The sequence below is a fragment of the Microchirus variegatus genome (genome assembly GCF_963457635.1).
Source record: "Microchirus variegatus genome assembly, chromosome: 4".
NCBI classification, from domain to species: Eukaryota; Metazoa; Chordata; class Actinopteri; order Pleuronectiformes; family Soleidae; genus Microchirus; species Microchirus variegatus.
Window position 1 is genome coordinate 29,983,977 of NC_139805.1, and position 288,358 is coordinate 30,272,334.

At 39.8% G+C, this 288,358-nt stretch overlaps 17 protein-coding genes across 20 annotated transcripts in view; 8 read left to right on the top strand and 9 right to left on the bottom strand.

The window, feature by feature from the left end:
• Positions 1–2,104: 2,104 nt before the first annotated feature.
• gdf11 (growth differentiation factor 11) lies at positions 2,105–23,876 on the bottom strand (the record flags this gene model as incomplete). Its single annotated transcript, XM_083887670.1, has 3 exons — positions 2,105–2,485; positions 7,505–7,878; positions 23,462–23,876. 3 exons carry the CDS (start codon positions 23,874–23,876, stop codon positions 2,105–2,107), a joined length of 1,170 nt encoding a protein of 389 aa, XP_083743796.1.
• Positions 23,877–27,555: 3,679 nt separating this feature from the next.
• Positions 27,556–34,355, top strand: LOC310926539 (uncharacterized protein). The gene is made up of 6 exons (XM_083888690.1): positions 27,556–27,653; positions 29,611–29,685; positions 30,197–30,232; positions 30,435–30,596; positions 30,738–30,821; positions 32,195–34,355. Exons 1-6 carry the CDS (start codon positions 27,564–27,566, stop codon positions 32,702–32,704), a joined length of 957 nt encoding a protein of 318 aa, XP_083744816.1. The 5' UTR covers positions 27,556–27,563; the 3' UTR covers positions 32,705–34,355.
• A 2,691-nt stretch (positions 34,356–37,046) lies between these two features.
• On the bottom strand, positions 37,047–49,328 carry avil (advillin; the record flags this gene model as incomplete). The annotated part of the gene is made up of 19 exons (XM_083888114.1): positions 37,047–37,160; positions 38,308–38,418; positions 38,928–38,996; positions 39,086–39,274; positions 39,906–40,050; positions 40,165–40,313; positions 41,687–41,866; positions 41,958–42,116; positions 42,269–42,406; positions 42,918–43,018; positions 43,139–43,292; positions 43,386–43,484; positions 44,395–44,473; positions 44,547–44,752; positions 45,844–45,954; positions 46,042–46,150; positions 46,233–46,429; positions 49,084–49,158; positions 49,269–49,328. The coding sequence occupies 19 exons, from the start codon at positions 49,326–49,328 to the stop codon at positions 37,047–37,049; spliced, it is 2,445 nt and encodes an 814-aa protein (XP_083744240.1).
• A 2,848-nt stretch (positions 49,329–52,176) lies between these two features.
• olfml3b (olfactomedin-like 3b) lies at positions 52,177–57,143 on the top strand (the record flags this gene model as incomplete). The annotated part of the gene is given in 5 exon segments (XM_083888511.1): positions 52,177–52,245; positions 52,248–52,301; positions 52,303–52,410; positions 53,582–53,867; positions 56,359–57,143. Coding segments are annotated over 5 exon segments (1,302 nt in total).
• Positions 57,144–61,350: 4,207 nt separating this feature from the next.
• On the bottom strand, positions 61,351–65,584 carry cdk2 (cyclin dependent kinase 2; the record flags this gene model as incomplete). Of its 3 annotated transcripts, XM_083888545.1 has the most annotated exons (7): positions 61,351–61,473; positions 61,726–61,929; positions 62,035–62,136; positions 62,594–62,764; positions 62,887–63,007; positions 63,106–63,183; positions 65,469–65,584. In XM_083888545.1, the coding sequence occupies 7 exons, from the start codon at positions 65,582–65,584 to the stop codon at positions 61,369–61,371; spliced, it is 897 nt and encodes a 298-aa protein (XP_083744671.1). In that variant the 3' UTR covers positions 61,351–61,368. The 3 variants fall into 3 exon arrangements, with proteins under 3 accessions (XP_083744671.1, XP_083744672.1, XP_083744673.1); XM_083888546.1 differs by lacking the exon at positions 62,035–62,136; XM_083888547.1 differs by lacking the exons at positions 62,035–62,136; positions 63,106–63,183.
• A 6,660-nt stretch (positions 65,585–72,244) lies between these two features.
• pmela (premelanosome protein a) lies at positions 72,245–79,016 on the top strand (the record flags this gene model as incomplete). The annotated part of the gene is made up of 13 exons (XM_083887941.1): positions 72,245–72,302; positions 73,988–74,083; positions 74,177–74,323; positions 74,541–74,675; positions 75,604–75,765; positions 75,854–76,138; positions 76,221–76,757; positions 77,034–77,186; positions 77,271–77,423; positions 77,539–77,641; positions 77,795–78,000; positions 78,090–78,180; positions 78,863–79,016. 13 exons carry the CDS (start codon positions 72,245–72,247, stop codon positions 79,014–79,016), a joined length of 2,280 nt encoding a protein of 759 aa, XP_083744067.1.
• Positions 79,017–87,408: 8,392 nt separating this feature from the next.
• On the top strand, positions 87,409–91,823 carry prph (peripherin; the record flags this gene model as incomplete). The annotated part of the gene is given in 10 exon segments (XM_083887530.1): positions 87,409–87,481; positions 87,484–88,040; positions 89,700–89,756; positions 90,158–90,253; positions 90,464–90,628; positions 90,712–90,837; positions 90,922–91,142; positions 91,316–91,368; positions 91,518–91,591; positions 91,743–91,823. Coding segments are annotated over 10 exon segments (1,503 nt in total).
• A 3,241-nt stretch (positions 91,824–95,064) lies between these two features.
• On the top strand, positions 95,065–108,038 carry timeless (timeless circadian clock; the record flags this gene model as incomplete). Its single annotated transcript, XM_083888403.1, has 29 exons — positions 95,065–95,146; positions 95,266–95,419; positions 95,578–95,692; positions 95,815–95,877; positions 95,975–96,076; positions 96,190–96,345; positions 96,431–96,564; positions 97,268–97,355; positions 97,453–97,629; positions 97,899–98,116; positions 98,535–98,638; positions 98,802–98,971; positions 99,063–99,188; positions 99,463–99,614; positions 99,890–99,987; positions 101,465–101,588; positions 101,680–101,881; positions 101,984–102,123; positions 102,300–102,379; positions 102,465–102,588; positions 103,263–103,345; positions 103,481–103,635; positions 104,610–104,859; positions 105,356–105,424; positions 105,544–105,662; positions 106,639–106,882; positions 107,244–107,283; positions 107,380–107,447; positions 107,908–108,038. The coding sequence occupies 29 exons, from the start codon at positions 95,065–95,067 to the stop codon at positions 108,036–108,038; spliced, it is 3,768 nt and encodes a 1,255-aa protein (XP_083744529.1).
• Positions 108,039–114,785: 6,747 nt separating this feature from the next.
• Positions 114,786–130,791, top strand: LOC310926039 (transmembrane protein 198-like). 2 transcript variants are annotated; one of them, XM_083888138.1, is made up of 5 exons: positions 114,786–115,197; positions 126,760–127,012; positions 127,226–127,801; positions 129,463–129,611; positions 129,763–130,791. In XM_083888138.1, the coding sequence occupies exons 2-5, from the start codon at positions 126,859–126,861 to the stop codon at positions 129,910–129,912; spliced, it is 1,029 nt and encodes a 342-aa protein (XP_083744264.1). In that variant the 5' UTR covers positions 114,786–115,197; positions 126,760–126,858; the 3' UTR covers positions 129,913–130,791. The 2 variants fall into 2 exon arrangements, with proteins under 2 accessions (XP_083744264.1, XP_083744265.1); XM_083888139.1 differs by having other exon boundaries at positions 129,463–129,540.
• Positions 130,792–131,084: 293 nt separating this feature from the next.
• mmp19 (matrix metallopeptidase 19) lies at positions 131,085–136,942 on the bottom strand. Its single transcript, XM_083888460.1, has 9 exons — positions 136,802–136,942; positions 136,638–136,723; positions 135,882–136,012; positions 134,643–134,855; positions 134,300–134,545; positions 132,700–132,825; positions 132,340–132,504; positions 132,128–132,255; positions 131,085–132,038 (listed from the first exon to the last, which is right to left on the bottom strand). The coding sequence occupies exons 1-9, from the start codon at positions 136,898–136,900 to the stop codon at positions 131,805–131,807; spliced, it is 1,428 nt and encodes a 475-aa protein (XP_083744586.1). The 5' UTR covers positions 136,901–136,942; the 3' UTR covers positions 131,085–131,804.
• A 6,423-nt stretch (positions 136,943–143,365) lies between these two features.
• suox (sulfite oxidase) lies at positions 143,366–160,481 on the bottom strand. The gene is made up of 5 exons (XM_083888568.1): positions 160,422–160,481; positions 154,809–154,879; positions 154,020–154,182; positions 148,519–148,791; positions 143,366–146,708 (listed from the first exon to the last, which is right to left on the bottom strand). The coding sequence occupies exons 2-5, from the start codon at positions 154,865–154,867 to the stop codon at positions 145,485–145,487; spliced, it is 1,719 nt and encodes a 572-aa protein (XP_083744694.1). The 5' UTR covers positions 154,868–154,879; positions 160,422–160,481; the 3' UTR covers positions 143,366–145,484.
• Positions 160,482–163,444: 2,963 nt separating this feature from the next.
• mcrs1 (microspherule protein 1) lies at positions 163,445–174,312 on the bottom strand. The gene is made up of 14 exons (XM_083887996.1): positions 174,183–174,312; positions 172,426–172,580; positions 172,194–172,332; positions 171,926–172,090; positions 171,691–171,800; positions 171,470–171,578; positions 171,239–171,377; positions 167,639–167,714; positions 167,499–167,527; positions 167,261–167,353; positions 167,092–167,174; positions 166,894–166,981; positions 163,827–163,954; positions 163,445–163,748 (listed from the first exon to the last, which is right to left on the bottom strand). Exons 2-14 carry the CDS (start codon positions 172,578–172,580, stop codon positions 163,662–163,664), a joined length of 1,401 nt encoding a protein of 466 aa, XP_083744122.1. The 5' UTR covers positions 174,183–174,312; the 3' UTR covers positions 163,445–163,661.
• Positions 174,313–186,406: 12,094 nt separating this feature from the next.
• cyp27b1 (cytochrome P450, family 27, subfamily B, polypeptide 1) lies at positions 186,407–196,614 on the bottom strand (the record flags this gene model as incomplete). Its single annotated transcript, XM_083888089.1, has 9 exons — positions 186,407–186,520; positions 186,857–187,054; positions 187,199–187,280; positions 190,278–190,444; positions 190,529–190,692; positions 191,733–191,933; positions 193,735–193,925; positions 194,851–195,041; positions 196,399–196,614. The coding sequence occupies 9 exons, from the start codon at positions 196,612–196,614 to the stop codon at positions 186,407–186,409; spliced, it is 1,524 nt and encodes a 507-aa protein (XP_083744215.1).
• A 13,141-nt stretch (positions 196,615–209,755) lies between these two features.
• On the bottom strand, positions 209,756–223,929 carry mettl1 (methyltransferase 1, tRNA methylguanosine; the record flags this gene model as incomplete). Its single annotated transcript, XM_083888010.1, has 6 exons — positions 209,756–209,872; positions 212,711–212,812; positions 215,342–215,455; positions 222,489–222,673; positions 222,783–222,910; positions 223,850–223,929. 6 exons carry the CDS (start codon positions 223,927–223,929, stop codon positions 209,756–209,758), a joined length of 726 nt encoding a protein of 241 aa, XP_083744136.1.
• Positions 223,930–230,534: 6,605 nt separating this feature from the next.
• Positions 230,535–239,114, bottom strand: LOC310925465 (E3 ubiquitin-protein ligase MARCHF9-like; the record flags this gene model as incomplete). The annotated part of the gene is made up of 4 exons (XM_083887430.1): positions 230,535–230,857; positions 232,055–232,247; positions 233,217–233,372; positions 238,770–239,114. The coding sequence occupies 4 exons, from the start codon at positions 239,112–239,114 to the stop codon at positions 230,535–230,537; spliced, it is 1,017 nt and encodes a 338-aa protein (XP_083743556.1).
• Positions 239,115–257,541: 18,427 nt separating this feature from the next.
• cdk4 (cyclin dependent kinase 4) lies at positions 257,542–271,933 on the top strand (the record flags this gene model as incomplete). The annotated part of the gene is made up of 8 exons (XM_083888294.1): positions 257,542–257,758; positions 266,606–266,840; positions 267,069–267,204; positions 267,333–267,500; positions 268,223–268,332; positions 269,212–269,262; positions 269,368–269,503; positions 271,832–271,933. The coding sequence occupies exons 2-8, from the start codon at positions 266,623–266,625 to the stop codon at positions 271,931–271,933; spliced, it is 921 nt and encodes a 306-aa protein (XP_083744420.1). The 5' UTR covers positions 257,542–257,758; positions 266,606–266,622.
• Positions 271,934–276,534: 4,601 nt separating this feature from the next.
• Positions 276,535–288,358, top strand: part of LOC310926483 (arf-GAP with GTPase, ANK repeat and PH domain-containing protein 1-like) — a gene marked incomplete at both ends in the record, with an annotated part of 29,389 nt that continues 17,565 nt past the window's right edge. Inside the window, one exon of the mRNA XM_083888625.1 lies at positions 276,535–277,699. Within this exon, the coding sequence (XP_083744751.1) occupies positions 276,535–277,699 (1,165 nt within the window). The remainder of the gene's footprint in view (positions 277,700–288,358) is intronic.

The following is a 288,358-nucleotide window of genomic DNA, read 5'->3' on the forward strand; positions in this document are numbered from 1 at the left end:
CTAGTCTCTAACATGGCAACAGATTAAAGTTGGTGGGCGGGCCAATTCCAGTTAAAGCATTCTATGTTTATTGATCCAGACACTTTATTACACACATGACTTAACACCCAAAGCGGGCAAAGGAGGCCTTTCAGGCCGCTGGTTCACTACATCCAGGTTCCAGATTGGATAGAAGTGTGTGAGTGTATGGACAGGCCCCCGCTTCGGACAAAAGTCAGGAAGCATGATGGAATCGAAAAGAAGTGATAACCTCTCTGCTCAATGGTTCATCACCAGAAGCTTGAATAGCTTTTTTAAAATCCTATACTGTACAAGCTCTCTTGTGCTTGGTAAAACACAAACAACACTTTACCTCCTCACGCAATGAACGTCGTATAGTGCAAAATTTATTGTTGGTAAGGTAGAGTGCCCCCAAAAAGGTTTTTGTACCCCTTTTTTTTTAATATATACATATATCATTTATATATAATGTCAGAAGGCTCTTCCTTTATCCAACAGCATAGTGCTTTCGTTTAAAACAAAAGGATATCTTTGCTTTGACACCCAGGAGACAAAGACAGACTTCAAGCATACTAATCTACACTGTGTTCAAGCTCTAACAATATTTTCTCCATGACTATGATGATGATGATGATGATGTAACTGAGGTTGAAGTGAAGTGGTGGCATTTCACAATACAAATATATTATCGTTAGAGTTAACTTTTGTTCTACTAGTTAAGTGGTTTGTTGTGATTTATAAAAGCTATTATGAGCAGAGCACTAAAGTTTAAACTCTTCTGAACTAGCACTGAGAAAAAGTGAATGAACTGACTTGACAGTGTACTTTTTTTTTATTTTAAACACAGTCGTGAAAACTGCTGTCAGTCAGTCAGAATTTTGCTTACATATTTTAAACAATGTGCTATCAGCTCAATAATTCACCCAGGATACAACAGAGAGAACACTGGACACAAGCAGCTCACACCCTCGTGGATGCTGCTGCGTTTGTATCATGTGCTCAGTCTCAGATCTCTTCAAGTTATTTTTAAGAGTGCATTTACTGCTTTCAACATTTAATGCAAAAAGAATATGAAGGTGTTAAAGTCTATATTTCTTTGTTACACAGAAGAAAAGGAAAACCGTCAGGTTCTTGTCCTACTCTTCTTCCTTCTTCCACCTCTCTTTACAGACTTTACACCTTCAGACCTAAATGTGCAAGTTAAACTGAAATCTGCATCATCTACTTTGGTGGAGCAGCAGAAATATCTATACTGACTTAACAGGGTGAACGTTTTATGGAGTATGAGAATGTCCCACTGGGGACTTAAATATTAGAGGCTACAGGTTTGGTTTTGGATCTCCTCAACACTTTACATCTATAGAGCACATCTCTAAACATCTGTAAACAAGAATTTGGATTTGTACTAAAAGCATTCCTAACGGGAAACTCTCCTCATGCTAGCATGGATTAGCATCTTTTTTTTTTTTTTTTTTTTAATAAACGTGATGGATTATTTAAAAAAACACACAAAATAATCTGATCATGCCCCCTCGCAAAACATTGTTGTGGATCATATCTCACTGGTAAGTTTAAGTATCTGTAACATTATGACTAACGTAGCTCTAAAACATGCTTAAGTCTCCTGTCATTTCAATCCACTAACCTGGACATTTCACAAAGATGTCAATAATACAAACAAACAAACAAACAAACAAACAAACGAACAAACGAACAAACAAACAAACAAACAAACAAACAAACAAGCAAATGCTTAAAGAAACATCAAACTAACACACACTATAACATTGTTTTGTCTCATTTACCATTTTCTGAAGCTGCTCCACAAGTTCAACCTTTTTAAATTATTCATCATGTGCTGTATTTCCATCAATCAGTCCCTTTTTAAAAATTCATATCTCACTTATAACTTTTTTCAATAGTTAGAATGATTTTAATTACTAGAAAAAAGAGTGGAAACCTCCGCGTAATGCTTTTGTGGCTGGGCAAAAGGGAAATCTGGTGCTGTGGAGTGGATTCCGGTGCCAGGGGAGACCTCCAAAAGGGTGATGGGTGGATTGATGCAATGGTGCCTGTACACAAGTGTGCGTCTCCCCTCTACAGCCTAAGAGCAGCCACATCGATCCACTACCATCCCTGGGATCTTTCCATGGATGATCTGCTGCTTGTCATTGAAGTAGAGCATGTTAATGGGGGACATCTTGGTCGGAGTACAGCAGGGCCCTGCGGAGCCCCGGGGGTTGGCGTGCTGCACCAGGTGGGTGTGTGGGTATTTCTGCATGAACATGTACTCGCACTGGCCGGAGCAGTAGTTGGCTTTGTAGCGTTTCGGAGCAATGATCCAGTCCCAGCCGAAAGCCTCAAAATCCACAGTCAGTGGGTAGCGACAGCAGCGAGACTCTGTGGAGTGCTCGTCGCAGTCCAGGCCCAGGTTTCTACGAGAACGTTTGGTCGTCTCAAGAACCTTGACTTCCAGGAACGGCTGCTGGAATCAGGGGGGGAGGGGGCAAGGCAGAGAGAAAGAGGTGGTTATAAAAGAACATCAACCACAGAGACATGACTGACACAGCAGTTATGGTATACACTGGAGAGTAGTAGTTTACCTAGTTTTCTAATGATAATTAGAACTACTTAGCTTTATTTGTGTGTCATATTTGTTCACAAGATTATCACACCATGACCAAGAAGACATCATGCGTCCATCAACATCATGCAGTTTGTGCTGCCACTGGCCAGAACCAGCCTGAGACATGGAATACTTAAAACATATCTGAGCCTGTTTAAAGGTGCATTATGTAATAAATCTAAAGCAACTGATCATAAAATCCTCCTAATATGTCACAGAGACTCAGGAATAATGTTCATATAACAAACTGAACTCACCAACAACAACAGTACAGACAAAATATTTGCATTAAAAAAATATTTAGCAGACTGCAAATCATGTTTATGTTTTGAAATCATGTTTTGGCATGTGGCGCCACCTACAGCCGTCTACCAATCATTGCAGTCAGTAGAGTCTCAGCTGCCGAGCAACCACGGGTTGCCAGTTACGACAGAAAATTTGAATGTAGTAACTGTTTTTGGCTTACATATGGCACCTTTAAGTCTATGACATCTTAAGAACATGTTTGCAAGTTTATCTCATCATTAGACCAAAATCAGCATTTTTAGCTTGTGAGAACACAGGAGCTGCTGGTCTACTGTTGCCTTGTTTGATAAGTTTATTTCATGTAAGTAAATCTGACCAAATTCAACCACTGAAGTCACAGAGTAACATATTTATATCTACTCATGAAGGCAGCAGCAGATTAACAACACCTGCATGTCGTGATGTGGGGAGTGAGCTGTTTAGAGAGCAATGCAAACTTAATTTTCTCATTGGTTACGTTTGTCTGACAGTGAAAACAAGTGGCAAACATATTGATAACACAGATTAAGGAGGCAGGGATTTTATGAGGGTAAACCAGTTTTTGAGCTAAGTCCATAGTCCAACTAAAACAGACAGTTTGCAGTACCTGAGATACACACAGTGGATAAAATCGATTTATTGCCCATGCATGCCTGACTTAGCCTCCGTAGGTGGCGCTGTAACTTTCTATAAGCCAGTGTGTATTGAATCCATTTTTTTAAGTAACAGAACCATACATCAAAAATCACTTTAAACTTTTGGTTAAAGATGTTTTTAAATTTTAGAAAATCAACCATGACCCTGCAACACAGAAATAATCCACCACCACCTTCTCTTTGTTTATGACATTAGGAAGTTAAATGAGAAATTAGTTACTATACTTTCTGCTTTAGTCTTAGTGGCCCTAGTGTGTGGAGCAAAAAAGGCGCACCTTTGGTAGTAGTTAAGTTGGTGAAAATGAGATCAGATTGCCTAGGTTGTGCTGAAAAACAGGATATAGGACATTCTTATTTTCTTATTGAGTCTGTATAAACGCTTTAACATAGTAATGGAAAAATCAATAATTGTCAAGCACCAGCTACTCCCAGGTGGTGGTGGGAGCCCCCCCCCTCCCCCAAATGAAATTTAGCTTAGGGCCGCATAAAGGGTTGGGCCAGCCCTGGTGATACTGGTTCCAAATATATCCAAACTAAACTGTTAAAGCTGGGCAACATTGAAGAAAAAAAGTGACAAAGAAAAAGCTTTGAACAACTTAAAAGCCAGCATCTAGTCACCTGGTATTTTAAAAAGCTTTACAAATCAGTCATCATTAAAGTAGGACCAAAATGTGCTGTATGAGCAACGAGTCAAAGGTCACTGACAGAAACTAATCTTTCCTCAAACTTAGAGATGAATTTGTATGCTTGGCTTGATCCATGACCCAGGAGGTCATCTGCAGCCTAACATAACCTTGACCTTTGGGCAAAGCAAGCGGGTCAAATATTTTACTCCATCATGTTTGTTTTACAAAGCCTTCCTCTCCCCACAGTGATTCCAGCTGGGCTCCAGCACTGTTTTTTGTGACGCACTGAAAAGAGGAAATAAGCTGAAAGGCCGTTGGGGGGAGACCATGTCAGTTTGGCCTTTAGGGCTTTTGTTATAGAAAAAAGAACCAGAGGATCAGGGAGAAGCAGAGTTTGCCTCTTTCTTTGCTTGTTGTGTTTTGTTTTATTTTTGTACACTTGCGTGTGTTTTTGATCTTTCCTTTTTTTTATTGGCTCAACAATAACATTACACACTGTGCATGGTCTGCACTCAGAGGGTAGCGATTTATTGGCCAAGACACCAGAGCTGACCTCTGATATGTGTTGTGAAGATCTGACCCAAATGACCACTTGGTGAATATTTGGTGTTGCTTAACTGGGATGACTGGCCTACATAATTCAACGTGGACATTGTGTGTGAGTTTCAGTCACAATAACTCTGGGATTTTTAACTAGATTAATTGTTTATGAAAGGTTTTGCACTGTCCAGCTCCAGCTTGTGAACACATTTAAATCCTCCTGCTCTCAAAGTCAGAGCCTCTGCAGCAGCTTTTCAACAAAAGGCAAAATGCCCCGCAGCCTAACGTTTAACAACATTTAAACCTTCCAACCTTTATTTTCAACAGAAGTGATTTAATCATCTCTTATGACCTCAACAAAAACAAATAGGGTTCAAGACACCAAAAATGCAGAATAATCGCAAAGAAGTGAGAGGGTGTATGTTATGTGCAGATCTGAAGATGGGATGTGGTTGACTACATGATGAAGACTCATCCAAACAGCAGCTGTGTTTTCTCTGGACTGAAGTAAATTTAGACTGATCACCTCTGACATGTTCGTATCAAAGAGTTTCAGAATACATGACTGATTCAGGAACTTCCCCAAAACTACATCATCCACTTAAGGTGACAGATACTACAGTATACCTTGATTCTCTGAATCAATGGCAGTGGCAGAGGTAAAGGTCCAGTGCGTAAGACCAGGTTGACACTAGATTGGTGATCTGCTGCTTCACGTGTAGCTCTGTTGTTCCCACAGCAGCTGCGGTTTGTGAAATCACACATAAGATGCTGTACATTTTAAACCTCAGGATTTAAAGATTTAAAATTTGCCCAGTGACAGTCATATTTTGCAATCGGAAGTTCAGAGGCATCACCTGCAACTAGGTCCATATTGGACGATGCCAGCTGTCAATCATGCTGGTGTCCACTCATAGGTGCCACACTCGTCTATGGCCTCTTTTACACATGAGTGATCAGATTGCAATCGGATAGTGCCTGACCAATTGTAAGTACAGGTGTAAATACAACCGTTACCGTTATCTGATCTGGGAAACCACTTAGGGAGGTGGTTGGATTTCGCATTTTGACCAAATTAAACAGAAGTGTAAATGTGACAGCGTGAGTGGAGGTACTTGGTGGCTCAGAGCACAGCTAACGTGACAGCGGCAACAAAACTGCGCACTCTCCTCGAGAGACGACACACTCTGATTCAGATGCAGCTGCAGATGACCTCCTTTGGGCAGCTGTGGCCTAGTGGTTAGGGCTTCGAGCTCGAGACCGGAAGGTAGCCGGTTCAATCCCCGACCAGTCCGCAGCTGAAGTGCTGTTGAGCAAGGCACTTAACCCCCTCACTGCTCACTGGCATGGCAGCTCACTGCGCTGGGTTAGCATGTTCTCCACCTCACTGTGTGCTGTGTGTGTTCACTGACTCACTGCGGAATTGAATTTCCCCTTGCGGGACTTAAAGGGTTCTTAATCTAATCTAATCTCTCCTCGAAGACGACTTCTTCCTCTGCTTCGAAAAGCAAAAATGAATATATAAAATAGTGAAACTTCATGTGCAGCTAACATTGTTGTTGAGGTTGTTGATATGATATGAGGGGGAGGTGAAGTTGTCTCAATGAGACGCATGTTAATACCAGGTGTAAATACATGTGGTGACGTGCTATCTGATCACTATCTGATCACAGAAAACACATTCTAATGCCAGGTATAAAGGGGACTAACTATCCTTTAAATAGAATCATAATTTACAATCCTGATCGAAGGAGATCTGTAACTAGTGATTGAGATCATTAACTCATCAGGAAAATGTTTACTGACGTTACAAACCAAGCGAGACCTCCATTCAAGTGGACTTTTTTTTGTACACCTCACTGGGACAGTGTGGCTGCTGTAATGCTGAAGAGTGAACACCACTAAAGAATTAGTGACTAATGATGAGATTGTAACAAACTAACTGCAAGTGCGACAGGGAACTACGGTGGCCTATGCATGCCAGAAAGTATGTTCTTCTTCATTTGTGTAGTAAGCTTCTTTCAAGCTCCTGTAGAAACATTACACCGCAAGATGGCTACCTCCATAAAGCAAGACCCTTATTTGAGGTGCATGTTCATTTTAGGTTTATTGTAAGGCTACGACAACCAAATAATTTTTATCTTTGAAGGTGCCATATGTAAGAATGTGACCAAAAACGGTTACTACATTCAAATTCAAAATACCAAGATATTTTAGGTTTCTTTTTCTGACGTAACTGGCAACCCTTGGTTGCTCGGTAGCTGAGACTCTACTGACTGCAATGATTGGTAGACGGTGGTAGGTGGCGCCACATGCCAAAACATGATATCAAAACATAAACATGATTTACAGTCTGCAAAACATTTTTTTAATGCAAATATTTTGTCTGTACTGTTGTTGTTGGTGAGTTTGTTATATGAACATTATTCCTGAGTCTCTGTGACATATTAGGAGGATTTTATGGCCAGTTGCTTTAGATTTATATTATAATGCACATTTAATTGTTTATACTTACAAAACATACTTAGGGCAGTATGTTCAAGTTCCCACCAGCCCATTCCTGATGTTTACCTGCAGGCTTCAAAACACCAAGTTGATTGGTGGCTGATCAGAACATTTAGAAATGTGAACATAAAGGAAATAATGTAAAGGACTTAATTTAAAAGATGTGCAGAAGGCAAGATGTTTATACCATCCTTGCATGAATGTGAGCTGTGATAGAATTGGTTACCCCCCCCCCCCCTCCCAAGGACAGGTCTGAGGGTCCTTACCAGTCCCTCTTCTCCAGGTCTCAGTGAGGTGACGGCCAGATCATTGCCGCTCTCGTCAAAGGCGTTGATGTCGATTCCCCAGTTGGTGTGCGGCTGCTTGAACCAGTTCTGTAGCACATGCTTAAAGTCAATACTTTGCCAGTGACCCACTCTGGAGTTGAGCTCTATCTTCAGGGAGCGGATGCGGATGTGGCGGCTGCCCTGCTCTGTGACAGGCTTCAGTCGGAGGATCTGCAGGTAAACGGTGGAGGTCTGTTGCAACGGTCGTAGGTAAACCCACAGCTGGGCCTTCAGCACCTTAGTGAACATCAGTTTGGGGCTGAACTTGAAGAAGCAGCAGCTCGGCTTTCCATTCACCTGCACCAGTGGCTCCGCTGTGGAGAAAGCACAACTTACATTAATAATAAAGCATTAACTAACACTTAACATTGTACTTGCAGAAAACAAACATTGACAAGAACTGCAGCTTTGTTTCAAGATGTTTGACTTTTTGAGACACGTCATAGTCACTTTTTACAAAAACAAACAAAAAACCACCCTCAATTACATAATACTCAAAAGCATCTACTTCTGGCAACAACCTTAAAGCAGAACTAGGCAGGATTTAACAGCTTCAGAGTCATTGTGATGGTTAAATGGCTTGTTGTGGGCAGATTGGGGGCTGTCTCCACTCCCCCTACCATCTGTTAGTGGAAAACCAGCCTTGCAAGATCAGGGGCGCTGACCCAGAGTCGAGTTGCTTCACAGCTTCACACATTCACCCCCTAGCCAGGTACCGGCTATATGATCGATGCAGTGATAGGGTTATTTTAAAGGTTTGTCATGGAAGAGACTCCTGGAAAAGAAGCAGAGAAAACTGTTTTCGGAGGAAACAAAGAAGAGGAAACAACTGTCTGGCCGAGTGAGGGGCCACACACAAGTTTGGACCGGCTTTTGAGAATTGAAAAACACAGTAGCATCCAAAATGGCTATCGACTGGTATAGACATGGCTTCACGGACAATGTTCACCAGCTCTGTTGAAAACAAATGCACATGGCCAGGAGAGGGGAAGGGAGGGGGGAGTGTCAGGGTGAGTTTTTACAACAGTGAGGATAAAGCGGTAGACTATGTATGTACTCTGTAATGTAGGTGGAGCTTTGTAGAGAGCTACTAAGCTTGTTAAATGTTTATTGGACATTACTGGATACAGACCAATAAGTGTAAACTGTAGAACTGCAATCTGGTCATTAAAATTATTACAAATGGGATTTCTTTCTGTTTTTTTCCCTTTTTTTTGTTCCCTTTGGCGGCCCTCAGTCCAACGTTGGGTTCCTAAACTGGCCCTCAGGTACCAAAACTTTGAGAACCCCTGTGTTAGACAGTTAAGTGCTAGCAGTTAGCCCATGCCGCTTAAAGCTAAAGTATCAACATTTATACAAAAAATGTACTGTTAATACAATAATGTAGAGTGCGGTACACATGCATATTAGGAACTACTCTTTAAAACTGTGGGACAAACTAACTCCAGAGGTCTGTAGTATTGTGTTGAATCATACACGCTACCTATATAGCTAACACAAGCTAACACAAGCTTACCATGGATGTATAATATGAACTGGATAGAGCTCCGCCCCCCCTCTGAGGCAGTGAGACTGACCTATGAGAAGCTGTTAGAAGCATGGTTTTACATCGTTTATGCCGTTAGTTAAAGACTTTAGCCCACAATTCCTGCGTACTCTTAAACCCTGATAAACACAAAACAGCAACAACACAACTGGGAAGAATTGTAGACTCAGTTAAATGTGTCAAAGCGACTGTACAAAAGTCAGTCCTCGTCCCATTTCTCCCATTTTAAAAATGTGATGAACAATCTTTATCCAGTCCTAGACTGAAGTAGCCTGAGGCTTCAACCACTTATGATTGATAGATTTTTATTTTACATGCAGCTACTGTAGCAGGATTGTTATGAGGCATCTTTGCGTCTTTTCACTGTTGCAGCTTCCGTGGGATATTATATATCATAAAGTCTAATAGTTGATAGTAGTTACGATCAGCATTTTTAAGCATGACTTTGCCTCCAATGATCCAGGCGACTGGTTTTGAAGAAACAAACCCTGTTCTTCCAACAAAATTCCCTCCAGTTAAGGGAAATAGTTTTCCACTGAATACACAGAAGGTTCCCTGTATCGCGTCTGATATTCTGCTTGAAAAACAGTTGTGTAAGAAAATGTTAGAGCTGGGGTTTTTTTTGACATCAGACAAAAGTCATCAGTCAATTAAATAAAGTTTTAAAATCAACATTTTTCACAACCATTTGTAGAAATTTGTAAAAGTCTTGCTGCCAAGACACTTTATTTAATGCCATCATTATCCTAATTTAATACCACTACAACAATAACATGGATTTTGCATTAATGATTTACTACATTTTAGCTTAATTTAAATCAATTTGTGAACTACATAATTTTGAAGGTTTTGGAAAACACCAATGAACATTTGCTAAAATGTCCTTAAATGTTATGGACCCAAAAACGATGATTTAGATACAATTTGAGATAAAAAATGATCTCGCTCAAAACTCAAAAAATGTGCTTTGCGTGTTAACAGACTACAAGAAAGATCGTGTAGCTCTACTTTTATGTTGACCATAATTCTCTTGTGATTCTGCAGGTTGTGCTGTTCTTCGCATCTATTATGCTGATATCGACATCTGCACCATTCACTCCCACTTGTGGAAAACATTGAACACATCACTCCCTGTGCACTAGAGCATTTATTAATCAGCAAATCCCAGTGCAACATGGAGCATTGCACCAACAGCTGCATGCAAAATCTTGAGGAGAAAATCTAAATCTTTCAGAGATCTCGCGGATGTTTGGCACAACCAATAGCAGCAGGGCAGGATATGGATGGGTAAAATCTGAATCACTTAACTAAAACCACAACATAGAAAATAAGCAGTAAAATCTTCAGAGGGAAGTGGGTTTTTGGAAGAAAAAGAGATTTTTCCCAAAGCAGCAAACACATTTCCCATTTCAGCAGTTTTCAGACATTTTACTCTAAAAGCCATCTATACCCTGCATGAAGGTAGGGGTATCAAGATGGCAGTCTGTGATTTCACAAAATACTGTGACTTTCTCTCACCACACTGCTGATGACAATATAAAGCTAATGATGAAGCCGAAACTTTGAAGGAGCCGTTAACAGTGCTGCGTGTCTTTGGGAGGCAGAGGGCACAGCTGCAGTTACTGAGACTTCACAAGAAAGACGTGTGTGCGTTTTGCACACTGACCATAAAACCATACACTAACACAGCTCCACACACCAGAGAAGCGATGTTATGTTGACAAGAGATTGTGTAACAGATTGTGTGCAGAGTGTGTAGCTACCGCTCTCAATACGGTTGTCTTCAACATTTCACATAAAGTTTAAATTTACTTCACAGAAAACTAAAAATATTCTAAACCAAACCAAGAGACAACAACTGATTCCCAGCACAAAATTGTCAAAAAGTAGCAACTAAATTGATTTCAAACTCAGTTTATTTTTTATTCTACTAGACCTACCGCTGCCCTTTCTCTCTCTATTCACGAGACCTGTTTTATCACACGCGCACATGTTTGATTTCGTTCAGTCAGGTTACATCTGAGATTACATCCAGGTTGTGAAAACAGATACATTTGCATATTAAAACAAGGATCAGTAATGGTGGCCAGCAGCCAGATGGTAACCTTAGATTCCCCTGGGTCAGTTGTGATGAAATGGTTAATCTCACAACTACCAAAATTTAAACATCTCTTTTTTTCCCCTCTCACACATGTGACCGTGGTGTGGCTTATGGGTTATGTCAAAGAAGACAAGATGTCTCCTTGTATTGTCAGATTTATTCTTGTCATGATCCTTGGCTCTGGCGTTTTTGTGATGTGCACCACATGTCCAAATCTGCACATGCTTCATTTACATAGACCTAGATATAATGACATCCATCCATTGCATTCATACATTAATTTCCATGTAAAGCGTTCGTTTATGGAGGGAAATTTATTCTGCATCTATCTGGCATAATAATTTGCCAATGGAGTACAAAAGAATATTTAATCTGCCCATTTTCTCTGAGCATATTTGATACTTTCTGACACTTTTGGTTAAAAAAAAAAAGAGTACTTATTCACTTATTTACTTATATTCAGAAAGATTGTTGTTGCGCCATCATCTAAAAAAATAAGAGAAAAAAAAAACTGCATGGACCTGTCAATCACTGCTAAAGCTGAGGTTGCTCCGGCAACCTGCAAATGCTTCCTGGGTCAAAAGGTTATTTGGCACCTCAGCCTAGTTAAGAAATGGGATCAGGGGTCAAAACCGTCAGCCTCTTTACATCTCAGTGGTGCTGGGGAGGGGAAGCCCCAAATAGCCAGATTGAGTTTGAAGGTCAAGGTCGACCTTATGGCAATGGTAATGTGTCTTTCGTCACAACACGTCTTTTCACCAGAGAATCATTTTAAATCTCAGTGACACAACAGCACTGAATAGGCCACAGTTTGTTTTTGTTTTGAATAGGGTGGAGATTCAGCAGCCAATGGTGGATTGTTTGTAAAACCTCAGTTGAGCAGGACGTAACACAATGGCTTTTTTTTTTTTTTTTTACACTAAACAAGTGTTGTAATTGAATTATGGGCATGCATTGAGGGATATGAATTCACCGAGGTACAGATGGACTATCCATTAGAAGAGACCAGGGCAAACATTGAATAAGGGCCAAGTCAGGGACAGACGTGGTCCTTCAGCCTGTATTTCCAGGGACAGTCATTAGTGAGTGTAAATTATACAATTACACAATGTCTCACGCTGGACAAACAGTATGTCAATGTTCCTTCTGGTGGGTTGCTGGGGTCACAGCAATTAATGTGGGTGGTGTTGTGTTTGCTCATCAGCACAAAACTGGGAATGAATGATCGTGCAGTTTGCTTGGGGTTTACTTGTTATTACTACTAGTTTTTAATCACTGCAGTTGGAGACACTAGCTATTCCTTTGTGAACCCCGTTTCACTGGCATTTTTGAGTTCTTTGGGTATAAAAACTAAAAAAACTGCATGGCTGAAACGATTCAGGTCCTTGAGCAGAGGCCTTTCTTGAGAGGTAGTAATCTGAGAAGCAGGGCCTGTGCGCTCTGATCCCAGGTTATTAAACACACCTGCACAACATATGAGCTATGTCATGTTAAACAATGACTGCATTGATAGGCAAAATCAATTTATGCCTTTATAGATCCACTAAGTGCAGAAGTAAGCAGCAACCCGTGGAGGATGAATGTCTGCAACTTAATTACAGCCCACATCTTGGCAGAGTTCTGCGTGTGTGCAAGGCCTAGCTTGTAAAGATCGGGTCATTTAATCCTACTGCTTTAAATAACATTGCTCCTGTGACACTAATGTTGGAGGGGGTTCATAATTTTACTGGAACTGCTGCTCTGCTTTTATAGCTTAATTTCCTGAACAGTTAAAGCTCATTGTTTTAACACTGATTTCCATCCAGCAGCAGGGACAAAAAGTCAGATTATATGCTCAGCCTCACCTACTGTAGTAATTACATAACTCTCCTGGGCCCAAACTAGCAATAATAGAAACTAGTTCCTATCCACTAGAAAAGTAAGAAGAAGAAAAAAACTGGTTAAAAAAGTATATATGGAGTATGTGGAGTATATGGAGGATGATGTGTTTTCTAAAAGAAATGGTCCTGTTTGCTTTTCCTCCTCATGTTTCCAGCCTACTCCATTATTACAGCAGCTTATTTCCCTGTGGTATAATTGCAGCATATGCAGCGCATGAATTTTACTGCCAACACCCAGCCGGCCTGCAGGTGAGCCTATCAAAAATATAGCAGATTCCCTTGATACCTGTGTGCCAGAGTTAGCCCACAGCCTCCTATACATGCGTGTAAAGGGAGACATATACAATATAAGGGTTTATTCAGCACGCCATCTGTCTTCTCCTTAACACAAGTGCGAGTCATTTTAAAGTTAAATGCTTTCAATAAAACTAATGAAAGCAGATGGAGAGATAATTATAGGATTGACCAGTAATGTAATACTGTGCCAGGTCATGTCATTAAAACAGTATACTCTTTCATAGAGTTAAGTGATGTACCATTATTTTTCATTTTTATTTAACCACTTGAAAGTATAAATGAGATTAAAACCTCTTTTACAAATGAGAACTGGGCAACCACATCAATAACAACACTAACACAAGAAAACAACTCAGTCTATATCTCTGGTTTGACAGAGGGTTCACAGCAGTTTGTCATTTCTGTCTTTTTATATTTACTGAAAGCAAATATCGCCCACTCAAATGATACTAATAGGATAAAACCCCGAACAAGCAGAACAAGAAGAGAAATGAGCTCAATATTGCAAAGTTTTTTCTGTCCTGGAGCAAAAGAAGAAAATTCAGCTGGATGACTAATCTGCTGAAGTGTGACTGATGACAGTTGACATGATTTTGTGGATTAACCAAAATGAACCACAGATGTTTTAACTATCTTACATTTAAAGATAATATGTTTCATGGAGGGTCACACATGGCAGTTGTCCGTGTGTGTGTGCGTGTGTGTGTGTGTGTGTGGGTGTGTGTGTGTGTGTGTGTGTAACATATGCCATCAGGTGAAAAAAACACACACAGCTAAAGTGGGGTGGGGAGCAAAATGGTATTGTTAATGTCCAAATGGATAATGCATAATGATATAAACCTAGATAGGAGTTACATTTGCATACATGTATTTATTTATATATATATATATATATATATATATATTTTTTTTTCTTTTCTTAATGGGAAATGCAAATGTGCCATTTTGTGCTGTGTGCATGTGTGTGTGTGTTTGGCAGCCTTCATGTTGAATAAATGTGACTCTAGGGTATCCCCACGCACCTCGGCATATTAATCATCGTGACACGTTCACGACCCTTCTAATAAGACAGGGGCCACAGTGCACCCCCTCAAACATCCCATCCCACCCCAGCTCCACTCCCTCTTTGTCCCTCGGCCACTCCCAGGGGACAGGAGAGGGTAGTGGGGGAGGCCGGGCTTGAGCCGGGGATGGACGGGGGGTGTGTGTGAAGTTAGACCCCCTCATTCAGAAGCTCTCCCTTGGGACAACGGCAGGCACAAGACTCCTATTAGGACTGAGCACAGTAGCCCCCCAGGAGCAACAAAAGACACCTCCTAATGCTCCCTGTTCTCGCTCAGCGAACACACATGCACGCGTGCGCACACACACACACGCACACACACACACCCACACACACACACACACACACACACACACACACACACACACACACACACACACACACACACACACACACACACACACACACATAGGAACACGCAACTGCATAAACTTCAAACTGACTGACATCAGCAAATGGACTCAAACCTCATTGCTTTTAGTGTTTGGGGTTATATATGATTGTATTATAAGGGCGATGTCTGTGGGACATCTCCAATAGGACGTGGACAGAGCATGAATAGAGTGAGCGTGCAGTGAACTGCAATAAGGTGGACAGCTGGACAGCAGTAAGCATGCTGAGGATTCACTGCCTGTGTTCTTGTGCATCCACACATACATGCAAGACGTTAATGTCAGAGGACAATGTGCTGCTCTTCCGGCAGAAGTTGAACCTGGTAACTTTATTTTTTGACACTTTTATCATAAGTAGAAATCTTAAGATTTATTTGCTGCTGCTTTGGCCAATACAAGGCCTAAGTCATTTTGAAAATCAATCATATATTTAAATTCATCATCCAGATCCTTTAAGGGAACATTACCGAATGTTAAAACTAGAAGTGATTTTAAGATCTTGTTCATTCCACATATTTGCTGTTTAGAAGAAAAGTGCAAATCTACTGTTACAAAAAAAAGACAATAGGTAAAACAGACGTAAACATTTATGGAGCAAGCTGTGCTAACTTTTATAAATGGCAGTGGTTTACATAACTCTAATGATATATCACACATGTCTTCCATCAACTGCCTGCTGATGGTTTCAATCAAGTTACAAAACGCTCGTGTCATGATAAAAAGTCAGTGTGCGTTATAGCTCGCACATTTTACCCTCTTAAATACTCTGAAACCTGAATCTGATTTGGTGTAGGCCAAAACATACAGGAAACTACCGCGTCGTTCTCGGACATCTGGACTTCATAAGACATGTGTATGTAATGGAACAGAGGAAAAGAAACTAATGCAGGTGTGGAAATGGTCTGACCATGTGGTGATAATGTGATATACATTATATTTCTTTAACTCACATTTTTCTGAGTTTTCCGTTGATTCATTTTTTGATTCCTTTCCCCCCTGTTTATTACATTTGAATAAGCCCTACTGATCATCAAATTGCTGAACTGTCAACCAATGAAACCAAATCAATTGGTGATTTGAATAAACCTGTGTGACTTTTTTTTTTGATCGATGCAACAAGCAAAGCAAACCCATCCAACTTTGTACAATACAAAACATCTTAACATCTCAGCCATAAACTACACCTCTATGAGTGATGTATCACAGTTTATTGTGTTCTTTGTTTATGTGTGATGGTTATATAGCAGAGGTGTCTTATTATATTTTGGTCTTCAAATCGCTCTTGCATAATGGTCAGACTAGATCCTGACTAGATCCTGAGTTTCATGAGCTACACAACAGAAAAGGAGATTTCACAAATGAGTCAGAAGAGTCACATTTAGTTCAGACTTGTCTGTAACAGCAGGACAGAGAGGACTAAATGCTGTAGAGGTCAACAACTGCAGTTACACCTAAAGGCAAATACATACAGTACATTTAATAACTCAATTAATCGAGCAAAGATATCAACTATTAAAAAAAAGCAATACAATGCAAAAGATTGACATTATTGTATCCAGACATAATTTGACAATAGAATAAACAATTTTTAAAAAAGCAGTAGAGTTTACAGTCTAGTGACGTTAGATAGAGAGAAGATAAAGTTTTTCCCAAATCCTGCAGAAAATATATAGTTATTCTAAAAAGAAAGAGTAAACATACAGCAAGTGGTCCATCTGTCCTGGAGTTGCTGACCAGCTGCTCAAGGCAAATGTGCCCATGTCATACAAGCCCTAAACATTTAAATGAAGTTGATTTCTTCACAGGCTCCTCGTTTGATTTGTGATAGATTTGAAACTTCCCACTGACCTCTGACTAGTCTATATCTACAACTTAAAACAAGTTTAACAAAGGAAAATTCAGGTTCATCAGAGCTTGTATCGGATTATAATCCCTAAATCATTTGATAATATAGATTAGAGTGTCATCTGCATAGTTATAGGTAGATTGGTTTTGTTGTTTCCATAATCTGAACAAGCAGTTACATGTTGAACACAGGCTAGATGTTGAAGAGAAAGGGTCCCAGGATACAGCCTTGGGGAATTCTGCATATAATAATTATTATATACTATAACAATACTCAAAAAGAAAACAATGAGCAGTTTGAGACTGGAAAAATTAAGTCAAGATGATGATTTTTTGATGATATACCATAGACACTTATTGATGGTACCTTTAGTTTTTTGTGCTCATATGGTTTGTTGATATCACAAAGGCTTCAAATGCATAATATATCAGCAGCTGCGGTGGATAAAGAGTTTTCTAATCATATAGAAAGTAAGTTTTTTAGGAAGTGAGCACAGTCACTTGTGTTTTGCAAGGGAAGACACAAGTATAAAGTGATATGTGCAAAGCAGCAATACAATATTGATACGTATGCAGATGATGCCCACATTTATCCTTGTCATCATGTGACATTGTTTGCATTCTATTTAGCAAATGATGTATTTAGAAATCAATTATTAGATAAACCTAGACTTCCACAGTTACAGTAAAACTATCGATTAAATGTTGGTCTGCTCTTCTTCATCTTTCATCACATTACCTGTTCCCAGAGTCAAAACATGTACCATTTAGTTTGTGTGCTCCATGTGACCGTGACAATGTTCCAGTAAATACAAGGTTACACACAATATGATGAGAAGTTGATCAATTGAAAACACGACAAAGATAATTTATCGAATGTATTTATATACATGGTGTTTTCCTGTTGTTTTCTGTCTGAAATGTGTTCAAACTTGCTGGCTTGCAGGTTTCATCTGATCCAGCAACATAAATTACATACATGCATGTACTAAAAAAAGTCCCTATATTCACCCAAATCTGTCAGAGCCTGAGCCCAGGATTTCCTCTAAAGACAAAGTTAGTGCAGCTACTTGGTGCCGCTATCCGTGCAACACGAAAATATCTCACGTTCCCTTTACGAGCGCCTCTTTATCCATCTGTGCTGTACAATACATAAATCAAACTTGCACTTGTCCCTAAAGAAATCGACTGTGCATTTTCATAATGAACTTCCTGGAGTGGTGTGGAAACAGCAGGCAGGAATAAAACCACAGGTGATAAATACAGTGAGGAGCTGCTCTCCTTTGCACAGAAAAGAGGCTAATTAAATTTTCATGTAGATAATCATGAGCTAATCCACTGTTAATTGAGCTACTTTCCAACACAGCGCCTCCCTCATGGGATCCAACATTATGCCCATGCAGCATTTCCTTTGCTTAAACGCCTCTTAGATTTAATGGACTCTTCCATAAACTGATCCTCAGCAGCTCCTCGCACACGACCACACAAAGCCTGAACGCATCCATCAACAATAATTCCCTCAATGATCTCCATTTTATCTTTTCACTCCTCTCCTCCTCCTCCTTCTCCTCCTCACTCATGTCCCTACACAGGGCTTAATTACTGGTCCGAAGTAATTATTTCCTTTATTAGTGAAACGTAACATCTGTTTCAGGTCTTTTTAATTGTACCTATAAAACCCTTCCATGATTTCTGTCCCTTTAGGATAGGACTGGGTTGCTTGTTGCTCCCTGTGGACTCACTCCCTTCTTTTCCTCACCCCCCTTTCATACCCGCAGCATGAGCCGTGGTGTACCTAACTCAATCACCCTCTTTGAAATCCCTTAAAGAAGCAACGAGGAGCTCAGCTGGATACGCACACACACACACACACCAGCACAGAATACAGGAGATGCAAAAATATTCTTGCATGGCATGGCAACTTGCATCCATCCTAAAACCTTTTCAGTGTTGTATTTTTATTTTGTATAAAAGCCTGCATTAAATTCCAACATATTCCCATGTGTCAAGAAAAAGGCTGGCTGCAGGGACTCATACACAGGAGCGTGGGAATAGAGGAAGGAGGGTGGAAGGAGCGAGATTCCTGAGGTCCTGGGGAAATTTTGTCCCTGTATTAATAGACTTTGGTCCCTTTGAAATTTTATTAGCCATAAAGTTGACAGTATGTTGTGCAATTTCTACAGACCTTTCTTTCTTGCGTTTTTTTACTCCCTTTTAAACAAACCACTCATGCCCTGTCATCCAAACAATTCAACAGCAAAGTTTACCTTTCCCTCAACTGATGCTTGGAACTACACAGGGGGAACAGGTGTCATCGTCAAACTGAGACCTCCATGGAATAAATAAATCTATAAAAGCCTCACATAGTCATCAACTTCCAGCAAACACTGGCCAGTGAGTTGAAGACAGTCCGGCTTCTGCTGCTCTGTCCTTTTAGCGCTCTCCCTCTTAATTTTTATGGTTCCTGCACCTTCAGGAAATGACCCTTTTATAGGGTCAACACTATAAAAGACTTGTTTTTTAGTGGGAGTGGTTAGTAGATGAGTGTGTGTGTGAGTGGGTGTGTGTATGTGTGGGGGATAAGTGTTCAAGTTACTACCGGTTCGTCTTTGCTGCCGAAGAAAGAGCCCCGATGAGGTTAATAGTCTCCTCTTCCAATATATCACATAGCTGTGAACTCTGTGACCCTTTTTGTCAATAGGAGAACTTTTCTCTGGAGTGTGTGTGTGACTCTGTGTGTGTGACTCTGTGTGTGTGTGTGTGTGTGTGTGTGTGTGTGTGTGTGTGTGTGTGTGTGTGTGTGTGTGTGTGTGTGTGTGCGCGCGTGTGAGCAGAGCATCCCTACGCATCCTCCTAACTGTCCCAACTGTGCACATGTGGAGAGATACCTTTACATATGTGTGGATGTTCAATGTATTTACCCCAAAGTTAAGTGTAAGCCTGTGCTTGTACTGCATGTGTCTGATCTGAGCCGGATTATATAATACACTTTGTTATAGCTCATACACGCATGTGAATAAGGCTAAATGTGGGAAAAGTTAACTGTGCTGAGACATGTGTTTCAAATGTGATCTTCTGAATGTCTAAAGCGCAGCATGGATTCTATCAAATGTGTTTCTCTGACAATTTCCTATTCTGGACACACTGATATGTCCAATTACTTGAATAAAACTTAAAATTGAAATTAAGTCAGGGAGGGAGGGTGAGCCAGTGCTGCTCTCTGCTGGATTCTCTGTTACTGGACAATCTCAAAATGATTGTCACAAGGAAGACTGTTTACCCAAAGCAAAAGAAGGATCAAGAATACAAAAACTTTCTTCCAACACTCAGTCTGGACTAGTTTCCTTTTGTTCAAGACGTGATATAATGTGTGGTTATCAAACATACAGAGAGAGGGAGCGAGAGACTGAAAAAGGGAGAAGGTCACTGACGGCAGAGGAAGGTCTGGTCTACATGTCTTGGACAAATGACAAATGGGAGACTAGTGGGGTCAAATCCTCACCCCACCTCAGGCAAAACAAACCAGGCTCCAAGATACACACTCTGCACTCACGCCCAGGACAATTACACACATAAATCAACACATGCAAACTCCACACTTCAGTATTTGCACTCATATTTTAATATTAACACATTAATTTATAAAAATCAACACCCTTTCTCAGTGCTGCGCACGAAAATGACCCTGATAAACTGAGGTCATAAACCAAACCATTTGTTTTATGCATGAACAGCAAGCGAAGCAGTTACCTAAACGACACACAGCATGGAGGGAGATGTTTTAGTACATAAAGTGCTGCACTACGATATAAATAGCTGTACTTCTCCATGAAATTTCATAGTAATTAAAGACCAAGAAGCATGGACCCTCTCAACCCCCACTGCGGCACCCACGTACCTTGAGAGAATACTAAGAAGCAACTCTGGCACAGGTCCAGTTCAGTATGTACTGTGTGAACCCACATGGCCCATCAAAGGCAGTGTGCACGACCGTGAGAGGGTGATTGGGTTCGAGGTGCACAGGGAATAGTGTTTGAAGTCCTCCTTCTATCAGAGAGACAGAAAAAGGCACTTTTTAATCCTGTGGGATCACTGAGGCGCCATAGGCAGAAGAGATGCACTCATTCTCTCAACTCTTCCACGAGTAGCGGAGAAAAGATTTAAGAGGCTAACGGGGAGGAATGTGTGGGTGATGTGAGCAGTGGAGGGGGGTGGGCATGGGTGGGGGGGTGGATGATGAAAACTGCATTTGATGTAAAGAAATTAGACGTACAGAACAGAGAGGAAGTGTTGTAAACTGACAGATACAGTGTCAGTCTTCTCTTCTGATGCTGGCATCATGCATATGTGTGTGTTTGTGTGTGTGTGCACACGCGCTTCATCTTTGTTACCTCTTAAGGACCTCTTCTGGCATAAACGCTGACCTTGTCAGGACCAGCAGTCCTCATGGAGACCAAAACATGGTCCTAATGAGACAGAACCACCTCATTTCTGAGGAACTGATTAAGTTTAGGGCTAAGGTTTCAATGGTAGTTAGGGTAAAGTTAGGGTGAGAAAGCAACTGGTTATGGTTAAGGTTAGGAATATGGCTCTGATAAGGCTGAGTCAATGAAGTCAATGTGGTGCCACAAAGAAGAATAGCTGCACAAACCTATATGTGAGACTGAATGTGTATGTGTATACACATATCTTTAAGGACATTTTCTGGTATAAACGCTGACTTTTTAGAGCCAGTATCATAAGAGATGAACAAATTAGTTGTTTTTAAAGGAAATTTCACAATTAGTGCATCACAAAAGTAGCAGTTAAATTCTTCTCTTTTTGGTTTGTTGTTGCAGCCTTGAAGCATATTTAAAAAATAATCTAACACATGTTGGAAACAGTTATTCATTTAGTTAACGTTAAGGTTAGAAATAAGGGGCATTAGGTCTATGAGTATCCTCACAAAGATGTGTGTGTGTATGCAGAGAATGGAAAGCAAATTTTCTAACATACAGTTTGAGGTCATTGTTTCTCCCCTGCTGTATGAGCTACACAAGCTACAGTTTAGATGTACGACATTTAAAAATGCAGTGGGAGATATCACATGAAGTTATTCCACCGAATCATATCATGATAGATAGATAGATAGATAGATAGATAGATAGATAGATAGATAGATAGATAGATAGATAGATAGATAGATAGATAGATAGATAGATAGATAGATAGATAGATAGATAGATAGGGTTTTCACTGTAGATGATGAAAGGTAACATATCAGCTGATCTCATCCGCTAAGGATGAACATCCACAGAGCATTATCATCTTCTTTTTAAACCCGCTGTAGTCACAGAGGCAGGTGGTTTTCTTAGGACAGGGGGATATGTGGATGACTTTTACAGAGAAACTAAAGGGTATGTATCACAGCAGAAATGAAAATTTGTCTGAATGCGTTTTAGTCAATGCAACTGATACATGAGAGCTGCTAAACTGCAATGACAATAAAGCTCTATTATAGATAGATAGATAGATAGATAGATAGATAGATAGATAGATAGATAGATAGATAGATAGATAGATAGATAGATAGATAGATAGATAGATAGATAGATAGATAGATAGATAGATAATGACACATGGATTGTGTCAGAAAACACATACGGTTCCAGCACAAAGGCTGATCTTTGTTCAGTCATGGAGTAAAGAAAAAAGCCATTATTTGGAGTGTGTTTTATCCGCCTTGTGCAGAATATATTACGTGTGTAAATGTTGTTGAACCCCTCAATTCGCCAGGAAAAGGTCACACACTCCCCTCGACACTAAGTGATTCTCTGTCTTTGTGAAGTCGTGTTGAAAAAAAACGAGCTGCGCCTATAAACTTCGCATTTAAAAGGCAAGTGCGGCCGAGGGGGGGCGAGGGGGCGCTGCATGAGGGGAACAATAGCAGCTTTTTGGACACACTTTTTCTCACTGCGATGAACAGCAGGGAAACCGGTAGAGCGTCCTATAAAAGACCGATAGAGCACAGCTGCCAGGGTTCAACAGTAATTTTATAAAATGTCTCTAAGGGGCCTGCCTGCGGTTTATCTGTGGATTTATGGGAAATGAGAGGGCAAGCAAATTGTCAGGGGCCAATAATCAGAGAGGGCCTCACGACGTGATCATAACTCCAGAATTTAGGGCTTTAATGCAAAACAGGACATAAAGGCTAAAGTGATGCAACTGCCAGCCAAATGCTGCATTATCATTAATAATGCACTTGACATTCATGCGGGTCTGTCACGCGTTCAGTTCCTGTTGTGAAAGGGTAAAGAAAAAAGTTTGAACGTGACAGCAGGAAGGTGAGTGAGAAGATCAGCAGATACACATGAGACATGCACCCTTCATCCTCATCCTCGTCATCCTCATCATCACCGTGAAAACAAAAGTTCACCAGGCCATATTCGAGCTGTCTGTTTCACAATGACGAGGCTCTTTAAGCTGCTGAGTATTGATTTATCAGCTGCGCGCGTAATCGCTACTTTGACAGTCGTGGCCAACAGCTGATCAGAGCCATTAGTCAAATCATACCAGTCCACTTAGAACACACAGTGTGGACCCTCTACCTCAAAAAAAGTATCCTGGGTCACTAACTTGACTGAGCCCCATGCACCAGCACTGTCCATGCACACACACAGCAGCAGCAGCAGCAGCAGCAGAATTAGGCCCCAGTCACTTGAACCTAGTTGCTGCGCAATTACGCGCATGACGCATTTGGAGACAACATTGTTGGGTTGTAAACGATTACTCACGCTCAGAGGCCATGGTGATCACAGACTCCGTGGTGGCGTGGTACTCATCCTCCTCCATAAACTCATCCTGGGAAGACGCGTCTCCCTGGAAGTCGTGATGGTCCAGAAGCTGCTGGAGCGGAGGCGCCTTGGGCAGCAGCTGATTAACCACTTCCCGGCTGATGTTGGGCGCCTGCTTCAGACGCAGTTTGCTCAGGATCTGGGACTTAATGGTCTCCAGTCTTAGCACTTTGCTCTGCTCCCTCCAAACACAGGCGGAACACTCGTGGGTACCGGCGTCCTCGTCCAGCAGAGACAACCCGGCATCCGTGGGTGTCTCGCTGGCAGAGGGCAGCAGCAGATTGGGCTCATCGCTCCCCGACTGTCCCAAGGAAATAAGCACCATTAAGCACAGTAAGAAGTTGTACCTTTGCATGACCAGGCAGTGCAACTTTGTTTTCTTTATTTCTCTTGTCTTTTGCTCCCTTTATCCCGTTATATCCCCTCTGTCCCTCGGATGTGCGCGACTCCTTGCCCTATTCTAAAAAAGGCAGGGAACCAGTGACATGCATCTAATCCAATACGATCACCAAGAAGCTGTTTTTTGCAGAAGCGTTTGAAATAAAATGTTCCAAAAAAAAGGTGCGTCCCAGTGTATCTCAGGAGAAGCTGTTTTGATTGAAAGTGAACTAATTATCTGTCTGATGCTCACGTGTAGGAAAAGCTGTAGTGGTTGCTTTGTGGGTCTTCTGTACAATTTAGTCCACGGAGGTGTGTGAATGTTCAGAAGTGTCACTGAAGAATGTGCAAGTGCGGTCAAAAAAGCGGCTCTTTATATATCTCAGCTGCCCGGTGTCGTAATCCGTCTCCATTGGCTAAGATTGCAACAAAAGGCTTTTAGGTCTGTCACCAAGTCAAGAGGGACAGAGCGAAGGGAGGGTGCACGCGCTGTTATGAGTGTATAAATGTTCGGTTGTTGTTGTTTTTACAGTGACACCAATGTTTCAAATTAGATATATTGCTCAATGAAGTCATGGCGCTCATTACATCAATTACGGCTCATTGTTTTTAAAGATTTTAATGACGTAAATTGGGGAAAAAGCCGCACAGTCTCCCTGAATTCCCCACATCCATCCACAGCTCGCTATGCTTTATGTTGCATTTTTATATAAAACGTGAAGATTGATCATCTTTAAGACCTTTATACCAAATGGTCAGATGCATAATATTTACTTGTTGTACTAAACTGTGCGTAAAAGTCTCACAGGTCTGCTTTTGCATCAACATGTGCAAGATGGCACTAAATAAATGGTTACCATATATTAAAGGTCTGCACACTTTTTAAATACAGATTAGCTTTGGCTGAAATGATTTGGTAAAATAAATGAAACTAATATATTAAACTAAAAATAAAATAAAACTAGTCTTGCGTTTCTAAATTGATTCTTCATCCACTGCCACGCGTAATGTGAATAACATTTATGCAGCTTCATATGAATAGATATTGGCCTGATGACTGTGTACATGTTAGATACAAGATGTGATATTTCTGTTACACAGAGTCTCACAGTTGAACCTATGATTTGCCTGCAGTCACTGGCATTACTGACCCACTAGCGTCATCTACTGGGAGAAAATCCAGGTGCAGCTACAGAGCTTTATCAGCTATACTAGTTCACACTAAATAAAATGAAAACAACAGCAATACTACTACTACTCATAATAATAATGATAATAATAATCAGAAGAAAAAAGTCGTGATTATTTATGTAGCACAATAAAAAAAAGAACATGCATTGATCAAATGTGATATAGAAAAGTAAAAGAAAGAAATAACTCAAATGTGGCATACAATCAGATTGCATCAGACAAAAGAGAACAGAGGATATGGGATGGGAGCCACAGTTTAGGGGAAGCACCAGAGGAACCTCTATCATGTTAGATGTTTTTCAAATGAGAGAAAGGAACTGACTCCAGGTCCATGTTCAGCTCATCACCAAAATCTAACAGACAAACGTGGCCAAAAACATAACATTTTTGGTGAAGGTAACTGTAAGAGAAAAACCTATTATCTTACATTCCTAAGCACAAACCTAACAACTCAGTATAGACCAGCCAAAACTGGAAAATCACAAAGGTCTCTGTGTAACCCTGGCACCCATAATTTGTCTACAGAGTGTTCCTAATGAAATCTTTGCTGAACCTAACCTAACTGGGGCAAAGGACCGATAACTCAACTACGCAGTCCTCCCCAAGGTCGACTCTCGATATCAGCAGAGGAAGGCACCAGACGTCTTGACCTGACGCCTCTCTCTCTCCTCTCCTCCAAACCAAAGATATACCTTATATATATACCAATACCACTCTGAGATCCACAGGCAGAATGACAGAGGATGCCCAACTGTTAACATCTCTTTATTCATGTTTGGCATTGTCTCAGTTCTCCTCAGATCTGAGCTGCCTTTGATAAAGCTTTTCAACTTTCAACTTCCTCACTGACTCCAGAAACTCTATATCTTAGGTCATCTGACCTGAGTTTAACAGTAATAACATTCGATACATACAACTAGCCACAGGCTAGTTTACAGGCTAGATGTAAACTAGCATGTGGCTATTCTGGCATATTTACATGTTGATGTTCAGTGCAGGCCCAAGCTTTAAGATGAATTTGGCCCCCCCTCCCACCACCTCGGAGTAGCTGGTACTTGACTATTATTGATATGATAACACTATAGTTTTGGTATTTACACCAAACTAACATCACGTTTTAACCTTAGAGTGTAGTAAGTTAACAGAAGTGTATTCATTTGCATTGAAAGTGTGGTGATACTGACAACAGATGTGCCAATGTGCATTAAATAAGCAACAACTCTGCTTCTTTAATATGTTGAAAAATGTTTGTTTTTATTCTCCCCTGGAGATTATGGGGCCCAAAGAAGCCACTTAGTTTGCTTATGCTGTGGGCTCTTGGTGTTGATTATTGTACAATGTCCCTACTCAAATAGTTGGTGTAAAAGTTAGAAATCACACAAGTGTGTCACTGAGGTTGTGATTATTCCTGGAGGTCATGAGCAGGACCAGTGACCTTTAAAATAAAAATGTGGAACTCTCTGGACTGGCCTATTACACATTCTGAAGATATTGACAGACAAAACTGCAGTGTTCCACATGACTCTGTGTTTAGATCTTGTGTTGCCTGGCAACAATCCCACGCTGCACACAAAGTGATTTGTTTAAGGGCAAGACAGATGGAGGTGACAGCAACATTGCAAATGCATGACTGTGGCAAACAGTTTGTAAAATGGCTGAAAACATGCGTCGTTTAGCAGTTTGAGGGGATAAATGCTTCCTGCACTGCTGCTGTATACACACATCCCTCCCTCTGTCAGCTCTGATAGTTTTGCTTTATAGACGCTGTTTTCCAATGAAGGATGCAGCATGCAAATTATGTTACATCGTTTCTGTTCACAATGACAAAAAAGAATAACGTCAACAATGGCATTGCCAAACTGTATGCAATGCAGCTTTAAGTATAGATTTTAACATCTGTTTTCACGGCTGTCCTGGCTGGCAGCCATTTTATTAGTCACACAGTGACTGTTCATGTAAACTGGGATGTGCTCAGCAGCTTGTGGTATTATCAGTGTTGATGTGTCAACACCTAACACAACCACTCCTTCAAAAAACCTGACCTATCCCTTTAATTGAGACCAGGCTAATGTGTCAGTACCTCATACAACAGGATTATTCCTTTAACTGAAGAGTCATAGTTTCACAAACTAACCTTTAACTGACTGGGAGTGAGTGTGTGTCCAGCATCGCTGACATTGATTCATTTCAGCCATGAGTCTGCAGATTAAACTCCAAACCAAACGTGACTCATCATGATCCCAGATCTGTGACTTGTTGTTTTCGCTGGTGTGGGTGGAGTGAGGGCGGTGTAAAAAAAAGAGCGACTGTTCCTCTGGGGCTTCCGTAGATGAGGAGAGCCTGGGCGTCGTCAGTCAAAAAGGTTCACTTCTTACTTCAGCTGCTGCGTAGGATCAAAAAGCAAACGCCACCTCAGTCTGAGAGCTCGGAGGTGTCTCTTACATAAACGAGCGGTTGATATTAAACAGAAAAAATGCACTCAGAAAGCAGTGGTTCGCCGAGGAAGCGGACATTGTCTCGGGGACTGAGCGAGGACGAGTCTCTCCGCTCCATTATCAAAGAGGTGAGCACACACGAGGAATCACCACAGTCTCTGTGTTTGTTTACAGACAGAGCTGTTTACGCTCCCTTGTTAGTCGTTTACTCTTATTATTTACCTTCATGGAGCCAGAAAATCAAGCCGTTATTTACATTGTCTGAGACAAATGTCTCAGGTAAACTGTTGTTTTTAGCAGGCCTGTATTTTCACTCCACTTCCTCATTTATGTCTTATTGTCTCGTGTCTTTGTTTAGTTGTTTTTGTTTACATCAGAGGATCTCAGACTTGACAGGCTCCATGATCCTATTCAAAACATACTATCAAGCATGCTATCATATTTGTACATTGGCAAGAGTGTTGCAAAATATTGACGTAAACAAACACATTTGGGCTCAGTTACAAATTGATTTATCTGTCAAGTTTAATTTTGTCAAATAAAATACTTATGATTACCATGTGGACCACAACCGTGAAGCCATATGTGGTGTTTCATTATTACAAACCATATAAGTTTGAATAACGGTATAAGATGTACAGTACTGTTCCAAAGTCTCAGGGCAACACTAGCTTTTTATGTCTGTGTGTCAAATTCTGTGATTGTTGTCATTTGGATTGGAATGATGTGACTGAAAGATAATATCTTTAATATTATTAGTAGAACTCAACTCATACAACATGCATGAACATGATAAACATGTCTCTAATACACCTGCTGTATTGCATTTTCCCAGTAGGACAAACTTAACCATCAACATTAATTTGGTTAAAGAGAGTCAGGGTCGTGATCAAGTGTAAGTGTAGGTCACACTAAATACTCGACATTTTAACTTCTACAATCTGTTGTTTTTTCTATCAAATATATCATTTTAAAACTGCATACATGTTCCTGTATTTGAGATTGTTTTCATATGAAGAGATCGAGAAATAATTATACTATATGGATATTATAGCATTGATAAAACAACTACTGTAATGGTGGCCTAAGGCAGCTCTGTATTATTATATCTAAGGTTGCAACTAATCAATTCATCTGTTGATTATTTTCTGGATGAATCGAGTACTTGTTTGGTCCATAAAATCAGGTAATGTTGAAAAAAACCTTTCCCAAACCTCGACATGATGATGTCCTCAAATGTGATGATGTCTTGTTTTGTCCTCAATCCAAAATGAATCAGTTTTAAAGATTTATTTGTTATATGGAGCAAAGAAATCTGAAAGTATTCACATTTAAGAAGCTGAAAAGTAGAAGAAATAGACAAATAATCGAAAAAATTGTTGCAGCCCTAATAATATATTTGAATTTAGATGTTGCTTTGTTCCAACAAAGCATGATTTAAATGTTACGGCCTACCCGAGTTTTGTTGCTGACATGACACTATGAACCAAAATCTCCGTCCTAAATCTTGTCCATGATGAAAAGGCAAGGCAAGAGTGGGTCAAACCGGTAATGGAAAGGTGTACCTAACATTGGGGATGTGAATCTTTGGGTGGCTCACGATTCGATTCGGATTCTTAGGCTCACAATTCGATTCAAAATCGAAACTCGATTCAACCGATTCGATTCCTACGATTCTCGATTCAAACGATTCTCAGTTCAAAAATTGATATGTATAGTGTGTTAAGGCAAATTATGGCATCAAAACAATAGAGTTTGTAAGATAATGTGATCACACAAAGGCAAACTTAAGACAAAAGTTAATATTTATTAGTTCAAAACGAAACAAATACATTTTTGAAGTTTATGAATCGATTCAGAATCGTGGATGATTAGAATCGCGATTCGTATGTGAATACATTTTTCCCCCCACCCCTACCTAACACTACCTAATACTGTCTTTATATCCCTGACTGACATCCACCAGCAATACCTCCAAGGCCTACAGTCGCTGCAGTCCACACTTCAGGAAAACACTGGTTTACATGATGTGATGATGCTGGCCAGGCTCTAACTGACCTTTGTGTGTCTTTGTCGCCTTATCAGGCAGAGAGTTCATCCAGGCGTCTAACGCGAGGGGACAGCCGAGCAGGCAACGTGAAGAGGGCGAGTGAATGTCAGGTAGGAGCCAGAGCGTCTGCATCGAAACAGGGGTCTGATAATCTCCTGTTTACTGTACGTCCAAACTTATTATCAGGGGTCTAAAGTAAAGAACAGTTGTCATTCTTGTGCTTCATTATTTCCACTTAGGATTTTTGTTAACATCAATATAACATAGGTTCCATTTGCACTGTGCAAACACACTTTGAGACACAACACATGATGATGCTGATGAATGTTTTGCCTCAATTTGCAAAATGTTTGTGTTTTACAGTCTTCTAAAAAGCTTAAAAGCACATTTTAGTTTATTACCATTCACAAAGGAGCTAAGCCCGATCTCTAACCATGGAACATGTTATCACTGTAATGCTTGGACTTGACTGTAAAGGAACATTGAACATGTGTTAATGTTTTTCTAATTCTGTGTGTTTGAGATGATTAACACTGAAATGCCCTCTACAACTTTCCATGAACCTTTATTAAAAACAAATCAAATTTCATTTACAAATGGACTTTTTTGCCCTTTTAACAGTCTGACCAGGATCTCTTCATGGGAATCCCTGAAATGGTGACTATTTTATTAAGTTTCGCTTATTCTTCTCTAATTCTTATTATACACATGATGATGGATGAATGCCTCTTTCAGTCACATATACAACTATCCATGATGGTTTTCTAAGAGCTTACTTAACACTTGTCCTCCCACCAACTGAACACACATTCCTCTAAACTTGCCCACACTGACTGTCACATGTGCCTGTGTGGTGTAGCTGGAGCTGCAGGCCAGCTATGACGAGGTGGTGCAGGAGCTGCGTGGGCTGGAGGTCGAGCGAGAGGCTCTGTTGTTCCAGGTGGACGTCCTGCAGGACACGCTGGAGGGTGTAGAGGAGCTGCTGGCTGAGGCCCAGAGAGAAGCTGGACAGGCTAATGTGGTATGTAGAGGCCTCACCAAAACTGGAAAAAAACACTTCACTTTAAATACTTCAGCCTTATTTGGGCATTTAGTTTTGGTAAGTGTTGGTGCTCTTGTGATGCAGCCTCGTCTCTCTCTCTCTCTCTCTCTGCATTTGTAGGAGTTGAAACAAGAGAGGGAGGCCAAGAGGAAGCTGGAGAGCATGGTCAGCTCTCTGATGAAAGAGGTGGAGAGATTGAAAGAGGTAAAGTAAAACATTTGTAATGAGATTATTACATAACACATTAAATAACTAGGTTTTTATGTAACACTGTTAATGGTTGTTGTTGGGCAGACGGACAATCACTTTTTTACTCAATGTGAATAATGGAGATAATGGAAGTTTGTGTTGTTTGTTTTCTGGGTATCTTCCCTTAAGTTTACCTTAACCTTTCACTGCCCACTATATTAGGTTCACCCGTTCAACTGTTGTGATTGTGCATATCTAATCAGCCAAATTGTGTTGCAGCAAGTTGGGTATGCAGAAGGTATGCAGAAGAACATGTCTGAATTTACATCATGCCAAACCCTGTAGCCAATGGGAAGACAACACCTGGTGCCACTCCTGCCACTTAATTAGGTGTTCTCTATACCTAATAAAGTGGCATGTGAGGGAATAATTATGATTAAAGCTCACATAGAGTGGTCCTGTTGCACATAAATGTTAGTTATGGAGGTCTACTTACATACATTAACTTATTTTTATGGTCAAAAACCTCCTAGTTGCTGTAAACGAGCCGATAGAAATCCTCTTTTCTGACGCTGTTTCCCAGCCGCAGATTTGAGACTCAACTCTCACCCAGAAGACAGAGTCTTGTGATTGGCCAGTATATTCAGCACCCGCTCTCAGAAGCGCAGCTCCCCCCTCTGGAACGGTGGATGCACTACTATTCATTATCAAAACATTGATTTAACAATGTTTAAAAATAGCTTCTTCCCGCCGCAGTCCCTTTTATGACTTTGACCCGGAGTCAGACCCAGAGTCAGAAGACACTGTCGCTCGTGAAACACCTCCACAACGGACGTTATTCTTCTTCTGCGGTTCAATGTACGCAACCGGATGTGCCCGGACTAGTGCAGGAGCAGGAGGATCTGCTGTTCAGAGATCTCGCTGAGCCCGAGATTACAATAAAACACAGCGTTCTCAGCAGTGGCTGAACTGTTTGTTTAGAACCTTCAGGGCTTCGTTAACAAGGTAACGACGCAGATACACACCAAAAAACAGCGTTAATTGGAACTTCCAGTCTAGGTCCGCTTTAATAGCTGTAGTGAACAGCAGTGGAATTGTGGTTACCTCCATTGTCTCCATTGGAGTCCAAGAAAGAGCGTTTGGAGGATATGAATGATGTCTTTTCAAGTTATGATTAATTAATTTCACAATTAAATATTTCAATCTCAACTCAAACAATCACATTTCTTTCCAGCCACACTGACAGAAATGTCATTAGACTAACATAACTTACATTTCTTTTTAAAAATGTTTTCATTGCTAGAATGTCAAATTAATGTAATGTAATGTTACGGCGACACGAAATGAAAGGGGATCTTTACTAATAGAGGATTAAATGTCCTTTTCAGGAAAGAAATGCTCCTGTGCACACGCAAGGAAGTGATGATGATGCAGCAAGACAAGGTCAGAAAATAAGGAACGACGCCAAGGAGCAGGATCCCTCGTCCCTGTGTGAACCTCAGAGCAGTGAAAGCAAAGGGCGAGTGTCAGAGGAGATGGAGCAGAGTAAAGGGCCAGAGGATGAAGGAAGCATCACAACGAAGCTGCTGAAGATGGTGAAACAGCCTCTGGGCCACATTCCTTCTCTTGCTCTGGACAAACTGCTCTCTGAAGACGGCGTTCTCCAGAGGCCTTACGAAAACGGCATCGATGACGGACAAGACCTCTCACCAGATAGGAACGACTCAGACGATACCAGTGCCTACGAGGACGCGTCTGCTGAGACTCCGGAGAAGGACAAGATCTTTCCAGGTGATGGAGACGCTCAGGAGCTGCCTGATGATTTAGAGGATAAAGAGAAGAGTTCAAACTGTCAGGCCCAAGACCCCGCAAACCCTGAAACGTGCTCTGTGTCTTAACTTCATCTTTGTAGTCAGCTGCTGGGAGAAAGGACACACACACACAAAGAATATTCTAGATCCTTAAGTGAATTTAAAGAAGTCCTTGATTGTAGTTTACAAAATCTTACACCTGAAACTAAAGCTGCAATGCTCGAAATGCTAGATATTCACTTGTTTCTATGGCACTATGTTTAGGCCACAATTTGAAGATGTCATTCGGTCTCTCGGAAATTGTGATTGTCACAATTTGTTTTATTACTTTTGGACATTTTAGAGATCAGTTGTGGACCAATCGATTAGTCATATAAATAAAGACATTACAGTTAAATTGATAATGAAAATAGTTTGAATAGTTGAATACACAATAATAGAAAGTTAAGATTCTGTTTCAAATTCACATCTCAGGATTCATTTGGTTCTTACATACTTTGCAAGTTATATCTTGTAAATGTCTTGTTTTGTTTTTTTAGTTGAAAGATTCTTCATACTGTTTTGACATTTTACCTCTTAGCTTATCTTTTTTTCAGACAAATCACGACTCACTTAGATGTTATGGTTCTCAACATAACTGCACATTTAGAGAAAGCTGATTAAAGAATAAAATGTTGACAAAATACAAATACATGTATACTCAAAATGGGAGTGTAATATGCGCATAATTGGTCTGACTATCTTTAGTTTCACTGTAAAGTAGGATTACGTCATAACTTACAGCGTCCTGTGACGCCTAATATCAGAGACCGATCATTAATAAGGTTAGGTTTTGTTGTCACTGCCACACTGATTCCACATGAGCATTCTTTTTTTTCAATACTTGATGCAGTTTCTTTTCCCTTTGTTACACGATTTTAAATGTTAGCAAAGTTGTTCTGGCTGCATTTGCACTTTCTCAAGTTCCTGTTGTAATAGATTTCGTCATTCGACCTCACAAACAACATTCCCTTTATGACCATGCACATCGACGTGAGACAAACAGCTGACCTGCCACAGGCTGTATTCTCTTGTCTGCATGACTACTGTATGTTTGCACATTTGCAGTGAACCTTGCTGAAATGAGTTTCTTTACATGTCTTAAAAATGCTGTACACTCTTTGTATTTAATGGCAATTTTTGTATGTCTTTCTCAACAATGTTACTTAATGCCTGAGGCGACGCGAGACCCTCTTCACCTCATGTGTGATTGTTTGCATGAGGACCTACAAATGTATAATGGATCTCTGTTCTTTAAGAGTCATTTTGCATGGGGTACATTCACTGCATCAGATAATACTGTAATTTTTTTAAAGGGATTTTCAATTTTATTTTGTTTGCAAAACAGCTTTAAGCTCAGATGACCTTTCCACAAAGTGAGTTGAAGGGAATTTACTGTCACATGTTCTGTGGTGGGGATTTTATGTTTTTGGTTTTTCGTGTACAACAGTTTCTTACACAAAATATTTTTTTTGTAATGATACACAAAGGTTATACCACTCTGCCAGACAGGTCATTTATAATGTTTTAAAAGTCATTTCACTTCCTCGTAAGGCTGTTGTTTCAGCACAGAGCAGCAACAGTCTGACATTCAATAAGTGATCAAATAGTTTTTGTGATTTGTCATTCAAGGAAATAGTTTCTGTGTTATGTTGCGTGCTTTATGGGTTGGAACATTTTGACGTGTCCAGAGCTTTGATCCAAATGAAATGTAACGGTAAATTACAAATTTATACTTGTGCCTGATTGAACATTTCAGACATATCAAAATAAAAATGAAAAATAAAAATGCTTGTGTTTGTTGTTGACTGCTGATCAGAACATCCATGAAAAAGCTTTTTGCACTTCTAGGTGTGAACTGAAAAATAAAAAAAAATACAACAGCAGACCATGCATTTGCTGTATACTAGTAAACCAGTTCAAAAGGTTTTTAAAACCTGTCACGGATTTGCACTAAACGTGCAATCTTCAACTACAAAATAAAACCGATTAACTAATGATCAACACTATTTTATTTACTATTTGGATTTATGAATGTGTCTTAAGATATATAGATTTCTTCAGTATGTTAAAATGTTTTTCTTCCCACACACAATTGTGTACAAGAGTGTGTGACATATTTTCAGTAGAATGATATTCATTCAGAAAGTGTTAAATAAATAGTGAACGCTGAGCGGGATTGACAGCAGTGATGAGTTTGCTGAGCAGATCCCAGAGGAACAGGTTGTTCCTGACATCCTCAAATGCTGAGGTGGTCAGAATGAAACAATGGAAGCCATATAGTGGTTTCTGTATTTGCTGTTATGACAGGTGTTCCACCGTGTGGTTTTACTTCACTATCAGCATATAAACCGTTCTGTTTCTATCATGTAATATTTAAAGAGTGCTGTGTTATTGTATGCCGTTGTGGAAGATCATATTAAGATGAGGACATTTTTTTTGTTTGTTTTCATCATGTTATTATTATTTAATTTTATTCCCAGAGTACTCATGTATTTCAATATTAGTTTTTACCAAGTTGTGACCACAAGGTGGCAGACTGAAGACAGGGTTTTCTTTAGAGAAGTCAATCCTGACTTGTGTCATGATGACCAGTAGGTCAAAGGAAAACTAACAAGGAACTAGGTACAGATAACTAAAAACCAGACAATTAAGAAAACAGAAGCAACAGCAAACACTACAGTCAGACGGTACAGAGGAACCAGGCACAGGCAGCGTTTCAGAGTTCAAAAAAGCAGGATTTATTCAACAAAATGGTCAAAACAATTGCTGTCGGGAAAAACAGAAAGGCAGATAAATCAAAAGAAAAACAAGTCATTCAGAACCAGGGCAATGTGACAGATTAACTCATGAACAGCTACACACAGAACAGAGAGACAATCTGACAAAGACAAAGAGAGGGGGAGTGAGCAGAGACAGCAGGTAAGTGGGAGAAACACAAAATAAAGTAGAGAGACACAAAAGGAGACAAACAAGACACAGACATGACAACTACAACAAAAATAAGCCAAAAAAGAAGGCGCCTGGAGTAACCCAGGGACCAAGATCCAGTGATCATGACAGTACCATAGTAAATTACAGATTACAGTAAGAATAATATTACTGTTCCGAGTTCCGATTACATGTATGGTCGTGGCACATCACAATGGAGGAAATATGCAAAAAAAGGCGATAAATGTAATAAGTAGAGTGAATGCTTCTTAAAGGAGTTACTTGCCCAACGTTGCTTATGACCAAATATCTGAAAACGGAAACCGATGTCATTGATGAGCATGTTAACAGGAGCATCTCAGTGTTCCCCAGTGCAGCCAGTCACAGAGACAAAAGCAAAAAGACGGCTCAGTTCTGAGGACACATATACATACTAACAATTAAATTCTGCTAATTGTCCGGATCCACAACAGTTTTGACCTGTTTGTTAACACTATCACTCTGCCTAGGCTGGAAAAATGACCACATTTGCCTAAATTCCTTGAAACATAAAGCATATGTTTGTCCATGTGTGTAAACAATATTAAATATAATATAATAGGTTTAATATAATGTTATAAACAATATTGGGGTTCTCAGTTATGTCCAAAATGGTAATCACGAGTATTTACATCATGGTTATTCATTATTGGTAATAGGGGCAAAATATTTTGAGAAGTTGCAGATTAGGTCATGCATTCAGAGCCATGTTTATGTCCGCAGATTACTCCATTACTCTGAATATAAATCAAATCAAATGTTATTGATATGGCACCAGGTCACATACACACATTATCTCAAGGCTCTTTACATGATAAGATGGAGAACTTACAGAGATAAGAAACACAGCAGTTCACATAATAAGTAAGCTTGGCGTGGAGAGTGGAGAGAAAAATAAATATTTTATCTGTTAACAGGAAGAAAATCTTTGTCAGACCCAGATGCACAGATGTGCAGTCACATTTGGCGACATGAAGAAAAAGAGAGGGAGCGGGTAGAAGAGAGAGAGACCAGGAGCAGATGTATAACAGTATACACACACATCATAGACATAATGCATTCCCTCGCCAACTAAGTGTCTAACCCTAACCCTAAAGTTACAACCAGGTCTTAACTCTGAAAAAGCATTATAAAGTGGTGGAGCTGCTGACACAATGACCCCACAAGGTCAAACTGTCCTCACATCCTCACAAAGATAGGTTTGTATGTTTTTTGGGGCCTCACAAAAATAAAAAATACATGCACACAATCTTTGTACATCAACACACACATTGTAAAAAATATCAGAGACCAAAAGCCTCACAGAGAGAGAGAAACTGAGTCCAACATGTTAACAAAGAGATTACACAAAGAGAGAGAAAGAGAGGATGTAAATGAGAGATGACGTCGACTTATAGACACATACACTGTAACGTGTGCATCAAAACATCCCCTTTTCTTTCTTCATGTTCAGCTGTTTCCAGCGCGGCAGCTGAGCAAAGTCGTCTTTTGTGATCCCAAATACGCTGCTGAAGTCTTCATCGGAGAGGTGTCTCTGAAACACAGGTCACAAAATACACCGAGGATAAGCACTTTTCCTTGTGTTGAGGTGGTGGAGCAGATACTGTTTGTTCTGCGAGGTAAGGTAGTAGGTAATGGATAAAATGGAATCAAACATAATAATTCAACTAAATACAGTTTCTCTTACAGGTGGAGGAATGAATATATAAGTACGTTTTCCTCATGTCTGACTACATCTGACATCAATCTCATTACTTGCCCTTGTCATATGTTGGGAAAACAAGTAGAGCATTAAAAACACACAAGACCACAGAAGCAGGTTTCAATGTGACCGTTGCAACAAACTTTGAATGCTGAAATAAATAATCAGATTCCTTCTCTCAGGTACATTGATTGGGCAACTGTCAGGGAGACACTTTTGGATTCACCATTTGAAAACTCTATGACCTAAATGTTCTTTTTTATATATCTATATATAACACTGGGCATATTTTTCCTCCTGTTCGCTGTAAAAAAAAAAAAAGTTGAGAAAACTCAAAATTTCAAGGCAACTTGATCAATCAATTTTTGAGTTTACAGCCCAACAAAAGATCTTGAGTTTTTAAAAAAGTTCCATCGATTAATATTATTTTGTTAGACAAACTTGTAAGTAAGAGTTTTGCCAACTCAAAATTCACTTTTCAAAAAGTTTGGCTAAATAAGCTTGTTCAGATAATGTAAAACATTTATTAAAAAATAAAATGTTGAATTTTGAGTTGGCACAACTCTAACTTACAAGTTTGTCTAACAAAATAATATTAGTTGATGGAACTTTTTTAAAAACTTGAGATCTTTTGTTGGGCTGAAAACTGATTGCATCAAGTTGCCTTGAAATTTTGAGTTTTCTTTTTTACAGTGTTGTAGATTTAAATGTATTATGATGTGTAGACTGATGTCAAAACCTAATCTATTAGAAATCCTCTTCCTGTTTCTGTGAATGTTAAACTGCCAACTTCCCCCTGGTCGCTTGTTCCCTCCCAGCAGGTGGAGGCTCATTGTTGTGATTGTCAGCACATGTGTCAAGAAGAAGTGGCCTACATTATAAATGTGAGTGCCAATGTCACAATGACTGGTGTTGTAGAAGTCCTGAAGCTGAAATCTTATGTCATTAAATCTTACACGTTGAACCTTTAACCACTGACCTCTTTCTGGGTTGGGTCCACACCTTCAGGAAGCTCTGTTGTGAGCTTGTTGATCAGATCCTCAGGTGGAAATGGCTGAAAGTTTTTCTCAATTTCAACATTGTCCTGCTCCTACAAAATCCCAGTGGAGGAGCAAACACAGTTAGCCTTTACATGTTCATGAATCTATTATATCTCCTATTCCTGTGACATGAAATGGTTACATTACGTTACGTTATTCATCATTGTTGCACCACGCAAAGTTAGAAACAATATTTTTCATAATCTATGAATCTGCTCGCTACTTTCACAATGAATTTATCAGCTGTTTGGCCTAATACATGTTAGAAAATGTTGAAATTATTACATTTGAATGATTTCTTTATTATATGGAACATAAAAAAACATACAATTTCCATTTTATGTTTTGAATTTCACATTTAAAAAACTCGTTTTAAAAATAAAACAACACTCAAACCGAATAATCAATTGTCAAAATAGTTGATTAATTTAGTCATCGATTAATTAGAAATCACAAAATAAAAAAAAGAGAGGTCATATCTGGCATCTGTAGTGTAAAAGACATATAAATGATACAGCAAACTGTGAATGAAATAACTGAGTGAATTATTTTTTGATACCACTGCGACAGGGACAGGTGACACAGCATCTCCAAACTCCTTCTTCAACTCTTCATAGCTCTTCCCTCCCTACGAACAAAGACATTTTAAAAGTTTAAAAGCACATGTACTTGTTTGCCAGTTTATATATACAGAATATGAAAAAACAAAACACTCACGCTCCATTTGAACGGATCCCAGGCCATGAACCACCCAGTGAAGGTGGGCGGCTCGAACCCTTGCTTGACTAAGACGATGGGTGTGTCTGGGTCTCTGTTGCCTGGGTGGGTGTGCAGGTACTCCTGACTCGTCACCACTGCTTCTTTGCGTTCCTCCTCCTTTGCCTCTTTACCAATCCAGAGAAACACCTGAACAGATGACAACATTAAGAAAAGCGATATTCACTGTTTGTTTGGTTTTAATGTTCTTTTGGATTCTCCCTCTTTAGGGGTCGCCACAGCAGATGATCCACATATTTGATTTGGCAGAGATTTTTACACCGAATGCCCTTCCTGAAACAACCCTTCTGTTTATCCGGGATTTAGATTGGCACAAGGAATACAATGAATGTGGACCCCTGTGGCTGGAGTCAATTTGAGCAATGGGGATTGGGTACCTTGCTCAGGGGCATCCCAGCCCTTGACCAGTTGGGGACTTGAACTGGAAATCCTTCAGTCACAAGCCAAGTTTGGCAATTCTTTAAAGGTCCGAAATGTAAGAAAATTTAATATACTTAAATAAATGGTTTTGGTTTTGGTAGGTTCTTTTGAAAAAAAAATTTCATTTTGTGCCACAATGTTGCCTGAAGGTAAGCAGAAGCAGAAGTTTACCACGTAAATGAAGAAGAATGGCTGATGCATAATCTAACAAAGCAGAACTAAAAAAATATGTATTCTGAAACTGTAGCGAGAGAAAGATGGCAATAAGTGACCACACTTGCAAAGTTCTGCTTTGAAAAATACATTGTGCGTAACTTTCAGAAACAGTGTCCCTTCATACCTGGTCCCATGTGTCCAGTAACATGACGTCATCCTCACTGAGGTCATCCTGCGTGAACTGAGTCACCTCAGTCACGATGAAACGACCCGTCTTATTGGAGCATTCAAACAGACGTGGCTGGTGGTCTAAAACCATCTGCTGTAGCCTGCAGAGAAGAACACCAGAAATAGGGGAAAACAAATGTGTTTCCTCTTAACTGTACCCGATGTTACACACATGGAGCCTGTTGTTCCCACACTGGTATTGGTGGTTTCCTTACCGCTTGTCACTGGCATATGGAGTTTTGCCTCCAAGCAATTCCCAGAATTCAATGGACTCCTGACCCTCTGCCACAGTCTCCACTGAGACGTTCTGACCAATGACAGAAATGACCTCCTTTGCCATGGCTCTCTCATCTCCACTCGATCCCTTGTGACAGGAAATAAGAATTAGGACTGTGATCTAATACGATATTTACCTCAATACAGATCTGACAAAAGTCAGCAAAACAAATAGTATAGTATAGATAGTATTCCTAACTTTTCAACATAATGTAAATCAAGTGCTGTGTGAGAGGACGACACATCTGCACCTTATCTAGAGGCTTTGTAAAGTCTGTCCTACCACAGGAGACTTTGACCAATCACTTGGTCACAGATCTTGCTGGTTCACAGAGAGAACGGGTGCTTCTATCGACTGTTCTACTACAAATTCGGTGTATACAGGTCCCTTCCGTTGAATGAATGCTAGTCCAGCACCATAGAGATTAGAATCTCTGCCTGAACCCCAGACTTATGGAGATTTAAGGCACGGTCCTCAGGCCGTGTCGGGCCAGGTTTGTAATCATGATGGCCGATTCACAATTTGTTTTTGTTTTTGTTTTGTTTTGTGATTTGCCTTCTCTTTTTTGGTGACATGATGTCTACAACAGAGAAAACAAGTAGACATTAAGAAAAAGGGGATGACAAAAATATTTGCCTGTGTGATTAAGATCTGGACTGATAGCTCTAAAAAGTCACCGCTGTGTTGTTAGAACAGCACATCACCTGCTCTCTCTCTTCTCCTCTGTGATGAGATAATGTAGGTCACTCCTGCTTAACACATGTGCTCTGTGATGCATTCACTGATGCTTGTAAAATCTCTTATACTCGTTGGGAAAATTTGGCTTACACTTAACATGGCTACACCCTTGGTAATAATGGCCCACTTATTGAATTACATGTTGGGTTTAAATCGATCTTGGACTCATAATTACAGTTAACGGGACGGGCTGGCTCGGGTCATTCTACTGCACCAGTAACAACTGCCTATGCTGCAAAGAAACCTAAAAAAGAAAAGGGTCTAAACAAGAGTCAAACAAAATCAAAACACATCTGTCAATATTGGCTGAGAGTCTAAGAAATGACACGATTGCTTCAGGTCATGAAACAACGCATGTGTCCATGATCATCTGATGACTTTAACATCCTGCAGATGAAACTCAACAATCTGCTATTTTTACTGGAGCCTTGAGCTTTTTTAACATTGTTAATGTTTCTGAGCTTTCCTCCAGATTTTGGAACCTGGCTTTATAAAATTTGCTCCAATTCAGTCACAAAATCACTGGTCAGGTCCAACATCGATCTTGGCTCAGGTTGTGTTCCAGTTCATCTCAAGGATATAGATGAGGTGAGACTCAGTTCTCCAACACCAAAACAAAGAAACCACTTCTTCATTGGCCATGCTTTGTGCACATACCGTATCAAAGTTTTATATAAGCCTATTTCTCTCTTCTTTTTTTTTTTAAACGTCATCTTCATTACCTTTCCACACCACAGGTAAATTTCTGCTTGGCTTTTTAGTACAAACACATCATTGGAGTTCAGAGAGGCAGTTAGGGCAGGAACTTCAACTGCTTTTGTGTTGTAGGGGTCAGAGCCATGGACCTGGAACAGTCTTATCGGAGGCTCTGGGTCAGAGGATCCTTTTCTTGACGTACCTCCCTTTTGAGGAAAAAAAAACCAAATTATATACCGTAAAGAAAATGCAGAACAAACACACACAAATTCTGATTCATGTTGTCAACAGTCCTACCTCAAAGATAACCATTTTACCCTTGAAAATAGCCATAAAGTGTCTTGGTTCTTTGCCCATGGTTATTCTCACTTGGACTGGCTCACCACCATATTTCTGATCCAAATCCACAGCCTGAAATGCTGAAGCTGCCACTTCATCCTGTGTTGCATGACGTCCCTACAATAATAACAATACAAATAGTTCAATTTTTCAAAAAATAACAAGCAGAAAAATCTGTATAAGCAAAGGTATGTAAATATAAAAATATTTTATTGTACAGTCCTGAATTATTATTATCCATTAGACACTGTGTGTTGAAGCATCCTCACCTGCCACATGTAAAGCAGGTAACACTGCTTGTTGTTAACTAAGTAAGTGTAGAGGATCAGGTAGCAGTCTCCTCCGTAGAAGTATCCATGCCACTCAGGCTCCACGGGGACGAGCTCCACATTCTCAATTCTCCACACCTGAACAAAAAAGCAAAGAAACTGAAAGAAATAGTTAAATCATGACATCTTAAGAATACATTCACAAAGTTTGTAAACTGCTCTCACACCAAAGAGAAACTTCCATAGAGAAACTCAGTGTTTTTAGCTTGTGTGGACACATGAGCTGCTGGTCTACGGCTGTGTTCTTTGGTAAGTTTATGTATCTTAAGTAAATCTGAACAAACAAGTTCAAATACCAAGGTAACCAAGGTACCAAGGTAAAATAATGCATTTGAACTTCCTGATGGAAGCAGCAGTGGATCAACAACTCCTGTGTGCTGTGGTGTAAAATGGTAGATTTCTTCTATGGACTTTGGTGCAGGGAGTGAGGGGGGTTTACAAAGTGACAAGCTGAAAAAGCACATTAACGCAGCTAATATGTTTAAGATATTGCAGACTTATTGATTGCATATCTATACATTGTAGAAATGTGTTTCAGAGAGGGTGAGCATTCCCATCTTATGCTATATACACCACAGATAACAAGTACCTCTACTTGACCCGAGCCATTGTCCACCATTCGCTCCTGTGCAGCAATTTCTGGCATCACATGCATCAGAGACGCATCAAATTTCTCCTGTGTGATGTGAGCTATGAAGCAGACGCCGTCACAAAACAGTGAGTCAGGAATCAACAACCAGTGAAGGCTGCTTTAAAGAAAAACACAATGCTTGTTCTTCTTCACGTGTTGAAACAAACAAAGACACTTACCCACTTTCCCTCTTGTGTGAACTTTGCCCAGACCTTGAGTCTGGTCCTTTACTGTCCAACACTGGAACAACTGCTTGAAAAGAGCTGACTCAGCACCATCATTCACCGTCTCCACATTGGTGGTGATGGGGTACTTTTTCATTTTGATGAACTCCTAACAGCCAGTCAAATTCAACATATAGATATAAACGTGAAACTGTTTATCAGTCAAACACATACTGTATGCTTATATTATAAAGCCACTTACCAAAGCTCTTTCCATAGCAGCCTGTCTTTCAGCTTTGTTTGCCTTCTTCCCTTTCCATACAAAGATCTTTGTGCCTCCTTGGTCCAGGAGGTAGCAGTCCTAAAACCATCATTACATTTTATTTGTGCCTCCTGTTCAACTACAGTTTGAAGAATTTAGCCATACAGGAATACTGAAATATCAGACTAAATACAGGTTCTTTGCAGCAGCACAAAATAAAAATAGGTCACCATAGGTTGATTGTGGTGCATTTCCTTTATCAGGATGATTGTAAATGAGAAAATTTACTGACTTAATTTTGAATTACCCCATGGGGAAGCTGACACTTTTTCACCCATTATTCCAGGACCTCATGATTTATAATATAATATAAATGCTGACTAAAAATATTCTCGTAACATCAAAAGATTTTTGAAACATTTTAAAATAATGTACTTTTTGTGGTGTCACTAACATCTTTTTGTAACATTACAACACTTTGTAAAACAGTCTGGGAACCTAATGTTTTGTGGCGTCAGTGATGTGTTTTTGATCTTTTGATTACATTATAATATTTTGTATTCCTTGCAACGACAGTGCTCAACTTTTAAAAATCCTTATCTCTTGATGTGTTTGGTACTTTTTTGTATTATTTATTTATTTACTGTCTTCTTTGTTGTTTTTTACAAAATGAATATCCCTTGTGGTCAATAAACTATTCTAAAGTAACTTCCATAATAATCAATTTAACACCAGTTCTGATTAGGACCAAACAAACAACTTTTTTGGTGTCACTTTAACAATAAAATTATTCATTTTAACAGTACAATGAGAACATTTTTTGACAGCTTTTTAAAAATAAAACCATAACAGCATCTTGTAAATACACACTTAGATTTTTGGTAATGTCATTTTTGTAAAGTCAGTCATTTAATCAAACTTTTGATAACATGATCATAATAATATTATGTCATGACACGAGATGTGCATATCGTCTCCCATGCCTAAAGTCAACATTGCGTGAGCTCACATCATGGTTGAGAAGATCCTGAACCAGTGGTCGATTAGCAACTTCTGTGACCTTCATCTGGCCATCAGCATCTGAAACACTGTAATGAAGGCACAAAAAGTCAAACACCTTTTACTGAATGACTTTACTCCCTCAGAATTCATCACACTTACTGGTAAAGAGTGAGCTTGGCCTTCTGTTCCTGGTCAGCGATTTCATCAGGAACTCCATCTGTGAGCCCAGATGTTCTTTCTCCAAGAGTGTTATTCAGGATGTCCATGATCTGAGGAGAGTTGCTCTCTGCGTCCCCCTCCATCACTCTGATCTCTGCCCGACCTCCTCTCTCTCTGTCTCGGATGTCTTTAGCCAACAACATTCCCTTAGAAGAAGAAGGTTTGACACACACAATCCAGAAATCACATGCTTCAACTTCATCTCATCATATGATTAGTTATTGGAAGGTCCACACAGTGCAGCACGTTTGCTGGTTCACGTTCACTGACCATCAGTTTGTCCCTGCCCCTTTTGCCCTTTTATCAGCTGGGATTGGCACCAGCAGCCCTGCGACCCTCATGGAGAGGATAAAGTGCTAGAAGGTGAATGAATGAATGAATGCTTTTCCAAATTGAAACATTAATAAGTCATGACCCCAGTTTGGTAGAATGTTCTGCCACAATTTGAATGTGACTATGGACCTTTTATTTAACCACGTTTCAGCAGCAAAAGCACTCGTGCTACTGATAACACGAACAATGGATGGACAAATTGATTCAGTTCCTGTGTGACAGTGAACCAACAAGCCTTTGATATGAGGAAGCTGAATGGAACTCAGCCATCATTCATTTAATTATTTACACCTGTGCTTTTCCTCCTGTGTCGTGTCAGAATGGCTGCTGTGAACGAGTTATTGAATATTAAACAAACAGACTTCTGGGTTACACAAATGCTAAATGTTACCTGCTTTTCATTTCAAAGTCTGTGTTATATGCACGGAAGTGAGTTCCATCTGATCTGCCCAACATTTCCATAAATCTTTACTAATGATATTACATTTTCTGTTCTGGCCCAACATGCAACTTACAGTCAGACAAGTTCTACACGTTTGTGCTCTATCCACTTACAGAAAACAGTAAAACTCTACAGTACATCAACAGTATGATTGTAGCACGCTAACCATTGTAATATTATGTTAATACAATCTTATTTCTATAGTTATTAACAAGTAATAGGTTGGTAATAACATAAGTGTGTGGGACAGAAGGTAGGATGACTTTCAACATTATGAGCAGGTAATTACCAATTCTGACTGTCAAATTTAATGTAAAGGTATTACACTGATGATAGCCTAAAATAATTTTCTTTACCAAACTATTATCTGGATATAAATGACATGCCATTACTGTAATGCAACCTCCTTATTAGCACATTACTCATTACTATACTCTAAGTGTTCATTCACACAGATCTTACTTTAAGCTTTTCCTGTTTGTTACACTTTGGTCCATTCCACTGAACAATGGTCTTCCCAATGTCCAACAAGAAGACATCTCCACAGTTGAAGCTCTTCCAGCTCATTTCCACCTGAAACAAATCAAAACAATAACATCTTTTCCTCAGGACATCCTGTGTGCTGTAAACGTTACATAACCTCTGAGAATTCTGGCTCACCTCCGTGGCAATCACCCTTTTCTTCCCTTTGACATGAAGCAGCCTCTTGACATCATAGGAGTTGGTCTCAGTGTGCCTCATACCAGTTGCAACTCCACCTTTTTTATAGCTGAACAGAGCAAGAGTTTTCTTTTCAGGATTACTTTTACTGTCTCTCAATGATGGACTTCTGTGTCAAAGCTTTCACTCACATTATTCCTTGTTTGAAGTATCCTCTGAAGGTGTCAGACTCATGCTTCTGAACCTCACGATGCTGCACAGGAGTGGAGCCCAGAAATTCATCCAGCTGTATGGTGTAAACAGCAGCTGCACCCTGTTCATCCTGTGATGACTGTGAGCCGATCCAGTAGTGAATGTTGTAACTCAGAGAGTTGCTCACCTTATGTGTCTGAGAAACAACAGGAGTGGAGGAAGAGTATAGATAGAAGTGCAGTCTGTCACTGCGTCATCATTCAAAACACCATATACACCAAATCTAGTGAACGGTGTAGGAATTACAACACTTTCTATATGTGCCTCCCACTTTTTAGGGGACCAAAAGTAATTGGACAAACTAAACAATCATAAATCAAACTTTCATTGTTTAATACTTGGTTACAAATCCTTTGCAGTCAATTCCAGCCTGAAGTCTGGAAGGCATAGACATCACCAGACACTGGGTTTCATCCCTGGTGATGCTCTGTGAGGTTTCTACTGACACGGTCTTCAGTTCCTGCTTGTTCTTGGGCCATTTTCCCTTCAGTTTGGTCTTCAACAAGTGAAATGCATGCTCAATCAGATTCAGGTCAGGTGATTGACTGATAACATTCCATATTTGCCTTAAAAAACTCTTTGGTTGCTTTTGCAGTATGCTTTGGGTCATTGTCCATCTGCACTGTGAAGCGCTGTCCAATGAGTTCTGAAGCATTTGGCTGAATATGAGCAGATAATATTGCTGGAAACACTTCAGAATGCATCCTGCTGCTTTTGTCAGCAGTTACATCATCAATAAATACAAGGGAACCAGTTCCATTGGCAGCCATACATGACCACACCATGACACTACCACCACCATGCTTCACTGATGAGGTGGTATGTTGTGGATCATGAGCAGTTCCTTTCCTTCTCCACACTCTTCTCTTCCCATCACTGTGATACAAGTTGATCTTGGTCTCTTCTGTCCAGAGGATGTTCTTCCAGAATTATAACAGCTTTTTTAGGTGTTGTTTGGCAAATTCTAATCTTGTCTTCCTGTTTTTGAGCCTTACTAATGGTTTCCATCTTGTGGTGAACCCTCTGTATTCACTCTGGGGAAGTCTTCTTTTGATTGTTGACTTTGAAACACATACACCTACCTCCTGGAGAGTGTTTTGATCTGGCCAACTGTTGTGAAGGGCTTTTTCTTCACCAGGGAAAGAATTCTTCTGTCGTCCACCACAGTGGTTTTCCATGGTCTTCCAGGTCTTTTGGTGTTTCTGAGCTCACCGGTGCATTCTTTCTTTTTAAGAATGTTCCAAACAGTTGATTTGGCCACACCTAATGTTTTTGCTATTTCTCTGATGGGTTTGTTTTGATTTTTCAGTGTCATTGAAGATGAAATAATGAAGGAATAGCCCACAATTGTCCGTGAAATAGCTTTTCAGTCAATTGTCCAATTACTTTTGGTCCCCTAAAAAGTGGGATGCACATATAGAAAGTGTTGTAATTCATACACCGTTCACTTGATTTGGATGTAAATACTCTCAAATTAAAGCTGAAAGTGTGCAGTTAAAGCACATCTTGTTTGTTTCATTTCAAATCCATTGTAGTGGTATATAGAGCCAAAATAAAGAGAAATGTGCCGATGTCCAAATATTTATGGGCCTAACTGTAACTACCATACAGTACACTCTACCATGTACCCAAAGTTTACAAGTACTATAGTGGGTAAACTCAACTTGATGATGTATATAGTTTCAACATAAAAAGTTAAGTTGTTTAACTTGTAGCAAGTTGAAACTGCAAATACTTATATCTTGCTATAACAACCATACACTTCCAGATTACTTTAAGTAGCAATTTCAAGTTAAGTTGTTAGTTAAAGTCAAGTCGACTGATATTTTGTAAATAGATTGTAATTAGTCTACTTGCCAATGTGTCCTTGGGCAATACACTTAACCCCACGTTACTCCTGACTCTTTGTGCCAGTATGTGAATGGGTATGAACGATGTGTGCGCTATCAAAGTGTGAGTGAATGGGTAAATGTCAACAACTGTTGCATAAAGTGTATAAATAAATAAAGTAGATAAATACAATACATGAACCATATCCCTCTTTCCTCTTTCAGCTCCTCTCTCTCTAGGGTTCACCCCAGCAGATGCTCGGCATATTTTATTTGGCAGAGATTTTTATGCCGGATGCCCTTCCTGACACAACTGTCCCATTTGTCCAGACTTGGACAAGGACAACACTGGCTGGGGTCAATTTAGAGTGTCCAATTAACAATGAGCAATGAGATTGGGTAACCTTGCTCAAGGGCACCACAGACATTGACCTGGCGTGGACTCAAACTGGCAAGCCTTTGGTTACAAGCCAAGTTGTGCTTGCGTGCTGCCCAAATAAACATCCAACTCATTTGTTTAAAAATATAAAAGGTATTTGAACAAGAACAATGATCGACTTTGTTTACTCAGTTTCCTCAGGCATATGTGGATTACTTTACAACAAAGCAGCGCAGTTTTAAATTTATCTAATTAAAATTGTGCATGAACATATATTAAGGCAAGATGAATTTCAGCTTTATAACATGTTAATCAGCATTTTTAACGACCAAATATTCTCATGTGAAGGCTATAATTTTACATGGAAATGACATGAGAAACAAGATATCATGATATCACCTTCCTTTTACATCCTGTTTACACCCCACACCTTCCATAACATTTCTTTTACCCTAAAAATCTACATACAATAGTTAAATTAATGTTGAACACTGGAGAGAAAGTTACTAGTTAGTTATTTTTTAACCACAGTAACTCAATGGCAGTATTATATTTCAGTGTACACAAACTTCTCACACTTACAGACAGAAGCAGGTAGCAGTCACCGTCATAAAAGCTGCCATACGATTTCTCTGGGACTGGTACCAGCTCCATTTTCTGTTGCACAAAGATAAATAAATATTCAGTAACTGTAATTATTATAACTCATTTTCCCCGAGACATAAACAAGTGGAAATTGTTTCCAGAGAAAAAACAAATCACATTACCTCAATTCTCCAGATTATAATCCCAGGGCTGTGAGTTACTGCTTTGAATGTATACTCCATGTTGCTCCAGACAGTTTGGTGCAATGTTGTTGTGTGTTCTTTTTATCTGAGAGAGGAACTGATTATACAACGAGAAGTCGACATTCATTCGTTCTCCTGATGATAAACCACATCTATTATGCAGGCTGTAAATCAAATATTTTACCTATAGCTATTGTCTCTTGATCATCTAGAAACCCACAAATAGTCACTGTGATCAAATGTCAGGATTTATTTATTTTATCAGCTGTCGTACTCACCTGATATTCTTGTTTGACGAGCTTCCTCTCAGCTGAGATGATTTTCCGACAGCTGATTTGCTGTGTGATAACAAAAGGCCCTCAGTCCTCGTCCCCTCTGGGCCCCACATTTGCCTGTGTTTGCATGTTCCAGGACCTTTCACCATGTTTGGCCCAATCACTGAGGACACTCACGATCCTGTAAACAAATGTGCTGAGAAAAAAAAGGGATTGACTCATATTCAAATGAGCACACACACGCACACGCACACACAAACACGCACGCACACAGACACACACACGCACACACAGTAACACTCACCGTCGTTTCAGCCCAAAACGACAAAATGAGATAATGAATCTGTTTTTAGCTTACACATTATCGAGACAAAAGGATGGCAATCTGTGTGAACATGTGAATAATCGTACATTTTAACACAGATCCATTTTGCACATTATGCTCAATCAAACTCATGAACCTTATTTTTACTTCTCCTATACAATTCACCAAATATCCTACAATATCAGCAATATAAAAGTGAAAAAGAAGAGAGACAAAAAAAAGTTATTTAATTATAAATGTATCATATGGATATCATCTATGGACATACACAGCTGCATGTTGATAGATTACAATAACACAAGTATAACTAAGCTTGTACAAGAAGAACATTCTGTTAATACTTAAATATAAGCACATTCATTTACATTTCCTTTTTTTTCTTCCTTCTGATAGCCATTAACTTTTTGGAAGTGGAATACTAAATGACTTTGCCTTCTAATGTAAAAGTTCAAACATATGGTCTGAACATAAAACTTTCAGACCATAATATTGTCAACTCTGATTGTATGAAATATGAACCTGCATTTGTCTTTCTGTGTCATTTCCATCCATCATCTACCGCTTTATCCTCCACCAGAGGGTCGCGGGGGGTGCTGTGCCCATCTCAGCTGACATTGGGCGATAGGCAGGGTACACCCTGGACAGTTCGTTCTTTGTCATTTCTTTTTACTAATTTGCTTTTTCTTCATTGTGAGAGGGGTTAGAATCTAAGGAGGGAAGACAAACTTATAACAAGTCTGTATTAAAGGTCCAGTGTGTAAGAATTAGTGACATCTAATGGTGAGACTGTAACTACAGAGGACTCTCTTTCAAACACCTGTCAGGAAACTACCTTGGCCTTCACATATGATTTGTTTTTGTTCTTCTGTTGTGTAATAAGCTTTTCGAATCAAAATGTGTAATGCACACTCTCTGGCTGGTTTGTCCCTTCAGGCTGATATACTGTAGACATTTAAAAATCATTTTCACATCTGTGAACATACAGTATAGCAACATTTGAGTTTGAAATGAACAGTATAAACAGGACTGCACATGTAAGGTGAGAGCAATGTTTTTCAGCTGAGGTGCTCCTGAAGACTTTTATGACTGCTAGTTTGGAGCAGTCTGCTGGGACAGGTATCTCAAAAACAGACATGAAGAGTCTGGACAAAATGGGAGGGAAGGAGCTTGTTGCTTCAATAGCTTGTTCCTGGGACGCCTCCCTTGAAACAGTGAAGGTGGTGGGAGAGGGGGGAATGATAGAATCCATCCCACCCTCTGCAGGACACACCATCACAGCACTGGGCAGCTCCTGCAGCAACAGACTGATCCATCACTGTTTGAAGGAGCCCTGCTGCTGTTAGATTGTACAACCAGCTCTGCTCAAGTGAACCACAACCATTGCATCTCTTGTGAATCCACTTAAAAGTCCAGTGTGTAATAATTAGTGACCTCTAATGGTGAGACAGCAGAGTGCAAACAAACAAAAAACAGGACTCATTTGTTCATGTCTCACCTTCCCATCTGCATCAGGGAACTACAGTGACCTTCGTATAACAACTCTGCTGTTTCCTCCATCTTACTTGTTGTGTCAGGTTAATGTGGGTGGAACCATTCTTCTTCATTTGCACATTGCTGCTCAATAGGGAGCATCCTGACCTTCTGAGTGTGGTTTTGCAGCTGCAAAATGTCGTCCTTGAAGAACATGGTTGGCTGCCTTCTCCTCTCTCTGGAAGAACTCCACAGTTCCCATGGACTCAGAAAAGCACACACTATTTTGCAGGACTCATCACACCCTGGCCATAATCTGTTTGACCTGATGATGAAAACACAAAATACACATCTGATTGGACTGCTGTGGAAACTGTGCAGTGTAAAGTAAGGCCCTTACCAAAAAATGCACAATATAAAGGCTTATTATAAGGCTATGAAAACATGTTTTTTATTATTATTATTATTATTATTATTGTAAAGTCATATGTATAATGTTAGTCAGTGTAATATCTTTATGCTTTGCACTATGCTCATATTATATATATTATGGTTACACATGGTGGTTATGGTTATTATGGTTTATGTTGTATTATTCTTCAGTATTGTGTTTTCTGGTGTTAATAATGCCTGCTATTTATTAATTGTACTGTCTTTACTGTCTTTGCTGCTGTTATAGTGCAAATCCCCTCATAGAGGGAGTAATAAATAATAATCGTAAGATTTAGCTTTCCTAGTTTTCCTAGCAGGTAAAAAGTGAAATAAAGGATGGACTGTCTTGTCTCCATTACCCTGCATGTGTTTCCATCTCTACCAGATGCTTTTGGCTCCTCCCAGTCTGCTTAGTAAAACATTCCAGCCCACCTCTGGGACTCTGCTGGCTCCTTAACACACCGCCACTCAACTCCAGTCAAGGTTTTACAGGAGGTAGAGAGACTGAGCTGACAAAAAAATGAGAGGACTTGTTGTCTTGGTAACTTTGGCCTGCTTTGCCACCGCTCAGCACCAAGCACTGATTGACTATTTGGAGCGGAGGCTGCTTGCTATTGAGGTAAGACTCCCTTCACCTCCCTGCCGAGCCCTGCGCTCCAGAGTCCTTCTGAGAGGAAACTTTGAGGGACAGGGCAAAGGCAATGGAATGCAGATGTGGGCAAATCCTGGGGAAAATGCTGGTGCTGTGTAGTGTTCCAAAATGTATATGAATCATAAGTTTCTTTTTTGGTTTGAGACACTGAGTTAAAACTGTGTGCATGCAATACTGTATGTAATTTCAGCAAGGAGTTTACACAAAATGATGTTATAACAAAAATGATAATCTGGTTTTATCTTTGACAATAGACCTGGTTTGATTATAAGACCTGTACTATCCTAGCATCGTACATTTTCATTTCACTTTTTTCTGTTTAATGAATAACACAATTTCCCCTGCAAAATGAATCATCTTCCAGGGATCGTCCTGTGTGTGGAGAAACATCTCATTCATTCAGGAAACACAAATAATGCTAAATTACTAAATATAAGTCATCTAAGGGACCAAGACAATAAGTTGTTTGATCAAACTTTACTTTTTCATATTGTGTCTTCAAATCCAACATCTGTCAGTCTTTATTGTCAGTAAAGATTAAGATTAAAAATCCCTTATTAGTCCCGCAGTGGGGAAATTTCCAATTTCTGCATTTTCTAACTCACGGATGGGTTAAAAAAATGGGTTAAAATGCAGAAATTGGAAATTTCCACACACTCACTGTGTGCTGTGTGTGTTCACTAACTCACGGATGGGTTAAAATCCGTGAGGACAGCTGAAGCCTCCGGTTTCAGGCTTGAAGCCCTAACCACTAGGCCACAGCTGCCCCCTGTGGACTCACATGCAGAGAAAATCTCATTGATCTTCTCCCTCCTCCAGACCTATCCTTTCTGTAAAAGAGCAGCATGTGCACAGATCACTGTGAGGATGTTCAGCTGAAACATGTTGTCACAGGGAGGATACTTGCCACGTGTAGCCTGAACCTGGTCATTTGATGGATGAGTTCCCTAGTCATTATGTCGCTTATGTACCAATCTATTTCCTGAGAGGAACATAAAATTATGGCCTCCTTTTTTCAGCTGCTTTCTAAAAATACACTCACTGTTCCTTGTAAAACAAATATCCATGACAGAGCCTGGCCACACTGTGCCTGTGTTTCCATTCAGACATAACTAATCAGCTTTGTTAAAAACAACAGGACCGGATCTCTCTATGGCACGAACAGACAGCTCGTTATGCCACAGAGCTGCGGGAGCTGAAGCAACAAATGGTTTCTCAGCTGGAGAACCTGGACAAAGAGAAAGAGGTGCTGAGAGTGAGTCTGGACGGCGTGGGCACCAGGGTGGACCGGGTGGAGCGGGAGCTGGACTACCTGGAGACTCAGAATGGGAACCAGCCGTGTGTGGATGTGGACGACAAGCTGATAGAGCAGCAGGTGCATCTGGTGACGGAGAAGCAGAAGGCCAAATATTCCAAACTGTCAGGTGAGATATGACAATCTGAAACTTCACTGACACTAACACCAGATTAACATCATATATGAGCAATGATCTTAAAAAAAGACTTAGTCTGTGAACATGAACACACAAACACAAACTACTGCAAATATAATCATTTGAAAACGAGGAGATAAATCAACTTGTCACACATATACTAATGCAGACTATTGAGTTTACAGACTAAGTTTATAGTCAGTGGCTGATTGTTTAACACTGTTCATATTGAGACAGGATCATTGATTTCTGGCACAAACTCCTCCTCCTCCTCCTAATACAACTACTACCACTTCTACTCCTCCTACTACTACTACTACACTTACTCCTCCTACTCCTCCCCCCTTCCTACTAGTACTATTTCTAGTACAACAACTACTACTACTACTACTCTTACTCCTACTACTTCTCCTACTACTACTACTCTTACTCCTACTACTACTTCTCCTACTCCTACTACTACTACTACTATTACTACTGCCACTACTACTACTCCTACTACTCTACTCCTACTGCTACTACTCCTATTCCTATTAGTACTACTACTACAACTACTACTCTTACTCCTACTTCTCCTACTACTAATACTTCTCCTACTCCTCCTACTACTACTCTACTCCTACTAATCTTACTACTACTCTATTCCTTCTACTACTCTACTCCTACTACTACTAATACTTCTCCTACTACTACTCCTCTTCCTACTACTACTACTACTAGTAGTAGTACAACAACAACAACAACTACTACTCTTACCCCTACTACTTCTCCTACTCCTCCCCCTACTAGTACTACTACTACAACAAAAACTACTACTACTACTACTACACTTACTCCTACTACTACTTCTCATACTCCTAATACTTCTACTACTACTACTATTACTACTACCCCTACTACTACTCCTACTACTACTCTACTACTACTCCACCTCCTCCTATTAGTACTACTACTACAACTACTACTACTCTTACTCCTACTTCTCCTACTATTAATACTTCTCCTACTCCTCCTACTACTCTATTCCTACTCCTACTACTACTCTACTCCTAATACTATTACAACTACTCTATTCCTACTACTACTCTACTCCTACTACTCTTACTACTACTCTTACGACTATTCTATTCCTACTCCTACTACTCCTCTACTACTAATACTCTTACTACTACTCTATTCCTACTACTACTCTACTCCTACAACTACAAATACTTCTCCTACTACACATACTACTACAACTACTCCTACTACCACCACCACCATTTTGGTGTAATAACAGCAGAGATGAATAAATGGTAATAAGGACAACAGGGAAACATGTCCAACTAATTAAAGGAAAAAGAAAATGTGTATTTTTGCTTCCAGTCACTGATTAATTTGACGAAACACGGAGGGACAACATGAATCCTGGTCTTTAAACGATCACCAAATATCAACCAAATTGAAAACACACACTGAGAATGTTCAGCAGATGTATTTACTAATGCTGTGTGTGCATCGGTGGCTTCTTTGAGCCCAAAGATATCTAAACAATAACACAAATACAGAAGGGAGAAGTTATATTTATATTTTTGAGTAGAATAAGAATCATATTGTTGAAATAATTCACACATTAAGGAATTGACTTGAACTTTTTGTCTCAGAGATTCAAATATGTCTTTGAACAATAAAGTGAAACCAACAGCTGACTGGCTGATGTTAGCTTTAAAGAAACAAATCTGTTTTTTTGTTTTCAATTGAATAGCAAATGAATAACCTACATTGTATGAGTGTGTCCAAGCATGATCACAGTATATATGTCCATGCATAAATATATATACAACACACAAATGTAAACAAAATTCAGTTTAAAGTTTAACATTAAGACAAACCTGGCTGTATCTTAGAAAACTATTTTCCCATAACCACACATTTTAAAGCCGTCTGACATCATCAATTTCATACGTTATTTGTCGGAGCGACAGTCTTCCCATGCTAGGCTGATGTTCTCATGCTTCTTATAACTTTTAAACATATTTCCACTGCATGACAACAACTTTGACAATAACAACATGTTTGCTTGCTCTCCCATACTCCAGAAAACAGGAAATCATCAACTCCCTTTTGGGTTTTATTTGGATTTTAATTAATCTCATATTATATTTATGTGATAGCCTCCAACTCAACTCCTTTGGTCCTTTGCTTGCTCTCAGAATGATGGACTTCGTCTAGCATTGTCAGCATACTGCATCCAGTTTCATAACAGAAGAAGTCAGATACTCCAACCTTAATGGAGATATTTCGGTTACCCCAACAACAACAACAGGCCTTTAGAGGCTAAGTTAACGCCTCCTGCCTGACAGCTAACATTGGAGTAGAATTGATCTTGTGCAAGAACGAAGTAACCATCAGAAAACGCAGTATTTCAATCAAATGATAATAGAAGGTAAATGTTATTAAAATGTCATAGAGACATCACTCTCTCTCTCTCTCTCATACTCAGACTGCAGTGATATGATCTCAAGCATAAAAGCCATGAAGATCTTGAAACGAGTCGGAGGGCCAAAGGGCGCATGGAGCAAAGACAGCAGCTCAGGTTCTGGGAAGATCTACATCTTCAATGGAACAGATGGTGACACCATCCACGAGTTTTCCTCTGTGCAGGACTTCACCCGCTCTCTGGGGATGCATCAGTCCAAGGCCCTGAAGCTGCCATCGGCGTGGAAAGGAACAGGACACGTCATCTACAAAAACCACGCCTACTATATAACTCAGGATGATGAGATCATGGTGGTTAAATATGACTTGAGGAGCAACTCTGTGGCAGACAGGGCAGTGTTTCCTGTCCAGGACCACGTCCCAGTGTACGACCTGACTCCTGAGACAGTGCTGGACCTGGCTGTGGATGAAGAAGGCCTGTGGGCCATTTACGCCACACGGCAGAATGAGAGGCACATCTCTGTGGCAAAAATGGACGCCAACTTGCTGGGCATCGAGCAGATGTGGGACACTAGCTGCCCGCGAGAGAACGCAGAGGCCGCCTTTGTCATCTGCGGCACTCTCTATGTGGTGTACAACACCCAGCAACCTGGTCGCTCTCGTTTGCAGTGCGTGTTTGATGTTAATGACATGGTGACCAATGAGGACGCACCACAGATTTACTTCCCAAAACGTTATGGGGCTCACTCCAGTCTGAAGTACAACCCGCAGGAGCAGCTGCTGTATGCCTGGGATGATGGCTACCAGATCCTGTACAAGCTCATCATGAAGAAGAAACTAGAAATATGAGCTGACGAGTACAAACAATCATCCTCAAAAAACTCTCTATAACAAATCCATAAACACGTTCAGGACCATGCCAGAGGTTTGGCAAGTTTTAGCTTATTACAAGTCATGTATATCATATAACTGGCTACGTTATAACACGTGGTGTAGAAATTCAGATGTTTATCTCTTACTTTTCATGCAGCCATTAGTTTCCTTCTTATATTATTTAAAACAATAATCAGATCTACGTCTTTAATAACGAACGTCATCCGATCACTTCATAACAATCACCTAACTTTATATTAACTTAGATTCTAACGTAGGTCAAGTGTGTATCAGTTAGTGACACTTAATAATGAGACTGCAGATTGTAATAAACAGTAGATGCCTCTGCTATTTCCGCCCTTTTCCCAAGTATGTTAGAGAACTACGGTGGCCTTTGTGGACCAAAGAAATAAGGTCACTCTTTTATTATTTGCTTAGTACACTCCTGCTTTACAACATGGCACTGACAGGCTGGTTTATGTAGAAACATGGTGATTTGAACTAATAACTTCATTGGTACGTTCAATTTATGCCCATAAACACTTCTCTATGTTACACACGACTGTTAAAGAAAAGTGGATGCAGACCTGGTGTTCACTATGAATCACTTAACAACTCCACAGTGCAAGAATCCTAAATGTGCTGATTGTACATGTTGAAAATATATTGAAAAACTGAAAAACTAGCATGATTTGAAAAATACACAGAAATTATATTAAGTAGGAAACAAAAATGCAAAATTCCAGTAATGTTGACATGTTTTCATGATTGTTCAGATGTATCTGTGTAATTTCACACAGTGTAATGGTTCGAAATTAAGGGGCAGACTTCTGTTGTTGTCTCATGTTTGCCATGATCTTAACCCTCATGCAAACTTTAGAAGATAACGCCCTTCATCTTAAGTGCAAAAACGGTCTAAAGACTTATATTAAACATTATATTATGTATATTCATTTTATCACTTTCAATGTTTCAATGCAACTTCCAGTCTGATCATTAAAACATTCTTTTTATTTTTACTAACTCACTTTCAACACCTTAAGGGCCAAAAATGTCCCATTTGTATCTTCTTATTCTTCCGGCTTCTTCCTTTAGGGGTCACCGCAGCAGATAATCTGCCTACATCTTGTCCTATCCTTTGTTGGGCATATTATTATTATTTTAAACACATCAGTTATCAGCACCTGATAATTAAAAAAAAATATATATATATATATATATATATATATATATATATATATATATTATAATATATATACATACATACATATATATATAGATAACATAAAGTTGAGGCCATGATCTCAAGATGAAAGTATGATTCATGTTCTAATGACTGGGGTTAAAATTAGATTTCAATGACGACACTTTTTGTACCTAAGGTGAAGAATGTAACTGTTTGTTACAGACATACAATAAGAACTGAAGTAAACCATCACATAAAATCACTGCAAATGTCATGCTTAATGCACAGACAACATTATCAATAAAAAAAGGTTGCATGAGGGTTATATTTCTAATTACACTGCACCTCCATCATAACCATCAGTTTTGTCTAACGGTGGCTCAACTTGAATGGGTTTACTGTACATGATCTCTTTGCTGCTGTCTGTTTTTAAATGCTTTTGTTCTCTGATTCATATACCAATTATATTTTATACATCTAACAATTTACCATAACCTCGATAAATCTGTCTGCCATATCTTCATATACTTATATATATGTACATATACTATGCCTGTCATTTTGCAGTAAAAAAAAAAAGGACAATGAGTCAACTGTAATCCGGGAAGTCGAGCTGTATTTGTGCTGATTTATAATTTCCATGTAAATCAGTTGATTTATGAGCATATTTTTCCTCAGTGGTCATGTGCTCATGTGACTATGTCAAGGCTTCACTCTTGCTAAACAAGTTGGAATCAAACACACACTTTCCTCGCAGCTTTATTTATTTACAAGTGAAACTTGCCGGTGTTTGCTATCATGAAGTTGAATACTAAATATGCTGTCATTTTTATCACTACAGCCAACTTACAGCTAGCTGGCTAGCACTAATGTATATTTCTGTCTTTATGCTGTATGTGTATGTGCCCCACGCCTCAAACAATATGTATTTTGTAGTGTAAATGAAAATGAAAATCACCAAAACACCATTTAAATTTTCTTTATTTTCTTTATCTCAGTGTAAACATGAAATGCAAACTAAAGTTTCTTTTTCCATGTAGAGATACAAACACTTTAAAGCCACTATGTAGGATTTGTACAATTAAGATTTGATATTCTTTTTTTTATTTCACTGTGGTTTTATTAAAAGGAGCATATGTTTTGTTTGACATGACACCTACATATAGCATGACTAATAAATGATAATTATAATAGTCAAAATGCTTGTATATTTGTTTATCTGCTGATATTGAATTGGAGCAGACACCTGGCTGACCTTTGTCATTTCTTGACTGGAGCATAACCCTACGAGCTGCTCCACTTCTCATTGGTGTTCCTCAGCATTTCCTTCTCTCTGTGAGTCAGTGGGCAGACTCATCGCTCTTATAATAAAAAGAAAACATCCTACATTATCAGATTACAAGGTCAACATGTGTGGAAAACATTATTACCAAATAAACGCAAGTTTGACGTCGACAACCGGCCTGTGCTGAGACTTCAGACGTTAATAGCTCAAAATGAGCCAAAAAGCAAAGTCCCATTGCATTATGCTCTTATACAAGACAGATCATTATATTTTCATGATCCATATTGGGCAGCTGTGTGGTGGTAGAGGTCATCCTTAAACCAGAAAATTGTGGGTTCGGCTATACTAATCTACATTTTCATGGGTAAGACACTTAACCTCAAACTTCTCCTGACAAAATATGCCCCTTATGAATAGGTGTAAATGGCATCAACTGTAATGTAGTGCAGATTTAAGTGGTGAACAATTGAAAAATATAGCAGTACAGACCATTAAACATAAACTTATCATCCCTATAAAGTTATAGGGCAGTTAAAAAGACATGCTTTCCACTTTTTTCTGCTTGATTTATGTCTTTCAATACCTGCCTTTGTGTGTAATCTAAATGCCATGTTTTTCTTCATATAATTTGATGAGAACACGTCAACATAAACCTGTCTGGTCTCCATATAACACCGAACATCACCTATTCTTAAAACAAACCAGGTTAACATATTCGTCTTACTGTGCTTGTGAAGAAATACTCACTGACCTAAAAATTTGTTGAGCCAAACATTAAAGTGTTACAGTAATTTGATTTAATGAGGCAAAACAATGTTTGACGCTGGTGTTTGACATAATTGTTTGACTTGGCTCCAGATTTCCTTTAAAATGAACCATCTGACCACAGTGGAAGGCCAAAAATCACCAGAGTTAGTTATGTGAACAAGTTTATTTATTTCTAATCTGTAAATAAAAAAACAGTTCATTAACCTTGGATAAAATCTGGGAATAAGAAGAATGCAACAGCATAATAAATTCTGTAAAATCTAAATTTCAACAGGCAATGTTTGAATATTACAACTGTACTGTTTTATGTACAACGCTGAGAACTACCATCTGAACGGATATCAAGCATTTGCCTAGCAACCAAAGGTGCAGCTCTTAAAAGTCACTTGAAGATACTTTGGACCCAATATTTGAAATCAACTTCAAGAAAAATCTAATTCAAAGAACAGTTACAATCTGGTGTTTCTAGCAACAACTGATTTACATCAGCTGACGATGTTTGATGAGATGATTTGTTGTCACCTCACCGGTCATTTAGCTGCTGCTCAGTCTTACAAAGCATTTGTTTTTTGCACTATCCCACAAATGTATGCTATAATATTTTATTCTAACTTCTTGGCTATTGGAGTACATTACTGGCATGTGACTAGAGTGTTCCTGACTAACACTCCGTCAGAGCACCATCTGAGTAACAAATAACATTTACATCAAAAACGGCAGCTGCACATAACAGGCAAACTTGTGAGTATGAAAATTACAGTTAGATGTTTGTAAGTATACCAAAAACAGATGAAAAGAACAAGCATTTTTTGACAGAAAGCTGATATTCAGTGTTATTAAATATCCATTTAAAGATCCAACTGGTCCTGTAGTGTCCACTGTTCCATGTGTGACCCTGAATGGCAGCTGGGTCCTTTGTTTAGATACATTTGGCATGAAAATGGCCTGATGTTTTACACGACTCAGAGTCTCAGGTGAGGGATTGGCATGGTGACGTCACGGAAGAACCGATGCACGAGGGCGTTTTTGGCAGATAACCTTTTGTTTGGATCATACTGGAGCATTTCCTGTGAAAATCAAACAAATACTTCAGTCGATACGTTGATTAATTTCATGTACTTATGCAGCTGATTTCTGGGGGTGGGCGAAAATATCAAGACAGCATACAGTAGTATCGTGATGTTTTGTTATAAGCAGATTCCAAGAATCACCCCTGCTAATTACCACACAAACAAACAAACAGGATCAGTTTTTGTATGTTACACAGTAAAACGTGATTAGTTCAGTAAATATGATATTTGAATTGTCAATGTTCTTACGCCGAGCAGCTCCCTTCCATCCTCATCAAGAAGAGGAACCACTTTGGATAAATCCTGTCTGGCCCACTTTGGGAAAGATGGTTTGTAGTCAGGCAGTGATGTCACTCCAGGCCAGATGGTTTCATCAGGTGTTCCCAAGGTTCGGAAGATTCGGAATAACTGGTCGATCTCCGAATCGCCAGGGAATAACGCCCTCCTGGTTATCTGTACAAGAGTGGACAGTGAGGCCAGACTATTGGTGAGATGCTGAGTTATTGTATATCATGTGTAGGTTTATTCACATTAAAGGAATGAGAGTGAGCATATTACCATTTCTGCAAAGATGCAGCCAAGACTCCAGATGTCAACAGCTGTAGAGTAGTATTTGCAGCCAAGGAGGATTTCTGGTGCTCTGTACCAAAGTGTTACCACCTGAAAATCATCACAGTCAAGTGAAGAAAAACACAAAATATTGATTAATTAGTCACAAAAATGTTAACTCATAGAAAACACAACAAATAATCTGACTATACAGTTTAAGCCAATGTGTGCATATTTATATTTTAATTGGAAGATGTTTTTGCTTAACTACATTGTGACAAACATTTTTAAATTAAGATATTTTAACCATATAAATATGTGCTTCAAAAATTGATTTTGGGAGTATAAAAGGAGCACATTTAGTTCATAACAAAACAAATGCTTCATGAGATCAAGGCAAGTGTATCGAACAGAAGAAACATCTAACCAGGGCTGCAACTAAAGTTTATTTTCACAATATGATTTTAAATTGTATGGGAATGTGTGCAGGTTCATTTCACAAAAACACTTGACACTATTTTAACTTAGAAGTTTGTTAGTGAATGTTAATAATAGTTGCACAGCTCACCTCGTGCGTGTACGTGCGGACTGGTATTTCGAAGGCTCTTGCTAGGCCAAAGTCAGCGAGCTTGATCTCCCCCTGAGCGTTGATGAGGAGGTTCTGAGGCTTCAGGTCTCGATGAAGGACTCTGTGAGAGTGACAGAAGGCCAGACCCTGCAGCAGCTGGAAAAGATAACTCTACAAATGCAAGAAAAAAGAAACCTAGGTGAGTCATGATCTCAGATATACATCGTTCAAGCAGATATCAGTATCTAGCTGGCTATCACTAGCCTGTATCACCAAATTAGCTCGTATTTAACCTTGACCAGAGGCAGTGGGATTCCAGTGACTGAGGAAGAGTCCATGAATTTCTTTAAGTCTTGATGAAGGAACTCAAACACAAGGTAGAGCTTGTGCTCCGTGTGGATGACATCTTGCAATCTGAAAGAAATGTGAAGAGATAAGGTGGAATTAAAACTCAAACACGAAAAATATAATCATCTCTCAAAGTAGCTGCAGTTGTAACGTTAATCACTTACTTGACAATATTTGGGTGACTGAGTTCTTTGAGAAGAGAAATCTCTCGGAGGGCAGTGCTTGGTACACCTTCTGTTTCCCTGCATTAAATAAAATTGACATTAACTACTTATATCACCCTGGGTTATGTTGTCATTATAACAAGATTTTTGGATTCAATTTAATTTTTAATCCATTTTATTTATAATGTTATGTACATATCGACAACTGAGACAGTCTTTCAAATAAGTCATTATGCATCACTGCACCATCACTGACTGCAGAGCTATCAAATCAGAAAAAGACTGACAAGCACAGCAATGACTTGTGGTGTGACAGAACGATCATACAACTCTAAACAGTGACTCACTGATGCCACCTGCTGAAAAACTAACATGGTTACTTCTTACTACAGCAAGGCAACACGGAATTAATAAAAAAAAAGTTATCAGAATAGTTGGGATATTAATTTGCGATATAACCTACAGTTTACTTTGTGACATGTCACTTCTTAAAAGTGCCCACCAGATTGACCAGAGAGCTAATTACTTAACTGTTTCGTGAACAGGATTAGAGAGAAATCTGAGAATATTTCTATATGTAAACTCGCACATTAAACATACATTATTTTGTCAATTTTTTTCTGTTACTACAGGTTTGTTGAAACTGAAAAGATGCTGAAATTGATTATTTAATCAGATCTTAAATTGTGAAAAAGGAAATGATGATTGACTTTAGGAGGACATTCACAGAGAGCACAGCGACTGGACAACAACAAGCTCTTCAGACGTCTGATGACCTCATCTAGTTTCATAACACCACTGGGAATGTGAAAATGACCTGTCAGGGAACCTGGAGTTTCTGTAAATGCTCCTCAGAGTTATTGGTTCATGATGAAATGGGAGCATCACACAGCCGCTTACATGCAATGGTGGTTATTGGGTTGAGATCTGGTGACTGTGAAAACTATTTGAGTACAATGAAATCATTGTTGTGTTCAGTGAACCAGTATACGACTATAAGAGCTTTGTGACGTGATGGTGTTTCCTTTTGGAAAAGAAGAAGGCTTCACTGTGGTCATAAAGGGATGGACATGGTGAACAACAACATTAAAGTAGGACGTGGTGTATACATTTTTTTTATACATAACATGAAAGCATACCAACTGAGCATTTAATGCTCAGTTGGTATGCTTTCATACCTTGGGGTGCTTGGGGTGAAGTGTCTGGCCCAAGCACACATCATCGGCATGTAGACAAGTGGAGCCAGGAATCAAACCCACAACCTCCAAATGGTGCCACCATCACCCCTTTGGTCTGGGTTAAACTGAAGGGTCAGTTTCCTTTTCTGAGCTGACCTGAGATGCACCTGGTGAATACTTCTGCTGCTGTCACTCAACTGCTTTTGTTGTTTTTCTGCATTCATTGGTGGTAAAGAGTGGTCATTTAAAGGTGCCATATGTAAGAATGTGGCCAAAAACGGTTACTACATTCAAATTCAAAATACCGAGTTCTTTTAGGTTTAGTTTTCTGACGTAACTGGCAACCCGTGGTTGCTCAGCAGCTGAGACTCTACTGACTGCAATGATTGGTAGACGGTGGTAGGTGGCGCCACATGCCAAAACATGATTTCAAAACATAAACATGATTTGCAGTCTGCAAAAGAGTTTTTTAATGCAAATCTTTTGTCTGTACTGTTGTTGTTGTTGGTGAGTTCAGTTTGTTATATGAACATTATTCCTGAGTCTATGTGACATATTAGCAGGATTTTAAGGCCAGTTGCTTTAGATTTATTACATAATGCACCTTGAAGTTCCTTATTTTTGAACCAGTCAGCTCACGCTCCTCTGACCTCTGGCAATAAAACAATATCTCACACCCAGAGAACTGCTGCTCACTGGATATTTTTATTTTAAGTTTTTGTTGTTGCTGCCATGTTTTGCACATTGCTCGATTGTCAAATGTTCATTACCACCAAGCAGTTCAACAGGTGTACCTAATAAAAGGGAGACTGAGAGTATCCCCTCTGGATATGCACCTGCCATTTTTGTTTTGTTGTCTGTTGGGTATTATGGAAACTACCGTGGGCAGCAAAATGTCAATAAATAACTCTGATTTTACTTTTGTTTGAATGTAGTCACTGGCCACTTTATTAGGTACAACTTACAACCCATTTTGTATTTACACCATAAAAATGAACCGGCTTAAATTTAAATGTGATGGGGCTTATGGTTAAAAACTATATGAGTCAAGTGAAAGTACAGCTTCAGATTTTAAGGATAATGTTTGAGGTGATGTTTTTGTAAATATTCTCCTGTCAAACAGAGGGAAACAGCTGAGGAGTGTTCAGGATGATGGACCTAAACAACCCTGTGACGTTCACTTACGTGTCCAGCCTTATTTTCTTTAGAGCCACAGTTTCTCCGGTGACTTTGTTCTTGGCTTTATAAACCACACCATACGTCCCTTCTCCAATCTTCTCTACCTTCTGAAACGTATCCATAGTTTCCTCTTGGATAACTTTGGTGTTAGCCAGTTAGCAACACCCTCCTCTTTGTGTCGGAGCTAACAGCCGCTCGGTGGCTACAGGGGCAAACGTTCACGAGCAGAGCGTGGACCGACATATAATTAACGACTCCTCTGGGCTGGTTTAGGCGCTCCGGACTCTCCACAGCCTGGGAAGAGACTTGTTTCTCTGGTCAGAGTCAGGCTGAACACCATAAAAGCCGTGGAAAGGCTCATTAGTTATTGTTTGCACTTGTTTCCAGTGTGGATTAGCGCGGCGGCTGCTCCTCGGATTGGAAAACACTGAACCAACCAACAGAGCAGTGTTTCCCGCCTTACCGAGAGAAGCGCTTGATTCTGTGCTCAAGACACACCGACTACTGGAGCCGGGCGGAACTTCTGAATTCTTATAGTCGCTGCATCACGAGCGTCCTCTGAGAGAATTGCTGGTTCAATAAACGTTACATTAGAGAGTCAGTGACGTGTTTTTCAAACGCACTGTCAGTGGTTTTAACGTGAATGGGCGCGAGGCGGGAGACGGAGTCGTCGTATGTCGGCGTATGCGCAGGGATCAAACGAACAGCCCTCACAAGTCACATGGTCACATGACGATGACGTTTTACGTCAACGGCGGACGTTTATTCATGAGAAAAAGTAAAACATTATGTAGAATGCTAAACAAATAGAATACATAAGCATTGAAACATTATCACATGTAATTACATACTAATTAAACAATGGGTACAACACATGTTAATTTAGTTATTTATTTAAAAATAGTTTTGGCAGTCCTTTTTCTCCTGTTTCTCTTTGTATATTGGTTTGTTTACATGTTTTTGAATTCTGTTTATGTGTTTGTGTTTCTGTTTAGCTTCTGCTTACATATTTTGTATTCAATGTAGTACGTATGATACGTGATTAACAGGAAAGAGGTAAAAAAAAATAAGTAATTGGAGTACCAATATTTTCAGAAACAATTAATGAAATAAAAACAAAATAAATAACAAACAAACAGAAAGTGTCCCTCATTGTTGACTGAAAAAACATAATTATGGGAAATTTTACAGGTTAAATTAAAGCAGTAAACTGGTGCTTTCTCTATCTACTGCAGAGGATGGAGGGGAATGACTGCTGCTCCCTCTAGTGAAAGAAAGTGAGGCTGTGTAATCACTGTCACCCTGTGGAAAACAAAAAATAACACAGCCTTAAAAAAAAAAACAGATTGAAGGAATTCATGAATTAATTCAGACAAATAAAAATATATAAATTGTATATAAATGAAGGACAAGAACAATCAATAACACAAAGAATGTAAAACTTTTGCAACGTGAGAAAATAGGAGTAGGAGAGTGTTGTAAACTTATCAAGCCCTATACTCCCTTTTTATGTTAAATCATTAATATGCTTTTTAATATCTATGAACATACCAGGTAGAAAATATAACAATTAAGATAATATTTATGCAGACTAACCAGAATATATACAGCATGACCTTAATATTTACAGTACCACCTGAGAAAATGTTGAAGTAACACTATTGTCACCAACGTTTAAATACAGTTGTGTAAATAGATCGAGCAAAGTCAGCTACAGACTTTTCACAGGAGGCAGATTTATTCCCAATAAGACAATTTCCTCTCTCACCATCATCCTCCTCTTCCTCACATATACTTCACACACAGGTATAGTGACATTAGATTAAGATGGATCGAGAGAACAGGTGACTCTGATTGTTATTATTTAATTATTTGTTATCTGTTTCATTTTCTATGCACTCCGGTTAAAAGTGCTCAGCTCCAACAGGATCACATACATACACACCACAGTTTGAGAACCAAGGTTGTAGAGAACATATATATATATAAATACATGTAAATAGTTCATGAAATTAGATGGATATTTCAATTTAAATAGTGTATTCAATTGTTATTCCACATGTTTTCCTCCTGATCCCCTCAGCCTTTCACCACCCACCTGCACCCTGTGAGTGCTTCAGTGTTCCTCCAGGGTCACACCCAGATTATTCAGTTACAAAGCCTCCAGGCAAAAGTGAGCTGCAGGGCCTCAATCAAAGCTCCTGTTTCCCCCTTTAGTTAAACATGCAACCAGGGGCCCCAGCAGGAATTGAGCTGGTGGTATAGCAGTTATATGATACAGCTTGTGCCTTTGTTATATTTACTAGTGTGCAAACGTTGTAGCCAGTGTGAAAAATGCAGTATATTAGGAATGATTTCACAGATATAGATCATGAAAACAGGAGAAGTGGGGTGCAGAAACATGGTAGCAGGTACTCTGGTTTATTTGCCTTAGGGCAGGAGGGCAGAACAATAATGATCATTTGAAATTCTTGATGAGCATGGTGGATGTCCCTTGAAAGTTTGGCAATTCTGCAAAGGGAGCTGGGGATTTTGTCAGGATTAATGTTCTTAACGCTGACAAAAAACAAGCAGACATGTATCCATCATGCAGTACCAGTGTCAGGGAGGTGTCTGACTTTCATGGGAAAAAATTACGGTGGCCCTGAGGTGCAAAACACAAACGCAAATCACAAAACGCAAATCAAAAAACACAAACGCAAATCAAAAACACAAAAACATTAACTCAAAATGGTAACACAAATCACACAACACAAAAGCAGAAAACACAAAAACATCAACTCGCAACGCAAACACAAAAGCAGAAAACACGAAAACATTAACTCACAACGCAAACACAAATGCAGAAAACACAAAAACATGAACTCACAACGCAAACACAAAAGCAGAAAAAACAAAAACAATAACTCACTTAAGCTCACTTGGTAGAGCTGCCGTTCCATGTAGAAGTGCACACTACAGATAGCCCCAGTTCAAATCCCGCCCCAAGCAGTAAACACAAACACAAAAGCAATTAACACAACAACATTATCTCACAACTGAAACGCAAATCATAAAACGCAAACAAAAAAGCAGACAACACAACGGAAATGCATGTAAAAACGGAAACGCAACTAAAAAAACGACAACGAAAAAACGTTGTTTCCCACGATCGACCAGTGTCATCGCTCATGTGTTTGTGTTTTCTGCTTGGGACGGGATTCGAACTGGGACAGCAGCTCTACTAAGTGAGCTACAGTGAGTCATTGTTTTTGTGTTTTCTGCTTTTGTGTTTGCGTTGTGAGTTAATGTTTTCATGTTTTCTGCTTGTGTGATTTGTGTTTGCGTTGTGAGTTAATGTTTTCGTGTTTTCTGCTTTTGTGTTTGTGTTGTGTGATTTGCGTTTCGGTTTTGAGTTAATGTTTTTGTGTTTTTGATTTGCGTTTGTGATTTGCATTTGTGTTTTTTGATTTGCGTTTTTGTTTTGTAATTTGTTTGTGTTTTTGATTTGTTTTGTGTTTTGTGATTTGTGTTGTGCTTTGCACCTCAGGGCCACCGTAAAAAATACATCAAAATGTATTTCAAAATAAAAAACCAAACATCCAATTAAAATGTATCAAAATAAACTACAAAATTCAGTAGCCACAACATGTATCAAAATAAAAAACTGAATCTGACTCAGCAGAGAGGGAGAATTAATCTGAGGTGACTATATTGACACATAGTGTAATGTAAATGTTGTGTTATTGCAGCCAATAGTACAACCTCATTTGGGGACATTTCTTACATAAAAGGAGCTTCAATAGCCCATAATATGAGCCAGAGTATGGGGTTATCACTCTTCTGTGAGAACAGTCGTGAATTTTTCTAAAAATATAAAGTTGAATAAGACATCTCAATAGAATACAAATTACAAAATAATATTTTGTATTTGAAATATGTATTTTAAATACATGCATTAGAAATCCTGCCTGTCCCTGGCATCCGATTGCAGCAAAATGACCCTAAACATACAACCAATATCATTATCCATGGACCTATTATGAGATAGGTCTCATTATGAGACCTGTAAGTGATGGTGCGTCCCACACAGAGCCCTAATCTCAACATCATCAAAAGTGTTTGGGATTAAATGAAGAGACAGAAGGATTTAAACCAGATCTGTGGTTGGTTCTCCAAGATGTCTGGGACTTCCTTCCTGCCACAATTGTGTGCAAGTGTCACACCAAATATTGATTTAATTGAGATTTTTCTTTATTTTCCAACAGTTTAGATACATATCAGCATCCTAACTGTTCAGCACGTTTTGACACGTAACAGGCCACGGGTCAGTGGATTACGATTGTGCAATAGTTCAATCAATACTTTAGGTACCAGGCTAATATTAGGCATCAGATGTCCATTAAAACAGCATCTGTTGATGTAACTCAACATGGAGGCAAACCAATGGTGCACATGACCAAAGCCCAGAGGCTTGAAGTTCCTCTGTGAATGACATTCCTTTCCTTGAAAGCTCTGAAAGTGGTTGTTTTGGCCACTAAACGCTGGTTTTTACTCCGGTGACCTGTTAAAAGTCTTCTGATGAAAGTCCTTTAATGTTTCAGTTTTGTTTGCAGTGATGAGGCGGAACAATGAAGGAATTAGGAGCAAACCATGTGAAAACATCAACTTTAGTGTTGTTGCTGCTGTATTTGTGAACTTATTTGACTTTCTGGTCTGATCGTTAGGTGGCTTTTAACAATTCGGATGGTTCTATTGATCGTACTTTTATTCAGCTACAGAACACAACCCCAACATTTATGTGTGTAAGCATGTGTGACTGCAGGAGGCTGTTTATATAATGTTTAGACCTAAATTCAACTGTGGCATAATGCTAAACGTCCTCAAAATGTCTCCGAACTGCAAGAATAATGCTGCTCGGATGCTGTACAGTGGAAACTAATGAAAGAAAGAAAGAAGCTAACGGAAAACTATTTGCGGCATGTTAAATCAGGTGCTCTGGTGGGATGGATTTATTTCCCCCTGAACTTTGCTGTAAGCACATGAGAGGTCACATGTAGTGCAGTGTGAGCAGTCCCAAAGACATGAGACGGCATCAGTGAGGAAAGCACGAGTCAGAGTAAGAACAGAGCTCACAATGAGCAACTCTGGAGTGAAGGTCTTTCTCTTAGTTTCCCCTTTATTTATTTAAAAGTTCTTAATCAACTATCGATACCTTTGTGCAACTTTTGTTTTTTTGGCCGTTACCAGAGTAAAATAAATAAATGAAGGGGACTTCAAAAGAAAACAATATTACAGACATAAAACATTAAATATACTATATATATATATATATATATAGTATATATCCTAACCCTTGTTAGGAATATTTTCATAATTTATAGTAAATCAATACATATTTATAAATTCAAGAGGGAACATTTAAATTGATGTAATAATTATGAAATTGTACCTCTTTTACAAAGGCCCTTAAAACCCCAATACAAATAAAAAGTCTACAACAAACAAATAGTTTTTTCATGTAACAAACTTTGCTATTACATTTTACATTTTTATAGCTCATGACTTCTGAGAATGATTACACTCTGGCTATCAGAAAAACATTAATAATTCATTCTGATGTATCAGTGATATCTTGTTTCAGGAATTATCGATGTTATCTGCTCACGTTGCTACATGTGGGCATGTTTCATCAAAACTAGACATGCCAGGCAAAACACACATGTTCAACATTTAAAAAACATCCATGTTCACATGATAAAAATATTTTTTTAGGCATTAAACGAAAGACAGAGAAAAATAAATACATAAATTACCCAAATCATGAAAACTAATTCATAATAAATATAAAATCATGTCAGATCAAAAGGGTACAGGGTGATATAACATTACATTATTGTTTTCTTTTTTTAATATATATATATCATCTTTATTCTGTACGACTTAAACTACAATTTTAAGTGAGAGGTTTTATTTGCGGGTCGAAAAATGTAGCTTTTGTAAATAATAACACATATTTTACGAAGCATATGTTCTAAGTGTAAAGTGATTTTAGTTCATGAATCAGCCCATTCACCTTGTGTTCTCATCCTAATGGAGATGAAAGTGGATGATTGATGAGGATGTATGTCACAAACAGAGCATGGGTGCGTCTGCGTTGATGCGAGCACAGATTCTTAGAGCTGCAGCAGCCTGAGGTGGATGGCAGGATGTGGACAAATGGCTGTAAAAATAAAAGGATGCCATTGATTTGCAGTCCACACACTCATCTTGTGACGCCTGTGCTCACATAGCTGTAAAGTCATACGTCAAACACCGGCATGACTCCAGCTAAGCTCACTCACAGTCTCTCACCACACTCACGTACAAGATTTTCTAACAATGCACTTCCATCACTTTGTGATATTACTGTAGGACGTGTAACATCACAATCGGAAAATTATATTTTCAAAACTGATTTGAACTTTATTGTGATTCAAGAGTAAAACAACAAAAAAGAAAACAAGAATATATCATTAGCTCTGGTAATAACGTTCATTGTAAATGATTTCAAATGTTATGAATGAAAACAACACAACAACAGCACGTACCTCTGTTCTTAAAGTGGGTGGTGCCAGTTTTACAGACTCACAATGATGTCAGAGGTGAGAAGAACTTTTATGGTAATTCAGGACCAAGGCCCTCTTAAAGAGAGTGGGGAGATATTTCTTAAATCTCTCTGGGGCTGGTGTTGGGGCTCAGGACTGCTAGGTGAGGATCGGGGCTCGGACTGTAGAAGACACACAGACACAGACACAATCAGGATGACCACTCAGACTCTGGTGCTGCTGCTTTTGGCTTTTACATCAGCCAGTGCAATTCGTGAGTACATCTCAACTTCTTTCTTTTCACACATTATCACCTTTTACATCTCTTTTATTCTGCACTATCTGGAGCCCAAATATTAACTGTTTCACACCACATTCTGCAACTGAAAGAGATCAACTGTTTCTTTCTTAGAACAACTAGGGAACAATTGAGATATTTACATCTCATTTGACACTGATACAACATACTGTCTATAGAAACAATTCATAAAGGATAATGAGTGACATCTTTCCACTCATTGGCATTTTTTAGAAGGTTTAAAAGCATAATGTGAGTCGAAATTAACTTTGTTAACTTTGAGCGATTTGTTGTATGAGATGTAAAACCAATTTACTCGGTCTAGCGAAACAAATGTATTTTCCTTTAATAACAAAGTCACTCTGTGTCTTTTTGTAGAGCACAAATTGAAAGGCAAACAGAAATTTTTTCATTTTACACTTATTTCACGCTGACACACTTCACACTCTTAAACAAAGGGAAGATTTGCAAACATTAGCACGCCAATGTCACACAATTACATAATTTCTCATGCCAATTTTCCAAATGTAAGTGATGTAATTTGGACAATGGAATTGTAATTCATGTTTTTAAATAATGAGTGTATACATGGTGATGTGGTTTTTCAGGGAAAGGTTGTTTTAGATATACTTAATGTCATTTTCACACACTATTCTTTTTAGGACATCCATGAATTTGGACAACCTAAAGAAAAGTTTCATCCCCAACCTTACTCATACTCAGTTAATGCGTAACCCTAACCTTAACCTAACCACAATTCAAATAATAGCCTTATATTCGGCTAAGATTTGATTATAAAAAGAGTTTCTGCCACATTAGGACCATGTTTAGGTTTCAATGAGTACTACTGTTCCTGACTGGGTCAATGTTTGTACCAAAAAAAAGTACAGCTACTTGTTTGGCGCAGCATTCAGAGAGGACCCTCATAGACATAATGCATTCTATAGCCCCTTACCCTATCCTTAACCATCACAACTAAGAGGTGGTGGTTTATAAGTTTGTTGGTCCTCACAAAGATTTACATACAAGAACACACACACACACACACACACACACACACACACACACACACACACACCCACACACACACACACACACACCCACATACACCCACACACACACACACACACACACACACACACACACACACACACACACACACACACACACACACACACACACACACACACACACACACACACACACACACACACACACACAGTGTGAGGAAAAAGCCACTGAGTCTGGAATCCCTCTTTCCTCATGCCGGGATTATTGATGCTGCTGCTCAGCTGACGGTCACATGAAGGGGATTGAGGGAGATTGCAGGTCATGTGACTCCCACTGCTAAGAACCCCTGGCACTCCTGACTCCCCCATCCACACCAGAAACAGGACGCCGCTCACGTTTAAATCTTTTATTATTGATGTTGCTTTATTATCATAAAGAGATTGTGTCTCTTTTTAAAAGCCAACATCCTTAAACTCTAATAAAATATGTAGTTGGTAAAATAATAAAAATATATATGTAATGACAGACGCACAACCAAAACTAATAGAAATTAAATGCATTTTACATTTGTAAAGACACAACAGCTTTGCCCTTTTTGTCACATTTGAAACTTTTGATGGTGTTGATTGTGTTTGTGATATCCCTTGCAGAGCGTAGAAGTCAGTTCACACGTTATCGCTCATGGAACTCAAAGATGTATCCTGTCTGGAAAGATGGAGACGCGAGGTTCAGAAACTGTTGGTTTGGTGAGCAAACTCACTCTTTTGTCTTAAATGGTCTTGAATACAGAAATGCTGTTGTTAAATTGATGTTAAATTGAGCATGATCTCTGCCCCCAGGTGGTGAAGTAACGTTTGATGTTAAAAATGATGCACCTACTCTGACTGGAGCAAGAACAACCTTCAATATTAATCTAAATTTCCCACCAAATCAGACAGCGCTCACAAATGGGCAGGTGGTCTGGGCGCAGAACTGCACCATCAATGGTAAGATATGAGAACCCTTTTTTCATGGTTGAAAACACAACCAATGACAATTATTTTTATACAGCTTTTATTGCCTCAGTGTAATGTACTATTATGTACAAATAATGTATTCTTTTTTGCACCTTATGTCAATATATGCATATTTAATATTCTTTTATTTTTTTATTGATGTTCATTTCAATCAATCAATCTTTCAATCATTTGTGTTCTTCCTCAGGACAACAGTATCAGCAGGGTCAGGCTGTGTACCCAGACCAGGAAACTCCACAGGTGGGACTTTTCCCAGACGGCTCACGGTTCACCAGGAGCCTAGAGAAGAAACCTCACTATGTGTTTGTGTGGAAGACGTGGGGTAAAGACTTTAAAATGCAATACTTTTTTTTAGTAAGGTGATGTGAAATACTGACGCTCCATTTGAGGTTAACAGAATCCCTAAATAAATTACTACTGAAGAGATGCGTTAAGGGAAAACTAAGTTGTCAAATGTAACTATGACACCACAGTCTCCATATATATACAGTATATTATAAACAGCTGTAGAAATGACTGTGAAATTGTCAATGAGAAGTTTCTCCTCTAGCCTTTGGCCACACACACATAAACAGTGTGTGTGTGTGTGTGTGTGTGTGTGTGTGTGTGTGTGTGTGTGTGTGTGTGTGTGTGTGTGTGTGTGTGTGTGTGTGTGTGTGTGTGTGTGTGTGTGTGTGTGTGTGTGTGTGTGTGTGTGTGTGTGTGTGTGTGTTGTTTACAGTTTAACCATACTAATTCCATATAGTGTACATGTGTGTACTGTAATTGTTATTGGTCATGTGTTTAGACTGTATATAAAAATGTACTTGGTCTAAAACTAATTCCACTAGTTAAACAAAATTGACATGTTTTATTGAAGAAGAGCTGAAACTTGAAATCGAGACCATTAATTTATTTTTGCATCTAACAGAATCGCCCCGTGGTGGCTAACTGAAACTTTCATCCAACTTCCTAGACTTTTCAAAGTCTAGGAAGTCTAGGCCATGTTCATGTTTTTATATATATATATCCAATCTATGGCTGTGCGTCATTACTTGTCCATCTATTAAACTTTCTGTAAGTTTTACATGCTGTACATTTTACAACAATTTAGGGCCCCTGGGTTCATTAAATCATGCTTGCCTGTGTTGGTAAATAAGTTCATGGATCAAAATGCTTTAACAGAGATTTCAACCAGGAACAAAACAGATCTGAATTGAAGTTATTAAAGCATTGTTTTAATAAATTATCTCATTGATGTTCTGTTTAAGGACGTTATTGGCAAGTGGCAGACGGCCCATCCTCCTCCCTCACCATTGGTACAGACAATGTACCCCTGGGCTCCTACAGCATGGAGGTTGTCATCTACCACTGTCGGGGCAAAAACAAGTTCATCCCTCTCGGCTATGCCTCCTCCGTCTTCATTGTCACAGGTAACCAACTCATCGATTTCTGAGCCAACCTTTAACAATTACCATTCCACACAAAATATCTCATTAACATCTCTTGATCTATCATCAGACCAGGTTCCCTTCAGTTTGTCCCTCAACCAAGTCGATGATATAAACCAGGACGACCAGAACTTCATCCAGAACCGAGCCATTGCTTTTAGTGTCAATCTCCACGATCCCAGTCAGTATCTCAGCACTGCAGACATCAGCTTCAGCTGGGACTTTGGCGACAGCTCCGGGACTCTGATCTCCAGAGAGCGCACGGTCACACACACGTTCCTCACTGTTGGAACCTTCAAACCTCAGGTGGTCCTGATGGCAACCATTTCCAACGGATGTGCAAACCCCACTGCTGGTGAGATTTTATCGTTTGTTCTTTAAATGCAATCCCATGTCTGAGTTAAGTTTTTCTCAGTGGCTTATAACTTTTCCTTCAGTGGCTACAATGGATGCCTCTGCTGTTCCAGCTGAAGGAGGAGATGCAATCGCTCTTCCTGCTTCTGATGCCACTCCACTAGCCGCAAATACAGAAGATGCAGCAGCAACTGATAATACGGACGCATCGGCAGTGGAGGTTGCCTCAGTGGCACCTGCAGTTGATGCAGCTGTTGTTCCAGAAGAACAAGATCCTGCAAACCCTGCTGCAGAAGAAACAGATGCTACAGCAGAAGAAACAGATGCTACAGCAGAAGAAACAGATGCTACCGCAGAAGAAACAGATGCTACCGCAGAAGAAGCTGAAACCGTTGACCCTGCAGCAGTAGTGGTGACAGATTCAGCTGAAGAAGACGTGCCTGTGATTGACGCTGCTGTTGCTTCAGTTGCTCCTGTTGCAGTTGAGGTCGCCGCCGGTGTCACTGTTGCTCCTGTGGCAGAGGAACCTGTAGAGCAAGAGGCTGAAGTTGTGGCCACTGCTGCTGCTGCTGCTGCTGCTGTTGATGCTGCTGCTGCTGCTGCTGTTGATGCTGCAACTGATGCTGTTGATGCTGCAACTGATGCCGTTGACGCTGCTGTGACTGATGCTGTTGATGCTGCTGCTGTTGATGCTGCAACTGATGCCGTTGACACTGCTGTGACTGATGCTGTTGATGCTGCTGATGTTGTTGATGCTGCTGCCGCTGCTGCCGTTGATGCTGCAGCTGCTGCTGTTGATTCTGCAGCTGATGCCGCTGATGCTGCTGTGACTGATGCCAATGATGCTGCTGCTGCCGTTGATGCCGCTGCTGCTGATGTTGTTGACGATGCTGCAGAGGTTGTCCAAGCTGAAACAGAAGCCCCCGATGATAACGTTGTTGCTCCAGTTGCCACTGAGGCCACAGCCATAGAGGAGGCAGCACCGGCTGATACTGAGGCTGAAGTGCAGGAAACTGAGAATGAAGTTGTGGCCACTGCAGCTGCAGCAGGTGAGTATTTACTGTAAACTAAAATAAGCATGCATTAAATTAAAAAGACCATATTTGTAACAAATGATTGTATTATATCTGCAGAGCAAGCAGCTGGTGAAGGTGAGATTCAAGCTGAGGTGGAAGCAGATCCAGCACAAATTGCCCTTGTTGTGGCTAAAAGACAAGCCCCAGAACTGACTGCTGACTGCATGGTGTACCGTTATGGCTCCCTGGCAGCCACTGTAGATGTCGTTCGTAAGCAAACACTATTTTTTTTTGTATTTATGGCACTTTAGACTTAACTAATAACAGAATGTTTTGATACAAACTGTGATTTAATATCCTCTTTGTTCATCTTTCAATCCTGCAGAGGGTATTGAAAGTGTAGAGATCGTGGAGGTGTCCAACGTTGTGGCAGTGATGACTGAATTAAATCAAAATGCTGTGGATGTCACCATTTCCTGCCAGGGAAGGTGGGTAGAACCATTCATTATAGTCATCGGGTGATAACACAAGCCTGTCCAAAGTTAGAACAGTTGGACAACAGAAAGCTGTGTGCATTGTATACAGTTGTTGTTAATCTGATTTCCACTACATGTCTCATTCCAAACTATCCTTTTTTTCAGTCTACCAAGTGAGGTCTGCACAGTCATTTCAGATGCTGACTGTATCACACCGGTTACAACTGTGTGTAACATAGCCACACCCTCTCCAGACTGTCAGATGATCCTCCGTCAATTCTTCAATGACACTGGAGTGTTCTGCCTCAATGTCTCCTTGACCAATGACGTCAGTCTGGCTGTGGCAAGTGCTAGAGTCAGCGTAACAGTAGGTGAGTAAAGGAACAATCCATCAATAGACTCTAAATTATTAAATCTATATGTTATTTTGTCTCATTCATTTAATGTGCTTCACTTACAGCCTCTGGTGGTTCCCCAGCTGGAACAGCCGCTACAGTACTGGGTGTGATGGTCCTCGCCTGCGTCGTCTGCTGTATTGGTTTAATGTACAGGTCAGTCATTTATCAACTGAGACCCTGAAAATAATGGAAAAATAACTTACAAGCAAAGGTACTGTAACTATGGTAATGATTTACATTGGTGTTTTATGTAAAAAAAAAAAAAAAAAAAGGGTTATTCTCAGCATCACCTTTGATGTCATGATGTGATCCACAGTGGGTGTTATGGATCTTTCTTTTTTTAATGTTGTAATAGCAGAAAAAGCATGTTTACAGTATTAGAACGAGAAAAGGTCCAGGGATGATTGAGCCCTGTTGGACTCCTGAGGTAATTGGTAGAACTACAAAAACAAAAACTTGTGAAAGTCTGCAGCCATATACAGCATATAAAGCTACCATAACTGAAATGACCATCCCTGCAGCTATGCCACAGTGCCTAAAAACTATATTGATTGACTATATTGGGAATATCTAAATTGATTTCACCTTCTATAATGTCCTTCTCCTAACAACACTTCAGATTATCACACTGAGTGGGTTCAAGTAGGAACTGTATGTGAAAATGTGAGCATAACATCTACTATTACAAAAAAGTGACCATAATCAAACCATAAAAAACGCATTACATGACAACCATCTTCTTTACTTTTTATGCTTTTGTTTCTTAAAGAACTTTGATTTATTTTGTGCCATATACACATTTCACTTATATCATGTATCCTGTGTATCCTCACAGACGCTCTAAGCAGTACCAGCCACTGACAGAGGACCACGCTGTCAATAATGGAGGCAGCTCAGCCGTAACATCAGTGCCTTTGTTGCTGTGGAACTTGCTGAGCCGACATTCACCAGGGGAAAGTCGTCCACTGCTTCAGGGGAGACTCGTGTGAATATATCACCAGCAGCTTAAGCACTCAACATCAACTGCATTCATTACCATATCAGCTTTAATCACATACTGTATATTGTAACTTCCATACATCCGATTTAAGCCACAACCACTTTTGTGAAACAACCCCATGTGAAAAAGAGGAATTTGAAATGTTTCAGAGAAAAGTTATATTTATTTTGACACGAATAGTTGATAGAAGCCACAATGATGATCTGTGGCCAATTTATACTAAACTAATTAGAAAATCATGATAAGCACAATTCAGTTTAATTTCTTTACCATGTAATTTACATTCTGTGCACCAAACAATGCTATTACCTTTGGTACCCTGAAATAAATAAATAAAATGCAATTTTGTCACTATTGTATGCTTCTGTCTCCCATATATTGTTCAATAATGTCTGTTAAAGGGAGAAGAATTACACTCTCATGCTTAGATGAAGAACTGTAACATGCGATTTGTGTGAGTACTGAAAGCTAACTTCTTAATGATTATTGCACAAATTAAATTCAAAAGTACCACATGCTTGTATGCCTCAATTTGTGGTTGGAGGAAAGAGGACCAGGGGCCTCATTTATAAAACTGTGCGTAGGACCGACGTCAAAATCGGCGTACGCACGAAGCACAGAAAGTGCTTACGCACAAAAATATCCTGATTTATAAAACAGTGCGCACGCACGTCCTACGCTGATTTCCCTTTATAAATCACAATCTACTCTAAATGTGGCGCACCTGTTTGCGGGTCATACCACGCCCATATTTGCCGATAAATATTCAGAGAAACGCCCCTCATAAATATTGATTCATGACTGAAATCATGCCGAAATCGGAGAGAAAGGCCAAATAACGTAATTTCACGAGGTGGAAATACTTGTCGGGGAGGTGGAGAAGAGGAAGGCTTTATTGTTTGGTGTTCTAGAGTGGCAGCATGTGGCGGATAATGTCAATGCTGTTTCATCAGAAGGTCGGAGTGTGGCCGAGGTGAAAAAAAAGTGATCAGACATTAAAGTAGACGCAAAAAAGCGCCTGGAGTCACACAGGCAGAGCGTCTGTGCCACGGGCGAGGAACAGGCCAACCGGAGCTCACCCCGCTGGATGAAAAACTGGTGGGGATCATCGGGGAATCCCTCCTGAGTGGAGAGGTGACGGAGGTTTAGGGGGACACCCATGCAGGTGTCGCGCCAATGTAGGTATATCCGACAGAAAGTGTTGCCGCGGAGGCGGAGAAACAGTGGTGCGCTTGCTTTCACCCAAGTAAATTAAAACAATTGCATTGTTTAATGATGTATTTTATGTATACTTCACATACTACTCTATAACGTCTGGCAAAGATATGGGGGGAAACACATTAATTCAGACTGTTTACCTGTCTGCCATAATTTGTATCCCCCCATATTTTTGGCTAGAATAGAAGAAAGCTGTTAATAATACCAGAGGTTATAGACTAGTATGTGAAGTACACATAAAATAAATCATTAAACAATGCAATTTTGAGTTTTAATTTACTTGGGTGAAAGCAAGCGCACCAATGTTTCTCTGCCTCCGCCTCCGTGGCCAGGGTGAACACTTTCTGTCGGGGATACCTACATTGGCACAACACCTGTCGCCAGAAACCCGAGTGTTGTGAGCACTTGGAGCGGGACTGGCACGGCGTGGTTTCTGCGGGTGCTCCTCTCTAAGGATGGGCCCAATGCCGCACACAGATCCAAGAGGACAGCTCGTGGGAGTCGGAAACGGCTCATCAGCCACTCATCACTGTTGGCCAGTGGATCTAGCTCGTCTCGGAAGTTCCGCTCCCTCCGTAGCCTTCCGTTTGACACATCCTCTAACAGTGCCAAATCATTGTGCGCCATGACGCATTGTGAGTACCTGCCTTTATATGCCCGTCGATTAGGTATCTGCTACACGTGTTAGAATTACCCTGATATCAGTGAATACATAATTTGCCCTACTGTTGTCTTACTATTGTCCTAAATCATTATGTTTCCCGTGTGCACTCCAGGGAGTTAGCTTGTTTGTTCGTTGTAGAAATGTAGTTGTTTTTATCCATTTCTTGCAAATAAACTGTTCATATATGAGAGGTAATATAACTTATAATTTATTTTACACGATCAGTTTCACACATTTCTCCCGTTTCTTTCTTCTGCCATCAGTGGCGCAGTTTCGCCTTACCCCAGGTATGTGCGTACGCATGGGTCAGAGTTGGCGTGGAGGACCGCACATTTTCCCGTCAAGTTCTCTTTTTATAAATCCCATGGTTTGCGTAGAGAGTGGCGTACGCCTTCTTTTGTGCGTACGCAACGTTTATAAATGAGGCCCCAGGGCCGGTCCAAACCTTCACATAGGGCCCTAAATAAAATTTGATTTTGGGGCCATTTATCAATGCCTCTTATAAAGTAATACGTTACATAATGATTCTGGGGGAATTCTGCACAGTTGTAGCATCATCCCAATATTCTGACTCATACTGGCTTTAATTTTAAATGGTAGTAATCTCAGAAGAATAGTCTTAGTATTCAAAATGGCACAATAATAAGATGTATACAGAATATAGTAAAAACCATTTAACCATGACAATAACTTTACTAGTTGTTTTATTTATATATATATATATATATATATATATATATATATATATATATATATATATATATATATATATATATATATATATATAGTGCAACAATAATATAAGAATTACAAAAATAACACTACAATGAGAGTCAAACTGAGTAAAACAGCAACTTGTTGATTCTCAAATAAGTGCAAATGCATAAAATAAAATAAACACAAAGATAACACAATACGTAAAGAACTTTTTCTGAAAACCACATACAATGTGCAAACGATTCACTCAAACTGGGGGCGGGGGGGTCTAAAATAATCTATGTAAATCCTGTTTGTTCCTATTTATCTTTTACTTCACATTATTCAGCCTATTGTTTTTATTTTTATTATTATTATTATTATTATTATTATTATTATTATTATTATAATGCCATGCCTTGGCTTGGGTAATTTTATCATCACACACAAACAATAAAATAAAATAAACAAATAAGAAATTAAATGAGCATGGCACTTAGTTCACTTATGCCTTGGGCTGCTGGCTCTGGAGAGAACACTAGGAAAAACACTAGCAGCACAGAGTTTAACAGTCGGCAGATGCCAAAATTATACCGAAAATGAAGATGGATGACATGAATGAAAACATAAACAGGTCCCTCAAGTCAAGCCAAAGCCACTCCAGATCTCCCCCTGGTGGCTGACTGCTGTATAGGTCATAAACCAACCCACATCTTCCTTGATGAATGAAGGGCTTATTGACACATGAGCCAAACCAAAAATACAAAGTACATTTTCTGTCATTTTACTAAAAACTGTTGTATACCCAAGTGTTTTTTTCCCAGTAAGTTTTGTTTAATTGGTTGTACGATGCTACAAAAACATCCTGATGAAGACTGATTCATGATAGGGTGAAGATCAACACTTAGGACATTTGGCATCAATTTTAAAGTAGAGGCACATCTTCAATCTTTATATTGTATGGTGCAATGTATCTTCAGTGACTTGGACAACATTATCAATGGGCCTTCATTAGCAGCAGAGAGGTGTTCAGAAAGTAGTGTGCTTACACTGTAGATGCACAGCAGCTGAGTGTGCATTATGCTCAACAGACTGTTCATATACAATGATTTACTATGATGTTATAGGCTACCGTCGTGCACTGAGCAGACAAAGAACTGCTGTTAACATGCACATCGTATGACATACTGCAGTGCAGGAAAGAAGGCTGACGTCACTGCAGCAAAATCATTAGCAGAAGAGGCTATGGCCTGGCCTCCACAGCAGGAACAAAGACATGGACATAGCATGTCTCTCCCTCCCTCTCTCTCTGGTAACACTGTTAGTGTTTGCATGAATTAAATTCCTGTGTGACCACAAAGATCTATCTGTAGTTCTCTGTGCAGCAAAATAATAATAAATTAAGACATGTTGTCATCAAGTGATCAACTCAACTTTGTAATTTTGCAAAGCAATTAGTGTTGGTGTGGTTTTCTTCATATACCACACCACACAATCCTTATTGACCAAGGGCCTGTAGTCTTTTACTTCTGAAGTATCAAGTATCCAGTCTCAACTCTGATGTGGATATGGGATGTAATGATGTATATGATGACATTGTTTGTGGACTCCAGAAAGAATAGATGCTGTAATGCAGCAGCTAATGGTGTATCCTAATAAAATAAAATAATGTTGTTCAAAGAAACCCTGAGCTATCATCTTGCAATCCACAAAGACATTTCATGAGAATATCCAGTCCAACCAGATTGTGCTTTCCCTGCTTTAATTGAAAATAAATAAAACAATTTATATGTACGTGATGTTTTGCACATTATTTTCAATAGGGGTGTAAGTGAAACAGGAGACAGCGTCTCCTCACTGAGCACATGGATAAGAGTGGACAGAAGGGTAGATGGAGCACATCGCTTTTTTTTTTTTTATCCACTATATCCGAGGAGTTAAGTAAGCAAATAGGTGACAGAGTGAAACTCCATGTGTCAAAGTGGTTTGGTGCTGTGTAGTTTTATATTGGTTGGCATACAATAGAATAAAAGTAGCAGCTTGGCTTGTCTCATGAACACTACAAACAACCCAATTTGAACAAAGTGCGTGGGGTTTTCTGCACTTCTCAATTGCCAGACCATGCAGCCATAAACCAGAGTGTGATGACACTCTTTGCTCAATACATCACTCTACTCACATATTTGTTTCCTGATATTGTGTGATGCAGAATGTTGCACATTTCATACTTTAAAGAAATAAAAACAAAGCCTGATTACCCGATCGATTCAGACCTTTGTGCCAGAGGGTCTCTAACTCTCTCTGTCTCTTAACTTACATACAGTACATAAATATTCCATGTTATGAATATCCTTCTACAGTGCTGTGCTCCAGTGCAGTAATTACTAAACATAGACATGAATCACCCTCGACTCGGCTCCTGCTCACATGAGCAAAGTGCATTTCAGTCATCTCCGTTCACTCCGGACGTGTTCTGCAGCCAAGACGGAACACAACAGCTCTGCTGGGAGGAGGATGATCACTATCTTGTCTCTGACAGGCCTCTTCAATTCTCCCCCACCCTGCACCTTTTTTTATAGGTCACAGCATCATTGGCTCACCTGTCACCAAACACCAGCTAAGGGTTAGAGAGGGCTGAGTTTTTAATTTGCCAAATCACCTGCCCCATTTTCAGATGAGTCATTTGACACCAAGAGGCTGCACAGCTCTGTTTAATTGTATTGCTCACCAATCCCTGGCAACAGACCTGAAGGTGATGGATTCAGTTTCCTTCATTTCTCCTCCACAAACTGTATTAAAGGATGTTCACGCTCAGCATCTACAATGTATTATACTCTTTTTACCCCAACGAATTCCTGACATCATATCCAGTCATGTGTGATAAAGCTGTACCTCCCTGTGGTTACATTTAAAACAACTGCAACTCACATAGCAATAAAGATGTTAACGTACTTTAAATCAAGTGTGGTCATAAAACCAATCATGTCTTCCTGTCTGCATAGACAGGCTTCATCCAATAATGTCTTGTGGCGTTCCACGCCCACTCCACGCAGATCCAACAACTGTCATGTGTCATAATATTTGTTATAATATATAATATATATAATGTTATAATAAGTTTGTTTTCAAATATGTGTTAATTTGGTCAAGTGATAAAATGAACTATACAAACATTTATAATTTGGTATTACTCTGTAACTATAAAATATGTAATAATAACAAAAAAGGTCTGGTTATTATGGGTAAAAGTGAGATTTCCTCACTATGACAAATTTGCTATGATATATTTGGTAAAAATGCTAGCAATATATTATTTTATTAGATACATTTAATGATCAATTAGTTTTCTTATGTACAATAATGAGACTTAGAGTCACAATCCTACTCATGACCACACCCAACACTTGAGTGTGGTCATACAGCAAAGGAAATTCAAGCATGTACTTCATTATCCTGCATACAATTTAATTAAAATCCTACATGTTCACGCCCTATTTTCCCCATATACTGCAACAGGGCTATACAGTAAATCCCCATTTTGACTGAAACATGAGACACATACTATGAGCACAGTTTGTGGAAATGGTAACAGATATTGCAGCCTGACACTGTCAAAGATACACAATTGATTTCATGGTCCCTACAGGAATTCTCTAAGCACCAGAAGGATCAGTTGCTAATGGTAACATCTGACTGGGGGTTAGTATTACTTGCTCAGCAGCCCAGTAAAAAAAAATCCCTGAGTCGTATATCCTGCACCTGCCTGTGTTTTGCCTGACATAAATGGTGCTAATGGGAGTGCAGTTATAAAACTGTGACAGGGGCTTTATGGGCAGCTTGCAGCAGGATGTGGAAAAATAACGCAAAGTGAGATGTGGTCTAACTGGCAACCACCCTGTATGTAACCCTGCCTTCCTCCTATGTCAGCTGGTATTGGCTTCATCTCCCCCCTGCAACCCTGAACAGGATGAGCAGAAGAAGATGGATGGATGAAGATGTGGCCGGAGAGAGGGTGAGACAGGGTGTAAGAAAAAGGGGGAGGGAGGAGGACGAGAAGAGGGAGAGTTACTGACCATGAAGCAGGTTGATTTGATTACACAGCAAAGACTAACATGAGCCATTTATTACACAGAGAACCAGAACTAGCTATGCAGACGTCGAGGGAATGAAAATTAAGTGTTGACGAATGGTAGGCTATACAAAAGATTATTATATTTATACTTCAGTGTGTAACAGGTGCACATCTTATGTGCTACACTGCATATAAGAAAATGCACAAGACGAAAGCATCACTGGAAACTAAAAGGAGGAGCCACACCCAGTTGACAGTGAGCATGCTCAGAATGACGTCAACTACACTGCTGGCCTGTCTCTCGACCTCAAATAAAATTACTCTGCACACAGAGAGAGAGAGGACACTGTCCAACCAACCCTGTCTTACAGAGAACCATCAAGGAAGCATTTATGGCAGCAAAAAACTAATGAAGGTGTTATTTCCACATTGGGCACACACATGACAGTAAGACAATCCCTTTTTAAGACAAGTGTGAAAAGCAGCAGACAATGTTCAATATCCAACACATAGCATGGACAATTTGACCACAAGCAGCCCCTGGTCAGTTTGTCTGTTTATGTCCCTGTGTCCTTGTGTACCTGATCCCTGAGTTTAGCCACCTGTTGCATGTCTACCCACCTATTTGATCCTCCACCTTTCTGTCTTTAAGATTTGTCCTTTCCATTAAAGTAAACTCACCACATCCCGCTTGTTCTGCAGGAGTCCTTCCTGTCTGCTATGTTGCCAGCAACCTTGACAGTATCAGCCAATTATATGATTGCTTTCAAAGTCACATTTAACACAAAGCAGTTAACATGTTGATAATGCCTTCTTCAAGACTGGTGCTGGATATGTCAGTGAGTTCATGGTTCTGCTGTATAACAGTCGCTATTCTATGACCCCATCAATATTTGAGTTCTGATTCAGAGTCTGCATGACTGTGCTGGGCCATGCACTGCCTGCACTAAAAACCAATTATTTATTTGGTGAAAATAACCAGTGTAATTCAACAGCTCGTACTCTAACACTGATGACTGGATTCACTGCATTTGAAAAGGATAGAATAACTGCAGAGTCATAGCTCTGTCCTAGATGCCCAGAATATCAATAAAGTATTCCATTACAGTAAAAGGAGAGAGAGAGACAGAGAGGAGAGAGGGAGGAGACAAATGGAAGAGAAAAAATCCAAATCAAATCAATGTGTCTCTGTGATTCAATTTAGAGTATAATTTCACATTTTCCTATTGGAAACCAGGTAACACAATTCTTACTTAATTTATTTGATACTGAAGTTAAAAACAACTAAAGTACAAGTGAGAAAGAGTGAACTTGTTTACAGTGTACAGGAATCACACTGGAGAAATAACAATCAAACATGGATGAATGAGCCACAGAGAAAAGCATTAATGAGGGTGTAAATCAGTGAGGCGAGGAGGGCTGGATGCAGGGAGACATCTTTAGTTATCACAGCAGTAATGTAGAAGCCAGTCTGGCCTCCTGCCAAATGCTCTGGTTAAAAGGGTGGAGCTGTCAAGACAGACAGGAAGACTGAGCACCGGTGAAGGCACAGAGAGAGGCAGAGTCGCTCCCTGAATGGTAGGGAGTGGCCAAAGCTTGTATGCTGATGTGTGACTGAGAGAGGAAGAGTTCATGTGGGTGGGGTGAGGAGAAATGAGGAAGTGGGAGGCGATGGGGGATGATGGGATAGCCAGTGCGAGTGCATAAAAACCCGTGGCGGTCTTCAGTCTAATGTCCTGTTGCTTCACGAGCATCGCCAAACCTTCAGCTCTCCACCTTTCTACAGCGACACAGAACAGAACGAGACAAACATGAGCCACTCTTCAATGCATACCTCCACTTCCTACAGGCGCACTTTTGGAAGCCCTCACCCCATCCCCATGTCCTCCTACTCATCTGTGTCGTCCAGAATGCCCCAATCTGGGGGGCGGTACATGCGGGCAGCTTCACCTGCTGTGACATCTCGTACCACCACCTACCAACAACATCGTTCTCGCCCCACCGCTCAGCCCCCTCGTTTGAGCTACGACAAGGTGGACTTCACCCTGGCTGAAGCCGTGAACCAGGAGTTCCTCACTACCCGCAGCAACGAGAAGGCCGAACTGCAGGAGCTCAACGACCGATTTGCCAGTTTCATCGAGAAGGTGCGCTACCTGGAGCAGCAGAACGGTGCACTGCAGCAGGAACTAAACCAGTTCAAGGGCCAGCATCAGCATGGCCAGCCCAACCGAGCCTCTGAGATGTTCCAGGAGGAGCTGAGGGAGCTACGGCGCCAGATGGACGATGTCGGCAAGGAGAGGGACCAGTACCAGATGGAGAGGGACAACCTCGCTGAAGACCTGGCTCTGCTCAAGCAGAGGTTGGTACCAGCATGAAGAGATGAGAAAGAATAAAGCAGTAGTGTAGAAGATCAGTTACATGATTGGAGCTTCTGATGTTGAGAAAGATAATAGAGAAATGCTTATAAGTGATAACTTCAGTTGGCTGAAGGTCAGTAGGAATAGAGAAAGTTACGACCTGTCCAGCTCTTTAAAATTATGTTTTTTAGTTCCTCCAAATTGTCCAGTTGTAGGTTTTTCAATTATAAACATTGAGCTAATGGCTGCTGCACTTTCCACCAATGTCTCCATCACAGTCATTGATACAAGCACAGAGGAGGTAGAGATTCCTAAGGCACCTTTCCAGTGGACACAGATATGATGGTTGAGTAGGGCGTGGCATGTGAGCAGAGTGGACAATAGAGCAACTGCATGATACAGGACACTGCACTGCATCACATGCATCATTGCATAATGTAATCTATGTGTATGTTACTCATTCTGTTTTTAATGCGCTGAAATTAACATAAACAGGGTGTTTGGGGTAACGTGTTCTCATGCAGGAAAGTTAAAAACACTATTTACTATCAAACTAGATCATGAAGATAAATAACGTCTTTCCTTAAAAGAAAAAAAAAGAATGTATTGACTTAAAAATGTGCACAATGCAAAGAGGGAGAAGAGATCAGAGTGGAGCATCATGGAAGGACCAGACAAAGGGTGGGGCCGGCTGAGGAGTGGGGAGGGGAGGAGGAGGAGAGGATGGATATCAGGCGTGGCAAGAGCAGCCTCAGGAAAAATCAATGTGACTCAATGACTCCATTAGGTGTTTTGAGTGTCCCTCTGTGCTGATGGGATGGTGCCAGGGACCCCATTAGGACAAAAGGGCCCCGAGTAACATCACATGAATTAAAGATGAGGGAGCGGATCTCACTATGTGGTGCTTTCCCCACTAATCTACTTTATGTTTGGTCCGAGAATGCCCTCTGTCTGACAGGACAGATGCAGCCCTAGGTCCAGACATTGACCACACATGAAACCCATCAATAAAATAGTTAGCAGGAAACTCACATATTGTAGATTGTGATATAATATGTGATAAGTCATTGCGGATGGTCAGGAATTCTAACTGATGTTCTGATGTTCTGTTGCACAGAGCAACTAGGAGATTTCTACTCACCCAAGCCTGGATAGGATGCTAATTCATCGCAGTTTCCCTCTCCCTATACCCCCCTTTCATGGCAGGCTGACATTTTTTAAATTTCTTTGCTGCTTTTTTTCTGGAGAATGAATTAATACTTCTGCTTCTTACAGTTTTACAAATGTCTCAGTTTGCTAAAAAACAACAACCCACAAACTACATAGTTCATATAACAACCTTGTAAATATTCCTCCTTTGTCTCTTGAATCAATAGTGATCACTGTAACGAGAGCAATTTGAATCTTTAAAAAGAGGGGGAAGTGTGTGTACATAACCTTAATTGAATGAGTGTGGATGACCCTATTGACCTGTGGGCAAACCACATTAGTTGAGAGGCACAGCTGGTGATCCCACTGGGTACACAACCAAAACCTTTCCTTTTTTTACAGGACACTGAATTAACTAATTGATCCAGCTGCTGCTCTGGTGCAACCTTAGACAGAAAGGGTGTTCTACTCATTCAGTGTCTGAACTATTCTCTCTCACTCTTGTTGTCAAGGTTTGATGAAGAGGCCCAGAAGAGGGCAGATGCTGAGAATAACCTGGTTGCATTTCGAAAGGTAAACACTCACTTCACTGGTGATTAAAAAGTGTCCTCAGGCTCAGGTAACAGGTCAACATGAACAGCTTTGTTCTATGGTCCACACTTGAATTATAGTAGTCATAGTAATGTGATAGAACAAAGAAAAAAAACATTATTCATCCAAATTAATGTGTTAAGCCTTATTTTGTTGAGTCACTATGTGAGGCTATTAAAATGTATTGTAGTTACTGTTGACAGTGTTAAAATTCTCAACATATAGTGTCATTTCTTAGTATATTGACATAAAGTGCAATGAGATTTTTCTCCACATTTTAACTCAAACAAACATATAATGGCATTTATCAGTGGTCAAACAATGAAAAAAAATCATGTTGCTATTTTTGTAACTGATGTTTTGTTTCTCATATGAAAACCTAGGATGTGGATGATGCCACAATGTCCCGTCTGGAGCTGGAAAGAAAGATTGAGTCTCTGATGGATGAGATTGAATTCCTCAAGAAACTCCATGATGAAGTAAGTGACACTTGCTCATGAGAGTCACTAAACAATTAGAGGGGTCCTTTTCTTTAAAGAGTTATTAAGAAATGGTATCCGAAATGCATGCAATTTATAGATAAGAGCTTCCTCAGCATATACGCCAACTTCAGGGAACACTCATAGCCATTCACTAAATTAATTAAATGACAATATTTTGATGCATTTTCTCCTTATGATAATTTATAGGAAATCCAAGATGTGCAAGTGAGTGTCCAGACCCACCAGCTGAAGATGGAGGTGGACAGCAGCTCCAGGCCAGATCTTACTGGTGCTCTGAGGGACATCAGGGCTCAGTATGAGACCATTGCCTCAAAGAACATGCAGGAATCTGAGGACTGGTACAAGTCCAAGGTGGGTTGACGGACAAAAGGACAGATAATCTCACATAAACTCTCAAACACACATTCATGCTCGTGTGCTCCATTTTCTTACAGTTTGTTGATTTTACTGAGTCTGCAAAGCGCAACACTGATGCTCTGAGGCAGGCCAAGCAGGAGAGCAATGAGTCCAGGAGGCAGATACAGTCTCTCAACTGTGAAGTTGATGCACTGAAAAACACGGTGAGGCAAATGTATACCACTAATTTGTGGTGCAGTATTAAAAGCGTTTTCACATTTCTTACTGAGTTGACGTGTGCTTTTCAGAATGAAGCTCTGCTGAGGCAGATGCGTGAAATGGAGGACCAGTTTAGCAATGAGATCATCAACTACCAGGACAATGTTGGCAGAATGGAGGACGAAATCCGCCACCTGAAGGAGGAGATGGCTCGCCACCTCCGGGAGTACCAGGACCTCCTCAATGTTAAAATGGCTCTGGACATTGAGATTGCCACTTACCGTAAACTGCTGGAGGGGGAGGAGAGCAGGTGAGGGAGAAATATTCTATCAGAGAAATTTGCTCATTAACAGTGAAGTAGTGATAAAATATCACTTTGTGTGTTAGATAAATGTTGGATGGGTGATAGATGCTCTGTGTGATTCTCTGTGCAGTCCCTGCAAAAGCAGTGTGATACATTTACAATCAACGTTTCTTTTCTAGGATTACTGTTCCCATCTTAAACCTCGGCATGAGCAACCACCTCGGAGATCGAGGTAAGCTTAACTTCAAAAATAAGCCTTTACTTTTCCATTATACATCAAGTCTGTGTCCTATTAATGAACATAATTCAAGCAGAAACACAAATCATCTATTTTGTGGAACGGAAATGAACTGAGCAGTTATTTGACCTGATTTTTCCTAGACTATGAACGCACTCCAGACAGCGGGAGCAAAAGGACTGTGGTGATAAAGACGGTTGAGACTCGAGATGGAGAGGTACAGTGTTTTATACAAAATAAACCCTAACCTAACCCTTTAAAGAAATATATCTCCTTTTATATATTATTTGTTTTATGAAAACATACAATTTAAAGTTACAGACTACAAATTAAAATGGATGTCACTGAATCTATCTTTTGTATGCCAGGTGGTGAAGGAATCCAGGAGGGAGACGGACAGGGACTCAGCCCGCACTGATAAAAATGAGAAGGATGATAAGGATGACTAGAAAGAGAAACTGATGAGAGAATGCAACGATCGGTGTCATGATAGATTAAAAAAATCTGAAAAAATCAAGTAGAAAAAACTATCAAAACTCATATATGTAATCCTCATTCCCTCTAGTTATGTGTCTATCTGTCTAGCATAGAGTCTCAGTAATGGTGCAATGTTAATTGAATTCCTTTAGACAGTTACCCCTTGGTGCTATTGAAGCCAAGTGCTAAACACACGTGTCATCTATAGGGCGATAGCAAAGCCACTTTATTTACATACCACCTGAGGCCTTGATTTACCGTGCAATCCCGTGGAATCCTTAGACGACCACACATTTGTAGCAGCTTATTTAACTACAGGCTAAAATACCTAGTTCAAACCCAGGATGTTAGGAGTTTGTGTTTCATAGATTTGACATGGTAACGAGCCTTCAAACACTGCCCTCCGGTCTGCACACCTTATATGACAGACCGGGAATAAATTCACGTGTTGGCTTTTGTTTTAGAAGCTTTGCTTTCCTCTTATTATTGTGCAAAGGGAAAAATCAGTGAAGATGTGGACCATTTCTTAACAGGAAATGTTGACATTAACAGCTGACTGAAAAAACTTTCTCTGAATGTGCTTTGCAATGCTGTGTGTAACTGGCAAGACTGAAGAATGAATATGTACGTGCAAATAAAGTTAATTGGAGCAAGTCTGTGTTGTCTTGACTTTCTGTCTTAGGACTGATATGAAGTAAAACAGTTGTTCCTGTTGGTGAAGAGATATAAACTCGGGACAAAAACAGAGCAGCTCACTTCCACATGTCTACAGGAAGCAGAAAAGCCACTTTATTATTATAACTATAGGCCCTTTTATAGGCAGACAGTTTGACTGATACTGTAATTTCCATTCAAATGGATCTGTTCTGTGTAAAGACAATTATGCCTTTATGCCTGCCTTTTGCAGGGAGAAATTTTAATACGTTTCGGCAGGAAAAGCATTAAAAGAGTTACTTATCACAATAATGATGTCTGTGAGCCAGCATGCACCCTGAAACTGAGGAAGCTAAATAGAACTCAACCACCATCAATTCAGTTATTTAGACCTGTGCTTTTCCCACTGTTACCTGTCAAAATGACATCTGAGCAAAAGGCCTATTGATCTGAATTGAATAGGCACATGTGTAAATTATATAATGAATTATGTTATATTTACAGTGATAAATACACACTGGCTCACTGTTACACAGAACCATCAATAATATTATCAATAACATATGTGTGTTTGCTGCAAAAAAAAAATGACAAAATGCATTATTTACTTCTTGATCATATAATGGCCTACGTGGTGAAACCCCTTTTCTGCAGTAAAAAGCAGGCTTATGAGAATCAACTGTATTAGTTGCAAGTCAAATACCTTAACTGTACCTTCTGGTTGCTTCTTTTCACTTATTTGGCTTTTGACATGTCTGAAGTCATCGCCACACTTACCTTATTATCTTCACCTTTAAGCTTCATGTTCATGCTCCACCTGTTGTTTGGCAGGAGAATTATACCTGGGTCACGTGGCATCAGATTAATAAATAAATGATTAAAAAGCTGAACTTAGTCTTTGTCTTACTTACAAAGGCTTTTCTTTTACGTTTACAAAAAAAAAAAAAAAAAACATCCTGCGAACCTATGAATCAAGTTGATTTGTAAAGTTATCAACATCCGGTTTTCTAAATAAAACACCAAGGCGAGTGCACGCTTGATACGCACATCTTTCAATTGGAAAAATGATGACAGTCCGCACAGTATAAGTTTGAGCATGTTTACTGTAAAAATGTCTGATTGTCAATACTAGCTCAAGAACACAACGTTATCAGTCTTGTTCAGAACATTTAGAGAACTCTCTTAATACAGCTGCTCAAATCCAGCTATTAGGTCTGAAATGTATAGCTGTGACTGATTTTTCCCATTTAAATATGTGCTTTCAAACGTGCACCGGATGTAGACAACCTTCGTAAGAATGGTGTAACGAGTGTAGCTTGACCACACTGCTCTACTCACATTTTTTTGCCCTGAGTATCATTCAGGCGGCAACTTTGCTTAAACTGCAGGTGAATTATACTCAGTTCACAATCCATAGTTCATTCAAACATGTTCTATTGTCTTTAAACGGTCTTTTTTATCATCGAAATATGATGACACATACGCGATAATACTTTTCGTATACACTTTCTAACAAAGTGCTGCCTGAAATACCAAACTGAGGGTGTAATTTTAACTACAAGTGACGACATTCTACATCCGGTTTTTTGTGTTGGCGCGAGACTTGTGTGATGTGTCTGGATTGTGAGAGAAACTGACAGCGGCTAAAAGTTATTGTTTTAAAGAGTGTAAACGAAGCGAAGCGTCTGCAACCGCAGCTGCTGGACTCAATAACAACACTAAAACTTCAGGTAACTTCTTTCTCTACGTCTGTGTTGTTTTTCTGTATGCTGAGAATTAGACTGAAGCAGTAAGTTATTGTTAACTAGTGGCTACATAACATTAGCAAGACACTGCAGCTAATAACACGACATGACCACGGTATTGCTATATTATTTGCTTTATTTAAGGGCAAAAATGACCAGTAAGGTAATTGCTAAACTATCTTAAATAGCATTACTTTCATTGTCATTATATTAGTAGAGAACACGTCAAGTGATTACAGCACTTACGTTTGTTTGCTTTTTACCTTCCCATGACAGTAAACTGAATACTATTGAATTCAAAAGTGCAACGTGCAATCCCTGACAAACTGGATATTTATACTGTACTGTATTGGTTTTGTTCACATTGCTCTATCATTGTATACATCCTTGTGTTTATAATACATGCTCCATGTCACTTTACTTCCTGTCCTGCTGAATGTCTGAACATTTGCCATGATGAAGTTATAGAGCAGTCATCTTATCTAGTCCTATCTGTTGGATTGAGCAGCCAATAAACAAAGCTGTTTTTATTAATATATCACTTAAATCGTTTGAAAATATTTTCTAGTGCCAAAAAAAAGTAGTGAATTGAGACTAGTATCTTCAGTCCTTCTAATAACAAACAAAGATAAGCTTAGTTGTGATTCACAAACAAACCGCTTTGTCTTTTGCTGTCTTGATTTGGGTCATTCTTATTTGACGAGGACTAATACTGTGAATTCATGCGTCGTCTCTCTTACTGTGTGCCACTGTGTGGTTGATGAAACAGGGCCTTCACCTTCATGCTGGCTGATGGTGTACAGACTTATTCAGGATGAATTGCGAACTCCTGGCAACTTGCAGTGCTCTTGGTTATCTGGAGGGTAACACCTATCACAAGGAAAGCGACTGTCTGGGTGAGTGGTTCTGGGTAAAGTGGTAAACATTTTTGTTTGTTTGAACAAAATATGTTTAAAATAACATTTTGTTTTAGAGCTGTCATCATTTTAGCCGTTTTGTTGTCTCTGCCATACAGAGAGTGTGAAAGACTTGATAAGGTATTTACGCCATGAAGATGACACTCGTGATGTTCGTCAGCAGCTGGGAGCAGCCCAGATTGTACAGAATGATCTTCTACCTATTATCATCCAACATGGACAAGAGAAAGCTTTATTTGATGCCTCTATCAGGTAAGAAAATGTATTTAGTAATACAATAGTATTATTTAGTAATAGCATAAGAATGTTAAAGTGACATTAAAAAACGTTTTTATTTTGCAGTTTTGTGTGGAATCTGAAGAACTTGGTAAATGATGTAAGATGTTGCTCACATATTTGTTTCTTCTCAGGCTCATGGTCAACCTCACTCAGCCTGCTATGCTCTGCTTTGGTAAAGTCCCCGACGACCCCATATTCAGACACCACTTTCTGCAAGTGACCTCTCATTTACAGGCCTATAAAGAGGTATTGCCTCCTTTTAATTGTAATGTGACAATTTATTTAATATGTTAAAGGTTGGTTTGAAAACTGAAGTTCAGTAAGTAGTTTCAATAATTGTTCTTTTGCATCCTCTCCATTATTCTCAGGCATTTGCAAATGAACGAGTGTTTGGTATTTTAAGTGAAACACTTTACAACCTTCTACAGCTGGTGAGTTATTTACTGATCAACATCTTTGGCTGCTTCTGACCTGTTTACTTAATTATGGCGTACATTAGTTCTGTTTGAACACATGTTTCTTTGCCAGGACTGGGAGCAGAGGCAGGAGGAGGATAATCTGCTAATAGAGAGGATTTTGCTGCTGGTCAGGAATGTGCTTCATGTTCCTGCAGACCCCAATGAGGAGAAGGTCTGTCCTTAAAACAAATGCCAATGTGATTTTATTGTTTACGAGCTCTTTGGTTTATCACTCATCTCAGTTAACTCTAATTCCTCCTTTTACGTCTCTGCTTCCCAATGTAGAAAGTAGATGATGATGCCAGCATCCATGATAGGCTGCTGTGGGCCATTCACATGAGTGGTTTTGATGACCTGGTCAAGTTCCTGGCATCAGCTCAGAATGAGCAGCAGTGGAGCATGCACGTGTTGGAAATCATCTCACTCATGTTCAGAGATCAGGTCCGATCATATAATGTTTTGGAGGCACATTTGGAGATTGCTGGCTGTTTTCTGTGTTTTGTGAGCGTTTCTTGTTTTCCTGCAGACCCCAGAGGCTTTGGTCAGTGCCGGTCATGCTCGATCAACGGAAGAGAAGCAGAGAGACTCTCAGGAGCTGGAGTCTCTTAGGCAGAGAGAGCAGGCTGCGACGCGTTCGCGCAAATTACAGCGAGGAACCAGGTGACGCACAAGTTAATGCTCTGTAGTGCACATTGGCCTAGCTACAAGTGTTTAGTTTCGTTTTGTCGAAGCCTCCTGTCTACAGTTTAGATTCTCAGCCCGAGTCTGACCCGATATTTTCCGCCACTATCCTCGGGCTTGGCCGGGTCGGGCCCTTGATCAAGCATTTGTGGGTTTTTTTCCCTCGCCATATTTGGGTGTAAAAACCTGTGGCCGCGAACGCATCGTTTAAAGACCAGGAAGCGTATGGTCATTAGCAACATATGTGTTCATGGAAGCGGATCTCAGCGGCTATGGTATTGTTGTAAATTAGACTGTGGCAGCAGGTACAACAAGCTCCCGCTGTGGGGAGGACGTGGACATACGTGTACATTTACGGCTCACGTATTAAAAAATTGTCGGGTTTAAATCAGACGCGGGCTCGTAATTACAGTTAATGTGTTGGGTTGGGCTGGGCTTGGACAAAACGTGCACAGGCTAGGGTCGGGTCGGGCTTGATTTTTTTGGGCCCGATGTAGTCACAATTTACCATGTGGAGGTTTTGTAACCAAAGGCTCCTCTCAGATGATGGCAGCTGTCCAACTAATATGTGCCATAGTTTATTATCTTTTTTATTTCCACAAAATTGTGATACAGTGTGAGAAATACAACTAGAATGAATTATACTTGTAAACTGATTTTTTTTTGTTTTTTGTTTTTTTAGGCACTCTCGCTTTGGAGGCTCCTTTGTTGTGGAAGGTCTCAAGGCAATTGGAGACAATGATGTTATCTATCACAGAAATCTGAATAATGTGGGTAGTTTAATTAAAAAAAACAAAAAACTTTTTGTTAAGGTTAACAATAAAACATGTTCTATTTAATCTATGTTTTTTATTTTATCTTTTTAAGTTCAAAAACTATACTCATGACACGGGCAAAGCAGTGAGACGTGTACCCAAGAGGAATCGCCAGGCCAAGGAAAGTAAGGAGAAACGGCGCTCAGCCATAAATGTGCGTCTCTTCCTGCGAGAATTTTGTGTGGACTTCTTGGAGAACTGCTACAACCGCCTCATGTACCTGGTCAAGGTAAAGCCACTGTTTCATGAATTACTTTGTTGTATTATATTTACTTTTTGTAGCCAATGCCGAACAGATATTTAGTTTAATTGGTCATAAACATTTATGTTGACATGCGACACACACTCAAATGCCTTGTTGAACTCGCACAGAGTTGCTCTCATCAAAACAGTAAATAAGAAAACAGAACATAATAAAATTATGTTCTGTTTTCTTATTTACTGTTTCTTTGCCATCCACTCTGTGTCAGACTTCGATTTCCCTTGTGTTCTCAACAGGAAAATCTGATTCGAGAGCAAACACAGCAACACGATGAAACCTATTACCTCTGGGCTCTCAGCTTTTTCATGGCCTTCAATCGTGGTGACAGTTTCCGTGCAGACTTGGTGTCTGAGACAATGTCCATCCGTGCTTTTCACTTCATTGAGCGCAACATCACCAACTACTATGAGATGATACTTACTGATCGTAAAGAGGCAACATCCTGGTCCCGCAGGTGAGAACGAAGCAGGCCTGCAAGTATTTCACAATCCCAGCTTTGACAGCTGATCTCTTTGTGGTTAAAAATCCAGCTGAAATGAACACATATGAAACAGGCAAACAATGTACAATAAACTTGTTTATTAAACATTGTTTCCAAATGTTGTAATAAATAACATTATGTAATGGAACTTCCTGAAGTAATTTACTTAATGCTATGGTCGGCATTAATAACTGATTTGTTCTGCTGCTTTTTTCCTTTGATTTGTGTATGTGTGTTCAGGCCTGCCACAACACTGCTAAAACTCAAGATTGAAAATAAATAATAGATGTCAATGTTATGTTATATTGCCTTAAATTTTTGTCATTGTCTAAACATTTACTGGGAGTTTGCTGGTGAATTTTGGCTAATGTTACTTTTTTTTTCTCGTTAGGATGCACTTGGCTCTAAAGGCGTATCAAGAACTGTTGCTGACTGTGAACGAGATGGACCACTCAAGGGATGAGAGCATCCGTCAGAGCTCCAATGTTATCAAAAGTAAGATGCTCATACCTCTTTTCAAGTGTCCTTTTTTATTTTGTTTCATCATATATAGGGTTGTAGTACAGTTTTGCACTCCATCTCCAATGTCATGCAGTCCGTCATTCCATTCAAACAATTTCCAACATTAAACATCAAACATCAAATTATTGTGATGTAGGTAACATATTCTACCTGATGGAATACCGAGAGATTTTCCTGACCCTGCTGAGGAAGTTTGATGAAACCCATCAGCCTCACTCTTACCTCAAAGACTTAGTGGAGACGACTCATCTCTTCTTGCGTATGTTGGAACGCTTTTGCACAGGTCGCAGGAACTTGATGGTTCAGGTAATTCCTTCTGTTAGATTTTTTTAGTGTGTATGTAAATGTCAGTAGTGCCTGCTTAAAATATTAATATCTTGCTCTGGTTATTCTGCAGAAAAAGAAAGTGAAGCGGAGAAAGTCTCGAGGTAATAAAAATCCACCATCTGCAGATACGAGTCCAGAAGCCCTGGAGGAGACGTGGAAGATTGTGGAGGAAGAGCTGAAGGCTTCAGGCTTCCAGGTCTGTGTGAGAATTGACCTCAGAGGGACCAGAAACATTTTAACTCCTTGTCTGGATTTTAAATTGTTTTACAGACTTTTTATTTTATTTTAATGACGTGAAAGGTGGGAGAGAGAGGGAACCGACTAAGCTATCGACCGCCAGAGACAATTTGACAGATCTTATTGTGCTCAAGAGTTTCTCTTTAAAGAGTTCCTCCAAACTTGTTTAAGTAATCAAATAATGGTTCAAATTTACCAGCACTGAAGATTATTTTTCTGTCTTCTGTTTGCAGTTGTCAGAGTCTATAACTGAAAGCATCGTACCTTTCGATGCCACATCTGAAATTCCTCTGGAGGAGCAGCGAACAGAGGCTATGGTTCGAGTTAAGGATGCAATGCTAGCTCGACTGGGACCAGAAGCACTGGGACTGCTGCGAGCTGCCAGGTAGGTCACTTAGACTCATAATCATTTGCATTCTTTAATTTCTTGAATCATATTTGTATATCCCTGAAAGCTGACTTTCCAATTTCCCCTGTTCTAATGTTCTAACAGTCCTAATATGTTTAAAAAGTATTATTTTATTTGTCATCTTACCCTTTTATTTAATAGCCATAATAATTTGAAGTATTTCATAACTGCTGCAGATGTATTTATTTATGATTTCCCATAGATGATCTAATCCCAGTATGTTTCTGTTCTCTTTCTCTTCTCGTGCTCAGGGAGGTGTGGCCGGAGGGAGACGTGTTTGGTGCAGCTGATGTGGAACCTGAAGAAGAACTCCAGCTTCTCAAACAGATTCTTCACGCCAACCTGCCAAGTACGTTTTTGAAATTATAATACTGCCCCTCTGCAAGGCTTACAGTTAAAGGTCTGGTTTGTAAGAATTAGTGTCATTTTATGGTGGGACTATAGATTTAAAGGTGCATCTTTCTAATCTTACCTAATAGTCTTCTTCTGACATGTAAAGAGAGAATAATAGCGGTAGCCAAGTGGTTAAATAGGTGGACTTGTGTCGGGAAGGTTGTAGGATTGATTCCGGGACAGTGTCAACATTATTTACCTTATTATTGTATAAAGCATTAATAAGCTTGCATGCATAAAATATTACCATAAATAAATATATTGGGTGTGTGGTGGTAATTTGCCACAATGTCTCACTCACTCTAAGGTTTTGTCAGAAGTTGGCAGCCCTGCTATATAACATTGTAAAAGGAGAGGCAAAAATGAAGGACAGTTCTGTCAAATATTATGCATAAAGTTATTCCATCTGATATATCCATCCCTAGTCAGCAGCTAATGTTACCATAAATTATTATACATCTAGATCTTTACTGAAAGAACAGAATTGTGTGTCTTAGAGACACTTATTTATGATAAAACGCTTGTTTCTCGCTCGTTGCTGACGGAGTTACATGTCAACCGCTCTGGCAACCTCGACTCTGGAAGGGAGGGGTGGAGTGGGAGGCGGATACGACTCGCCGCAGTGTTTTGATTTTGAGTGTAGTAACCGTTTTTGGCCACATTGTTACAGATAGCGCCTTTAAATACTCAAGTAATCCACCACTAGCACCTCATTTTCCACATCAGGGAACTACAGTGGCCTTCGCACTAGGGCTGTAACGATGCGTATCGAAATCGAAATCGCGATACTCAGAGCCATGAACCTGTGTCGTGGCTGAGAAAACAGAATCGCGAAACGCCCTTTCTAACTCCCAATTATTTTTCCAGTCAGCCACATGATATGAGCAGTTAGTGCTACCAAACTTATTTTTATTAGGGGTGTCAAATTATCGCGTTAATTGTGATTCATTAATTACAGTCATCATTAACGCGTTATGTTTTTTAATCGCGTTAATCTCTTCTTTACTGATGTCTTCATTTGTGTAGACAGCTTATTGTTGTGCCACCCACCCCCAGTCCTAAACATTAGCGCAAGCTCGTGCGCACTGCACGCACACACACATGCTTGGACACGCAGAGCCACTGGAGAGAACAGCTGTTGTCACCATGTAGGCTAACGTTACAGGTGACTGGCCACAGACAGCTGCCGAAGCTACATAGTTACCTTGCATAGTGACTCGTCCTCCTCAATGCGCGCACCATCATCTGAGAGCACAGGGAGCCTGGACAGCAGGCTCACCTTTTCGTGCACAGCTTCTTTGACCTCGTTGGTCGTGAACTTTCCATGTTTGTGACACTTCGAATTTTTTAATTTGATTTCTTTGTCGAGGTGCGCACATGTCGATTGTCGACAAAAAAGTCCCATCCCTACTCATGTTACCTTTGACCTTCAGGGTCGTCTGCTCCTGAGCCCATGGTAGAGGAGGATGATGACGATGATCTAGAGTTAGAAGAAGAAGAGCTGGATTCTGTCCAAGTTTCTGAAACTGAGTTCAACTTATTGGACTTCATCAAGAGGTGAACAAAAGAGTTGTGTTAACCTTCATTGTGGCTGGTCACTCTGTGAGATTCCTCACAGAACATGTTGTCTTTGTCCCTCCCCTCACAGGTTTGCCAGCCCTAATATTGTGCATCCATACCTCATCCTACTGAAATCATACACGAAAAACTCTCCCCACACAAACCACTGCATTGCACGAATGCTGCACCGCGTGGCTTTTGACCTCAAAATGGACGCCCTGCTTTTCCAGCTGTCAGTCTTCAACCTTTTCAACAAAATCCTGAGTGACCCTGCTGCAGCTGCTTACAGGGTACAGTGATATAATAGGAGAGAAAGTAAAAAAAAATGTTATTGTCATGCAAGTATGTGGAGATTAGAGCCCAGAGCTCACCTTTCATACTTTTCTTCACAGGAACTGGTGACCTTTGCCAAGTATGTGCTGAACCGTTTCTTTTCACTGGCAGCAAAAAACAACAAGGCATATGTTGAGCTGCTCTTCTGGAAAAATGTGGGAGCTGTGCGTGAGATGACGGAAGGCTACACCAAGGATGGGTTTGTCTCTTTCTTTGTTTTGTGTTTTTTTTTACTGCAACGGTACATCGTTTACCTACAAGTTACAGGATATAGATGCATTTTCATTCAAATCCTTACAGTATATGGTAACTAGCAAATCTAGTGCACTACCATTTCAAATATAGTCTCTCTCATTGGGTTTCTAAATATGCCAGAGAGGGAAAGAAGCCAAACTGGACTGAAGAGGAGGAGGAAGAGTTGCGTAAGCTCTATGAGGAGCATCAACACTCTGAAGGTAACCTTTCTTTTTTCCATTTATTGTGTTAAATTATGACACCTTTGCTCACCATGTACCTGCTTCCTCTGCTCTTGTGCTTTAGTCCCAGACATTGTGGAGACTTTGCTGCCTTTACTCAGCAGCGGGGAGCGAACTCGGCGCCAGGTAGTGACACAGCTGGTGCGTATGGGTCTGGTGGACAACGCTAAGGAACTGAAGAAACAGAAGTATGTACTCAAGGAATTTGATCATTTATTTTTATTGAACTAGGAATTGAATCTGAGATTAAAAATCTGGATCGCAAGAGTGTCCTGGCCAAGACCAGGATTACAACTATGTATGTTTTATTAAACATACAGAATATAATGTAAATAATATAAATAATATACATGAAGTTAAAATAAAAGATTACATGATCAGAAAATGTCCAAATAAATTAATATAACGTGCAATCAAGTGCATGTTTTTGTTGTTTTGTTTTTTTCTGTCATGTACACAGAGTATTTGCTTGTTTCTGAACAAGAAACACGACACAAAGAACTATTTACACATTGCAAAATTGAGACAAACACAACAACCAAAAAAAAGATAAAATACATACAGGATAAATACAAGCTGAAAACAACTTCGAAGTAGCCTACAAATTTGTATAGACACACATATACAAAAATATAAGTGTAATAAAAAAAACACTATACCAGAGTTCAAAGAATTCAGAGTTTGGCAGCTGTTAAACTGCAAATATCTTCCTAATGGCCTCATCCAATAGCTTAGTATCATTAAACAGAAATTTAATGAGTGATTCATTTAAAAACACTTTGCATGAGTGCTGATGAAAATGTAATGGGGATTATACCACAGAATGGCTTCCTAAAATTACTGTTTGTATAATTTTTCAAAGGAAAGGTACCCAGATTGTACTTTGGACGGAGGACCAAGAGCTGGAGCTACAGATGCTGTTTGGGGAGTACAAAGACTCTGATGGTATAAAAATGACGTGCTTGTTCACAGTACCTTTCTCTTTTTGTTTACAGTCCTGATAAAACCTGTATTGTAAACTGTTGAAAACTGAGCTAGTTTGAGTGTCTTTGGTGCTGACAATCTATTGTGCTCTCACAGACGTGCTGGGAAACATCCTGAAGAAGCTGACAGCCAAGCGCTCCCGCGCACGAGTGGTGGACAAGCTGCTCAGTATGGGCCTGGTGTCAGAGAGAAGGGAGCTGTATAAGAAGAGAAGTCGCAATGCTCAACGAAAGAGCTCTGGAAAAGCAATGGTAAAGTCATTTTAAACATACAGTATTCAGGTCTTTTACAATATGGCTAGGGATGCACCGATTAATCGGCCAGTGACCGTAACCGGACGATTTTCACGTGATCGGCCGCAATCGGCGACCGGCCGGTCAGACAGAAATATTCAGATTTCAATAAGCCGATCAAATGCACCCGCATCGCGCAGCATCAGCAACACGTGCACGCAGCTACACGCACATGTAGTAGAGTGTAGGGCTGTATACCGGTTCACACCGTTATGATATGAATTTTTAATATACCCCCATACCAGTGTATTTGATTACACAACATGCGCGCAGCTGCGGCGCTGCTATCTGCTTTGCGAGTGAGAGGTCTGCATGTAAACGTTTCATTAATGTTTATATATTTGTTTCAATCACTGAATGAAGCCGGTCGTATTTGGGACAAGAGTCAGGACCTTAAATCACTTGCACAAAACGTTTGATCAGCACTCAGCATCTGTTTGTTTGTTATTTAAACCAGTGTGCGCAGAGAACGCGAGGCACGGGGCGGGAGAGAGAGAGAGAGAGAGATGTGCGCTCTTGGTCATTAGTTAATTTACTTATTTGTGTTTAGGTACTATGTTGTGAAATATGTTTAAACTTAAATAAACTACACATACAGGTAGTGCTTTGTTTTTGTATTTTTTAGTTGGATATTGGATGTGAACTGATTGTACACTATGTTAAAATGTTCTATTAAAGAAAATATGCAAAATATATATATTTCTGTATGCTGTAAAGTGGTTTTAAAAATTGAAATCGGTATCGGCAGGTCAAACTTCTTGAAAAATCGGAAATCGGAATCGGCCCCAAAAATGGTCGGTGCATCCCTAAATAAGACTGTAAAAAACTTTAAAATATGTCAATGCTGTCTTCCATTACCTAATATATACCCAGGTATATTTTAAGAAAACTGACTTGGCAGTAAAGGCTGTATACTGTGTCTTCTGCAACAGACTGAAGAAGAGTTCCTGACGGGACTAACGCAAGGTTCTCCAGATGATGAGGTGGACAGAGATGATGATGATGATGAAGATGAAGATGATGAGGTGGAGGATGAGTCTGAAGAGAGTGAGGATGAGGAAGATGAAGAGCAGACAAGGGCAAAGTCACAAAATGGCAGCATGAGGAAAAGCCAAAGCATGGTATCCACAGGGCAGAGGAGACCCAATGTGGGCACCATGGTAAATGCTTTGCGACAGGAAGGTGAGAATGAGTAATACGGACAGTTGTTATTAGATTAGAAGTAAGTCTGTAACGATACGCATATTGAAACCACCCACGAGCCTGTGTCACAGTTGGAACAGTCCGATTCACAACACACACCCTCCAACTCCTTCCAATCCAGATACAGACCAGTGAGCTGTCGGACTGTCAACACTTTAAAAATATATCATTAATTAATTAATTAATTAAAGTAACCCCAAGTGTTTTTTGGGTTTTTAAAAAAAAAAAAAAAAGAAAGACGAATGATGGGCAACACGTCTAACATGTCGATGCACGTTCAACGACACCGTCCCGAGATTAATTTTAGTGGGACGTGTAGGAAATGCCTACTGCCACGGTCTATCATTATTTATATGTATATTTTCATTTCACATGAAGTTACCAGCTAAGTCGAACCGGTAGTAAATATTTCATGATGATGTATTTATTTGTACAAACGGGAATGAAATGTTTTTTAAATGTTTCTATTTAACAGGCATGAGTGGGCCGCTCCTGTGGCTGCAGAATTCTCTAAACAAAACAGCAGATCGCCGTAAAGACGATGGTTAGTAACTGCAACTTTATGAGCTATCACAACATTTGGAGGTTTATTTACTTCATTACAGAGCCTGAGTTATTGTGAGTGAGCGTGCCGTAAAAAAATCTTTGTGGTTCATTCCACAGGTTCGTCCCAGCCTGTGCCACTGGTTCCTCTGACGGAGACGAATGAAGATGCCATGGACAACAAGAAGTTTCAGAGGCTGCTACGTAAACTGGGGCTACGTCCACCAGCAGATGAACAGGTGTGTGTGTGTTTTGTATGGTATCTTTGTGAGGAGCAAAGAAACTTTGGTCAAAGACATTTTGACCTTGCATTCCGTCACCTCTTAAAGGGGCTTTTTGAGGGTTAATATTTGGCTTAACCCTGGATTTCCACTCACACCGTTGCAAATCACTTCCATTCTAATCAATGAGAGCATTTCCACCAGACACGCTGTGGAACGTCTCAGCAGCGTCCCAGAAGCGGCTCGCCGCGCCAGCACTTTCGATAGGAAGCAGTTCTATTTTTGCCGTTGCCGCTGCTGAACCGTGTAAATTTCACAGAGCAGATCGCAACCAGACAGGAAAAGCGAAATCAACTCAAAGTAAAACATTTCTGCCCCCCTTTCAAAATAAAACACAATATGCAGGTCATATAGCCTATCACAACTTAACATCAACATTATGTCGTGACCGGTGCTACCAGGTCAAAAGTCAATTAATCAGAGCATCTCGGAGAGTCATAATGTACGAGATGAGACTGTTTGTTGAAGTGGTGAAACTGAAAATCATTTATGACACCAAATCAACAGTTTTTCCATGTCGGAGAATGAAAGAAGCTGTGTTGTTGTTGTTCCTTTATACACACACAGTCTTGTTACCTCTCTGACCTAAACAATGACCTTGTAAGGACCTCATGGAGTCCTAACCTCATAATTATTTAATAATAAGAACTTTTTAGTTTTTAAGACATTAAGACAGTGGCCACGACGTATGTATTTATTCATTCATACATATATTCTTTGATGAGGCCTGTTTTTAAATGGGCCTCTTAAAATTCATCCCTTTCCCATGGCATTTGACACAGTGCGAGATGTTAGCCTTTTTTTACTTATTTGTCTTTTATGTGTTTTACATCTTACTGTGCTGCACTTTGGCCAACTGTGTTCTTTTTAAACATGCACTATAAGTAAAATTTGATTAGATTTCGACTGAAATATGTTAATAAATGTTTATCAGGAAACTTTCTGGAGAATCCCAGCAAAAATGAGCACGTCTCAGCTCCGGAGTGCAGCTGCAGCTCTTAGTCCAAGTGAAGATGAACCAAAAGGTGGCGAAGAGCAAGACGAGCCCAGGAGCTCGACTGAAAAACCTCAGCAGGAGGATGAGGAGGATGAGGGCATCTCAGGTGAACAGAGGGATCAGGCTCTGAGAGCTCTGCTGCTCGCACGCAAGAGGAAACACCGATCCACTGAGTGTCCAGGTGTGTGTGTGGGGGGCGAATGGCACAACCATTGCTTTGTGGTGTCGGATGGCACCAGTTAATTGCAGCTTTCTCACATGGTGTTTTAGCATTAAGTTACATGCTGCACATACATTCTGCTACAGCTTGCTTTGGCCAAGAATGTGGTATAGAAAAGGTTGTTTCTGATTTGATTTTCTGAGAATATATTTTAAGAATAGAACAGAATATAAATTTACTGCCTCAATTGTTTTGGTTTGGAACTGAAAACCTTCACTGTAAAGCATTTTTCTGCTTCAGTTTGCAATGAAAACCCTCGGCTAATTAATGGGTGGGTCATGGATTAAGTTGATGTTTGTTTTGTTTTTAGCCCCTGTGTCAGATTTCACCCCCACTGAGGACACAGAAAGCACAGCTGCGAGGTGAGGTGTTTTATTTATCACTTTGGCCAATCCACAGCTGAGAAATGTCTATTTGTATTTCTAAATTTCCTTCAAATATATTTTTGTACACACCAGGTCCCAAGAGAAGACCTCGACTAAGAGAAGCAGAGTGTTGGATGATGATGATGATGAGGAGGAGAACGGTATTTTTCTCACATTGAGAACACATTTTAATGTGTTTGAAAGTGAACTTGGTTTAAGTTTTATTGCACATTTTACACTGAAAGCTTCATGTATGTACCACAGAGATAGGGTTCAGCATTAAAGCCCCCATTTTGTATTGATCAAATTTTGAACTACAGATCTATTTAAATTTGTAAATAGCCTGAGAGGTTTCATGTCGCTCATGGAGAAAAACATCTACTTGACCAAAACATAACCACCATAATGACTTTTTTTTTTATTGAATGACGGGAACATTCTGGAACAGTTGGGGTTTACTATTAGTATGAATTAAACCTTAATTAACACATAGATGACAAAATATAAATACATTTTCATCAGAGGGGCTGTAATCAGTGTTTCACTAGTGTTGGGGTTATCACTCTCTGTGGCGTTAAGTCATGATTGAAGTACAGTGTTAATGCAATTCTATCTTTACAGAGAATGGCTCCTCTGCTGCGATGGACATAGATGCCAAGAGTGATGCAGAATCAGAAGAGGACGATGTCTCTGTTCCTGTGAAACGTAGACGCAAGATGGTCTTAATTGACGAAGAGGAAGATGAGGATTAGTGAGAACCTTTTAATGGACATGGGAGACATAATACTCCCTACCTTGCTCTGAGCTGGATACAGCTCTCCGGTGGGTCTGAATTTCAGACAGTGGAAAAGCGATTAATATGGAACACATATGGTTTTGTTACCTCTTTGGTTATCAATTGAGCTGTTTTTGTTTCAACATTCTTGTTCTAATTTGTTATTTTCCTCAAAACAGGCCATTGTTTGTCAACCAACAATTATCTTTGATTTCAAAGTTACTGGATTTGTATAAAAAATGTTTTACTTGTCAGTCCTTGGAAATGTTCACTGTAAAATTCCTGTCAGTTTATTATTATAATAATAATAATAAAAAAATAAAAAACTGGCTTGCCTTTGTTGTGCTCATTGTTTGGCATTGCATACTTTTGAACACTAGAGGGCAGTTGGTTGTTAAATAATTACCTTGATGAATGATATAGTTCATGAATAACATCTGATTAGCGGACTTATTATGGTATATCTGATTAGAAGTCCTTAATACACTGCTTATCACTTGTATTAAGTATTTGACAAAACCTTTTATTAGTGCTGTGAATAAGGACAAATGGGGTTGATTAAAACCATAATCTTATGTCTGACTTTTCATTTCCATAAAAAGACATAAACTTGTTTTTTTTAATGGAGCTTAATTCACTCATCTGCAGTCGATGCTTGCAGTTGTCCACATTTTCCAGCTGTGTTGGAGGTGGGCTCTTGTCCTCACATCTGGACCATGTTAGAGACTTCCTGTCACAGCATCTGCTCTGCCCCCATCCCACAGAGCCAGAGGCCGACCTGACAATCTACAGATGCTGCTGTGAGTTAAGCATATGTACAATGGTGGTGAGCGAGTCACATACATAAAGCTAAGATATTAAAGGTATAGAACGTTCTCTGCACAAATATATCCATCAGTGTCGGGCAAACCAGGATTTATAGGAGGCGATATTAAAATGATGCTGTAATTTTTAATAGCATAATCCAGTTTGCATTAAGTGATAAAGTGTTTGAGTGTAAACAGTGCTGTACAAATGGAGATATATTTTCAAGTTGTACAACCATATTATAATAGCAATATAGCAATAAATGTATTTGTATGGCACCTTCCAAAACAGCAGGTTCATGAGTGCTTTGTGGTTCATAAAAGAGTAAGACTGTCTATAACTCATACTGTCATTCAATAAAAGAGATTGTTTAAAAACACAGGGTGAACTTTTCAGCCTGACTTAATCACATAAACTATTCCAGAGGGTTTGTTTCTGTCGCTCTTGAGCAAGAACACGCACGCAGAGTCTCACTGTTAGCTCTCAAGCTACAGGCTGGCATAAACAGTCATCTGAATTTCTTTAATGCAAATGATGTTGTTCAAGTTGCAATTTTGACACTTTAACTGTGTTTGAAATTCATTAGTTTTCCAGTGAGTGAGATTGTTTTGTGTCGAGCTCATATACTGCAGAGGGAAACAACTGGAGGTTTTTTTGCACACATGTGAGTAACAGATGCATTATGTCATCTAACTCTTCCAAACTCTCAGTAAATAGTAACCATGCTATTGTTAATGCAAATGGAGGCCTGGTGTTTTATTTAAAAAACACCAGAAAGTGACAGAAATTACCCTCTAGTGTTTTGGCTGGCATGTTTTCTTCAGCCACTACGTGCTTATACTCAAAGCAACATTATGGCCATTATAACTTAAACTTTTTAAGTTGATAAACTCACACAACACTTACAATTTGATATAAAGCAGCAGTAGAGAAAGTCTTCCCACAAGGTCTGTTTGCTTTTGAGAAATTATCCATTTTATACCATTTAGGCAAATAAAAACCCTTAAGGGTTGTTATTGTACCTGTAAGTACATGTATGTACATTTTTCATTGCCCAAAAAGTATATGTATGTTCCCAAGCAGCAAAACGTGCATATATTTGTACCTTTTTGACATAGCCAGCCCGAGGCATATGCAAACTAAATAGTTACAGCTTGAAATCGACATATTTATATCTTAAGTTATTTTAAGTTATTTGGTTTTATTTTGCCGTTGTAGATTGCACATGAAGTTAAAAAACAATGTCATTAAACTGGTTTAGTAGTTTGCAGCAAATTCAACGTCTGCAGTTGTATTTTGTTATTTTTCAATTCAACTACAGTAGCATCACACTTGGTGCTTCAGCTTTGACTATGAAAGTGTAAATGAATACCAGGCCACTTGATTTTACTGCCTTCTAATGTAAGACATAAAGAATGACACTGGTTTGGTGTAAATAATACAGCTATAATTAATGCAATTTATAGTGTTACGTGTGTTTTAATTATGGGCTTGAACAGGTGGTGGTTGTTTTTGCTTTTACTTCAAAACCTATTTGACAGAAAGACTTACTAAAGATTGTATTTTGTGCTTGTAAATTAAGATGGGAAATTGCCCACTATAGGGGAACAACAACATCTCTATAAGGTACAAACCACAAGGGTATAAATATGTACCTTAGAGGGTACCACCCCTGTGACAAGCTGTGACAAGCTGTGACAATATGGAGCTGAATGTACTTCAACAAGCTTCTGTAGAAGAACTCGTCAGTGTTTCTCCTGCTGGTTACTTCAGGTGAAAAATATAATTCTGGAGTAAAGTACCTGTCGGTTCAGTTATGAGCAGGTGGGAAATACACTGACTGTCAATTAATTCTTCTTTCCTCAGAAGTCACAGCATGTTGCAACAAGAGTCATCATACCTACTACAGTGAAACATTCCATGGTTCAAAGCAAAGAAAGAGAACAGCGTCTTCTCTCAGCACTGCCTTTTTCTTTTTCTTTACCAATAGAGGAATATGCAAAACTTAGTTTGGACCTTGTCAACAATGACCTCGTCAACAATGACCTCAGTAAATCACTAAAAAGAGCACACAAAACTATGATTTGTTAAATTTTCCACATACTAATTCAACAGTTTATTTCACTCCCGGCACAAAACACTTGTCTGTTGCCAAATCTTCCGGGAAATGAATTTTCATGAGGTTCCAGTAAGTTGTCAAATTATTCCAAGTAACCATGGAATCTGCAAGGCACGCCAAAGTAATAATCTATACCGTATATAATGATCTGCTCAGTCGATTCAAATCTGACTGTAACCCTAATCCATACAATCATCTCCATATGCAAACACACCCTGATAGTAGTGAGGAACACTGAACACATGAGGTTAGATGTTGAACTGTTAGCACTGTGGCCATAGAGTCTACAAAGGTTATAAATAAATAAGATCCTGTCTTTAGTGCAGAAATCACAGCCACCTCCTCCTCCTCCTCTGTCGTGCCCAATGAAGCGCTCCTGCAGTCTCAGCACGCACAGCTGTAGCTCATTCCCCCAGAAAGTCCCAACACAGTCCACAAGGTCCTGTGTCACCAGTTGGTGCAGCAAATTCCCAGGCCTTTTCAGAGTGTGACTGATTGTACGAATACAAAATGACTTTAGCCTGTAATTCAACTTGTCCACCCTCACATTCATATTCTGCTCACTGTCCCGACATGTGGGGCTCATTACAGGCCTCATACCGACACTTCATTATGTTGCTCATGTCTGTATAGTTCTATGATTTAGTTTATAATACAATTACAGTACAAACATAAACTAAGTAGATAGTGTTTCTGTTAAAATTAATTATCCAATAGTGTTCTCTTGTTGAGAAAAACAAATAAAAACAAATAATTTTATATGAATAAAACACTTACATTTTGATGTGAAACAGCAGTTGAGAAAGTCTTCCCACAATGTCCTAGATCTACACTGTTACATTACAAGTCCATGTATGTACCTCAAGGTACAATTTAGTCAAATATAAGCCCTCATGGCTAATTATTGTACCTGTAAGCACATGTGCATTTTTGATTGTTAAAAAGGTACATGTTCCAAGGCAGTAAATGTTACACTCATTTACCTTTTCTTCAAATAAAGTACAATATATGGAGACAATGTGCACACACACTGAACAAGTTGAGACATGTTAACGCCATCCATGGCTCTCACAGGACAGCCAACCAACGACAAAGAAAAAGAGAAGAGACATTATTGTGTGTTGTTGATCCGTGTTCAACTGAGTGCAACAAAGACAACTCCCTACAGCAAAATACATTTCTTACCAGCACTGGGTTAATCTTATAAAGGACCTCATTCTGGGCTAAATTAACATTGGCCCCACGTTCACCACCAACTCAATACATAAGCACTATAGCCTCCAAGGTCCAACTGTTGGGGCATGGTACAGACTTGTGTTATTAGAGTTGTGGTTTTCAAATGAGGGTCACTAAAAAGTTTCCAGAATCAGGCTGAAATCTTGGACAGACTAAAAAAGTGACATCAGTTGGTAACACACAAATTACGTTGGTTCAAAGTAAAGTTGACCTTTTACCTGAAATTATGTTCATATAACTTGGAACTTTTAAAATTAATTATGAATTGAATCTGTTTTTTGTGCACCACAGTTGGTGTAGTGGTTAGCACTCTTGCCTTTGCAGCAAGAAGACCTGGGTTCCTGGGTTTGAGCCCCGTTCGGAACAAGGGCCTTTCTGCAAGGAGTTTGCACGTTCTCCCTGTGTGTGCGTGGGTTTTTTCTCCTGGTTCTCCGGCTTCCAGTCCAAAAACATGCGATATGGGGATTAGGTGAATTGGTCACTCTAAATTGACCGTAGGTGTGAGTGTGAGTGAAGGTTGTATGTCTCTATATGTGGCCCTGCGATGGACTGGCGAACTGTCCAGGGTGCCCTATGTCTGCTGAGATAGGCACAACACCCCCGTGGAAGATAAAGCGGTAGATGATGGATGGATGAATCTGCTTTTAGACATGCACAGAAACTCTTGAGATTCAGCAGAGGTGTTTTATGTGCAAATGAAAACCTTTAGGCAGATGTTGCATTGGAGATTCTCCTGTCAGCTCTTTTGTGTTACTTCCTGCAGTTGTGAACGCATCTCACCTCGATAAAATCCACAAAATGACCAGAACAAAAACTCTGGACATAAGCTGGAGTTCTTGTCTGAAGACAGACATTTCTATGGAGCTTTTGCACAACAGCCATTTTGTAGTAGCAGAAACAGCAGAGGTGTTACTGGTCATGTTAACGATGGCTCTGTACAGTACATGTAAGTCAGGACAGCACCCTAATACTTTAATTGGAACTCGGCCATTACTAATTTAATTAATTACACCTACTGTGACCTGTCAAAGGGCTGCTGTAATGGCTAAAGTGCCATTACAAGGAATAAGAGATAAGATAAGATAAGATAGTCCTTTATTCGTCCCGCAGTGGGGAAATTTCCACTGCGGGACATAGTAAAAACATTTCCAATCCTTTGGGGCAGAGGTGTCAAACTGGCGGCCCACAGGCCACATGCGGCCCCCCAATCAATTACATGTGGCCAACCACTTAATATCATGTCAATAACATGGTCACTACATGATTATAATATGATATATATTTGCTAATAATAAGACTATTATTAAATGTATTACCTTCCATTAAATGTCATATTTAACACTCGAACTACCGGGAAATATGTACCTACTAGAACTACCAAGGGCAGTCATTTTGACTACTCATACTTAATATGCATATAATTTCAATAATCAAAGTACAAACTGAAAGTAAATAGATCGAGGTCAGTATCCAAAAATAAATATGTTACATGATTTATAGCACATACTTGACGACTATGGTAGTTAAAGGTAGACATGACCAGAACTTTTTTTGTGTTTTGTTGTTTTAATAATTGAAAGGTGCCATATGTAAGAATGTGGCCAAAAACAGTTACTACATTCAAATTCAAAATACCTTTAGGTCTTTTAGGTTTCGCTTTCTGACGTAAAACAACCCGTGGTTGCTCTGCAGCAGAGACTCTACTGACTGCAATGATTGGTAGACGGCGGTAGGTGACGCCACATGCCAAAACATGATTTCAAAACGTAAACATGATTTTTTTAAATGCAAATATTTTGTCAGTACTGTTGTTGTTGTTGTTGGTGAGTTCAGTTTTTTTATTCCTGAGTCTCTGTGACATATTAGGAGGATTTTATGGCCAGTTGCTTTAGATTTATTACATAATGGACCTTTAACATTGTTAAAACAATAAATGCACACATTTAGGAAAAGTCAGGGACCCATGGTCGCATATGTTTAAATGCAACAAAGTTATCACCCTACAAAAATCAAAATCAAGTCAAAATGACTGCCCTTGGTAGTTCTAGTGTTAAACTTGTTTAGTTTTTTCATTTCAGTTGTCAATGATATCATTAACTTAATTTTGGATGTATTTAATAATGGATTTATTTTGCATCATAAATATGTTTTTATTGGGAAGTATACACTGTTCCACATTAAAACAAGTGCTTCCACTTTGAAATTCTGTGAAATATCATCAAGAATATATTTATTGTTATATCATAATGGACTATACTATAAGCTCACACGCTATCAAACTGTTGTATGTTCCCACTTTTTGTGAAAAAGTTGAGGTTTTAGTTCAGGCTTGAGCTAAGCTAGCTCACAGGCATGCTAGCTCATCCTAGCCGACGGGGCCCCTCTCTCCTCCTCCTCCTCCCTCTCTCTGCCAACGGACGAACTGATGACGCTGGACGGAGGTTGTGAGGGGAACTGCCCCGGAGGAGGAGATGAGAGGAGGGAAAAAAACTTTTCCTCCTTTGTTTTTTAAATGCAGCGAAGAGAGAGAGGGGAGAAGAAGAAGAAGAGAGGAGAGGAGGGAGGTGTGTGAGTTAAGTGAATGAGGTAGGAAGGAAGGAAGGAAGGAAGGAGTGAGTGAGTACGAGTAACATTTTCCAGAGGTTCTCCTGGAGAAGCCTAAAAGTTGTTTGACCTGGACACGAGCTAACCTCACTCGTGTATGTGTTCACTGTTAGCTGCGTGCTGTTGTGAAGGTTTCTACTGTGTGAACGAGGCAAAGACACGAACAGAACTATGTCGCTGTTGTCGGTGTTCACTGGTTACCCGTGAGGTTTTTCTTCCTTTATTTTTAAAAAAGAGCCCAGGGAAAGAAAAGTTTCAGAGAGGAACCGGTTCTCCCTGGTGCCTTGCCGTCGCTTTTTGTGTGTAAGGATTGTTTTTCCAGTTTGACAGGGCTGATATAGAAGCTACAGCACCGACAGACTCCTCAAAGGTAAGTGTTTACACTCATTTTTACTTAAATATCTTATCTTTCTGTTTGTGTGTGTGTGTGTGTGTGTGTGTGTGTGTGTGTGTGTGTGTGTGTGTGTGTGTGTGTGTGTGTGTGTGTGTGTGTGTGCGTGTGTGTGTGTGTGTGTGTGAGTGCGTGTGTGTGTGTGTGTCCGTGGAGACAATTCTGCATATTCATATTAGCATTGATGATTGATGAGTGATTCAGGTCCAGATGATGACCAGTCAGCGCTGGAAATCTTTGTAATAACACGTATCTCAGACACATTGATTCATGGCAGTGTCTCCCCTTCTCCACTTTAAAGCATTTTAAACTTGAAGGGCATGGTGCAACTTATCCATCAGCTTTTGAGGACAAAGACATAATGATCCAGGATAATAAGGGCTTTATCTGTGTGCAGATCATCACCACAGGACCAAAATCCTCCAGCTCTGTGCTTTCATCAGTTGTTGTGATGATAAGTAAATTGATATTAAATGAATACTTCCTCTTATATCCATTTTTAATGACTATTTATTACACAGATAATCAGATTATTCATCAGGGATGAGATGGTGTGAGACTTGGTATTGGTCTGATACTGGTCAAAATCACTGGATCAGATGTTCGAAAAAGAATCTGTAAAAATGTAACATGGTTATGATGCATACATTGTTAAAGGTGCCATATGTAAGATTATGGCCAAAAACGGTTTCTACACTCAACTTCAAAATACCGAGGTCTTTAAGGTTTCGTTTTCTGACGTAACTGGCAACCCGTGGTTGCTCGGCAGCTGAGACTCTACTGACTGCAATGATTGGTAGACGGCGGTAGGTGGCGCCACATGCCAAAACATGATTTCAAAACATAAACATGATTTGCAGTCTGCAAAATGTTTTTTTTAATGTGAATATTTTGTCTGTACTGTTGTTGTTGGTGAGTTCAGTTTGTTATATGAGGGTAACATTTATCCTGAGTCTCTGTGACATATTAGAAGGATTTTATGGTCAGTTGCTTTAGATTTATTACATAATGCACCTTTAACATTGCATAAATGCTTCTATAAGTCATCCTGTGACCAGAACATGAGCGGTCATGAGGTGTCTGCCACACCGCAGGACACATATCAGTTGTGAGGCCTTAATCAAAGATAAACGAAGAAGTCATATTTTGTGGTAAAACTATAAATAAAAAGCAGGAGCAACATTTTAACAGATTCAGAATCAGAATAATGATATATTTTGTAATTTGTATACAGTTATATTCACGTTGGAGTAGAATATTGGTTCACAGTTATTTAGCAGTGACTGTCATGGCTGACTTTGTAGCATGAATTGTTGAAGTAATTGTGAAATGGTGTCCACCATGTCTGCCAATGTTGACTGCATTCTGTATACAGTTTTAGTATAAATGGATACACATCATTTGATTGGCTCGTACCTTGAGCAAAGCAACGCAACACAGTCTTTGCAGTTTGGTCCCAGCCCATTCAAAGTGAAAGAGAAACATTCAAGTTGACACCCCCACCCCATGACTGTGAATTGGTAGTTTGCGAAATGGCTGGCATCAGCACACCTGTGTTATTCACAGCGTTTTTTTGTTTGTTTATTGGACTTTATTGAATGAATATCGGTAGTTAGTTAAGGTTGTGACATAAGCATTGGATACAAAACGTGTTATAGAGCCATCCCTGCTATTGACCATATTCTCGACCATATTAAATCGAGTATGGCTTTTTCCCCCAGTAAGATCTTATTCATGTTTATTTGAAAATGCTGTTTTCTCATTCATTCAGAATAATATCGTAATATCTGCCCATGTAAAGGTTGGCTCTTTTGTTATCTGACTCCACAGGTTGTTTGGCAAATCTTTAAAGGGCGTCTTTATACTAAAACATCCTTTTTATGCAAGCCCGACAGAAACATGCTTCAAACATTTAGTGTCCCTCTCTGGCCCTCGTAGCGTGCAAAAAGGCCCTGGTCTTGTGGTTCTGCTGTGTGATCCAGAGTGGGGAGTGTCTCTTGGTTTTTCGGGCAGTATCATGACAGCCTACAAGTCCTGTCTTTACTGGGTAGAGCGAGCAGTCTGTAGTTACAGCACTTCAGTACACCCCCACTAGGCCCCCACCCCACAATCTACTTGACCTACTCAGCCTGCACCAGATGGTTTTGTCCCTTTGTAACGGCAGAAAGGAAACCCTTCCCTGACTTGGGGAGAAAAAAAAGAGAAGACAGGAAAGAAGGCATGAAGAACAGGGCTGATGAAAGTTACACTGCACATGTTGCTTTGTGTGGTACCTCTTAATTAGTACCAATGCAAGGGTCTAGTTTTTATTACATCTTTTTTGTAGTATATGCCTACACCATGCTGACTTCTCTTAACTTCATCAACGAAGAACACAGTGTGACACTTAAGAAAGGAAAAACACAAAACTTTATTGAAGCTGCGCAGAGCAGCTTTCAGGAGAGCGCTCTTGGGGAGAGAGTAAGAGCAGCTGACCCACAAAGCAAAGGAGGAATTCCCATTTTATGAGGACAAGCTTTAATTTGAAGTCTGGGTAATTGCTGTGTTTGCATCTGCTTTCTTTTATAAACACAAGCAGTGTTTTTTTTTTCTCCTTAAGACAACAGCGCCATAGGCTAAGGTTTATTCTTTCAATTAAGGCCAATTTCACTTCTCTCTATCAAAATATCCAAACCCATCTGAGATAAAGGGCTTTGGTTAACATTGTGTTTGTAGTATCAACTATCAAATAAGATAAATACACCATTTCATATGAGAAAGTTAAAATATTATCAAACAAAATACGGCTAACTCTAAAAACCAGTATTCTAGTTTTGTTGTCAGCTGTCACACCTTCTGACAAAGAGCCACTCCATTGCTTTGTGTCATTACGGTCGTACTTTTATTCTGAAGAATAGAACAGAAATCCTTTATTGTCATTGTAAGAACACAAAAGACATACATATACAAAATAATACAAAATTAGAAATGCGAAAAAGTATTGTACAGTGCATAATCACGAGTCATGCACACTAATTATAAGCATCTTCCCTGTTGTTAGTCGCCACACATGTCATATAGACATTATTCGAGATGGAAGCCAAAGATGCAAATGTGAGCCCACAATGACGCTGTTGTGTAATGGTCATTTCGATGAGTTTATGGCAGAAATCTAATCTTCAGGGTTGTGGTGTTAGCACTGTAGCGCCATCCTACCATGTGCTCAGACTTTCAAATATCTGTCCAGTGTCCAAAAAGACTAATGTCTATAATGATGAGTAATGAGCTCATCATAATGAATAAGAGCACTGCTAAGAAAGAAAGAGATGCACTGTTGAATGTGGAGTAGATTCATTGCTGTGGTTAATCTAAGAAGAATGCTATGCTGTGTACCTCTGACTTTCTCCTCTTTCAGGGAAGTACTTTATGGGTATACCTAAAGGCCAAACAAAGTATAATTTTAAAAAGGATATTTGTCTTAGTTGTGGTGCAGAATGTTTCCCCTTTTCATAATTTTTTCTTGTGCCTAGTACAAGTTTTGGAAATTAGCCCAAGTGGAATTTAATAAATACTAATCTACAGAAGTGAATATATGACCTACATTCTTCTTTACAAATGTTAATAAGATACTGAGCCTGTGTGTCTTTGTTGCTTCGTCTTAAAGGATTATTGCAGAAATATCCTTACTCTGGGAACTGACAAACAACACAAGTGTGAGCTTGTGTTGGACTCTGAGATGGAAAGCTTTTGAGCCTCCTGGGTGCAAGAAAAGCCCCATTGTCATATGGAAACCACACAAAACTGATACCAGTCATTTTGAATCATTCATCCATAGACTACTTATAGGTCCTTAAACACTGGTTATAGTTATGACATGAGAGGAGTGTTGGGTTTGCTCTGAAAATGAAGGCTATACATGATATTTTAGGCCTGTGAGATCGCTGTAGGAGGTACAATTATTGCAGACTGGAATTTGACAAAACGGGTTGCTTCTAATGATAGAGTTGCAGTGGAAGTGATGTAGACGTACATGTGGAGGTCTGAACCATGATGTTCCTTGTGACACTGTAGAAAAAACTATCTACAAATGACACAATTCCATCAGTGTTTGTTTTGTGTCGTGCAAGCAAGCTTTCAAATTGTTCTGCTTCTTAAATGTGAATCTTTTGTGGTTTCTTTGCTCCATATAACAAAGATATAATTAAAACAGAATAATTTGGAAATATTTAAGGTTTAGGAAACGCCGATCAACATTTTTCTACATATACTGACATTTAATTGACCAAACAACTCTTCAATAAATCAAGGAAACAATTGACAGATTAGTTGCAGCCCCACAACACTGTTAAACGATTTAGTTTGTGTTCAGAGAACCCTTCACATTCAAGGATGTTCAGTAAAGGACCTCATTTTCCTCAAGGACACGGTTGCCATGATGGATGGGTACTTTGAGGTCATTTACCAACCCACTGTTCACCAGAAGCATATATTATGACCCCAAACACAGTGCCTTACTATCATGCATTCACTAACATACGGACATCAGACTCCACCACACCACCTACTAACCCCACTGGAGTGTTGTAAAACTGCCCCTCCTTCAGAGCACACACTGTACACTGTTTCCTCTGCTGCTGGATATCAACTCTAATTCATTGCAGCATGCAGTGCTAAAATTGTGGATGAATATTAGTCCTTATGTTTTTTTTTTTACCATATTAATGACCATGTGTCGCTCTGATGTGCAGCATGCACGCGTGCACCACTGACATGTGACTCTTCTAAAGGCCACTCATTGTTTTTCTGGTCTTTTTTTCCACATCTCTCACTATAAGTAGCTCTCTGCAGACTTAAGTTGAAAGGCCTCTATTGTTTAGACTAAATTCGAGCATGCATGCAGACTGAGAGATTATGGGTGAAAAGAAGTCACATACTACCAATAAATTATTGCCACTCATCAGTGGCCATTGTGAGGGTCTGGTGCCGCAGGGCAAATCATTTGGCTGTGACTGTGAGACCACTTAGATAAAGAAGACTGGAGTTAAAGATCGTCAGCTACCAGTTGTGAGGTTGTCACTTCTTCTCAGACCAAAAAGCTCTACAGTGCAACTGAATATTTTAATATTTCAATGTTTAATTACATTACAAGGTGATGGCCAAAGTCTGGAAACTTCAGCTGTGCTGTGTGCAGAATTATTATGGTTAAATAAAGTGGGTCAGCTTTCGAAGGCAAATATCAGAAATATCTTTGCACAGAATCCACAAATGTGGTGACTGTGGTTATACATATGTGAATCATGAGGACTAAAATTATTTTCTTTCTTTTCAGACTTTTTATTTAAAAAAAGATTCACAGCACAAAGTACAATGTTCTGTCCAAAATCCCATGTCAAAAAACCCTTAGGCGTGAAGAGATGCTTTGGATGATGGCATCATGGAATAATAAGTCCTGATGTTGATGTTTCTGTTAACATATGCCCTGGAAATGGGACAGTGGTTATGTAATTGGAGGTAGAAGGGTGTGGAATGTATTTCAGACATTTTATTGAAAGGACCCATTGAGATCTATTCACTCAGGACACTATCAAAGGCTGATAGAGACATGTGTCTTTTGCATATGTAGTGTGTAAGCAAATGTATCCCATCGGCAACTGCGTAAGTCAACTTTGTTGTGTTTACACAGTCCAACAGAAAAAAACTGCTGATTTGCCTATGCTACATGCTATTTTAAGGATTTCAAGCAAGGGGGAGCAAACACTCACTCCAATACTTTAATTATATTGATTTATTTTTTATTTATTGGCATACACAATTATTTTTTCAGCAATAATTGAGTATGAGTGGGGAAATGTGAGCCTTGAGTAAACTATATACATTAAAAAAATGTTTCAAGTCCTGGTGTGGTATGCTTGATGACTGGGACAGAAGTCATGAGCTCAGGGATTTTGTCAGTTATTAACTTGTTGATAATGAGTGTAATGTTATCATGTAGATTTTCCTACATTCATAATGAGTGTATTGTTTTGGTCTGAATATGGATCTTAAACCCTGTGAAATTACAATTTAGTTTCACAAAATATCAGTACTTAAATGTGTAGAATGACAGTCATGTGGTGCTTTGTTGGTAATGCACAGCAACACAAACGCACACCGCTAAAATTGTCTCAATCACGCAAACAGAGGCTCTTGGAGACACAATGGTGAGTGTTATATGTGGATTAGCCTGTAAGCTGGAAAGATTACAAGCTCATTTTCTTCATTTTGCAAGTCCTGCAGTTTTGTTATGGTGAAAGTACTTCTGCCAGATCCACCTGGACCTATAAAGGTACCTTTGTTTTTCCTACTGTCATATATTCTCAGATAAAATATGTGTTTTCATCAGTTGAGAGGAAGCTTCAGGTTTGATGGACCAACTCTTTGGTCCCGTGTCAGAAACACAAAGGTAATTTCCTGCCTAAACCTGATGTTCCACTTCCTCATCTCATTCCAAACTTCCTGCTTCGGTGGGACAGGAAGCTGTCCCTATTTTGATCAGTCTTTCAGCTGTTTGGGATGTTCTGCTGAGGGTGGCATGATTTACGGCTGCAACAGCAGAGCGCAGATCCGGGTGCTTCTCACATTCTTGATGGAAATTCTCCCAGTAAAGATGTCAAACAGCCGAGCATCAGATGTTCAGCTTCTCAGCTGGCCCTGACCGTCATGTCGGAGGAGCACTTGCAGAAGCCCTGGCTGTGGTCACACACGCCCACCCCTTGATTACGCACCCAAATTAACTATGTTGGGAACTTGCTGTTCATCAGCAGCTGAGCTCTCAAACCTGTTCTGCTCCCAGCCCCACACAATGTTTGTTTAGGGGAGCAAACTCCTGGACAAGTTTGTGTTTGGAGGGCAACATAATATTCCAAGAGCTTAGCAGTTGATCCTCAGTGCGTATTAACTCTCTGATCCTATCTAAATGCACGGTCAGACCGATAACATTTAGCATTATTGACCTATATCCGCTCCCCCTGCATGTTTTATCTGCATTTTTGTTTTTCTTCTAGCTCTTTGATTAAAGCACATTGTGTCTGTGAAAAGGTGCTTTATATATTATTATATTTTTCCAAATGGCACATTCCTTAAATCATTTAGATGAACATTGGGAATATCTGCAATTGTCACTGTAAGTGTGTTAGTATGTGCATCCTAACCAAGTGGCAACCCACTCAAGTTGTTTAACAGCTGATTCAAAGCATCACATTTTTCCGTTTGGCCATCACCACTTTGGTTTAAGGAAACCAGAAGAGACCATACTTGGAGGAAAGGGTCACGCTGAGAAGATGCGAGTAGTAATTAGAGTGTAAGGAATGACAGGTCACTGTGTGTGACATCTGCTGTCAATCACACCAAAGACATACCCCATGTATTGTCTGTTTTACTATAGACTATAATTAACCAAATGGACATTATACTGTGTCTAAGACCTTAAACTAACTACTACTGCAACTAATAATATAATTATATTAATATTGCTGTCTGTCCATAAAATTAAAATAAACAACATGTATCATTGTATTTTGTCTTCAAACTAAAGCTAGGTTATTCACTTTAATGTGATAGAAGAGCAAAAAAACTAGAAAGTATCCACATTTAAGACGCTGAAATCAGAGAAATTGTTTTTATTTGATTAAGAATACCGACTTTAACAGATTAATCGATTAAAATAGCCTGTGATTAATTAAGTAATATATTTGCATTACTGCCCTAAATAAGATCATACATTTGCTGAAGAAATTACAGATATTGTAAATCATGTGAAATATAAGTACATTTTCTCGTACAAAAACCTGACTTGTTCATGTAGCCAGTGCAGTCGCCCCCTGAAGGTCATTTGAGAATACAGGTTTTAGACACTTGCAATGGCTTCCCTCTCTGGACCCACACTCTGTGAGCCTAACAGGGCTGCTAGCTTGACTATAGACTCTCATAGCCTTGTTGACTGGTATTGAATTTGTTGCCAGGCGACTTCAGTCTGCAGAAAAAGCTTGGAAGCATTGAGGGGATTTTGGGTCTCAAGAGAGTTCAGTCATTAAGATAGATAGTTCTGTTTCGAGTTAGGACCCCCCTCCCCCCCCCCCGTCACTCACCAGCCCCTGAAGGCAAATAGCTGGAACACATCTTAAAGCAAACAGTTAGAATCTAACAGTTTCCTTGGTGCTCTCAGCCATCTTTATGTGGCCCCCTTTTTTGTCTACCCAGTTTCCTCCGAGTGCCACTAGAGGTCACAGCATAGGCCTCACAGTCTTTGTTCGGCACCATAATGGCTCTATTTTCCCACAGCAGCACAGCCTGTCAGATATAAGACACCATTGTTACTCACATAGGTGGTAACATGAGGATGATCTGCAGAAGAGTAACCATCGGTGTACGTGAAACTACTATTTAATGGTGAATTATTAACTTGTTTGCACCAGTTGTTTTAATAATTGAATTACAACATAAAACATGTGTGATAAGGACCACACAGTGAGAGTCCGGGTGTTACTGGACCTTTATTATTGCTTGTTAGCATTGATGACTTATTCTCATGGTTTTACTGAATTCAATAGGCTGACCACAAAACATCCATTCAAGCTGTGTTCCACTACTGACAAGGAGAGACACACCAATGTGGAGAGTGAGATCACAGTGACGCCCAAACCAGAGGGAGACAAAAGCTCATAACAGTGAAGTTCCTATCACGGTCCATCCTTTTTTCCTTGTTCTCCTGTCCTGTTGAGGCTTACAGGAGGCTTGTGTCTTATAAAGCAAGGCGACTCCATTATGTCACAACACATATAGACAAACACAATGATGCTGGAAGTTAGAAGTTAATCCTGGATTTGTTTTTAGATTTATAGAGCTCTCCCTCAAGAGATATGGACAGAACATGTGAACTCCACACAGGAACCCCACCCCCAACCCCCTATTTGCCTTCAAACTCAAACTCCTCTTGCCCAAAAAGTGTTATCCCACAGCAGAATTTGGTTTTTCATCGTAAATTGGCTGATGCACGTTGGATGATTATAGTCAAGATAGTGTACAGAGATTGTTGCAGCTGCTGCTCATTTTCTTTTTCAAAAGTGAAAGACATTATTTCAGGCCTGTTTTTCATCCTAGTTGTGACCAGGCTGTGATCGCTGCTATAGAGAGAGAGTATGCGTTTTATGTGGTTTGTATGGAGAACATGGTGTGCACATAAATACTGTATACAATACATCCACTTTAGATTGTTTCACATACATACTGGACAAAAAAAGGGCTACGACTAACAATTATTGTCATTTTCCAATAGTCTGCCAACTAGTTAACAGAGTAAATATTGAAATGGAAAAATATCCATTCGAATTTCCCAGAGCACTGATTCAATACCCAACACATTAAAGAAACCTCCCCAAAAAACAAAATAATCAATGAATTAATTAATTAATTAGACTATAGCATTAATAATATCCTAAGCTAGATTTAACACATTAGACTTGTGTAATGTAAAAAATAACTGAATTCACTTCTCCTGAAGTTTGTCTTCTCATTCAGCAAAGAATTGGGACATTACAGTTGTCGGTATTTGGAAACAAAGAGAGAGAGAGAGACACTGCAAGATCTTTGAGTGGCTGAAGAGGAAAGAAAACTTTCCATTGGACTTTTCATTTTTTCCCAGTAAAGTCATTCTTACACAGGACACAAAACACACAGCCTTGTGTCTCAGAGAAAGGGTGAAACAAGTGTCACGTTTCAGTGTTTGGGGTAAAATTAGAGTTAATGTGGGGAAAGGTTCAGGTTAAGAACTAGAGGTAGGCAGAAGCTGGAGGTAAAAGAAGGTCTGACAAGTAGTAAAACCAACGGTTTGTCTTGAGTCGAAAACGTGAGTTAGCTGTAATCGGATCTCAGCTGTGGTGAGCTCATGCACGAGGCCTTCCAGCTGCCTCACAAAGAGCAGTCCACCCATGAGCCCTCTGTGGCTTTCTACAGGCCTGCCAGACCAAATATCAGATGTCATTTTTCAAGAGGACTTGATGGTTTTAACAGGGCAGCAATTCTGGACATAATGTGTCCACTAGTAATTATCACTGATGTCTACTCCTACAGCATGTTCCTATCTTTACACTGAGCAATCACAAACGTGACCAAGTACAAATCACATATGAGTGACCAATTTACCTATAACTAAAACTGCATTCATTTCACTGAGTTAAAGGAGAAGTTAGTAGTTTATAGTGCCATCTAGAGGAGAGGCTGAAATTTACAAAATCTGCTCACCCCCTCCCTTCCCTGAGCGCTACGGTATCCGCAGCTGGTCAAATGTCGTCCTCGTCGTCTTTCTCCGTGTCAGCAGATGAGGTTCGTGAGGTGAGGGAGAGGGCGAGCTACCGCGGCCGTAGCAGACGAAGCGGAGAGAGTGGAGGCGGGACTTCCGCTACAAGTAAAGAGACGCTTGATTTGTACTCTCGCGTTTGTCCTTACAGGCTCCGGTAGAAACATGGCGTCTCGCTGCTAACAGTGGCTATGCAACAGCGGCCCGCGACCATGTTATTTTACATGACTTTTTGAAACACTACGAAAATGAAACAAAAACTATTATACAGCGACTAGACAATGCAGGAGCACATAATATGTATACAAAAGTGGATTTTGGGTTATATAAACCCATAAATACTACACAGTGTCCCTTTAAAAACTGAGGCTCTTATTAGGGGACTGTGTCCTCATGACCTTGCATATCTGAGGGGGAACAGCCTGATCGGATCCTGGCACATGGATTATAGTGAGTGAATGAGATGCTTGTGTGTTTGCGCAGGCATGAGTTGCATGGTGTTGTGTGTTCAGTTTGTGACAGCTGCACACGCACATCAGCAAGGAGGAAGTTACAGTCGTAATGAAGATGTCAGGCTCCACTTTTGTCACTGGAGATGGTTCAATTTGCTGTATAAATGTTGTCAGTTCATAGCAATTAGGAATGTTTATTGGCAGAAATTGAATATACTAACATTATGGGGTTTTCTATGGCCAATGCCCGTCTTTACAAATCAGGGGTAGCAGATGGCCGATATATGATGCCATTTTTACCCCCATGTTTGGCCGATTTTTCCATCCCTCAAAATCCCAGATGACACAGGGCGAAAGGCGGGTACACCCTAGCCAGGTCACCAGTCCATCACAGGGTCAACACACAGAGACGAACAGCCATTCACTCCCACATTCACACTTAAGGGCATCATGTTTTTGGGCTGTGGGAGAAAACCCACCAATATCACCTGATAACATGTAATAGTTCATTAATGACAAATCATAAGCAACATTTTGTGTCTGCCCTGCAGTGCACTCTTCACCTTGGAATATGCCATATTAGTTAAGGATCTAAGGAGGCCCCAGGAATGTTATACATCAGCCAAAAAGTGGCAACATCCTTTCTAGTATTCAAAATCCTAGTCATCTAGTTGCTGCATTTTGCAGTCTCAACATAAAATGTCACTAATCTTTACACACTAGACCTTTAAGGTGAACGTATTGTTTTCCTAACTACATTTCTTCTGTCTCTTGCAGTCGTCAAACCTGCTCCAATGGACTTGAGATAACGTTACAAGGAGTTCTACTCTTGTCCTAAACTTCAGCCAGCCCCACAGCCTTCCACACCCAGCCAGCATGGCAGATCCAACTGGGCTGAGCCCTGAAGGGGCGGGGTCAGGCGCCGCTGAGGTTGACTCCTGTAGTTTGGAGATAGAGAGGAAGTATGATGTCATCCCTGCCGTCATCTGCTCCATGTGTTGCCTGTTTGGCATCATCTACTGCTTCTTTGGTGAGGATTCCTGCTCTGGCAAAGACCTTGACATTAAGCAAGCTGTAACATGTGATGACATACCACAGTCAGAACATCACTCATTTTAGTTGGATACATATGTGCAGCAGAGCTGCTATACATCATTTTTATGTAATGGGGTGTTTACTTTTCATTATTTTCCTCCCATGGCTCAGTTTTCTCACCGTATCTGTCCTATGTCTCCTCTTACAGGTTACCGCTGTTTCAAGGCCGTCATGTTTCTGTCAGGCCTGATGTTCGGCTCTGTCATCATCTTCCTGCTGTGCCACAAGGAGCACGTGCTGGACACCCAGCTGAGTGTTGAGGCCAGTGCAGGCATCGGCCTGGGCATAGGCCTGCTGTGTGGTCTGGTCACCATGCTTGTGCGAAGTGTCGGCCTCTTCATGACTGGCCTGCTGTTGGGACTCCTCCTGGCCCTCGCTGCTCTGCTGGTCACTCACCAGTTCTACTCTCCGACCACAGTCTGGGTGCCGCTCGGTGTTCTTCTGGGAATGGGCATGCTGTTCGCTGTGCTGACTCTGCAGTGGCAGAAGTTCTTCACCATGGTCTCCACAGCTGTGTTCGGGGCAGCTATCATGACAGTGTGCGCTGATTACTTTGTGGAGATGTTGGCTCTGGCCACATATGTGTATGAATGCTTGCGCCTCACACCGGGGCCTCCTCTCTGCTGGTACAGCTGGGTCATTCTGGGCATCTGGCCCGCCCTCAGCCTCATTGGAGTGTTGGTCCAGTATAAACTGACGGGTGACAGCTTCTCGCACACTGAAGGTAAGAATGACATATCATGAAGCTTTGTTTCTCATAAGTCATTGTTTGCATTTATTGAATGTCTGAGAATTAAACATATGAAGGTGCTGAAGAGCCAAAGTTTCTAAAGGAACTTCTAAAAAAGCTGTAAGAGTTTACTGCACATTTAAAATCCAGACATTTCATTTAATTTAACAATTTAAGTTCAATACTGAACTGCAGTTAAGAGGAAACGAGGGAAAATTCATTTAAAATTACCCCGACAAATAAAATAAAGTATTTATAAATGTCATAGTTAGAGCTGAAACGATTTATCGATGAATCGATTATTAATTGATTACTAAATTAATCGCCAACAAATTTGATAATCGATTTGAAGCTTTTTTCATTATTAAAACAAGATTTCTGATTGTTTTAGCTTCTTAAATGTGAATATTTTCTTGGTTTCTTTGCTCCACATAACAAAGAAACCATTAAAGGGACACTGTGTAGTATTTATGGGTTTATATAACCCAAAATCCACTTTTTTATACATATTATGTGCTCCTGCATTGTCTAGCTGTATAATAGTTTTTGTTTCATTTTCGTAGTGTTTCAAAAAGTCATGTGTAATAACATGGTCGCGGGCCGCGGTTGCATAGCCACTGTTAGCAGCGAGACGCCATGTTTCTACCGGAGCCTGTAAGGACAAACGGGAGAGTACAAATCAAGCGTCTTTTTTTTTTTACATTTTCTGACATTTTATGGACCAAACGATTCACATGCACATATATGTTAGTTATGGAGGTCTACTTACATACATTAACTTGCTCTTATGGTCAAAAACCTCCTAGTTGCTGTAAACGAGCCGATAGAAATCCTCTTTTCTGACGCTGTTCCCCAGCCGCAATATTTCAGACTGAACTCTCACACCCAGAAGACAGAGTGTGTTGTGATTGGCCAGCCAGCGCAGAGCCTTCCCAACTGCCTTGTGATTGGCCAATACCCGGAAGTGACATAATCAGCACACCCGCTCTCAGAAGTGCAGCTACCCCCTCTGGAAAGGTGGATGCACTGCTGCATTGATGCACCGGGTTTTTCCAGAGATCTCGCTGAGCCTGAGATTACAATAAAACACAGCGTTCTCAGCACTGAACTGTTTGTTTAGATCCTTCAGGCCTTCTTAAACAAGGTAATGACGCAGATACACACTAGGTACGGTCTAGGTCCGCTTTAAAATACGGTACGGCATTAAATTTTAGCCGAAAGCATTTTCACACCAGTATCATGCACATTCAATGCAAGTTACTTTTCCTGCCAAGTGGGAATCTGCTGTTGTTTCCTGTTAGCCTGTCCTCGACTGTCACAGCATCCCAGTGCACAACAGCTATAAAAAACAGCCAGTGAAGAGACATGTTGACATATTATGTGCTGTACAGTATGTTGCTGGTTATGTATGTCTGTGGATGTGATCAGCGCCCCTTCCTGCCAAAATAGCCTCTCTTTTTCCCTGTTGTGTCAGGGAACTACAGTGGCCTTCACATATCAGAAAGGATGCTCTTTGTTTGTTGTAAGAAAGAGTCTGCACATGCTCTGGCTGATTTGTCCATTCGGTCTACCGTAGAAAAATGGCAGCCTCTCTAATGCAAGGTCCTTGGCTAAATAATTGATTTAATAACTTTGTGTTTCCTCTCTTCTCGTAGTTGTTATCAGTCGGCGACAGAAGAGAGTCCAGCTGATGCGGATTCGGGAGAAGGACGCCAAAAAGCGACAGCAGGCAGGTGGGCAGGAAGGCACGTACCGCCGTAAACCCACCCCAGTGAAACGTTACGCTGGGGATCTACTGGCACCGGTCAGTGTCACCCAAAGTGGCGTGTGCTGTAGTTGCTGATTAGATTATAGTTCTTAAATAAAAAGGCATGCACGTGTCTCAGTTATTTTGGAGATAAGAAGATTTTTTTGTGCAGCTCACTTATATCTCTGTTATGCTGTTCTCTCTCTAGAGCTACCTGCAAAGTCTGCGGGACAGACAGATGGGCACAGGCACTTCCCTTAGCAGCCTGGGCACCGCCAACCACACCATGATCGACTTGGAGTACGATAGCGGCTCCACTGTGCCCCTCACAGCTACAACCCCAGTGGTCAGGGTCTGAGCCACACACACACACACATAAGAAGGGACTACTAAGTGCTAAGTGCTCTCTGGATCTTCAACTGTGCCTCGCTCATGTAGAGTAGAACCTATAAACTGCTCCAATCAGCTAATGGTTTTTATTCTCTTCAGACTGATTTGTAGCATGGGTGGATTTTCTCCTGTTGATGTGTCAGTTCTGGGTGTCGGTGAAAGAGATTGCTGCTTTTTTTTTTGAGAAGGAAGAATCGTCAAGCTCCGGCTTGATAAAAAAAAAAAAAAACAACTACAACCACTAAAACCACTGTGTTTCTCAGAGAAACATTAAAAAAAAACAGACACTAACAGAGTGGGGTCCTCCATTTTCTTTCATCATGTATTAAATACATAAACAGCAAGTACGAGCCTTAAAATTCTTGTTTGTGTTTTGGTGGTGAATGAGACGGTGAATAAGCAGTTTGTTTGACGTTACACACGTACTGTACTGGAAGAGTTAGCTATTGCCATGAAGTGTTGTCTTTTTACTCTGTCTGTTTAACTGTATGCTCATAGGTGTTGTGATAATCATGTACTTTTGTTTAGATGAAGTGTGGTGAGACTGACAAAGTGAAGCAAAACGATAAATGAGGCAAATAAAAGTGGGATGTGTTTTATAGCAGCACTCAAATATGTCTGTAATTTTTTGGTGTGTGTTTATTCAGGGTAGCTCCTGTCAGAACACAGTAGGTGAGGAAGTTAGACTGTTGCTTGTGGAGTAAATGTTTTATAATTTATTTTATGTAATGGCCAAGAGTTGCAAAAAACCTTTAAAAAAAAAAACCAGCATGTTTGTTTTTAATTTGTAGTTTTTTTAAATAATCATCCATGTTGTTGTTTGTTGTTTTGCAGGGACAATGCACTTGTTACCTGGATCTGTACATAACTGTTCATATGATTGCAAAGATGAATAAATGTGTTTGATATAAAAAGCGTTACTCATTCAGTTTTACATCGGCAATAAATAGGTCATGAGGAGGATTTCCTTCTCTGTAGTTGTTTGTGGTTGCCATGGTGCAAGTTTTTTTTCCAAGATAAACACAATGTAGAACAGGCCGGCCTTTCATCATTGTAAGGATTATGTTTCTCATCTGCTGGTGGGTGCACAGACAACTTTAAAGCTGACATGTTTTTTACAGTAATGTTGATGTACAAAGGTTTATTTTCATGTTATTACAATTATCAGCACACAGATTCATTCAGATTCATCGATACACTAAAATAATGCGATATTTCATGGCATGATACATATATATACATTCTTTTAAGCGCTGTATCAGTAAATTGGCGTCATTCTTGACAGTGGTGATGTAGTTGACCCTCCGACAGCTAGTTGGCACTCATTAGATAAACAAAACAATTTTCCCATTTGCTTATATTAGTGCCAATATATCATACTGTAGTCTGTGTGTCAGGATATCATATCTGTATAATATCGACAGAAAAACACAGCCCAAGTGAACATAGTTAAGAAGTTGGCTTAACAAAATGTTAAAGTCAGAACAGAAACACGAACACTCCCATCATCATATTACGTGTTACTGAAAGTATTGAGACACATAATGCAACACATATGTGAGGGAGAGCAAATAGAAGGCCTCCCTTATTGATTTCTCCCTGAGATCATAAACTCAGCTTTAAGACATCTCACTGTCACAGAAGCACATTTGTGCTCAGGAAGTGAGCTTCACAAAGATCAGCCTCCTTTGTAGAGAAGCCAGCAAGGGAGAGAGAAAAAAGAAAATCCCCCTTTTTTTTCATGTTAGATCATATTTCACAACTGCTGTTGAGGTTGTGAAGTTTTCAATGCCCCTGGAGTGGAACCCGCACCCCCTGCTGTGGACCGCTTAGCACCTGCTGCCCCCTGATGGTGGACCCTTAGCATCGCATCCAGCGCTCCTTCTTGCTCAGTGGGTAACCTCTATCGACTTGCAGCATCAGCTGGTTCACTCTCCAGTACTCGTCTCCCTTGAAGAAGAAGATCTTGCCGTTGGTCCAGGTGAGGGCTGCGTCCACTCTGGACGGTAATCCAGTGAAGAGCATGGAGAGCGGTTTGGGGTACAGACTTAAGTCGTTGTACTTCAGTTCATCCCACTGCCAGTACTCTGAACCCTAAACATACACATTTATTCAGAAAAATAACAGATTCTGCAAAAACATGAGGAAAAGGCCCCGGCTTCTCAAATATCGATGTCAGATACCTTAATGAAGATCAGCTTCTTGTTCTCCTCCAGGTATAACGCCGCATCGATGTTCGGAGGAATCCTTTTCACCAGTTTGGGGTAGCCGTAGTCCAGCAGGAACCTGGTGTACTTCCACACTTTATTCCCTGTGACCACACATGGTCCATCATTCACACACAGGCTGCTGAACTGAGAGGAGCTTTTGTCACAGTGTTGTGCAAAGACTGTACCTTTGAAGAAGTAGGTCTTGTTGGTTCTCTGTGAGTGCACAGCAGCGTTCAGGTTCCCAGGAAGTCCATTCCACAGCCTGACGACTTTTATGGGTGTGTTGTGTCCGAGGTCAGAGATGGTCCACACGTATTCACCGCTGAAAGCAAAGGTTTTCCTCCAAGGACCTGATAGATAGATAGATAGATAGATAGATAGATAGATAGATAGATAGATAGATAGATAGATAGATAGATAGATAGATAGATAGATAGATAGATAGATAGATAGATAGATAGATAGATAGATAGATAGATAGATAGATAGATAGATAGATAGATAGATAGATAGATAGATAGATAGATAGATAGATAGATAGATACCTAACATGATGGCGTCCAGTGTGGCAGTGCAGGGGTCAGGGATGTGGTCAGGTTGGTTGCTGCTCTCTGTAGGAAACAGACTGTCTGGAGTCGGTGAACTGGCTAAAGTGCTGGTGATGCGTTTTCCTTTAAAACAGAGAAGATACAAGTTTTAGGGTAGATAAACACACACAGACACATGCTCTCCATACTTAAACCTATGTCATGTTTTATGATAAACAATGTACTGGGGAAATAAACAGTGAGACCTAGATTTACAAGCCATCAGATACTGTAACTACAAGTTCATTATGCACAGTATATAAAATAATATAATATAATGTAATATAGTGGTCAATATTGACAGAACACAGTGAGAAAAAGCCATACTGTTTACATTTTAATTATAATGTAGCTCATTGGATACTGGACTATGATACTGGATACACACACACACACCCACACACATACATTTATATATATATATATATATATATATATATATATATACATATAAAATTCTCCTAATATGTCACAGAGACTCAGGAATAATGTTCATATAACAAACTGAACTCACCAACAACAACAGTACAGCCAAAATATTTGCATTAAATAAATATTTTTTCATGTTTTGGCATGTGGCGCCACCTACCGCCGTCTACCAATCATTGCAGTCAGTAGAGTCTCAGCTGCCGAGCAACCACGGGTTGCCAGTTACATCAGAAAACGAAACCTAAAAGACCTTGGTATTTTTAATTTGAATGTAGTAACCGTTTTTGGCCACATTCTTACATATGGCGCCTTTAAATGTTGGTCAGTGTGTTGTCCAGACATAACACACGTAACCTTTTGTGTTGACATTTCTTCATTAAAGAAGTTGCAAATGTCAGTCTCCAGAGTCAGAACAAAACTGTGCAGCAGTTGTATTATTTACAAAATTAGTTTTAACTTTCACAATTCATCTCTTTGGGGGAATTTAAATCAATTTAAAAGACTGACTCTTGGTCATTGTTCCAAGAGTCTTTGTAATTGTTGTTAATGCTGTGCCTTATTTTACTCCTTTTATTGTTGTACTGTATATTGAACAGATACTTTCTCTCTTTCTTTTTGATAATTGTTGTTATTATTACAGTAATAGCAACTTATTTATGTGGTAAATACACAAGTAATAGTAAAAATTTGAAAAAGTGTATGCTACATAAGGGAGGATGGATTTCAACTCACAAATATATGGTAATTAGCTATCTTGATTTACAAAATGTTTAATTTTTACAGTGTTATAGTTAATTCTCATTACTGAACGGTTACATGGATATTTACATGGTATTTCTATGGTTCTCACCAAGCTGGGAATTACATTAGAAATCCAATTATTCCATGTATGATTTCCTTTCCACATTTTGTTTACTAGATCATTTCATAAGTGTTTCTTGATAGTTTGGATGTCTTCAAAATGAATGTAGAAAAAAATGAACATAAAGAAAGGTCATATTATGTGAGGGTGTGTCCAAACTTTTGACTTGTTCTGTAATATACATATTAATATGTATAAAATAATATTGATTATGTATATTTCAAATACAATATCTCGACAATATCTTCTTATAACACACTGACTCACCGTAAAGTGTCTGTATGCCATTCACGTCATCTGAATGCAGTCTGAAGTTGACACGGTAACCAGAGTAGACCGGTGCCATCAGAGCACTTCTGAACTGAGAGTGACCCAGACCCAGAGCGTGGCCGATTTCATGGGCAGCAACAATACGCAGATTAGTCCCATAATATGATCCTTCTGTCCAGAACTCGTCCTCATCAAAGTGAACTATACCAGACTCTGGTGACTCAGCATGAGCCAGTACCTGACCTGTGGGCCGTGACAGAACAAATCAACAATTTATGTCTGTGTTTGTTAGTGGGAAAAAAAAGGCCAGTATTTCACAATCCTGAAAGAAAACACTAACCACGTCCATCAAACGGGACTGGACAGTATCCGTCTTTCTTGTGGAAGGAGATCTTGATGTCCGCTCTGCCATAGTCCACCTCTCTGAAGATCAGAGCAGCCACATCGCTCCAGTACTTGAAGGCAGAGCGAATGGCTGCTCTGACATCTGTCTGCTTCATGTCAGGTGTGAAGTTGTAGATGCGATAAGTCAGACTCCTCTTCCTCCAATGACCTGAAGGAGAGGAAAATAATATGTTTTAAACTGAAATGTCACCACAACATTTAGTGACATGAAGATGGACAATGAAGTCTTCAACTCTCCTGCTTTTCTTCCACAGTATTCTGTCCATCCATCACAATATGTCATCTGTCTTTTATAAACAGTTCTCTCTTTATTTGGACATCATGTAAAGGTGCATTATGTAACAAATCTAAATCTAAATCTAAAGCAACTGGCCATAAAATCCTCCTACTATGTCACAGAGACTCAGAAATAATGTTCATATAACAAACTGAACTCACCAACAACAACAGTACAGACAAAATATTTGCATTAAAAAAAATATTATTATTATTATAATATTAAAACGAAATCTAAAAGACCTCGGTATTTTGAAGTTGAATGTAGTAACCGTTTTTGGCCACATTCTTACATATCGCACCTTTAAATCTGTTGTTCTCTCACACAGACAACCATCCACTTTGTTCTTAAGATAAGATAAGATGAGATGAGATAAGATAGGGGAATTTACAGTGTCACAGCAACAAAGACAGTCAAGGTAATAAATAATAAACATGCATTTTCAAATCTGTGAAAGTAAAATATATTTTTAAAAATCTACAATACATCTATAAAAAGGAAATACATTAGAGATATAGGTTAGGTTGCCAGAATATATTCAGTATGATATATATATACAGATTGTACACAAGTTAAACTCAAAATGATGAAAATGCTGTCTATAAATGTTCATCCAAGTGTGACAATACGCATCACACCATCACATGTACAGTCATTTCACAACTTGGCACACAGTTGTGAAAATGTGTGATTCATTGATTAGTTGTGAAATTCAAAACACAAAGTCTGCTTTGTGTAAGAAGTTAACAGATCTATATTCAGCTTCAAAGTCATTTAATCAACAGTTTGAGTCTAATGAACACAGGCACAAGCATAAATAAACACCAGCTCTATCGACTTAAAAAGACACAGATGTTCTGAAGGTAATGAATGAACAGTCAGACGTGTGTAACTCACCCATTACTCGGAATTTGTTAAACTTCTTGTTAAAGGGGTCGTGCAGGCCACAGCGAGGCTGTCTCATCACATCCAGGGTCGCTTCATCTAATTCTCCAGTAGGTGGCAGGTCATTCACCTTCTGAAAGACCCTGGACACAAAGGAGGGGGTGATCAAAACTCATAAAACTCATAAAAAATAAAATAAAATAGAGTATTGACTAAAAAAAAAGGATATTTAAGGGATTAATGCAACACCTAAATCACACTTTAGAATCTTTATTGATGCAAATTGAACAATGATTTGATAGCCAAATAATATGCTAACATCACCAGCTGTCCCCACTTTAGACTTTCTCCCACTCTGCTCTACTCTGTTTATAAACCTCAACTAAAACGCCATTTATTCTCCTTATATTACATTTTTATTGCTTTTATATTGCTATTGCTGTGTGTTTTATGTATTTATGTGACGTACAGCTCCTCAGTCAACCCTGTTCTTTTTAAACGTGCTATAGAAACACATTTAGATTGGATTATAATCCTTAGACGCCTGGATGAATGAGCACACAGAAAATCAAAGAGTGTGATAAATGATCCCTTAATCTAACACGTGCAATGTCTCACTCCCTGTATACTGTACGGGGTGTGTGTGTGTGTGTGTGTGTGTGTGTGTGTGTGTGTGTGTGTGTGTGTGTGTGTGTGTGTGTGTGTGTGTGTGTGTGTGTGTGTGTGTGTGTGTGTGTGTGTGTGTGTGTGTGTGTGTGTGTGTGTTACCTGAGGGCACCGATGATTTCCTCCAGGTAATGGGGGTCAGCAGGGTCAGCCGGCTCGTCCAGGTAACCATACTTCTTCAGATAGGCCTACACATGAACCAGCAGAAGCTTCAATTAAACTGCACAATACAACTGTTTCATGTGCAGAGGGAACTGTGATCATACCTCAGCTTCATTTAACTCTGTCCACTGCACCACTGCACAAAACGCTCCACTCAGGTTGAGCAGCAGCAGCAGCAGCAGCAGCAGTCCAGCACGGTCCATGTCCAAGTTTTCATCAACGTCCTCCCCGTCTCAAATATCCAGGGCAGATGTTTTAAAAGCTGGAGAAGTTGTCAGCTGAGTCACACAGCAGACACTGTTTGCTCTGTGAGCGTCTCCAGCGGTTTTTAACTCGGCCCCCGGAGCATGACTCACCCCTGTGGCTGTGATGATCCACCTCTGAAGAATGAGGATTACAAGAGCAGCCAGTTGACCCACAGCCAACACGTCTGCTGGTAAATGGTTCAGATGCTCGGGGAGGACATGGATCTCCAGCAGCAGTCTACACACTTCATAAAGTCCATTTTACAGCATCAACAGAAGCAGAAGACACATCTACAGTGGTTCAGTTCAGACAGAGACATTAACCCTGAACAAGAACATCATTGCCTCATTATTCCTTTATGATTGGGGCATTTTCTTTGTCCCCTGTTGTTAAGTGTGTGTCCTACACACCAACAGCAATTATCTCCACATTCCTGTTATTCTCTCACACACATGTCCCATCCAGGACATAATATATGTTTAACTGCAGCAGTTATTAGACCTGTACCTGCTCTCAGGTAACTCAGGATAAATCAGGACAAGGTTATATCAGGATAAGGTTTGTTATTTGGTTATTTAGCATACCTGAGAGGACACAAACATGTTTTCAACAACATAGTTTGTGATTGTTAAAGGTGCCATATGTTAGAATGTTGCCAAAAACGGTTACTACATTCAAATTCCAAATACCGAGGTCTTTTTGGTTTCGTTTTCTGACATAACTGGCAACCCGTGGTTGCTCGGCAGCTGAGACTCTACTGACTGCAATGAGTGGTACAAGGCGGTAGGTGGCGCCACATGCCAAAACATGATTTCAAATCATAAACATGATTTGCAGTCTGCATCAATTTTTTAATGCAAATATTTTGTCTGCACTGTTGATGTTGGTGAGTTCAGTTTGTTATATGAACATTATTCCTGAGTCTCTGTGACATATTAGGAGGATTTTAAGGCCAGATGATTTAGATTTATTACATAATGCACCTTTAAGTATTTGGAGTGTTTGAGGCACCAAATGTCCACATTTATTAGAGCAGGGGTGTCGAACTAAAGCCGAGGGTCAGACGAGGTCAAATAATATAAAATTCAGAACAAACAAAGCTTATAAATTACGCAAAGAAACAAAGCAGAGAAGAAATTTATAATTTAACAAGCAATGTTAAGATACATTAGTTAGTAAACACAATGGATACTCCGTCCATTCATCTATCTTCTACCACTTTATACTCCACCACAGTCTCAGCTGACATAGGGCAATAGGCGGAAGAAGAATAGTCTTCCTGCTGCAAAGGCAAGAGCGCAAACCACTGCACCAACCATGCAGCCCCTGGAGACTTCTCATGAAATAAAAGTCATTGATGTCATGTATCCATGTAATAGCCTCAGAGGGACTTACACTAGTTAGTTGGCGTACTCACAAAAGAACATAGCCACATTGGCTGGCTCTGTTGCCTCACAACAAGAAGGTTGCCAGTTTGGATCCCAGTTCGGTCAAGAGCCTTTCTGTGACATAATCACATAAATTAAAGTAAATCACATGGTGTGATGATAAAGAAGAGATGGGTCACACTTTCAAGGAACAGTCGTCATCTCACTGTGACATTTTTTGCTTAAACCACACATTTATGGTGACTATATTTCACAGTATCATTTATTTTTAATAATCCACTGATGTGGAAGGAAGTGGTTTAGCTGAAGCATGTGGAGGAAGTGGAGGTTTAAAAAATTGAATGACTTGTTTAGTGATCAGCTGTCATCAGCAACTTCTGTTACTATTCCTGTCCAAAGGAGACAACTTTGGTTTTGTTCTCGAAGACAAATTCAATTCCTTTTTGAGTCAGATCATCTGAACACATCAGCGGTGTCGTAACACTCACCGGCCACTTTATTAGGTACACCTATTCAGCTTCTTTTTAAAGCTGCAGTGCGTAACTTTTGGTGAGTTTTGTTGTTGTTGGTGTTATTGTTCTGTCTTTGTTTGCTCTTTATGCTAAAAAAAAAAAAAGTAATACTATCAGACCTGACTGAGGGAGTGTTCGTGTGATGCAATGATACTGCAATGTTGTCTGTGTTGACAGAAAACAGTAATGTTGCAAAAGGTGACAAAAGATCTACACGCCGCTATACTAAGAAACACAGAGAGAATTGTGAAGCTGATATTAGTTTATATTTAAAAGTTATAAACAGTTTTCAGAAACTTTAGTATGTATTGATGTATTTAGCATGTAAACATGGAGATAAGAACCTGCTGAAGTTTAAAGTGAGCATCAGTATGGGGAAATACAGGTGATTTGATTGTGACATGGTTGTTGTTGGGTATTACACAACCTATTGACCTACTGGGATTTTCACACACAACCATCTCTAGGTTTTATAGTAAATAGGCTGAAAAAAACAAACATGAATTATCCAGTGAGCAGCAGTTCTCTGGGTCAGAGGTCAATGTCCAGCCTGAGATGACATAAGGGCAACAGAAACTCAAACAACCACTCGTTAAAGTCCATCCATCCATCCATCCTCTACCGCTTTTTCCTCCACCAGAGGGTCGCGGGTGGTGCTGTGCCTATCTCAGCAGACATTGGGCGACAGGCGGGGTACGCCCTGGACAGTTCGCCAGTCCATCACAGGGCCACATATAGAGACAAACAACCATTCACTCACACACTCACACCTAGGGTCAATTTAGAGTGACCAAATTCACCTAATCCCCATTGTTCCGGAGTTGTTCCAAACGAGGCTCGAACCCAGGAACCCGGGTCTTCTTGCTGCAAAGGCAAGAGTGCTAACCACTACACCAACTGTGGGCCCCCCCTATAAAGTCACGGTATTAAATGAATGTGTAGAGAGTCAAATCCCAACATACATTAGCTCATATTAGACCCTATAACAAGGGTGTCACACTCAAATGACCTTCGTCAAGGGGGGGGGAATGGCTTCAAATTATATAACAATATTCCACCATGATAATGCTATATAAATATTTGTGACAATATTTAACAGAATTTCAAAATAAAACCCATAAATAACACATTTTTAACTCGATATTGATTGGAGGGCCACATGAATCGTGAGTTTGGAACCTCTGCACCTCTGTGAATAAGTGATTATATCAGATATGTTTGCAACTGTAGAGCAACGTTAAGTGAACATAAATAACAAAAGGTTGGTGTAGTGTTTCTATACTGTTTGAACCTCTCCTTGTAAACACAGTAGGACTGCTGGGCTGCATATGAAGTGAGTATAAACCTAGTACTAGCTGGTAAAACAGCCGGCTTCCAGATGTCAGTGCATGGTTGGCATCATATGGCCTCAGCTATACTACACAGACTGAAGCCTGAGACGACACACGAACACTGACACTGTTTCCAAGGAAGAATCATCTGTCTAAAATGATGTTATATCACACACTCCTCCACAGTCAAAGAATAATCCTGTCATTGTTGTGATAGAATCATTACTAATGATGAGAGAAAAAGGAACAGAAAGTAGGAATAATATAGGAGAGGGGTTTTTTGACATCCTGAAAAAGGAAGTGACAAAACACGCACACATTGTTTGTGTTTCAAACTCATAAAATGATTACTCAAAATAGTTGGTCCAAATTACTAAAGAATTATGAGACAGAATTTTTAATACTTTTCTCAAAGAAAATGTGTCATCTTGTCGTTAATCTTTCTCAGTGAGTGGTGTGTGGTTCATTGTCAGGGTTTTGAACAACAGAATGTCAGCAGAACACAACAGTCCTCACTGTCTGGGTCAAATAAACACAACTGTGTACATGTGTGTTCTGCTCACCACAGTTTGTAGTCATTTATGAGTCAAAGACAAATCAGAGAGACTAAAAAACCCCCGTCCACAGCAGGTTTGTCCCCCCAAGATCCACCAACAAAGGAATGAGTCCCACTGCAGATACAGTGCTATGTAAAAGTTTGGGCACCCCTGTAACTGTTCATGATTTTTCTTTATAAATCATTGGTCGTTTGAATAAGAAATTTCAGTTAAATATATCATATAGGAGACAAACACGGTGATATTTGAGAAGTGAAATAAAGTTTATATGATTTACAGAAAGCGATCAAGAATTATTTAAACAAAATTAAGCATGTGCATAAATTTAGACACCTTTGTCATTTTATTGATTTCAATACCTTTAGCACTAATTATTGGAACTTGGTTTGGTAACCTCAGTAACCCTTGACCTCCATACACAGGTGAATCCAATCATGAGAAAGAGTATTTAAGGAGGTAAATTGTAAGTGTTTCTCCTCTTTGCATCTTCTCTGAAGAGTGGCAACATAGGAGCCTCAAAACAACTCTCAAATGACCTGAAAACAATGATTGTTCAACATCATGGTTTAGGGAAAGGATACAGAAAGCTATCTCAGAGATTCAAGCTCTCAGTTTCAACTGTGAGGAACATTGTGAGGAATTGGTTGACCACAGGCACAGTTCTAGTTAAGGCCCGAAGTGGCAGAAAAAGAAAAATCTCAGATAAGCAGAGGCGAAGGATGGTGAGAACCATCACAGTCAACCCACAGACCAGCTCCAAAGATCTACAACATCATCTTGCTGCAGATGGTGTCACTGTCCATCGTATTCTGCGCACTTTACACAAGGAGATGCTGTATGGAAGAGTAATGCAGAAAAAGCCTCTTCTCTGCACCCGCCACAAACAGAGTCGCTTGAGGTATGCTGAAGCTCATTTGGAATAAGGTGCTGTGGACTGATGAAACTAAAATAGATTTATTTGGGCAAAACAAGGGGTATTATGCATGGTGGAAAAAGAACACAGCATTCCAAGAAAAACACTTGCTACCTACAGTAAAATTTGGTGGTTCCATCATGCTGTGGGGCTGTGTGGTCAGTGCAGGGACTGGGAATCTTGTTAAAGTTGAGGGTCGCATGGATTCCACTCAATATCAGCAGATTCTGGAGAACAATGTCCAGGAATCAGTGACAAAGGTGAAGTTGTGTCGGGGTTGGATCTTTCAACAAGACAACGACCCTAAACAGTGCTCAAAATCTACTAAGGCATTCATGCAGAGGAACAAATACAACGTTCTGGAATGACCATCTCAGTCCCCAGACCTGTATATTATTGAAAAGTTGTGGTGTGATTTAAAGCTCCTATATGATATATTTAACTGAAATTTCTTATTCAAACGACCAATGATTTATAAAGAAAAATCATGAACATTTACAGGGGTGCCCAAACTTTTGCATTCCACTGTAACATAAGAAAGAGAACTTTAATCTCGTATTCAGGGGAAAAGGCCGTGGTAGTCATCATCATAGCTATAGATCAGTACAATATAGCATTACAAAAAAAATCTGGGAATTGTGACATCTAGTGGTGACACTGTAGAATGTAGCAATGCGTTTCCATGCATTTTTCAGTTGGGACCACTGCAGAAACATGGCGTAAAGCATGGCCCTTGCCAAAAGTACACATTATACATAATTAAAATATTACATTTATTCTGAGGCTATATTATTATATTATATATTATAAATGATTTATACTGTTACAAACATACTACTGGGTTTGCCAATAAACCCTCTTTCTACTGTTACACACTGGACCTTTAATTAAATAAGCTGTTAATAACACAGTTGTGCTGATGAATTTACCACCTAGCCATAACCAGCCATTTTAAAAAGAACTCCCATAATGGAAGAAATAAATATATCTCAGTTCAAATACTGCTTTAAATAAAACAAAAAGGTTTTCCAAAACAAAAATGTTCTCATCTGATTAGCTTTTTCATCCGTCCTGAAATAACTACACCATATACGAATATATTTGAGATCAGCTCATCATTTTATGGTTTTATATTTTGGAACTTGTTTTTGCTCCAATTGAAAGTTTTAACCTGTGTTAATTCAAATGTCCTTTTAACTCTCTTCCTGCTGTTCTGTTTTAAAGCCATTTTTTACAGTTTCCTGTGAATACGCTTCATTGCATCACTGCATGAATTGTAAATAATAAAACTGCCCTGCCTTACTTTGGATTTGAATGAAGTTTACTTCCTTCTGTCACCAAGACACTGCTTGTGTCGCTTCCCCTCAGACTTACTGGACACCTCAGATGAACCTGAAGAGATTTGTGAAAAGACAACTCTTAAGGTCAGCTACTTTTTCTGGTCAGTTTATATCCTGTTTCTGTTACTTACTACATTTATGAATCACGTTGTAAAAGACTGCACAAGACATTTTAATTTAACAACTAAAAGAAAGAATTACATCCAGCATATGGCAGACTATGAAAGTCTCAGTGCAGACAGACATGTGAATCCCACCCTCAGCCCTCCTGTGCGACAGAGACACTCCAGAATCCAAAGTGATGAAAAAAGACAAGGCCATGTTTATTAAAAGCAACATAAACAGAAGCATGAGTAAATCTCTTGATAGAAAGTGAGAGCAAACACTGATTCCTGCAAAGAAAAAAGAAAATTTGGCAACCGTGACGATTGAAAGGCATAACAAGGTAGAACATGAAGATTATGAACAGCTCTTGAAAAGAAACAGATTAATTCTAGTTATAAAAATACGTCCGAGTTTACAATTGAGCAATTTTATGATTTATAATTTTATGTCGAACAAACTTTTATGGAGATTTTTTTTGATGAAAGTTGATTGATTCGATTTCAGGTCAAAAACTGCAGTGACCACCTCAGTGAGCCTTAGACGGCATCATTCTCCTTCTTTATCTAATAAAAATGAAACTATCACAGTAATGATACATGGATTTATTGCAATAAACTCTTCCTCCCTTTGTCAGAAGCTCCATATTTAAAGTGTGTGTGAGTGTGGACACATGGAAAGAGTGAAACAGTAAAACTGTTCCACTATAAAAAATATCTGCTCACTTTACTGTAAACTCATTTCTGCAGGAATGATGACTCTGGTTTTCCCAGCGATCTGATTGGCCAGTATTTGTGCTGTTTGCCTTTTTCATAAAGCTGACACCAAACACTAAAAGCCTGCTCTAGACACATCACCGTCGTCAAAACTGTGGAGACTTTTGCAAAGAGCAAAAATCTCAGCTAGATCTTAGAGGATTCCAGCCATAACAACAAACCTTCATTAAGTGATAACATGACAACAAACTTGGCAGTTTCATTACATTTCATGCCATTAAATATCGAACAACTACACGACTAATGTGATATATTTTGTTGAGTTGTAGTCTTACGGCCAAAATGTTTAAATCCATATTTCAAATGGATCACAATTAATCCCTGTCATTTACTGTGCGTTCTGGTGGAGAAGCTGTTCCTGACACATTCAACCACTGCTTTTTTAGGACTTCAAACTAGTTCTATTGTTATTGTTTTCATTGAGAGACCCTTGGTGGCACAAAGGACATACTGTGCACTTTAAAGCAAAATTAAAGTTTTCTACAAAACTTTAAATGTAGGTGAGTCAAAAGTTGTCTTCTGGTGAAGTCATTTACAGCCTTTAGCGTTTTGTTCAAGCCTCACAGGTTAACATGACTGCATAAATATCTGAAGACTGGCTCAAAAAAATCATTCTTCATTTTCTTGTTGAGCCGAAGTGACAGAGTTAAAACATTGTGCACTCTCTGACCCCGTTGTGCAGTGCTGGAATTAACATCCATCCTGAATGAGCCAATCATTTACGTTAATACAGTTCTGAACGCTTGGATCGGACCTGAATGCTTCTTCACATTCAGTCACAAACAGCGTTCAGAGGTGATTTTGGTTCCACATGTAGCCGCATGCCGAAGCATGCATGAACCAGTCTGCCTCCTGAGCTAATGATCCTTTACAGTTTCACAGTGAAGACTTTTTTTTACCCATCTCAAAATACAGTATTAAAAATAGGAATATTATATTAATATCATCATCAGCTAAAAACTTATTTCATGTTACAGCAGTGTGAGTAGGGCTGTGACCCAATCCACTCATCCAACTCTTTTCTCTTATTGTCTTTTAACTTGAAGATTGTGGATTAGACTCCTGGCTCTGCTGGTCTGACAGCTGTGCTGGCAGCGCGTGAACGGGTCTGAAAGATGTCTGCAGATGTGCTGAATGAAGGGGTGAATGGCAAAGCTAACGTGTAAAGCAGCTCTGAGAATAGAAAAACGATATAATAATACAAACCATTTACACACGCCGACGCACAAAAACTCAAAAACATTAAAAACAGAAACATTTGTACTGTCAGACTTATTAATGGCCCAATAAAACTAAATAAATAAATGGTAGATTATTCATTTTTGTCTTTTGTGGATTAATTTGCAGCATTTGATGCTCACTTGAGTGCTAACCATTAGTGGCACATTGATATGAATGATCAAAGAGGTGCATGTGAAGCCCTACTACATGATACACTGCTGTGTATTTAATCACAGTGCAGTTGAAGCCTGAACCATTCTCACATTGATCCAGGAAGCATTTTAATGCCAGGTGTGAGCAGTTTAAGACTTAATGTTGTCCATTTGTAAGCAGATCACCGATGATGGATGTCCATACCAGGTCTGAAATCTGCATCTCAGAGTTGGATTAAACCATCAAGTCTATTCCTCATCTTCGTCCTCTCTAACCTTCACCTTCACTCTGTGCCAGGCGTTACTCAGGACGCCCCTCAGGTTCCAGATGGGAGCCACTGTGTCTGGCTGCACGTTGTAGCTGTTGTCCACTGCCTTGCAAATTATTTCCAGTTCCTGAGCTTCAGGAGGAATTGGCACCGTCACCTCCCACAGCTTCCAGGCCCAGGCTCGACCTAGCGGAGTTGAAGGCTCGTGTCCTTGCCCCTTGTCACTAATCTTAAGTTGAGCAGCCTGCCATGTTTTACCTCCATCTACAGAAACATCTACACGTACCACCGCTCTGCCTCCGCCACTCCAGGCATAGCCCTGAACAGTCACCTCTTCTTCTGCGCGATCGACCACAGCACCGTCAGCCGGTGTGGTGATCGCTGACTGGATGGGCAGCTCTTGAATGGCTGGAGCAGACTTGAAGTCAACAGTATCCCAGTCTGTCCCGGGGGAGAAACCCTTGTAGTCGTTCTGCTGCCAGTGGCTGCTGCTTTCCTCAGCACTCACAACTATCTTCCCCAACCATTTAACATTACGTGCACCCACCGTGCCTGGTACCACAACACGGACAGGGAAGCCGTGGTCTGCAGGAAGCTCCTCACCATTCATTTCATAAGCCAGTAGCACATCACCTTCTTCACTGACTGCCTTGTTTAGAGGAATGGAAGCACCATACGTAGTACCGGTCACATCTTTGTCCAGGCCTTCAAACTGAACATGATGAGCCCACTTGTCCACGTCTGGCCCATAGCCAGCTGCCAGCAGCACATCCCTGAGTTTAGCACCGCTCCAGGTGGCGTTACTGATCGCAGCAATGCCCCAGTTCAGTCCTTTCACCAATTTGACCTTGTTCATCTCTGCTCGGCGGTTACCTGCACACTGCAGTGTGGCGGTGATGGTATGTTTCAGGAATTTAGCCTTTAATTCTTCTAAAGAGAGCGTCAGTGCTCCTCCAGGAAGTCCCTCCACACAGAGCTGGTAAGAAGCCGTGTCAATCTGAGGAACAGGCAAGTGGTTTCTTTTGAAGAAGAAAGCAGAGGGGGTGATGTAGTTGTCAGTGAGGATTTCAGCAGGTGGCTCGGCATTGAAGGGCTTGAGGTTGTTAATGCGCAGGACTGGGTGACGCTCTGGATCAGAGGAGTACGGGTCAGATGATTTAACAGCCTGCTGCTTCTTCTGGTCTTCTGCACTCAACTCACCAACCTAATATTAACCAAAGACACAAACAACACTACATCAATGCTATGCAATCACATCCTTACTGCAAAATAAAGAAGTCTATGAACAGAACTGTGCTCCACCAGCTTTGTTTTGTTTATAGCCGCCAAATTTTGTGAGCGCTAGAATTAGTTTTGGAATGATGTTAGTGAAGGTTGGTCTTTCATACGTGACTTATGTTGACATGAAATAGTCGGACAAAAACACAGTAACAATTTATACTCCTGCGTAAAGTGCTCTGCGTAGGTTACTTAGGGTTCCACTGCAGGGGTCGTGCTATGTTCAAATGTAAGGGCAGGTCACACTAAAAACTTAACACTTTAACCAGCAGAATGAGAATTGATTCTTTTATTCTTTTGTAATTTTGAAACTACGAACGTAAAAATTCTGGATGTATTCCAACACAGTAAGGGAGAAATAATTACACCATATGCTCAATATAGCATTGCAAAAATCAAATCATCTAATGGTGGTCTGTGACTTTTGCACAGTAATGTATAATGCCATAACATACTTTTTGTGCTAATGAATAACTAAAATAAATCATGCATAATTTTTCACAGCGGCCACTTTGGAGTGTCCCAGTGCTGAATCTACAGCTGTTAGTTTTTCCTAAGCATTCAATGTGCAGTAAACCTGTGCATTCTTGTCTTCAGTCCAGTCCAAATTTATTTAGAAAGCACTTTCAAAAACAAACTGTTCACCAAAATATGTTAAATATAATAAAAGGCAATAGAAAAGGTAAGTGTAAAAAGCAAAAACACACCAATAAGCAAAATAAATGTCACACGAATGAAGGTGAAAATGTGCATTCTGAGATTTAAAATAGGTGGTATGGTTGGAGGTCACAGGCAAGTTTGTAACTAGGTTTTATAAAAGGTGCCCACCATTCCAGAGGAGGAAGATCTTTTTTGCCATTAGCAGTGTAAAATGTAATTCCACCCACATTTTGATGTTGGTTAAAGACACTCTGATAATGTACCAACAGAGTAGCATCTTTCCATTTTAAGGGTACGCAAATTTGACAATCATCTGCAAAATAAGATGTTTTTATAAGAATAGAACCAAGGAGGAGAGAGAAGGAGCTCAAGAATCAAACCATGAGACAAAAGCAACAGACAGACAAAACAGATCACATGATCAAACCAGGACAAAATATAAGTCACTTCTCCTAAAACTAATAAAGTTAGAGGGTTATCCCATTCTGTAGGTAATCTCATTCTTATCACTAACAATAAAGTAAAGTGGCATGAGCAGTCAGATGATTAGACCCGTTGTAAAAAGAAGTGATGAGTTTAATTATCTTAGTTATAACTTATGAACAAGCAGGTCAAAGTTAAATCAGTGTTCAGTTTAAAGTGGGTGGTACTTCATGCTTTATGGTATGTGGCACATGATGCTGTGGATGGACAGGTTCACCAGCTTCTCAAGTGTTTCTGAGAGTTGTCATGATGCAACACCGAACTCACACTATTTAAAGGAACAGCGGTATATATGGAATAGAGCTGCAACAAACGATTATTTTCGTAATCGATTAATCTGTTGATTATTTTCTTGATTAATTGTTTGGTTAAGAAGCTAAAACCATCAGAAATTGTTTTAATCATGAAAAAGCTTCAAACCGATTAATCGAAACAGTTGACGATTCATTTAGTATATATAATAGATTAATTGTTTCAGCTCTAGTATGGAATTAACCATCTTTAAGAGGATCTTTTAATTTTTTCGATGATAATGCTCAGTGGAGGTACAGTCATTTAGATAACACATCAACAGAAACCAAAAGTGTGCTTACCTTATACTCTGAGAGGATTTCCAGCACATGTTCCTGGTTGTGTACAGCATACAGTGCCCAAAAGGGTTCCAGAGGCCCACCTGCTGCCAGCAGGATTTTATTCCCACCAGGATGCATGGCCACAAACTCAGTGATGTCATAGACGCTACCTTTGTAAGTGACCCACACGCCATCCTCGAGAGAGCGGTGTTTTGTGACTTCTTCCTGGCTGAAGATGGGATGAGAGGAGGTCGGCTCAATCGCCTGCAATTTGTTGGTGTCTGCCTGCTCGGCCTATAAGAGAGAGAATACACAAACTCTGAGGGTCAATAAAATTATCTTTTGGGGGTTCCAAACTACCATTGTAACCTTTCAATGTATTGCAAATAAAGTGACCTAAGAGACCATGACATTCCTGCAAGTCCTCTGGCCACTGTTTACATCACCACTCGGAGGGGGGTTTGATTAATTAATGCGCAGGTCAGAACAAGAGTGTGCGCTGTGACTGGCTGTTCTACTACATCTACTTTACACACAGGTCATTTCTGGTGTAAACAACTTGCTGCTTTCCAGTAAAGGACAGAGCCTAAAAGAGAAATGTCAATATCAGCACAGAGTTTCAGAGTTTGCCTCAGGTCAACTGTCACGTAGACAATGAGTGCATCTGTCAGTGCTTATCTAATGAAGAGCGCAATACAAATTAATAAATGCTCTGCAGATAAAACTCAACAATCTAACTGATTGAACTAATCTTTTTCCAGTGCAGCTTTAATGATATCAATTTATGTTACATTTTACTTTTAGCACCACACACGAATTTGTGAACAAATTCAAAAAAAAACTCCTAGGCAAGAAATGACACCCTGATGGAGGCTTGAGGCTGAAACGTGTCAGTACAGGTTTGTTTTCAAATGGTTTAACATGACCATGTCACTACAGTGAAGACATTTTAAAGCAGATCTATGCTAATTTAACAGCTACGAGTCATTGTGATGGTTAAAAGGCTTGTTGCGGGGAGACTGGGGGCTGTCTCCACTTCCCTTACTGTCTGTTAGTGGTAAAATGAATGGTGAGTTGATGATGATGAAGTGTTAGACTATAACACTTTATTATCAACGCTGTAAAACTCATTTTCACTGAGGGCCACATCAGCATAATGATTACCCTCAAAGAGCCAGATGTAACGGTCATACAGAATAAATGTAACTAAATGTAAACCAAATGTAAAATAAAGGTAACTACTCCGTAACATATTGCTAAATAACTTTCTGTATTTATTACCTATTCGGGTTACAAATAGTATGCATTATAGATGTAACCTGGTCCGCGATGGTGTTTCAACAAACACCATAGTTCAACAAACTAACAGTTTTAAGAGTCTGTATCTGGTCGGGTCAGACCTGCTCACACACCTTCAGCATGCACTGCTTTAGAAACGCACCCTCAGAAAAAGACTTTGAAGTAGGGGTGATTTCTTCAGCAATAAAAAAAACACTATAAAGCTAGCTTTCTCTGCCACTTCGTTTTTGGTTGTGGCTTTTGTGAACACATTCTGCTGCGTTCACAGTCTCAATCTCAATTTCACTCATCGCATGATGCATACGCAATGACACACTGCGATCTAGTGGCGGGATGCCGTCACTTTACAGTTAAAGCAATCGCCATGCATTGTGGGAAATGTAGTTTATGGTCAACACACGGCTTAAAGCAGCATAGATCTATTTTAACAAAGATTTTTAAGACCAATTAATCACTCTTGGGCCACATAAAATGACGTGGCGGGCCACATCTGGCCCCCGGGCCTTGAGTTTGACACGTGTTACCCCGGATTTCCACTGGACGCGGAACGGCCGCGGAACGGCAGCGGCGCGGTTCTGCTTCGTCCTCTGCCCGGCGGCAATCCCCACCGGGCGTGTTACGGCAGCGGCGCAGAGCCTTGGGAGCCGGCGGTATTCACGGAAGATCACGCGATAATCTCGAACGGACGCGAGTTCGCGAGATCCAGCGATAGACTGTGTGTATGAAGGAAACAACAACACAGCTTCTTTTCATTCTCCGACGTGGAAGAACTGTTGATCTGGTGTCATAAATGATTTTATGTTTCTCCACTTCAACAATCAGTCTCTCGTCGTACATTATGACTCTCCGAGAAGCTCTGATTAATTGACTGTTTACCTGGCAGCACCGGTGACGACGTAATGTTGATGTGAAGTTGTGACAGGCTATATGACCTGCGTATTGTGTTTTATTTTGAAAGGGGGGCGGAAATGTTTTACTTTGATTCTGCGTCGGACTTCCTGTCTTGTGCGATCTGCTTCGTTGAAATTTACGAGGTTCAGCAGCGGCAACGGAAAAAATAGAACTGATTCCTATCGTTTCAACGAAGCAGATCGCACAAGACAGGAAGTCCGACACAGAATCAAACATTTCCGGCCCCCTTTCAAAATAAAACACAATACGCAGGTCATATAGCCTGTCGTTCCGCGTCCAGTGGAAATCTGGGGTTGGAGAGTGGATGGATGTTACGGTTGTGTCGTAAAAATATCTGCTCCGAAATTTTAGGGGGAACTCCATCGAGAAAAAGGCAAAAAAGCAACCAGACTTCCAAAGTTCTGCTAGAATACACTGAACAAAAATATAAACTTAACACTTTTGTTTTTACTCTCATTTTTCATGAGCTGAACTCAAAGATATAAAACATTTTCTATATACACAAAATAACCATTTCTCTCAAATATTGTTCACAAATCTGTCTAAATCTGTGTTAGTGATCACTTTTCCTTTGCTGAGATAATCCATCCCACCTCACAGGTGTGGCATATCAAGATGCTGATTAGACAGCATGAATATTGCACAGGTGTGCCTTAGGCTGACCACAATAAAAGGCCACCCTAAACTGTTCAGTTTTGCTTTACAAACCAGGTGTGACCACCATTTGCCTCATGCAGTGCAACACATCTCCTTCACATAGTGTTGATCTGGTTTAGGGCTGAACGATATGGACAAAATTTCATATCTTGATATTCATGCCAGATAATATGACTACAGGTTCGGTGAAAACCAAGCATTTTTCAGAAAAATAAAAACATTATACAAAAGACTGTGGAAACTTTCCACATGGAAAGTGCAGTTTTATTGATGAGAACTCACTGCCAGTCATCAACATTAACATAAAGTTACCAAAGAATAAATAAAAAATAATTTCTCATCATCATCACATGTTTTACTGCAGCTCCGCTTTAATGTTCGATGCGTTATCAGTCATCGCGCAAACCTCTTGGTCGTCCTTCAAGTCCCAGTCTGCTAACCGTTAGCAGCTAACGCACCTCTCGTCTCCTGCGCTATATTATCACCTGTATGCTCCCCGGGGAAGAAGGACGTCTGCAGACAGCGGGTCTTGAGTTCGGAGTTTGTTGTAATAAAATGGATCGTTAAACTGATGTAAAGTTCGGTTGTCCGGCTTGACCACAGGTCCGTGGTTGTGGTGAAATGATCGATGATTTATGTTTTGGCACAAAATCGCCACCGGCCTCATTATCTTCCGCACTCATGTCACTTTTCTTTCTTTTTTTTGATTTTCCCACTGTATGTCGTCTGTGTGAATGTGCGTCTCAGGCTCCGTCTCCCTCCCGCCCTCCTATGTTTGTCATTGGTTTGCTTCAGCTGTCGATCCACAGCAAGCATGAAATAAGGTTTGTGATTGGCTGGCCGTAGTGGTGCATTCAAGGGCAATCGTAAAAAAGATGTTTATTTCGACTGCCGGAGCTGTACATGCAGGGCGAGCGCGGGGGAAAATCTATATCGTTTATATCGTCGCTTTTTCGATATTAATATCTTGAATGTTCATATCTCGATATCGATACGATAACGATATATCGTTCAGCCCTAATCTGGTTGTTGATTGTGGCCTGTGGAATGTTGGCCGGATCTGGAATATGCTGTTGTATACGCCGATCAAGAGCATCCCAAACATGCCCAATGGGTGACATGTCTGGTGAGTATGCTGGCCATGAAGGAACTGGGATGTTTTCACCTTCCAGGAATTGTGTACAGATCCCTGCAACATGGGGCCGTGTATTGTCATGCTGCAACATGAGGTGAGGGTCGTGCACAATGGACCTCAGGATCTCGTCACTGTATCTCTGTGCATTCAAAATGCCATCAATAAAATGCACCTGTGTTCGTTGTCCATAACATACGCCCCACCGCCACCATGGGCCGCTCGATCCACAACATTGCCATCAGCAAACCGATCCCCCCCAACGATGCCACACACTCTGAACAGTGAAAACCGGCATTCATCTGTGAAGAGAACACCTCTCCAAAGTGCCAGATGCCATTGAATATGAGCATTTGCTCATTGAAGTCGATTACAATGACAAACCGCAGTCAAGTCAAGACCCAGATGAGGATGACGAGCATGCAGATGAGCTTCCCTGAGACGGTTTCTGGCTGTGCAGAAATTCTTTGGTTATGCAAACCCATTGTTGCAGCAGCTGTCCGGGTGGCTGGTCTCAGATGATCCTGAAGGTGAACATGCTGGATGTGGAAGGTCCTGGGCTGGTGTGGTTACATGTGGTCTGTGGTTGTGAGGCCGGTAGGATGTACTGCCAAATTGTCTGAAATGCCTTTGGAGATGGCTTATAGAGGAGAAATGAACATTCAATTCACGGGCAACAGCTCTGGTGGACGTTCCTGCAGTCAGCATGCCAATTGCACGCTCTCTCAAAACTTGCAACATCTGTGGCATTGTGCTGTGCGATAAAACTGAACATTTTAGGGTGGCCTTTTATTGTGGCCAGCCTAAGGCACACCAGTGCAATATTCATGCCGTCTAATCAGCATCTTGATATGCCCCACGTGAGATAGGATGGATCATCTCTGCAAAGGAGAAGTGCTCACTAACACAGATTTAGACAGATTTGTGAACGATATTTGAGAGAAATGGTTCTATTGTGTGTATAATGTTTTATATCTTGGAGTTCAGCTTATAAAAAATTAGAGCAAAAACAAAACTGTTATATTTATATATTTAACACTGTTATATACAACGTATATATTTTTGTTCAGTGCAGTTTAAAAGAGTTTTTGTTTGACTTTGCTTCTTAGGGTGCTTTCACACCTATAGTTTGATTGCTTTGGTCCGCACCAGTCAGAAAAATGCTACAATGCAGCAAACAGACATGGGTACGGTTTGCTTTAACATATGCATAGTTCTCAACAAACCAAAATAGACCACGAAGACAGTCAGCACCGGAACCGGACTAAACCCCAATTTCCCCCGGGCGATTCACGGCCGCGGAACGTAAGCGCCGTGGTCACAGGAGCTGATCGCTGTCACTCTAATCGATCTGAGCCCTTCCACCGGGCACGCCACGGCTTCTTGTGTGAATATGGCTGACTCGCAAGGCTGCGCTGCGCCATTGAAAGCACCCTCTGTTCCATCCAAAACAACCTTTTATTAACCTAATAAAACTATAATAAGCAACGTCTCTTTTTTTCAGATCTAATAAGTGTCTTACCTTGTGCTTGTGGAGGCCATATACCAGCACAGCCCCTGTACCAGCCAATAGTCCGGCCAGGCCATGTCTCCAGCTGGGGCCATGGGTGCGCTGGTACGATCTCTGGTCATTACTGCTGTTGCTCCAGAGATGAGCTGCACATACAGCAGGTGCAACCTGACTCCTGGGAAATGGAAACGCTTTGAATGTAATTTCAATGCAAGACATACCAAGCTCATAGGGTAGTGAGTATGGGTCAATATGGGAAGACTGGGTCACTTGAGTTCTCTTGTGAGGCAGCATTGAATGACACAAAATGAATATGCTGCATAGCAGAGTTGTCAGTGAGGGGGATCCATAAATGTCTACACATTCAACATCATATATACACCTGTGATTAAAGCTGTTACTAGGCTGCAACTAATGATAAGACAAGAGAGTCCTTTATTCATCCCGCAGTGGGGAAATTTACAGCATTACAGCAGCAACAGTAAAGATAAGAATAATATATATAACCATTAACAAGAGTACAATATAAAATGATATTAACACTGAGACTATATATATATATAGATATGTAAAAGTTAGAATATAATGATGATAATTACCATTATCTTTTTTAATTAATTGATGCATAAAATGCTCAGTATCTCCTAAATCTCAAAATGATGATGTTCTCAAATGACTCGTCTTAGCCACAAACAAAACTTACTCAGTTTTAATGATTTTGTTTTTGTTATATGGGACAAATAAACCAGAGAAAATGAGAGTTGATGAATCGTTGCAGCTCTAGCTGCTGCAGTGCTGTACCTTTGACTGTTGAGAGGGCCAAATCGAGTCAGGCTGAGGCAGCGTCTGAGAAGCAGCATTGCATTGGTATTCTGAAAAGAAAAGAAAAAAATCATACAAGATCATTTCACAGTGGTTCGACAAATATCCTTCAAAGGTACATAGCATAGTCATCAGAGTGATGTGCACATCAGAGACACACTTATGAACAATTAACACCTTGCAAATGGTGCAATCCGACGTGAGCGAGTATTTAGGGAAGGCGAGGATTTACTTGCAAACGATGATAATTGGCTCAGAAGCCGATTTCGGTCAGGAGTGTACCAGTCAACCCTGAGCCGAGCCACGTCAGCTGTGTGGGACAGAATCATCCGAATGTCATCCAGGTTCATCAAACTCCCATACAATGCTGTTAAACAGGCCAACATTAAAGCGCAATTTTCAGCGAGAGCCGGTTTCCCTCATGTAATCGGAGCTATTGACTGCACACACATTGCTATAAAAGCGCCTTCACAGAATTTGTTAACGTTAATAGGAAACATTTTCATTCCATCAATGTTCAAATCATATGTGATGCGTAAATGCAGCTAACATCGTGTAAGGTGGTCTGGTTCAACGCATGACTCATTCATTATTACTAACAGCAGGGTGGGGAACAGGCTGGAGGCTGGCACAGTGCGTGATGGGTGGCTTCTGGGTGAGTAAATAGTTTATAATAGTTTATTTTAACTTTCCCTTATGTAAACCATCGCAATGTACATCTGGGCATGTGCGCATTCAAATATCATGTTTTTGGTTTTCTTTATTTTCTGTGTATTCATGCCAGTGAAAGCGGGCGTAAAGTTGGAAATGTCAGCCGTGGCGCACTTCTGCATTCATTAATAGTGAAAAAATAAAAAAAATAAAATAAACATGAGTCAAAGTGTTTAATATCCTGCCATATTTACGCATGAGCGATGTGTGAGCAGCTGATTGTATGATCTGTTGCGGTCACTTTGCTTCGGCGGTGAGCAGAAACCCTCTGCTTCACCTCCACCTTGAGATCTGACAATTTCTTTATAATCTCTCTCTCCCTCTCTGTGTGTGTGTGTGTGTGTGTGTGTGTGTGTGTGTGTGTGTGTGTGTGTGTGTGTGTGTTGCTCGGATCCCACGGCATTTACAGACTCACGCACACGCTCCCACTCACATCTTTTTTTGTCATATTTATCCCTGTTGACAGGCTACCAAACAAAATCTTCCTGCGCGTTTTCATTCATTCACTAGAATCTCTTGCTCTGACTGTGTGAAATTCATTTACTTTCCTTTGTTCAGTGCGTTATTTGATCAAAGAGGTAAACCGCAGGGCCTATTTAAATTGATTTGCATATGTAAATGGGGCGTGGACAGGGAGGAGTTTGGCACCTCTGCATGTGCGCTCAATTCCACGTTGATTTGGGATGTACAAAGGTAACGTGCTGGGTTTTGGCGTACGCCAAGATTTAGTAGGAAATCCACACATCTTTGTACATGAGGCCCCTGATCTTGTAAATCAATGGCCAAAAGCAAACATTGAATAAATATTTACCTGCCTTTAACTGGGGGCGAATGTTTATTTTACATCCAGACTGTTTCTCTCAACCTCCAGCAGCTTCATGTGTTGCATTTATCACTGATTAAAAATGTGCAATGAATAAAACGGAAGATTGAGCAGAAGGTCAGAGAGAGTTCAGACCTTTAACAACATCTGACTGTGACTGTGGGCTATTTCATTCATTATAATGCAGTTCATCTATAGCATGTGATCTTGTTTAAAAGTGATCAGTTAAGCAACTCTACTCCTACTGCCCTGACCAACCAGCTGAGGGGGAGTGACCAGAGGAAAAGAGGAGAGCTGAGCTTCTGTTGCCTCATCACCAACCACAGAAGTAAACATGGCCCAACACCCAGTTAACAAACTGAAGCACATAATGATTCAACAAAAATGATATTTAGAGTATTAACTGAAGAGTTACAAGCTGTGAAGCTGCTGTCATGCTAATCCAAGGTCCAAAGTTGTATCATGTATGCACATTAACACAAACATTCCAAATAAACCATGGAACAAGAAATGTTAACACAACATTATCATTTATAATTTATGTTAATTATTAGCTTTTTTCTGATGCTTTTCACTACCATTCACACACACACACACACACACACGCACACACACACACACACACACACACACACACACACACACACACACTCATAAAGCACATTGATGCATCTTCTCACCCATGATCACACAAAAAATAGCTAATAATTCATTAAAAAGGATAATGTGTATTATGAATGTGCATGGAAATTAGGTGAAAAGCATGAAAAGTGTTACGATATACATGTGGAAAGTGTAAATGTTTAATCCATTAAATTTGACTGGATCTGTGCATTTGAGGCTTGATCTTTTCAACATTAGTAAAAGTACAACAACAACATCTCCAGTGTTACAAATGAATCACAGCAGACCTGTGTGGCCAAAGTTCTCATTCAGAATTAGTTTTTTAAATGTTATTATTTGCTACTTTTCATCGACATAATGCTTCGATATGGGCTTTGGGAAATGATTATAGAAATTTGACTATGGTGAAAAGTGAACATATGATTTCATACAATTTTATATTGACAATAAGTCTTTCAAAACAAATTTTAGCATAACCGATTTTGTGATATTGGCAGATATGACATTGCTGTAAAGAGACTATCATCTATTACTGTGATGAAACTCGATTCTAGCTTCTCACGATCATAAAAACATTAATAATCGAAGAAAATCGATTAATGCGCCGCACGGCGCGCCGTGTATGTAAATTCCTATGCTATAAAAACACCTTGAATGCACCAGTGTTAAGTGCAGCTGCAGCAAGCGTGTGACTTGTGTGTATCAATAATATGAGGAGCGAGCGATTGAAAATATGGCAGAAAGGTAACAGGCTTAGGAAAATATGAGTTATCTGGACACATTTTGGCTTCAATGTGACGGACATTGAGCAAAGAAATTGTTTGCAAAGTTTCTCGCGCTGTCATGTCTGCTCCTGAATGCAACACGACCACCTTCATTTCAATCCCTCAAAGTTCAGCCATGAAGTGGTCTATGACCACGCGATAAAGCTCGTCAGCCAGCGCCACCGCAACACAGTCCTCTATTAAGGACACTCTTTATAATCTGTCCCATAATATCCCACCACATCCCACAGACATCAAGAGATAGTGGAGGCCGTGACGTTAATTAAAAAATATGGTAACAAAGGACATGTAAGAATCAGTACCGTAAGCAACCCAGGATTCAAGACGCATGTTAAGACTTTGGACAAGCGTCACGTGTTGCTGTCACGTAAACATTTCATCAGTTGCTCTGCCAGCCTTGTATGATAAATGTTGTGCTGAAGAAGCAAAGGATGTGCTGAGGGAGTATAGCATTGTTTTGTTTTTGAAAAAGAAGAGCATTTTGTTTTGATTTGGTCCTGTGTTATTAGCGATGTATTGTTTTTATTGCTATCCTTATTTGAATGTACTATTATTATTTTACTTGTTTACATGTTACTAATTTATTTCTGACTGTTCTTTTAAGTTATATTTAAATTTGAGTTTTGTTGGTTCAATAAATACTCAAGTTTTGAAATCAATGAATAGATTAGATTAAGATTAAGATTAGATTAGATTAAGAACCCTTTAAGTCCCGCAAGGGGAAATTCAATTCTGCAGTGAGTTAGTGAAGACACACAGCACACAGTGAGGTGTAGAACATGTAACCCAGCGCAGTGAGCTGCCATGCCAGTGAGCGGCGCTCGGGGAGCAGTGAGGGGGTTAGGTGCCTTGCTCAACAGCACTTCAGCTGCGGACTGGTCGGGGATTGAACCGGCTACCTTCCGGTCTCGAGCTCGAAGCCCTAACCACTAAGCCACAGCTGCCCCAATAATCGTGTTTATTAATCGTGATTTCAATATCAATCAAAATAATTGTGATTATTATTTTTGCCATAATCGCCCAGCCCTAACTTCTGCCATCATAACACTGATAGTGTCACTAACCTCCCAGAGACATATGTTGTGTTCCAGTCAGAAAGGTAAATGTATCTCAGGCTAGCCCTTGTTAGCAATATCAGATAACACGCTACATGGTATTTGGTGACCAAAGTCTATTGGCATGCATGTTAAAAGTCAAATTTTAGTGGGACTAAGACAATAATTTGGTTTTCTTGATGTCCGAAAAACACATTAGTCTGTCTAATTCACTATTGAAATAAATGTTAAACATATTGACATAATGACGGTGTGAATGCCTTCTGTTATCAAAGCTAAAATAATTCAGTCAAGCTATCTGACACTCGTTTTTCCGTGGTTCTATGCCCTTCTTGTAAAAGGCTTTCACAATAAAAAGTGATGAACCAATCTGATTTGTAAGGATATTGATATCTCTTTTCCAAAATAAAACGAAGAGAGCACTGCATCTTTGTCTGAGCGAACATTTGAAAAATAATGAAAATCCTCACATCTGTCAAGTTTCAGAGACCTAATAACTGGACTCTGATAAACTGTATACAGAGAGTTATTTGTCAGTTCCGAACAACACTAATAAAGTTGTGTTTACTTGTGTACTGCAGACCAGACATGTTTACAGTACAGTTTTAAAGAAATTTCAAATGAAATGTCTCACATATGCAGTTTTCTCGAAAAACATTCTCATGCAATAAAAACAACATGTTCCATAAGTTCTGGACAAGACTGATAAAGTTGTGTTCATCCAGGACTAGTAGTCTGCTGGAAATCAGACATTTTCACTGTAACGCTTTAAAGACATTTCAAATTAAAAGTCTCGTATTAGCAATTTTTTAATTTAAAATTAAAATTTTTTAAAAAAAATTTAAACTTTGAGATGCACAAAAAACAAAACGTTCCATAAGTTCTGGACAAGACTGACTAGCTTGTGTTCAGGACATCTATGAATACTAACATACCGGAAATCTGACTAAATGCGGCCCAATTAAATATTACAGAACGTGACTTTATTTTATGATTATTTGTTTCTGGGCAGGGCAGTGTGTGTGTGTGTGTACATATTAAGGCGTGAGCGTGTCCTGATTGAACACTCAACTCTGTGGTCACATATTTAAAGGTGCATTATGTAATAAATCTAAAGCAACTGGCCATAAAATCCTCCTAATATGTCACAGAGACTCAGGAATAATGTTCATATAACAAACTGAACTCACCAACAACAACAGTACAGACAAAAAGCGTTAACAAACATGGCCAAATTCTTACATATGGCACATTTAACTCCCGAGAAACCCAGTGAAAATGAGTCTCAAAATGTACTCCGTATATACTGACTTTAGCACAGAAGTAGCAGAAGCTGAATAGTAAACACGGTGTTACATTTGGTTTTCCCTCAGCTTTAAGAGAATAAACGTAAAGGACCGTTAGCCACAGTGTTTTATCAGCGCCATCATCATCATCACGGCTAAACTTAGCTAAGACTCAAGTTAGCACGCTTTACACTGACACCGAGCCGGTCCCAGCTAACTTGTGCCACTCAGTCAAATATGTTTATACACGAAGTAAAATTCATACCAGTGTCTGTTCTTAAACCAAAGCAGACAAACACTACACTCACTTAAACTGTGACAGTCCCCCGCTTGTACCCAGTCGCTTGTACCCAGACGCTTCTGTCCACCACGACCGACGCACGCCGACACAACGAGAGGCAGCTGCCGCTGATGCCTACGTAGCACAGTCTGTGCCTGTGATGCGTTTACTGACCGTCAGGCATTCAGGTTAAATATTAACCTTATCTTCATCAACATCCAAGCACAGGAGAACAGTAGCGTCAGCTGGCAACAAATGTAAACAGTAGTGGCAAACACTTACTACTATTTACCGACAAAACTTTCCATCAATAATTTATTTTAGTGCAATGCTTTAATGTTTTATGTGTGGCATATTCTTGTGCAATGACAATAAAGGCAACCCTTTCTATTCTACTGGTTTCATGTGAACTATCCCATTCGTGTTTACTGAAGCTGTAAATGTGGTGCAAGGAAGTAAGAATCAAATGTTGGGTTGCCAGGTTGTGGCAAAAAGGTTTTGATCCCTTCCAGGAATATCTGGGTGGCACAAAGTGCATTAATGATTAAACCATCACCATAAAGCATATTATACCCAACAGTATGCACTGTTCAGCAGCACAATGTCTGTTCGGAGAGAGAGATGAAGGGACAGCAGAGGTGGTGTAGCTGCATGTAAGGCCCAGGGCTGAACAGTATGAAATAATACAATTACCAAATGGAAAAGGCTGCAATTTAGTGTTTTTTTTCACATTTGTCCACTCAACATGTGTTGAATTGTGTCATCTTACCTCTCAAAGGTTGTATAATGTAGGTAAATTCTTATTTTCTTCTATTTACCTTTTCACAGAGATTTTGGGGGGCCCAAGCAAAAAATAGCTGGCCTCCAAGCAGATAATTTCATTGCACTCTCAACACAGCTGATATTTTTTATTGCTGAAAATCTAGTATCTAATATAGACATGTATTTGAGAGGCAGAACAGTATTAAGGAGCCATGTGTGGTTTGACTACTGCTGTGTAAAATGTGACAGAGTCTTTTTCCCCTTGTTTACACTTTGCCAGGTTATGTTTTCACCAAGTCCCAGTGAAAACAGAAACTGGTGTTGCACATTGAGTTAAGACGGAGTTGCTGTGGCAACAATATATTAACAGTCTGTTTTTTGATCACACTATTTCCAGCCTGTGTGGTGCATTTTTTAATTGGCTTTAATGGTCACATATGGCCGAGAGAGTCTTCAGTCATCAATAACCAGATACAGATACAACGACCAAGAGGCTACTTCAGACTGAAGATTATGTAAAATATTTTCCAAAGACAATACAAATATTTTAAATTTTGATACAGAGTTTTAAATAAAGGCATTGCTTTTCAAATGAAATGCCCCTTTGACATCTTGTGCACACAGAAAAGATGCTATGAATGTGCATGAACGTCTTTGTCAGTATCTGAATGGGCTTCTATAAAATGGAACACTCCAAATTTTGAACAAAATGTCTTCTCTAGTGTAATTGCAAATAAGATTAGCTGGGTCAACACATCCTAATATTAATTTGCAAAGTGTTCATTCTCCTATGAGTGTCATCGAGTAGATAAAATGAATTATGAGGCTTTCTCTTAAATTTCTGACAGAAAAAAAGTAGAGAAATCACTTTTTTAATAATTATCTATTTCATAATAGAGGTTTTGCATCATTATTTGTGGTTAGTGTGACTTTTTTAAATTTTAAGAAGAAATTAAAAGATCTTTTTTCTTGGAGGAAAGAAATAAAATAACACCTGGTTATAGGTAAATCGTCTTACAACACTACTGACGATCAGGCATCTGTTTCTTGATTTCCCTGAGTTTAGTTTGTTCATTGTACTTTGACTCCTTTAGATTATAGAGCTTCAAAAACCGGATGATCCTGTTTTGCACAGTTAACTCGTACAAATACAAAACATACTTTTAGTTATAATAAGGGAAGCAGAGGTCTGGCTTACTGTGGAATGCAAACACTGTGTGTCATACCAGCCAGCAAAGAGGCCATAAATGAAACTTCACAAATGTCAAATAAATAATTATGTTGGACTAACAGTAGACAATGGGCAGTATATTTGGAAAACTGTCATATTTCTGAAGGCTGGATCAACTTAGCGGAACACTTCCTGTACTAAAGTACATATCTGAGTATGCACATATCTGATGTCCTTATCATTTTTGTACTTACTATTTGAGCCTCACCCTGCAGGAACCTGATAAATACTTTTCTAAAATATTTGGCTTTGGTTGTATTTTGGCTAATCTAAAATAAATAATAAAACACACTTTTCAGTTAGAGTCTAACCTTCAGTCCGGTTGTGACAAATTAAAACTTACAGGTGAAATCTGAAGTGTCATGAACTAACTGGAGCCAATTGTTAAATCTGATTTTAACAGGATAGCTGCACACCCCAGTCCTTCACAATAACATCACTATAGTTGTTTTCTATATAATCTCCCCATCCCAGCTGGAAAACAAACAGATTTATCAACACTTCATTGTTAAAAGTAAATTCTAATCAAAATACAGCATGAGTACTTGCTAGAATTGAGGGTTTTGGAAGGTTCACAGGGCTTTAAATTATTTCCTATAAAAGGAAGATTAAGCTCTTAAGTGTTCAAGTTGCCTCAGAGTTCAATTGTTTGCCTTTTCATGATGTAAAAGAAAGAGCCAAAGCAAATACTCATGGTGGTCTTTCAACGAAGCATCTAACATTTCTAAAATAATTTGTGGTAAAATAATTCCAAGTATGTAAAAACAAACCTTGTACATGTTTAATTGCAGAAAGATTTAGGCCAAATTATTCCAAGTTGTTTTTCTATCTTCATGAGTATACATTAGTCAGAGAATATCATTACTTTAACATTGACTGCAAGTTAGACATTTTTCAAAAGTGGGACATTTGTTATTTTGTGACATTCAAATCTTGCAACAAAAAGACTGGACTTTAAAACAACAGTTTGTAACCAAGGTTGATATTTTGAAAAAGCTTTACTGCAGAATTTAAATACAACATTTTGAAAAAACTGGAAAAACAAAGCTCTACCGGGACATTATCTACATTACAACATGAAAAATGTTCAACCACCATGTAAAAACATGTTATGTAGCCTTGTTTACAGTCTCACATTTAAGGTTAACATGGCCGTCATCGTTGCTGCGTTTCGTAAGAACAAACTAAATCCATCGTTCTACACAGAACGACTGATGTCCATTCGTCTGCCAGTATGTCCTGTATGCATCTGTTCCTCTGCTCGATGGCTGAGGTTCACTGCTGAGTCATCTTAGCTGCTTCAGCTTTTATTAGTGAGATGAGTTCCAGGTTAATTAGAAACACAAAGCGAAGACCTGCGATCTGAAGAAATACAGAGTGTTAGTCCCCAGTCTCACTCAGTATTGTGGCCATTTAATTTTTTATCGGTGACCGACTCACCTCCACCACCGAGTTGTTATTGAGTTTCCATTTGTTACCCGACAGCACTGGTCTGCCGTCTATGTAGATGGGCCGTCTGCCCTCATTAGCGATAAAGAAGTCTCCATTATTCTTCAGTTTAATAATTCCTGTAAACAAACGCAGTAAGTATAGGTAGCTGCAGTTTTTAATGTTCTTTAACACCATCTGTGTCATTTTTATTGGTTTCTTATGATTATTTTCCCTCTTTCTCATGTCTTTTATAATCGTCTCTTATTTATCTCTTTGTTTTTTATGACCAGCTCTTATCTCATTTTAACTGCTTTGCTTTAATGACTTTCCATGCGTCTTGTGATATTGCGTTGGCGAGCTGAAGGCAAATTTCCACCTAGTTTATTCTATTACAGTTTAATTACATCAGATAATTGATTATGTTCAGCTTCAATATGATGATAAAACCAAACTGATCTACACTCAGCAAAAATATAAACACTTTTCCATTATGTGAAGTAAAGATGTACATTTTCTAGGGCTTATTTCTCTCAAATTTGATTAAATTTTAACATTGTTCGATGGAAAATGTGAGCAAGTGTTTTGTTTGTATTTGTGTTGTTAATAATCATCAGTCAGTTAAGGGTTAAGAAAAGCCTTGACCTTTTGAAATCAAACGTTTGTCACACATAAAACTCTTAGGGCCTGATTTACTATGATTCCAAATAGAGAGCGCTAAATTGCGTGCGCAAGCATAAAGACTGCGCCTGTTACTGGATTAAGTTTTGCGGGTGAAATACTAAGATTGTGACCACAATTGACTACAGGCGCAGAAGTGGTTAAGACCGCCCTATTTAAATGAGGATTTTGCGCGAGTCAAGAGTTGTCAACATGGAGAAAGAGAAAGAGCAGACTCAACGGAAGGGCAGAATTAAATTTGAAGCCACTGAACGGAAAGTACAGCTGACGTTCTGCGATGAGCAGATAACTGGGATCGAGGGATATGACATCCTTGTTCTCTAGGTCCATAGGACTTTTTTTAGTTATTATTATTATTTTAATCCTGCGTCGGTATTTTGGACAGCTCCATCATTACCTGACGTAAAAAAAAAAAAGGTGCTGCGTTTTCCTCCTGACTCACCTGCAGCTCACTGACAGCAGCCATGGAGCGCTCTGCTGTTTCTCTCAAGATTACACATAGGTCTACTTTCAATGGATGAGTGACTTTTTTGTAAATAAAGTAAATAAAAAAATAAAGCAGATCATCACAACGGCTTTTTAGTCCCAGTCCGTCCCTGGTTTCATCTGTGTTCATTCAGTCAGGCTGAGTTTCCATTACGCGTGCCAACAGCCTTTGATCTGACGTCAGAGGCGACTGGACAATCGATATAGATGATATATCTATAGCTGATTCAGATAGTTACATTAAATAGAATTTGGTGTGGTTATGTGTTGCATTTAAATGTGCCTGGAACTGTGGAAACCTGGCTGTGAGGTTTTGGTGACGTGTGCGCACTGTGCCGCCTGCGCTTCGCCGTGCACCGAGAGCAGACCAGGTTAGAGCTGGTTTGTTAAGGTAACGCGGGGTTCCCCGTTCCTCCGGTCTTAACCGGGGAACATAGGTACGACCCCTCCTTGAACCACAAACTGCAGACCAAGGTAAGCCCATACCAGTACAAACACACATTCCTACTCTGGATATCTATATTTAATTTATTCATATATACCAAATAAGAAATAATTGTGCGCAGAGGTGGAAAGTAACAAAATACATTTACTCAAGTTATTGAATACTTTTTTTGGGTATTTTGTATTTTATGAGTACAATTTAAAATCAGGATTTTGTATTTTACGTATAGTACGTATTGACTCAAGTATTGTAATTAGTTAACTTATAAATCCTATCTGTTACTGAGTAAAAATAAAAATTCAGCACAATGAAGACCTACAGGGGGGAAATATACACCAGAACCAGACAAATGATGATGTGCAAAAGTGACGTAATATCCTGTGTCGCGCCAGGCGCTTCTGACCCCTTGTCATATTTCTACTACCCTCACACCCAACGCAAAGTAACTAAGTAACTGTTACTTAAAGTACATTTCAAATGAACTACTTTTTACTTCTTGAGTACATTTTCAGATGACTACTTTTACTTCTACTTAAGTAATTTCAGCAAAGTTGTGGTACTTTTACTTGAGTACAATATTTTAGTACTTTTTCCACCTCTGATTGTGCGTCATATGTGAACGCGTAGTTGAACATGCTCTGGAAAAGCGTAATTTCCTGATTTACAAAAAGTATTATCGTTTATGTATTTCTCAGAGGATATGTGCGTAACGGCAGCCATGTGCGCACACTGCTGTGCCAGTTAAGACCTGCCTTTCAAACGTACTAAATATAGACGCAGAAATAATCACCGCAATCAGTTTCAGGTTTGATAAATCACTTTGCGCGTGCTAAAATAACATATTTACATTTTCTCCTCCCATCACACGCAAAATTGCATGTAAACGCCCCACATTGCATATGCATTAAGGCAAGAACGCTAAATGGGTTGCGAGTGCTATTTTGCCCGTCTGAGAGACGCACTCCTCGTTGCGCCCTGTTAGTAGATCAGCATCAATGCAAATCTGCGTGTGCAATCCAGTTTGCACACATTTTTGCACGCGCAAAGCTTTAGTAAATCAGGCCCTTACAGTGCAAATTCTGCATGACTGAAATGTTCTACTTTATTTAGCTTCTCTGTCTTAAGTAGTTTGCCTCACTGCTCAAGTCTAGAGGGGTTCAGGGAGGACACAACTAGAACAAAAGCTAGAAATTTGATTTTTTTTGGCCTAAATCTCTGAGTGACCTTTTCAGTTTTCTAAACTGGATTCCTGGAAAAGGTTTCCAGTGACTATTTTGTTTATTCAAGATGATGTGACCTGGTTGCATAAGAATTGAGGAAATTGCTCATCCAAACAAAATGCTCACAAAGCTCCACTTATGGAGACAGTTTCCTGCTTTTTGTTCAGCTATTAATATTTTCTTGGGTGGTTTCAGTTACCAACAAGAACACATTTTAGAAGATTAATTTGCATGTAGATTTAATCACCTTGTTTTCTTGATATTTTCCAGGCCGGTCCCTCCAGTGAAAGATCTACATCTATCTGTTTGTCCTTAGTCGCCCTGCCCAAAGTAATCTGCATGAATATGAAAGAAAAGTCATTAGCCTCAAGGTGAAAATGCATCTCCAAAGACAAACAATTCCTGCACAAATGTCTTTTGTGGTTCCTGACAGATGATTACTTACCTCTCGTGATCTCATAAGATAGCGAACCATCCGTCCTCGTAGTGCTGCCAGTGTCTGGTTGTCAAAGTCGGGCATACTCATCCCTGCAGACACACATAAACACAAATAAGTTCCATCAGACTAAATCTGCATTGAAATAAATGGACCCAGAATAAAACAGTCTGCATACCTGTGATACTGTCAACGAGGACCTGCCAACGAGGCAACTCCTGCTCCAACTGTCTGATCTCCCTTTTCTGGTGCCGATCAGAAATCATTAGCTCTGAGAGGAAAGAGAAGAAGAATTTAAATTTATTTTACAAAGTGAAAACTGAAACTAAGGCCAGCTTTGCTATTATGTTATATGTTCATTTAAAATTAAGCTATACAAGATTCACTGAATAAAACTTTTTATAATGATATCTTACCGTGTTCCAAAACCTCATCCCTGCTCTCCCTGTGTGAACACAAACAGTAATGTGGTCACTATTACAAAGTTACAATATTTAGGCGAGTTGAATGAGGGTAAAAACCATGAAATTAATGCTGTTGAAAAATTAAGACTTACTTTAACTTTACATCGTCAACCATCTGCTCAGCATCAGAGAAGTTCAGGACCTGGTCACCTTTAGGAAGAGGCTGAACTGAAACACACAATTAAAACCCATAACAGGGGTTTTATCACACACCAACAGTCAAAGTAAAATGAACAAACTAAACTCACAGGGAATTCAAGAAACAGATGACCATCAACTTTTTGGGTGAAATCAATAAGGTGTCCTCAGGGCCGGCATACAGACAATTTACTGTAGTTATAACAGCATTAAATATACTGTACGTGAAAACATCTCTAATCAATTTGACTAACATTCTGCCTCAAGTCAGGTGGACTTGATTGCTTCTAAGCTTTGGCTAATCAACATTTGAAATGTGTTTTTTGAAAAATGTACATTATTAACAACAATATACAATAAACCACAAAATCAACAGCGACTGCACTCCTCAGAGTAAAAGATGATATTCTTATTGCCTCTGAAAAAGGACTGGCTTCTATACTGGTCCTGCTGGATCTCAGTGCAGCATTTGATACAATAGATCATGAGATCCTGTTACATAGACTCGAACAAGATGTTGGGATTAGAGGATCGGCACTTGTCTGGTTCAAGTCCTATTTATCGGACAGATTTCAGTTTGTTAGTGTAAACGAGGAATCCTCCATATTCACCAAGGTTAACTACGGAGTTCCTCAGGGTTCTGTGCTCGGGCCTATTCTTTTTACCCTGTACATGCTGCCATTAGGCAACATTATCAGGAAACACAACATAGATTTTCATTGTTATGCAGACGACACCCAGCTATATGTATCTGTATGACCGGACGACCCAAACCCATCTATTAAACTCCAGGATTGTCTCATAGACATACAGATGTGGATGACTCGGAACTTTCTGATGCTTAACACAGAAAAAACTGAGGTCATGGTCCTCGGGCCAAAAGATATAAGAACAGCACTTTCAAGTGGAGCTCTAAACCTAGGCAGTAACACCTCAGTCCCTTGCACTACAATAAGGAACCTAGGAGTCCTGTTTGACCAGGATTTATCACTGGATGAACACATTAAACATATATGTAGAACAGCCTTCTTCCACCTTCGCAACATCAAGACAATTAGAAATATTATATCACGACAAGACTCTGAGAAACTTATCCACGCCTTTATAACCTCTAGGCTGGATTACTGTAACTCCTTACTGTCTGGATGTGCTAGTAAGTCCTTGAGAAGCCTTCAACTTGTCCAGAACGCAGCAGCACGGATACTGACTGGAACCAGACGACGTGATCATATAACTCCTGTCTTGGCTTCTCTTCACTGGCTCCCAGTGAAAAGTAGAATCGATTTTTAAAATACTTCTACTTACATACAAGGCCCTGAATAATCAGGCACCTTCTTACATTTGTGACTTAATCACTTTATATCAGGGGTCACCAACCTTTTTGAGATGAGAGCTACCTTAAGGGTAAAAAATAATATGGAGGGCTACCATATAATATTTTTTTGTTTGTTTACCATTTAAATGATTAATATTATGCATTCAACTGCATACACATTAATTCCAGTGCTTACTCCTAACGATAACCAAGTTTTATAAACAATATCAAAGATATTTTACTGAGCGATCATACGGATACATGCAAGTGAGGTGAAGTGAAGTGAGCCCGCAGGCACCGTATTGGCTGCCTGCGGGCTACCAGGTGCCCGCGGGCACCACGTTGGTGACCCCTGCTTTATATCAACCGAATAGACCGCTGCGCTCCCTGAACTCAGGTCTAGTGGTTATTCCTAAAATAACTAGAAGTAGAATATTTAGCTACCAGGCTCCTCTCCTGTGGAACCAACTTCCGCTTTCAGTCAGACAGTCTGACTCGGTCTCCGCCTTTAAGGTGAGACTGAAAACCTACCTTTTTAACATAGCCTATAGTCGAAGCTAGATCAGGTATGTCCTGATTAGAATAGTCTATCTTATGCTGCCATAGGCTTAGACTGCTGGGGGAATTTCCCATCATCCACTTAGAATGAGCACACAGACTTTGCACGAGCCGCACTTTCTCTAACCCGTACTCGATTTTTCATCCCTCACCATTTACCCGATGTACCCTCATGAGATGTAGCACATAAATCCACATGTAGCAAATCTCTAACTGATGTTTAATCTCTTACAGTTCTGCTGACACCAGTGAATGACATGAGGTCAGGACAGGAAAGAGGACTCCGTCATCTTCAAGTCTCTGACCATAACAGCCTTCACTACAGGCAAACCCAGTGATCCAGATGGACCCTGGCATTTAAGACTTTTTCACTTTTTACTCTTTGTCATTGTGTATTGTATGTCTTTGGGTAACATCTAGTGCACATCTGTCCGTCCAGGGAGTGGATCCCTCACCTGTGGTTCTCCCTAAGGTTTCTACCCTTTTCCCTGTTATAACGGTTTTTTCCCTGGTAGTTTTTCCTTTCCCTGATCGAAGGTCTAAGGACAGAGGATGTTACCAACCCTGTGAAGTCCCGTGAGACAAACTATGTTTTGTAAACTGTGGGCTATACAAATAAAGATTAATTGATTGATTGATTGATTGAATCATAAAGTAAGAATAAATAATATGTTATTAAAGCTCACATAGAGTGGTCCTGTTGCACATATATGTTAGTTATGGAGGTCTACTTACATACATTAATTTGTTTTTATGGTCAAAAACCTCCTAGTTGCTGTGAACGAGCCAATAGATATCCCTTTTCTAATGCTGTCCTCAGGCGCGATATTTCAGACTGAACTCTCACACCCAGAAGACAGAGTGTGCTGTGATTGGCCAGCCAGCGTAGAGCCTTCCCAATTGTCTTGTGATTGGCCAATACCCGGAAGTGACATAATCCGCACACCCGCTCTCAGAAGCTCAGCTCCCCCCTCTAGAACAGTTGATGCACTGCTACTCATTATCAAAACATTGTTTTAACAATGTTTAAAAATAGCTTCTTCACGACTCCCCGCCGCAGTCCCTTTTATGACTTTGACCAGGAGTCAGACTCAGAGTCAGAAGACACTGTCGCTTGTGAAACACCTCCACAACTGACGTTATTCTTCTTCTGCGGTACAATGTACGCAACCGGATGTGCCTGGACTAGTGCCCGGAGCAGGAGGATCTGCTGTTCAGGAGAACTGCTGTTTACGTAACCGGACCGGGTTTTTTCAGAGATCTCTCTGAGCCCGAGATTACAATAAAACACAGCGTTCTCAGCAATGGCTCAACTGTTTGTTTCGAAACTTCAGGGCTTCATAAACAAGGTAATGACGCAGATACACACTAAAAAACAGCGTTAATTGGAACTTCCGGTCTAGGTCCGCTTTAATGTTCTGTTAGTATTTCCTGGACAAAGACAGAAATATTTTCCTATATTTCTCTTGTTTATGAGAAGCATAATTTAAAACGTTAAGAAGTGATTATGATGGCATTACTAAAGATGCAGGTAACGGCCCAAAGTATAAATGACTGGGAAACTGACCGACTTTGCCGGACTTTTGCATTCTCTGAGTGCTAATTGTGGGTCAATAACATTCTGTCAGATGTCAAACACATTTAAGTACAAAAAAAAGTACATGCTTCCACTGGAACTCACCACTCTGGTCGTCCAGTAGGTAGTACTGCTTGAGCAGCTGCCAGTGCACCAGTAGACTCTTGGCATTGCGAGATGGGTGAAAGACACCGGGGTGTTTGCTCAGTAGCTCCTGGAACATATCCAGTTTGGGCTGACTGGTCTGTCCAATGACAAATACAACACAAAACTGCTTATGAGTACATGTGCAAGTAGAACTATGGTTATGATGATTCTAAAGCAAAATGTACATACTGAACCAATCTTGGCAAGCAGTGCCTCCTCAGTCTGACTAAAGAGGGCTTTGCTTTGAATTGCTGCAATGGCCTCTGGATGAAGCTGTCGCATAGCCTGCCATGCAAGCCTAACCATGCAGACAACAGAGAGGATGGGATTTAAAGTTCATGTAGGGAGTCAACAGCAAGTTGGATACAAAAACATTAGACAGGGGGTAAAGATCAAGTTGTTGCCCTTACTTTGAGATGACAGGATCATACAGCAGGGCATACCACCGCTCTTTAATTTCCCGCAAAGTAAAACGACAGCTGAACTTGACTCCCAGATGAACCGAGGTCAGATCTGTGGTCTAGAGAAAGAAAGAAAGATTTGTAATTAGAATGTAACACACTGACATAAACAGATTAATACAAACTAGTAGCAAAGTTTCTTGACAAATTGCAATTTGTGAGCAAAGATTTCTGCGGAACTCACCTGCAACACTGCATTTATAAGAAGCAGATCATCAGTGGGTTTCCATCTCCCCAGGTCTTTAGTAATATGTAGAGGCTGCTTGCTTTTCTTGACTCTTTTGGTGATAGGTGCAGGGTTTATTACCATAGCGAGAGGCGGCGTGAGAGTCGTTCCTGACTTTGTCACCTGACCAAATACATCAAAGGCATAAAAATGATCCATCACATCTCTGCTACAACCTCAGCCATTGCTTCCTGAGGGAATTAGTAGATTTCAGTGTCATATTTACCTTTTTCTTCTCATTAGAAGAAAGTTCACTCCCGGAACAGCGGACTGGCTCTATAACCTGAGGGCCTTTGACTCGACTGGATGACTTTACAAGACTGCTTTCCACAAGTTCATCATCAAACTTCTTCCTCTTTATTGACCTGAGAACATTATTTTTATCAATAAATACAATTTTTAATAACCCATTATTCTACTGTTAACCAGAATGGACAGTAGTTTACAAGAAAACAAACCTGGATGAGCTTCTACGTTTGGGGACACCACTGCCAAATGCTTGCATTGCTGTCCTTTTCACATCTTTAACTCCAAGAGACTCCTCATCCTCGGACCGACTCTGGGCACCAGCTACTGCCATAGATGCACCAACCAAAGGATCACCTGCCTGCATCTGTTCAGTAACATAATGACATACATCAGGGAATAATTCCGACGAGCAGGACTGAAAATATGGTTTGACTAGAAATCCTATCTGTTGCTCACATTATGCTTCCAGTGAGCATAAACCTGGAAAAAACAAACAGTCTTCTTTGTCACATATTATAAAATGTAAATATGTGTCATAACATTCTCTAAAATGATGTGCATTTTATTGTTATGGTTCTTAACTTTTGTGTTTTGTCTCTAGTGATTTGATAGAAGTTAAATTGTCAGTAGTTTCTGTTTAAACAAAAGATTAGATCTTTTTTTAAATTCACTTCTTGCAGATTGGATGACCTCTTCAAAGTTGACTTTATCCCCAAATTCAATCTATCTGTGCCAGTAATTAGCAGGGTTATGAACATGCCTATCTAAAATACTGATGACTTTGATATGATAGAGTAATATCATATATTAATTACAGGTCTGCCTGTCCAACTGTTAATTGCATAACTGTCCAACGGTTTGCTTGACAGGCTTCTAACTTGGCAAGTGAAGTGTGATGTGTTGCTGATGGTTTCTTGGGAGTTGGGAGGAGGGAGTCTCTTCATTCTTGTTGTGATCAGGTTTTTCCGCTATGCCTGGTCATAACACTTACTAAGGGCTCAAGTGTGTGCAGTGTGGTAGATGTGACAGCTCTATCGCAAATGAAACTATACGCAGGCATGCCAAAAGAGAGAGGACATGCAAGTCAATGCATGTGATGCCGAGTTAGTTTAAGGCCAAGATGCACTAGTAGAGAAAAAGACAAAGAAAAAATAATCCACTGAGTGTAAATTCTCAAGCAAAATTGATGCTAGAGGTCATCGAACATCTGTAAACACACAGGACGGTGAACCTTGAAGCAAATGGACTACAGCAGTAGAAGACCAAACTGGGTGCCACGTTATGAGGTGTCTGTGTACCTAATTAAGTGGCCAGAGAGAATATGTATCGTCTTCTGTATGCGAAACAAATTGCCCCACAATAATGTCACATTTTTAATACACTGTACTCTTCTGCTTATTATAACATGCAATATTAGACAATATGTAAAAATCAAGTATGAGGTGAACAGGATGTCTGAGGTTTCACATTTCGTTATAGTCATAGATTGTACATATCCGGTAATAATATCACAATCATGTGATAGTAAACAACGATGTGACAGCGTGGTGTTCTGGCTTTTTACTTGATAGTAAAAGCACAGACTATGGCCCGAAGTAATATAATTATTTGTGAGGCCTATTTCAAACAGTGTTTGTGTATTGAACGTGAAATACAGTCAGGAGTAAGGACAAGCTAAACAACATAAGCCACATCTTTTGTTGACATATAACGTTAGCCACATATTCCACTGTAGCTACATTTACCATGTAACATTCTAAACCATATGAACACGTGTTAAACAGACCCATATATAATCCAGACTGCATTTAATGATAGCTTATTTGGTTAAACAGCACAATTTAAATTAGAAATCGCTGGTTTATGTTCACCAGCCAGGACAGACTTAGCTAACAGCGTTCAGGCGGTAGCTACAGTTAGCCCATTAGCAAGCTAACACAATGAGCTACCGAGTCTTGTGACTTACCTTTCCTTGTTGTTTACTTTACTTGTGATACCCGGTCCGTTAAATTGAGTCTGTAGTATGTCTGTGTATTTTAGTAACAGCTCAACTGCGACCTACATGACTGACCAAAATGCTTCATTGACGAACCGCTGTTAGCATTAGCTTCTCTGCTATTTTCTTCCTTGTGAGGTATGGTTGTATGGGTATGACATTAGCGCCTCCTCCTGGTCTGGAGTGAAGACAAGACACGGAGCCACTGGGACTACCAGTGTGGTCACAATAGTCTCTCTTCTACTTCTGTTTACATCATTATTTTGAATCAAACTGTTTTATTTATTTTATTTCATATTATTTGGGTCACATGGTGGTGCAGTGGCTGGGATTCTTTCTTTACTGTCATGAAGATCATCAGGTCAGATCCCAGTACAGTACAAACAAGGTATGAGTGCCACCTCCTGGAGAGAAGCTGGGAATGTGCACATACAGTTGATAACATCAGTGTCTAAGAATAAACAATATTTAATATTTAATATCTAATGAGACTGCAGACTGTAACAAACAGGACTCTTCCACCCTTTTTTTTTTTTTTTTTACAGTGACCGTTGCATTATTTATATATGTTTTTAATTCCTTCCTTGTAGAGCTTTATTATAGTATATTTATATTTTATTGTAACATTTTTAGTTTTGTCTACATCTGTCTACATCTTTTCTCTAACATGTTCCACTCATAAGTATAGTTTGCATTCATCTCATATATTTCAAATATTATATTTAAGTATTCTTCAGTGCTCAAAATTGTGCTGCTGTGACAATAATTTCCCATTTTTTTCCGGGATCAATAAAGGACATCTTTCTTCATTTTCTCAGCACGCTAATGCCTCAAAATGCACACTGCTCGTTAATGTCACATACTGGACCTTTAACTTGAATCAATTCAAGCATATTCATTACCATGCACCAGTGTTACTGCAGCTGCAAGTGACGTGTGTGGATCAATAATGAGGAGAGAACGTGGAAACACAACAGAAAGGCAGCCTTTGGTTGAGAAGAAATGTAGGACAACATCTACATCTTTCTGCAGTGCTTTCAAACGAGTGCTCTTCATATTATTGATCCACACATGTCACTTGCTAAAGGCCACATTACTGCAGCGGCACTTAAGTGGTGCGTTCAAGGTGTTTTTCTAGCATAGGAATTTACATACCCGATCAACAACAAAGGGCTTGTGAAGCTTGTGAACATTTTTTTCATAAATAAAATATATCCACTGGACACACAAGTCCTCTGAGGCTGGAAGTTTGTGTAAAACACTGTGCTCCGCTGTGCAGCCACTCTTCCTACCTCGCCTGCAGTCTCTTATTTCACGAGGAGGAGCTATGGTGGAGCTGCGAAGTACTCTGCCTGGCGGGGTGCCAACATTCACGGTGAAATGCTTGCTATGTCGTCATTCCGAGGGAGGTTTAAACATTGCGTGTTTTATCGCCTATACTTACACTAAGTGGAATAACTAAAACATGACTAAGTCTTGTTTTTTCACATTTTGGGGACTGGTATGGCCCCCTGGTCCGGGTACTAAAGTATAATCTGTTTTTTTCACAATACCAACAAACGAGAGCACGGAAATTTCCTTGTTTCGTATTGAACCAAAATACGAAAAAACGGAAACAGCGCCCCTATTTCCTTGTTTCGTATTCAACCCAAATATGAACAAACGGAAACAGTGCTCCTTTTTCCTTTTTTCGTATTTAACCAAAATACGGAAAAACGAAGGAAACAAAACAAAATAACGGCCCAAATTTGTTTTTTGCAAATTCCTTCTTTTGTTTTTCGTTTATTAATTCTCGAGACGGCGACTGACAGACCGGAAGCGGAAGTGAAGTGTAAAAACTTCAAAATAAAAGCGTGCTAATTTATTGTCATACAGAATATATACCATTCTCTTTATGCACTGTTATGAAGTACATGTATTTTCGTGAAAAGTGAAACTATAACAGCTGGTTGTTTGGGAGAAGGACATGTAGGCTATAATTATTATTTTAGCTGAGTGTGTGAATGGATATTGTAGAAAACGTTTACCCTGCCGAAATAAGCTAGCATCTAATGTCACCAGCAGAGGTCGCCATCAGCCGCAGTCAAGACAGACATGGCCAATAATAGTGTTAATAATTATTTGAAAATCAAAACTTGTGATTAAGTTCTAATGACTTCAGCGTCGATGTTTAGCCACAAGGTGGCGCCCGCATCCACCCAGGGATTTATTATGTTTTGTCTTATAGCCTATAACCCTGTATGATTTGGTATACAAATATGCTGAGATGGAGCTATAGTATGTAAACTGGCTGGAATACAAATCAAACGTACCTGTCTCAAATGGATCAACATCTATGGAAGTCTTGTATTGTCGTCCCAGGGCAAAATACAGTAATGTAATAATATATATCTTTAGATGCATATTAATTATTGAATGTTTTTATTATTTAATTAAGGGTTTTCTTATTCACGCTCAAGTTCAGTTTTGTTCCCTCTGTTATAAACTCTTCCAATTGGTAATATTGTGTTGTGATCAGTTCAGTAATTAAGTAAGTAAGTCATTTTCATTTGACAAATGCGCTTTTAGACAGAAGTCAAGTGGAAAAGGTCACCTTGTGTCACTGGAGTGTGACACAAGGTGAGAGGGAACCCAACAATCTTCAGTGTTGCTTTGATTACACCCTGAAGCCTCTTCCTGTTGGTCTCAGGTCCAATACCATACTGTGATACAGAATGCCAAGGGGCTCTCAACACATGATGGTATTGAGAGCCTGTTACAGTAAAATACACCTGACATACAGTTAAGAGTGAACATGTCAGAGCCTGTAATGTGACCGTACATTTTGCTCATTTGAAAACAGCTTTAAGGTTGCAGGTGTACTGACAAAGGGGAGTATCATTTCAATGGTTTGAATGTGTGAAAACAAAGCAATTTTAGGCTATTCATATCTGTGTATTATGTGATTAACTAATAGAACTAGCACTTGAACCCCAACGCACAACCCAGGAAACAAATAAGTACTCAGTCAACAAAAGACTACAAACAAATTGTCATTAATCTAATCCATAATCTCAACTGAACTACTGTATATAGCACATACATGAACTTTCCTGTTTTGAACTATAACTAACAAAAACTACAAGTAAAAAAACAAACAATTATAAAAAAATCAAATTAATATTTTCAGTGAATTAATCACAAATAGTGTCTTACACTATTCTCCTCAATCCCTGTTATTGTCCTGTCATGAAAACATGTTATGTTCACCCTTAACTGTATGTCAGGTGTATTTTACTGTAATCTCCAGCGATCCAGACATGGACCCAACAGTGAGGAGCACGGGACCTTTTTCACTTGACTTCTATCTAAAAGCGCATTTGTCAAATGAAAATTTTCACTTACTTAATTACTGAACTGATCACAACACAATATTACCAATTGGAAGAGTTTATAACAGAGGGAACAAAACTGAACTTGAGCGTGAATAAGAAAACCCTTAATTAAATAATAAAAACATTCAATAATTACTATGCATTTAAATATATATATATTATTACATTACTGTATTTTGCCCTGGGACGACAATACAAGACTTCCATAGATGTTGATCCATTTGAGACAGGTATGTTTGCTTTGTATTCCAGATGATCTGTCATGAGCCAGTTTACATACTTTCGCTCCATCTCAGCATATTTGTATACCAAATCATACAGGGTTATAGGCTATAAGACAAAACATAATAAATCCCTGGGTGGATGCGGGCGCCACCTTGTGGCTAAACATCGACACTGAAGTCATCATAACTTAATCACAAGTTTTGATTTTCAAATAATTATTAACACTATTATTGGCCATGTCTGTCTTGACTGCGGGTGATGGCGACCTCTGCTGGTGATATTAGATGCTAGCTTATTTCGGCAGGGTAAACGTTTTCTACAATATCCATTCACACACTCAGCTAAAATAATAATTATAGCCTACATGTCCTTCTCCCAAACAACCAGCTGTTATAGTTTCACTTTTCACGAAAATACATGTACTACATTACAGTGTATAAAGAGAATATAATATAATCTGTATGAAAATAAATTAGCACGCTTTTATTTTGAAGTTTTTACACTTCACTTCAGCTTCCGGTCTGTCAGCCGCCGTCTCGAGAATTAAGGAACAAAAATCAAAAGAAGGAATTTGCAAAAAACAAATTTGGGCCGTTATTTTGTTTTGTTTCTTTCGTTTTTCCGTATTTTGGTTGAATACGAAAAAAGGAAAAAGGAGCACTGTTTCCGTTTGTTCATATTTGGGTTGAATACGAAACAAGGAAATAGGGGCGCTGTTTCCGTTTTTTCGTATTTTGGTTCAATACGAAACAAGGAAATTTCCGTGCTCTCGTTTGTTGGTATTGTGAAAAAAACGGATTATACTTTAGTACCCGGACCGCTATAGTATGTAAACTGGCTCATGACAGGTCATCTGGAATACAAAGCAAACGTACCTGTCTCAAATGGATCAACATCAATGGAAGTCTTGTATTGTCGTCCCAGGGCAAAACTTCTGTCTAAAAGCGCATTTGTCAAATGAAAATGACTTACATACTTAATTACTGAACTGATCACAACACAATATTACCAATTGGAAGAGTTTATAACAGAGGGAACAAAACTGAACTTGAGCGTGAATAAGAAAACCCTTAATTAAATAATAAAAACAATCAATAATTACTATTACATTACTGTATTTTGCCCTGGGACGACAATACAAGACCTCCATAGATGTTGATCCATTTGAGACAGGTACGTTTGCTTTGTATTTCAGATGACCTGTCATGAGCCAGTTTACAAAATATAGCTCCATCTCAGCATATTTGTATTCCAAATCATACAGGGTTATAGGCTATAAGGTCCGGGTACTAAAGTATAATCCATTTTTTTCACAATACCAACAAACGAGAGCACGGAAATTTCCTTGTTTCGTATTGAACCAAAATACGAAAAAACGGAAACAGCGCCCCTATTTCCTTGTTTCGTATTCAACCCAAATATGAAAAAACGGAAACAGTGCTCCTTTTTCCGTTTTGTATTTAACCAAAATACGGAAAAACGGAAGAAACAAAACAAAATAACGGCCCAAATTAGTTTTTTGCAAATTCCTTCTTTTGTTTTTCGTTTCTTAATTCTCGAGACGGCGGCTAACAGACCAGAAGCGGAAGTGAAGTGTAAAAACTTCAAAATAAAAGCGTGCTAATTTATTGTCATACAGATTATATACCATTCTCTTTATACACTGTAATGTAGTACATGTATTTTCGTGAAAAGTGAAACTATAACAGCTGGTGGTTTGGGAGAAGGACATGTAGGCTATAATAATTATTTTAGCTGAGTGTGTGAATGGATATTGTAGAAAACGTTTACCCTGCCGAAATAAGCTAGCATCTAATGTCACCAGCAGAGGTCGCCATCAGCCGCAGTCAAGACAGACATGGCCAATAATAGTGTTAATAATTATTTGAAAATCAAAACTTGTGATTAAGGTATGATGACTTCAGCGTCGATGTTTAGCCACAAGGTGGTGCCCGCATCCACCCAGGGATTTATTATGTTTGGTCTTATAGGGTCCGGGTACTAAAGTATAATCCGTTTTTTTCACAATACCAACAAACGAGAGCACGGAAATTTCCTTGTTTCGTATTGAACCAAAATACGAAAAAACGGAAACAGCGCCCCTATTTCCTTGTTTCGTATTCAACCCAAATATGAACAAACGGAAACAATGCTCCTTTTTCCTTTTTTCGTATTCAACCAAAATACGGAAAAACGAAAGACACAAAACAAAATAACGGCCCAAATTTGTTTTTTGCAAATTCCTTTTTTTGTTTTTCGTTTCTTAATTCTCGAGACGGCGGCTGACAGACCGGAAGCGGAAGTGAAGTGTAAAAACTTCAAAATAAAAGCGTGCTGATTTATTTTCATACAGATTATATACCATTCTCTTTATACACTGTAATGTAGTACATGTATTTTCGTGAAAAGTGAAACTATAACAGCTGGTTGTTTGGGAGAAGGACATGTAGGCTGTAATTATTATTTTAGCTGAGTGTGTGAATGGATATTGTAGAAAACGTTTACCCTGCCGAAATAAGCTAGCATCTAATATCACCAGCAGAGGTCGCCATCACCCGCAGTCAAGACAGACATGGCCAATGATAGTGTTAATAATTATTTGAAAATCAAAACTTGTGATTAAGTTATGATGACTTCAGTGTCGATGTTTAGCCACAAGGTGGCGCCCGCATCCACCCAGGGATTTATTATGTTTTGTCTTATAGCCTATAACCCTGTATGATTTGGAATACAAATATGCTGAGATGGAGCGAAAGTATGTAAACTGGCTCATGACAGATCATCTGGAATACAAAGCAAACGTACCTGTCTCAAATGGATCAACATCTATGGAAGTCTTGTATTGTCGTCCCAGGGCAAAATACAGTAATGTAATAATATATATATATTTAAATGCATTGTAATTATTGAATGTTTTTATTATTTAATTAAGGGTTTTCTTATTCATGCTCAAGTTCAGTTTTGTTCCCTCTGTTATAAACTCTTCCAATTGGTAATATTGTGTTGTGATCAGTTCAGTAATTAAGTAAGTGAAAATTTTCATTTGACAAATGCGCTTTTAGATAGAAGTCAAGTGAAAAAGGTCCCGTGCTCCTCACTGTTGGGTCCATGTCTGGATCGCTGGAGATTACAGTAAAATACACCTGACATACAGTTAAGGGTGAACATAACATGTTTTCATGACAGGACAATAACAGGGATTGAGGAGAATAGTGTAAGACACTATTTGTGATTAATTCACTGAAAATATTAATTTGATTTTTTTATAATTGTTTGTTTTTTTACTTGTAGTTTTTGTTAGTTATAGTTCAAAACAGGAAAGTTCATGTATGTGCTATATACAGTAGTTCAGTTGAGATTATGGATTAGATTAATGACAATTTGTTTGTAGTCTTTTGTTGACTGAGTACTTATTTGTTTCCTGGGTTGTGCGTTGGGGTTCAAGTGCTAGTTCTATTAGTTAATCACATAATACACAGATATGAATAGCCTAAAATTGCTTTGTTTTCACACATTCAAACCATTGAAATGATACTCCCCTTTGTCAGTACACCTGCAACCTTAAAGCTGTTTTCAAATGAGCAAAATGTACGGTCACATTACAGGCTCTGACATGTTCACTCTTAACTGTATGTCAGGTGTATTTTACTGTAACAGGCTCTCAATACCATCATGTGTTGAGAGCCCCTTGGCATTCTGTATCACAGTATGGTATTGGACCTGAGACCAACAGGAAGAGGCTTCAGGGTGTAATCAAAGCAACACTGAAGATTGTTGGGTTCCCTCTCACCTTGTGTCACACTCCAGTGACACAAGGTGACCTTTTCCACTTGACTTCTGTCTAAAAGCGCATTTGTCAAATGAAAATGACTTACTTACTTAATTACTGAACTGATCACAACACAATATTACCAATTGGAAGAGTTTATAACAGAGGGAACAAAACTGAACTTGAGCGTGAATAAGAAAACCCTTAATTAAATAATAAAAACATTCAATAATTAATATGCATCTAAAGATATATATTATTACATTACTGTATTTTGCCCTGGGACGACAATACAAGACTTCCATAGATGTTGATCCATTTGAGACAGGTACGTTTGATTTGTATTCCAGCCAGTTTACATACTATAGCTCCATCTCAGCATATTTGTATACCAAATCATACAGGGTTATAGGCTATAAGACAAAACATAATAAATCCCTGGGTGGATGCGGGCATCACCTTGTGGCTAAACATCGACGCTGAAGTCATCAGAACTTAATCACAAGTTTTGATTTTCAAATAATTATTAACACTATTATTGGCCATGTCTGTCTTGACTGCGGGTGATGGCGACCTCTGCTGGTGACATTAGATGCTAGCTTATTTCGGCAGGGTAAACGTTTTCTACAATATCCATTCACACACTCAGCTAAAATAATAATTATAGCCTACATGTCCTTCTCCCAAACAACCAGCTGTTATAGTTTCACTTTTCACAAAAATACATGTACTACATTACAGTGTATAAAGAGAATGGTATATAATCTGTATGACAATAAATTAGCACACTTTTATTTTGAAGTTTTTACACTTCACTTCCGCTTCCGGTCTGTCAGCCGCCGTCTCGAGAATTAAGAAACGAAAAACAAAAGAAGGAATTTGCAAAAAACAAATTTGGGTCGTTATTTTGTTTTGTTTCTTTCGTTTTTCCGTATTTTGGTTAAATACGAAAAAAGGAAAAAGGAGCACTGTTTCCGTTTGTTCATATTTGGGTTGAATACGAAACAAGGAAATAGGGGCGCTGTTTCCGTTTTTTCGTATTTTGGTTCAATACGAAACAAGGAAATTTCCGTGCTCTCGTTTGTTGGTATTGTGAAAAAAACGGATTATACTTTAGTACCCGGACCTATAGCTCCATCTCAGCATATTTGTATTCCAAATCATACAGGGTTATAGGCTATAAGACAAAACATAATAAATCCCTGGGTGGATGCGGGCGCCACCTTGTGGCTAAACATCGACACTGAAGTCATAATAACTTAATCACAAGTTTTGATTTTCAAATAATTATTAACACTATTATTGGCCATGTCTGTCTTGACTGAAAACAAATTTGGGCCGTTATTTTGTTTTGTTTCTTTAGTCTTTCCGTATTTTGGTTAAATACGAAAAAAGGAAAAAGGAGCACTGTTTCCGTTTTTTCGTATTTTGGTTCAATACGAAACAAGGACATTTCCGTGTTCTCGTTTGTTGGTATTGTGAAAAAAACGGATTATACTTTAACCCGGACCGTGATTCAGCTTAGGATGTACAGTAATTTGTGATTTAAAATTCAAGATTCCTTTAATTCTCATTGTAAGAAAGATACAACAAAACTGTAGTGCAACAATGCAAAGACTCATCAGTTATGAAAAGTTAAAAGCAGTTTAATAAACAAGTCACTTAACACACACAGTACACACTCTACACACATTCCCACACATACAGAGCCAAAGTGTACCGTAAACGTAAAATAAAGAAATATCGTTGCACATTATTGCACATGGTGGAAGTAATAAAAAGTAATACAGTTATTGAACATGATGAAGGTATTACCCTGCAGCAGACATTGGAATGAATTCCAGTTTTCATAGCAACATTCTAATGGGTTTGGGTAAGAACTGTTGAATAGTCTGGTGGTGCGTGTTTTAAGTGTCCTGCACCATCTGCCTGATCGAGGGCAGAAGGTCAAACAGATGGTGGACAGGGTGGGATGAGTCTTTCAAGATATTTGTTGGTTTCTGGAGGCAGCGGGTAATATCTCGTGCACCCCATTGTAATACAGCTTACAAGTTAAATCCCCAAAAGGATTTTGCAGTTAAATCACTGACTCACTAAGGGAGGATTTGCCACAGGACTGTTGTATAAAGAGTAAACTGTCAACTGTATAGATCTGTAAATACCAGTTGAATTAATGAATAAAGTAAAATAAAAGTTAGTCATGTTACTTTCCGTCTTCTGCACACCTCTTGCATCATTGGAGATATATTATATGAGTTACTCTGTTGTATATATAACAGAGAAACTCTTCCAACCGCATTACTGAGGTCCCTTTTTCCTTTCCCCAACGGGAATCTTAAAGTTTTCCAATGTTGTTGCAGGACTGTGGTTTTTCCAGGACTTTTAGTATTATTGCAGTATTAGGTCCTTAGAGCAGCAGTTTTCTTTCAGTCACAAACTGATCCATCATGGGCTTTAGTAGGGCTGGACAATACCTCCACATTTGATCTATTATTATGTGATGTTATGGTCTTTTTGGATATCGATCACCATGATATGTATTATACTGATTACATTTGTGATCCGTATGCAATCATTTGCAATACACTTAAATATTATTATAAATAGTGTATATTATACTGTGCAGAAGTCTAAGGCCACCATTAGATTAGCTATAAAGACAGTAGAGGATAATTATTTCTATTTCACTTTACTGGAACACATCCAGAAAATGTATGCAGTTTTTTGTTGTTTTTATTTAAAAAGTATTTAGCGTGATCTACCCTTACACTTGAACAATAACACAGCTCTGTTAATACTGTAGTGGAACCTTCATTCATGTTACTGGTAAATCCTGTGTTTGTCCTACTATTTCATTTAAAGAAATATCTGCTGTAAAAACGTCTATTACGCCAGGTTTATTCAAGACATGCTTGAGCATTACATACACATATTATAATAATAATAATAATAATAATAATGCATTATATTTGAAGGCGCCTTTTCATGACACTCAAGGTCATTGACAGCTCGCTAATATACAAGAGCAGCTTTAAGTCGCATCACTTCATTCTAAATTCACATGATCACAGAATTTGACAGACAGAAAAATAAACAGAGCTGGTGGTGCCTGAAACGTTTGCAACGTACTGTATATATTGATTAAATCCATGGAATCAATAAAATTATAGTATAGAAAAAGTCACTTTTCAGACATTTCACACATTTTCAGCCTAATTATTTGTGATATAGCAGAATTTCACCATATTTATATGCAATTTCATTGTTTCAAATACACAAATATCTTTCATTTATCATTGAAAAGCCAAATAAATAAACCAGGTACTATTTCAAATGAAAGGTAAAAACTGTATACCATTGTTGTTTTCATGAGAGAAACAACCTGTGTGCAGCTTTATATCCCAGTATGCCTTGAGCTATAGCCTAAATTATTTATCGGCCAGCCTTACAGAAAGGATTTGATTTGTATTGTGATATTATTGCGATATATTATGTTTGTTTGGAGCTAATGAACATGTGGATGCTACAAGAAATGTATAATCCAGAGTATTAAGGAGCATATTAGTCATCTGCAGATTATATATTCTATTATATATTATACACACTTCTGTTTTGAAGTGATTTTCAGTGAGTTTAACATAATTGTTCTGCTCTAAGGACAGGAAGACGAGGTTGTGGTGGAGTGATTTTATTTGTGTGTGTGCAGACATTGAGCCACAGCTGCAGCACCTCAGCCCACTCTCCATCCACATGTCACACAGGAACTTTGACACTCATCTTCTGAGAAACTGTTGACCGTGTGCCACAAGGCTGTTCATCATGACTATGACATAATGTGTTTGATGCATTATACCAAATCTGAAGCAGCAGACGGTGTTAAAAGAGGATTCAATCCAGAGACAACACAAAAGAATGATACACATGATATTATGGACTGTGCAATCTGAAACCTTTTTATTATTTACATTTACAGTAACAGTTTCAACATGTGTTAAATTAAAAAAAATAAATACAGAAGTCTAACAAGTTTACAAAATGGTGACACTACATGTCACTTGTGGGTTGAGATGTAAAAAATACAAGCAAATTAAAGACAGATCAACTTTGCAGCTCTGTGCTGTAACAATGAATCATGACATTCATTTACATTTGTACATTTGTAGTGCAGTCGCACCTTAACAAAACACACTTTGATCGATAAATCAAACAGATTATCTACATTTTCACCCTCTCTCAATAGCTATAAGAGCTGGAAGTATTAGAAACAGTGTCTCCATGTGCAGCATTTACAGTGCACTGTGTGTATCTCAGACTTTAAGAAAAATGGAAGACAGAAATAAGACAGATCTGGACACAGGGAACTTTTGATACTGCATTCTTGTTGTGCATGTGAATGAATGAATTAATTAATCCATATGATCATAACTCATGATCAGATTTAGGAAGGGCTTACTTTAAACGTCCTTTTACGTCTAGTCTGACTCTCTTTAAGGACAGAACTGTGTGAAATTAATTAAATCACAGACTTGCTTGTGCACATACTTAAGTGCTTAATGGTAATTCCTTTAAGTTAGAGCTTCACCTCTCCTAGTGGAAAGCTTTAGTCTGTGAGTCATCACTCATGATTGTCCTTCTACATACTGCATGTCCGCCTCTACAAAGGAGGTAACAGGAGTGTGGAGGGCTTTGGTCTCAGTGGTGTTGGAGGGTGGTCTGCTCTGACATGATCCATGTGCACCAGGCTCACGGTTCCTGTGATAACGCCACCTGGCAGTGCGCTAAGTCTCCCTCGCAGTCACATAACTGTTGGAGCTCGACTGAATAGGTCATCGTTCAACAAACTGGAGGTTAATGACATTTTCAGGAACTAGAAGTGTTCGCGTCATGGGCTTCACAGAAACCCCTTCTGGATCCGGCTTCACGTCAAACTCTACGAGGATCTAATGAGGGCAGAAACAGGGAGAGCAGATTTAGTGCTGGGTGACTGAAAATATAACTCATAAAAAAAGTAATCATTTGTGTAGAATAGTGAACCAAAATCCCTGGATTAAATAATCAAATGAAATCATTCAGGAGCAAGATTAGTACAATGCTTTACACCACTTTCTGAGAATTTGTTGGAAACACAGCAGTTAAGCTGATAAATGGTATTTCATCGTAGATATAACACTTGCTGTGGCCTGGACTGTATGTCTTCATATATACTATATACTATATACATCATCAACTTGAATGACTGATTAGAGATTAAAAACCTGCTCGCGTTAGTTACTCACCCTGGCAAGGGCCAGATAGAGCTCCAGCTCAGCGATACGACGGCCAATGCAGCTGCGTTTCCCTACACCAAACGGTACAGAGGCGTACGGGTGATGAGTCTGGTCCTTGTTCAACCACCGATGAGGCTGGAATTCATCTGGATTGAGAAACACTGCTGGATCCCGGGACGTTGCAAAGTGACAGAGGGTAATGAGAGTCTGGATGGAGAGAATTTAGGGTCAGGACGTGCGTCGCTTTGTAGAGGTGAACAGAACACATAATTAAGACCCATTCTAATGTCTTCACTGGATGTAAAATCACAGGGTATGACTACGAATATACACTAATTCCTTCATACTCACATTCTTTGGGATGAGGTATCCTCCGACCTGGATGTCTCGCTCTGTAATGACTCTTGCATTTGCAGGAATGACAGGGTATAACCTGGGAAAAACCACGGTGAAATAACACAGGCGTTATTACTGGGAAGATATGCTTTCATCACAGCTTAATCATTTGGTGCCACTTCTATTTAAAATGTGATTCTGATTTTACTATTGATGATTGTAGTATCTAAATTAAATGGGACACAGTATGTCGTCACAATGCCAATCATTATTAGTGATGCAACGGATCATCATTGATCCGTGATCCGTTCGGATCAATTATTTCGGTTCGGTACACACATGATCCACGGATTGATTTATGAAAAAAAAAATTGTGCGCATGTTCAGTCCACACACAGCGTGGTCATGGCGAGCGGAGGAACGGAGGAGCTTGAACGCCGTGGGGAAAACCGTGACGGTGTGTAGGCACTGTAGCACAAGAAAGCCATAGGACAGTGGAAACACATCTAGCATGGCCACGCATTTGAAGCGACATCACCCCGGTGTTTCACTGACATGAGTGAAAACGAAAGCTGCTCAACACCCGCTTATCACCGTGGCATTTAACCAGCCCATTAGACCGGGCTAAAGCTATCGCAAACGCTATCGCAAACGCTATCGCAAACGCTATCGCAAACGCTATTGCAAATGCTATCGGTGTGTTTATAGCAGTGGCGTAGGTAGAAATAATATTTTGGGTGGGCCAGTAGAAAAGTGGGTGGGCCATCTTTGCCCAAAAAAAAGGAATTAGAACTTGAAAACTGACAACTATAGACAAACTGGAAAAACAATGACTATTTTACTTTGTAATATTATACATTACAAAGGCTATGACGGCAAAATACTGCCTATAACACAAGCTCTACCATCAGAGCTATATAAAGGCTTGTACACAATACATCAGTGTAGACAAAAAATGTATTTGCATATCGGCGCTATTGCACCACACAATTAATCATTATATTAAACAGCAGAAAAGTTGTTAACATACAGTTTGACATAGGCCTACACCAGACAGAATTCAGTTTGGCACCATCTGTGCCATTTGAGATTTCTTAGGTACCAAATTATTAAAACCCATTTAATTTTATTTAAATGTCACTATTGGTCTAAAAAGAACTTGATTGAAAGTATGAAAAAAGAAGAAGAAGAAGAAATGGATGCTCCCTGTGCGGTGCGTAATAACTACTCTGTGAGTCTGCAGCGTCTTCAGTTACGCAGCGCCATAGCTCTGGCTTACCTTGGTCAATTAGCGGGATTGACAGCTCGTTTTAAACCTCTAAACCGGTAGAATCAGACCCCGGTCTCCAAATGCGTGTGAATCACTTCATTAGCGAGTCAAAAGGACACAAATGCATAAGACGCATTTGTGCGGACATGCGCCTTTCTCTAATCAGAACGATCTAATGTCGTTCTGTAATGATCAATCAGACCGGGATTTGTTCCCAAAGCATGCTGGAAAGTGTAGTTCTTCATTAGAAGTGGTTTTGTTCCGGTGGGAATAACTTGTTTTGATAAACAGCAAAGGTAAGACGACATTTCTGCTTGTATTTCTTGAAAGTCAGTTGTTGTTTTGCTCTTATTTTGGGGCTGGATCCGGTGCCGCTTTTCCATGTGTGCGTGGTAACGTTTTTTTCCGCTGCTGCTGGTTTGATCGGTCGGTGTTTTAACTGTGTTTGGTGAAGATAAGAATGGTTTATATGAGCTTTTAGCTGAGTTTCTGGGCTTTCTGTGGGTGTGCAGCGTGTCTGTGTTTGTTAAAGTTAGACATGGTTTATGACGTTTTTTGTCGATGCGTGTGGGCAGCGTCAGTGCAGTGCAGGGATAAATCCGCAGGTAAACCCGGCGCATTACGCTGACCGGGAGAGAGCAACTGTGCCGGGGAACCAACGTCAGTGTCTGGGGCCGGGCTAACATTTCTTGTGGGCTAATTTGAAATGTATTTCCTTTACATGCATGTTTTTATTTTTGGAGGAATGGAAGATAAAGAGGTCCACTACTAATATCCCAGTCAGAACTGATAATGCCAAAAATCAAATAAATGCAGTGAATGAGGCAGGACTGGGCCCACAGATAGGGTGCTGTGCACATGCAGTGAATTTGAATTCACCCAATTTGAATTTGAAAAGGAAGGAGCTATACCTTTTTATGTTGCAGTTGCAACTTTAAGTTGTTTTTCATTAATTGTGTTGAAAAAGAAGATATTATGCCTTGTGTACTTTAAGTTGATTTAATATATTTTAATTTAATAATTTAAAAGTGTTAATAAACTAAAAGACAAAACTTAGGTTTATTCTATCTATTTTTTTTTTTTGCTGATCCGAAAAAATAATCAGATCAGTGACTCTGATCCGAGGAACGATCCGAACCGTGAGTTGTTTGATCCGTTGCACCCCTAATCATTATATTGGAATATGTGTTCATATATTTATAATTCCACAATAATGTCATTGTTTTACATGATGCCAGACATGTGGAACATTTGTTTTCAATTGTACGTTTCCCTGTTGTGTGTTGCTGTGATATGCCATTTCATCCCTTGTGCTTTGAGATTCTTATTTATAGTAGAGTATTTTGTTATGTTTTCTTGTCATATATGCTTATTTTTTATTATTCCATTAGTTCAGGGTCTCCATATGTGACTAACTGGTGTTTTTTTCTATACACTTTTCTGTCAGAAACTAAATGGAGGCTGCCTCCAAACGGCTTATTTTACTCAATCTTGCAAAGAATGTGTGACCCTATTATTATATTTAGCTGCCCATGCTAATAATAACATACAATCAGGCCAGGTAGGAAATTAAGTGGTTTTTTTAGCTTTGCCCACTCAGTGTTCAGTGTAATCAGCACTTGCTCACAGTAGTGCAAAAATAGAGCACCAAAATGAATAGACTCTCAACAGGATACAGCACAAATGTGCTGATAAATTATACTTTTTTAAGTAAACTAGCAACTGATTTGTCCCCTTTACCACAGTAGGCATAAATCCTCATGTACTGTATCATTTATACACAGACGTATGTTACAGCAGCAACCTCTCAATGCACATGCATACCTGAGCACTTCTTTGACTGTAGCTTTCAGGAGAGGCATGTGAACCACATCTGCCGCCTCTGCCACCCGTCGCCCCTGCAGTACGCTCAACACCTCGCTGCGGAGAGACTCCTGTACCTCGGGGTGACGGGACAGCTCATACAAGGACCAGGACATAGTGCTGGAGATCTGAAATGACACGGCGTCAAAGAGATTTAGCAATCCAATGGATGGATTAGCGGTGAAGACGAGGACACGGGAAAAGTCACTCACTGTGTCAACTCCGGCAAGGAGCAGCTCTGTGACGTTGCTGTAGACAGTCTTTATGGGCAGGCCCGTCTGGGACAGGAAGTAGGTGAGATAGCGGCCCTCTACCTTCTCTCCTCGAGCAACTTTCTCTGCTTCCGCTGCCATACGCTGGTCGATGTGACCTTTCGCTGCAGGCACAGACATCACCGATCATTATTGTGAAAGAAACTGAGACACAGCAGAATGCCCTATAGTGTAAAATAAGAGAATTATTAAAAAACTGTTTAACATATTTAAGGAAAACAGTCACGAGGAGGTTGGTTATTACCACAATTTGATGATGAAGACTCCATTTCCTTACATAATCTTGTAAGAAAACCTTCATGACAAATATTTCTCTATAGTATCCTCTAGAACAGGGGTCACCAACGTGGTGCCCGCGAGCACCTGGTAGCCCGCAGGCAGCCAATACGGTGCCCGCGGGCTCACTTCACTTCACCTCACTTGCATTTATCCATATGATCACCCCGTAAAATATCATTGATATTGTTTATAAAAACTGATAATAGTTAGGAGTAAGCACTGGAATTGATGTGTATGCAATTAAATGCATAATATTAATAATTTAAATGGTAAAAAAAAAAAAATAGTGCATAAAATGTTAATATGGTAGCCCTCCATACTATTCTTTACCCTTCAGGTAGCTCTCGGTCTCAAAAAAGGTTGGTGACCCCTGCTCTAGAATGTGTCCTGGTCAAGGCGTTTTATTGTATAATTATACACTACCATTCAAAAGTTTGAGGTCAAGGAAAAGCACTTTTTTCAATTAATATAACATTAAATGAATCATAAATACACTATATACATTGTTAATGTGGCAAACGACTATTCTAGCTGCAAACGTCTGGTTTTTAATGGAATATGTACATAGGTGCAGAGAGGCCCATTTCCAGTGTTCTAATGGTACATTGTGTTTGCTAATCACGTTAGAAGGCTATGATTAGAAAACCTTTGAAAACCCTTGTGCAATGATGTTAGCACAGCTGAAAACAGTTTTGCTGGTTCTTTGATGAAAGCAAACTTTGAAGGGCAAAATGATTATCTTGAATAAAAATAATTATGAGTTTTAATGGAAAACACACAAAAGGTGACCCCAAACTTTTGAACAGTAGTGTATATTTCTTTCTCTCCAGGTTTTTCTTTCCACAGTTTAGGAGAAACGTCTTACCAAAGTCAAACATGTAGTCCCAGCACTGACAGAAGATGCTCCAGGGTTTGGGGAACAGCTGGTGTAACCAGCTTGGCATCGCCATAGTGAGAAGTGTCATCACGAACATCGTGTTGATGGACTGGATGAAACGCTCCGTCTCTTTGGGAACGACCTGATCCAGGCAACCGATTCTGGATTCAAACAGCACTGAGGAGATGCCTGTTAAACACAGGAAGAGAGGCAATGTCACATAGTAGCACTGTGTCCACAAAAAGCTTCAACCACAGCTAAAAATAAACACACACTTCACTATCTTATTATTATTATTTATTTTTTTATCACAATCACACTTTTAATGTCTAACTAAACTCTGTGTGTGTGAGAAAACTAGGTCACAGAGACTGCACTGTTTTGGTCATTACTCAAAAGTCCATAGGGGGCGATAGAGGCTCTGCACAGGTGCATTATGTAGAATATGGCCCAAAAAGTAAGAAATGACGGATGTTGGTGCATTTCTCTAGTTCAGCAATTACTTCTTTGTTGATGTGTCTTTAAACTGTTAAGTTGTTATGTATCTATTATAAATAGAGGTTTAATGTTGGAATCTTTCATTTATTCTGATTATAAAGATGGCTGTTTTTTCCTGCTTTGGCAATGTCTTTCAATGTCACAGTCTAGTTCTTAGCTGAGCTTCTCTTCAACAATACTATGGCATCAAATAAAGCTGTGAGAGAGCTGTGAAAAACGCGACTACACGGTCACTGGATTGAGTCTGTGTTTAGTCTGAGAAAATGTGACAGGAAAATAAATGAATGTTGTGCTCTCTCTCTCTCCCTACAGGAATACCTGAAACAGAGAGAAACATCCATGTTCTTCCTTAAACCTAAAAAAGAAAACTAGACTGCAGATAAATGGAAAGCTCTTCCATCATTTTCTGGAAAACGCTGAAGACTGGAAGTTGCTGCAATTAACTGATGTATTGTGCTTTAAGAGCACATGTACTTATTCTTTTCCAGTGGGGACATTGGAAAAGGGAACATTTTACCATATATTTCATCATCACAATAACAAAAAGTGAAGCGCTGCATGAAAGATTTCCCTCTCCTCTGCTATTTTACCAGCTTTTCCTGGTGGATCTTGAGGCGCCCCCAGGCCAGATGGGATTTATAATCCCTCCACTGATTTCTGGGTGTGCCCTAAGGTCAATTTCTCTCGTTGAATATTCCTGGGTCACCTCCAATAAATGGTGCATAAACCACATTATATGGCTCCTTACCATATCTGAAACCCTGTCACCCTATAAAGGAAAGTCATTTTGACTGCTTATATCTGTGGTGCCATTTTTTTTAATACGAGGAAATAAAAGGGTTAGACTGTGAACAGACAAGTAAATCTAAAGATTTGCTTTGTGGCAACAAGGATTGATTGTTTTTTTAATTAATTAGTATCATGTTGCATGCTTGAAAATTCTCCAAAATGTCCTGTTAATTCTCATGAATTCCCAAACTAAAGTTACCATCCACATTAATAATTGTGGTGTGCAAATCTGTCTGTCAATCTCCCTCTCTGTCACTCACTCACGCACTCGTGAACCAGACCCCTAAATCCGTCACTTGAGACAGCGATTTACCCAGACAAGCTGGTGGGATCAATCCAACCGTTTCCAACAAAAATCTCTGCCTTTTACTCCTTTACACTTGTCTGACAGCAGTACAGTAAGTCGTTTGTGCTTATTTTAAGTATCCAAGCTGACATAAGTCACATCTACAGTCAATTTAAAGTGTCAAACTGAACCTAATCTGCACGCTTCCTCTCCCTTCCAGTGGACAGGTGATTTTAAATTGGGTGTAACTATCAGAGCATGTCAGGCTTTGACGCGCGTGTGCCTTTCAAATATCAGTAATATCACACTATCTTGCTTCCCACACGCGGCTGGCACTAATTACCACCGCTGACATGGTGTGGTACACCCTGGAGTGATGGCCGACATTTCCATTCATCAGAATACATGAATCCTTACCCTCGAGGCCGAAGCGATAGAACTCGCTGGCGATATCAGTGACGAGGCCTCGTGGGTGTCTGCTGAAGCGAAGTTTGGCAATGAGGTCACTGACCACGCTGTTCAGGGTTTTATCATAAGCTTCCACTGCCTTTGGCCGCAGCATGTGCTTCCCCAGAAGACTTCTCACCGCCTGCCACTCCTCCCCCTCTCTGGGAACACACAGTGAAGAGTCACAGCTGAACTGTAGCACTCAAATCAGGTCAAACTTCATATCTCACATTAGGACTGAATGATTTGAAGGAAATGTCTAATTGCAATTTTCCTCAGAGATAATGTGATTATATGAATATGATGAAAAAATGAATGGCGTCACCTGGGTTACTCTGTGAAATAAGAAAATGCTGCATAGCCACCAGGGGGCGACTGCACTGGTTGCAAATACAACTGAGTTTGAATGAAAGGATATATATCATTACAGGATAATGAGTCCACATCTCATCTGGTTTACAGCAAACACTTTCCTGAAGAGTTAATGGTCTCAGTTGCTAGTTTTGGCTATTTTTCAACTGATGTTGATTGAGTAAATTTAGTGTAAAATAGGTTGCAGGTGACACTTATGGATCAACATGGCATTGGCCAAATAGTGAATTGGAAGAGGATCAGGGTCACATGTGAATATTATTTTGGAAATAAAATTTGAAAAATAAAAAACAAGAATTCTGAGTGAGGAAAAAGTAAGAATTCAAAGTCTGACTTTAATCTCTGAATTCAGTAATCTGAAGAATTCTGATTGGTTTGCATTATAGTGGTTGCCACTTGCTCATAATAGGGTTAGGGTTAGGCACAATACAACATCCAAATATTAACTTTTCTAATGTATGTAAATGCTTTTTTTTTTTACTGATGATGAAAAATATAACTAAATGAATAAAAATAAATAAATAAATGCTTTTTTTTTTTTTACTGATGATGAAAAATATAACTAATAGATTGCAACTTTCCCAATTTGCAAAATTGTGATTTACCATTTTCCAATTTCCATTTGAAAAGGATTGATTGTTCCACCTCATATCAAATTTGATTCAACACCTGAGAGACAAAGAATAGGTGTGTGGATGATGATGAATCACTCACGATGTCAAGAGTCCATAGTGATGCCCCCTGAGCTTCCTGTAGTCCTTCCAGGAGGAGAGGTCAGAGCGCATGGGGTGCTGACCCTCCTGTCTCAGCACCTGCTCAATGAGCGCTGGATCAGCCACGTGCACTGTGAGGATGGGACCAAAACTTGCCTTCCACATGGGGCCATAGCGCTGCAGACCTTCCAGCTGGGACACAAGACAGTGGTTTAGATTTGGTAAGAAACACACAGGGATATCATCTCTTGGATACACTCTTTTAGTTTAAAGCTCAGTGCAGACATGAAGCTGCCTACAGGCTTGTTTAAAACCAGCTATTAGATCTTTTTAGTGAAGATAAATAACTTTGATCTGAAAATGTTTACTTGGCAGATGTGTTCAGAGAAGGTGGTTAGATTGTGTAAAGTGTGTAATACCCAGTGCACAGTTTATGGGATGTAACAGAAATCTTTTAATGTATCTTAAACATTGTAAAAATCCATTAATTCCCAACAGATTCCAGTTCACTCAAAATGTCTTTTCCTTGTCATTGCTTTGCTGCATGTGTGAACGAGTGATATTTGAGTAGAGTGTTAAGACATTAAACCTAGAAGGCTTTTTAATTTGCATCTAAAGTGCTCACCTTACACTTGAATTTAAAACGTGTTCAAACAAGCATGTTATGTGGCATCTAGCCTGGAAGCAATCATCATGCAGCATGAAAAGGGGACATACATATGGCAATATATGTCAATATGGACATATATGTCATACTCAACATATCAGAAATAGAATTTTAGAATAATGTATAACTTTTTGTTATATGTTTTATTATTATTATTATTATTATCATGTGTTTTTTCTTTTTTCCCTGTGCAATCCCTATTTTACTTTTTCATCATCCCACTAGATAAGATCAGAGCCATCCCAAGTCCTGAGCAAACTAAGCAGCTGCTGAGCATTGTGTGGAGAAAAAAAAACCCCAATCATTCTAACATGTTAAATAAATCTAGATATCTTAAGATCAATTTAGATATCTAGATAGTGTTGAGATAGCTTCATTTGGTTTTATTTTGGAGTTGATTTAGTGCACATTTGCACATAATGTTTAAACTTAAACTTAATCAAGTTCAGTATCACCACACTTCATACGAAAGTGCAATTTCATATTTTGTGATTCCATTGCCCTCTAAGTTAAAATAAAACAAGATTAACACAACTATAAATAATGCAATGTTAAGTTTTATATTGGTATCAATAGTCAAAATCTGGCTACTCTTGGGCCGGCAATGCATACGTTTCTCACTTTATTGTCATTATAGGAACAATCAGATAATGAAATTGTATTCTCCCTGTAGTGCACAGTGTTAGTTAATATATGAATAAGAGGGAGTTAAAGGAATAAAGACACTTCAACCAGAGAATCAAAACAATGGATATAAAATATGATGCAATATAACATCCTATTATATTATATGAACTTCTGTTTTTTTTTAAAAAAACAAATGCAAAAAGTCCAAAAATGACTCTACTGTACTGAACTCGTGTCAAACGTTCATGTCTCTACCTGTAACTCGTGCAGACGCGACAGCCCCCGTTTGGCGAACAGGTCCCAGGCGAAGCTGGACACGGACGGTCCGGGCATCTGCTGCAGCGTCTTCAGCTCGTGCAGCGCGCCTCGCGCCGCGCCCTCGCTCCACCTCTCCATCCACTTGAGCAGCGGGAAGACGGAGCGGCCGGACACTCGGACAGCCTGCTGCACCATCCTTCTCACAGTGGTCATGGAGCGGTGGCCGGACCCCGGTGCTCATTTTGGCTCTATTTATAACGCGCGGCGTTCTCCTCAAACCTGCGGAGATAAAGCTGTACATTTTCTGATTCTGAGCCAATCATGAGTGTAAATGCGGTGCAGGCCCCGCCCCGTCCGGATAACAGCGAGAGGGCGTGAGTCCGGAGGAAGGTGTGTCCAATCAGAGGCCAGAGCTGAGACCATCCCAGGGACTGCACACGTGTAGGTGCTGAATAAATAATACTTGACTTCCATGTCAAGTGTCCAGTCTTATCTGTTAGAGATAAACACACAATACACCACCGTCTGTCTGTCTGCTTCTTCTCATAGTAAATCACAGCAGGCTGATGTCTGGGAAGTGAAATGCTGCCCTCCACAGTTCAAAGTTTGTCCGTTTTTTTGATTGATGACCATTAATGATGTTGACCTTTCGACCCCTATCATTTGATTATACTAGATCAGGGCTATTCAGGCTGTCCAGCCAGTGGGCCGGTCAACTCCTGTTCTAATATTTTGTGTTGCATGTACAGAAAACACATACAAATAGATACTAAATGTTATAACTTATTTAGCACTAATTTAATGAAATGGCTGCTAGTTTTGAGCTAAAAAGGTAAATAACAAAACCACCAACATTCAGGTACAATACAGTTTGAGTATAGTGCAAAAAGGTTACAGTTACAGTACCACCAACATTTGGGTAGAACAGTCACAATTGGCTCTTCCAAAATTAGAGGTAACAACATAAACAACATTAAGGTGCAATGGTATGGCCACAATATGCTATTTTTGCAGAAATATAAGTAACAGTACCAATAATATTCAGGTACAATTGCTACAGTTGGCTCTTAGTGCAAAAAATAAAAGTTACAGTACCAACAAGACACGGGTACCACTACAGTTGGCTCATAGTGCAAAATATTCTGGTACATACATAGGCTGCCTACAATTAAAGCTGTACTAGTATTTGCCAAAAAGGGACACAAAGTGTCACAAAGTGTCACACAAAGTGCCAGAAATAGGCAAAGCTATGGTTTTATTGGCTTTTTAATAATACATTAATTATTTATGGGTTAATGGGCCGCGGTCCGGTCAAAATTATTTGAAGGACCTGATCTGGCCTCCGGGCCTTAAGTTGAATAGCCTTGTACTAGATGAATAGATGGCCCCATTCCTTTAAGAACTCATCACATGACATCATGTGATGGACCTTTTGACCCACAGACCTAACCGTGACGCCTCTACCCACAGCGGTGTTGTTCCTGACAGTCCTACATGAGGCAGTTTTAGATTATTTTTTAAATATGTTGAACATAAGAAACCTTTTCAGTCTGTTAACATCTTAACACACACACACACCAACACATTATTGTACCACATTCAGAGACACAATGCTCTCTCTAGCCTAACCCTAACCTTTGACCTAATTATACAGGTGGCTCCACCCGTGTTTGCCCACTTCACGCCCAGGTCCATTTTGTACCCTTTCCAGGCGACCTGGGAACTAGCTGGGTATGGGCTTGAAGTGGTCAAATTATGCAGGTCCTTTATGGTTTTGGTAACTTTGGCCCCACATGGAAAGTCATGAAGCTTAGGATCTATACTGTCAGTCCAAATATAACCCTTAGTGTCATTCAGATTAACATCTCTTTTTCAAAAGAAACTTCATAACAAGGGTCATTCAATTTAAATGTACAGAGTGTAACAATAAGAAGGGTTGATTCAGATTTATACTCATACACATGTTTGTACGTGTATGATTGGTTTAAAAGAAAAGAAAATGTTGGCTCTGTAGCACTGCTACAGTCAGGTCCATAAATATTGGGACATCGACACAATCCTCTTCTTTTTGGCTCTATACACCACTACAATGGATTTGAAATGAAACAAACAAGCATGTGCTTTAACTGCAGACGTTCAGCTTTAATTTGAGTATTTACATCCAAATCAAGTGAACAGTGTAGGAATTACAACACTTTCTATATGTCACTCCCACTTTTTAGGGGACCATGTTTCTTTGGGAATCATTGGTGTACATGAAACATTTTCCACTTACAAGTCTGTTTTTGCCCTGTTTATTATTTATGTTTGTTTGTTATTCCGTCCACTGTCTCTGTCTTAAATGTACAGCTTTAGGCAGTAACTGCACTTTAAGTTTATCTATTGTGCGTGTACTGAATACCCACTTGACTTGACTTGACTTTAAAAAAGGACAAAGAAAAATACAAATGTTGTTCCATTTCTGTGTGGAGAGGCGCTTAGTAAATTATGGTCCAGTTAGAGGCACATATGAGTGGACACTAGTATGATTGACAGCTGGTATCATCCAAAAGGCAGTTGTTGGTGTCATCTTTGAACCTCTGTTTGGAAAATGACAGAATTGTGCCATCCAAATCACAAATCTTAAGGCTTCCAAAACTGTTCAGACTTTTATATTTGATGTCAGGACACCCTGATGTCCAGACGTCGAGGCATCTTAATTCTCAAATCTCTCTGATGGTGTGTAGTTACTGACAGAGCTGGTCCAAAAAGCAAACTTAGCACCTGCTTAGGGTCACATGACCCTTAGAGAATTTCATTACCCAAGCCAAGGCAGGGCACTGTTTTTAAAAAAACACAACAGGTTAAAGAATATTATACATGGTACTGCGTTTGGAGTAGCGATTCTGACTGCTTTAGAGTTTAGGTCGTGACAAACATGACATTCATGTGCATCACTGCTTGCAATTGATGAGAGAGAAGAGCATGGAAAATGTCTCAGAAAAATGTAAATTCCTCTGTAGGTGAAAAAAGATAGAGGTAGAAAGCAGAGGATAACAAAAGACGTCAAGATAATGATATGTTTGAATCGCAGAATTCCCCCAGAATCAAATTTAGCTTGAGGCCCCATGATGGCTTGGGTTCTTCTGCCAAACACTGGTGCCCACATAAGAGATATTGGATCTCTTGTGGTTACTGGATCATGAACTGTAGATGTTAAAGTATGAGATGTGAATAAAAAAGGATAAAGTCATAGAACGATAGTGGAACATCATTTTAATGTAGTGTATGCCTTAAATATAAGCATCAAAAACTGTGTCTCTTTTCCAAACCTGCTGACGTGATAATCAGATTTAATTTTTTTTTTCTGACCTGGAAGATTTCTGAGCAATAGAGAAAATCCTGACCTGATTTCTACTGAACTGGACGTTGTCCAAAGCACCACGTGTGTGAACTGTGAAGAAACAACTGCAGGGTTATACTCGGAATCTTGCTAACACAGAAACAGAGGACGAAGTGGCACTGGTTGGTTGGTATGTCATAATTAGGTTTGGCCTTGTGTGTTAATCTCAGCACCACATTCATAATTAACTCACTTTTTTCATATAGGTAAAGTAAGTACATTTAATTTATATAGCACCTTTCACAGATACAGAATCACAAAGTGCTTCACAAGTAAAATACATACAATACCAACAGGGTGAATTAAAAACATAGGACAGTTTAAAAAAAACTGCTTTTTAAATAAGTCAGCAGTGTCTAGAGAGCGTTCCACTGTCTAGTACAAGGCTATTCAACTTAGAATCTTCAAGCAATTTTGGCCGGCCCACGGCCCATTAACCCATAAATAATTAATGTATTATTAAAAAGCCTATTTCTGGCACTTTGCAACACTGCGTCCCTTTTTGGCAAATAGTACAGCTGTAATTGTAGGCAGCCTATGTATGTACCAGAATATTTTGCACTAAGAGCCAAATGTAGCTGTTGTACCTGAATATTATTTGTACTGTTACTTATATTTCTGCAAAATAGCCTATTGTGGCCATTGCATCTTAATGTTGTTTATTTTGTTACCTCCAATATTGGAAGAGCCAATTGTGACTGTTCTACCCAAATGTTGGTGGTACTGTAACTACTGCACTATACTCAAACTGTATTGTACCTGAATGTTGGTGGTTTTGTTACTTACCTTTTTAGCACAAAACTAGCAGCCATTTCAATAAATAAGTGCTAAATAATTTATAACATTTTGTATCTATTTGTATCCGTATGCACATGCAACATGAAATAGTAGTACAGAGGTTGACCGGCCCACTGGCTGGACAGCCTCCTGAAAAGCTGGCTCTCCAAAAGTTTTAGTTGAATAGCCTTGGTATAGGTGCTACTGCTTCAAAGGTGCGATCACCTCGAGTCTTGAAATGGGTCTTTGAGACCACAAGTAACATCTGACCTGCTGATCTCAGACTGTGGGTCATGGTGTTTAAAATGGATTCTAAAATTCACTGGTAATCAGTGAAGAGAGGCTAAAGCAGGCAGTTCCAGTTAAAAGTCTTGCAGCAGAGTTGTGGACAAACAAAGGGGTTTCAATTTATGGAGATGGAAGAAACCGTTTTTTATTAACTGTTTAGAATGTTGCTCAAAGGAAAGTCAAAAATAGCACCTAGGTTGGACAGAAGAGCTAAATGGCTGTTTTATCCAACATCAGAGGGATTACACTGTCAGAGTTCAGTTGTCAGTAATTATCAGTTAATCAATGACTGATATTGGACAAACAATTGATTTGTGTAACTCTTAAAAGAACAGCGCAGCTGGATGTCATCAGCATACAGGCTGTAAGACACATCCCTGTACTTGCTAATTATCTGTCTTAAAGGAAGCAAATGTAAAACATTGGGCCCCAGACAGAACCCTGAGGTACCCCAGAGGTAAGATGTCTCAATTCAGACAGGAACTGATTTATAAAGACACAGAGGTATGAGGAGAACCCTTTTAAAACGACTCCTGAAAGCCCAACCACATCATTAGACACATGCAGTTGAAGAGGTGTGCCTAACAAAGTGGTTGGAGAATGTAAAGTGGTGTTTGCAACGTTTCAACACATATTGGAAGTGAATATAAAGTATATGAATGACCTTTTCTTTTTTTACCCTTGTCCTGTCCAGCAGGGAGGCAATCAGCATAGGCATCTGGATGTCTTTTTGTGTCAGACAGATTTTGCTTTGTCAGGATGAGTCTGTTGAACTCATCCTGTATCGTGATGACTACCAAGAATTTATTTTATAAACGAATGTTGGACTGCTTTAGGACCTGCTGGAACACCCACACACAAACAATACAAACAAAGAACAATAACAACAAGCAAAAACACAACAATACAAACTATAACAACAAAAAAGCAACAACAATCCTATACAAAGAAATAACAATAAACAAAGTAAGGACAATTACTAAACAGAGAGGAAAAAAAAACATATATAAATAAATACATCGGTACAGATCAACAATACATATTTACCTACCCATTCATACATACAAGCATATACATACTACCTGCACATATAAACCTGCAGACATGAATATACTTACCTCTACTGTACTCTATATGTAAATATAATTTAATAGAACATGATGTTAATTATGAACACATTCCGACCACAGCAACACTGAGACCAAACAGCGATAATCAACTTAATCTACCTTCTAGCTATATACAGTAGTTATAGTTATATGAATGACCTTTCTTTCATACAATTAATCATATTCCCTTCAGCATATCACAGTGAGGATGAAATAGATATTTCAAATAGAGCATACATACAGACAAAAGGAATCCACATAAACTATTGTGCAATGTGTTTTACACCCACACATTAAAATAAAAACACTACTGTTCACTAATAAAAATGAACCAGATCTTGGCTCACTTTAAAATAAAAATAGTCAGTGTTAACATCAATACACAGGGTTTTTACATCATAATAATAATCAAGACAAATCAGTGCATGTACTAAAAAATTGATTTCACTGCTTTGCCAAGAAGTACTGTACGCAAATATTCCTCTTGGGTTCATACTGTACTTTTTTTTGATGATAGTGATGTGTACTTTCTCTGAAATATGTGATTATTAATCATCCTTTCAGCGACCTATTACTGCAGTACTATGTCATAGCTCTTTAAATCATAATTTATGACTACAATACGCATGCCAAATGTTATAATCCGAAAGGCGCGTATATAAATGAGTGCAGCCTGAAGGTGAAAGGAATATGGCTTGGCGCCAGAATCTAAGCTCAGCAGCTGACAAAAGGTGTTTCAAAAAATGACATATTAGCTTTTCTTCTGTCTGCTTACGATATGTCAGAGCACGGAGTGTGATGCAGGAGATTCACAGCCATGTTGCAGGTCTGATATGCTCAGACCCTGACGTTAACTGGCTGTGTGGAGTTTCGCTGCCTGAAACGAAACAGTGATTCAGAGAAAGTCCTTTCACATGTCCATCCAGTCTGCTGTCAAGTTAAAGGGATCAGGTCTCTCGTTTCAGCCCGCTATAAAAGTCAAGTAAAAAGCGTCTGATTTATCTGGCTAAACAAGTCACCTGCAGTTTTCTGCACAGAGTATGAACAGGGTGTACTCCATTGCTGCACTTTTTTTTGCAATTTTTATTATCAATATTATTGATTCTTTTTATCATGTCTAATGTTGCTGGAGGACACAGACTTGAGCCTTTCATTGCTTGAGTCTTCCATCATGCTGTCATATGTCACATGACAACAAGGATAAAGTTATATGTGTAGCTACAGTATTCACTTTTCTTTTTTTTACACATTTCTTGATGATAACTGTTATTTAGTTAGATTATTTAGTCTGAAAAGCAGGACTCAAAGATGTGGCTGCACAAACATGGAGCCAAACGTTAATGAACTTGACGACAGCTGCAGCTGTAATGAGGTAATAACATGAGGGGTAATAACATTGGTCTTAGACAAGAGACTGTTAAGACTTTTTCTTTTTGACATCAGGTTGAAAAAGTTACACTTCTTTCTTCTCCAGAGGAAGGATGTACATTGTTTTAGTACATTTCGCCCTGGCACAGTGGCTCACATGCTCATCTTTGGTCTCTCGTGCAACAGTTAAACTCACCCAAAAGCGAGACATTTTTTAATTAATCTGGTTTTGCCTGAGTAACAGGAGATTAATATTGATTGTGAAAATATATTTGGAAATCCTGTGAAAGAATGGCTTCTTTGTGCTAGCATGCAGCATGAGCTGATGTGGCCCAGTTGTAGCTCATGCTATAGAGCAGGGGTCACCAACCTTTTTGAGATGAGAGCTACCTTAAGGGTAAAAAATAATATGGAGGGCTACCATATAATATTTTTTTGTTTGTTTACCATTTAAATGATTAATATTATGCATTCAACTGCATACACATTAATTCCAGTGCTTACTCCTAACGATTACCAAGTTTTATAAACAATATCAAAGATATTTTACTGAGCGATCATACGGATACATGCAAGTGAGGTGAAGTGAAGTGAGCCCGCGGGCACCGTATTGGCTGCCTGCGGGCTACCAGGTGCCCGCGGGCACCACGTTGGTGACCCCTGCTATAGAGCATGGCAGCGATAGCCAAAGAGGTATTTCCCTTTATTGTATTGGCCACATGCCCAGAAGGAGACTGCTATACTCCCACACTAGTGTGTTAAAGTTCATGGCTGCAGTCTGACTGTCTGGATATCAGTAGAGATACACACACACACACAATATGTGTATAGAGGTGCACATGAATTAGCGGTTGTGGTAACTGTTTTCCATCACTCATCAGGCTCGGGTTAGGGTTAGGGTTAGCCTGACTACTGTTGAAGTACACAGTGTTTGAATTGACACGTTTATTACATGCTCAAACACATTCAGTCTGTTTTTACCCTGACCTCACAAATCCAGTGCATAATATCCACCTCACCACAGTAAAGCACCAACCAATGTATCATATATCAGGAGAAATGACAAATACATATATTATCCAAAAAAACGTAAGGGCAGCCATGACCAAAGGGAAAGGGAACTTGGCTTGTTACCGGAGGGTTGCCAGTACCAGTCGGTTCGAGTCCCCACCAGGCCAAAGGGCTGGCGTACACCTGATCTCCTAATTCTAAGAAGGTTCCTAGTAGAGGATGGGTTAAATGCAGAGAAATAATTTCCAGGACCATATGGCTGTAGTGGTTAGCACTCTTGCCTTTGCAGCAAGAAGGTCCGGGTTAGCGACAAGGGCCTTTCTGTATGAAGTTTGCATGAACCTGGTTTTCTGCGGTTTCTCCGGTTTCCTCCCACTGTCCAAAAACAAGCAATATCGGGATTAGGGAAAATGGAGGTCCACATAGGTTGCTGCCTCTATGTGTCCCTGTGATGGACGCCTACTGCCCTATGTCAGCTGAGATTGGCACAGCTCCAGAGCTTCCATAGAAGATGGACGGATGGATGGATTATCTAAAACCCAAAAGAAAAATGAGCACCAGCAACACAATTTGAACAGATAAAAAAAGAGACAATTGTAGTTTTGTTTAAAAAAAACCCTGAACCGGACAGATATCTGTATCATATTGAACACAGATAGGGTACAACTGCCTTTAGGAATCACTGTGTCCAGGCAGCAGAAATGTGTTTAAACTGCGAGTGATCATGTGCGGATGTGGTGATGAAGACTGACAAAAAAAGAAGTATGATTGTTTTTATTGTCATAATTGATTAAGACTGTGTAAACCTGAGCGTGTGTGTGTGTGTGTGTGTGTGTCCACCAGTGTCATCACAGAGACAGATTGTGGACCTTCTTTGTTTACGGCACAATCTGGAGGGCGTCACAGCTACTGTACATAATGAAGGGATGAAAATAACAACAGAAGAATAATTGCACAGTGACAATTGTAAAAGCTCTACTCGATCATGTTCAGCAGGAAACGTGAAGAGCTTTAAACAGAAAAACCCACAACAAAACCTGCGACAAAGTCACAATCAGCTCTTTGTGGCTAAGTGTGATTATATCCATTACATCCAATCATATTATCGGAAGGATGACTATCACAGTTTTGTGATGAGCTCTATACTATAGACGTCTTGTACAAATACACTCTGATTGCATGTTTTGTTTGCATTCTGCTGCCTGATCAACATAGTTGACCTAAATACTGTTCTAAAACCCTGATTACAGTCTTTGTCTCCACTGTTTTTCTCTCTTCCCATTTCAAGTAGCACTGAATGTTCTTGTCTCAGCAGCTTGTTTTTACTCTTATGTGAGTTGATTTGTGTTGGACATTTTGTACTTTATAACTTGTGTGTGCGTCTATATATGTTTTTCAGTGTGTATGGTTTTGCGAGTAATTGTTTCTTCAGATTCAAGGAGGAATTAATCACACAGACTGTGATAAATGATTCCTTATTTGTGTGTTTGCGTATTACTGTATTCCTTTTTACGTTAGTATTTAAATTTCACGATTGCCTATAATAACATTACAGATCTACTGGTTCCTTGATTTAGCATTGATTATTAAAATAATCTTAAAAATCACCACAATGACTCGCCTGTAAATGCAATATGAATGACAAAAACAGTTCAATTCACTCCACACATCAGTCTCTTTTTTATCTTTTATTTTGTGGAAATTATTTTAATTTGCTGCACATGCCAGATTCTATCATAATAATGATAATTTACTGAAATGATAACAGCTCTGAGAATCTGTAATTGAATCTAAATGTCAAACAATAACCATGTGCTAATGTATGTACAATAAGGCTGGCTTTACACGACAACGATCTGAACACAAACCGCAAAAGTGGCGTTGCGTTCCCATTTTTTATTTTGCGTCTAGACGAGCGTCTTTGGGTGGAAATCTGCATGCACACGGTGACGCTAAAGTGTGTGAAATTTGATGTAGTATGCATGCCAGGTGGCTAGGTGGCACTGTGAAGCACGGTCATACAACAGCACCAGGAGAATGCGCATGCGCTGAAACTTCCTTCTACTTCTCTCTAGTAGCACTGAGTAGCCCACTCGACGTAATGCTGAAATGACTGCTGGATAGGTATCAGAGCAGCTAAGGCAACTTGAATGTCCGACTGATGGATATAATCCGACATGTTTGTTCCCGTCGCCGTCTAAACGAAAGGCACATCTGATAAAATATTTTGTTGGTTTTCACCCGTGTAAAGCCAGCCTAAGAGTAATGGCAGAATAAAATAACAAAACAATAATTTATTGCCTCCATAGTACAGTAGATCTCCAAAACAAAGTGTCAAGAATGAAGTGGTGATAATGTGGTGATAAAAAGCTATGAATCAAACTATTTTGCTTTATTGTGATAATGGCAGTCAAGGCTCATAATGAAGACACTAAATACCAGAAGAGAATTCTCATTCACCTCCATCACAGTGGCCATCATCATCACACTCCGTCCACATCTTGTGCCAAAAACAAAATGAGGTCAGATTGAGCTTAACCTATAGCCAGCATGCAGCGGTCTAGACATAACAGATGACCACTTGGCACTGTGTCATATTTTAGTCATCTGACACTTCAATAATGAAGCAGGGGCACATGTCAGGAGCAGCAGGTGTAAACACTTAACCAAGGCTGCAGCTGCTCTTCACTTCAAATTAATTACTGGTGTCCATCAGCAACAGAGTTTACTTAGAAACATTCAGACAGATCACGTTACCTCAGCGGACATATGGTGCACATCAGAGAGAGCTGTATTGTTTCAGTGATTGTGTTAAACACAATACATCTAATTTGATTGACTGTGTTTTCTGACATGTGGCTGCAGGAAATGAAACAAAAAAGCCTATATAATCTGAATCCTGAAGAAAGAGATACTTGACTTTGAGCAGTCCACATTGCCGTGTCAATCAATTTGATTGAATGAATCAGATCATTTAATTTTGTGTCCATGTAAACGACAGAAGTTGCACAGTGGAGCTTTAAAGGTAGAGGAAATACAACACAAATGAATGTTTCTTGCAATATAAGATAGAATGTTAGGGTGGCTCATTATCTGCAGCCAAAGTCATTTCAGTCTGAGGGGAAGCAGCAGGTTGAGGAGGGGGCATTTCAAACTCATACTAGGAAGCTTAGTAATAAGCTGAATATGCAGAGTCACAAACACAGAGGAAGAGAATTAATAATATGTGAAGAGTTCGTCTATGAAAAGCCTGGAAAAAATCAGATTGGAAACTCAGAAGAGCGGGTGTGCTGATTATGTCACTTCCGGGTATTGGCCAATCACAAGACAGTTGGGAAGGCTCTACGCTGGCTGGTCAATCACAACACACTCTGTCTTCTGTGAGATTTCACTCTGAAATATCGCGACTCAAGACAGCTTCAGAATTTCTTCATATTTCTATCGGCTCGTTTACAGCAACTAGGAGGTTTTTGACCATAAAACAAGTTAATGTATGTAAGTAGACCTCCATAACTAACATATATGTGCAACAGGACCACTCTATGTGAGCTTTAATGTTACACACTGAACCCTTAAAGCAAACTCCATTTGGCACAATTCTGTGTTGTTGTGTTTTGTCCATAAAACACACGAGAGTGCTGACGAGGGCAACAGCATCCGAAAACCAGAAGTCCGCGAAACGTTCAATTCTTGGCTCCACTCACTTTTCCAAATGCTAACTGCTGTTAGCTCCCAGTAGCCTCTGTGGATGATGTCATTTCCTGTCCCTTAAGTTTCGTTTCACTTTTTTTTTAAGGTGGACCTAAAGAGATACTACTAAACAGAGCATTCTGAGCAGGGCTGTTTTGACAGGGTGATTGAACTGCTGTGGTGCTTCATCCTTATGGTATTTTGACTAAAGCATGTCACAGACATGTTCATTAGGACACCAGGGAACTAGGTTCACTTGGAGAAATAGGATATAATATGGGACCTTTAACATAAACATCTTGCATAGTTCTGCTTTAATATGCACATGTATTCTACATCAGCACTGATGAGACACAGCAACACAGGAGTGTGTGACTGAAAGCAAAGCGACCCTCAGGCAGTCGTTACCCAGGGCCTAAACGTGTCCTGATCACCATGTTCTCCTCCATTTGTATGACTGCAGTGTGTATAGCTCTCTTAACATAGTTATACATGTAGAGCTTGTAGTAGCAGCTCTCTTGTTGTGCAATGTGTGCTGCAGTACAAGGAGCTGTAGAGCACAAATTGATTTGAAAAGTACAAAGTACACGGAGGGTGATTTGGCACACTGTATGATGTGGAAAATGACACAATTTCTTCCAGAATGCACACAATCTATGCAAAAGAGTACAAAAGCACATATGTGTCCTTAATATTATTATGACTCCTGGTTTACGAGTCCTCTAATTACTCTCCAATATCGTCATAGTTTTTCCAGTGTCAGCGTTTCTTTCATTAGGGCATGTGTCGTCCTGTTCTTAATCACCAGCCCCTGCAGCAGCTACAGAGCTTCAAACTTGCACTGTCCCGTTTTGAAAGTCCTGACGGACAAAATTACCAACCTGTAATATACAGCTAAAATCACAATAATGACTTGAGAACTTTCCCAGATGTGTGTAACTGATAAAAAAAAAAACACACACACAATGTAATGTTGCAGCAACATCAGTTGTGGTTTTAAATGAAGTGAATTATGTCTGTAAATGACATTAAAGAGAACAAGTGAGGAAATGTCTTTAACACATCTGTATTACATCCGCACAGGATGTGCTGCAGCCTGCAACATTATCTTTAAACCAAACAATGACCCGAAAGCAAACAAGTTACATGAACATGATGATTGCTGACAAACTTCCCTGTGTGACACACTTTGCATTCAGTCACTGACGCAGCACATCCACGAGGCTATGATCGGATCCTTGCATAGAAAATGGAATCATTTTTAAATCATTGTTAAATGCACAAGGCTCCATTTCATGGAGACTGTGCTAAAACATAAACCCCCTTCAGATCTAGGTTACGGATGAGTGTTCCAAAAGTGATACACACTTTTTTTTTGGTTTTTCTGTTTCATGACAGAGTAACTGCAACACAAGAATACAACTTTAAAGTTATTCAGTGTAGTTTTACTGAATGTACAGGTTTGCAGAAAATCCAAAAGAGCACTGTCAATTTTAGAGAATTAAAGATAACCATCTACAAAAGTAAATATAAAAATGCAATCATTAAAAATGGAGAAGTTTGGTATGTGACAAACTTCAAGACAAATCTTCTGTGAGAAAAAAAAAAAGGGAACACAAAAAAAACAACAATCACTGTTCACGTGTTTGGGGAATAGAGCAATGTCATCTGTGCAGTTCATGAATGTCCACATAAGACAGCTCTCCCAGCTTCTTCCAGGTGTTTGGTCTTAGTTTGGATCCTCAATCCTCCGGAAAACAGCAAGGAAATTCTTCCCTCCATTTCTCTGCACTTTCTTTCCTTCTTCTGTACATGAACCCAAACGACCGACGACGACGTCCTCAACCTGCCGAGAGTCAATTCAACGCATTTATATTTGAAGATACAGGGAATCAATAAAGTGGTAAAGTTTAAGCTTCTAAACAGAGTAAGGTAGTAAGATCTCTTCTTCAGTGTGTCATTGAGGTATAAAGCAATTAAAGGTGGGGTGTGAGATAATTTTCTGGAGCATTTTTTTCCTGTATTGCTTAAAATCCTCTTCACACCCAGCCCAGCAAATTCATTGGATCGTGATGCAACAATCAAACTGCCCCCTATACTCGTACCTGTCTTTGTGCATTAATCGCACATGCTCAGAAGACAGTTGCAGCAATGTTATGGCAGAAAAGGTGTCAACAACATGCTGTGTTTGAACGGTGGCGACAACTGAAAGCCCAGAAAGGGCTGCATTGCTGCAAAGTGATGACATGGTGGCTCTGATTCTACTGGACCTGTACGTTAACTTTATGTCTTTGTGGTCATTTGAGAGTATTTGTTGTTTTGGGCATCACGTCGTCATTTGAACAAGTATCCAAAAAATTTCTCATGAATTGTGTGAAACCAAATGCTTTTCATGAGCAAGCATTGCAGATTCCTGTGCTCTGGAGGGGGAGCTTCAGAAGGAAAGGGGCTTGGACTTTTGAATTCAAAATGTATCCCTGCTCACACTGTGGCCCTTTCTCAATACGCAAGTATGCCAGTATGTACTTGCATACTTGGGAAGTACATACGTGAGAAGTACGACTGGACTACATACTTGCAAAGTATGGGAGTACACAAGTACGATCTCTTGGAACAGCAGCGTACTTCCTTGTTCTACTGTTTGAATGGCGGTTGATGCCAAGCACTTAAGCCTCATTACCACCACCTACAGTCTTGATGAATGATCATATAAAATACTTTTAATAAATGCATATATATTGTTGTTATTTTCATATTTTAAATATTTAACTTAATTTATGAATTCATATTTATTAAAATATACAGTACCATGTGGAAAATAGATACATTAGAGCAGTGTAGAGTACCATATAAGACTTATGTATATGTACACTATATATATATATATACACACACACATGCATATAAAATATCTATGTGTATATATATGTATTTAAATATAATGGACACTCATTATATTTATATACATATACAATGACAGTGAGACAATTCAAAGTTACAATAAATTAAACATTAATATTATACAAAAGTTCACACTGTCAGGTCAAAACATTTGCATTAAAAACAAAACAACGCGTCAACAACAAATCTATGGATCACACCAAGTATGTAATGACGGAGCCGTCTGAGTCAGTGGATAATTTCACCAGGACAGGCCGAGGTAACGCTGCTCTGTGCCGGGCACTGTGCGCACCGAGCGTCCACAGAGGCGGAGCTGATACCCTCCGACAGCGCCGCTGTCATACTATAAATACATCATATCTTAATACACAAACCACATGTTTGGATTCTTAATGACTAATTTCTCACCTCAAATGATTTCAAAACTGCGTTCCGGGACACAGAAAAATATTTATTTCAGGTTTATATTTGTATTTTATCCTGCTGTGTTCCGCCGAAATGCTTTCTGGGATACATGGCTTTCCCAAGTACGCTCAAGTCACCACCCAATGCATACTTGGTAAAATGGGCGGAGCGAGAACACTTCTGGGTACGAGAACCGTACTGATGACGTTTTCAAAAGTACGGGAGTACGCGTACAGACAAGTACGCTCCTACCTTTAAGAGACGTGAGAGTCTGAGACATCTGTTAAATTTATCTAGTGACTAAGAAACTGAAAGACGTGTGCTTCTCAAAATGTAAGGTTATTCGCTATTCGCTGCTGATAAATTTCAAGAAACTTTCCATGGGAACTAACTCAGCAATTTCAGAAATATTCCACATTGGAAACTTTGAATGGGAATAATGGGAATTTATAGAAAGTAATCAGAATCAACACAGTTTTTGGATAATTTATATTAAAATATAATGATTCTGTTTTGTCCTAAGCTGACATGCATGCAAAGTGATACAACTGACAAAAACATGATGCTCATCAGTGAGCAGAGGTTTATCAATGCTTAATTCTTTCATTAAACAAAAGTAAAATATCCCTTACATATTCCAAATAAGTAGTTCTAGACCAGGGGTCACCAACGTGGTGCCCGCGAGCACCTGGTAGCCCGCAGGCAGCCAATACGGTGCCCGCGGGCTCACTTCACTTCACCTCACTTGCATTTATCCATATGATCACTCCGTAACATATCATTGATATTGTTTATAAAAACTGATAATAGTTAGGAGTAAGCACTGGAATTGATGTGTATGCAATTAAATGCATAATATTAATCATTTAAATGGTAAAAAAAAAAAAATAGTGCATAAAATGTTAATATGGTAGCCCTCCATACTATTCTTTACCCTTCAGGTAGCTCTCGGTCTCAAAAAAGGTTGGTGACCCCTGTTCTAGACCTTTTCCCAAATATTTGAAGTCCAGAAATCCAATTTATGGCTATGAGTGCAGTAAGTTAAGACTGTGCACTTTGGTATTGTTCTCAGGTTTCAGCTGTCAGTTTTTGAACAGATGGCATGTTGTGAATAATTACAAAAACTGTTATCATGATAAATCATTAATTAAATAGTCAATAGACAGATTATCTCAGAATCACTGTATCATCATATACCATCGTTATCATGGACAGAATTAGTAGTGTTGTCGTGTGTTTCTTTTTTGGTGTAATGGAAATGACCATTCATTAATTCAAGCTTGAGACCAGCAATGAGAGTACACTGGATGTGGTCTTTCCAAGGGCTTATTGTCACAATCTGTAAAACCCAGAGATGGAAAGATCCGCATTAACCTACCAGTTCTTCATCAGGGACGCGTGAAAACAGTGGATGTTCAGAAAAGTGCGTCACCATCCAGTCGTGAACTTCCTCCACATCAGTCATGGTATACACCAAACCCTAACAGGACCAGGCAAACACAGTGGGGTTAGTAAAACAGTTCTGGGAATGAAAATACTTTTTTTTTTTGGGTAACTATTTTGGCTTAAGAGTTAAATGGTCTCATCACTGTTGGAGATCAATGGTCTCTGCTGAAAAGATAAAAATAACCTACAGACAACACACAGGTTAATGACCGATGTCATTGTTTACTTAGGTGACTGGAGAGATAACGTGACTGGAACAGGGATTTCTTAGAAAACTCAGCAATGGCACAGATTTCCACACTAGTGCATGTTGGCACGTAGCTTTCTTACTTTTTTCTTTTTGGCACAAAATGTAAGTCAATCACATCAGTTTTTTATTTTATTTTTTATTTTTTTTCACAGTTTCAGGTGTTTCATAAGAACGTTTCACAGATAACAAAAACAATAGATTCTGGATAATGCTGATAGATCAGTCTGTCTTTTCTTGACAGCTCCTCCCCCCCACAGCACAGTTTTGTCTGTGTTCCATTGCTGAAGGCCTTTCGTAGAGAGCACAACACTCACTCAAAGGAAAAAAACGATAAAAACCATTCTAGAAATCCAGACAAGCCTTCCATTGTTTCCCCACCACCTCCATCAGCCTTCTTCGAGTGTCCCAGTGCTGCACGGACAGCCCTGACAGGCGGCAGCAGGGTGTGTAAAGACATCAGCCAGCTGCACTCCACAATGGCTTGCTCACGTTAACTTCAGCCAATTCACACGTTTCTGCACACAGGGCATCCATCTGATAAACATCTATTTGTTGCATTTTTGAGTGCCATCAAATGTATTTCTCTTCCAAAGCGTTGAGGGGATTTCAGCTGCAGATGGTGCAAAACTCGACTGGAACCATAGATTGTTTATAAATGGTCCAGTTTGTAAGAGTTAATGACATCTAATGTTGAAACTGTGTGTGTGTGTGTGTGTGTGTGTGTGTGTGTGTGTGTGTGTGTGTGTGTGTGTGTGTGTGTGTGTGTGTGTGTGTGTGTGTGAGAGAGTGTGTGTGTGAGAGAGTGTGTGTGTGAGAGAGAGCACAAGTGTAAATGTGCAGGTGTTGTCATTAGATGTGGTTGGAATCTGAGTGGGGGACCGAGTCATTGTCCGACCAACCCCCAGCAGCGAGCCAAGCAGCGCCCACCGGGAGAGCGGGCCAGAGCCCGCCACAACCACCCCCACCACACACCAGAGACCCCCCAGCCGAGCGAAGGCGACCTGATCCCCCCCACATCCAGTGATACCCCCAAGACACCATAGCGGCCCTCACCCAAACAGCCAGCCCCCAACTCTGACGAGGAGTGAGCAGGGGTCGGTCAACCGGGAAAATACTCATGGGCAACCCGGCCCAAATCCACAGCCCACCACCCCCAGCCCCCCAGGGGCCCCAGCACTTTTTGTAGATAAATATAACATTAAATAAATCAAAAATACACTCTATACATTGTTAAAGTGGTAAACGACTATTCTAGCTGCAAACGTCTGTTTTTTAATGGAATATGTACATAGGTGTATAAAGGCCCATTTCCAGTCTTCTAATGGTACATTGTGTTTGCTAATCGCATTAGAAGGCTATTGGATGATTAGAAAACTGAAAAAAGCTGAAAACAGTTTCTCTGGTTCTTTGACCAAAGCAAAGTTTGTAGGGCAAAATGATTATTTTGGATAAAAATCATTATTTCTAATCTCGTCTTGACTATATTTTCTATTCATTTTGCAACTCTTTTGATGAGCAAAAGTGTGACTTTAAGTGGAAAACACAAACAAATTCTATAGGTGACCCCAAACTTTTGAACGGTAGTGTATGTTAAACACTGGAGCTTTAACGCACAAGCAAAAAAATGAGTCTCACTTACAAATGCGTCTGTGTCGCTGCAGTCAAATAAAGCTTATTTCTTTCTCCGCAGAGCCACCGTTATTGTTCCGAAACATTAACCACATCCATGAGCCCACACTGTTAGACTGGGTGACATGGGCACACATGGGGTCGTTTAGTTGGAAACTGCTGCAGTTAATACTTACTCATGCACCAAATGTGCTTTAGTTTTCCCCCAACAAATGCACCTTTTCCTGGTAATGTTAGCTAAAAGCAACAGTGCAGATGTTTTAATAAATGACAGATTATTACAAGCATATCTGTGACGCTTATACAATATATTCTTACATTCTTTGTTTTTATGAGTGTGACTGATTGACGTCTTCAGTAGGAAGGAATGAGACAGATGGAGCAGGGTGGAAAGTACTCGTAGGCAGACGTAGTGTATTGTTGGTGTTTCTTTTCATGGGATTAGTCATCAATCGCAAAATGATATAACAACGCCAGTCCTATTCTGTAATGGAGAGAGATACCAGTAGTGGGAGGATGTTCTTTTTGTATTTTGGTTGACATGACCATTTAAAAAGACAAGTCTTATAACTTTTTGTTTACCAACAGTCGCAAACCCAACGGCACTGGCCCATAATTATTGTCTGTTCATTTTTGTTGCTGATTTAACAGATCATTTTAAAAATAGCTCTGACTTGTACATACCCCCACTCTCAGTGTGTAAGCATATTCTGCCAGCAACGTGGGACTGATGATCCTCCATTTGTGTTTGGTCTTCTTAAAGTGAGGGTCGGGAAAGAGGAAGAACATCTTACTGAGCTGAAAGAAGAGAAAGAAAAACAGTCATAAACTCTTACGAGTAATCTCTGCTTATTATTTAGTGTCGCTCACACACCTGCGATCTAAACTAAATGTTGTGTTTTAATCTACTTAGGCAATACGGTTGTAAAATGTATAAATAACCTAAATGTGGCCTCCATCACATTCTGTGGTTGGATGTTAAGCACCGTGCAGTGCAGTGCAGTGCAAAACTGGAATTTCCCTCCTCAATTTATTTTTCCCCCCACAAAGTTCCCTGTGGCTCCGTCTTTGACAAGTGTGCAAGTGCAGGCTCCATTGATATTAGTCTGGGTGATACATTAAAAACCACTGCAGTAACTTTTCATGACTTAAAATGAATAATGGCAGGTATAAAGAGAAAGACACAGGGATAATGACTGAGGACGGCTGTAGCCTCGGGGGTCACGTCACGTCAGTGCTGATGGAAGATGGAAAAAACCATGGCACTATTTTTGGGTTGCAAAACATACAGGAGGAAAAACAGAGAGGTCCGAAAAGGATTCTGGATCTTTAGAATATGCTGTTTCAACACTTGGTTCACATCATGCTCATGAGAAGGGACTATTTTAAGTGCTAGTCTAGGTGGTCGACTTTTATTCCTATACTATGCAACTTAAAGCGGACCTAGACCGGATGTTCCAATTAACGCTGTTTTTTTAGTGTGTATCTGCATCATTACCTTGTTTACAAAGCCCTGAAGTTTCGAAACAAAAAGTTCAGCCATTGCTGAGAACGCTGTGTTTTATTGTAATCTCGGGCTCAGCGAGATCTCCCTTCTGGTTACATTAACAACAGTTCTCCTGAACAGCAGATCCTCCTGCTCCAGGCACTAGTCCGGGCACATCCGGTTGCGTACATTGAACCGCAGAAGAAGAATAACGTCCGTTGTGGAGGTGTTTTTCATGAGTGACAGTGTCTTCCGACTCTGGGTCTGACTGCAGGTCAAAGTGGTAAAAGGGACTGCGGTGGGAAGTTGTGACAAAACTATTTTTAAACATTGCTAAAACAATGTTTTGATAATGAGTAGCAGTGGATCCACCGTTCCAGAGGGGGGAGCTTTGCTTCTGAGAGCTGGTGTGCTGAATATGTCACTTCCAGTGACAGTTGGGAAGGCTCTACGCTGGCTGGCAATCACAACAGTCTGTCTTCTGGGTGTGAGATTTCAGTCTGAAACACCGCAGCTGAGGACAGCGTCAGTAAGGAGAGATTTCTATCAGCAGCAACTAGGAGGTTTTTGACCATGAAAACAAGTCTATGTATGTCAGTAGACCTCCATAACTAACATATATGTGCAACAGGACCACTCTATGGGAGCTTTAAAGTCCCTCAAAAGTGATACAAATATATCTTCTGACATTGACCAATATCAAAAAATTAGAACGATCAAAATAGTCAATTAGTGTAGGTGTGAATGTGAGAGTGAACGGTTGTTCGTCTGTGTCTCTGTGATGGACTGGTGACCTATCCAGGGTGTACCGCCTTTCACCCCATATCAGCTGGGATTTGCAACAGCAGCCCCATGACCCTCATGTGGAGGATGATGCAAAATTCAGCAACAAATCAGCAACATTCTCTGCTCCGAGATGCTGGGGCCATGTCCACTGGAGGAGACACACACCACTGCAGCCCTTATATTTGTCAAGTGGTTTAACCCTTTAAAAATTGAAATGACAAAAGTTGTATTATGTTTTTATTCTACACTTTATCTCATTTATCACACATCTCAAAGTGTGCCTTTGTCTTAAAATGGTGAAATAGTGACTTAAGCACCAGCAACAACTAACTACACTGCAAAGAAACTTAAAAGAGGGAAAACAATAAACGCAACGAAACACCGGCAGAGTTTCACGTATAAAATGAGTGTTTGTCAGTGCTTATCTGGATCCTAACATGTTAGTATAGTAATATAGCAAAGTAATCCTCTATAATACATGAATGAGCTGAAGAAAAGTGACACAGTCTGTAAAGTAAAGCACTATAATGCATAATAATTCAAGCACTCCTTTCCCACAATGTACAGCACTCATGCCAAACAATTCAAATCTTGGCTACAAGACAAAAAGCCATTATTATTATTTTATTACTATCTGAAAAAGAAAAAACTGCATAGATACCTAAATGAAAACCTATGCAATGTGTATTCCAAAAAGTGTCAAAGCCTTAAAGCAATTACTTTACACTGTCTTAGGGCATTTGAGGTGAATTTTTTCCTTTTAATCCAGGGCACCTAATTTAACCCCGGTACACTAAACCCACTGTGTAATCTAATGAGAGTTTTAACAAGTCATAGACTACTGCAGCTAATTGGAATGGATAAATGGCGTCTTGCACTGCTCCATACTCAGCTGATGCGATGAACTGCAACGTCAGTCAATGACTCCATTGTTGGTAGATGGTGGATTAATGGGCATTCCGTAAAAATAAATAGAAACATGAGGAATGTATAACTATATTGAGATTGTTGCCACATACAATAGAGTTATATAACTGTACGCCACAGTTCTACAATTACTTTGTCTCCTGGCACAGGATCTGACATAAGGAGAAAGGCAGGTTACACCCTGACCGGTCTCAAGTCCTCAACAAACAAAACAATTAGAGTGAGGCAAATTAATTATTTTAATTAAAGACTGAAACCACATTTGGGTTTTGTGGTATTTACTGTACATTTCATGGTATTAAAGCATAACTATTATGGCTGTAACGATACACAAACTTACGATTCGATTTGTATCACAATTTTTGACCCACAATTCGATACATTCCACGATTTTTTTTTAATTTAAAAACATTTTATTTAAACATTTAATTATATAGCAACTTAATGTAACATTTAATAACAATATTTTGGAACACTGTGAACAGATTTGAACATAAATAAATAAATAACCAAAGATTTCTCTCTTTTCTGCAACAAAATAATAGTTAATAATAAAAAGTAATAATACTGTTGAAAAGTAAATATCAATCAGACCGGGATTTGTCCCCAAAGCATGCTGGGAAGTGTAGTTCTTCATTAGAAGCAGTTTTGTTCCAGTGGAAATAACTTGTTTTGATAAACAGCAAAGGTAGGACAACATTTCCTCTTTATTTCTTGAAAGTCAGTTGTTGTTTTGCTCTTATTTTGGGGCTGGATCCGTGAATCTTGTTTATAGAGTGATAAAAATGGTACCGTTAGAATCTGTGAATTCTCCGCTGTTTACATAATCACGCTGACGCTCCTGTGCCGCTGTGTGCGCTGGAACGTTTTCTTACACCTCCTGCTGGTTTGATCTATTGGTGTTTTAACTGTGTTTGTTGATCATAAGAATGGTTTATATGAGCGTTTAGCTGAGTTTCTGACCTTTCTGTGGGTATGCAGCATGTCTGTGTCTGACGCTGCCCCCGGTAGCGGGGACATCAGTAAAGAAGAGATTAACGATTAAAAAACATAACGCGTTAATGATGACTGTAACTAATTAATCACAATTAATGCGATAATTTGACACCCCTAATAAAAACAAGTTTGGTAGCACTAACAGCTCATATCATGTGGCTGACTGGAAAAATAACTGGGAGTTAGAAAGGGCGTTTCGCGATTCTGTTTTCTCAGATCAGATTGTCGACGCCGTCACTCACTCGTGAATCTTCGGCAAAGGACGCCAGCCAACGTGCGCCGAGCGAGGAGGGAGAGACTAGTAAGAAGAACTGTGTCTGCCATGCTGCTGTGATTCGTTCGTGTTCACCGAACTCAGTCATGATTCGCAAACGAACTGACACACAGAGAACTGGTGAACTGTGGCTGTGGACGTGTATTTCGCTAACGAACTGACACAGAGAGCTGGTGAACTGTGGCTGAGGAACGAACTGACACACAGAGAGCTGGTGTACTGAATCACGTCTGCACTGTCACTCACTCTATGAGCCGCGGCGCGAACGTACTGCACTCAGGGAGGACGTGAGTCACGTAGCAGGGCACTGGGCTCCTGCTTAGCACTGAACGATTCGGTGAACAAATCTTTTGAACGAATAATTTCAATGAACTGATTCAAGTGATTCAGTGTACTCAAATGAACCGCCGATCCCATCACAAAAGAACATGAGAAAAGAGGTTTGTTCCAGATATTTTAGGCCAAAAATATTGCATGATGATGCACCTGAGCCATTGTTAGCATAACTCCTTATCACACGCTTTAATGATATATAAACTGTGCACTTTATTAACCCGTTAATTAATGAGTAACTGCACCTGCTCCTCTACTGTCTTTGTGCCAAAAATTTGTATCAGGCAGAAGCTCTGCCACTTTATTTAAAAAGAAGAACAGGAAGAAGAGCAGACTCCTGCTGTGGGGCTACAGCTACAACAGCTCTGTTTGTGCACAGTATGTTGTTAAACTGTGCATAAAAAGGTGAAAATCTTGCTTCTCCACATGTTTGTTGAGCTCGAGATTCAACATCTGTGTGTTTACATTCAAATTCTATCAACTATCAACAATGTTGAGTGTGCGTCCTGCATCAGGAAGAGCGCAAAACTATTTTTAACAGTTGGCGCCTTTTTTCAACTCATTCAAATTTGGGTGAGTAGGTGGAAGTAATACATTTTCCAGTGGGGTGACAGAAGCGTGTTTCGACAGAGTGGAATGGTGCCGTTTGATACAGTACTTGCATACTTTTAAAGGGGACATATTATACTCTATTTATAATTTTAATATTTTTTAGTTAACCTAGTTCTGGTGTCCTAATGAACATGTCTGTGACATGCTTTGGTCAAAATACCATAAGGATGAAGCACCACAGCAGTTCAATCACTCTGCCAAAACAGCCCTGTTCAGAACGCTCTGTTTAGTAGTATTTGTTTAGGTCCACCTTAAAAAAAAGTGAAACGAAACTTAAGGGACAGGAAATGAAATCAGCCACAGAGGCTACTGGGAGCTAACAGCAGTTAGCATTTGGAAAAGTGATCATTTGCAGGCTCTAGCAGGCACATTGCTGTCATATATAACATGTATCCACTGGACAGATAAATCCTCTGAGGCTGGAAGTTTTTGTTGAACACTGTGGAGCCAAGAATATAACTTTTCACAGACTTCTGATTTTCAGATACCGTTGCCCTCGCCAGCACTCTCTAGTTTTACGGACAAAGCGAGACAATTCCACGAATTTAGCACATTGTGACGTCCCAGTGAGCGCGGAAGTCAACATCGCGTGTTTTATCTCCTGTACTTAGACTGAGGAGGATCACAAAAACATGAGCCAGTCTTTGCCGACTGATAGGGCCTCCAGAGTCCCAAATATAATGATTTAAATGATTAAAAAAGTTGATTTTGCATAATATGTCCCCTTTAAGGATTTCCACATTCCAATTCAAAATCAAAGTTCCCTTGGGGTAATGGTAAAAAAAAAAAAAAAATCTTATGACAGTAAGCTGAACACAAAAACGTCACCCCCTGGCGATCGGTGTAAATATCCCATGAAAGTCGAGGCAAACGCCCAAAGTCTCTTCTCATACAAAGCTTGACATCTTGTTGAGACAAACAGGTAAAGGTACTGTTCTCAGTCCAAACACGAGCCTGACCCAGGGATTTACCATTCCAAACTGAAACTGTCCATGATGGCAACAGAAATGTTTTGTTTGCTTTACACCAACTTAAACATTTAACATTCAGGAACACAATTCTTAATTACCAAGTTTGTAATCTGTAGACATGTATTTACTCTCACTTTTTTACTGCAGCCTCTTCATGTGTGTGTCTTGTGAGCGCTGCTTGCTCGGTGCCAAAGCACTGCTCACGACCTTAACTTGATCCGTGAGCATTTATCCTTGGTTTCCATCCGGTTATTCTGCCTGTTTTGAGGTGTAATGATGATGCTTGAGCTTGGCCTGGTTTATCACTGCGAGTGTGTCCCCGCCAAATTAAGCTCACCGTCTTTTACTTAGACAAAAGGTGGATTTTTTTAATAATTTACTGGGAAAGCATAACATTCCAGATCTACTCGACATGTGACAGCTACGTGTGTGTGTTTCATTCACCCTAACCGTGACCTGACAGGCATACAGCAGGAAGGGACCACCCAGAAGGACATCTTAATCTACTCAAGTTATTCTGCGTTAGCCGCAATTATTGTCGTGAGAATGATTTTGTCCGAGTTGCTTCTTGGGTCAGATCTCACTTTGTCCTTTGGGCCTCGTATACCATGGAGGCAGGACCTTGGTTCACCGATCCTCTGTATTGCAAGTGATTAAAAGATTCTATACCTGAATTACATAAAAACTAGGAATGTCCGATAATATCGGCCCACCGACAATATCAGCAAGACATTAGTAATGAAAACCCGATAAAGAAATGCCTGGATTTTGCCAAAACATGTGAATAAATGCTACCTCAAAAAAATGTGCTGTTATCTAAATCGTATAATTGAGAGAAAATTTGATAAATAAAGGGCACTTTTTACATAACTTAAGTTGTTTTTTCTTATTGTTTTTTTCTTTTTGACATATCAAACATTGGTTAAAAAAAAGCGAATTACAAATTTAAAAAAAATATCGGACATCCCAAATTAAAACTATCAGAATTAAGATTTATGATTATGTTTGCCATATATTGCCATTGTAATATGATTCATACTTCGTAGGACTACATTCATTAATTTAATATTTTTAAACATAATTTTAGCTTTAGCAACTTAAATAGACAAAATCAAAAAGATCCACATCATGAATATCTGGCATTTGGCAGAGTCCGTCAATGAACACAAAACATGAATTCTGGGCTGCTGGATTTGTGCAGGAGTGCAGAATTTCATCATTATACAATATCAAATAACTGCTATTTCCTTTGTATCTTTTGCACAACTGGACTGCAATTGAAGTTGTTTAGTGTTTAATTGTACGGCCCCAACTAGCAGCAACTTATTTTCATAATATCAACAAAAACCCTTCACAGTAATGAGTTTTTTACCCAGACTAAATAGGTCCATGTCTCATACTCTGACTAGGACTAGTGTCTGAACTCAGACTCAAACTCAGACTCACCTGTCCTTTAGTGAAGAAATTGGGGAGATACTTCATTGCATTACTACGAAGGCAGGCAATGTTTTTGTAGCTTCCAGCTTCTGAGGCACGTAAAGATTTGATACGATCCTTGACATAATCTGAAACTTTGACTCGGATCTCCAGGCCCAGGATGAGTTTGTCTGGGAAAAGTGGAGATAACTCCACTGAGGGAAAGAGCAAAGGACACAAATACAGAGACATGAATAAAACATAAATGAGTATGAGTATGACCACTCTGTGCACCAGTGTGGTCAGATTAGTATCATCACAAACCTAAAAGACCCCCATATCCACATCCGATGTCTGCAAACTCCACTCGTGGCTCCTCTTTCTCTGACACATTTCCAGTGAAGAAGTCGGGATACAGGTTGGACCAGTCCATTTCCTCTGGACACAAAGGACTGAGAAAGTAAGAGGGGAAAACAGTGAGCCACAGTGAGCCACAGTGTTAGTTATGTCCATCTATGAGGTTTTTTTTCACATTTGTCTAACTGAGCCCTGACGTATGTGCAGAAAAAAAAATCCAGAATTGATTGACGGGCTAAGGTCAGGTACAGTCACAACCTGGTAATTTAAAGTTGTTTTAGTGAAACACAGAGTAATATGTGGTGAATTTAAGTGGTACGTTTTAGAATGAGTAGATAAATTATGTGTAAAAATGAGAAATAATATATAATGGTGAGTCTGAAATGTGCTGGTGATAACTTTTATCATGCTCGTAGCTGCTTCCACCTGGATGGAACAATAACTGTTGCCATGTAACCATAAATAAAGGCGAACAACCACCCGGACAGTCAATGTATGATTCAGCAGACTGTGTCCAGTTCAGCCACAAAACCCAAAAACTAATGTGTGGACTTGGATGTAGATTAAAATTATAACCCAAAGAAGAAATGTTGCCAGAGGTTTGTGCTATTTCTGGTTTAACCAGAGAAAGATGTGAATGTTGTATGGATGAAGTAAGAAATAAACTACGACATTAATCAATCAAAACTCTCTGTTTTGCAGACACCAGTGACGAAATGTGTTTTTTTATCTGCTTTCATTTTACATTCAGGCTTCAAAATATATTTTTAAAAAAAGCTGAATCTTTCTTCAATGGCAATATTACCAACTCTACTGTGTATGATATGATACTCCTGCATTATACAAACACACTTTGAGGAGTGTTTTACATTAAACGTGAGAACTAATTCAGATTTCTGTCAACAACAACAAAAGTTTAAAACTAAAATGAACTAGGGCTTGAAACATAATACACAACTTTATTTTATATCCATATTGATTTTATTTTGTATGTGTGTGTGTGTGCGTGTGTCAGACACATGGACGTCACTCACTAGTCAAACGTGTGATGAGCCATGGGGTTTGAATGAGCTCTCTGTCTGTAGTACCGCTTCTGAGGCATCGGGACTTCCATGTTGGATTTAAAAAAAGGCAAACCTCTCCTCGCGACGAAGTAAATATAAAGTAAACACGGACACTTAGATCCTGTCACGCTTGTTTCCACTTCACTCTGCTGCTTCTCTGCTGTTTGAAGGTCGCGGCGTTGTGTCGTCATCAATAAGCGTCGCTGCAGCCCGGGTTGCCAGGTTTGCTCAGTGTGTTCCATGGATGTATCATGGGATGTATCCATGGTGTGTTCCTCTGGTTAAATTAAGGCGCAGTCTTATGAGGCGCCGATTGTAAAGTTAAGCATGCTAAAATAAAGAGCAACTTTTTGCCACATTTAGCAAAAAAAAATGTATAAAAAACGTGCATTTTTTTAATGTTAGTTTGGACCAGATTTACAGCAATATTTGTGAATTTTGTGATATTTACTTCTCTTGTGAAAATATAATTTCAATGTTTAATCTGAATAAAAAATCTAAATGTTAAATCTAAATGTTAAATCTAAATGTTAAATCTAAATTCTAAATGCTAAATATAAATTTATATTAACATGTATATTTATATACATGTTAATACATGTTAGCTAAATATACATGTTAAATCTAAATCTAGATTTAGATTTAACATTTAAATTTATATTTTGCATTTATATTTAAATGTATATTTAGCATTTAGATTTAACATTTAACATTTAACATTTAACATTTAACATTTAACATTTAACATTTAACATTTATATTTAATATTTAACATTTAACATTTAGATTTAGATTTTACGGTGGCCGACAGGGGCAAATGCACTGCAAACAAAAGTGCTCTGGGTCTGTGGGGGTGCTGTCGTGCAGGTCTTCGACCAACCTGTTGACTCGCAGTGTTGGGCCAAAACTTTTATTTAAATGAACTTTATTTAAACTTTTCCAGTACACATATACACATATACAAAAGACCTCAAATGGAATTTAAAATTGCATCTCGTCATTTAGAAAGGATACCTCAATTGTAACCTTGCCTTTATTGCCTTGTTGTGATTGATTTGTTTTCACTGTTGTATTTATTCTCAACAAAGCCTTGTAGATCTTATTTATTTTAGTTTAGTTTTGATAAATAGATCGAGGAGATGCAATTTTATATTCCGTTTCCAGTTGAGGTATTTTGTATATGTGTATATGTGTACTGAAAAAGTTTAAATAAAGTTTATTTAAAAAAAAGTTTTGGCCCAACACTGCGAGTCAACAGGTTGGTCGAAGACCTGCACGACAGTGCCCCCACAGACCCGGAGCACTCCCGTTTTGTCACTTGCCGGTGTTTTCTTATTTGATGGCATTTTGTTATTTGCTGGCGTTTTGTTATTTGTAGGTTTTCTTATTTGCCGGTGTTTTGTTATTTGCTGGTGTTTTGTTATTTGCTGGTGTTTTGTTATTTGCTGGCGTTTTGTTATTTGCCGGTGTTTTGTTATTTGCTGGTGTTTTGTTATTTGCTGGCGTTTTGTTATTTGCCGGTGTTTTCTTATTTGCTGGTGTTTTGGGGTTTGCAGTGCATTTGCCCCTGTCGGCCACCGTAAAATCTAAATCAAAATGTTAAATATTAAATCTAAATGCTAAATATTAATTTAAATATAAATGCTAAATATAAATATACATCTAAATCTAGATTTAGAGTTAACATTTATATTTAGCTAACATGTATTAACATGTATATAAATATACATGTTAATATATATTTATATTTAGCATTTAGATTTAACATTTAGATTTTTTATTCAGGTTAAACATTGAAATTATACTTTCACAAGAGAAGTAAATATCACAAAATTCACAAATATTGCTGTAAATCTGGTCAAAACTAACATTAACATGTTTTTTTGCTAAATGTGGCAAAAAGTTGCTGTTTATTTTAGAATGCGCAACTTTACAATCCGCGCCTCATACAGTCTCTCCAACCCTATATTTACTGTAATTCACATTTAAATCGATAATATGATACATATATATATATATTGAGAGAGAGAGAGAGAGAGAGAGAGAGCGAGAGAGAGTGAGAGAGAGAGATCTTCATGAATACATATGTTCCTTGTTTATTTGAACTTTTTGTACTTGACATATTATGTTGAAAAGGAGTAAGAAGAAGTATAATTCTTCTCCATTATTTATATTCTATTCTTCTTCCTTAATAATTTGTGCACTAATAATAATATGGTATAGTTTCACACCACACAGTGAAATGCAGAATATTTTAATGTTTCTACATATTTTATTCATTTTAAAATGATCCTACCCTCTTAATTGATAAACCCAATCCTTGAACATGTTCTGAAAATGTTGCGGTAATTAGTTATTATTGGCTTTTGATTCTTGACTCACCACGTGTGTTGTTTTATTTATTTTTTGTTCTATCTTATTATTTCCTAATATATATACTGTATATAGTATATCCATATATGCCAGACGTTCTGTCTGCTTTGATATTGTTTCTCAGTTGTTTTTCAAAGTGATGCGTCCTTTTGTATTATATTATATTGTTCAATAAAATATAAATCTTAACACCAAACTCCTCATATGGGAACCCACCTTTTAAAGATGAAAAACTTTGACCTAGTTGGGAATGTTAATCTTAACAAGACCAAACCTGAGTTGGTTTCACTGACCTATACGGTATGAATCACCATCTAATTTTATGTGTGTTATGTATTAATTGTGTATTTTTGTATGTAGTTGTCTGTCACACCGTACCATGAACATGCATGAAATCTGCGAGTGTGTGTGGGTGGACGCTGACACTGAGTTGAGGTGTGGTTGTTTCCAGAGAGGAGAGACTGATTTCCACCAGCTGTCTGAGAATAAGGATGAAGCACAGAGTGAGAAAGACTAAAAAAAAGGAGAGTGGGTGCATGCTGCTGACAAAGAGATCACACAGACACAGAGAGGCAGGAAGTTGTTGAACACAGAGAGGTAGATGGTGAAGTGTTTCCAGTGTTAGGGTAGAGAGCCTTAATTATCAAGAGACTTCATTTTCAAGAGCAACTGTGGTTCTATGCCACATCAGAACATAAAATGACTAAAAGAAAAAGCAAGGATTCAACAGTTACCTTCGAATGAGGCCTTTGTATATACATCTTATTTCACTGCATTTGTACAATGTATGTACAATAGCCCAGAAGGGACAAAACAAACCCCCGGCTCAAGAGAGAATCCCTTATCTTTTTGTGTCATTTTAACCCTAGAACACCATTACAGTGAAATGCTAATCCAAAACACACCTATAGTATCAATAGTGATAGAAGGTAATGTCGGTTCTGGGTGGATTCTACCCGGGGAAAGCGTAAGTGTATAAAATCTGCCAGGCCTGCCCTCTTTCAAGGTTAACAACATTCGGGACTGCTACATTTATTTTGCCTACTTCAACTTCAGCTTTGCTCCTGTTGCAGAGTTGGTGTCTCTGGCATCCCAGCAAGTGAGTAACACATAGCTAAGGTTGATTTACCTTAGCAATTGTTCACTATTTTTTTTAGCTTGAAGCTACATTACCTAGCTAGCGTACTGTGCAATTTGCGCTACATTATCATATAAGATTATAAGACTTATTATATAAGATTGGTCCTTGAATTGCATGGTGTCTATTTAGTGCAGTGGTTATGAATAACTATCACAAAGTGGTGATTTCCAAGAGAATTCCTATTATGATAAAGTTATTTTAGTCAGCTGGTCATGTTTACCCATTCAAAATATTACATATTTTGTTTCTCTCTCCTGCAGGTATTTGTGTGTCAAGGACACTGAGCCTTCACCAGGGAAGTCTCAGATATCCCAGGATTGGGTGGACCAAAAACCAAGTTTTCATCTTCATTATTATTATTATTTTTTTTTTTGAAATTTTTTGTTCCCAACTTCCTAGTTTTCCAGTAATTTTGGAGCATTTGGACCAGTTTATATGGTCCCCTCATGATTCTTTTCTTTCATTTTGTTAGACATGACACAGTTTAAAATAAAAGAGCACTACTCAAATTTGTCATGTAATGTCATGTTTTGATATATTTTGATGACAAGTACTTTTTATTGGGTGTATTTATTGTCTCGGGTAAAAATCACCCGGCGTTAGTGATGGTGTTTTGAATTTGAGCGATAGTGTTGTAGGGTTAAGACCGTCTCAGCCTCTCTTACACAGTTGGAAGGCCAGAATGAGGTGAAGGGGGGTCGTACCTATGTTCCCTGGGTCCTATGTTCCCCGTTTTCCCAAAAAAGGTCCTATGTTCCACACTTTTTATGTGATAGGGGAACATAGGACCCTTTTTTTGAAAAAGGGTAGGGTTAGGGTTAGGGTAAGAGAAAGGGTCCTATGTTCCCCGGTCACATACAAAGCGGGGAACATAGGACCCGGGGAACATAGGACCCGGGGAACATAGGACCCGGGGAACATAGGACCCGGGGAACATAGGACCCGGGGAACATAGGTACGGTCCCGGTGAAGGCATATGTGCTGTATGAAAGTGGGTGTGAATGGGTGAAAAACGGAAGGCCAAATAAATAAAAATATTTACCATAGCTAGTGTTAAATTAGCCTTCACATTTTATATTAATCTGATATACACTCCTGATCAAAGTTTTAAGACCAGTTGGAAAATTGCAAGAATTTACATTTGGCACTGTTGGATCTTAAGAAGGTTCTAAGTAGTGCTTCAAAATGGGAGTGTGACAAAAAAATTGAGTAATCAATTTACCAATAACCATTAAACTGAAATAGGCTGTTCATCAGCTGATCAAAAGTTTAAGACCACACCTAAGATTTTTTTTTGGGTCTACCACTTGACTATTTTGTCCCATATCCCTCAGGTCTTACTGCGTCCAACCTCAGCAGCAATGGCACACTGCGAGAGGCCTTGCTGATGCAGCTCAATAATCCAACCGCGTTCAAAGAGAGAAATCTTTTTTGCCTTTGCCATCAGGAGGGCATGACCGTGTGGCTACCTGACAGAAAATGGCACTGAATCCGTTTAGGCTTTGGGCTTTTAAAGGGACACTGTGTAGTATTTATGGGTTTATATGACCCAAAATCCACTTTTGTATACATATTATGTGCTCCTGCATTGTCTAGTCGCTGTATATTCTTTGTTTCATTTTCGTAGTGTTTCAAAAAGTCATGTAAAATAACATGGTCGCGGGCCGCTACTGCATTGCCACAACGCCATGTTTCTACAGGAGCTTGTATAGACAAACGCGAGAGAACAAATCAAGCGTCGCTTTACTTGTAGCGGAAGTTCCGCCTCCACTCTCTCCGCTTCGTCTGCTATGGCCGCGGTAGATCGCCCTCTCCCTCGCCTCACGAACCTCATCTGCTGACACGGAGAAAGACGACGAGGAAGACATTTGACCAGCTGAGGATACCGTAGCACTCAAGGAAGGGAGGGGGTGAGCAGAGGAGCAGTTCTTTGTTGTAAATTTCAGCCTCTCCTCTAGATGGCGCTATAAACTACTTACTTCACCATTAAAGGTTGTGGTCTTACATTTTTGATCAGCTGAGGAACAGCCTAGTTTAATGGTTGTTTGCAATAAATTGCTTACTCAAATTATTTTCTTTTTAAAAAGAAATCTCACTCCCATTTCTTCTTTTTGCATTTTGAAGCATTACTTAGAACCGTCTTAAGATCCAACAGTGCAAAATGTAAATTCTTGCAATTTTTCAACTGGTCTTTTTTTATTATTTTGATCAGGAGTGTATACCTGATATATTAACAATTTGTTTCCTTTTCTTTCACATATATAATCCCTAATACACATGAATCCACTGTATTATCGTTGACATAGAAATCCAAATCGCATGCATTTCCAACCCCCGCCTCCCCCCTAAACAAAAACAGGCAATACATTTTGTTTTCTTTAAAAACACCAACGTCTTTATTATAAAACAGGAAATTGTTTGGGGTAATTTAAGCAATATTGGTTAAAAAAAGAGCTTTTAAATCTCTGATTCGTTGAAACCCTTCTGAGTATATGTGGAATAAATACCAGTGGTGAGGCCATTGTTGTGGATTAAATCATTTTGTCTTGGTCTATCACTTTAACCTGGGGCTGGAGCCGACCCAAGCTGACATGTGGTGAAAATGGACACAAAGTCCATTCATACAGAGACAATCATTCCCTTTCAAACTCACACTGACGGTCATTTGAATGAACCTCTGCATGTTTTGGACACATGAAGAGAACATGCAAACTCCACACAGAAAGGCCCTCGGTCAAACCGGGATTCAAACAGGTGACCTTCTCATGGTGAGGCACGGATTAAACCATTTCTAACATCAAATACTCTTTCAAATTTAGAGACAGATCAGACAATAGCGATACAAAAACAGCTCAATTACACTGTGTAATGACGGTAAAATGCTGACAGCTTTGAGAATCAAAGTTTTTTCTTTCATTAAAAATGTGCTTCTTTTTCTCATTCGTCATGAGATCAAAGACTCGGGTAAAGCTCAGATTTATTTCTGGCTGTTCACTTTCCGCCTCAGGGTAATCATTAAACACAATATAAGACTAGTAGTGAACGGGTTTGTGTGGCATATAAGTTTCTTTATTCCTTTTTTAAAAATTATAATGATATTTTGTCTTCTTCTTAAACACTAAAGGACATTTTATCCCAGCCTCATACAGTGGTCACCCTCATGACCACTTCTTGGTTTGCATCGTGCAGGTGGTTGGGTCTTAACTGACTGAGGATGTAGAAAAAGGTATAGCCACAGTGGTGGTGGAGAATAGTCCTGACGTGCCGACTCGCCTGCTGCTCGCCGTCTGCGACAGTGTGCGACGGATCCGTCACAACAGCGTGGCCAGCCCCTTTACTGCTGCAACTGCAGGGGTCACCTAAGTCCTTGGCTTTCTCATAATTCAGCACTTTCCACTGCTGGTTCACAGCCTGCCAGCGCTTAAAGATCCGGTAAACAGACGATCCCTCGTGGATTATAAGGCCTGTGCACAAGGGGAGTAGATAAGGGTGAGAGGGAGGTCGGGCAGGGACAAGAAACCGTGTTAAGAATTAAGTACGAGAAAGGACTAAACGGTACACAGAGTACACAGTAAACACAGAACACAGAAGTATACAGAACTAGAAGGTTTCAAAAACACAAAGGTTAAATGGAAACACACATAGACAGAACACAACAAAACAAATACAATGGGTTAAACGATAATATTCACATGTCCATATTTCATATTCTTTAGTTTAAAAGCTGCTCTTAAAGCTACAGTGTATCAAGCTACAAGTGTCTCTTTTCCCACCAGACTTAACCCACGCCTCAGGTGACCTCGCAGAGCTTTCTGAAGCTTTCATCATTTGTTTCTGTATCTCACAACCGCACTCATGTTTCACAGAGTAGGGGCTGATTTCTTCACCTCAGGTTCTCTTTCAACATTCCTTTGTACATCTCACGACCTCGCTCATTTTTCAGACAACCTGAGGTTAATTCCTTAACCTAAAGTCAGCTGCTGTCTCACAAAGAAAACACGACGCAGAGAGAGTCGTGTTCATTGGAGCTGATAGACTTCATCGACTCAGTGGTTTGAAAGTAATGGACATTCATTTATGTGAAAAACTTACACACTACAGCTTTATGGCATCAATAATTCCTACATGTTCAAAAATTGTTCGTACATTATTAAGAGTAACACAATTCTTAACACATCGTGTGACACTTTACATTACATTATAGTAACAACATGACAAGTTGACAAGTTTTGTAATATTATCTTAATTTTGCATCTTATTAGCATCTTATTTCTATTTCTGTGTGATAAGAAGTAGATACTATAACAGTAATACTGTGTTATTTCAAAATGAATATCTAGGTAATGGCTTGGTAATGAGAATTGCTATAGGTTAAATTGCTATAGGTTACCCTTCAAATTCCTTCAAATGAAAGTGTTTGTGAACCAAAATGTATTATATTCATAATCTCTTATGTCCCACGCACATTTCTCAATATTATTACCATTATTTTAGTTGGTGATTACCATAAAAACCAGATGGAATTCTTCCCTCAGTTACAAAATGGTATTATTACTGTGCTGTCATGCAAAGAGATGTCTATCACAGATTTGTGAGGCTGACCGTTTCATATTGTGAATAACCAGCTGTGAAACATGACAGCTGCAGTGCTTGTGTCTTACCTATGCAAACTATGTCCATGAAGCCGTACATGCCGTAGCATATTTGAAAGAGAAGGTCCTGCCGCTGCCATTTGGCCGACGGGCTGAGAGAAGACCACACCAGCCAGGAGATGCTCGCCAGGAGGAACAAGGAGCCCAGGAATATGGCCGCGATCTGCACCTTCTCGATCATAGTCAGAGTGATGGCCTGCCACTGTACGGACACACAAGGGTATCGTGGGTGAAATAATGTTCAAATTCTTCATCATGTGAGTGTAGTTTGTAACTGTACATTATGGGGCAGGCATAATTTGTCAATGAAATAAACACGCTGTTTATAACAGAGATTCCCTGAGTGGGCTGCAGACCCCTAATGGGCTGTTAAATTTCAGTTTTGTGATTACGTTGCAGGGTCCACACAGAGCAAAAAGACCCAGGTTTGAGACCCAGTCAGAACAAGGACCTTTCTGCATGGAGTTTGCATTTATGTGTCTCCTGTGTACAAGGAATGAAATAATTATGTTGCAAATTACCATCAAATATTGTGTTACTGTCACATTGTCGCACTTTTGTTGAGGGATTAGGGATAATTTACATTGTTTCGTACCTCAGAGTGAAATGGACAGGGATTAAGTAGCCTAATCAATGCAAATCAAGAAGCAGAGGCAAGGACGAGGAGAAGCAGCATCATGGACAACACAAAGAAAGCCAAACAAAGCCTGATTCACAGTTAGATAATATACATATAGAAATGATCCTATAGGATTATACAGTTATTATTATAAAGAGCTGTGATCTGAGGTTGTGGGGGACCACTGAAGAATTTCATAACTTAAATTGGGCCACTGTGTTCTTATGTTTGGGTATAGCTGGTATACAAAATACAAAAGCTAAGTAAAGTATGTCCTGAACTGCCCTGTTTCAGATAGTGGTAATTGTTTGATTGTTTATTATAACTGTAAATGGTTGATAGCTAAAGGCAGCTGGCACACTGTGATGTGTGATGGATTGTGATACTGACTTGTGTTCTACCGTCTAACTGAGCCTCCATCGGTGGAGCAGCAGGTCACAGTGACTCACTGCCTGCTCACAGTGACAGAAGCATCATTACTGAAATTTGGAATAATAGTTTAGAAAACACTGAAACAAAAAAGATAATCAGTCACAGAGACACTGCCTGTACCTGCAGTGGGTTTTTGGTGCTGATGGCCAGAACCTGGTATTTGAAGTAGCACAGCTCACAGCTCCAGGAGCCTCTCTCACTTATCCAACGTATAAGGCAGGACTGGTGAGTACAGCGCACAGAGCCGGCACAGCGACAAGGGCTCAATAGCTCCCCCTGCAGGAAGCAAAAAGAAACTGCGTCAATCATGCATTGAATACTGTGTTGGGTGCTTTGCTGTGGTGGAGAGGAGAGTAAACATTGTTATCTCAGCCCTGACAATGTACCTGTCAGTTATTTTTATTAAATTAATATATTGTTTGAGGAGAAAAACATGTGTATAATCAATAGCAAACAAGTGGAAATACTACTGATTGATTAATGTTTACCTTTGACACCTTTTTATTTACTTTTTTTTTTACATTGCTATACTTTCACATATTGGGTACAGAGAGACATAATAATATAATAATAAAATACACAATTTAGACATGATAATCAAATCACGCACGTTTTAAATCCTACTCTAGAGAGAGCTCTTCATGTAACACCTAATTCTGTCATATTGGCATGAAATTACTCATTGTCTCTGGTAAGAAGGAGAAAACCCAGTTGGTCACGTCTCTGCTTCTCTGTTCTTTGCCAACTGCTTCTATTTTTAATGTGTCTTCACTGTTTGCCATGATTTGCTAAGATCGGGGGGATCATGGTTCTGTTTCAGAAGGTTTATTTGTTTTACTGGATTTGTCAACGTGTGATGAATATAATCGTCATGTGCACTCTCCTGTACCTAATAAAGTGACAGGAGTGGCTCCCACAGTGGTTGTCTGCTGCTGTAACACATCTGCTTTGATGTGTTGTCCCCTTTAAAGATGGTCTTCTGAATAACTTGGCTGTGATGAGTTATGTGAGTTATTGTAGCCTTTCTATTATTTAAAACCAGCTCTCCTTTGAATTCTGGCATCAAAAATGCATTTTTGCCCAGAGAACTGCCACTCACTGTATATTTTCTCTTTTTCAGCAGTTTCTGAATATACTCACAACAATCCGTGCCATATTCAAAGTCCCTTCAATCATCATTCGTGCACATTGTGACGCTCAGGTTGAACTCCAGCAGGTTGTCTTCGACATGTCTACACGCTGATATATGAAGTGAGTTACTGTCAGGTGATTGGCTGATTAGATATTCATGTTTTCACCTCTGTTGCCACTCATTCACTTGCATTACTTATTCCTGTGCCGACACACTTGCTGTGTCAGTGTCAGTGGTGTATAATTTTAATTATTAAATCATCTCAGAACCCTCTTCGCAGCTGTTAGCGATGACATGTAAACCCAGTTCCTCTGCATTTCACCATGTTGGATAACCTCACATGTGGTTGCTCGGAATTACTTCTATTATCAGCTGTCCTTCTTTTTTGTGGTTTTATGAAATAATCATTACCCCCAAATTGTTCCGATTAAATTTCATACCCTGAGGAAATTAAATGTATAATGCAGATCACTCACTCTGACAGGTTAAGTGGTATTGTGAAGCTTTTAGAGGACCGATGTGCATGTGGATGTGTAGCTACAGTGGATGTGCACAATCTCCAAGTACCTCTGTCCATATAATTGCCTGTTTCAATTTGAATGCTGCGGGCCATAACAGACCCCTAGAATAGTGCATTTCACTGTCATGTGTGAACATCATCAACAGTCAGTTCTAGTTTAGCATTAAAAAAAAATCAGCATTACAAATTGTTCTCTGTTGATACTTTAATTAATCTAATTGCAGCAGCTTAGTCAGTCACCAGATCTCAGTGCAGATAAACAGGACCAATGATCAGCTCACACATGTACAAACAAAATACTGCAGTAATATAATAATAATGTTTACAGAATAAAGCATATTTCATTATTATTAGGTGTGAACTCAAAATTGCAACCTCAAACACTGTGATTAAAGCAAATCACAGCAAAAGGCCAATTTCATTGTTCTATTTTTGACTCTGTGTTTTTGTTTATGCCAACACATGCATGTTCAGAACAGTTCATATCTCTGATCACCTTTGCATTAGAGTACATCATTTTTGGGATGTCAGATGGTATTGCTTCAGCATGCTTTAATCTGTTATACAGTGACCGATTCTTATTATCTGTTAAAAAATAATATTGCAAATCAAATCTGTCAGAAAAATCACAATGAGGTACTAACTTCAAAGCATTCAGTCATAATTATGTCTCATTTAATCATGTAAAATAAGTGTGCAATCGTACAATGACTGATTTTTATTTTAGGTATTTTATGTATTGTGTTTCTATATTTTATTTATCTTATTTACCTTTAATGCACAGCACTTTGTTTCAGCTGTATTTGAAGTGCTTTATAAATACATTTGGATGGAATTGGATTGATGCGATCAGATCTCCTTGGATATAATCCAGCCACTGCTGCATAACGTGATGCAGCAGTGGCTGGATTTCAATGTTAAACAGTGAGAGTATAATCTTCTTTTGTTTAACCAATGGCAGCTAATGGCCCTCGTCGATCTCATCTGCATACACATCATCTGCTGCAGGTTTTTGTTGTCTCCCTGAGGCTTCGCACTGACAATGCCTTCGCAGATATCAATTTATTTCCTGTCTGACTCCAGGTGATGTGCTCGATCTTTAATCAGTTGAATACCCGCAGGGGAAAGTGAAACTTTCTGAGACCTCTAGCTAAGACTGTGTCCTCAGAGCAGAGTTCATGCACTCAGATGTCCACCTTATAAATATTTCCATCAAACGCCAACACAAACTGTTCTTCTTCAGGTGCTCCTGTACTTTATGGAATAATAAATCTTCAATGAGCCCTAAATTGCCCCCCCCCCCCCCCCCCCCAAAAAAAGGCTCTGTTTTCAGATTGTCTTTTGTGTTAAGGAATCCTTCTGTAAAACTTTCTGCACTGCTATTTTTAAATGGCCCAATTTTGAGCATATGCTACATATATATATATATTTATATATGGAAGGAAATTCAATTGTTCAGATAAAAAAAACGTATTTTTCTACTCTGCAGCCTCTTCTTTAGGAATGCAAACGCGACACTCACTTGATAGCGTATTTGTCATCTAGTAACACTTTACATCACACTACAATAACAACATATAAATGTTAATAATTTGTAATCAGGAGGTCATATACTGATAGTTATTTCTTTAGTAATCCAGTAATGGTGAACTGTAAATGGGGAAGTTATTAATGTTAAAATGAAAATGTTATTGTCGTAATTGTATCTTCATAAATCAGATATTTTATTACTATAATATTGCCTCACTTTTACAAATTATTACCATGTTGTTACTGTATTGCAGGGTTGTCTAGATTTGAATATATGAATATTTTAACTATATGATTATGTGAATATTTTTAACAGTAAATGTTACATACAAATGCACAGTATGCACATATCATTTGAATTAATTTTAATTGTCACAAGTATTCTTTTTAAATGGCAATGTAACCAAATCTAAACCATGCAAAAGCAAAAATATTTTTAAAAATCAGTCAAATAACATAACATAAACTGGTTTCAAACTCCGTATGATTAAGGCCATAAATAATACATTATGAAACCGAAGCTGTGGGCCATACAAAATCTGACAGAGGGCCGTGATTGGCCCACAGGCCTTACTTTGGACATGCCTGCTGTATTGTAATGTAAAGTGTTGACTATTTTTCTTTTCGTGGGCTGGCATTTTGTTTTGCTTTTGTTGTCGTGTTTGTGTGTTTTTTTTTATAAAGTTTAAAATGTACTGACATTTTAAACTTTATTTTAAAAAAACACACATGATGTGTTTGTTTTTTGTTTTTTTTAAAAAGAGGACTTGATGCTCACTTGCAGATCTGAAACTGCTGATGACTCATTGTGAGATTTTCAGCAGCGTTTTAAAAAGCCTGAGGGAACAATCCAGTAATTTTATGAAGAGCAGTTTAGTTGTGATGAGAACACAGTGTGAAAACATGTGTGCGACGTCTCCTCAGACGCTGGAAGAGCTTTTTCATCATCATGTTAGGGTGATGTTAGAGTGATGCCATCAGGGTTACTGTATTTCAGCAGGAAATAGGTTAAATAAATTGGATATTTTTGAAAAGATACTGTAAAGCAGATGCTCACACAATTATTCAACTGTACATTTGTTGAGCTCCCATTGAGCACCATTCTAATTGGTTACATTTCGCTAAACGTCTTCAGAACATTTGCATTTGAATGTGTTCTGCTATATGGAATCTTTCCTTTCCTTTGTTTATAAAGTTAAAACTCCTAATGGGTAGGAGTGCCCATTAGGAGTGGTACATTTATTTAAATACCAGTTTTTGGCACCCTTTCCTTGGGATAGCAAAGTAAAATGGTATGGTAAGGTCCAGCAGTCAGTTGGAAAATGTCACTCCCTTGCCAACGGTGTAAATATCCCATCAAAGTCAGGGCAATTTTAAATAGCTAAGATGAAGAAAAAAAAAAAAAAAAAATAGCCAATTTTTTTGTGTAAAATAGCTGATTATCTCTATGGACTTTGGTGTGGGGAGTGAGCAGATTACAAACTTTGCTATGACAGGGCAGTGTTTATACTATTGCTTTGTTTCCATCATGCTACGATGTGCACTGTGCCTGATGGCCACTTAGCATGATGTACCAGTACAATGACAACATATGCCGACATTGAACGTGAAACACCTGAGGGCGTTTCTCTCGACTTAAAGGTGAAGTAAGTAGTTTATAGTGCCATCTAGAGGAGAGGCTGAAATTTACAACAAAGAACTGCACCTCTGCTCACCCCCTCCCTTCCCTGAACGCTACGGTATCCGCAGCCGGTAAAATGTCGTCCTCGTCGTCTTTCTCCGTGTCAGCAGATGAGGTTCGTGAGGCGAGGGAGAGGGCGCGTTACCGCGGCCGTAGCAGACGAATTGGAGAGAGAGGAGGCGGGACTTCCGCTACAAGTAAAGCGACGCTTGATTTGTTCTCTCGCATTTGTCCTTACAGGCTCTGGTAGAAACATGGCGTCTCGCCGCTAACAGTGGCTATGCAACCGCAGCCCGCGACCATGTTATTTTACATGACTTTTTGAAACACTACGAAAATGAAACAAAAGCTATTATACAATGACTAGACAATGCAGGAGCACATAATATGTATAAAAAAGTGGATTTTGGGTTATAAAAACCCATAAATACTACACAGTGTCCCTTTAATTGACTTAATAAACGTGATTCCGGGAATCACGTTTTTCTCTCGCCCAATCAGCTGACAGAAAGGAAGGGTGCCAAAAATTGGAACGGGGCTGGTCATTTTGGTCCTAATCCTAATGTGACACACAATAAAAAAAATACATACTGTGCTGAACCCAACTGAACCATTCCACTCAGATTATATATCATACCCCCCCCCCCAAAAAAATATCCCTCTAATTTAAATGTTTTTTTTTTTTTATCCAGATGACTGCGGATGAACCTGCTGATGTGCCCATGAGCAGAACAAGACCTTAAAGTTTCAGTCTGACCCTGTGAAACTTCAAACGCAGAACAAAGAAGCGCACATCAACATGAACTTTACCTTCTCTGGTCCCTGAAAGCAGATCCGGCACTGAGGTGATCGCGTCCCGCTCTCTGAGAGACTCGGGGGGGAAGCAGCGTCCAGGCCTCCTCCTCCTCCTCCTTCCAGGGATTTGTCTTCCTCTTTATCCTCAAGCGCCAGGCTGCGTGGCCGTGGGTCAGAGGAGCCATAATATTCCTCCTCGTCGTCCCGGTGAGAGCAGCTGAGCGGCGGGCAACCACAGCCTCCTATAAGCCCTCGCATCCTGGTGTGAGTGTGTGTGTGTGTCCTGCTGCGGGATCCAGAGCGCATCAGGAACAACACTTTGAGTTCATTGAAAAACAGCCTGATCCGGTACTTAAACATTCTTCAGCAGCTGGAACCTACACTCCACACACACACACACACACACACACACACAGCCAGGAGCCTCAGAATGAACCATCAACATTTTTTATCATCATTACTGTTCTTTTTCTTATTAAGTGGTGATTATATTTGTATTTATATGCAGCCTCTCCAGCAGCACTGGTCATATCATATTCAGTTTAAATACAGATCTCGGTCAGAAAAACGTGATAGGCTGGAGCAGCCCATGGCTCTTTGCATATCCTGTTGTTATAGCATGTGCACAGTTCAGCAGCCAATGGGGACGGATTATTCTTCACGGACAGATTATTTTTCTTCCCACATTCAATGGAGGCTGAGAGCCACGGACTATGAGAGGCACCTTGGTTCGAGTCAGCGGGGTCCAGCAGCATCCTCTCATGCCTCAAACGTCTCCTCGTGATGCGTTCAGTCTGCAGGATCTGTCCAAGGTTCGCAACACCAATGTTTCCTGTTTTTCTTCTTCTTTTCCAGGCGGAGGAGCAGAGAGCGTGTCTGAGAGGGAGGGAGATATGAAATCCTATAAACAACTAAGTCAATTTTCGATTTCTATTCTGAGGTGATCATTCACATAGGGATGGAATCGCACGCGTGTCTCCTTTGTTGTGGCATCAGTTGTTTCCTCTTCATCTCTGAAGCGTCTTCTTCTCCTGCCTCCTGTTAATAAAGGCAACATCCAGCGGATTTAACGCAGTACAGCCAGGCTGCCAGCAGACAAAGTTACAATCCAGCAGCAGCGACGTGCGTGAGAGATGGACGGAGAAAGAAATGAAGACATTCTGATGAACAAATAAGTGACAGTTCTCTCCATCCTCGCGCCACAAATGGATTCCTGCAAACACCAAACGAGCCGACAGAAGACTGCTACTGGCCCTGCCTTCCGGGCTTGTTAAAACAACTGTGCATCATCATCATCATCATCATCACCACCTTCTTCTTCATTTTTTTTTTCAATCAAGTCAAAACAAGTCAAATCACTGCAGTATATCTAGTAAAAACGAAAAAGTGAAGCATGTTTTTTTTGCACCAATCCATCCTTCAACTACATTCAATCCAAAATTCATATCAAACATACAATAAAGTGATGTTTCTCTTTTGTCTGCTAATTAATTTCTATCTATCTATCTATCTATCTATCTATCTATCTATCTATCTATCTATCTATCTATCTATCTATCTATCTATCTATCTATCTATCTATGTCAGCTGATCGAGATCAGGCAAACATTGACAATAACTGGTTAAAGTCATGAGATTTTAACTTTAACTTTAAAGGGCTTTTTCAGGGTTAAGACGCGGTTTTAGGGTCAAAATTAGGTTTATGTTATAGGGGTTAAGGTAAGGCACTTTGTCGGGATGGGTAAAGTTTGACTAAGGGACTATGGAATGCATTATTTCTCCTCAAGATATAACAACTAATTTGCGTGGGTTCTTCTATTTATATCTTCATGAGGACCAAAAAACAAACAGACGTATAAACCACAGCAAGTGAGGACATTTTGGGATAAAATTAGGACATTTTGTTTGGTCCAACTTTAAAGGACTTCTTGGGGGTCAAGACTTGGCTTTAGGGGTTAGGGTTCGGTTAAAGGTTAGGGTTAGGCATTTAAATTGGAACGTTAGGTAAGGTAAGGTGCTGGGTAATGCATTGAGTATGCTGCACGAGTGTGTGTGTGTGTGTGTGTGTGTGTGTGTGTGTGTGTGTGTGTGTGTGTGTTCTTGTTTTTATATTCCGGTGGGGACCTTAACATGACTGCACACAGACCGGTGGGGACCTGTCGACCCGTGGGGACCTAAATTGAGGTCCCCACGGGCAAAGGCCTTTAATCAGATGCAAAACAGTGTTAAGACACGCCCTATGCAATTTTCTCGCAAGTCCCCATGGGCTCAATTTCAAGACATAATCTGTGTGTGTGTATCTTTAGGCGCCCCTGAAGTTCACACACGGTATTGCAGTCCTCACCAGGCGGCCTGTTCCGGAAGTGTGCGTCGGCGTATGTTCACTCGCTAGCGGCCCCATAGGTCAACCATAGTATTACATTTTGAGAATATATATTAATATTTGTCATTTTGACCAAATCTACAGCCTACAGACATGAATGATTAATAAATTAAATAAACAAATAATTATATTTATTAATATTAAATATACAAAGTATAATAAATAAAATATATGTATTAATATATTAATTATACCTTTTAAATGTACATTCATAAAGCTATAATTAATAATGATTATTATTTTATATTATTTAATAATGTAATAAAATGTGATTGATAATGCTTAATAATTAATGTTGACAAGCAGTCAGTCCTTTTTTAAATAATTCACTGTCTCTCAATTTTACACACTGTCTCTTTGGCTGCTACACAGTGACCTTTGACCCCAGGGCCCCCAGGCTCAGAACAGAGGATCCTCCTGAGCCACTGAACAATAATCCGGACAAAAAAAAAGAATAAGTTCTGTAGAATTTTTTTGTATCTGTGTCAAAAACTGAAAATCAGATCCTGTCAGACTCTATACAGTCTCACACCCTTTGGTCAGAGTGGATGTTTTGGAGGAAATCTATTTCTAAAAGTCACAGGAGTCTGATTTTTTTATATGTTGTTTGTGGTCCTTAGACGAGCTGATAGACGTCAGTCTTGTGCCGCTCAGACCTGTACTTTTCGATGGGCGGAGCTTTGAAAAGTCGCTTTTTCCTGGCTTTGAGTGCTCGTCGTTGCCACAAAAATGAACTGAACGGCGTGAAACTTGACCTGTGGACCTGACCTAAGACCCTTATCAGTCTACCAGAGTCCTAACTCTGTAGACCCTCAGCAAAGCTAACTAGCTCTGTGGGGGTCCTATTGAAATGGGACAAAATAATCCTGACAGGAGGCTCTGTGGTGAACGACATAGTCAAAAATCATAACCCTACCTCGATGTCTTTATGAATTATCACAAAAACACACACCTCAACGGCTGACCTTTGACCTTTCCAAGGTTGCACGATTCTGAAACTCCGCACCCTCGATCAGTCTTAGTTCTTGATGCATATTCTCTAATTTCAGCCCCCCAGCTCAAATCCTTTTAGAATTATTGAATTAAAAAATTTCCCTCCTTTTTAGGTTTGAATTTTACACACTGTCTCTTTGGCTGCTACACAGTGACCTTTGACCCCAGGGCCCCCAGACTCAGAACAGAGGATCCTCCGGAGCCACTGAACAATAATCCGGACAAAAAAAAAGAAAAAGTTCTTTAGAATTTTTATGTATCTGTGTCAAAAACTGAAAATCAGATCCTGTCAGACTCTATACAGTCTCACACCCTTTGGTCAGAGTGGAGGTTTTGAAGGAAATCTATTTCTAAAGGTCACAGGAGTCTGATTTTTTTATATGTTGTTTGTGGTCCTTAGACGAGCTTATAGACGTCAGTCTTGTGCCGCTCAGACCTGAGCGGCTCAGACCTGTACTTTTCGATGGGCGGAGCTTTTTAAAGTTGCTTTTTCCTGGCTTTGAGTGCTCGTCTTTGCCACAAAAATGAACTGAACGGCATGAAACTTGACCTGTGGACCTGACCTAAGACCCTTATCAGTCTACCAGAGTCCTAACTCTGTAGAACCTCAGCAAAGCTAACTAGCTCTGTGGGGGTCCTATCGAAACGGAACAAAACAATCCTAACAGGAGGCTCTGTGGTGAACGACATAGTCAAAAATCACACTCCTGTCTCAATGCATTTATGAAATATTACACAAAAACTACACCTGAATGGCTGACCTTTGACCTTTTGAAGGTCGGACGATTCCGAAACTCAGCACTCTGGATCATCCTAACTTTCTGATACACATACTGAAATTTCAGCTCCCGAGCTCCAGGGACTTTTGAATTATGGAAGAAAAGACAGTTTTCCTGCACTTTTTAGGTTTAAATTTTACACACTGTGTATTTGGCTGCTACACAGTGACCTTTAACCCCAGGGCCTCCAAGCTCAGAACAGAGGATCAGCTTAAGCCCCTAATACACACACTGAAAAATCAGAACCCTGTCTCAATGCATTTATGAATTATTACAAAGAAACTACACCTGAACAGCTGACCTATGACCTTTCCAAAGGTCGTATGGGTCTGAAACTGAGCATTCTGGATCAGCCTACGGTCCTGATACACATACTGAAAATTTTGCTCCCGAGCTCCAGGCACCTTTGAATTATTACAAAAAACACACCACAATTGCTGAACTTTGACCTCCATGAAGGTCATGTGATCCTGATACTCTGACCCCTGGATCAGCCTAACTTCCTGATACACATACTGACATTTCAGCCTCATAGTTCCAGACACTTTTGAATTACAGTTTTCCAGTTTTCCCTCCTTTTTTTGTTTGAATTGTTGACAGTTGACACACTGTGTCGTTGGTGCTACGCAGTGACCTTTGACCCCAGGGCCCCCAGACTCAGAACAGAGGATCCTCCGGAGCCACTGAACAATAATCCGGACAAAAAAAAGGCCAAAGTTCTGTATAATTTTTTTGTATCTGTGTCAAAAACTGAAAATCAGATCCTGTCAGACTCTATACAGTCTCATACCCTTTGGTCAGAGTGGAGGTTTTGAAGGAAATCTATTTCTAAAGGTCACAGGAGTCTGATTTTTTTATATGTTGTTTGTGGTCCTTAGACGAGCTGATAGACGTCAGTCTTGTGCCGCTCAGACCTGTACTTTTCGATGGGCGGAGCTTTGAAAAGTAGCTTTTTCCTGGCTTTGAGTGCTCGTCTTTGCCACAAAATTGAACTGAACGGCGTGAAACTTGACCTGTGGACCTGACCTAAGACCCTTATCAGTCTACCAGAGTCCTAACTCTGTAGACCCTCAGCAAAGCTAACTAGCTCTGTGGGGGTCCTATTGAAATGGGACAAAATAATCCTGACAGGAGGCTCTGTGGTGCATGACATAGTCAAAAATCACACTCCTGTCTCAATGCATTTATGAATTATTACACAAAACTACACCTGAACGGCTGACCTTTGACCTTTTGAAGGTCGCATGGGTCTGAAACTCGGCATTCTGGATCAGCCTACGGTCCTGATACACAGGAACTGAACATTCCAAACCCAGCAGTGAAGTTAGAACAACCCTCTGCACCTCACCACCTCTTATAACCCTATAGAAGAGGAGAGGAGGAGCCTGTTACTCCAGCTCAGATCTGCTCGGCCTGCTACTGAACTAAGTGCTAAGACCCAGACCAGGTGGTCATATCCCATCATGATGGTATTGTGAAGGCAGTGTGCTAGCTGCTGCGCTAACAGAGCTGCAACATATGCCCATAACACAGAGTTAATGTGTTGTCCTTCATCACTGTATGCCTCTTATGTAACAAGTCACAGCATGTAAACAAATCAGCCTGATGATTGTGATGAGGTGGAGGTGAGCAGACATGTAGCTGAAACAAGACTGAGAGGATGCTCTTATAACCAAGTGAGACTTGTCAGGTTCACCAGTGATGGCCTGAATCAGCCACAGAATAAAGAACCAGACCCAAATAAATAATATTAAATGTATATAGCACTTTACTAAATGAATGCTTCACTAAAAGGAAATAATAATAAAGGCTGAGGGGCATAGTCATGGTGGGGACATTAAAAGTCAGGATTTGTGTAATATATCACTGAGTTCAGTCTTTTCACCCAGTCTCAGTATGTATCACACACATCCTGACATTTAAAGTCCCCACCATGACCATCTCCCTCAGTCACCTCTAATGAACATATAAAATACTTTTAATAATTGCATATTGTTATTATTTTCACATTTTAAATATTTAACCTAATTTATGAATTTATTTGTATTAAAATATACAGTACCAAGTGGAAGATAGATACATTCCAGCAGTGTAGAGTTATATATGTTTATGTGTATATATATATATATATATGTATATGTATATGTATATGTATATGTATATATATATATATATATATATATATATATATATATATATATATACATATATATATACATATATATATACATATATATACATATATATATATATATATATATATATATATATATATATATATATATACATATATATATACATATATATATATATATATATATATACATATACAATGACAGTACGACTTTAATGTTAATCTAAAATTCAAAGTTAAAATAAATAAAACATTAATAATATACAAACTGTCAGGTCAAAACCTTTACATTAAAAACAAAACATGTCAACAACAAATCTATCGATCACTAAGTATGTAATGACGGAGCCGTCTGGGTCAGCGGATTATTTCATCAGGACAGGCCGAGGTAACGCTGCTCTGTGCCGGCCACTGTGAGCCACGCCCCCCCACAACAATAATCACGTGATCGTTTCACAGCCAAGTTGCGCGAAGCGCCTACGTGATGGCTGCGTGACCTTGCGTTTGTTTTCTAACACGGGCGGGCCGTCAGTGTCTGTGTTGTTCTTTAGCGCTAACAGTCACCTGCGGAGTTACTCCGGTGTGTGTGGTGTCATAAATCCAGCGCTCCCGAGAAGAGACCGACAGCGATGCTAGACGCGCGGACTCCTGACTCACCGAACAGCGCGGGAAATGGTATGTTTTGATTTATTTAAGTCATTATGTTCACAATATAATATTGCGCTGTTTGCTTGAAAACTGTTTGTTTCACTAAATGTGAGGGAGCTTATTACGAGCCATGGTGTAAGTTAATGTAGAACTTCACCAGGCTAACTGATGTTAGCTAACGCTTCGCTAGCACGGAGGCTAAGCTAGGTGCAGCTAAACATAAACCAGACTGAAGCTACAGTTAATTACAGAGTTATCATTTACACACTGCAGACTTTAATTCGCAGTATAACCCTTTTTCTATTCTATTATTTTATTAGTCCCTTTCTGCACAGAATGTCATATTTTTATGTAAGCAGATATTGTAATTCAAATAATTTTGATTAACTGCCATATAATATTTCCCATATTACTCTACTGCTAAACTCATAAACTTTTTTTAAAAATCAATACCTATTAATGTTATTGTATGTTGGGGATGATGACTGGTGCTTTCATAAGTTATTCACATATACAATATTGAGAAATTATACTTTTTATTGTGTATAATCTGATAATGAGGATAGTCTAATAAACACTATCGTACAGTCTTTAGGGCCAGAAAATGGCATTTAGTTTCAGTAAAAATATTATGCTAACCAGTATCCCAGACGATATCTAGATAATGTCTACATTCATGTCGCAGTGTTACATCAACATTTTGTCAAATTGTACGATTGCGACTTGAAACAATGTCATGTGATGAAGTGTGTCGTGATTTAATTTTTATTCTCACAGGAGAATGGACCGATATTCGGATCCACTGGTGGCAGCTCTGAAGGCACAGGTGAGAAAACTTTTGTTTTTACCAAATGGGGCATTGTTTCTGGGTTTAGGTCTAGAACTATTTTAGCAGGAAACCAAACCTAAATGAACAAATATTGAAGACCCTAAATTTCACATTGTTAGGTCATCTTGAACCAAATTAACATGTACGTCTTATGTCATTTATTCGCAGTTTCTGGTGGGACAGAGAGCTTTGGCTCTGAACAGAAAACAGATGTTTCAACAGACGAAAAGGTAGGATACATCATATTCTTTTGGTTCTTTAAGTCAACAGTTAAATCAGTCTCGTATATGCACGACCAGAAATCTCTACACTGTCTACTCCAATAAATCAGAAATGCCAAACAATATCTTTAAACAATTCAGGGATTATCAGCATAATGTTGAACATTTAAAAAATAAAAATGTGTTTTGCAGGCTCACAGTCGTCACTTACGTCGCCTTCAGAAATTGAAAGCGCACCATGATAGTTGTGAGGACCGGTACAAGAAGGCAAACACAAAGAGGTTAAATGACGAGAGGGAGAGGACCATGTGCTTACATGACAAGCTGAATACAATGGTCAGTTGTACCACACTCTTTTATAATGTACATCAGACTGACAGAAGAGAGAGAACTGTTTCCCTGTCATTACTTTTACTGTTTCACTTGTTCTGGGTGAGAAAAGTGAATATGTCAGGGTGTACAGCTGTACAATGCAGCTGCAGGAGGAGAGAGCAGTTCATATTTGGTTTGCATTGGGCAGGCTAGTCTGTCCATCCTAAAGGAAATGTAAACACCAGACTCTGGTGAGAGATTTATTATGAACACAGTATCTTCTATCTGTCTTAGGAAAACAAAATCCCATTGTGATTTTTGATCAGGACTTTTTTAACACAGCAAATGTGAAATGGAGTACAATTGTGATATTGTTAGAGCAACACAACAAATCACTACAGCACAAGTCTTTGCACGTCTGTAAAGTAGCAAAACAATTTATGTTTTCATTTAGATTGGACTTGAGATGTTTTCTCTGGTCAAGCTGATTTTCTGACGTTGCTTTTTCAGAGCGCGATGAAGAATGACAGTGACAGTGACAGTGACAGTACTGTTATACTTTACCTCACTCCAGCAGATGATGAAGAGGACGAAACTGCACCTCTGCTCACAAGAACAGACAGTGTAATTGTACGTTTACTTAAAAACCACAATTTCACATATTTTAGTTTTACCATTACATTATTCATTTAAAAAATACACAGGTTGGGCTAACCCTAACCCTAGAAACAAATCTAAAATGTTATTAAAAATAATCAAATTCATCACATCAAAATACTGAGTGAAATTAAGGAAACATTAAGAACTCAGTCAGTATGAGTCCTTCCTCTCGTCCTCTGTCCTACAACACCTTAGCAACCACCTGATAAAATCCTAGAAACAATGAAGAACACCTGAGAAACCAACTTGCAGAAGTCTGGCCACAGTTTGGTGCATGGAAGTTAATGCATGTACCATTGTGGTTGGCAAAGTATGCACATTGTATGTATTATACTATTATCCAGTTTATTATTGTACTTGAGGCAAGATCTCACAATGTCTTAGCCTTAACCTAGTGTAGCCTTTTTTCTTTCTTCTAACACTATGCTTTTTGTTTTTTTAGCTGACGAGACAAATGCTTGCATATACACCAGAAGGATCTCTATCAAGCCCTGATCTCAGTGAGGATGAATATGTTCCTCAATCTGTTGAAGAGACAGAAAGTGACAGTCCATCAGAAGAAGTCAAAAAGGGTAAGAAGAGAAAAGTTCAGCAAACAACTTCAGCTAACTCTCAGGGAGCAGACGTCCAACCATGTAAGACCAGACGTATGGCACAATCTTGTTCCCTTACTGCAAATGATGAAGAAAGTCCTTCAGCTTCAAGTTCTGATGTTACAGTAAAAACACTTAAGAAGAAACGAAATGGCAACAGACTGTACGACAAAAAATTCTACTGCGCATTTTGTTCAAAGCCGTTCAGCAAAATGGCACGCCATTTGGAATCAAAACACAAAGATAAACCAGAAGTGGCAAGAGCACTTGTATTTCAGAAGGGGTCCAAAGAGCGAAGAATACAGTTGAGTTTGTTAAGAAATAGAGGAAACCGTGCCCATAATAATCAGGTGCTGAAGGAAGGAAAAGGGATGGTGATACCCCGTCAGCAGTCCAGTGCACCTGTTATAGCCAAAGATTACATGCACTGTGTCAACTGTGAGGGTTACTTTAAGAGGAAGTCACTGTGGAGGCACATGCAGAGATGTCATCTCAACAAGAAAGTCCAAGGTTTAAAGCCTGGAAAAACCAGAGTCCAGACCATTTGTGCATATGCTCAGCCAGTTCCAGACGGTGTCAGTGCTCAATTTTGGAAACTGGTGCTGAACATGCATGAAGATAACGTAACAGATGTTGTCCGCAAAGAGAGAAGCATAATGAAATTCGGGGAGCACCTCTTCATCAAGCATGGACATGATGTCACAAAACATGAATATGTGAGACAGAAGATGCGTGAGACGGGCCGCCTTCTTGTCCAAGGACAAAAAAATGGAAAGTTGAAGACGATGCCAGATTTCTTCGTACCGGCAAATTTCCCTCATGTCATAGAGGCAGTTAAGAATGTGGCTGGCTTGAATGAGGAAACACACACATACAAGACACCATCTTTGGCCTTGAAGTTAGGCCACAACCTCAAGAAAATAGCAAGCATTGTTGAATGTGAAGCAATGATCTCAGGTGATGAGAATAGCATCAACAATGTGCGGGCATTTAAACAAATCTGTGACACTAAATGGAATGAGTGTGTGTCGTCCCAGGCCCTCAGGAATTTGTGTGAGGCAAAGTGGAATGTTCCACAACTTCTTCCCTTTACTGAAGATGTGAGAAAGATGCACCAGTTTCTCAGTGTACAAAGAACTGAGTGCTGTAGGAAGCTCGAAGAACAACCTAGTAAGAAGCCCTGGGCAGATCTTGCAAAAATTACACTTTGTGACGTGATCCTCTTCAATAGAAGAAGAGAAGGAGAAGTATCCAAGATGTCGCTGAGTGCTTTTACATTGAGAGATACCTCCTTGATTCATCCAGATGTAGAGCTTGCTTTGTCTGACCTTGAGAAGAAGCTTTGTAAGCATTTTGAGCGAATAGAGATAAGAGGCAAACGTGGTCGAAAGGTCCCCATTCTCCTCACACCTGATATGCTGGCATCAATGGACTTACTTGTCAAAAATCGCCAGATCTGTGATGTGTCTGATGATAACCAGTTCATGTTTGGGAGACCAGAAGCACTCACTTACTTCAGAGGATCAGATGTTATTCGTTGGGTGGCTCGAAGTTGTGGGGCAAACCACCCAGAAGCATTGTCCTCCACCAAATTGAGGAAGCACATGGCTACTATGTCCAAAGTCCTCAACTTAAAGGACAATGAAATGGACGACCTTGCTGACTTCCTTGGCCATGACATCAGAGTGCATCGCCAGTATTATAGGCTGCCTGAAGGCACATTACAGCTGGCGAAGATAAGCAAAGTTTTGATGGCCCTGGAACGAGGACAGCTGGCTGAATTTAAAGGAAGGAATCTTGATGAGATCGACATTGATCCAGAAGGTAATATTGGCCTTTGTAAGAAATAATTATACGTACACACAGTGGTTTCCCTCTGTTGAGAATAATTTGGTAGCTGCAAAAGAAATGTTATCATTTGCTGAAATTGTCAAGATACCATTAGACTGAATTCTCCAATTCAGTCGTACTCCTCTCCCTCTGCCCTGTTGTGTAGTGTTGCTTTCAAAAAATAGTTTATGTACTATGTAATAATTTTATCTATGTGATTGCTGTGTTTCTCAGAGAAAGTAGTGGTGGACAGTGAAGCATCAGACGCAGAAGATGAGGATGCTGCACCATCATCTTCACAATCATCAGGTATTGTAATATAATAATATCACAATACAGCAATTCTGCAAAAATTGATATATCGCTGCAAATATAAACTGTTAGAAAACAGCATAATTCTGTAGCATGTCTGTAAATTAAAACCACAGAACTATAAAGCAATAATTATAAAAAACATTTCTTTATAAAAGAAAATTGCTGTGTACCACCTCACTCTAATATGTACATCATATTATATTTTGACTGTTCAGTGACAACATTGTGCTGTCCTTTCTCCACCCAGTGATAGTTGTATTTTTAGGCCACTGGGAATTGGCACTGGGAGTTAGAGTTTTGACCCTTTGGGGTTGCTATAGTTCTATATTTTATTTTTAAATGCAGTCTTCACCTACAGAAAATAAGAAAATATTGAACTGAACTATTTTCAATATTTGCTAGCTGGCTAGCTCAGTGTTCTGAAAGTAGGAGGACACTTTAGTAAGAAGGGAATTTGTATTTCTTTTCTATGACAGCTGACATTTTACTTTGTGATTAAACATCAACGTTATGGCTGACTGAAGTAACATGACTACCCCTTATAGCCTCACTTTTCTGTGACTGCAGGATCATGCTGGTTCTTCTCTCACACACCCGAGAGACTCTCTTCCCACAAAAAACACGCTCGTCTCAATCACACACAGGTTACCTGTCTTTAAGAGGAGGCTCAGCTGCTAACACAGCAGAGTTAAGATATGGGTCTGCCAACCTAACCAGTCATAGAACATAATAAGTGTTTTATAGTTATTAAGAGTATTAAGTTTTCAAAATGGTTGATCTAATGATTATTGTAATTATTAAATTATCCTGAAAAAAACAGACACAACGCATATTGTGGCATATTTTAAATTCCAAAAGATTGTTGTGAGACACAAATTAATGTAATCACGGTATGTCAAACTTAAAACCTTAAAATGGCTCTGACATGGATTAATTTAATCACTGAAGTAATATGCCGTAAGATAATCGCAGTAACATGTATATATAATAATATAATGGCCGAACATTAGATGACATATGGTGTAACGTTACGATATCATGGCAGTAAACATGTTGTCTGGTATGTTTTTGCTTCAAGTCTTCATGCACAGCAGTTGTGCTGGTGTGCAAAGCCATTTTCAATTGACAGAGCTCACTGAAGATCATGTTTTTGGCTCTGTCTAAAATACTCCCTTTCAGTTAATTCTATGTGCAGTAGACCATATTGCATTTATTGAAAGTCCTTTCTTCTCCATTTTGCTCATGTGTTTTAATAGGCAGGTTAGATGAAAACATGCCACTGGTTGGGGAGGTCTCTGATGAAGCAAACACTACAGAAGGTAAGCTGTTTTCTGTCCTGCATGTGGACAAGGCTTGTTAATGTAGCCTATGGAAAAGATACCAATGTGGTAGCTAACAAGATACAAGACATCACTGTCGCTTTACCTGGTCCGTGCTTGTAAAATAATTGACGTGTCCTCATCTTGTAACGTAAAGATAACAACTCTGTGTTTCTCTGCAAATGCTAAAACGGGTCGCCAAATATATCTGGACGCCGTTTTAAACTTTAGTTAATGTCACTGAAGCAAGCATACTAATGACTGTTGTTGTGTTTACAGATGCATCTGGCGTGGTAAAGAAATCCACTACTGATGAGATACATGAAAATGATCTTTATCCAGCCCAAGGTAATAATATTTCTAGTAACTGAAAAGAAAATTGCGCCTAGTTAGCGCAGTGGGTAGAGCAGGCGTCACTTTAGACTAATGGAAACAAATTGCTCCACATTTGCTTTGTACCATTACATCATTTCTTGCAGGCTAAAATAAACACATTGACATCGGTGGTAATTGTTCTGCTAGTAACTTTAGTATTGCTTGTACGGCTGCTGATGTTATAGCCTCATTACAGGCTGGCCATGTCACCCTGCAATGCAAATTTATGTTCATATTTTTAAAGAATATTTCTTACATCTTTTTTTTATTCAGTGTCATCAAAATCAAAAAAAAGGAAATGGGGAGATGAAGAAATTCAGGCTGTGGAGGCAACACTCTTGGACTATATCCGATCATGGAAGGTTCCTGGAAAAGCAGCGTGTCTCAAATGCATTGAGTCTTCTCCACTGGCACTTAGCGGGAGGAGGTGGGAGGCAGTGAAATTTTATGTAAAAAATCGTATTGATGCTTTAAAGCGAGATTCTGTTAAAGAAAAGAGGTAAGCTGACATTTGTTGCTGTCATAGAAGATTACACAGGTCATTTTGTTGTTGTTTTTTTGTACATTTTGCCTGTAGTCTTAACAGCCTATCGTCTGTAACAGCCATAGGGTTATGTTTGAGAGCGCTGAGGTTTTGTTTCATTTTAAACGTTACAGTTTTAAAAAATTGTAGGTCTGAAAAATAATGTAATTATTATTTTAATTGAGCGCTTTTGTACTGTTGGAATACCCCCAGCCAGAGTCTGTGGGATATTTGCTGCCACTTGTTTCCCAACTTTTGTTTGTGATATCACATTCTACAGTATTCTCAAAAAAGTTGTTGCCCTGTTTAAATGGGCAGAATGTGAGATAATGTTGTGGTTGATGGCAAGCATTTGTCAGTAAAACATTTATATACATGTGGAATAGAAATGCATTGTTTTGAATTGCATTGGACAAAAATATAGTGCCTGTAGAGGTCTAAAACAGAAATAAAACACTGGTGTTGCCACATTTGAGACCTGAAGCCAAGTTTTTATTTATTTCTGTTCTCACTGGGTATTTCATATCTACTTTCATGCAGGGATTGAACCACCAACCTTCTAAAAAATGGACCGCTCTACCCCCTCAGCCACTGCTGCCCAAAAAAGAGTTTTAATCATTTTTATTAGTGGCTTAGTGGAGTCCAGTATGCATAGATCATTAATATGCGTTAATATACAAATGTTAAAGAGTTAATGGTGAATATACAAATTTAATTAACAAAAATACCAATGTGATATAGATACCATTCTGTATTTTAATTGATTCTAAAAATGTACCCTCCATTGTTTACCTTAAAAGCTTGTAAAAAGAAATTCAACATAGTGCCATCTAGTGGTGATTGTGATATGACACATTAGGAGCGTCCCCACCGGAATAGAAAAACCAGACAAAAATTAGCTTCATAAATTTGAGAAATGTTGATGAGCACGTTGATTTCTGGGATCCAAAAAATCCCACAAAATTTTGTGAGTTGAAATCATGCTGTTTATTTCAACAAAAAATTGGTGTCCCCACGGGGGACCTGCACTTGGACGTCCTCACCATGTAATAAAAACAGGTATGTGTGTGTGTGTGTGTGTGTGTGTGTGTGTGTGTGTGTGTGTGTGTGGGTGTGTGTGCGTGTGTGGGTGTGTGTGTGACAGAAAAACAGAATAAGGAGTGGTATATTAGTTGGCAGAGGTGGAAAGTAACGAAATACATTTACTCAAGTTACTGTATTGAATACTTTTTTTGTGTATTTTGTATTTTTTAAGTACAATTTAAAATCATGATTTTGTATTTTACTTGAGTAAGTATTGACTCAAGTATTGTATTAGTTACTTTATAAATCCTATCCGTTACTGAATAAAAATAAAAATTCAGCACAATGAAGACCTACAGGGGGAAAATATACACCAGAACCAGACCAATGATGATGTGATTAGCACCAGCACTGGCGCGTGAACATAGAGGGCGTGGCCAAAAGTGACCTCATATCCTGTGTCGCGCCGGGCGTGAGCTCCAAAATAGTTTTGGATTTCTGACCTTGTAATATTTCTACTACCCTCACACCCCACACAAAGTAACTAAGTAATTTTTACTTAAAGTACATTTCAAATAAACTACTTTTTACTTCTACTTGAGTACATTTTCGGATGACTATACTTTTACTTCTACTTGAGTAATATTTCATCAAAAGTATTGGTACTTTTACTTGAATATAATATTTTAGTACTATTTCCACCTCTGGAAGTTGGCATCCTGGCATGTTGAATCTTCTTCTCTTTCCTTAGCATGCTGTTCCCAATGAGATTTCTCATTTTACATATTATGTACCAACCTGTTTAAGATCAGTAAAAATTGGAGCTGTAATAAGTGATGCTTTTACACCAAGGAGAATCTAAAATCCTATGCAGAAAGATGACATTTCAAACTGTTTCTTAAGGTGCCATAAATGTTCTATGGCAGGACTATTCAATTACAAACTCAGTTGGGCAGCCTTTTCAAACTGAGAAATTCAGCGGGGGGGCAGACATTTTCCACAGCCAGTAAGCAGCAGGTGATGACAAACTATAAACCAGTAAATGTGTATGTAAGGCACATCGAAAACTGCACCTGAACAGAATCTGAGGCACTAGCAATAAAGATAATATTTGGATGATACCTGTCGTTACACATCAGTAAAGTCAGTAAAGAAGCGCACAGTATTTTAAATTAAAAATAAATGTGTTTGTCATATTTGACTCAGGTGCAAACTTATAGTGCATAAAATCAAAAATGTGCACTATAGTAGCAACCGTTTCTTTTTTCTTTTCTTTGTTTTGTGTTTCTTTTCTCTATCGTTTTTAATGGCTCTTTGTGTCTATCTGTCTGTATGTCTGTTTGTTTGTGCTTCCACATTTGCACTTGCCACAATGACCAACAGAGGCCGCCAGAGGTTTGTTGTATGAATGGGGTGAAGTCTGACATCTTCGATTGCCTTGTTTTTTGAGTGTTTCTGGTGGCATCACAGGATGCATTAAACATCACCAAATATGGTCAGCATAGATATTCAAATGTACACGTGCAGGTGAGAAACAGCAGCTCATGCAACTCTTGTAGCTGTACTCAGTGTGTTTAGTGAAAATACTGATTATTTTCTGTTTCCAATGTCATTTTGATAAATAGGATTATTTAAAATTATAACAAAAAATTTAAAACAATGACACAGTCATCACAATATTTCCTCACTCACTTTTCTGTTTCCAACCCCCGGCAACAAGTGGTGACAGCACATCCATTAAGGAGGAATGTAAGGTATAGAATGGCAAATGATATCTGTTTAATGTTTTTGTAAACACTAAATAGGTGAAAAGAAAATGAAAGTCAGTGTTTTATGGACAATTAAGATTAGTATAGAGGATGGGTAAAATGTAAAGGGCAAATTCCCCCAGAGGGATTAATAAAGTTACTTTACCCTTAACCATATCTCTTGCAGATGTCATAAACACAACAGGTCCTGCACCAGGTTTCAGAATAAAAACATTATTGCGTTTCAGGTCTTAGAATTCATTCATTTTTTCCCCCCTACAAAGCTCTATTGAGAACTATTATCAGAACCACTAATGCCAGACATTGAGTTCAGAGGAGTATATAGAGAATATTAAAGTACATTTCATGATAACTTTACAAAGGCAGATCTATGCTAAAAATAGCAGCAGCTTTGCAGAACATACACTCAGCGATCAGCGATGAAGCTGTCACACATTGCGCACACACCCGTTATTTTATTGTATTATCTTCATTTTAATCACATTACACATTAGATAAAAGATTACTATAGAACCTGCTATTCTGTGTCAGTTTATCAATATTTACAGCCTGACAGTCAAAGAAAGGAGCAGCCTGAAGGAGATGGTAAATGATATTTCTAAAATCTCTATCTCTCTCTCTCTCTCTCTCTCTCTCTCTCTCTCTCTCTCTCCCTCTCTCTCCCTCTCTCTCTCTAAAACAACAATAACGGTAACGGCGTTACAATAATGAGAAGAGTAATCAATTAGATTACGCCTTACTGAAAAAACTCCGTAACGCCGTTATTCCCATCACTGGTTGTGAATGCAGCATTCACCACTGTTCTAGACTGACCTGTGAGTGACAGTATAGAGCCCCTCACTATTGAAGCCTGCTAGAGTGAAATAAGAAGTGTTGGCCTGACAGGGTCATTCAATACATCAACATAAGCCAGTACCTTGTCTGACCTGTGAGTGGCTTTACTGATTCACCTGATATTGAATCCTGATGAAGAGGAGTAAGAAGTGGATAGTGTCTGTCTGTCTGTCAATCACTGACAGAAAAACAGAGGACCAAATTTATAACAAGGGCCAATTCCAATTCCTATCTTAACCCTCAATCTTAACCCTCAAGCTCAACCCTTAATCTTAACTGGCCCTCAAAACCAAGTGTTGAGGGTTATTTTTTCACTTAGAAATGGGACACCCCTTAAATGCAGATACGTCTTCAGACTGTAGGGGGCAGAATAACGCGAAAGCTGCGTCCAGTCTGTCAACTCCAAAAAAGAAGAAGAAGAACACATTTACGTCACGATTATTTATTACGATCCGTTTGTCAGTCAAGTTATTAGGTTGTCAGTTAGTTATAAGATGATACTCATACAAATACCACAACCACGGACATATTCAGCTGACAGTTACCGCACACCACGGCTTATTGAAAAGTAAACAATAGCAAACGATCGCTTGCCTGCACCGGCCGGCTATTGACAAAAGATCGTAAAATAAAAATAAATGTTACGCAACAATGACGTCAGTAATCCATAATATGGGCCTAAACTAAGATAACACAATGGTTTTCATAATTTTTATATCTCTATTAACAAAGAAAATTCTTAATTTGTAGCGTACTCGTTTCGTTGCTTTCGACGCCATCTTTGTTATGAGAAAACACTCAATGCATTCTGGGTAGCCCTTGCTCCCAAGGGTGGTCTCGGAATATCTCAATATCCTATATATCCTCAACTTAAAAATTAAGTTGAGGCTAACCTCAACTTAATTTTTCTGAGAATCGGGACAGCACTTGCATTAGAGGGAGCGCACATTTTTAAGATTGAGGGTTAAGCAAGGAATTGGAATTCACCAAATCATATTTGAAGTAATTGTATATTTAATTATTACTCCCAATTAGCTTCTTTGCCTGTGCCCCCCAGAGTCTAGGATCGCCTCTGCAGACTCTGCAAACTTTGTAGGCCGCGGACTGTACCAAGGTTTTATAGCACACAGAAAGAGCGCGCGCGCGCTTCTGATGGGTTTAGCTCCGCCTCAGAAGCAACAGGAAGCGACAGTCCTGAGAAGTGAGCAGCAGCAGCAGGGCTGGAGGAGGAGGAGGAATAAAGTCAAGCGAAGGCCTGAGTCTTACTGTTTACTACTGTCTCTTATCTCCACATTAGAAAAAAACAACTGCTAGGACCTGCACCCCGGCGTGAACACGAGAGCCGCCACCAGTGAAGCGTGTGTCCGTGGGAGTGGAGTTATACGTGGCACAGTAAAGAGCATGACCTGCTCATCTGAGAGCTGAAGTAGCTCAGACCTGCTACACTCGGAGGGAACAGGCGAGGTAAGTCCTGCCTCGTACATGAGGCTGACTCATGTGTGTGACTGTGTGAGATACTTTTGATGAATATGTTTTATGGCTCAACATGGAGAAGAACTAAAGTTCGAGGCGGTGATGTGTCTCCTCCTCCGCCGCTGCTCTCTCTCTCTCTCTCAGTGTGTTTCCCTCCGCCACGTCAGTGTACATGTTAGTGAGGAGGGGGAAAAGTCCGTGTGGCCTGTTGCTGCTGCACTTTGTTGTCAGTTTAATGAACACAAGGCTGTGGAGGAGCAGCTGCTGCACCTCCACCTCCTCCTCCACCACCACGTGTCCGGGACATTGATCTTCTTCCCGTCTGTCCTCCTCATCTGCCTCCGCCCACTGGTCCTCAGCGTCCTGTCACACAGATAATTGAATGAAAAGTGCGCCTTGTTTCTCTCATAATCAATAACTGACAGACTCTGCTGAACATCAACAGCTGCTGTTACAGGTTAACGAACCCAGTGTCACTTCATGACAGGGACCTGACATTACAATAATATCACGAATAAAAACACTCTAGAAGTTGATTGTGGTGAAGTTTTTGTTGTTGTTTATTGCTTATAAATTATCTGTATTTCACAGAAGTGATTGGAAAATGCTTGTCAACGCACAGTTCTAGTGCCTTTCCAATTATTCCAATTTCAGGATTTAAAGGTGCATTATGTAATAAATCTAAAGCAACTGGCCATAAAATCCTCCTAATATGTCACAGAGACTCGGGAATAATGTTCATATAACAAACTGAACTCACCAACAACAACAGTACAGCCAGAATATTTGCATTAAAAAAAATCTTTTGCAGACTGCAAATCATATTTTGGCATGTGAAGCCACCTACCACTGTCTACTAATCATTGCAGTCAGTAGAGTCTCAGCGGCCGAGCAACTACAGCTTGCCAGTTACGTCAGAAAACAAAACCTAAAAGACCTTGGTATTTTGAATTTGAATGTAGTAACAGTTTTTGGCCCCATTCTTACATATGGCACCTTTAATGATTTATAAGTATCTTATTTAAAGGGGTGTTGATCACAGGGTACCTCACAATACAACAGGATACATGGTCCACGATATCAATCATATCACAATACAATTCTGTGATAATATATTGCAAGACATTCCTATAGCGATGCATCACGATATCTGTCTAACTGAAGCAAACAAAATGTCTGTGAAAAGTTAAAAGTGCAGGATTTCTCTATTCTACATAGTTTTCACCACCATTATCCCGCTGTCAACTCCCTCTTCTTCATCAAGGTAACTTCTGCCCAAAGTTTCCAAAGCCTCATGAACTGTGCCACGAGGAGACATGAAGTAGTCACGCCGGAGAGTAAAATTTGGCAGGGATTGTTTATTTAAGAGCAGACACACAGGAAGTGGTTTGTTTTATACCAGGACAGACACAACCAACAGCAGCATTAGGGTTAGCAAAGCAAAAAGCAAAACAAAAAAACAACTGGTCATTCATTAGTTCTGTTGTCTAAAGGCTTCTTGGCTCCGCCCATCCTGCACTGCTGCTGTTTACTTAATGCTCCCTCAGTATGGTCTGATAGTTTTGCATGAGTTTTTATGAATCTAAAATAATAAAATATTCTAGTCTTTATTACAATTATGATAATATTGTGAATTTAAGTCCCCAGGATAATCCTGGCAGGACTTTTTCATATTGTCTCATGGCTTCTTCCAATGCGATGATTGTAAAAATACGCTTTAAAAAGCCATAAAATGTCTCTAGAACACTGTCAACAGAATGTTGTTCGCTTCTTTCCAATAATGGACCATTAACTTATTGTGAGTGCTCTTTGAATGGAGAATGTTGTTCCTTCCCAAGTTGTGGTAAAAGCTGCCCCTTTGCTGTGAGGCTGGGAGGAAAGAGAGAAGAGATGTTTTCAGGGTGACCAGTCATGCACGGCCTGACCACTTCCTGCAGCAGCAGAGGACCACAACATGCCTGGTCAGTCACTGTGAGTCAGTGAGGGACTTTGAACAACCTCTCTCTCTACTGGAATACTCTCATTTTCTCATTTTTATTCAGATTGTTGTTAAACTCAGATTTGGCCTAGTTTGAAATCCAGGATATAATCGAGGATATTCATTTTAGAAATATTTGGGCTTAGTTTGTGGTCAATATTGATAACACGATATTGGAAATAATTAATTGTATGTTAAAATATTTCAAACTATAAAGCTTTAATAATATCTGCCTTTTAAACCCCAGTGTGAGCTGAAATAGCATTTAAAGCGGACCTAGGCCGGAAGTTTCAATTAACGCTGTTTTTTAGTGTGTATCTGCGTCATTACCTTGTTTACGTAGCCCTGAAGTTTCTAAACAAACAGTTCAGCCATTGCTGAGAACGATGTGTTTTATTGTAATCTCGGGCTCAGCGAGATCTCTGATCTGGTTACGTAAACAGCGGTTCTCAGGAACAGAAGATCATCCTGCTCCGGGCACTAGTCCGGGCACATCCGGTTGCGTACATTGAACCGCAGAAGAAGAATAACGTTTGTTGTGGAGGTGTTTCACGATCGACAGTGTCTTCTCACTCTGGGTCTGACTCCAGGTCAAAGTCATAAAAGGGACTGCGGCGGGGAGTCGTGATGAAGCTATTTTTAAACATTGTTAAAACAATGTTTTGATAATGAGTAGCAGTGCATCCACCGTTCCAGAGGGGGGAGCTGTGCTTCTGAGAGCGGGTGTGCTGAATATGTCACTTCCGGGTATTGGCCAATCACAAGACAGTTGGGAAGCCTGGGTGAGAGTTGAGTGTGAAATATCGCGGCTGGGGAACAGTGTCAGAAAAGAGGATTTCTATCGGCTCGTTTACAGCAACAAGGAGGTTTTTGACCATAAAAACAAGTTAATGTATGTAAGTAGACCTCCATATATGTGCAACAGGACCACTCTGTGACCTTTAAAGGAAATAAATAAATGGAGCTTTCATCAGTTTGACATTTAGCAGTAAAGGCCTGGATATTTCACAGCTCCCCCTCCTTCCTGTGCGCAACTGTTTCCGTATTTGTCAGAATCTGTTGCCCTTTGTGGCTGTTGCTGCCTCCCACAACAGTTGCCACACAACCTGCAGAAGAATGCTGCTTTCCCACAATGAGATGCTGATGGTGAACGTCTGACAATAGTCGGCGGCTCCACTTTTAAGGGACAGACTAAATCTGGCAAACGTACATAGTATAATTTATGATAAATAGAACTAAAGAGACTGGGGAAATGCAGTTCTGCACCCTGTTATCGCCACTGCTCAGATTATAACACCTGATCACAAAACATGTAATGTTTTCCCCTGTAACTTGTATAATACAGGTCACTCAAATGATAAAAAATAAAATGCTTAACTTTGATTCATACTGCCAGAACTATAAAGAGAAATAAAAGTCAGATATGTCTTTATTCTATGTTGAATGTAAATACTTATTTGCGGTTATAATAGATAGGTTGCCTCTAGATGTTGGAAAGCGCCTTCTGGACGTGTAATATGAAGTTGAATAAAAATGTAACATTTAAGTGTTTTTTAAGTTATATCTTCATTTGTAGGAGTCCCATTTTTCACAGCTCAGTTTTCACATGAATTTGTTGGCAGGAAATTTCATTTTTTTTGTATTCCTTCTCATGAATGCAAGTAGATTCTTGTCAGCAGACGCTGACTCAACAGTCTTTGTATAAGAGCAGGAAATGGGATATGTTCAACATGAAATAACATGACATAACTTCCTTTTTCTAATAGCCGTTTTATTATAATCTTTAATATTTGTGGTTTGGCAGCGTTATTCAAACAGCTCTATACAGGATGTTTGAGCTTTATGCCAGTTAATAAGACTGATGTATTGATGCAACTGATTACACACTAATACACAGTATATAAATGTGTTTGCTGGGTTTTAAATCTTGCTTTAACTCACTAATGTGCTTGTAAATATAATTTAACAAGTCATCTGAATGAAATCAGACCTGGGAGGTATGTTTATCACCACATTCAACAGTGACTCTGCATTTATCTATTTTATCTCACACATTTTGACAGTGTTTATAGCAAAGTCAGAGATTAAAGCTGCAAATACTTCAACAATATTAAAAGCACTGATGGGTTAAGTAAGTGCTACTGATTATTTATGCTGCAGTGGCTGCTGTTAAAGGATGAAATGCATCAAGGAGATGTTGAATATTTGGGTTTGGGGAGTATGAGGGAAAATATGGATTTTTCTGTATCATTTTATGTATCATCATTCTTCCTCCAATAAGATAAACGATACACCAGGGCAAATATTGTATGATATTGTAATTAATAAATTAAGGCGCTCTAAAGTAACTTGGGTGGAAGTTACCTGGCTACATTAATAGATGCTCCATGCTCATTCAATACATGGACTTACTGCACCTTTTTATCTATGCTGTGAGGATGGAGAAATCCTGGACTTTGTAACTTTTTGTTTTCTTCAGTTAGACATATGAATTCTCACTGTATGGTTGTCTTGCAATATATTGATAATCACACGATAGTATTGTGATATTGGTATCGTGGACCATGTATCATGTGTCTTATCTCGTGAGGTACCCTGTGATTCCCACCCCTGTTTCTTCATATCTGATCCAGTGGTTTGGGCCCATATTGGCATCGGCTCATCCCTTTTAAGTGAAATATGGATATCATTTTAAGATTTACAACATTGCAAAAATTGCTCATAAATGATGTAATTTTCCAGTAAGGACTTAGGAAGTGATGCAGAACAGGCTGAACAGGCTGCTCTTCATCTGGATTAAGTGAACCAAACAGGTCTGACAGAAAGAGATCCAAACAAAAGGAAGGAAGGAGATTGATGATTCCTGGCAAGAGACAGAGGACAGTGGAGTTTGTGTAGTGGTCAGAGGAAAGGGAGGAGCTATCTGACAAAAGCTGTGTCAGATGAGTGGCTGAGTATGCTTCTGTGGTGACTGGAAAAAAATCCTTTGTTGGGTATATACCTTTCTGCGTGGAGTTTCTATGCGTCCAAAAACATGCAGTCGGTGTGAATAGTTGTTTGTTTGGTAAGACTTTATATTAAGGAACACATTCACCGTTAACTTGGTGCTTACTAACATATATAAGTAGCATACTAGCCCTTTATTAGTGATTATTAAGCACGTATTAACACCTTATTCTACATAATTTTATTCTACCTGTATTACGACATGAATTAAGATTTTTCCTAAATGAGGTGTAATAAGTGCTTTATATTTATTAATAAAGGCTTAGTATGCTACTAAGTAATTAGTAAGCAACTAGTTAATGGTGAATATGTGTTCCTTATTATAATAATAATAATAATAATAATAATAAAAGCTTATTTGTATAGCATCTTTACAAACAGCAGTTTACATACAAAGTGCTTTTATATACAGATCTAAATACACATATAAACACTATAAAGTAGCAGATAATATAAACTGTTTGTTTATATACTGTATGCTTGCTCTGATGGACTGGCGACCTGTCCAGAGTGTGCCCCACCTTTTGGCTGTGACTGGCTCTGGCTCCCACGACGCTCATCTTTTACCGCTTTATCCTCAACATGAGGGTCACAGGGGTAGCTGTGCCAATCTCATCTGACACAGGGCGATAGGCGGGGTCACGTCCTGGACTGTTTGCCAGTCCATCACAGGGACACACATAGAGAAAAACAACCATCCACTCTCACACGTACACCGATGTCCAATTACGACCCTCATGTGAAGGATAAAGTACGCACAGTCTACACAATGAATGAATGAACGGCACTTGGTTCTTGATTTTGCAGCTCTATGTATTCAACAGCAGCAGCCATAACACTTCTGTTATGGATAAGATTAAATTAAGTTGCATATTTCAGTACTTGGCATCAGCATACCTGGAGGCCACTTTTGAGGCTTCACTTTACTTTAGAGGGCAGTGTAACTAACTATAAAATGCTGTGTGCTCAGTTGAAATCACAGCTGACTTCTGCTTCCAGTACAATCATAATATACTGAATTGTATCTTCTTTTATGTTCCTGTTCATACTGGACATATGAAAAATTAGTAGGGCTGGGGAATATGGCCAAAAAAGGAAGCTCGAAGTATTGCGATAATGTTCAAATCAGTCAATATTAATAAATAAATTCTTGATATTTGATCCCGAATTAACGTTAGTTGTTTTGTTTATACGAAACAGTACTTGTAGAGCTTCTTTAGTTCATGAACAGTTTGCAATAATTATTATTGGCCAGCCCTACAATAAAACTAACATACAGTATAATAATAATAATAATAATAATAAAACTCTGTTGGAAGGTTTTATTTATGTACCCACTCCTGTGATGCTGGAACTGTATTTTTGTCACCTCAAAATGTGCCTGTAGCACAGAAGCAGAGTCAGCTCTTGGCACATGATCCACCGGGTTGTTGAGCTGCATCTCGCTGTAACTCTGCTTCCTCCATTAATAGCTGTGCTGAAAACTAGCAGCCATAGCTATACTGCATGACATTTGTTTTAAGAAATAAAATTGCACAGAGAAATGGCTCTGGTTTTCTATTTTAGAGAGGAGAGAGATTGTTTTAGGGCAGTCCATGGCCAAGTGGAACAGGAATTTGGGTTGTAATCAGGGGGTTGGCGGTAATCGAGTCCCTGCAAGGGTTAGGTTAACCCTGAAGGTACCCAACCCCAATTGTTAATGGCACTCTAAAATGTACGTCCAGTGTAGTGACAGCCCGGATAAAGGGGTAAGGGTTGTGTCAGGAAGGGCATCCGGGATAAAAATATCTGCCAAATCAAATGCTGTATGTCGATCATTCGCTGTAGCGAGTCAACTTTAATGGATTTAAAGTGCATATTATGCAAACTCAACTGTTTAATTGTTGTAATACTGGAATTGTTGTCTCTCAGAGCTCGGCTTTGTCCCTAAAAAATATGAGAGTGCAGACGAGGGCAATAGAGATGAAGTATGCAAATTGTACTATTCTTGGCTCCACAGTGCAGCACAGAGTTCTTCCACCCTCAGAGGATTTATCTGTCCAGTGGATACATTTTATATATGATGGCAATGTGCCTGCTAGAGCCTGCAAATGATCACTTTTCCAAACGCTAACTGCTGTTAGCTGCCGGAGCCTCAGTGACGCTGACATAGTTTCCTGTGTCTCATTTGCATATATAGAGACAGGCACTCAAAACCAAGCATTCTGAACAGGGCTGTTCTGGCAGGGTGACTGGCAGTGCTTCATTCTTAAGGTATTTTGACCAAAGCATGACACAGAAATGTTCATTAGGACACCAGGGAACTAGGTTAACTTGTAGAAATGGGGTTTAATATGTCTACTTTAAACAAAGGATGGAATCAGAAAACAGCCGTAAAAATAGAGTTCCACAGTCAGTCCTCATGATGAGTGGATATGAAAGTGTCTTCTGTCTTCAGCAGACTGCCGGCTGCTTGGCAGCCTGACCAAAAATAGACCTAATACTTGTTCAGAAATGGGTTTTCAAGCACAAGAATGAAGTGTTCATTAATTTTGAATGTGAGCTATTTGGAGAGAAAAGAGACAATGATTTGATCTTCTGCTGCAGAGTGTTCAGCTCAGCCTCAGGTCAGTTCTGTCTTTATAGCAGAGAATCCACCAGTTTGTCTCACAGCCAAGAGTTCGCATCGATTTCATTACAATACCTGCTAAACCAATGACATTTCCACCAGTCTCGAAATCTGCCTCGCATTCATCACTTCTTATCAAATGTTAACATTCTAATGTGCTAAAATTGCAAACGTGGACATCAGTGTCTTTGTATCGTCATTGTGACTGTATTAGCATAAGGTCAAAGCTCTTCTCTGACAAAACACAATGTGCCAGAGCTGCTCGTGTGACATCAGCAGACTCGGGCTGATTATAATGTACAACCTCCAAAGAAATCAATCTTATATTGTATTCAAAACCGTCTGCAAACATAAATCACTGACACAAAAACAACAGATAACCAAAGAGACGTTAACCAAACAAAAGGAAGATAAGGTAAAGGTAACAGGAATGGAAAAAAAAGCTCTGTTATATTAGAAGGTTGTGATTAATGTGAAATCTGTGAGCTTTGGTATTATTCATTTGCCAGATATTTATATGCATCTTGCATTTATGTGTTGATATTTTAATTGACAAATTAAGACACTAATGTAAACGGTCCCTGCCAGTTTCACTCGTTGGGCGTCACTACTTGATAGCTCCTCGTGGCGAGGATGCAATACGATAATCGATACACCAGGGCGGCCCATGACCAAGAGGAATAGGAATTAGACTCGTAATCGGAAGGTTGCTGCTTCAATGGTGGGATGGACGAAGGGCTGAAGTGGGCCCCTGAGCAAGTGCTGTCCACAGCTCCTGGGTCAGGCTTTTGTGTCGGGATCGGTTAAATGCAGAGGACAAATGCACGAACTGGTGTGTGTGCAAAAATGTCTAATTCTAAAATATCTATATATTGGTGGATAATGGTGGAGAAAGCCACGTTAAGAGATGCTCCATCCACGTTCAATATGCACTTTGTTGTCTATGTCGTGAATAAATGTTCAGTCTTGTTTCGCGTATTTTATGACCATGTATCGCGTATCTCATCTTGAGTTACCCTGTGATTCCACCCCTGGTCATTGGCAGAGGCGATGCATCTGTAGAAACATCATCCACATCATATTGTGTTGTGTATAACATCAGGATATAATGTCCCAGTTCATTTACAGTCAAACACCTCATCAAAGCTGAGTGGTGTCAGTGAATTCAGATCATGTCTCGTTGTTTTATATGAATTTCGAGTTTGTGCATGTGCTTTATTATGTGTTGTGTTTCTGTCTGTGTCAGTCTGTTTGAAGGTCACGATGGCCCAAGCCACGGGTATCCAGTATGAGCGTGTGGCAGAGATCGGAGGAGGTGCTTATGGGACAGTTTACAAGGCCCGAGACATGGAGAGTGGGCAGTTTGTTGCTCTGAAAAGTGTGCGTGTCCAGACAGACCAAGATGGCATGCCCACATCCACAGTCAGAGAGGTGGCTCTGCTGAGGAGGCTGGAGCAGTTTGACCACCCAAACGTCGTCAGGTAAGTGTTTTTAGTTTGCGTTGTCTACAGTCCAGTGTGGACTCCTCTCACATTAGTCACTGTGGTCTAAAATATAGTTCAAAAATATCCTCCAAAGATTCTCCCTCTGTTTTGACCCGATAATATCCTACTGTGTTTCATTGTGTGAACGAAGAATGTCCAGGCCCAATTCTCTGGGGCATTAGCTGCAGTACACGTCTGAAAACTGCTTGTGTTTTTTGTACACAGGCTGATGGATGTATGTGCCACAAAGAGATCAGACCAAGAGACAAAAGTCACTCTTGTTTTTGAGCATGTGGATCAAGACCTCAAGACCTATCTCGAGAGAGCTCCAGCTCCTGGATTATCTCCTGACTGCATTAAAGTAAGAAGTATTGTATGAACGGAAAAACAAACGTTATGTAAAGTGTGAAGTATTCTGTCATTGAGGCATAATAACACATTTCTAAGTTAAATCTGTTGAAATGCGTTGTTTTGTGTGTGTTTGTTCAGGACCTGATGAGGCAGTTGCTGTGTGGTCTTGCATTCCTTCACTCTAACCGTGTGATGCACAGAGACCTGAAACCAGAGAATATACTCGTAACCAGTCAGGGCCAGGTGAAGCTGGCTGACTTTGGACTCGCCCGGATCTACAGCTGCCACATGGCTCTCACTCCTGTGGTAAGAATATGAACTCAGCTCCTGTAGTAGTAGTTTTTGTGTTGTGTTTAAATCATTTTCCAAATAACACTCATTATTCAATTCAAAATGCAAAGCAACTTTTATCCATTGAAGATTTGGCTGAGATAACTGTTCTATCACCCTTAATATGCACATGAATACGAGAATGAATTCAGCGATCAATATATGACCATCTGCCGCTTGTGAATACACCACTAACCTGTACAAACCTGTCCTTGAAACCTTTGAAGGTTTTTGAATATCCCACCAAATAGACAAGGTTCATTGAACTTTGTGCAAGAGAAAAGTCAAGTTGATATTTTCAGTAAATGTCTGCCTTGTTTGTTACAACGCCACCTGCTGTTTCATGCCCTGCATTGCTTGATGTACGTAGACTAGACTACCTACTCAGAACAAGTGTGGAGTCGTACTTAATAACGGTGTTATGGACACTGTCTCACTCCGCCATTGATGTGAGATTCCATACAGAACATTGACCGAGTAACGTTAAGCAGAATAGAGCAAATTATGTGACTGACTTTGCCCAAGAACCCAAGGACAATCACTTGTCCATATGCAGAGTGTGCTGCAAATCAACAAATTGGATCCATGGGCAAAGCATCTCTTACAAGATGAACTCCAATTTTTAGCAGCACATTTGGTCCTTGAATTCGAAAGAACTGGTTCTGGTTGATGTTGGGTTGCATCTTGATGTCTTCCAGGTGGTGACACTTTGGTACCGCCCTCCAGAGGTTCTGCTCCAGTCCAGTTATGCCACACCTGTAGATATCTGGAGCACCGGCTGCATCTTTGCTGAGATGTTCCGACGCAAGTGAGTATGCACCGCGACATTGAGATCAACCTTGTTATAGTCAGATGTTGGAGTAGAAAATAAGATGTATTTTTTAAAGCGGACCTAGACCGAAAGTTCCAATTAACGCTGTTTTTTAGTGTGTATCTGCGTCATTACCTTGTTTAAGAAGCCCTGAAGTTTCAAAACAAACAGTTCTGCCACTGCTGAGAACGATGTGTTTTATTGTAATCTCTGGCTCAGCGAGATCTCTTAAAAAACCCGGTCCGGTTACGTAAACACCGGTTCTCCTGAACTGCAGATCGTCCTGCTCCGGGCAATAGTCCGGGCACATCCGGTTGCGTACATTGAACCGCAGAAGAAGAATAACGTCCGTTGTGGAGGTGTTTCACGAGACGACAGTGTCTTCTGACTCTTCAGTCTGAAATATCGCGGCTGGGAAACAACGTCAGAAAAGAGGATTTCTATCGGCTCGTTTACATCAACTAGGAGGTTTTTGAACATAAAAGTTAATGTATGTAAGTAGACCTCCATAACTAACATATATGTGCAACAGGACAACGCTATGTGAGCTTTAATATTAGGTACAGTAGTAATATAGCTCTGCTGAGTTTAGGTTGTGGAGGTTCATATTTAATCTCTAAATGCATCAAATCAGGATTTCAGGATCAAAAAAAGCTAAATAGCAGCAGTTAACTGAAGCTCAAAGTTAAGATTATTCTGTTTAAGTCTTTTTTTGTACTTTACAGTGAGTATTTTGTGATTGGGCTTCCTGAGGAGGAGCTCAGTAATAACACACAGTAGCTCCATCTGCTGGTAGAAAGGACACATTGCATGATGAGTGGTCACAGTGGTCAGTGAAGATGTTGTTGTCTCATGATAATTGCTTTGTTTGCTCAGACCGTTGTTTTGTGGAGATTCAGAAGTGGACCAACTTGGGAAAATCTTTGAGTGAGTGACTAATACTTTATTCACTTTTACCTGACCTGGTGATGTGTTGGTGAATAATGAGTCATACTTAAACATGTTTCACTGGAATAAATCATGTCATTTCAGAGTTATTGGCTTGCCACCTGAGGACGAGTGGCCGACCGATGTTACGCTATCAAGAAAAAACTTCCCCCCTGTCACGCCTCGACCGCTTAAAGAATTTGTTTCTGAGATAAATGAGCAGGGGGCTCAACTATTGATGGTAAGATTGGGTTTTATTTTTTATTTTTTTTGTTAAGAATTAATGAAATCCTGTCTTGTCTTCATGTTTCTTTCAGCTGTGTGCAGAGGTAACATTAGGACAGAACAGACTCTGCACACAAGAATTTACTGGTGTCATTTTGGAAAATGTGACAATATCCAAGTATCCACCAGTTCAAATGGGGACAGATCATGTTTAACAGCATTTTTATTTCATGAAAATAATTATTTCTGTGCTATTTTCCACAGTGCTGATCAAATTAGACAGAATAGCATACCTTTACCACTCACTCACTGTGTAATAAAACATGTTCAGTCATTTCTGGAATTAAATCAGTGAGGCAACATGTTTTTTTTTTTATTGTGCATTATGTAATTTTATAAAAAAAAAAAAAAAAATGTATAATAATCCATCAGGCAGTAGTTTACTGAAATAATTAGGCGTCAAACAAAACAAGTCTTAATGTTCAAATGTAGCTGAGGAGTTGCATTAATTCATTTTTGTGACTGTACATGTCTTTATACTTCTATGTTTCTACCAGTAACTGTGGATTTGTGCCGTTGCCTGGCAACTGGTACAGAAGGATGAGTCTGCCACAAACAAGCAACACATAACGTTTTAATTTAGTAGCTTTAAAGGTGGTTGTAAGTAGGTTTTTTTTTATTACCTTAGACAACCAGGCTGCTTCCTCCTGTCTGCAGTCTGTATTCTAAGATAAGCTGCACTCACTGGCAGGTGTGGCACCTGCTGCAGTTAAGTTACTGTTCCTTTTCCATAATCTCTTAGCAGTCTGGCCGTCTGGCTCCTGTGACCTCTGACTTCCAAAAAGACATTTCCTTTCAGAGAACTGCAGCTCAGTGGATATTTTCCTCTTTTTAAAACCATTCTCTGTTGTGTATGAAAATCCCGTTAGATCAGCAGTTCCTGAAATACTCAGAGTGGCTCGTCTAACACCAACAATCAGTGCTTGAGGTTGTCTGGCACTGTCCTCTATGCAGTACTGGCACTTCTTAATTTGACTATTTTGAGTACCTACACTTTGTGTCCTGGCACTTCTGACGAGAAGCCGGTGCTCCGTTTAGCTCATCTAGCTATCTAATTAATTAGGTTTCACCCATTCTCAGGAGAGTCTTGTGTTTGTTTTTAGTGTCTAGAGTTTTTAGTTTTTATTGTTAAGCAAGAGCAATACCTAACAGGCAGATCATGTACAAGTTGGCAACATGTGAAACACGAGTCCAGTTTTTAGTTCTTTTAATATCAACTAAATATTTAAATAGATGTTGTGAACATCACTAACATCTCTGGGTATCTTTTATTTATAATATTTTTATAATTTAGTGTTTAATGGTTAAGTAATACCTACAGACATGCACGCCTGAGTACTGACACTTATTTTTTTTCCCACCACACGCTGCCAACAACCATACCACGTTCAATGTCGCTCAAATCAATTTTTCTTGAAGTTGAATCATTAGAAGTCTTTAAAAACAAACACAAGGGGAGCGAGAGATTGAAGCTGAGGACATGTACTTCTGAGGAGCGACGAGGAAAATCCCTGAAGTCTAGACACTGGTGATAAAGGTGGTTGATGTGACTGATGATGAAGGATGATGAATCAGTGAGGACTTTGTGGCATAGGTGTGGGACATGTGCGTCACAGCAGAGGGAGAGAAATACACAGAAAGAGACAAAAATAGTCAGATGAGTTGGATGCGTTGTGGTGGAGTACATTTATTTAAAGACATAAATAAAGTGCTTATACCCTGCTGCAGTTTCATATTTGCTGGACAGGCATCAAATAGTGATGGGATTGGCAGTTCATTTGAGTATACTAAATCACTTCATCAGTTCATTAAAATGATTTGTTCAAAAGATTTGTTAGCCGAATCGTTCAGTGCTAAACAGGAGCCCAGTGCCCTGCTATGTGACTCACCTCCCTAAGTGCAGTACATTCGCGCCGCAGGTCATAGAGTGAGTGACAGTGTGGACGAGATTCATGTCCTCAGCCACAGTTCTCCAGCTCTCTGTGTGTCAGAACCACAGCAGCACGGCAGACACAGTTCTTCTTACTAGTCACTCTCTCCCCGCTCGGCGCACGTTGGCTGGTGTCGTTTGCCTAAGATTCACGAGTGAGTGACGGCGTCGATGAACGACTTCGCGAGTGATTCATAGAACGCGGCAGTTCCGCTCCCGGCCGCCACAATCGCTGCTGAGCTCAACTGAACTAAGAAAGGAACGAAACACTAGCATCAAAGCAGCGACCAGAGAGTAAATGATAGTAATTCACAGTGCCACAGATCTAACATCTCGTAATGGTTTCTTCCACAGAACATGCTCACCTTTGACCAGTTCAAGAGGATATCTGCCCTGAATGCACTAGAACATCCATATTTCCAGGATGAGGAGACACTGACTCTGACAAAAAGATGAAGTTACACAGTGAACCGGTGCAGAGAGAGGTAACGGTGTCCCGCGTTCAGACCTGTACGGCCTAAACATCCAGGATTTCAATTTCATGCCTTTTAAGGTTTCAGATCTAGGTTATGCTTTGAGAACTTATTTTGTTACCTCTGCTTCAAAGAAAAAAAAATAGGATTCAAGCCTGAGAAAATGGGATAAAAGCAGAAGAGGAGTGAACTTAAAGATCACCGACTTGTTTTCCAACGTGTAAATGTTGCAGTTAATGATGTTAACATGTCATGTCCTCAAGGACAGTACCAGTGTCTTTCATGTTTGATTCTGTGTCAGTCTCATCGGCAGAGACTCGTGAACACATTCGTCTGCCGCCTCTTCTCAAATGTCGCTTGTGTTACTTTTGTACGGTGTTGTACAGACGGAAGCCGAGAGATGTTGACTTTTCTTGTTACAGGCTGAACAAAGTCTGAAAAGACATGCAGTCATTTGTTGATTCACTGTGTTCCTGCCAGAAATGAATCAGTCTGAAAATTATTATCCATAACTGTATTTAAATCACGAAGAAATGCAAGAAATGGTAATGTAGCGGATCAGAAATACACATGAGGGACTCGTGTGGGACAGAAATACTGGTATTGCTCTTAAATGCTGCGATGAAGTTGTTTACGGTATCGGACATCTGAAAGGTTGGATCTCGTTTTATGTTTTAACATTTTTATTTTGTTGCTCAAATCAACCAGCTCTGTAACTATGGTTAAAAAAATAAATAAATGTTTTAATCACATTCAGACTTAATTTGTGTGGTATTATGCAAATGAATAAATGAGATTTGATGGTGAATGAAATGGACTGAAACATTCTGTAGGAAACACTAAAACTAATGAATACTAACAAATTTGTCTTCATGAGTCTTCAACAACATCAAGAGAATGTTTATCCTTTAAAGCTGTAGTACGTAACTTTTCGACATAAACACATGGCTGTTCGATTCAAACAATTTTCCTATGAGAGCACACAGGAAGTGAATAGTTTATGTCGAGACAGATCTGTAACATTGAACCAGTAAAGCCAGTCCATGACTAAAAACACAAAGGAGCTCTCAGGAAGTGTTTCACAAGTGAATTATGCTGCTTAAAAACCTAGTTGTTCATTTGAGGGGGTAAACGCTTCTTTCCCCCGCCCACCTCAGCGATGCGGTTGTATATACACAAACGCTCCCTCTGTCAGGTCTGATAATAATATTTGAAAGAGTCTGTTTTCAGGTGAAGAACACAGCATACATATACAATTAAATTTCTTTTCAGAAACACCGAAACAAGATCAACAAAAGTTACCCACTGCAGCTTTAAGGTTCTTATTTTTTTTCATTAAAAAATGAAGATAGATTAAGGACAAATATTAGGAATCTAAAATGAATATTCAACCATATTCATCACAGTTACAATTATATTGTCAGTCACAGTTATTTTGACTCAGATGATCCTGGCACAACATTTTTCTTATTGTCCCATGGCTATTGTTGTTGTGCAACAGAGAATAATTAGTAAATTTCCTGTCAGGATTATCCTGATAAAATGATGTGTGTGCCATTGTATAGTTGTGATAATTATAAAAATCATCAAAAGTTACACACTGCAGCTTTAAAGGTGCATTATGTAATAAATCTAAAGCAACTGATCATACAATCCTCCTAATATGTCACAGAGACTCAGGAATAATGTTCATATAACAAACTGAACTCACCAACAACAACAGTACAGCCAAAATATTTGCATTAAAAAAAATCTTTTGCAGACTGCAAATCATGTTTATGTTTATGCGCCACCTACCTCTGTCTACCAATCATTGCAGTTAGTAGAGTCTCAGCTGCCAAGCAACCACGGGTTGCCAGTTACGTCAGAAAACGAAACCTAAAAGACCTCGGTATTTTGAATTTGAATGTAGTAACCGTTTTTGACTCAGTGGTTTTTTGGGTTTGTTGTTTCTCAAAATACTCAAAATATTTAAAATTGCACATCCACAAATATCTGTCCCAGTCCTACACTTCCCACTATGCACCTAACTTGTTTGTACGTTTCCTACAGGGGGAATAGCTGGTATTGTATTGCTTTTACCTCAGAGTTCCTGGCAAATTTTTGGACATCACTCTAAATTGGCGAGGACAACCACCACATGAGTTTTGGGTTTGACTTCCAATCTGTTTACTGTGTATTTTCCAACCTTTCCTATTGGTCTTAACTGTAGCTATCAAATAAAACCTTATGAAACGACTAATGTTTGCATGCTAGATAATGTCGGAGCCATCAGCAGCTTGTTAGGTTGGCTCAACACAAAGACGGGCAACATGAAAGACAGTTGTCTTTGTATTGACTTATCTCTTAACTCTCCTCTCAATCCTCTCATCTGACACTCACTAAGAATGTGTTCATTCATTCATCTTCTACCTCTTTAACCTCCACATAAGGTGTATTTTGCAGATATATTTCTTTACAAAATTTTCTACCCAACAATGACTGCAGTTTAGTAAAACTCCATATAGATTTGCCTTCAGCCTTATTCAATAAATATCAACTGGACACCGTTTCTCTGTTAAACAGTAAAAGAACAAAGGTCTAAAGTATATGCTTTAAAATGCAGTAAAACCTGGCTTTAAAACGTATTCTCACCCCCTGCTGTGGCACACGTCCAAAGACTTAAAACACAATTTGCAAACATGCAGTGCAGGTGCACAACATTCATAGTATGTGATGTAAAATATTGATGTGCTCTTCCTCTATATCTATTTAATTTATAGTGTTTATGTGCTTATCAATTTGATTTTTAATTATTTATTCGATTTTGATGATGAGTAGAAGAGCACAGAGAGAAATACTTTTTTTCCCCTAATTCTCCAGTAATGCACCAAATTATCCAAACACTTGAGTCTCATCGGCGTCTTCCTTGTTTCCCTCGATCTCATCAGACGTTAATTATTTCAGCATCTATTTAACCTTGAGATATTTGACTAGATATGATCCTCTGGCTTATCTCTTTTTTTCTATTGTGTTTTGTCTTTTTTGCTTAAATACAAATGCCAGCATCTTTCTTGCCTGTGCATCCTCACTTTATCTCCCTCAGTCTGTGAGGAAGGGAGACAAATCAGAAGCTGCCCATAAATTGCTTTTGAAAAGGAGAGAGAGAGAGAGAGAGAGAGAGAGAGAGAGAGAGAGAGAGAGAGAGCGCAGGAGACAGAGCAGATGCATTGGCAGAAGCAGAGCTGAGGGTGTTTTTTTTTTCCTTCTGCTCCCTCTTGTCCCTTTTGTTGTGTCGGCACAAATAAAAATCGGATGAACGTGAGCCAGGACCGCCAGCACCACCTCCACCTTACTGCAAGCATCTCATAGCCAGCCTGTTTGCCAGAGCTGGATCCCAGTGTAGAGCTGATAGTGCAGCAGGCGATCAGTAGGCTATCGGGGGTCTGTAAAGGCTCCCTGGCTGCAAAAAGAAGAAGAGGAGGAGGGGCTGTGGTGAGCTGGTGGGCTTCCTCTGCCTCACAGACACATTTTATTGACTTGCTAATTGGATGAGGCACTCGGAGGAGAGGATGCATTGACCGAGAGGAGCTGCTCTCCAGAGGAGGGATACAGGCAGAGTGAACCGTTGCTCAGGTTGTCTAAAACCAGCTACTTCATCCGTCCCTCTTTTTTTTTTCCTTTTTTTTGTGGGAAAAGAAAATCCGGAGGCATAACAACAGATGATTTTCCTCATCGCCCATTGACCCTCACACCGTGCTTTAATTTTATTCATGACATTGTCGAATGGAAGCTCCAGCTGCCAGACGCTCCATGACAAGTGAATGATATCCATTTTGATGCTTTCTCACCCTCCTCTCCCTCTCACCTGTTTTTTCCCCTCGGACTCATCAAATGGAGCTCTTTTCCTGTCAGCCTCGTTTGATGTGTCACTTGATATAAACGGCGATCTGATGGCAAGATAAATTCTCCATCAAACAACGTTGTACGCGGAGCAGTGCAATGGATTTTCTTCAGGAGTAATGAAGGTAATGAAGCCACGACACATACTGTAGTGAGGTGGCGTTATCCAGCCTGTATTTGTTATCCAGTCAGTCCTAGTCAAGAATTGTACGAACCAAATGAATTGACTGTCGCATAATGCCAAGCTGAAGCTATCGACACTGCTGAATGAAACATATTGCATGTGTGTGTGGTCAGATTTGCAGAGAAATGTGTTTTGTTTTTTTAAAGAAAAGAAGACTCAGGCAGTGATTATGAATGAATCCGTGGGAGAGACCAGTAGTAGCAGTGTGCATTGAAGAGGAGTAATGGAGGCATTTAAAAACACAGTCTAGACCTGTTCCACCACTGGGTCAGCCTTTTAAATTTGTTCTGGAAATTAGGAATTCCTCTTTTTGCGCTGTTTTCTCTTTATTAAAGAGTTAGCAGGATTCCTGGGATTCAGACATCATCAGTAACACAAGCTTTGGTCCAGTGTCCATGTTTGATCTTTTATCTTTCTCTCTCCCCTGCTTCAGTCGTCCCCTGGTTGCCATGACTGAGGTGTGCAGGTCTGGTGAGGTCTGAGAGCAGGTGCCACTGTGCCCAGGTCTGCTGTGCCTAATGGACAAAGCAGGGAACCCACAGAAACGTACCACCTACCTCATTTCCCTCACTCTGGTGAAGGTTGAGGCTGTGCCAGAGGATGAAGCAGGGAACCAGAGGGAGGCTCTTCCACAGGGGGAAGGGAGCCCTAAGAAGGAGGAGGAGGAGGAGGAGGGTGTGAGCTATGGCCCTGAAAAGCAGGAAGGACTTGTATACGAGGACGTGGTGGGAAAGGGAAACACACAGGTGGATGAAGAAGAAGAAGAAAAAGTAGAAGAAGAAGCAGAGGAGGTGCAGGTTAAGTATGGCACCCCCACTGAGAGCAGAGGCAAACCTGAGAAGTGGGACACTCATGGACCCCAGAGAGACTTTCCTGGTAAAAGCAAAGACACTTCACTTGTTCACCAGGCACCCGTCAGGCAAATGGTCAAAGTGTACGGAGGAACGACCTCTGAGGTACATGTGCGCAGAGAGGGACCTCGCTCAGAGGCTCTGCGCCCTAAGACGGAGCTCTACCGTGAGCCACCCGTGCTCTTCTTAAAGGGTGAAAATGGAGCAGACTTGAACAGTCGCTCACGTTGCAGCCTCCCTTTCTCCATCCCGCCACAGGTCAGCCAGCGTCCAGAAGTGCTGATGAGGTCACATGTAGGAGGTAATTCTGCAGGCTGGAGGGACCTCAGAGATGCCAATACCAGCCTGTATCACTCTGCTAAGACCTTGGACCGCAGAGACAACCGGGACCATTCCACATTAATGGCAGCTACAACTCTGGGGCCTTATAGGGCGTCGTGGGCTGACAGCGACGGCAGGGGCACGCTCATTCGCCCTGGACCTTCCATCAGTGGAGGATTTTCAGGCGTAATGACACGGGACAGTCCACAGGGTGAGAGATATAAGGCCATTTCTGTTTCGCTGCCCACACCTCCTGTGACTGATATGTCCAGGCCTCCAAGAAAAGGAACAAGTCGTACTCTGGACAACAGCGACCTCCACTCCCTCTCTGACGACCCGAGGAAGGGGAAAGAGGGTCAGGGAGGAACAGTCCAGCGAGCGCCACCTCGTGACCGCAAGATGCTCAAGTTCATCAGTGGGATTTTTACCAAAACTACACCTGTGCCACCCTCCGTCAACACGCCACCTCCACTCTATCCAGCTGTGGAGAGAGGCTCAAGTGAAGAGGAAGGTAAGTTTATCTCATGTACGCAACACAGACTGTATATAAAAAATGGTTTGATGGTTGAGGACAAACCTGAAGTAAGAATCTTCTGAATTGCCACCAGGGGAGGCGACTCCACTGGTTGCAAGAAGAAGTCCATTTGATTGGAGGTCTATGGAAAAATGAGCTGGTTTCCTGAGGAGTTAATGGTCTCAATCACTAGTTTCAGCTCTTCTTCAACAGCACATGATGTCAGTTAATTTAGAGGAAACTCAACGATAAAGTACAGCACATATGAGTGGACAGCAGTGTGAATGGTGGCTAGCATCGTCCAGTAGAGGTGCCTGGTTGCAGGTGATGTTGGTGAACTTCCTTCTATCCATTGTTTACCACTTTATCCTCCACATGAGGGTCGTGGGGCTGCTGGTGCCAATCCCAACTGACATAGGGTGTAAGGTGGGCTACACCCTGGACAGGTTGTCAGTCCATTGCAGGGCCAACATGTAGACAGACATGAAACAAACAGCTAGAGCTGAAACGGTTAATCGATTATTAATCAACTACTAAATGAATCATAAACTATTTTGATAATCGATTTATCAAGTTGAAGCTGTTTTCATGATTAAAACAAGAGTTCTGATTGTTTTAGCTTCTTAGATGTGAATATTTAACTTTATATATAACTTTGTTTCTTTGCTCCATATAACAAATAAACCATTACTTTTGGTTTGTGGACAAATCAAGACATTTGATAACATCATAATTTCCAGGTTTGACAAACGTTTTTTCAACGTTTTTTAACATTTTATGGACCAAAGAGTGGAAACAGGAGAACCTGGAGAAACCCCACTCACACACAGGGAGAATAATGCAAACTCCACCAGAGAACCAGCACCCTTCCTACTGTGTGTCATGCTGGTGAACTTCCGGTTGCAAAAGCAGTGCTGACTAAATCACTTCAAATTCAGATTCTTGTGTGACCCCTTGGTTACCACACCTACACGCTCAACTTTTCACGTAAAACCAACAAAGTTGTAAACCTCTATTTCTGTTCATCTACAGAGGTAGTGGTTCTGCCATTTGAGTTTCATTCTTGTCAAGTGCAATGCTGAAGAAAATAGAGAGGAAACGGCCCGTTTACGAACCAGCAGACCACACAACACTGTAGAAGAGTTGCAGAACTATGAGAAGTAGAGAAGTAGATGACGGTTGCAGAAAAACACTGTCACCATCTGTTGTTTGGGTTCATCCATCATTACTCACTTGGGTTGAAGTGAAGCGAGTCAGAAGACCACTTTGTTTAATGTAATTAAACAGGATCACATATTTATTACCATTTATATTGCCCTCTCTGGACTCTTGAGGACCTGAACCTACTTAGTCCCAGTAATGCTTTAATGCTCTTGTGATTCATTAATTTATACTTAAACATTTCATTGTCCTTGGGCAGTTTTCCGGGAATTACACACACACACGCACAAAACACACTAATCAGGTGAGCGCTAATTTACTGTACATTATTCAAACAGAGTGGATATTAACTCAGCTATATCACTAATGTGAATTAAACGTCCTCTGGGATTAACCTGTGTTGGGTTGAGTTGAATCTTCACAATATCTGCATGCCCCTTTTGTTTAAAGGTGAACTGAGCCATTAACAGGAGCTTCTGTTACAGATGAACAACAAGTGCAATCTATTTGTCAGGGAAATAATTAAATGAAATGCCAGCTGCTAAATTGTCCTGCCATTGGTGGAACTGCTCACCTGCTGCTCTGAAGTGAAACTACTTTAATGTTCTTTGTCAAGTGCGGTGACTTAGTGTGCTGAAAACTCCTTCACAGTCACAGTGTTCCTCTCTGACGTACTGTGCAGTGCGATGGTAAAGAAGGAAAACACTTGTTTCTGCACATCTGTAACACCTTTGGGACATTTCTCTGACTCACGATTTAGAGTTCATCAGTTATTCGATTATTCAGCGGATGGATTGTAAATCAATGAAATAGAGACAAACCAAATCAATTCTGATTAGCTTTATAATCAGTTAAGTAATTTAAGCAAGGAGTCGTTGGTTTTATTTGTCTTAATGTGACCACAAACGTTACTTTGGAGAAAAGGGAAAAGATATGGTGTGCAAAGGAAAGACAAGAAGGACAAACTAATGCAATATTGTGGACACCAAACCACTGTCAAACTTCATAGATGATGATGGAGAAGGAAAGGCAGTATTTTGAGGGTTTAGGAAACTTCAGTTTACACCAAACAAAAGTATTTTAAGATGTCATATTTGAATTCAAAGACCAACATATCATTTCCTCTGGTCACGTGATAGAACAGTGGCTTGCATTGTGGCCTCACAGCAAGACGGTCACCAGTCTAGATCCCGGGGCCTTTCTGTGTGGTGTTTGTGTGTCCAAAAACATGCAGAATTTGGGTATTAGGTTGATTAAACACTCTAAAATCAACGTTGTTGTGAGTGTGAGAGTGCCTGGTTGTGTGTTGACCCTGCGATAGACTGCTGACCTGTCCAGGTTAACCCCGCTGTTAGCCCTATGTCAGCTGGGATCATCTCCATCCCTCATGACCCTCATGTGGAGGATAAAGCAGCAAAGACGATAAGTGAGTGAGTGAGTGAGTGATTTAGTTTAAAAGTTATTGTTCCTGATCAGTTAAGCACCAAAGCTCATAGAGGACATATAAAATGCTGTAACTGCTCAGGTAATATACCATGCATGAGTCTTTGTAGTAAATTGTCTGTTTTTTGTAAATCCCCCCAAACCCTGACGCTTGAACACAAATGAATTCAGTCTTGTCAAACACTAAAAATATTCAGGCGTTTCTATTTGAAGCAGAGGCAATGATGCGACTTTATCCATTTTTAATCTTTATTGATGTATCGCAAATAAAATCATCTTTGACACAGAGTGTAGGATTGGAGTAAGCTCTGAATAATTTGTCAGGAGTAAGTGGGCCATGAATAATTAAGGTTGGGGATACACAGAGCTGTGTTCATCAGAGGAGCGAGGAGAGCGAGGAGAGCGGGAACCTGCTGCTTCCTGCTCTGTGCGTAGAGTTAATCAGCCTATAATGGAGCCTATTCATTCGTCAACGCCGCCATATTTTTCTTTAAGTGTTTGTGAGCAGCATCGTCAATGTTGAACCTGTAATTTAGGCGTTTCGTGTTGACGCTCTGACGACAGATGATCCTCGCTGATCGCGGTTCATTCGCAAAATAAAGGTTAATGTTAAAAATTAGGCGTCTTTTCAGTGTCACGTGCACACACACACACACACATACACACAGTCAGTATCCATCAGTGAGAAGACCATTAATTGTATAGAGACCTGGGCTGGAGGCTTCTGGAAAATGGAGTTGCCATGGCAACAGTAAGCGGTAAGAGAGATGCTTTTTGGTCTGTGCTGTGACGCTGTGGATGGAGGAGAGCGTGGGTGTGGGGGATTGCCCAGAGATGATGGGGAGATGAGGAGAGTCGTGGGGTTAAAGTTAGAACCCGTGTTCCTGGAGAGTTGTGCCGACATCACAGCCCCGCCCAAGCACAGCGTGACCTCACAGCCTCAAAGTGTGTGTGTCTGTGTGTGTGTGTGTGTGTGTGTGTGTGTGTGTGTGTGTGTGTGTGTGTGTGTGTGTGTGTGTGTGTGTGTGTGTGTGTGTGTGTGTGTGTACGAACAGTATCTGTGTCATCTCCTCTGGTTCTGTGAGTCGTGCACTGATGTACATCTGTAAGCACTTTCACAGTGTTACCCAGATTGTGTGTCGCTGGCAGACTGTCTTTGTCTGCTTCAAACCAGCAGATATGTATGATGTCTTTGTGCGCGTGTGTGTTTTATTGAAGATTTATTCCAAGAGGCACCTTTCTCCTGAGCACAGATCTAAAGCGCTCAGTGCACAGTGTTTAGTGGAACCCATCAACGGAGACAATCCAAATCTTTGAATTGTAAAACATGTCAGGACTCAATAATGTATTTGTTTATTTGTGTGTGTGGGGGTGTGTGTGTGTGTGTGTGTGTGTTATTGACACCAGTCCTCATATCTGCTGTATTCGACCTTGTTCCATTGACGCTTTCACTAGTTCTTCAAAGCCCCGAGTTATTGCACCTTTCTTGTGCTTGATATTCGACTCGTTTTATGTGAGGCTTTATGACTGAATATGAGACAGTGTGTTTTATTTTCTTCTTCTTCTTCTTCTTATGAACCACTTTATTCCTGAATATTTTCCAAGTACAAGGTCCATAAACAGAAGGCAAAATGAACAAGATACTAAAAATCAGGAAGATGCTTATTGTTCATGGTCAGTCCATCTGGGGTATGTGTGAGGTAACAGGACGTGAAGGTTGTCCCAACATCATCGTCACTACATCCTTTCCAAAAACAGAATGTTTTTTTATTTGTGTGAAACAGGAAAAAGTCACCTCAGTGTTGAATTAAAATGTGAGTTATGATAGTAATAAAAATGAATACATTTTAATAGTTGCTGTGGTGCTGGAGCTTCCACACTCAGGCTGTAAAATCCAGGAGAAAAAGGTAAATAACCCCACGGTCTACCCCTCCTTTATGATTTTTTTATTAAATGATTTAAGGCTTTTTATTTGGGTCTTATCAGCATCAAATCCGGTAAAGCTTCACTTACTGAATTGGGCAATAAATCAGCATGGCTGGAGATTTATGATGATCACAGTTTATCAGTGAAGAACATATATTTGGTTATAATCTCACCGCTATTTATCATCATGACATGTGGAACAAATGGGAGTTTAATATGTAGGTTCAGTCATTGTGCTGTTGTAGAAATACAACTCTTATTCTTCAAGGTTGTTTCTTATTTATTAAGAAACCTTGAATTTCCACAGCTAAACTGTATTGACATGAGGTACACAGTGGTTTCTTATCATATATCGTAAACATATATTTAGCTCTGCCTCCTGTGGTTCTTGTCTTCATCTGTGTTCCTCTGTTTGAGCTGATTTTCTCAGATTTTGTTGGGAGCTGAGGCATCGCTCATGAACAAATCCATCAACCTTTCAGGCAGATTAGATTAAGACGATGGATACACTGCATTGTTCAACATTTATGTGCATTTCTCACAAAATGGTCACGTTAAAAAAATCGTAGGCACAACCTGTATGTACACAACACATTATGGGGACTTAAAGTGAAGATGTGTTGTTTTATAGTTTTGGGTTAAGGTTAACGTTAGTGTAACGGGTGCGTGGATCCAGTCCTGGTGCCAACTCCAACTATCATGTACAGAGAATAACCAGTCAATGCTTTGCGTTAAAGCCTGAGAAACCCCTTTAGAAATAAGTAAATTAACATGCAACCGTAAATAAATAAATCAAAATCAAAACAAAACGACGACTGCATGCAAAGTAAAGTCCAAACCAACTAATAATAAACACAAATCAAGGGGTTTCTCCGTCTTCCCAACTTTACACAGTGACGATGAGGGGAGTGAAATAAAAGCGGTACTTAGCTCGGAGGAGGGGAGAAGCTCACCTCTACCCCTCCACGTTTCCCGCGATGCATCTCCCCTATATCCTGTAGCTGACCAGCGCCGTCTGTGGCACGCTCTGCCGCTACACTCTCTCTCTCTCTCTCTCTCTCTCTCGTCCGGCCGTAGGCTGGATCCTGATTCCTCTTTTCGTCGTCCTGCTCCGCGAGTCACACCGCCGCTCTTTGTCCGCTCTTTTTCTTGTCCGCTCCGCTCCCGTCTTGTCTCGTCTCGTCTCGTCTCCTATTCTTCCTGTTGCTCCCTTTTCACCCGTCCAGACCCCGCCTCCTTTGCTTCTCCGCCAACCACACATCTGGGATCTCCCGGATGCTTCCGGGGCAGTCCTGAATGGCGCCAAACGCCTGTGGAGACAGATTTAACAGACAGCGCCCCCCCACTGGTCCCACACATGGGCATAGTCACCCCGTGACACTCCCCCCATCTTAAACAGTTCTAGTCCCCTAGAACGACTCAAGTTTGGTACCTTGCAGGCATACGTCTATGTTCCCTCTGAGATCTTCTTAATGTGGGTCCCTCTGTTTCTTGGGAAGCACCTTCAGGGTTTAAAGGGAGGGGAAGTACAAATCCCCAAAGGGGCCTGTCTTCATGGGACCTTGGGTCCTGGGTTCTGCATTTTCCTCCGTTCTTGGAACTAATGCAGGGAGGCAGGGGCGTAGATTGTTCCGGTGGAGGACACGTTCAGGGCCAGCCTTGCCTTCAGGTCGTACTGTGTAGACTGGGCGGTCGGGGTAGGGTCGCGTTACGACTACATGGGGTTGGTTTTCCCACCTGTCACTCAATTTTCCTTTTCCTCGTCTCCTCTGGTCTAAGACCAAGACGCGCTCTCCTGGGAGCAATGGGGCATCTTGAGCAGTCCTACCATAAAGCCTCTTGTTCTTTGCAGCTGCGTTGTGAAGGTGGATTGTGACCTTGTTGTAGGCATAATGAAGTTGTACGTGATGTCGCTCCACCCATTCCTCTGTGGTGACTATGTTAGCTGGGCCCGGTGCTCCTGTTATCATGTCTATTGGGGTTCTGAAGTGACGGCCAAACATGAGGAAAGATGGGGGCGTAGCTGGTGGAGCTATGGATGGTGTTGTTGTAAGATTGAATCAGACCCGGCAAATACCCCACCCAATTACTGTGTTGCTCTGCTTCTAGGGTCCCCAGTAGCGGCAGGAGCGTTTGATTGAAACGCTCACAAGCCCCATTTCCCTGAGGATGGTAGGGGGTTGTGTGGGTTTTGTGGCAACCATACATTTGACACAATTATTTTACCAGTTTAGACACGAAATTAGGGCCTTGTACTGAATGGAAAGTCTCAGGGCAGCCAAAGGGCTGTATCACATGTGTCCACAAAGCACGGGCTGTAGTCAGTGCAGTCTGATCAGGGGTTGGAATTGCCCATGCGTACTTGGTGAAAAGATCAGTAATAACAAGGATGTTCTGGTATCTATCTGTGGGGCGACTGAGTGTAAGGAAGTCCATCGCAACAATATGCATGGGGGCTTTTGGGGTTAAAGGGACGAGGGGAGCTCTAACATTGGCTCTAGCTTTATGAAGAGTGCAGCGTGGACAGTTTTGTGTGTAATGTTGTACAACCTGTTCCATCTGGGGCCAATAGAAGTTCCTCCGCAGTAGTGATAGCATCCGTTCCGTTCCTGGATGTCCTGCTTGTTTGTGACATGTGTCTAGTAGAGCTTGGATCTCAGACTCCGGGACTAGCACCTGTTTCAAAGTCTCGAGAGTTGATGGGTCATATATCTTCCTACACACAACTCCTTCAAACAGCGCCAAGCGCCTCCACTGGTTCAATAGTTTCTTTACAGAGTGTGTGAGTAACAGTCTCTGTGCTGTGGCAGGTAACTCACCCTGTTCCAGATAGTCACTAATCTGATGGAGAGGGGGGTCATCTTTTTGTGCTGTCCTCCAGCGATCAGTATCCCATCCCCAGCTAGTAAAGCAGCCCTCCTCTCTGCTTGGGGTTTGTACAACTCTCACCTGCAGGTTCTCTTCACACCCAGTATGAGTTTCCTGGCGGAGCAGTTGAAAGTCTAGACAAGGCCTTTTTCTACAGCCCCCAATTTTGCCGTCTGTAGATTCACCAGTGGGTTATTATCTGTCACAACAGTCACTTTAGCACCCCACAAGTAATCTTTAAATTTTTCCCCCATTGCCCACTTCAGTGCCAACAACTCAAGTTTAAAAGAGCTATAGTTGGCGTCATTACGCTCTGTTGGGTGGAGGCTTCAACTAGCATATGCAATAACTCTTTCCATCCCCTCTTGTTCTTGTGCCAAGACGGCTCCCAACCCAAGGTTGCTGGCATCTGTGTAGAGGATAAATGGCTGAGTGTAGTCTGCATAAGCTAAGATGGGGGCTTGTAAGAGTTCTTGTTTTAGCTGTTTGAAAGCTATTTCACAGTCCTCAGTCCAATGGATTGAATGGGATTGTCACCCCCTGCCCCGGCCTGTTCCCCTCAGCAGTTCGTTTAGTGGCTTGGCAGTCTTTGAGAAATCTTTAATAAAACGTCTATAATAGCCAACAAACCCCAAGAATGATCTCACCTGTTTGATGGTGGCAGGGGTAGCCCAGCTCTGGACTGCTGCTGTCTTCTCGGGGTCAGGTGCAACTCCCTGGCTGCCAACTTGGTGGCCTAGGAACTTGACTTCCTTTTGGAACAGTTGACACTTGCTGGGGCGGAGTTTGAGGCCGTAGCGACTGAGGGCTCTGAAGACCTCTTCTAGATGTTTCAAATGAGCTGGAAAGTCTTAAGAGTACACAATTACATCGTCCAAATACACAAGGGCAGATTCAGTCAAGTAGTCACCTAGACAGCATTGCATGAGTCTCTGGAAAGTAGCGGGGGCATTGCAAAGGCCAAACGGCATCCTCTCAAACTCAAAAAGCCCAAAAGGGGTGGTGAATGCTGTTTTCTCTCTGTCACTATCTTCGACTTCGACTTGCCAATACCCACTGGCTAGGTCAAGAGTTGAGTACCATTCAGCTTGTGTGAGGCTGGTAAGAGAGTCTTCAATGCGGGGGAGGGGGAAGGCATCTTTGTGTGTTATGTTGTTGAGTTTGCGGTAGTCTACACAGAAGCGCCACGCCCCACACTTTTTCTGCACTAGCACTATTGGGGCAGCCCAAGGACTACTACTCTCTCGCACTACACCTGTTGTGAGCATGCTTTGTAGCAACCCACAAATATCTTTGTAGAGTGTAGGTGGTATAGGCCTATACCTCTCCTTAATAGGTTCTGCATTGCCTGTGGGGATCCTATGCTTCACTACATTAGTGCGGCCATAGTCCTCCTCATGTTTAGAAAAGACATGGTCCCACTTTTGGATTAGCTGATCCAACTGTAGCTGTTGTTCCGCAGTCAAACAGTCACTTTTAAGAGATTGAAACTCAGTGTTTTCCACCTTAGCTTGCGTGACCTCATCCTCAACATTTATCACATTAACTTCAAGAATCCCTGGACACACTTCAATAAGGGATACTTCTGTATCTGTCCTAACCTGTTCAGGGTGTACAGAGCAGACATTAGCCACTTTCTGAAATTTGTGTAGGACTGTGGGAAATGGGTTGATGTTTCTTACCCTAATAGGGAACCTACCTTTCTTTAGAGTAACTAAAGTCCTTGCTACCTCAATGCCCTCTGCTCCCGCTAAGGGTTCTACTAATGCACACTGTCGTCTGTAGGGGTGGGATGGTACTTTTGCCCACAACATCACTTCACTTTGTGCAGGGATCGTTATGTGAGAGCGATAGGCCAATCGAGCGGTACTCTGCCAATTTTCTCTGATCGAGGCAGCTTGGACACGTTGACAATCAACAAAAACCTCATTCCAACTTTTCTCTAAGGAAGTGTAATTAGTTTGATGTGAGTTTGGGTGTTGTCTATTAAAAAGTTCTTCCCAACAGTCACTAATCACATTCATGCCTAAAATGGCCTTTTTGTCACCAATGAAGGCATCTTGAACTACGACTACACCGCGGGCTGGAACTTAGACTCCCCCAACCTGAAAGTCTGCAACAATGTAACCGGTGTAGGGAATGCTTAATCCGTTTGCTGCCCTGAGTTTGAGCCAGGACAGTGCACCTCTCTGTTCTTTACCTTTAAAGAGTGTATCACACAAGCTCTCAGTGAAGAGAGTGACTTGGGACCCCGTATCAACTAAACATTGTACATCTACATCATCTACTTTAACAGTCACTTGTGGGCAGCTTCCCGAGATTTTAACATCATGATTGGGAGGGTCAGTTTTGGGGGATCCGTATACCTGACCCACGGCAGCCGGACAAGCTAAAAAAACAGAGAAGTAGGTCTAGATGAACAATTGCAGATGAAATGCCCCGGTTCATTGCAGTAGTTACAAATCGGACGCCCTTGGGAGTCCCATCTATATTTTGAAGGCCCAGCTACAGCTCTAGCTTTGTACCCATTCCGGTTAGGTGCGTGTGTGTCAGCATGTGGAAGTGGTGGTGTGTGTATGGTCGGTTTGACATTGTCTTTGAGTTCTGCCAAAATTGTCTTTGTCATCTCTGACGTGCTCTTTTACCTCTTGGAGGATCTCGTTCAGCAGCACTTGCTTCCAGTCCATTGTAGGGGATGAAGCGTGGGGTACCTGCTAAGCAGGTGGTTGGCAACCATTGTTCGTCCCGTTCTTCCTCCAGTGCCATCGCCTCCACTTTTACTTCATCAAAGGAGAGTCTCGGCTTCTTCCTCACTTGACGGCGTAGCTCGTGTCGAATGGGGCCTTCTCTCAACCCCATGATAAACTGATCCCTCAACAGCACATCTCCTTCACCAAGGCCGACATCCTCCCTCTGTCTCAGTCTGGAGAAGAGTTCTCTCAAACGTAGGGAGAATGATCTCAGGGTCTGTTGAGGTTCTTGTCTACAGTTAAAAAACTACAGTGTGCGGAGGGTGGAGACATGAGTGTTATCACCATACAACACAGTCAATACATCAAATATTTTCCTTGGTGTATCTCTACATGCTCTCTCGATAGTCAGAATTTCTCTTTTTGCTTCTCCATCTAGCAAGCCCAGTACAAAATCTGCTTTCTGCGAGTCACTGATGGGCTGCAAATTTAGTATAGTCTCTACTTGTTGTCTCCATCCTCCTAATTTAACTTCAGAGCCTTCACCATTAAACTTTTGTATCCAAGG

What these genes read in the sequence shown, in the direction of transcription:
- mcrs1 (XM_083887996.1), bottom strand. Translation starts at nt 172,580, where the DNA reads ATGCAGGCAGGTGATCCTTTGGTTGGTGCATCTATGGCAGTAGCTGGT. An exon ending in GTTGACGATGTAAAGTTAAA is followed by an intron (nt 167,528 to 167,638) that starts GTAAGTCTTAAT and finishes GTGTTCACACAG; the next exon opens with GGAGAGCAGGGATGAGGTTT. An exon ending in ATAACAACTCGGTGGTGGAG is followed by an intron (nt 163,749 to 163,826) that starts GTGAGTCGGTCA and finishes GTATTTCTTCAG; the next exon opens with ATCGCAGGTCTTCGCTTTGT.
- suox (XM_083888568.1), bottom strand. Translation starts at nt 154,867, where the DNA reads ATGCTGCTTCTCAGACGCTGCCTCAGCCTGACTCGATTTGGCCCTCTC. An exon ending in ATGGCCTCCACAAGCACAAG is followed by an intron (nt 148,792 to 154,019) that starts GTAAGACACTTA and finishes TCTCTCTTATAG; the next exon opens with GCCGAGCAGGCAGACACCAA. An exon ending in AAATCCTCTCAGAGTATAAG is followed by an intron (nt 146,709 to 148,518) that starts GTAAGCACACTT and finishes GGTTAATATTAG; the next exon opens with GTTGGTGAGTTGAGTGCAGA.
- mmp19 (XM_083888460.1), bottom strand. Translation starts at nt 136,900, where the DNA reads ATGGACCGTGCTGGACTGCTGCTGCTGCTGCTGCTGCTGCTCAACCTG. An exon ending in CAGAGTTAAATGAAGCTGAG is followed by an intron (nt 136,724 to 136,801) that starts GTATGATCACAG and finishes GTTCATGTGTAG; the next exon opens with GCCTATCTGAAGAAGTATGG. An exon ending in CAAGACCTACTTCTTCAAAG is followed by an intron (nt 132,256 to 132,339) that starts GTACAGTCTTTG and finishes GTGTGGTCACAG; the next exon opens with GGAATAAAGTGTGGAAGTAC.
- LOC310926539 (XM_083888690.1), top strand. Translation starts at nt 27,564, where the DNA reads ATGCACTCAGAAAGCAGTGGTTCGCCGAGGAAGCGGACATTGTCTCGG. An exon ending in TCCGCTCCATTATCAAAGAG is followed by an intron (nt 27,654 to 29,610) that starts GTGAGCACACAC and finishes TCGCCTTATCAG; the next exon opens with GCAGAGAGTTCATCCAGGCG. An exon ending in TCATGGGAATCCCTGAAATG is followed by an intron (nt 30,233 to 30,434) that starts GTGACTATTTTA and finishes TGTGTGGTGTAG; the next exon opens with CTGGAGCTGCAGGCCAGCTA.
- LOC310926039 (XM_083888138.1), top strand. Translation starts at nt 126,859, where the DNA reads ATGGCAGATCCAACTGGGCTGAGCCCTGAAGGGGCGGGGTCAGGCGCC. An exon ending in CATCATCTACTGCTTCTTTG is followed by an intron (nt 127,013 to 127,225) that starts GTGAGGATTCCT and finishes CTCCTCTTACAG; the next exon opens with GTTACCGCTGTTTCAAGGCC. An exon ending in CTGGGGATCTACTGGCACCG is followed by an intron (nt 129,612 to 129,762) that starts GTCAGTGTCACC and finishes TTCTCTCTCTAG; the next exon opens with AGCTACCTGCAAAGTCTGCG.